General features: G+C 44.9%; 1 protein-coding gene, 3 long non-coding RNA genes and 1 other non-coding gene across 6 annotated transcripts; 4 read left to right on the forward strand and 1 right to left on the reverse strand.

Annotated features, from left to right (window-relative positions):
* Positions 1-12402: 12402 nt before the first annotated feature.
* LOC110257554 (uncharacterized) lies at positions 12403-98928 on the reverse strand. 2 transcript variants are annotated; one of them, XR_014834120.1, is made up of 16 exons: positions 98793-98928; positions 59911-59964; positions 44662-45267; positions 44126-44202; positions 42670-43246; positions 40886-40982; positions 38523-38654; positions 34916-34973; positions 30102-30271; positions 28482-28725; positions 26826-27016; positions 24269-24294; positions 20133-20254; positions 19445-19567; positions 13778-13876; positions 12403-12759 (listed from the first exon to the last, which is right to left on the reverse strand). It is a non-coding gene; the product is annotated as an uncharacterized LOC110257554 (long non-coding RNA). The 2 variants fall into 2 exon arrangements; XR_014834121.1 differs by lacking the exon at positions 28482-28725 and having other exon boundaries at positions 12405-12759; positions 20133-20500; positions 42670-42826.
* A 2905-nt stretch (positions 98929-101833) lies between these two features.
* Positions 101834-239407, forward strand: LOC146395063 (uncharacterized). Its single transcript, XR_014834137.1, has 2 exons — positions 101834-102454; positions 236133-239407. It is a non-coding gene; the product is annotated as an uncharacterized LOC146395063 (long non-coding RNA).
* On the forward strand, positions 157605-160097 carry LOC146395064 (uncharacterized). Its single transcript, XM_085005611.1, has 3 exons — positions 157605-157656; positions 158003-158111; positions 158258-160097. The coding sequence occupies exons 1-3, from the start codon at positions 157605-157607 to the stop codon at positions 159306-159308; spliced, it is 1212 nt and encodes a 403-aa protein (XP_084861737.1). The 3' UTR covers positions 159309-160097.
* MIR148A (microRNA mir-148a) lies at positions 160151-160218 on the forward strand. Its single transcript, NR_038485.1, has one exon. It is a non-coding gene; the product is annotated as a microRNA mir-148a (primary transcript).
* An 8889-nt stretch (positions 239408-248296) lies between the features above and the next one.
* LOC146395065 (uncharacterized) lies at positions 248297-250050 on the forward strand. The gene is made up of 3 exons (XR_014834135.1): positions 248297-248380; positions 249402-249491; positions 249961-250050. It is a non-coding gene; the product is annotated as an uncharacterized LOC146395065 (long non-coding RNA).
* The last annotated feature ends 21584 nt before the right edge of the window (positions 250051-271634 follow it).

The raw sequence follows: 271634 nt of genomic DNA on the forward strand, positions 1-271634 counted from the left end.
GAAGTAGGAATTCCCTCCGGTTGCTTTGTTTGGTTTGGTTTTGGCCGCTCCCGGGGCACATGGAAGTTCCCAGGTCAGGGGTCGAATCTGAGCTGCAGCTGTGGCAACGCCGCATCCTTGACCCGCTGCACAGCAGCAGGAACTCCTACCTCCAGTTTGTGTTGTCTACATAAGGACGTGAGGTTCAGGGTCGTGATACCCTGTGTCCTTGGATATTCCCTTGGGAAATGGTGGCATCAGGATTCAAACGCACGATCTCGCCACTTTCCACGGCAGTCCACCCCTCTCTGTGCTGTTCTGCTGGTTTATTCATTACTCACCCTCCTCCCACGGCAAGGAATGCCCTCCCTCAATCACTGCGTTCTTCCCACGGCTTTTCGAAGTGTAAAATCTGCTCACATCTTATCCTTGCTGCACAGTTTCGGGGGCAATGAAGGACTGGTTTTGTTCCACCATACGCTGCTCCTCCTTCTTGATCTTTCCCACAAAAATAAATAGCCCTGTACTGAGAGCACCCTGTGGTTTGGCTCTTCAGTGATTCCTGCACAGCCTCCTCCTGATCCATGTCAGCCTCAATTACCACCCGCCACAGAGGCGGCACCCATTTGGTGACATTCACTGGGATACAAAGACGTGCAAGACAGGAGCTGACAGTCTTGGTAGGGAAGGCAGATGTGTAGGGGGTGACATACAGGCCACGGGTCTGCTCTTCATGTGAGAAGGATGTTTAAGGTCAGTCCCAGGAGACTCACAAGCTAAGTAGCTTCACTGTGCCCCCAACCTAGTCCCTTTAGTGTGAACTGGAATTCTTACATTCAGGTCGAGCTTCCACAGTTTGCTGTGTGTCCATAATGGGATTACAGGGACAGAAAGGGAAGGAGAAAGAGAGGTCTAGGGGGCGTTGGAGTGAGGCCAGTCGGCGGGGAAGGAGATGTTTACAACATGTTTGCAGTAGAGACGTTTGGAAGCAAATTGCCTTTGCCCACCTTCCTGCTGTCACATCCAGGGTGCTGGACCCCTGAACGATTCTGGGTCTGTCCTGTTTAACCAGCCACACAGCCCTAGTCAGGGTAGCTAACCCCTATAACAAACAACCCCCGGCTCTCAGTGGCTTAACCCAGTAAGAGTCCACTTTCTTATTTCATGGTCCAGAAAGGGGTTTGGGATCAGGGAGTCGGCTCTTGGGGGTCATTGAGGTCATTTCTTATTGTGGCTCTGTTCTCCTCTGGGTCCCCAGTGTCCTCTCCATTCAGCGGGCACATGGAGAAAGAGAGTGAAGATCAAGCACCACGGGATTTTATGGGTCAAGCCTGGAAGTGGCCTCTGTGACTCCCGCTCACATGCTTTTGGCCAGAACGTGGCCACGTGGCCCCATCACCTGCAAAGGAGGCTGGTAGGCTGAATGGTCTTCTCAGGGCCCGGGGGAGAGAGTGGCTATCTCTCTTTGGCACATCTTGTGAGCCACTGTCCCTTGGTCTTATGTTGCATTCTATTCATTCAGAAACATTTATTCAGCACTACTGGGCATCTAGAACATTTTGTCTAAAAATAGTATTTTAACCACTGACACTGAATGAACACCCAGAGGCAAACCTAGAATGGCTTGTCCAAGGTGGAGCAGCGTTTAAGAAACGTTCCAGAGGCAAACCTAGAATGGCTTGTCCAAGGTGGAGCAGCGTTTAAGAAACGTTCCCCGGTGAGAATGGTCAATGCTGGAGAGAGCTTGGAATTCCTGGGGCTAATCCTAGCTTGGCCTAAGCGAGTCATTTTGGGAAGGGCACCCACATCTCTGGACCTTGGGTCTCCCACCTGCGCAATCACACTTGACCTGGTCGGGTTCCTAAGTTCCCTTTTCAATTTGCGTGTCTTTGAAAGTCTTGGCGACCAAATGAGGAGTTATGGTAGATTACTACCCAACTCGTGTTCTCACTTAACTATGAGGCTTTCTGTCCTAAAAGTGCCACCACACAGCTTTAGAAAAGAAAGCAGGAGTTCCTGTTGTGGCTCAGTGGAAATGAAATCTGACTAGTATCCATGAGGATGTGAATTCGATCCCTGGCCTCGCTCAGTGGGTTAAGGATCTGGTGTTGCCGTGAGCTGTGGTGTAGGTCACAGACGTGGCTTGGATCTGGTGTGGCTGTGGTGGAGGCTGGTGGCTACAGCTCTGATTCGACCCCTAGCCTGGGAACCTCCATATGCCAAGGGTGCGGCCCTAGAAAGGGGGAAAAAAAAAGGCGAAAGATAATAGACTCTCCTCTCTTCCTCCCTCCCTCTTTTTTCCTTCCTTCCTCCCTCCTTCCCTCTCTTTCTTTCTCTCTTCCTTCCTTTGCCATAATGTGCAGCAGCTTGATATGGGATCTCAGTTCCTAGACCAGGGATTAAACCCAGGCCCCAGCACTGAAAACGCCAAATCCTAACCCCTAGACCACCAGGGAACTCCCAGTACACTCTACTCTTACTCATCTCCAGCTGGAAGAAGAATCTGAAAGGCCTGTCTCTCAGACAACTGTGCATCTTTGTGATGCATCTTTCTTACCTTTTGGGTTAGTACATGCCCCGCACGATGACATTTTGACAGTCTAACACTCGTGTGACCTTCACTCTCCATCTTCACATGATTTGATGACTGGGAAGCAGCACGTAAGTTGGGTTGTACAGAAAGTCACTGATCATCCTCAGTAGAAAACCAGGCACCCATCACTGAGAATTAATACAAGTGCAGCCTGCAGAGGATGGATTTATGGCTCCTTTGCTCTAAGAAGCTTGTCTTGAGGCCAATGACCCTGATCATTATTTAATAAGGTTGATAGCTTTTTAAATTATCCGAGGTTTAGTGTAGCACGTGAATTCTCTCATTTGCTTAATCATCTCCCTCAAGCATATTTGTATTTTTGATAGCAGCTATAACGTTCTTTACTAATTCACATCGTTAACCCATTCCTGCCTGTTTCTTTGTCCTTGCTGGTTTCCCTCATTCCTAGTTCTGTCTTCCTGCATTCTGGAATCTCTATCTGATCTTAACTCAGCAGCAGCTTCCTGATCATCAAACCACAAGAACAGAAGGCAGGGCTTCCTGGGCATCTAGATCCATTTCTGAGCGCCCGCCAACCCCTGCCTGCCTTCACCCACCTCTTAAAAAGGTAAATTCGGAGTTCCTGTTGTGGCTCAGGGGTGACAACCTGACCAGTATCCACGAGGATGCGGGTTCAATCCCTAGCCTCGCTCAGTGGGTTAAGGATCAGGTGTTGCCACGAGGTGTGGTGTAGGTTGCAGATGAGGGTTGGATCTGGTGTTGCTGTGGCTGTGGCTGCTGGTCTATAGCTCCAGTTCTGTGGTGTAGACCGAAAGCTCCCAGTCGACCCCTAGCCTGGGCACCTTCATAGACCTAAAAAGACCAAAAAAAAAAAAAAAAAAAAAAAGTTTCATAGGGTAAGTTGACTTTATTTTGGAGTGCATTTTCCTGCAGTTGTCTCCTCTTCCCCATTCTATCTTATTTCTGTATGAAAGTGCTCTGTGATCACAGTGTGTCATTTACTACTCTGTGACTTTCGCATGTGACAATTAACCATGAATATTACTCTCCCTGATGTGGACCTTTTTAAATTCAGTGGCAAGTGCACGTTCCCAGTTCAGTGGAACTGCATCTCTTCAAACCTTCAGGATTGCCAAGATGAGTTAGGAAGGAACAGGACCTGAATCTGTTTCCTACAAAAGTGTCAATATTTGCTAAAATAAGAGCTGGGAGTACCCTCAGTGGCATACCATCTGTCCTAGGCTTTGGGAGCCTGCAGGATAATCATTTCACAGCCAAGAGATGGTTTTGTGGCATAACTGACCCTGACATTCAGCAAGGTGGCTTTCAGGGCTGACATTGGCTGATGAGAGACGTTGTTGCTGTGTGAAAACGGGAAGTATAGGAATGTGGTTCACTTTTGGAACTATAAATTACGGCTTGTTTACCAAAATATTTCCCATAGGAATCTTGTAATCAGCAGGGTCACCTCGCTGATTTAAACAAGCAGATCACAAACAGGCTATTGCCTTGTGCAGCTTTTTAGGAAGTGAGCAGCTGGTAAGATGAGACAGTTTCCTTCTCAGAGTCCCATTATTTCAACCAAGCTGTTCCTTGAGCAAATCAGCCCCTTACTTTCCTCTGTGACATACGGAAACTCAGCTCAGTTGCAGTTTTCAGGGGGGAGGCATAAGACACAGCCCAGCTTTTGAAGGATGGTGACTTGGGTTCCGAAGGAAAGTCTTAGCTACCTGGCTTCCTTTGGAGAAAACCCAGATCCCTTGAACAGCAACCTGAAGAGTAATTCCAGAGGTCATCTTGGGTGGGAGTGAAATTCTTCGAACTACATTCAAAGGCGCTCAGGGCCTGGCCCTCCTCCTCCAGAGGACTGCTCGGTGGGACGTCTGCCACTCAGGATTTCAACCCATCTGTGTGCAGCTGTATCTCCCCTGAGAACGCATTCATCTGGGAACGTCCACCCATCTGTAGAGTCTGAGTCCACGATGTCCTTCCGACCCCAGAACCCTCCAGCTAGCGACATCATTTCTTCTAAGCTTATTTCCAGCAGATGCTGCCACCCCACAGAGGGACCGTCACCTAATCTCGCTCTTCTCAGGAAAACAGCAGCCATCCTAGCCTCAAGAGGGCTTAGGCCCCTTCCTCGAGCTGTCCCTGCTGTAGGCTGGAACGAGGCCAGATCTTCCCACCCCGCTGTGCATCATGGCCCAAGTTAACTACATCCGGTTAATCCAGGAGAGTCTTGGCCACCATGGAAACACATTTTTTTTTTAATTTTTTATTATTTTATTTATTTATTTATTTATTTTGTTTGTTTTTGTCTTTTTGTCTTTTGTTGTTGTTGTTGTTGCTATTTCTTGGGCCGCTCCCGCGGCATATGGAGGTTCCCAGGCTAGGGGTCGAATCGGAGCTGCAGCCACTGGCCTACGCCAGAGCCACAGCAACGCGGGATCCGAGCCGCGTCTGCAACCTACACCACAGCTCACGGCAACGCCGGATCGTTAACCCACTGAGCAAGGGCAGGGACCGAACCCGCAACCTCATGGTTCCTAGTCGGATTCGTTAACCACTGCGCCACGACGGGAACTCCGGAAACACATATTTTCACCCTCAAAGATATATGGGTTTTTTGTTTTTGTTCTTTCTTAGGGCCACACCCGCAACATATGGAAGTTCCCAGGCTAGAGGTTGAATTGGCGCTGCAGCTGCTGGCCTAAACCACAGCCACAACCACGGCCACACCAGATCTGAGCCACATCTGCCACCTATACTGCATCTTGTGGCAACCTGGGTCCTTAACACAGAGTGAATGAGACCAAGGATCGAACCTGCATCCTCACAAATACTGATCGGGTTCTTTGTTTTGGTCTTTTTAGGGCTGAACCTGCAGCATATGGAGGTTCCCAGGCTAGGGGTCAAATCGGAGCCGTAGCTGCTGGCCAGTGCCACATCAACACCAAATTCAAGTGTCTACGACCTACACCACAGCTCTCAGCGACTCCAGATCCTTAACCCACTGAGCGAGGGCAGGGATTGAACCTGTGTCCTCATGGATACTAATCAGATTTGTTTCTGCTGAGCCATAAGGGTAACTCTGTCAGCTGGATCTTGACGCTACCAGGTACCCTGCCGTCTTGGAACAGGGAGGGTCGCAGCGCCCCCTTCCATGCCAGTAGGCCCAGAAATTGTGCCCGTCTCCCTAGGAAAAGGGGGTCACGGCCGCACTCCCGTCCCTCTTCTTGGGCCACCTGAGCTCCTCTCCAGGCCTCCCTCTCCAGTGGTTCCCGTGTGGCTCATCCTGTTCTCTTTAAGACACTCACAGAGTTTCAACTAAACTTAGTATCAGCTTCTAATTTTTTCCCCTGATGACTCAGCTTGTTTTTCCTTTTTATTTTCTGCAAGAGAAAAGGGGAAAATGTCCCTAGGATCATTAAACACAGCCTTCCCTTCTCTTGATAACAGCCTGGTGAAGGTGGGGTGGGGGAGTGCCGGGAAACTGCTAAGCAACTGTACACAGGTCACAGTGTCCAGAAGCTTCCATGTCCCCGGCGACCTGGCCCGTAGGTACCGACACCGGAGACTGTGTATGTGTGTTCCCTGGCCCAGCTTCCCAGGGAGGCAGCTGGACCTTCAGAACCAGCCCCTCACCAGCCAACCCAGCAGAACCTCCAGCTCCCTCCCCCCACCCCCCATGGTGAGTTGGGCTGTGTTTCATCCCAGTGCATAATTAACTAAAAGGAGATCAAGCCTCTGCTTTTCACAGCCCTTTTGCCTCCTCATCCTACCCACTTCCATTTTTGTTTTGGAAGAATCCAGTCCTTTTCACTTTGGACTCCAAAAATATATATTTGGTTTATGTTTAAAAATTATTTTTTAAGAATGTGGGTGTGACTGCATTGCTATCAGCCAGTGTCTCCCTGCGTCTTTTCTCGCCTGTGCCCTTCGCCCTAGGCCTGTCCTCCGCCCTGGGCTGGGGTCTGAAAGCATCCTGGAGCCTGGGCCTCTAGGTCTTCCCGCCCCTCACCTCCGCTTGCGTCCCTCCCTCTTCTCTCAGAGCCACTTGTGGACCAGGTCGGTGGGCCCCTGACTTTGGTTCGGACCTTTCTGTCGTGACGGTCACACAGCAGTTTGGTGTGTCCGGGGTAAACCCCTCTGGCATCTGGGGAGCCTGGCTGGCTTCTGATACACTATTCTGAGGATCCCACAGCAGCCGAGGTCCCTGCATCCTTTGCAAGGCTGCCCCCACTTCATCGTCACCCTTCACCTTAACAAGGAAGTCGGTATTTGGTACTGCCCACTTGAAAAGCAAGAGATGCTAAAACCCAAAAACCCCCAACCAAACAGACAAAAACTTCCCTGCTAAGTTCTTTGTCTGAGCCAGCTTCTGTTTTCCCTACCGCGTCTCCAAAGGTGGCCTGTGCTTCTTTCCTGGGCTTCCCACTCGGGACGAGGAGAAAGGTAGTGAGACACCACTAAGGCCAAACTCATGTCCCCTTTCCTAGACACACGGGCTCAGGTGCATCTAGGTTGTGCCCCCAGTGGTCTGTATGTGCTGGGGGGAGAAGAGATCCCACAGCCGGAAGAAGTTGCTTCAGAGATTGAAAGGACCACTTCAAACGTGCTATCAATAATTCAGCAAGTGAGAGTGAGGAAGCAGCCCCTTTGGGTCATGCCAGGCAGCCAGCTGATCCGGAGCTGGGGAGACTGATGGCCAAAGGAAAGAGGAAGCACACCTGAGCCAACCTGCTCACAAGCTGCAACACTCACACCTGGTACAAAGCCCTGACTTAATTCCCGCACCTGTTCTGACTCAGCGCACACTTGAAGTGTTGAACCAAGATTTGACGGGATGCCAGTGGTGGCAGCAGAAGTAGAAAATTTCTCAGTGACACCACCCAGATGATGCCAGGGAAGGGACACAGAGAGCCTAGTCGACTCTGCCTTCCCTGTGGAGGGGAAGCCATCCTCCTGCTCGCCGGGAAGACAGGCTGATGCCTGGCTTGAAAATAAACTGGCACAGGGAGCTCCCATCATGGCTCAGCAGGTTACCCGACTAGTAACCATGAGGATGCGAGTTGGATCCCTGGCCCGGCTCAGTGGGTAAGGATCTGGCGTTGCTGCAAGCTGCGGTATAGGTTCCGGAGGTGGCTCAGATCTGGTATTGCTATGGCTGTGGTGTAGGCCTGCAGCGGCAGCTCCGATTTGACCCCTAGACTGGGAACTTCCATATGCTCCACATGTCGCCCTAAAAAGCAAAAAAAATTAAAAATTAAAAAACTGGCATGGACCTGACATTTAAAAATTTGCCCACTGTAGATTTTTAAAGTGTAGCAATGGGTTTCTGGTTTCATGATGGCTGTTAAAAAAATATGAGCAGCTCGCATGACTATATTCAATTTCCACTGATTTGAATACTGCTTAAAAAAGAAATTGCCAGATGGAAAATACATCATGCCTTGCATTTCTCCCAGTTTTCAAGTTGGAGTAGTGTTGATCCAAACCTTTCAGAGGTCTTTAGTCTCCATCCAGTGGTTTTAAAGTGCCATGTAATTAGCTGACTTATTTGTGGTCTCCTCTTTGTGACTGTGCCTTGGACAGAATCAAAAGAGCTCTGGCTACAGCCCTTTATATAAATCTTTAAGTTCAGTATCTTATGGGCTTCCAGAATTGAAGAACTTTTGTTTGCAGGATATGGAAGTGTTTAAAATGCGCGTGGGAGAAAAATCTTGAAAAGATTGTAGCCTCATTTATAGAAGAGGTAGCCAACTATGACCTTTCTGGAACATGCACGCATCTGTTTAAAGCAAATTTTTATTAGTGGAATGCATGGCTTGCTTTATAAATAGTAAGACCTAGGCCTTGGCAGCAGTTTTGGACCACAGCTTATGTTACAAGTGCTACCATGGCTCATGGTAAGATCAGCATGGGTTCCGGAATAATTAGAAAACCCAACTCAAAATAAACGTTGACTGAGTGGTTCTAAGACTGAGCGCTGTTCCTGGGGGTGGGGTGCCTGTGAATTGTCACGGAGTGGGAGAAGACCTTAGATGTCCTCTTTTCCAGCTTCCCCAGCCTCCAGTCCTGGAATCGTTGACAGTCTAGATGGTTGAACTTGCTCAGGACCTCACAGGCAACCTACCATGTGGGTCCTTGCCCAGATCTAAGCTTATTCCGTTTCCTGTGACCTTTAACCCCTGGGCCTGTGCTCTGAATGTCCCAGAATGAATCCACTTTTTTTTTTTTTTTTTTGGTCTTTTTGCCATTTCTGGGGCCGCTCCCGCGGCATATGGAGGTTCCCAGGCTAGGGGTTGAGTCGGAGCTGTAGCCTCCTGCCTACGCCAGAGCCACAGCAGTGTGGGATCCGAGCCACATCTGCAACCTACACCATAGCTCAGGGCAACGCCAGATCCTTAACCCACTGAGCGAGGCCAAGGATCAAACCCGCAACCTTATGGTTCCTCGTTGGATTCGTTAACCACTGCGCCACGCCGGCAACTCCTGAATCCACTTCTATAAGACAAGTTTTCTAATAGGGGAAGTTAGGTCTTCTCACTTGCCTTTTCCAGGCTAATTCTGTGGATCTGGATCCTTCTGAGGTGGCTCACTTAATCAGCAAGAATGAACGTCCCAGGGAGAAGGGAACAGTGCTTCGGCCAAGCAAAGAGCAGCAGCTGTGCTTCTAAACTAGACTCTCCAAAGAGCCCATGAGCATTTTCCAGACCAGCATCCCATCTCATTCAGCCTTTCCTCCCTTTTAGAGATTCCAGACCTCTTACCATCCTGGAGGTCCACCGCTGGCGGGCATCAATTAGCCAGCGGTCTTAAGAGGGATGCCCAGCAAAGGAAGGAAATATGGCAGGTATGGTCTGGTCGGAGCCCCTTTTCCGGACAGTGTACTTCCAGATGGTTGGGTAAGTTGAGAGAGTCACCTATCTCCCGTTGGCTATAATTTAGCATTTTCTGAACATCTTTTGAAAATTATTATTTGCATGATGTAAAATAGAATAACCACTATGAAAAACAATTTGGCACAGTAAAGTTGACCCGACAATCAATTTTTAGGTATATTCTCTATGGACTTTCTTGTACATACACAGCAGACATGTAAAAAAAAAAAAAAAAAAAAAAAAAAAAAAAAAAAAAGGACTGTCTACAATTGTAACAAAAGCAAACAAATGAATAAGAAACACTGGAAATATCTCAACTGTCCGTTGACAGGAAGAAGAGTAGATACATCACACATTCTTTTTTAATATTGTGGTAAAATACACATAATGTGAACTTTACCATTCTAACTATTTTTAAGCATAAGTTTTGTGGCATTAAGTACATTCACATGGTTGTGAACCGTCGTCACCACCCACCTCCAGAACATTCTCATCCTCCCGAACTGAAATCCTGTATCCATCAAACACTAACTCCCCAAGTCCCTTTTCCCTCAGCCTCTGGGGAACTCTAGTCTACATTTTTTTTTTTTTGTCTTTTGTCTTTTTAGGGCCACACCTGTGGCATGTGGAGGTTCCCAGGCTAGGGGTTGACTCAGAGCTGTAGCCTCCAGCCTACACCACAGCCACAGCAACTCGGGATCTGAGCCATGTCTGCAACCTACACCACAGCTCAGGCAACACTGGATCCTTAACCCACTGAGTGAGGCCAGGGATCGAACCCACGTCCTCATGGATACCAGTTGGGTTTGTTAGCCACTGAGCCACAAAGGGAACTCCCTAGTCTAACTTCTGTTTCTGTGAATTTGACTATTCAGGTACCTCATGTAAGTGGAATTTTACAGTATTAGTCTTCTTGTTACTGGCTTGTTTTACTTAGAATACTGTTTTCAAAGTTAATCCATGCTGTTAGCATGGATTGGAATTTTACTCTTTTTTAAAGCTGAATAGTGTGCCCACACCACATTTTGTTTATTCATCTGTCTACGGACGGATTCTGGATTGCTTCTGCCTTCAGCTCTAGTGAATAATGCTGCTATGAACATGACTGTAAAAATATTTGCTCAAGTCCCTGCTTTCATTTCTTTGGGTTTATATCCAGAAGTAGAATTGCTGGATCATATGGTAATTCCATTTTTTGAGGAACTGTGGTATTGTTTTCCACAGCAACTGTATCTATTCATTTTTTTTTTTTTTTGCCTTTTTTTAGGGCCACACCTGCAGCACATGGAAGTTCCTAGACTAGGGGTTGAATTGGAGCTATGGACGTCGGCCTATACCACAGCCACAGAAATACCAGATCCAAGCTGTGTCTGCAACCTAGACCACAGCTCACAGTAACACCAGATTCCCTAACCCACTGAGCAGGGCCAGGGGTCAAACCTGAGTCCTCGTGGATACTAGTCAGGTTCGTTATCACTGAGGCATAAAGGGAACTCCTGTTCGTTCATTTTTTTAACTGCATATTCTATAGTATAATTATAATAATTTTAGATATTGCCAAATTTTTCCTAAAAGTATATGAATTAATTATTATACCTACCAGCAGTGTATGAAGAGTTTCTAGTGATGTAAATCTTTACCAACACTGAGTATTATCAGATTTCTTAATTTTGGCCAAGTTAGTGGTTTTAAAATGATTTTTTTTCCTTTTTTTGGCTGCGCCCGCAGCATACAAAAATTCGTGGGTATTCTGTAGCTACAAACTACACCACAGCTGTGGCAATGACAGATCCTTAACCTATTATGCCAGGGTGGAGATCAAACCTGCGCCTCAGCAGCAACCCAAGCCGCTGCAGAGACAATGCTGAGTCCTTAACCTATGGCACCACTCCTAAAATGATAACTTTTCTCATGGTCTTAATTTTCACTTCCCTGATTACTATTGCAATTATTCATTTTACATGTTTGCAAGCTTTGTTTTTCCCATGAAAATCTTTAATCCATCTAGAATCAATTTTTGTGTATGGTGCATGACACGGGACTAACTTCTCTCTTTTTTCACATGGCTAACTGAGCATCCTGGCTCCATCCTTCTCCCATTGCCACAACCTCAAATGGCAGGTTTCCCTTTTTGGCTGGTCTGCCTCTGAGCTGTTTGTGCGCTTGGCTCATTTGTCCGCCTGCATTAATGGCATCTGTTTTCTTTACCAGGAGGAGACAATGAGGTAGTGAGAGAGACGGAGGCGGGTTAATCAGGCACTCACTGTCCTGTATTGTCACTGCACCTGGGACAAGGTGGCCTGGCTTGCGGGCTGAATAAAGTCCATGTGCTCATGCTGCTCACAGACACGTGTGTAAATCCTGACGGTGCAAGATGCTTAGTGTGGTCATGGAGGAATAGCTGAGGGGATGAGAAAAACCAATGAAGGAAACACCTAATTCTAGAATGAGGGGGTCCAAGAAGGTAATGGGGGAGGGACCACTTCCAAGAGCAAGCGCATGGGTGTCGTTGCTGAGAGCTGAGGTCTAGAGGTGGACAGACTTACTGCTGAATCCCAGTGCCTCCTGAGTAGCTGTGTGACCCTGATACACTCCTAAGACCTCACTGAGCCTCAGCTTCCTCATCTATTCCACGGGGTCTTGATACTACCTACCTCGGAAGGTTGCTGGAAAGAGGAAAAGAACTATGTGTCAGGAGCACTTAGCCCAGGGCCTGACCCAGTGGAAGTACTCAGTAACGGTAAGCCTATTAATTACTTCATCCAGTAATATTAATGGAGTACCTACGATGTGCCAGACATGCTAACAGGCTAGAAATACAAGCATGAGCAAAGCAAGTGGTCTCTTTCCTCATGTAGCTGGTAGTCAACTGGGATACGGAGATGCTTATAAGATAGTCACGCAAACCCGTCATTACAGACTTTGATGAGTGCTGGAAAGGGAAACTGCAGCAAAGCTAGGACAGCACAGAAGAGGGGAACCTGATTTATGATGATTGTTTTTAATTATCACTACACACGTCCGAGCTGGGACCTGAAGGAGGGAGAGGAGCTCACTGGCAGAGCAGGCAGGGACGGCCATTCCGGGCAGACTGAACTCAGGAGGAAGAGGCATGAGATGTAAGAGTTTTTCTTAAGGTCGGGGGCAAGGGTCTGGGCTCCCTTCACTGCCCAGAGCTTTGAGGGCTTTCTCTTGCCCATCTTTCCCAGGGGACAGGCAAGCGAAGAAGCTGAGTGACTGCTTGGGGCCCCCAAACCCATCCAGCAGCTCGGTGAACCCAGATCTTTGGTCAGTGTGGAAAACTAGTCTCAATCCACGGACCAGTTCCTTGGTAACAGTGGGCTGAAAATAAATGGTGAAAATGGCAAAGATGAGTTGGACAATACTGACGTCCTTTGGATGTTAGTGGTGGTCAAAAAAGTACTTGGGCCTCACTCACCTTAGTTTGGAACTCCAAAGTTCAAAGGTTAAAAAAAGAAGTGCTCAGAGAAAAGAAAGTAAAATGATTAAAGATTTCCCAAGATGTAGGTGAAATATTTTTACAAGCTGAGAGTGAATACTGTTCGCCCTTCAGAGTAGATGTGACCGAGTGAGCAGCTTAGCGCTGGGTCTGGGGGACACAGGTCCTGGGAGAAGAGGCAGCCAGTCTCCGGCGGCGGCACAGCCCCCTCAATTCCTGCAGCCACAACACCCCGACCCCCAGCCCCAGGCTGCTCCAGGCCACGCCCTTGCACTCGATCTGGGACAAACAGGACAGAGAAAGGGATGTGACCTTGGGCTGTTTGTTATAATTTTTTTTTTTTTTGGTCTTTTTTTAGGGCAATGCCCACAGCACGGACATTCCCAGGCTAGGGGTCGAATTGGAGCTGTAGTCGCAGGCCTAGCCACAGCCACAGCAACGCCAGATCTGAGGGGGTCTGCAACCTACACCACAGCTCACAGCAACGCAGGATCCTTAATCCACTGAGCGAGGCCAGGGATTGAACCTGCGTCCTCATGGATACTAGTTACTGCTGAGCCACGACGAGAACACCTGACCTTGGGCTTTTTCTGAGCAGAACTGCAGCCGACACAGGCAGCACAGAGGTCCTCACTTGCTTTAGCAATCTGTCACTTTCTCTGGGGCAGGCCTCGCACTCAAGGTCATGGAAGCGTGATCGAACACAATCCTCGAGGCTTCTACTCTGACAACTAGGGGCAGACCCCACTCCTGACAGGGTGGCAATGACCACAGAGAAGAGAGGAGGCCTCACCTCACATCCCGTACAGGCTCTGTAATTAAAAACCTCCCAGCAAACAGAAGTCCAGGATTGGACGGCTTCACTGGGAAATTCTACCAAATATACAAAGAGGAACTTACCTCTGTCTTTTCCAAACGCTTCCAAAAATTGAAGAGGAAGGAACACTCTCGAACTCATTCTACGAGGCCACTGTCACCCTGATACCAAAACCAAAGACACTACAAGATAAGAAAATTACAAACTAATATCACTGATGAATATAGATGCAAAAATCCTCAACAAAATATTAGCAAATTGAATCTAACAATACATAAAAAGGATCATGTACAAGGATCAAGTGGGATTCATTCCACAGTCACAAGGATGGTTCAATATATGCAAATCAATCAATGTGACACAACAAATTAACAAAAGGAAAAACAAAACCCATATGATCATCTCAACAGACACAGAGAGAGCATTTGACAAAATTCAATATCCATTTATGATAGAAACTCACCAAAGTGGGTATAGAGGGAACACACCTCGACACAATAAAGGCCATTTATGACAAACACACAGCCAACGTAATAATCAAGGGTGAAAGACTGAAAGCCTTCCCAATAAATTCAGAAACAAGACAAAGATGTCCACTCTTTTTTTTTGTTTTTTGGTTTTTTTTTTTTGGTTTTAGGGCTGCCCCTGCAGCATATGGAAGTTCCTGGCCTACACCACAGCCATAGCCACACCAGATCCAAGCCACGTCTGTAACTTACACCACAGCTCACAGCAATGCCAGATCCTTAACCCACCGAGTAAGGCCAGGGATCGAACATGCATCCTCATAGATACTAATCGGGTTCATTACAGCTAAGCCACGATGGGAACTTCCAGAGATGCCCACTCTTATCATTTCTATTTGACATAGTATTGGAAGTCCTAGCCACAGCAATAAGAGAAGAGAAAAAAAAGGTATTCTAATTGGAAGGAAAGAGATAAAACTGTCCCTATTTGCAGATGGCATGATATTCTATACAGAGAACACTAAAGTCTCCACGTAAAAACTATTATAATAAATAAATTCAGCAATGTAGAATGATACAAGATTAATGTACAGAAATCTGTTGTGTCTCTTTACACCAGCAATATCAGAAAGAGGACGTGAAACAAGAAAAACCAATCCTGTTTAAAATCACATTAAAAAAAATGCTTAGGAATAAACTTAACCAAGGGGGTAAAAGACCTATATGCTGAAAATTATAAAACACTGATCAAGAAAATTTAAGATGATTCAAAGAAATGGAAAGATATCCCATGTCCTTGGATTGCAAGAATTGTTAAGATAGACATACTACCCAAAGCAATGTACAGATTTCATGCGATCCCTATCAAATTCCCATGACATTTTTCACAGAACTAGAACAATTAATCCTAAAATTTATATGGAATTACCAAGGCAATCCTGAGGAAGAAGAACACGGCTGGAGGCATAACCCTCCCAGACTTCAGACAATACTACAAGGCTACAGTTATTAGCGTGGTGCTGGCACAAAAACAGACATTTAGATGAATGCAACAGGATTGAGAGCCCCAAATAAACCACATTCATATGGTCATTTAATCTACAACAGAGGAGGCAAGAACATACAATGGGAAAAAGACAGTCCCCTCAGCAAGTGGTGCTGGGAAAAAGAACAACCACACGTAAATCAGTGAAATGAGAACATTCCCTCATACCACATACCAGAATAAACTCCAAATGGTTTCAAGACCTAAATATAAGTCAAGACATGATAAAACTCCTGGAAGAGAATATAGGCAAAACATTCTCTGACATAAATCGTAGCAGTAAAAGGCAAAAGAAATAAAAGCAAAAAAACCCAAACCAAAACAAAAACAAATGGAGACTAATCAAAGTTGAAAGCTTTTGCACAGCAAAGGAAACCATCCCCAAAAGAAAAGACAAGCTATAGAATGGGAGAAAAGGTTTGCAAACGATGTGACCCACAAGGTGTAAATATCCAAACTATATAAACAGCTCATATAACTCAATATCGAAAACAAACAACCCAATTAAAAAATAGGCAGAAGACCTACATAGACATTTTCCCAAAGAAGACATCTGAAGGGCCAACAGATACATGAAAAGATGCTCAAAGTGCTAATCATCAGAGAAATACACATCAAAACCACAATGAGATATCACCTCACACCAGTCAGAAAGGTTATCATCAAAAAGTCTACAAATAGGAGTTCCCATTGTGGCTCAGTGGTTAATGAATACGACTAGGACCCATGAAGTTACGGGTTCGATCCCTGGCCTCGCTCAGTGGGTTGAGGATCTGGTGTTGCCGTGAGCTGTGGTATAGGTTGCAGACGTGGCTCAGATCCCGCGTTGCTATGGCTCTGGCGTAGGCCAGCAGCTACAGCTCTGACTAGACCCCTAGCCTGGGAACCTCCATGTGCTGCGGGGGCGGCCCTAGAAAAGGCTAAAAAGACAAAAAAAAAAAAAAAAAAAAAAAGTCTACAAATAATAAATGCTGGAGAGGAGATGGAGAAAAGGGAACCCTCATATATTATTACTGGAGATGTAAATTGATGCAGACACTATGGAAAACAGTATGGATGTTCCTTAAAAAACTAAAAATAGAGCAACCATAGGATCCAGCAGTCCTATTCCTGGGTATATATTGGAAAAAAATGAAAAAAACTCTCACTTGAAAAGATACATACACCCCAGTGTTCATAGCAGCACTCTTTACAATAACCAAAACATGGAAACAACCCAAGTGTCCTTTTTTTTTTTTTAACGGCCACACTTGCGGCATATGGAAATTTCCAGGCTAGGGTTGAATCGGAGCTGCAGCTGCTGGCCTACACCAAAGCCATAGAAACGCCAGGTCTGAGCCATATCTGCAACCTACGGTAATAGCTTGTGGCAAAGCTGGATCCTTAACCTGCTGAGTGAGGCCAGGGATCGAACCCATATCCTCTTGGACACTATGTCAGATTCTACACCTGCTGAGCCATGATGGGAACTCTGAAAACAATTCAAGTGTCCATCAACAGTCAATTGGTTAAAAAAAAAAGCATAGAATAATACCATATGTATATACAGATACACACACAATAGAATATTACTCACCATAGAAAAGAATGAAATAATGCCATTTGCAGCAGCATGGATGGACCTAGAGTTATCACACTAAGTCAAGACAGAGAAAAATACTATATGATACCACTTATATGTGGAATCTAAAAAATAAATACAAATGAATCTATATATACGAAACAGAATTAGAGGAGTTCCTGTTGTGGCGCAGTGGACTAGGAACCATGAAGTTGCAGGTTCGATCCCTGGCCTTGCTCAGTGGGTTGGGGATTTGGCGTTGCCGTGAGCTGTGGTGTAGGTTGAAGACATGGCTCAGATCCAGAGTTGCTGTGGCTGTGGTGTAGGCTGGCAGCTGTAGCTCTGATTAGACCCCTAGCCTGGGAACCTCCATGTGCCTTAGGTGTGGCCCTGAAAAGACAAAAAAAAAAAAAAAACAAAAAAACAAAAAACAAAAACAAAACCCCCCAAATAGAAATAGACTCACAGACACAGAAACAAACTTGTGGTCACCAAAGGGGAGGGAGGGGGAAGGACAAATGAGGAGTCTGGGGATCACAGACACAAACTACTCTACAGAAAATAAATAAACAACAAGGATTTACTGTACAGCACAAGGAAATATCAGTATCTTGTAATAACCTCTTATGGAATATAAGGTCCTGTACACCTGAAACAACTGCAATATTATTAATCAACTATACTTCAATTAAAAAAAAAGACAGAAGGGAGAGAATCAAGAAGTAGTGGCTCTACTTGTGACACAATTGATAAACATTTAATAACTGAATAAAAACACTTCTAACAAACTTTTCCGGCTATAAAAAATGATTTAGACTCCCTGGCCATCCCCAAGGCTCAGTATGTTTTCCCTGGACCCAGGACTCTGTTGTTTTTTTTTTGTCTTTGCTATTTCTTTGGGCCGCCCCCGAGGCATATGGAGGTTCCCAGGCTAGGGGTCGAATCAGAGCTGTAGCCACTGGCCTACACCACAGCAAGGTGGGATCCGAGCTGTGTCTGCAACCTACACCACAGCTCTCGGCAACGCCGGATCGTTAACCCACTGAGCAAGGGCAGGGACCGAACCCACAACCTCATGGTTCCTGGTCGGATTCGTTAACCACTAAGCCCTGACAGGAATTCCTCCCTTGACCAATTTTAAGCAACTTTTCTTCCATAATAAAGAGCCAACACCCTGAATTTTCACGTAATCTCCGTATAATTCTCACATGAGGTCTCTTAGAGTGCTCAAAGAATCAAGTGTTCTTTGTGTCCAGTTTATTCGATCATGTATTCCTGTGTATTATCAACACAGAAATATTCTCAGTAGTTCGCACTGGCGGCTGCTTTCCCCTCTCCTCTTGTGTGCAAACGTGCTGATCAGAGGGTTGCAGCCCTCAGTCCCAACCCCTTCCTTCCTGGTTGTTGGTGGATGGATCCGCAGAGGCTGTCGGTGTACTCCACCCCCCCCCCCGCCCCCCACCCCACCCCGTGACTCCACTCCCAGACAGAGGCTGCTTAGTGACACTTCTCTTCCTACCCCCCAAAAGGAAGGGCATTCTTTTCCAGCAACGGGGCTCTCAGCTAGCAGTGGACAGTCTGCACTGACTGCCATCACCGTTCCGAGGGGTTAGGCTGCGGGCAGTGGCCGGACACACACTGCGCAGGTGTCTTTTTTTGTCTTGAAATAAAGGACACAACTTTCCAATTTCCTGTACTTTAGTTTTCTCTCTTCTGGGGTCTACTCTCTCCCAAAGCCGCTTTCAGGGCTTAACCTCGGGTTTCTGGAAGCTTGATCTTTGATCCCCAACTCCCGTTTCTTGTCCTCCCGGGCAGCCGAAGGTCTTTCACGCAGCGCTCCCTCTAGAGGCCGGCTGCGGAATGCCAACTGGACGCATGGAGCTTCTCACCACATCTTGACGCCAGGTGAGAAACCCACTGTGAGCAGCCCGCAGAGAAGTGGGCAGGGAACAGGGGGAAACGGTGTTTTAAAGTTGCTGTTTCTTTTAGAAAAACAAACAAACAAACAAAACCACCTCGGCTTTAACTCTAAAATCCATTTCTCTGTACGACTCCAGTTTCTTCAGTACATTTTCACGTGAAGTTGTTGCCCTGTCCAGACACTTTGAGACCCCCAAACACCTTATTTTCAGTCTACATCCCTTGTTTGCTTGACTCGCTCCGTAAGTTTGTCAAACCCAGGCTTTCTAGGCTGGCTTGATTTTATCCTTTACAAAACATCTTACTCAGTTTAAGATGGGGGAAAAAGGAGTTCCCGTCGTGGCGCAGCGGTTAACGAATCCGACTAGGAACCATGAGGTTGCGGGTTTGATCCCTGCCCCTGCTCAGTGGGTTAACGATCCGGCATTGCCCTGAGCTCAACCTACTCGGATCCCGCGTTGCTGTGGCCCTGGCATAGGCTGGTGGCCACAGCTCCGATTAGACCCCTAGCCTGGGAACCTCCATATGCCACGGGAGTGGCCCCCAAAAATAGCAAAAAGACCAAAAAAAAAAAAAGATGGGGGAAAAAAAAACCCCATGAAACCCATCCACCCCATGTGGATGTGTTCTCATAAAATCACCTACTGTCAGCAGAGAGTTTTGTGGTGGTCTTGATACGCTGATGAATGAAAAGAACCCGCGGGTTTTACAAGATTCTCTGCAGAAGGATATAAGACGGACCAGAACCCCCTCCTACCTGGACCCAAGAGCCACCAGACGTGGCCCTCTCTGGAGGGTGGGGACGCTTCCCAGGACTTTCACTCCTCAAGAGGCTCGCAGAACTGCAGGTGGGAGCCCAAGACGGAAGACCACGTGACCTCTAGCCGGAAGAGGAGGAGCGATAAGGAGACCTGGTGTTTTGAGTTGAGGTTGCTAAGACTCATTTTGAGGGTGAAATTCACATTAGTTTAAGTAACCCCTGTATGCGTCCAATTAGACTAAAAAAACCTGATGTTGCCAAAACAGAAACATAGGCCCTAACTCATTTCTCAAGTAGAATGAAATAAAATTGATTGTCAATAAAATATTTATCAGATCTGGGCTAGTGTTTGAATTATAATATCTCCTGCAGGCTTTAAAATGTCCTCTCTCTGCTTATTTCATTATTGATTAGGCAGGCAAAATTTTTACTTAATGCAGTGACTGTAATGTGTTTACCGGGATTAATTTACTCACTCTTGAGGATTAATTTAATTCGTTTATGATAGCAATTTTTCCTGGGACGTTTTTTCCCCCAAAGGGTCACATCCAAATTTATTAGACTGTTATATGGGTCACAATAATCTGGGTGTAACTGAATAATTTATGCCTGTGTTTGCCAAGCCTGGCTGCCCATCAGAATTATCGTGGGGAATATCTTAAAAATACAGATTCCCAGATCTCACCTCAGACTCAGTACAGCAGCATTTCTAGGGGTGTGGCTGGAACCTTTCTCCATATAAAGATGCTCCTCAGTGATGCAGGGGCAGCAGCAGCCAGGATCCTCTGGATGGACTAGGGTTTGGGACTGGTTCGATAGAGTTTGGTCTTGGGTAATTTTAACATTAAAATGTGATTGGCATTAAATGTAGAACTTTCTGGAGTTCCCTGGTGGCTCAGTGCATTAAGGATCTGGCATTGCCATGAGCTGTGGTGTAGGTCGCAGACGTGGCTTGGATCCTGCATTGCTGTGGCTGTGGCATAGGCTGAGAGCCACAGCTCCGATACCCCCCCCCCCCCAGTCTGAGAACTTCCATGTGCTGCATATGTGGCCCTAAAAAGCGAAAAAAAAAAAAAAGATTTCTCAGTTGCTCAGGAAATCTAAGACTTCTGGTTGGCCTGAATCTATCAAAAAATGTTATGGTGAAATATTACTTATACACAACAAAAACAAAAATCTAGAAACTGTGAAAATGTCTCTCGATAGGGAAATGGTTAAATAAATGATAACATTTCATATAGTGGAAAACGATTCAGCTCTTTAAAAAATAATGAAGTAGATTCTACATGCCAAGATGGATCAGTCTGCGATCTGAAGTCAAGTAAAAACAGCAAGCACAACATAGAGTGTGTCCTCATCCGTGACGAAGAAAAGGGGGCAGGCACATATCAATAAGCATGTATATACAAAGGAAAATTCTGGAGGGACATGGAAAGAATTACTAGAAATATCTGTTTCTTGATGAAGGATACATGTCTGGGGACCTGAGATAATTTTTAGAAAATTTCAATTTTCTAAAAAAACCACATGCAATTTTTTCCCTTTTCAATGAAAAAAAAAAAATAACAAAAGAGTACTGAGTAAAGTTACTTTAGGGAGTTCCTGCTGTGCACAGTGGGTTAAGAATCCAGCGTTGTCTCTGAGGCTGTGCAGGTTTGATCTCTGGCCTGGTGCAGTGGGTTAAGGATCTGGCATTGCTGCAGCTGTGGCACAGGTTGCAGCTGCGGCTTGGACTCCATTGCTGGCCCAGGAACTTCCATTTGCCTTGTGCAGCCAAAAAAGAAAAAAAAGAAAAGTTATTTTAAAAGAAAAACATTTTGCTCATGTTAAAGGTTTAAATGCTAGAAGCTGAGAGCTGAAAGATAAGCAATATGAAACATAACTCATTATGGGTCAATCTTGTCATGTAGAGGTTTTTATTTTTGTGTTTTTTGGTTGTTGTTTTGTTTTTGCATGTGAGGTGGGCCCCTCTCTCCCCTCAGCCTAGTCCCAGTTTTAGGATGGAGCTCCAGCTTCTGGAATTTTCTGCAAGTCCCTAAGCCTCTGCGGTGAGTGCTTATTCCAGCTGAGTGGGCCTTACTCTGACATCTTGGGGAGTCATGAAGAGCTTTTTGATAGGAAACATTTTTCCAGATAGAATTCTCAATTCCGTTCTGAATCGCAAATGGAAGCATCACCTGTCAAGCGGGCTGCTTCAGGGCACCTTGAAATCCTTTTCAATTCTAGTGCGAGGATGTCCCCAGCTAGTTGCCATGCCAGTGGGTGAAGTGTCCCCACCAAGCTCTGGAGGTCTTCAATCAGGGCCCCCGTGAAATCCTCGCCGATGTGCATGGGAGTGTGAGGCAGACTGACGGCTGTACCCAAGCGTCACCTGCCTTGTGTCTTCTCCCTTCCATCGCGCCTTCCAGAATGTCTGGCTTCCTTCCCTCGCAGCTTTGAGGCAACGCCTATGATATTTTCCAAAAGTTTTCACATGTCATGAGCAGTCTTCAAGGTCCCTATGGGGGACTCTTTAAGGACTGGAACAAAGGCAGGTTTTCCCTTATTGCCTGGACATTTTTCATTTGTCCATTTTCCCATAATTTTGGATAATGGCCAGAGTCAGGTCATTTTGGCACTTGCAGTGGACACCTGTGGTTCTGGCGTGACCAGCTTCTTTCCCCCTGTCTTCGGGAAAAGGCCGCCAGCTTCTCTTCTGGGGGAACTACCCTACTCCCCCCACCCCGCCACAGTCTTGATAGAACTGTCAATTAAGGGTGGTGGGAGGCGGGATCTGTAACCCAACTGAGCCGATCAGACTCTTCTGGGAATTTGAATCATGAGTGCAATAACATCAGGTCAGGAAATTAAGTCTAAGTCCAGTGAGGCACCATTAATTCCTGCTACTTAAAGTAGCACGTGGAGGAGGCAGACAGTGCAGCCTCTGGAGCGTGGGCTGTGGAGCTCGATGGGGTCAAAAACCCGGCTCTGGCGCTTGCGAAGTTAATGAGCCTCCTTATGCCTCAGTTTCCTCGGGTGGTAAACAGGGGATAATAGAACTTCTCTCACAGCACTGTTAATGTTACATGAATCAGTGCAAATGTCTGAGGCAGAGCGCTTGTTGGGAAACAAGAAGCACTCTGAGCATTTGAAGCAGAAATGGAATTTGATGCATGGAAATAGGAACATAAAAATCAATGCAAGGCTAAAGCGGCAGGCTCCAGGCTGCAGGAATTGCTTCTGGAGTACACTTCCAAACCAGCCTGCTGGGGAGCTACCTCTTGTGCCACCATCAGGAAGGTGGGCCATTGGACCATCACAGGGACCCGGGGCCCAGGGGCTGGGAAGGCACTTGGCTGTTACTGTGCCCAGTTCTCATCACGCAGGAAGTTGGGGATTGGACAAGGGACAGGACTCTATCCAAGTGCATCGAGATCACCAAGCTTCAATTCTTAAACTTGAATCCATGGCTGCTAGTAAAAGTTCTTACATTTGTAAACAAGTATATAACTTGTAACCGAATGATCTCACTCTGAGGACCCTCTCAGCTCCGTAATTCCATCAGTCCCAGGTCATATGCAAAAATCAGTTTCATTAACTTTTTTTTTTTTTTGGCCTTTTGTCTTTTGAGGGCCGCATCCACAGCATATGGAGGTTCCCAGGCCAGGGGTCTAATGGGAGCTGTAGCCACCGGCCTACACCACAGCCACAGCAACACCAGATCCAAGTAGAGTCTGCAGGCTACACCACAGCTCACGGCAACACGGGATCCTTAACCTACTGATCGAGGCCAGGGATCGAACCTGCAACCTCATGGTTCCTAGTCGGATTCAATTCCTCTGTGCCACGACAGGAACTCCAGTTTCATTAACTTGTAACTATACGTCACATCTTCTGTGATTGCAAAGAGGGAGCATGGTTATTCGTGGGCCCTCGGGCAGAACAGAAGCATTTCTTGCTGAATCTTCCCGACTTCCTTGAGATGCAGTTTTAATAGTGTAATTCACTTCTGTAATAATACCCTGGTGACCTGGGGACTTTGGGACTAAAGTGACATATACTGTTGAAGCTTCGACTGAGCCAGAGGAGAAGCATCTGGACTGCAGATCGTGAGTGTGGGGCAGAGGTGGGCTGGGCTCAGCAATATACTGAGTTCAAAGACTGTAAAGTCATCCGTGACTCCAGCTTCCATCTGTACCGGCAGATCTGACCTAACAGCAGAATCCTTCACAGGAGTCTAAGCACTGGGAATGTTTAAGAGTCAGGAGAAATGAATGCGTTCAAGGGTCTGTGCATAGCGGGACCTCCCAGGAGTGGCGCTGGGGCTGGTGGGTGAGGAGAGGGGGGCGGGAAGAACAGGAAGCCTTGCAGAGCTAAGCGGGTATCAGAGCCCCTTCCTCTTGCAAAGTCACCACTGGGATTTAGGCAGGGGGCCAGCTACCCTGAGCAGAAACCACTAAACCAGAATTTCTTTCACTTGAATCGACCAGAGAACTTGTTGTTGTTGTCTTTTTAGGGCCAAACCCACAGCATATGGAGGTTCCCAGGCTAGGGGTCCAATCGGAACTGTAGCCACTGGCCTACACCACAAGCACAGCAACGCCAGATCCGTGCTTTGTCTGCAATCTACACCACAGCTCACTGCAACACTGGATCCTTAACCCACTGAGTGAGGCCAGGAATCGAACCTGTGTCCTTACGGATACTAGTCAGATTCATTTCCACTGAACCATGATGGGAACTCCAGAACATTGTTTTTTTTAAATCAGGAAAGAAATTCTGTGTTCACTAGACATTGTGGTGACCATTTCACAATATATGCAATATGCATACATTACATACATGTAACGAATCCGTATGTTCTCCACCTGAAAGCAATATAATATTGTATGTCAGTTATGCCTCAATAAATCCAAGCTGAATATTGGATTAAATGGTGGTTATTGTAATTACCAAGTATGTAAAAATACAAAGCTATGTAAACTTCTGCACGTAGTGTTTATATAATTCCGTATTCCTGTTTCCACATGTAAGGTTAGCACTGTCGCATCCTGGAATACGTATGGATGACCGCTGAACAACGCGGGTGTGGACTGCACGGGTCCACTATGTGGCTCTTCTCCATAAACACCTACCTCCGTTCTATGCGATGGGAGGCTGGTTGAATCTGTGGAGGGCCGACTGCACAGTTTTAAGTGGATTGTCAACTCCGCAGGGGGTCGGTGCCCCAACCCCTGTGTTGTTCAAGAGTCGACAGTATATACCATGCTGTGCCAGTCCCATCATACACACATAACAGTAAAATTATAAAACAGTACAGTGCTGCAGTTCAGCACACAGGCTCTGGGGCCAGGGCCACTTTAGTTCCCATCCTAGAGCCACCACCTCCTTGGTATGTAACCTTAGGAAGTTACTGTTGCTGCGCCTCAGCTAACTTGCTGGGAAATGCACCTAATAGCACCTATCTGGGTTCTGGTGAGGATTAAATGAACGAATCAATGGAAAGAGCTTAGCTCAGGGCCTGGCAGGCAGTAAGCTCTCCGCAGGTACTAGCTATCCCTTGGCCCGTTATCATAAAAACAGAGTCCACGTCTGAATGAAGCCCAAGAATCTGCAAAATCAGTATGATTCATAAGCCACGGTCGTTTGATTTAACAATCGGTTGTTCTGAAACGAGTCGGTTGGGGTGGGTTTATAAAGGGAGGATGTGGTCTCAAGTCCAGGTCTCCATTTGCTTTGGCCTTGGGGTTCACTGCTAAAGCAGAGGATGCCCTGGCCTTATCTGCTCATGTAGAATTAGACCTCATAGTTAATTAAACTTCTACCCTTAAGCATTCCTGGAGGGCCAATTCTAATGAAATGCCACTTGCTACCTCTGTGGAACTGTCTCGTTCATTCACAAGTAAGGTTAGCACTGCCACATCCTGGAAATGGGCATTGAGTGAGTGTCTCGATGCATTACTGCCACCGGGAGGAACGGAAAAGTCCTCCGTTGTTCACTCTCTGCTACAGTCACAATAAACGAACTTCTGCCAGCCAGCAGAGTGCAAAATAGAACCGAAGAACAGAATGAGAACGTGGTTCTGGCTACTACAAGGCGGCTTTCAGTTTGCACATCAAAACACTTGGCACGCTACTACTGATTCAAATTATGTCGGATCCTTCATTGTTCACGTGACAAGAATGTATTCACAAATATAAATAATATACACTAAATCATATGGCAGGCTATTAATTTCTTAAAAAAAGATTATCATCAAAATGAAAAACAGAAAATTGAAAAAAACAATCCCAACCACTACTGTTTTAGAGAATTGGAGACTCTTGAGATTCCAAGGACTCTCTCTCTTTGGTTACTCAGTGCCTGGTATACAGGGGTTGCTCAATAAATATTTGCATCTGAATGAGGAAAAGAAACTAGTAAGGGGAAATGAAGGCCACTTCCATTCCTGTGGTCTGGACCCACAGGGTGAGCCCAGGGTGCTGGGACTTGGAGGTTGGCAGAGCCACAGCGCTCACTTCCGGCTCTGGCTCCAGGCACGTTCAGGGAACAATTAGGAACAGGGCTGGTTGGGCCCAAGATGTCAGGTCTGGAAACGAGGACCTAATTACCAGCCACAGAGATGGAGGGTGGGGCTGAGAGCCTGCGGTTGGGATTATGGCAGAAACTGGGACTGCCAGCCCTGCACCTGGGGCCCGTGTGCAAGACAGAGTCTGGGTAAACCGGTTCAGGGTGCGGGCAGGGAGCGAGATAACCTCTGCCATGGATCAATCTCCCTAAACAGTGGACCATCCATGCCAGGTGCCTTTATATGAAGATGGGTCATTTTGTTCAACCAGAGAAGAATTCATTTGAACTTGAAGTGCCCGACAAACGGAATCCAGGATGCAACCGTCTCTCAGTAGATCAAGATTGGCTCACATCCACAGCAGAGCAGCCCACAGGGTGGCAGAGTCCCGGGCCCAAACCAAGAGCTCAGGATTCCTTCTGGCTCTTTTGGAGCCTGGTATCTGTGTTTTAAACACGCTCCCCACGTGATTCGGATGCAGGAGGCTGCCTCCTTAAAGGCAGAGGCAGACCTGGCTTAGCGAAATAAGCTGCTGAGATAATTAAACAGCCAGACAATCTTTACTGATTTGCTACCCTCTGCAGGGCTCTGGGGCTGGGTTTCCGCAAGAGGTGACTGTCCAGTGGTATTCCCAGTCCTGCCCTCTCTGTGTGCCCCACCCTCGCCGACTGCTTTTTCCTGTAATTAAGCCTCCCTCTTGTGTCCTAGTTTTACTTGCTGGCTCCCTGCATTGTTCCCTCGTGCCCAAATCCATGCTGTATTTGTCCCTTTGTTCCTCTGAGATCGAACTTCCTGAAGCTGTAGGGGTCACTCAGGTTTGGGGAACTTACCTGCCCCGAGCCCGGCTGCAGCTGTATGGGCTCTGTGCCCAGGTCAGCCACAGCCAACTGGAGAGTGACTCAAAAATAACCGCCCTGGGCAGACTGCAGGTGTGTGTTCCTGGGAGAGACAAACTGGTTCTCTTCTTAGGAATTGAGGAGTTTGGAGTCTAGTGTCATCACAGACCGTGTTTAATTCATACCTAGATTTGAGGGACATAAGAAAAAGGACACAGGGTAGAAAAAAAGAGGGGCCACTTTTCAGCTGTGGCAGTTCCACCTCCCCCGAGATCTGGCTGCATGTGTGTCCTTTTCACATGCCTTGCTGTGGACAGGACCGCAAGTCCTAACACTGTCTCCCTGAGCCGGTGCATCCCAGCCATGTCTACACGGGTCTCTCCCACCTGCCTGGACAACCCCCAACCCCGCTCAGCATTACTTTAATTACTCCCTATTACTTTATTGCTCTTACTTGGATGGGCCTCACCTGTGTGTGGCGTGGGGTGTGGGGGTGTGGGGGGAGTGTGGGGTATGGCCCCAGCATCTCAGAGCACCTCATTTTGGGGACTAGCCTATCCCATGACCAGCCATGTCCTTGATACAGCCTATGTTTAGACTTCAGTATAAAATAAGTTTTTTCAGAGTTTCCATCGTGGTGCAATGGAAACGAATCCAACTAGGAACGATGAGGTTGCAGGTTTGATTCCTGGCCTCACTCAGTGGGTCGGGGATCCGGTGTTGCTGTGGCTGTGGTGTAGGCTGGCGGCTACAGCTCCAATTTGACCCCCACCCTGGGAACCTCCATATGCCGCACATGTGCCCCTAAAAAGATAAAAGACAAAAAAAAAAAAGTTTTAATTTCTGATCCATTCTTACATTTTGGAAAAGAAATATCACTTCCTTGTTTTTTTTTAAAAGACCAGACATTCGGAGTTCCCGTCATGGCGCAGTGGTTAACGAATCCGACTAGGAACCATGAGGTTGTGGGTTCGGTCCCTGCCCTTGCTTAGTGGGTTAGGGATCCAGCGTTGCCATGAGCTGTGGTGTAGGTCGCAGACGCGGCTCGGATCCCGCGTTGCTGTGGCTCTGGTGTAGGCCGGTGGCTATGGCTCCGATTCGACCCCTAGCCTGGGAACCTCCATATGCCACAGGAGCGGCCCAAGAAATAGCAAAAAAAGACAAAAAAAATAAATAAATAAAATAAAAGACTGGACCTTCTCCATTTGCATCTTTTAAACTAAAATTAGAGTTATCTGAGGGAGGAAATGTGATTTTAAAGGAAATTATGTTTTTCTTTTAGAATGCTTTTTACATGAAGCCCTGATTACATAAAAATTCTGGTACAGGTTCCCCCACCCCTGACGGGGAGGGACTAGAAAACAAAAGTTCCCTAATTAGAGTTTCCGATATAAAACCTGCTAACTTTCAGAGTTCCCTTGTTGTGCAATGGGTTAAGGATCCAGCATTGTCACTGCAATGGCTTGGGTTGCTGCCATGATGCAGGTTCGTCCTTGGCCTGGGAACTTCCACACTACATGGGCATGGCCAAAAAAAAAAAAAAAAAAAAAAAAAAAATGCTAACTTTCATGCTTTCTATATCCTGCTATTGCAAAGTGAAAATCCATAAAATTATATTTGTTCTGTTCCTTAGCAATTTGCAGGCAGTACTTATCATGTTTCATGCTTCTAGAAGTCATTGCTGATGTGTAGTGTGTGCCTGTTTTTAATTCTAGAATGTATCTGCTCCTCTTTTTATTTCCTCTTTTTTCCTTTATTAGGATGCTCATCTCTCTAGAAACTGAGCCAGATTGTTCCCAAGACCAGGATTGCATCTCAGTGTCAAAGTTTGCATCTGCAGAGGCTGCTGCCAGCATGGTTGTGGCATTTGCTGAGCTCTCGGAATTCTCTCAAGCTGCAAGGCAATGATATTCAAGAGGCTGTTTTCCTGCTGACTCGGACAATGACCCAGCCCTGGGACTTTTGCTTTTGTTGGTGCTGAAAGATGGCACCAACAATCACGTTGGAGTATGTTCTTTTGTTTGTTTGTTTATTTTAGGGCCACCCCCATGGCATATGGAGTTCCCAGGCCAGGGGTCAAATCAGAGCTACAGCTGCCAGCCTATACCACAGCCGTAGCAATGCAGAATTCGAGCTGCGTCTGCAACCTACACCACGGCTCATGGCAACGCTGGATCCCCCGACCCACTGAGTGAGGCCAGGGATCGAACCTGCATCCTCATGGGTACTCGTTGGATTTGTTTCCACTGCACCACAACAGGAACTCCTGGAGTGTGTTCTTGCGGGTGTCTTGGAGTATGAGGAATATTTATTGGGAATGAAGTAACTGTAAGGCTCCGTGCTGGGTGCTATAAATAGGGAAACAATAAATTTTGTTCTAGGATCTTCCACAATAATAAAAGAGAAAAACCATCTACAAAAATGACTTCTGGAGGACTGCTAAAATTCTAGAGCCAGCAGGAAACGTGGAGATGATCTAATCTGTTGACTTTAAATGTTTGCCAGCAACCCACACCCAGCAATAAATTTGCCATTGAGACCAAACACATGTGGATATATACATGTAATTGCAACATGTTTTCTAAAGAGTACTTCCTTACCACGTGCAACATACTCTAATATTTTCTACTTGTTTTGTTCTATTTTCTTCCATTAATTAAAAAGTGCCGTTTGTAATCTAATAAATTGACTTCATGACCCATGAAAAGCAAACTATTATCCGGCGTTTGAGAACACTGATCTGCAAGCTCCTTCGTTCCAGGCCCTGGGAGGCAGCGTGGTATGGCCCAGGCATTTCACTGAGGTTGGAGTCTAGAACTTGCCTTCATTTTCTTCTCTTAACCTGCTAGGTCACAAGCTTGAGAAGATTAGTTCTTGGAGGTGAGCACCAGCCAAACAGACAAGATGACCTGGTGGACAATGTCACCAGGTCATCTGTTTTCCATTCTCCAGTGAGCACCTGGAACATACCCTACGGACTCAGGGGAGCATCTGCATCCTGTGATCAATGATTTGCTCTAGTTTGCCTGGGATTGAGGGAGTTCTTGGGATATCAGGCTTCAAGTGCTAAAACCAGGACAGTTCCAAGCAGACTGGGATCGTGAGTCACACTAGGAGCTGCTTATGTCCTATCACTCTTGGAAAAGGAATGGGCGCTATTTACATTCTACATGCAAACAGCTATAGACCAGAGAGCGCTATTATCTTGATCTTTGGTATGTATTTTGACACCCTCTGGGGAATGACTTGTCTCTGCAAGGCAATACTAACCCAGTGCCATAGACGTTCCCGTGTGTACCTGGTGCCACCAGCCATCTGCCTAAATCCTCCACCTCCGAGAGTTTCCAAAATCGGCCTAGTGGAGCGCTGGTGGCCTAGAAGTCCTTCAGGTCGCTTACCGGTGTCTTATAGGTTGTAGCTATTTGATGCAATGGTTATTTCTAAGTGAAAAGGATAAGAAATGTTAAGAAATGATTACTCCGGAGTTCCCATCGTGGCGCAGTGGTTAACGAATCCGACTAGGAACCATGAGGTTGCGGGTTCGGTCCCTGCCCTTGCTCAGTGGGTTAACGATCCGGCGTTGCCGTGAGCTGTGGTGAAGGTTGCAGACGCGGCTCGGATCCCGCGTTGCTGTGCCTCTGGCGTGGGCCGGTGGCTACAGCTCGGATTCAACCCCTAGCCTGGGAACCTCCATATACCACGGAAGCGGCCCAAGAGATAGCAACAACAACAACAAAAGACAAAAGACAAAAAAAGACAAAAAAAAAAAAAAAGAAATGATTACTCTGAAGATAATAACAAAGATACCTAATATGGAATTAGAATGTTATATTTCTTATAGTTTTTTAACTTTGCATTTTCCCATTTTGTTCTACTGGTTGTAGCCTTTGTATAGGATAAGGAAGTTTCACTTAGGCCAATGGCCAAAGTCACCCCGTTGAGAAATCATGTCCCTGTTCCTGATACAGAGTTGGCACTTTTACCACTAAATCGCATATTTTATCTTGAGGCCCTTATGGATTTGGGGATACTCACTTAACTGCTAGAGACACTTACCAAAATTGAGGACTACTGATATATTTTCATTATTATTATAAAAATATATTTTATGAACTGTAGAACATTACAAAAATGATATCAGTATTGTATTTTGCAGATGCTTTTTGAAGCTGTACACATCATGGACCTGAACTGAGACCTGGGACAGGGGCAGTCGTTAGGGGAGAAGGAGGGTCTGTGATGACGAAGCCCCTGGTCAATGACAAATCCTAACACATGGGTATTTGGTATAATGACGCTTATGATGGGTTCTTGGTTCTGGCTTTGTCTCCTCTCTGAGTGAGCAAGTGATTGATTGAGTCCATCCTCAAAAACCGTTTCTGGACCTGCTTCTTGGGATCTGCTTTTAGGGCCAGTTTGTCAGCTATGTTAGAAAATTAAAGTGTTATTACATCATAATCACACTCCCCTTTTGACTTACAGACTATTCAGTCATCCATCTGTTCCTAATGCCTTTTACCTGCCTTAAAGAATCAAATTTACCTTCCAAATATGAAGATTTGCCATGTTAACAGGTATAAAAAGACTAGGTCTTGGGTTCTGCAGAAAGTTTCTAAACAGGAATTTTGAAGTGCTTTCAGCAGTGGTGGTGCTGTTGGTATAAAAAGGGTAGGCTCCTCAGGTTTGCACACACGAGGAGGTGTGAGTTTTGATGCATTTGTTGAAACATCTGTTACATTACTTAGAGACTCTCTAGATGCAAATAATATAAATAATCTGAACCATGTATCAGCTTGCTGTTGCTTGCATGCTGAGTCTTCAGCCTGCAGGAATACGTGTGCGGCTCTCTAAATTCGTCTTAATGGAGCATGAACATTTTTCTACAGCTCAAAATAATCATGTAATTTCTTGGGATTCTTCATCTTTTCGTGACTTGAAGCTGTTATGCCACCTTGGTTCTTGGGACCTGTTTCATGGACATGGGACAGATGTGAGTAAATAATTTATTGGTCCGTGTTGCACGTACTTACTGAGCACATACTCTGTGCTTGGCTCTGTGGAAGGAATGATTTGAATGCCCTGCAGTTCTAATGAGTTGGATTTTCTTCTGTGTTTGAGGACTTCCTCGAATCTCAGACCTGGAGTGAAATTCAAGGATTGCAAACACTATTTAAATGAGAAGAAAAGATCCCCACAAGTCCTCTGTAAAGTGAAACCTTGCTTCTCCCGGCAGGCAGGATAATTTTCAGATGACATGGGGTGTATTTTTCTTCCTTGGGCTCCAGTAATCAAAGCGTTAGCTCGTCTTGGACAAGCTTTACCCAGCTCTGAACCTTTCATCTACGATGCTGAGGTTCTCTACAAACAGCAGTTATGTCTCATAACACCTGGTTGGCTCCATCTGATGGGGAAGAAGAGTGAGGTGGTGTGAGATTCCATCGCTTACAGAGGAACCACCAGCAAGGGACCAGGCTTCTTTACTCAGTCCGACTCTGTCTGTTGGTTAACGGAAAAGCAGCAAGTAACTTGTCCTGCTCCCGTTCACAGCTCAGTAAATTAGGTCCTCTGGTTTCTTGGTTTGATCTTCTGACCAGCTAGTTCACAAAGTGGGCTTTTCAACATCCCTTCTAAGGAATAGTAGGGAATTGTGAGGAAGTTCTGCAAATCTACCCTTTAAATATCCCCCCCCTTTTATGTCTTTTTGCCATTTCTTGGGCCACTCCCGCGGCATATAGAGGTTCCCAGGAGCCACAGCAACACGGGATCCGAGCCGCGTCTGTAACCTACACCACAGCTCACGGCAACACCGGATCCTTAACCCACTGAGCGAGGCCAGGGATCGAACCCACAACCTCATGGTTCCTAGTTGGATTCGTTAACCACTGAGCCACCATGGGAACTCCCCCCCTTTTTTTGTATGTAGGATATGGGGAAATTACTCTGGCCTCTTTTGGAATGGGAGTAAAAAGGAGTATGGACCATATTTTCAGAATCACGAATTGGAGTAGTGTGACAAATACGAGAGAATTCACAAGAATGATGGAAGAGGGATTCAACACTGGGGTTGAACTGGAAATTCCCGAGCATGCAGCAACCCTAGGCATGGGGAGTGGAAGTGTCTTTAATAGGGTTATGAGGAACAGATAAGAGTTTGGATCTGCAGAGGTGAATAATGTTACATTCCAGCAAATGCGGTGGTAAGGAGAGGGGTGGGACTAGTAATTTGGTGACCTTCAGGGTTTAGGCAGAAGGGACTTCCTTCGTGGTGCTGAGGGTTAAGGATCCCGCACTGTTGCTGCAATGGCCTCAGTTTGATCCCTGGCCCAGGAATTTCCACATGCTGCAAGAGTGGCCATAAAAACAAACAAACAAAAACTCAGGCAAAAGAGGAGTTTGCGTAGACATAGGAAACAAACTTATGGTTATTAAAGGGGGAAGAGGGTGGGGGAGGGATAAATTAGGAGTTTGGGATTAACAGATGCAAATTACTATTTATAAAATAGATAAATAACAAGGTCTTACTGTACAGCACAGGGAACTATATTCAATATCTTGTAATAAACCATAATGGAAAAGAATATTAAAAAGGATATGTATGTATATATATATGCGTGTGTATTTAACTGAATTATGCTGTAGACCAGAGACTAACACAACAATGTAAATCAACTATACTTCAATTCAAAAAAAAAAGAGAAGGACGGGGAGTTCCCGTCTTGGCGCAGTGGTTAACGAATCCGACTAGGAACCATGAGGTTGTGGGTTCGGTCCCTGCCCTCGCTCAGTGGGTTGACGATCCGGCGTTGCCGTGAGCTGTGGTGTAGGTTGCAGACGTGGCTCGGATTCTGCGTTGCTGTGGCTCTGGCGTAGGCTGGTGGCTACAGCTCCGATTCGACCCCTAGCCTGGGAACCTCCATATGCCGTGGGAGCGGCCCAAAGAAATAGCAAAAAAAAAAAACCAAAAAAAAACAAAGAGAAGGAGTCTGACTACAAATTTATGACGCTCAATGACAGAGTGGAAAGGAGGTTGCAATAATTCAGGTGATGTATGCAATGGTTTAGTTGAGCAAATATGTATATTAAGCTCAATGTAGCTGCAGAAGATGAAAGATCTCTGGGTTTCAGTTATCAACAATGCTCACAAGTAACTTACTATCATTTTTTCTTCACCTGCTGATGTTTGGAAAGCTTTGGTAATCACACACAGACACACAGACACACAGACACACACACACACTTGAAAAGAACGTCTCTCTCGAGTTTTCCTTTCTTGGAATTCTCTGGTTTCTTTCTTTAACTGAGTGAAATACTCTGCAGACAACCATGTTGCCCAGAAGAAAGGCAAGATGCTTTGGGCTGAGGAATTAGAGAACAGGTGTCGAAAGGCAGAGGAAGAAGGGTGATGGGTGAAGCCCGGGAAGGTTGTAGCATTAGCACAGCCATCATTAGCTGCTCCTTGAAGGGGAGCAAGTACAAACTCTCAAAAATATGGCAGCAGATGCTTTTCTTTTTTTTCTTTTTTCTTTTTAGGGACGCCCCCTTGGCATATGCAAGTGCCCAGGCTAGTGATCGAACTGGAGCTACAGCTCTGCTAGTCTACGCCAGAGCCATAGCAACGCTGCATCCGAGCCACGACTGCGACCTACACCGCAGCACATGGCAACGCTGGATCCTTGACCCACTGAGTGAGGCCAGGGATCGAACCCACATCCTCATGGACCCCAGTCAGGTTCGTTAACTGCTGTGTCATGAAGAGAACTCCAGGAGGTGCTTTTCTAATAAGCCCAAGAGCAGAGAACTGCTTTGGGTAGCAATGAGGAGGATGGTGAAATGATAATGCCAGTAGAGACAGCTATTTTTTATTGATTACCTGTTAGGCATTTTCCACACTTTAGTTCCAAAAATATCTTTTACATCAGGGTTGCAAATTTCACAGCAAAACACTCATATATGCAAGAAAATGTGGTTATCTTTATGACTGATAGGATCTTATTATCCCCATTCCACCAAGTCTACAAAAACTCCAACCTTGGTTCAATTCAATAAGGGAATCAATCTTTTTTGTTGTTAATCAATCCCCTTACCTGTTAGATAAAATGGCCAGGGTTCCACATCATCCCAACAGCTCTCCAAACACACCGTCTGTGGGGGAAAGTATGGCTTTTGAAACCTCATGGCATGGAAGAGGGAAAGGGGCTGTGGCCTGGTGCTGACCCTTGGCTGTCCAGGGATGCTCAGATGGTCCAGTCTCATGGCCCATTCTGCCAGTACCGTGCTTTAAGCTTTACCTCACTCAGGATATGGTGGCGTTTCTGCTGAGCAGACCCTGCCTCTTTCGAGGAGCATTATGGATCCCCTTAAGATTCTGGCTGGGACGGCCATTTGGAACAGTTCGAGAGTCTGCCCTCTGACCCACAGTTACAGGTCTTCCTTCTTCCCATCATGGGGACCACAGGGGCCAAGCTCCGTGGCCAGGCCCTCAGCTCCCTCCTGCACCCCCCGCCCCCACCTTGGGGACGTCTGAGAACCTCTGGATGCTGTCTAGACTACAGGGCAGCTAGGGAAGCAGGTGGCAGGCTAACCACACTGCAGCAATCATTTATTTTGACGTGCACACGCATCAGGAAGGCAGCCTGGGGAGACTGTCCACTAGCGGCGAGAGGGGAGGGTGGCAGGCTGCTACCATCTTCCCCTCAGTGCCCATCCACACGGTCCCCTCCCCCTTGGGAACTTGAGCCCAGGGATGTTGGGACACAGAAGCAATTGCCTAGCTTTCCTCCTCTGTCCCCTCTTTACTCCCTCTTGGTACACTAAACCGCAGTTAAAGGAGTTCAGAAATGTTCATCCCTCAACTCTATCTAGCTTTCATGAAGTGTCTAATTTCATGAACATAAAAAATAAGACAGATTGAAAATTCAAAGTTGTTTACTGGTCTCTGCGTTCTAGGAAGTTCCTGCCATGTTTCCCGAGTGTACAGCCATGATGAAATGTCCAGAAAAGGCAAATTTATCGAGACAAAAAGCAGCTTAGTGGTTGCGGAGGGCTGGCTTGGGTGATGGGGCTTGGGGTGGGCAGAGGCTGTTTAGGGTATGGGTTTCTTTTCTTTTTAAAGATTTTTATTGAAGTACAGTTGATTTACAGTATTGCGTTAATTCCTGCTGTACAGTGAAGTGATTCAGTTATACGTACACATATTCTTTTTCATGTTCTTTTCCACGATGGCTCATCAAAGGACATTCAATAGTTCCCTGTGCTCTACAGGAGGACCTTGTTTATCCATTCCACATATTACAGTTTGTATCTGCTAATCCCAAACTCCCAATCCTTCCCTCAATAAAGCTATCCTTCCTCCTACTTAAAAAATAATAAAAGCTGTATAAAAATTTTTAAAAGTAAGTAAAAAAAAAGAAAAAAAAACTGGTTATTCTCAGGAGGGAGTGAGGTGCTGGTTTGTTTTTGCTTTTTTTTTTTTTAAAACACTTGGGTGTGTTTTCTTTGAGAAAATTCACCGAGTTTATAATTTGTGTCACTTCTCTGTGTATGTATTTCATCAAAATGTTTACCAAAAATGTATCCATTTACTATTAGCAGAAAAGCATCCTCATTATACCTGCACGATGAATTTTGTTATTCTCATTTTACAGGTGAAGAAACTGAGGTTGCAGAGTTTTCAGTGCCTTATTCAAAGTCACGTGGCTACAGGTAATGGAGTCAGGCTCTAAGGGGGCCTCCCTGGCCCTGGGGACCAGAATTTTACCTTCTTCCTCTGGGGCTTCTCCCTGCCAGGTCTTGGCCCCTCCCCCTTTGGCCGTGAGTGGAGATTTCTATGGAGAAACTCATTCCTTTTGTACGACAGCTACAGAGCTAGGAGGCCTTCCAGCCCACACTCCCCAAGAGTCTAGGAGGGGTTGGCAGTGCTGACGTTGTGACCAGCTTCTACCATGGGAACTGGGGCCCTGTCTATTGGTAGCAACTTTCACCAGCTCAAAATTCCCCTGAATGCTTCAATAAGGGGAGCAGCATTCGAAATGGATGGTATTCACCTGTCACTTAAGAGCTAAAAATAAAAAAGGGGAGGTGATAGTGAGATGCCATTGGTGGCGTAATACCAGCTGATTGACACATTCTCATTGTTATTTCCAGTGAAAGGAAACATCTAAAGCACAGCTGGCCCTGTCCTCCGACATGGCAGTAAACTCTGGTCACTCATTAGTACAGTTTGAGCCAGAAGCGGAGGAGGCTGCATCGCCTTTGAATACAGAGGAGGATGACACATGGCGAAAAGTGAAATCTAGACGTGCCCTGCACAGGGTAACTGGATCGATAGCACATCCAGGGATGACTCTTCCACATCCTGGAGGGGTAAGTGATGAGGGGCTCAGGCCAAGATTCTACTGGAAAAAGACAGAGCTATGTTGAGGCTGATGCGCTTTTCATTTTAAAATGTGTTTTTCCATCGAAGTTGACTCACTGAACTGAATTAGAATTTTAAGGGGAATTTTGAGATCTTCTGAATAATTATTGAAAGTTCTTGAGGCTTTATTTCCATTAGGATCAGTCTCTTCCTAACACGTTTCTTTGTATGTAGACAAGTGTTTTTAAGTGATAAAATAGGAATCAATGAGTTTGGCTTAGTGGTCAGGATGTAAGAAAGTGTCACCATAGAAACCTGAATCTTGCCGGGAACAGTTTGCCTGGGGCGGGTTTTGAGTTTTTGGCACTCGACAGTCAGAGCTTGTGGATGAGAAGGTGTTTCTGTCTCATGAGGGTCATGCTTACTGAAAAGAGTTACAGCAGGACTGGGCTTTGACAAGGGGGAAAGCATTTCCTGAAGCTCCATGTCGATATATTAAAAGTGAGACTCCAATTTGTTGAGGGAGAAAAACCTCAGCAATTATTATTTTATTTAATTTAAAAATGCATATTTTTTGGGGGGGGGGGAGGCATCCCAGGATGGGAGTAATAGAACCTCTTAATGAACTGAGCTTTGGGAATATCCGAAATGACAAATTGCTTCCATCATGAGATTAAATTCTTTTTCAGTATCTCTTCTAGTACAGGGACTTTCAGAAGAAGGTGTTCCATCTGCCCAAGCTGGGCTTATTTAATTATTAACAATAGGTGGTGCCTTCAGAAACTTTTGCTTCCAGTACGCAGAATTTAAACTTTTATCCTTGGGATAAATCTACTTTCCTTAAGCTGCTTCTGTCAGTTGTAGCACAGTCTGCCACTAAGTAGGATGGATGGTAACGACTCAAGCGGAGGGGAGCATCTTCTTTAGTATAAGAATGTATAAGATTGACTAGAAATGGTACATGAGACTTGAATGCTGATTTTTTAAAGGAGATAGACACTAACTCGTATTTTTTATTTAAAAATTAAGGAGAAAGGAAGTTCTTTACTTTTAGACAAAAGTGTGTTGGGATCTCTGGGGACAAGTTAAGAAAGGGTTTTCTTTAATTGGATCAGAAATTTAGCGGCTGAGAACAGAGGGAGTGCCATTCATTTAGGAAAAACAGAGACATCTGCTGGTGGATTGGCAGATTTACTTTCCCAGATGCTCCAAAGGCCCCTGAAGGGGTGATATTTGCAAGATGGGGACAAATCTGTCACAGTTTATGTTGTCTGTTTTTAAAGAGCTATTGTATAATCACGGAGTAAGAATGTTCAATAAAAGGGAAGAAAACTTACACATACAGTTTACCGCGCTATGTCGCTTTGTTAAAACTCTCTCTTGACCATTCTCAGATTAGAGCGCCAGAAGTCTTTCAGAAAAGGTGTGTTTTTGTTTTTTCTGTTTTCGGACGCCTTTTAATCTGCAGCCTGCAATGAAAGGCCCCGAAGGGAGCAGTGTTAGGAGATGCGACCCTGACTTCTGGTCCGGCCAGCAGACATCCTGATGTGCGCGGCTTTGGGCGTGGGTGGTGTCTGGCTGGCATCTGAAATCTCAGTGTGTTGCGTTCCACAGGGACCAAGCAGTACTCACTTCTAGGACTGTCATGGGGATGAAATGAGGTCTTGGGATGCAAAGATGGTCAGGAAAGGCCCCCAGGGCTCTCCTAGGCACAGCTGCCATCTTTAAGCTGGCCTCCAAGCTCAGAGATAAACTGCTCTCCATCTACCCCCTTTTTTTTTTCTGCTGTTCTAAAGTATAGTTGACTTACAATGTCGGGCCAATTTCTGCTGTAGAACAAAGTTACTCAGTCATACACACATATTCGTTTTTTGTATTATTTTCCATCATGGTCCCAAAAGAATGGATATGGTTCCCTATGCTATATAGCAGGACTTCATTGCTTACCCATTCCAAATGTAACAGTTTGCATCTACTAACCCCAGATTCCCAGTCCCTCCCACTCCCTTCTTCCTCCCCCTTGGCAACCACACGTCTGTTCTCTATGTCTGTGAGTCTGATTCTGTTTTATACATAGGTTCACTTATGTCACTATTTTTTTAAATTTTTAACTTTTTAAAATGGCTGTACCAGCAACATAGGGAAGTTCCCGGGCCGGGGTTTGAATCTGACCTACACCACAGCTGCAGCCGTGCTGGATCCTTTAACCCACTGTGCTGGGCTGGGGATCGACCCCTCACCTCCTCAGCGACCTACTGTCGTCTGATTCTTAACCCACTGCACCACAGCGGGAACTCCTGTGAATATTCTAGATTCCACATGTAAGTGACACTGTATGGTGTTTGTCTTTCTCTTTCTGTCTTACGTCACTGCTACTCTTAACTCCCGGCACAAACACAGTGTAAGCTCAGAGCCAACTAACTGTAAACAGAATCCGTCACCTCCAACTACCTCTGCTCTCACATGGCTCTGGACCCATTCAGAGCAGTCATTCCTGATAAGAAGCTGAGACATCTCTTTGCTGCCAGAGCCTGTCCATGTCACTAAGAGTATAACAAGCTCAGGAATCAGGACCCTGGCTTTTTCCTCTTTAGAATGGGGACAGTGGCCTCCCCTGCCAGGACTGCTGCGACCTGCAACAAGATGAGCTCTCAGGTTCTTAGCCCTGGGCCTCGCCAACAAGAGGACTCAGCATGGTTTTTTTTTTTAATAACACGGTCTCACCCATACATCTCCTTTTCTCCATTTCTACTGCCTCCAGGCCTGGATTAATTCAGCCGGGCATACGGATCTCCAGGCATTCAAGCTGCTGCCCCGTTTGGATCTTCTTACAGGGTGTGGCCATGCTAATGTCCTGTATGCTTAGTTCTAGCTGGGCTGTTTCCTACTCAAGAAAATTGACTCAGAGTTCTCCTGCGGCCCAGCGGATTAAGGATCCAGCATTGTCACTGCAGTGGTTTGGGTTGCTACTGTGGCACCGGTTCAAGCCCTGGCCTGGAAACTTCTGCAGGCCTCAGGTGTGACCAAAAAAGAAAGAAAGAAAATAGTCTGGCTTCTTAAATAATCAGCCAGATGTTCTTGCCTGGATGTAAGTCCTTTATGACCTGACTCCACCTGCTATTCTCCACTTGCTTCTCACTAACCCCTGACACACAGACTCCATCTCAAGCAGGAAGCCCCACTGAGCATCCCCTCTTTTTTTTTTTTTGCTTTTCTGGGGCCGCCCCCACAGCATATGGAGGTTCCCAAGCTAGGGGTCTAATCGGAGCTACAGCTGCCGGCCTACGCCAGAGCCACAGCAACGCCTGATCCTTAACCCACTGAGCAAGGCCAGGGATCGAACCCGCAACCTCATGGTTCCTAGTTGGATTCGTTAGCCACTGAGCCACGATGGGAACTCTGAGCATCCCCTCTTTATTCCTGTCCCTATGCCTTCATTTACGCCATTTCCCTTATCCCTAATGCCTCCCTCTCTCACCTCTCACTCTTTTAAGATGCAGCTCAAATCTCACCTCTACCACAAGCGTTCCTCCAGTGCTGCAGCCTATAATGATTTTTCCAAAGGGCTAACTCCTGTTGCCCTAACAATCCCAAATTCCTATTGCACTAAGAAATCCTATCTAGTAGCCGTAAGTCAGAATGTACTTGTTCTCAAAATTTTACAACGAGTTCTGTGAAACAAGGGCCTGTGTTCATTCACCTCTCTGGGCCTCTTTTTCCTCTTCTGCAAAATGATAGTTCTGTCTCACAGGATTGTTGTCATAATTAACTTCGTATGTAAAACAAAGGCCCAGGACCTAGAAAGGGTTCAGAAAGTGTTAGCTATTAGTACTGTCCTGGGCATATAAAGAAGGGATCCGCGCAGCGTGTTTGATTTTCAGCCTGTTTCACCAAGAAGCCATCAGGTGCTGGACTCGGACCCTTCAAGGCCATCTGACCCAGCGTCGTGTACTGACATCGTGTATACTGACAAGTATTTACTGCAGCCTGCCATGCTCCCGGTACAAACTGTCCTGTCAGGGCTGGTATTAGCTTTATCTTTACTTATGCGGCCGGCTAGCCATTCACACCGAGGATGAACCGTGTAAGTCCAACGTATGCATCAAAGAGGATCTGAGTTCAAGTTCAAGTCGTGGCTCCATCCACGTGGTCCAGCACAAAAAATTTACCACATCTGACCTTTAGTTCCTCTACTCTAAAATGAACTCTAGGACTTCCCGTCATGGCGCAGTGGTTAACGAATCCGACTAGGAACCATGAGGTTGTGGGTTCGATCCCTGGCCTTGCTCAGTGGGTTAACGATCTGGCATTGCCATAAGCTGTGGTGTAGGCTGCAGACGCAGCTCGGATCCCTCGTTGCTGTGGCTCTGGCATAGACCGGCAGCTACAGTTCCAATTACACCCCTGGCCTGGGAACCTCCATATGCTGTGGGAGCGGCTCTGGAAAAGGCAAAAAAAAAAAAAAAAAAAAAAAAAAAAAAAAATTAATTCTAAAGTCTATTTCTCTATTTTACTAGCTGTCAAAAGAACCAGCTACGGTTTAAGCCACATATTAGTCAAGCCAAAAGTGGCCCTCTCTCTGCTCTTGCTCATGTCAGCCCTAGATATGTGATCTCCTTGTCCTGACCTGACACTCTGCTTGTTCTGTGACTGCCAGTTACTCCACCTGCTACTATTTAAGAAAGGGCCTCCCAGGAACTCCCTGACCTCATTCATATCACTATCTTATTATCTTTTTTTTTTTTTTTGGTAGATGAATAGAGGAAATCTGATCATGATCCAGAAATGTTAAGGGAGATGAAGGGATGTGTGTGCCTTTAGCCATTTGTCATCTCCCTCTCCCATCCCATTTTCCTGTCTTTCCTTAATTAAATTACATACACACACACTTTCAGTTCATTTATATGTTCCTTATCAGAAAGCCCTAAGATATATTTTTTAAAAAAACAACCAGGGCCCAGGACCCTCCTGGTTCCTTATCCTTGCTTAATACATGCTTGCCCACAGGTGGAAATTGCCCTAAATGCCGTCGTGGAAATTGTGCTTCTTTCTTCAGTGATTTCCAGGTGTGAGTGGGCTGTGAACTCAACCATCTCCCTCTCTCCCTTGCCTATCAGAGCCTGAATTTCTGGAGAGAGAGGGCTCAGGAACCTGTATATTTGACAAACACCCAGGTGATTCCTCTGCCCACTAAAGTTGGAGGCCCATGGAGGCCCGCCCACCTGTGTCAAGTTCACATCAACTACAGCTGCACCTAAGCTAGATGGGGTGGTGGGGTGGTGGGGTGATGAGGTGGTGGGGGAAAGCCTTTTTGCTATTGGTTCAGAACCACAGCTTCACTGAAAGGGGCAACAGATGCCATTCAGTTCTGGCTTTTTGAGTGGCCTGAATGACCCATGCTGCCTTGTTAGATGCCAACTCCCTGTGACCCAGTCCTGAAGCATGGTGTCCCCAAGCACTCCCTCAGGGCTCTTACTCACTCACCAGCGGCTTTTCCTTCGATTCTTCCTTCTATTCCATGATGTGTGGCTTCCCTGATGAGGTTGCATTTCCTTTGGTTGTGAATTCTGCACACCTGGGCATGGTCTCATTGCTTGGATTGCTCAGGCATAGGCTGCTATATTCTGAGAAGCAGTATATTCTAGAGCAGATTCCAGATTTTGGACTATGACTCAGCATAAAATCCATTTTATGCTGAAGCTCAGGGTCAATACAAACACACACTCATCTAAATATGCCCAGTGAACAAACAAATACATCTATCATATCTTTGAGTTCATCAAAAAGATAACTTTAAGGTGCAAAATCCAGGCAGGTCTAGAACCTCTGTCAAAAACTCCCATGGAAGCTGCAGTTCTGCCCTTCATTATTTGCAAATGACTTCAGGGTCCACAATCTCCCTAAGTTCTCCACAGAACACAGATGACGCCGTTTCTTGCTTGCCTTCAAGGAAGCACTCCACGCTGCTAGTGATGCCAGGTGACACTGGGGTCGGCATCTCTGGGCTAGGTGTGAAATTATTTTGAAAGTATGCCACTCCCCCAGCGCGCCTTCGGAATATCTGGGGGCAGGATGGGGGTTCTCAGCCTTGGGAAAAGAGGTTGCAAAGCTTCTCAAATGATTTTCACCCTCCCCACCTGACCTGGGGGTGGGACATAAAGCCTCTGAAAATCACTGCAGTCGGAGCCACCTTAGTATTTTCAAAGTGGAGACAAAGCTAAGAATCTTTCCACTGTTAACAACAAAGCACTTGCAGTACATCCTGCAGCCAATAATGTATGGTCACATGGTGGCTGAAAAACTGGTTCCACTTGACCGGGCTATACCCTCCCCGTGGGCCTGCCAAAGCTGCCTCCCAGCCACGGGGCTCCCTTCCCATCCTGCCATCCCCTTGCCCATTTGTGCTTCCTCCTTTCTTTTTGAATGATTTTTAAAATTAATTTTTTTTTATTTTTGCTTTTTAGGGCGGTACCCAAGGCATATGGAAGTTCCCAGGCTAGGGGGCGAATCAGAGCTGTAGCTGCTGGCCTAGACCACAGCCACAGCAATGCCAGATCCGAGCCATGTTGCACCACAGCTCACGTAGTGCTGGACCACTGATCCACCGAGCGAGGCCAGGGATCGAACCTGCGTCCTCATGGATACTGGTCAGATTTGTTTCCACGGCGACACAGCAGGAACGCCCTCTTTCTGAATGGTTTCCACCTGCCCAGATTTCTCCCCTTGAACCTCACTGAAGCTTCTGGTCTGTGCTGAATAACTCCCTGCCCATGTGATTGACAGCAGGCATATGCATCTTAACTCCAAATGGATGGACAGAAGGTCTAGGTCTTGCTCTTTTTTTTGGATTTACCCCCCGGCCCTAGAAATAGCAAATGCTAAATGAGAATTTCCCCCCATAAGCCTGACACTGAGGTTGGCACCCTTGCCTTCTGCTTACCTTCTCACTGGTGCCCAAAGGTGATGTGGCAAAATGGTCATCACAGATTTGGGTGCTGGGGCTGGTTCAAGTCTCAGCTGTACATACATGGACACAGAAAATTCTTTAAAAATAGTAACGGTTGGAGTTCCCGTCATGGTGCCCCCGTAAGGAATCCGACTAGGAACCATCGGGTTCGATCCCTGGCCTTGCTCAGTGGGTTAAGGATCTGGCATTGCTGTGAGCTGTGGTGTAGGTCACAAACGTGGCTTGGATCTGGTGTGGCTGTGGCTGTGGCATAGGCAGGCAGCTGTGGCTCTGATTGGACCCTTAGCTTGGGAACCTCCATATGCCGTGGGTACGGCCCTAAAAAAATCAAACCCGCAACCTCATGGTTCATCGTCAGATTCCTTAACCACTGCGCCACGAAGGGAACTCCGGCACATTTCTTCTAAGAATTCACAAAAAGGTTAACTGACCGAGGTCCTTAAAATTCTGTCCCACCCTCTCCTACTTTACCCCAAGGCCAGAAGCATGGGAAGTTAAGGCTGTCCCACCTCTGTCGCAGTGTTTGGTGGCTCCTACAAGGTCAGCATCTGTTGGGGGCAGCGTACCTTGTGCCCCCCCCCAAGACTTCTCTTTGTTTCACACCCTCAAGAATTCTTCCATTTCTTTTTTACCCTCAGATACTCTCAGCTTGGTTCCTTCCCATATTTGTTCTCTAACTCAATCCCTCATATATGCCTCAGATGACACTAACGAGCTTCTTAAAAAACTGGAAATTCTTGATTGAAGCAACAAGCTTCTACCCCAAGGTACCTATCTTCCAGCTGGTTGCTCTTGCCACGAAGAGATAGCTCTTTAAGCGGTGATTCATTTCAGCTCATGTTGCCTGAGTCGGTGTAACTTTGTTAGAATTCTTTGTGAGTCATATCACTTCTCTGCCTTAATTAAATAACTTTTTCTGTTAAAGTGGCTATAAGATGATTTACTTGCTTTATACTTAAGTCATGGGAAATCAATAGAGGGTTGAATTTCCAGGGGTTAGTGGTTGATGCAAATCAACTGTCAACACTTGTTAGGCAACTGATTTTCCTGAGATCTTTTGGTGGTGGTGGCTCTACCGAATCTGCCGCCTTTCCAGAATCTTGGTCAAGAGCAACCTGTAATGGAGGACAGAGAAACGTGGAAGAAGAGGGTGTCAGGGCCTCATCACATTAAGACACTTACTAGGCCCCAGACCCTGCGCTACGCACTTGCTTTGGTTCTTAGCCTCACTCCATGAGAACTGGTCCCTATCTTTCAGATGAGGAAAGTAACTTGCCGTCGAAGTTAATTAGTGCCAGTGCATCCACCTGGACCACTTCTTTTTTTTTTTTTTTTTTTTTTTTTTTTTTTGTCTTTTTGCTATTTCTTGGGCCACTCCCACGGCATATGGAGGTTCCCAGGCTAGGGGTCGAATCGGAGCTGCAGCCACCAGCCTACGCCAGGGCCATAGCAACGCGGGATCCGAGCCGCGTTTGCAACCTACACCACAGCTCACGGCAACGCCGGGTCGTTAACCCACTGAGCAAGGGCAGGGACCAAACCCGCAACCTCATGGTTCCTAGTCGGATTCGTTAACCACTGCGCCACGACGGGAACTCCCTGGACCACTTCTTAACCACAGCCTACATCAGGGATCCAAAGCTTTTGCTATTTCCAAAGTGCTTTTCTGTGAAGGGCTTAGACAGTAAATATTTTAGGCTTTGAGAATGGAAACCAGACAGTATGTAAACAAATGAGTGATTGTATTCCAATAAAATTTTGAGTAGTGACATCTGAATTTCCTATACTTTTTATGCGTCATGAAGCATTATTCTTTTGATTTTTACCCCCCACCATTAAAAAAATGAAAAAAACAAAAACAAAACCCCAAAACATTCTTAGCTCATAGGTGTTGGACCAGATTTGGCCTGTGGGTCATAGTTTACCAACCCCTGTTCCAGAACATTGAAAATAAGGCCAGTTGTGGGAGAATGGAAAATCTCTATAAAAGGCCTGCTCAACTATTCCAGAGCCTTCTGGATTTTTAGCCAGGACCTACAGTGCGGAGATGAGCAGAAATGTGGCCTCCCGTCTGCCCTAATTCTCACATTTGCGATTCCTATTGATCACTTTTCTCCTGAATCCACCCTTTGAGCTCCCAGTGCTCCTGGCTATACCGGGTTATCCAGGGCCTCGCGTGGCGGTCCACGGAGATCACTGCTCTCTGGGGAGTCCTTTCTCCTTCTCCCCCAGCCTCCCATTTCCTCAGAGAACTGACATAGCTAAAGTGCTTTTTTAACATTTGCCTTAATGCATTTGCATTTTAAAGCTTCCGGACCGGGCAATTCAAAGATAAGCCTTTCTGATGCATTTAGCCTGGGAAGCTGGGCGAGGTGCACTGGAGGTGGGGGAGGAAGTTTTTTCAAGAGAGAGATTCGCATTATTCTTAAAGTCATCCCTGGACAGACTCACAGGTGAGGCTGGTCCTGACCTGAGAAACTTGAGCTTCCTAAGGCCCTGGAACAAAGCTTGGATGTGGATAAGTGATGGCTGTTAGGGACCCGCTGTGAGAATCCTAGGGGGCTCTTTGTCACACAGGCTGAAGAGGCCAACTTGGTTCAGCACTGAGAGCGAGAGACTGATGAGCTGAGGACTGGATGCAGGAAGTGGTGACTGGCTTCCTGGGCCCCCTTAGATTTCTCCGAGGAACATCCACTCCAGGCACTTACCTCTGCCACCTTAAGGCCCATGGGAAAGATACTGCATCAGTTCTGAGGTTCTTTCAGTCGCATCCTGAGGTGGTTGTTAAGTACCTCTGGACGCAGCAAAGGAGCAGAATGCCTGTTTTCTGAAAGTGGCATATGCTTCCTGGGCCGTTTTATGTTTCCTGAGCTTTCCTATGTCTTGTGATTATTTTCAATCCGCTACCCAGCTCCTCCCTACTGACACTTAATCTTGTGTTAATTACAAATATGTTTCTGAGATTACCAGATTCATCCCCGCTTAGATGTCTTCTCTTTCAGCCCATGTCAATCTCAAAAACATAAACACAGGCCCTTGTCATTAGCCTTCCTGGGAAGGTGGAAGGATATCTGATTCCTTTTACTCTGCATCCAGCTAAAACTGGCGCTGCCCTGGGCTTTTTGGGTCGTATTCTAGTAATAATGGTGACCAAGGAAGGACAACATTTGGCAAGCTCATGTTTAAGGAACAGAAAGATAGGGAAAAATGCTTGAGCATTATCCTCACAGAGACGGAATTTTCCTAGGAAAAACCTTTCTTTGCAATAGGCTAAGGTTTTTTCCTTTCTTTTTGGGGGCTAGCTGTGTGTGTGTGTGTGTATGTATGTGTGTGTTTGGACCTGGAGAAACAATGAAATGCACGATTGTATTTTAATTTTCTTAGATTTTTTTTTTCTGTCTTAAGGCTAGGTCAGTTTGTAGATAAACTTTTATAATCCCAGAAATTTCCTTTCCTGGGGAGGTTAAAAAAGAAAATGAATAATCTGTGACATTACTTCGCATTACCATATAGCTTCAGAAAGTAAATGTGTTTAGGAAATACGTCTTTTGACTCTTTTTGCCTCTCCAGGATCAAGTTTGGCTTTTAGATATGGCCTATAATATCTTTATATTGACATACTGAGTTTTAAACTCATCAATATTGGAACCTTCCAAAGTGGATGGTGTGTGGGAAGTATCATATTTGGCTTCTGTGTCTGCCTGAGAAGTGTAGATTTAGGACGGATTAATTCAGAAGTTAAGGCTAGAATGAAATTTTGAGTGGCTCTGTGCTTGGAGCTCTATATATAGGCTTTTTTTATCGCTGAACAGTTTGGTGGCTCCATTCACTCCAGGCTGCTTTTTAAAGACCTGTGCTCTTTTACTACACCTACAGATTTGAATTTCTGTTCTTGTTTGAACAGAAGAAGGGAGGAGTGAATATACAGGCAAGATAAAGCACAAGAGCAACCCACTGATAAGACACCACTCTCAGTCTCCCCAAATTCTAAAAGAAGGTCTAAAAGAGAAATGGGTAGTATTTAAATTGGTGTTTCAGTTCAGTTTTCCACTTGCTCACAGGCAGCGACACTGTATGGTGATGTCTTTTACATATCTGGTTTGATGATCAGAGCTATGAAGGTGTGTGGTAATAACAAATACCATTTATTAGCATCCACCGCATACCAAGAGGCTATACACGTGTTTCTCTTTAGTGCTCATAATAATTCTACCCGGTGGCATCTGAGGCTAAGAGAGATTACGCCACTTGCTCCAAACCACACAGCTAGGGAGCCGCAGAGAAGCCTTTGTACTCAGGGCTGGCTGACAGCATCCCGGCGGTGCTGTCTCACCTTCCTTGCCCGGCGCCACCTGATCCCGCCAGCACAGCGCATGCGCCGGGCCCGCCGGGCGCCGGGGGAGCGACGGTCCTCCTTTGTCTGCAGCGACTGGTCTGAGAGCCCGGTCTGAAGCAGCCCGGCTTGGTTTTTTGTTTTTGTTTTTTTCCTCTGCTGTATTGTTTGCGAGCCCTTTACTCCCTGAATGGTTTCTTCAGCGTACAGTTAAGAGAGAACTCATGTTACCGAAATGTATGTGCACAATCTTGTGACATGTGAAATTGCTCTTGACGTTTAGCCAAAAGAGCTGTGGCTAACAGAGAAGCAGAACTGTGGGCAAGGAGTGACATTCAATACATCGGTACAGAAACAGCGGGGAGCATAATGAATTCTGTGAGAGAAAACAACCAAATCAGTGAATCGGAGCAATGTAAAGACTTCCGGGCTCCAGGAACAAGAGTGAGATGGTGACAGCACAAGCCCACGACTCTTGTCTCCGATTTTTATTTTGCAAGGCATTCTTTGAGATACCGTTCCTATTTTCAGTAATGCCTTACTCTATTAAAAAACGATGCCCCCGCCCCACCCCCCCACCATCAAACATGATCGATTTTAAATTGCTTTTAAAGATAACTGGGAAGGAATACTGTTTCAGAGAAGAGTTTACAGAAATCTTTACCATGACACAGTTTCTTGTTCATAAACGCTATTGGGGAAGTTGGGGGGGGGGAGGGGTACTCCATTAAAACTTGTAAGTTACCTACATCTCGGATTAGATTCCCTAACAAGTGCACTGCTGATTTAAGGTGAGCTGTGAGAAAAAAATAGGAGGAAAAGGAATTTTAAATTTGCTTGGGCACTTTATTTTCAAAATACATTGAAATGATAAACCATCCCTTTCTGTCTTGTTACCTAGCTTTGTTTTTGACACTTATTTACATTAGTAGTGTAATATTATTTACAATATTAATACTGTAATAAAAGCTCGCATCCTAAATATGGTAAGTTTAAGCCTTTCCTTCCTCCCTCACCTCCCTGTCTTCCTTCCTTCTTTCCTGCCTTCCTTTTCCCTCCTCTTTCCTTTTCTTAGCCCTCTCGCTCATTCCTCCTTGTAATCACAAGGCACCACTCCCCAGTGGGAATGAGACAAGCACTTTAAAAAATATATATTAATATTTTGATTTGTTTATAGAGATGTCATTTGAAGTGGAGCTTCCATACTTTTCTTCCTTTATAGTAAAAACTAAAATGTTTATCTTGAGGGCAGTCTTGTTGAAGACATATTTTAGTTATAAGGCATTTTTATAGAGACTCTGATAGCAAATGAATTGAGAGAAATGCTATTTGATGCACCGTAGAAATGTAAGGTTATTGTCTTTCTGTCAGTGTAACCTGGAGTGATATATAACCACCTCTCCCTGGCATGGGAGATTAATGAAATGACTCTAATTTTGGCAACCCTGAACACCAAGAGTGGGTAACATAACTCTTAGTGGATCTGTGCAAAGGGCGGAGCTGACTTTAAACAGCGCGTCATTGAATCCTGTCATTTTGGTGATACAGTGTTATTTCAGCCCTATTCAATGCAGGCTGTCCGAAACGCCTCTGCCTCTTTCCTGCCTGTACCAAGATGACTCTGTGACTATAGGTGAACTCAACCACTATCAGATGATATGCCCCTTCAATGCCTGTGTTTGCCAGTTGATAAAGTTACTTGGTGCTTTGATCTATCTTTGAAAGAATAAATGTATACTGCTTTTAAAGATTCGACTTTTTTTTTTTTGGCTTCGGTTTTACCTCCACTTCTTTAAATTATTTATACTACTTAAGGTGCAAGAACTTCTCCTCGTGTAGCTCACGGGACCCTCAAGACGATTTGTCTCCGTGGTAACTAAGAGACTGGGCTTTGGAGGAAGACTGCCTGGGCTCAAATCCTCCCCCAGCGCCACCACACAGGGGTGTCCTAGTGATTAAATGAGGCATTGTGTGCTGTAAAACACAGTGCCTGGCACTGAATACAATTATTTTTATTAGCTTTTTAAAAAAATAAAACCTTCTGAATGTTTTAGTTGAGTGCTTTTCTCTAAACAGCCTATATTAACAGCGACCATCGATCATCAGTGGCCACTAACATCGCAGAAAAAGACAACCAGATACCATGACAATTCTGATGGAAGTACATGACACCTCTAATAAAGTGGTCTTGTCAAAAAATCAAACCTGAATCTAATCAGGGTCGATCTAACCACCACTTCTCAGAAAATAATAGGGCACAGAGGGCAAAACCCAGAATGTGGGAAACTCTAGGACAAATGACTCTATGTCTTCAGTAAGTGAATGGCTAGGGAAATTAAAGTGGGGGGTGGGGAGGGGGGCCTAGAAACTAAAGAAGACCCAAGAGCCATGGCAGTCAATGGCACATGTAGAACTTTTTGCACAATTCCAACAAACCGTAAAAAGCATTTAAGAGACAATTGGGAAATGCTATAAAATTGGGTTGTGATGGTTGCATGGCTATAAGTGTAATAAATTCATTGAGTAATAAAAAAAATAAAACACTGAACACTGAGAAAAATGAACACCGGGTATTTGATGAAATTAAATAATTATTGTTAATGTTTTCATGGTGATAATGGTTTTGGAGCCATGGGTTATTTTTTAAAGTTTGCGATCAGAGATATGTACTTTAATATTGTAGAAATATGCACTTAAGTATTTATGTAAAATTCGTGGATGAAATACGATGTCTGACTATAGAGGAGATAAAAGTAACTCTGAGTTGACACTTACTGAAGCTCCATGATGGGCAGGTAGGAGTATTTAATACTGTTCTCTCTGCTTTTATGTTCGTTGACACTTTCCTTGAGAAAAACTAAAAATAAATCAAAAGAAAGCAAAACAATCTCAACCACCCAAAGCCAAGCTGCCAAAATTTGGTAGGCACTGGCTATAAAGCTACAAACTCCTAGAACCCTTTCGCACCTGATACTTTCCACCCAAATCATGGTGCCTACTTCTAGGTCACTGATTACAAGAGGCTTCCTCACTCGGTGGGTGATTCTGCCCCAACATGGTTTATTATCCTTAACAGAATTTGAGAAAATGGCTGTTTCGGGTTGGTTTCTGTCACCTGCCTCTGAGGTCAAATACTGCTATCAGGAGTTGACAGTTGCTATTTGGCTCAAAGTACTTGAGGTCATGGTCATTCCATTATCTTTCTAAGACTGCAATTTCTGAATCTGCCTTTACTGGATACGAGGTGCTCAGTCGGCTGTCTTTTTATAGATGACATCAATATCAAGTGGTATAGAAAAGCTTTCCCAAACTGCGAGTGCCTTATTATTCAATTCATAAAACAGATCAGGAACATGTTAGGGAATCTGTTAATGGAGTGATTAGGAAATAAATCTGAAACCTACCTTTGTTGGATAAATAGACTTTGAAAAAGGAGTGGTGATAAAGTTCCAATAAGCAAACGCATCTTTCTATTTAATTTGCTCTTCTCCCTCCTGACCTATACTTTTCACTCCATGACAATGTCTCTGGTTAGCAACTAAAAATACATCTCTTTTCTGAGTGAAGACAGCCATAGTTTGAAAGACTGGGTTCCTTTTTGTGTGTGTGTGATTAGCAATAATCTTTTTTTTTTTTTTTTTTTCTTGCTTTCTAAGGGCTGCACCTGCAGCACATGGAAGTTGCCGGGCCAGGGATTGAATTGAAGCTTCAGTTGCTGGCCTCCTCCATCACCACAGCAATGCCAGATCTGAACTGCATCCTTGGCAATGCCAGATCCTTTAACCCACTGCGCAAGGGCAGCGTTGTCATTGCATCGGCTTGGGTCGCTGCTGTGGTGTGGGTTTGATCCCTGGCCTGGGAATTTCCACATGCTGAGGGCATGGCCGGAAAAAAAAGAAAAAAAAGAAAAAAAAATCCAGAGCTAAAAGATTAGACACATTTTTTGAATTTTTAAAAATCAGGAGTTCCCGTCGTGGCACAGTGGTTAATGAATCCGACTAGGAACCATGAGGTTGCGGGTTCGATCCCTGCCCTTGCTCAGTGGGTTAGGGATCCAGCGTTGCCATGAGCTATAGTGTAGGTTGCAGGCATGGCTGGGATCCTGCGTTGCTGTGGCTCTGGGGTAGGCTGGCGGCTACAGCTCCGATTAGACTCCTAGCCTGGGAACCTCCATATGCCGCAGGAAGTGGCCCTAGAAGAGGAAAAAAGAAAAAAAAAAATCAATTCAATTCATTGGGCATAAATAAAATCCTGTCTTTATGTCATCACATTTAATCAAGATGAGCAGTATGAGTCTTTCAGAAATAATTATCAGTGTATCAGGATTTTGGACCAAAACACTTATTGTTTAAATAAAAGAAAAATACTTATTAAGATCATTATATTGGGGGATTCTGCTTAGTTATTAAAAATCCAAGGCCACATTAAAAGTTGAGAAGAATTATATATATTTGATCAGTAAATGATATATCAGAGAGAGAATGGTGTGGGTATAGTTGCTAGAATTTATTTAAAATTCTACATATTTAATGAAGGATATTAAATTTCAATATGAGGTTGGAATTTAAGTAAGAGTTTCTGATCCCTGCCAGCTTCCGAAGTTGCTAGACCTGCAGAACATGTGTCACTTCCTTCCACAAGGCTTTGACTGTATGTGTAGTTCTGGTTCTCGATGGCAAATCAGCTGCGTTTTGGTCGTTTCCTCCACCTCCTTTCAGTGGTCTCAGGGCAGCATGGTCACCCATCTGGATGGACTAGGGCCTCCTTTCTCTAATTCCTCTCCATTCCGCAAGAGCCGGTTTCAATCTTCTTTCTTCTATGAGGTTTCCTACGGCGCTCCCACACATCTCCCACCTCCTCAACTGAATCACACTGCTCCGCAGGCTTAACCTGCTGTGTAAACGCTGTAGAGTTTAGATACCCCCCAAACGCAGTCCTGAGCTCCCCGGATCTCACACGGGTTGCTCCTCTTGGTTACTCAAAGGGCCTCCATGGATGTTTACTGAACAAAAGGTGTTTCCAGTTTCACTGTGGCCTCCGTTTTGCCTTCTGAGCCTCTTTCTCTATTTGCATTTGGAGGCTGCCCTTTGCTTTCCACAAAGCTTCCCTTTCAGTCGCCCCTTTAGCGCCTTACCCCCGCCCTGAGACGTGGATAAAGAAGCTGCAGCCCTGCGTTTGCAGAGGTGAACTGTGTCCCCAGGTCTAACATCAATTTATGCAGAAATCTGATTACCACACAGGTCTCTGTGTTCTCCAGAAACGGGTGTTTTTTTGTTTGTACCAAGCAGCTGTCAAAATAATTTAAATATTAACAGCATTTCTTACAGATTCCCCACTCCTGAGAGATAAGACTGGAGCCATTGTTCGTTCTGCTACTGCAACCCCCTGGCTGACTCTGGAGTTGCGTAAAAAACCTCAGGGAAGCGCTGGGCCTCATCTCTCCATAGGCTCCTGGGGCTTCTGGAGGGGAGGTAACCTGAGATGGGGGCTAAGCACCTCTGAGTTCTCAGGGTTTTCAAGCTCTGCCGACTACCATGGTAAGAGCAGGATGCATAACAGAGAAAGGACACTACATCGCGGTCCCTTGCGTTCCTCTCTCTTCTCTCTCTCTTTGGTCTTTTTGTCGTTTTAGGGCCACACATGCGCCCCTGGAGGTTCCCAGGCTAGGGGTCCAATCGGAACTGTATCAGTTGGCCTACACCAAAGCCACAGCAACACTGGATGGGAGCCGCGTCTGTGATGTACACCACAGCTCACGGCAAAGCTGGATCCTTAACCCAATGATCGGGGATCGAACCTGAGTCCTCATGGATGCTAGCCGGGTTCGCTGGCCACTGAGCCACGACGGGAACTCTGCATTTCTCTTTCTGATTGCAGTACTTGGAATCAGAGTATTTTCACCAAAGTGTGTCACTAAAATACGACAAATGGACAATCTCCACTTGTAAGGTGGGTTGCAGCATCCTGAACAGAATAGCTGAGACCTTTACAAAAGAGAGACTCACCTAGGCCTGGCAGTCACTGAATCAGTTCTGAAATCACCAGCCTGCCTTACCAATGCAGCTGATGTTTCTGGGCTGAGGTTGGGTGCATTTCCTATGAACGCACTCCTATCCAGCTATAAAGAATCAGAGCAAAGACTCTCTGTGTAAATCGCCCATGACTCTGCATCCCAGTTTACAACAATGGTGTAATAAAAACTGCTTAGCCAAAGTTGCTGTGCGGCACTGTTTAGCAGCTTGCTTCCAATACTGCATTTACAAAAATTACATATTTCATATAATCAGGCCTGTCTCTTACTTAATCATCCCACACATCCTATAAATCTTTAAAATGGACAGGTCTATAAATCACCAGCATTTTTCATTTACCACTTATTCTAAGCCAGGCGGTTTCTTATTTAAATTGCTATACGAATAAATCTAATAATCCTCATTCACTTACATCATCTCAAACTTTAAATCTTATTCCGACTGAGGTCATAAGTGAAATCAGTATTGAGGGCAAAACTAGCAGCTGTAACAACTCTAACAGCGTGCCAAATTATATTAAAGGGCCCAAATAACATTAAAAAAATGAGGAAGAATTGAATTACGTTATTAAAGTGTGATCTGCTGAATCAGGCAAAAGCGGGGCCTGAACAGAGCTCCTGCACGGGGTGTAGCTTCTGTGCAGGGCTTGTGCCAAGTGCAGGACTGAGATGCTCGCCCGACCTCTCTCGTTCGAACCCCTTGATTAGGATCTAGATGGGGGTTTCGCAACCTTGGCACTCCTGACATTTGGGTCAGACAGGTCTTTGCGGCGGGGGCCTGTCCTGCGCAGAGCAGGACACGTCACAGCCTCCTTGGTCTCTGCCCACTGGATGCCGGGAGCACATTCTGTCCCCCGGTTTGTGATGGTCAAATTTCCCAGGGTTGCGGGGGCGGGGGGTGCGGATTATTCCTGTTGGTAACTACTGGTTGCCACGATCCAACAGGATCGAACTGGGGCCTCTCCCAGGAAGAACCGAGGGGTGTTCTGAGGGCCCTGGGTCTCACAGGGAGACAGGCTGCACACCACACGCCTCTCCTTAACATGGGTGCAGCCCACTCTAGTGGCTGAACAGTGACTCCAAGGGGGTTCGCGGGCAAATGGAAGGGGGATCAGGGAGAGGGGGCAGGGGAGAAAGAACAACTAGGAGAGTAGGGAGAACGTTTGTTGAACAGGACTCCTTCCTGAACTCAGGCAAAACGTCTCCCGCGTGGGGGGCAGACCCTCCCCGCCCCTTTCCCCATCGAACTAGCAGCCGGCACCTCTCGCTTTTCTGAGAACTCAGGGTCCTCACAGATGTGTCATCCCTAGCAGATATATCAGCACGGCTGTGTGATAAACATTATTTTCGTATGTATCTTAAATGGTTCAGAGGGGTCATGGGTTTTTGTAGCGATCAAAGGAACATGGTGAATGTCAAGGGGACGTTCAAATCTGAATAATTGGCATTATCAGGCATGTAAAAAGGTTGAGAATGAGGAATCTGGTTCCCTCTCCTCTTAGGGTTGGCAGATTGTATCTTATGACAGCTGGCAGAGATGCGAGAGTTCATCTCCAAGCCCTGGAAGGAACTGGCTGCAATTCGTTTTCCCAGAAAGATTCTGCTAGGTCTTTGACAGACTAAGGAGTTATTCCCCATATAAATCATTCTCGCTCTGCCATCTGAAATGCACACGCTTTTCTACAAGGGCATCCATCCTGTATCACCCAAGCCTAAATAAAGCAAATAATGCCATTACTATTTGGAGATGAAACTTGCTGACAGCTCCATGTAACAGAATGCTGGGCAGGGGCGGGGCAGGGGGCATCTGTAATTATGGGTTGGCAGTATCTCCTGCCTAACTAATGGGAATGGTGATATCATTTATACGGGGAACCCAAAAGACAGAACCAGGCAACAGTACCAGAATGAAATCTGTTGCGTCTAGGAACTCTCCTTTTTGGAAGGTTTTTGGTTAGTGTTGAGAATGGCAAAAGCCATTCCACTGACTTAAACCTGTGGTGACATCTGAGTGATTGAGGCGTCAAGCTAATTCACTTCGTGTAGGAAAGAGGTTTATTAACCCAGCTCAGTTTTACCTGTAATTTGGGGAAACTCACTCCATCTTTTTCTTTATTTCTCTGTATAAAATATTATTTTCATTCATGTTCTTTTAAAGATGAATTTAAATCCCTCAGCTACTTCATTTAGTCATTGTATGGAAGATATAGATTACAGCTTCTGGTGCCTTCCCACCTAGTTAAAATGCTCCAGAATGCCTGGTATTTAGGATGGCATTATTACTTCAAACACAAAGAGTATAAATCTCCTCCACAGCCTCTTTCCTTTTTTTTTTTTTTTTTTTTTTTTTCTGCTTTTTAGGGCTGCATCCGCGGCAGATGGAGGTTCCCAGGCTAGGGGCTGAATCCGAGCTACAGCTGCCGGCTTACACCACAGACCCAGCAACGCCAGATCTGAGCCTCGTCTGCGACCTACACCATAGCTCACGGCAACGCTGGATCCTTAACCCACTGATCGAGGCCAGGGATCAAACCCGCAACCTCATGGTTCCTAGTCAGATTCGTTTCCAACGCGCCACGACAGGAGCTCTACATAGCCACTTTTCTACGTGTCATCAAGTAGATGGAGACAGGACGAGAAGCCGGGGCATATGGGCTGCTTTCCTGTGGAGTCTGGCCCCCTCGCCATGGTCCAGTCACTATCTCAATCTCCTTATCTTTCTACAAACAATGCCTGCTAGCAGCGCTCGACATTGCTGTTTTCAGAGTAATTTCTACAACTTAGTGAAACATGCTGATGTGTTTTCTGAGTTCCAGCAGTAACATCTGTGACCCTAAGGCCTGGAATAAAGAGGAAGAGATGGAGAGACAAGATTTCGTGGCTCTAATTAGCAGCATCCACAGGCTTTGCTCATCACCAGGGACGTGAACCCCTCCATCCGAGGTTTCACGTCAGCAGGTCGAGGGGCATGTGTTATTTGAGGAAACGCTTCTTTAAAATAAACTTCTAACCTAACACCACTGCCGTTTTAGGAAAGCTTCAACTACTTTTAAATCAGACATGAAGCCAGCTGTATAAACACCACACGCACTGACTTACCTCTTATCAGGGAAGATGATAGAGCCTATGCCCATCTTGCTGACACATCATTTTGTGTCTCACATAAGAATAGTCTGCATCTTTAAGGATCCTTCTTATTCTAGGAGAGTAAAACATTTATAGGCCTGTTCTTCTCTGTAATCGTTGATGCCTGAGGGGATGATATTCCTATTCCGATGCTGGCACTTCAACCATTATGGTGGGATAACACCCACGAGAAGATGTCACTCTGAATCCCCACGGAATGTGTCATGGGTTAAAATACGGGCTACTAGCTAGACTGCTTGTTGTTGGCGGGAGCGTCTATGTCTTTTTTAAATTACTCATGCCCAGTTCAGGGCCTATACGTTATAATAACAATAACCATCATTAAACACTGCTGCAAACCAGGCGCGGTGCTACACACTTCACCTACATCTCATTTTATTTTATTTTTGCTTTTTAGCACTGCACCTGCGGCATATGGAGTTTCCCGGGCTAGGGATCGAATCGGAGCTACAGCTGCCGGCCTACACCACAGCCACAGCAACTCGGGATCCGAGCTGCGTCTGCCACCTACACCACAGCTCACGGCAATGCCGGATCCTCAACCCACTGACCGAGGCCAGGGATTGAACCTGCAACCTCATGGTTCCTACATCTCATTTTAAATCTCACAGCAGCGCCATGAGGTCCTGAGCTGGTTGCTGGCATATCTGCTCCCAGATCCAATCTCTGCCCGTTTCCTGTTCTGCTCTGCGGTACTTCTCAGGCTCCTTGGCTTCTAGTGTGTTCAGCTGATAAGAGGCAACGGGAAAGGCTGATGGGCGGGGAGGGGGAAAGCCAGGGCATTTCTCCTTTCCTATTCTGATGCAGGTGGTGGCGCTGGGAGTAGCTGGGTCTCCTCCACGGATCCAGCTCCCTCTGGCCTGGCTTCTGAGCTGGTACCCCTACCTGCCCTGACACCAATGTTGCTCCCTGAAGCAGCTAATCTCTGGGTTGCCTCACCCTCCTTTTTGGCTTCTGAGCCCTCCCATCACCCTGGTAATCAATCCTCCATGCTAAAGGCCTTGTCTTTGAAGGGTCTGGAGTGGTTTTCTCTCCTGACTGGAACCGGACAGAGGCAAGTACCGTAATACCCCCATTTTCCGTATGAGGAAACGAAGGCTCAGAGGTATTAAGAAACATACCAAAGTCTGGTCATTCAGCCCATGCCTCTTAACCACAAGACAGTCCTGCCTCAGTATGCAAGTGAAAAGTCATCGGGTGATTAACATAGTAACTCGAACTTGGGTTTGTGATAGGAGCTACGAAAGCACCAATTATACTGCTGGGTCAACTGAGAAGACCTCGAGAGGGCTATGTATTTCTTCCTCTAGCAAGTTGCATGATTTCTGAAGACATGCCTTAACCATCATAAAACTGTCTTGATCATCTCACAGAATGATTTTCATACAAAATACAAGGCAGATAGGAAGTGAGACATAGCAATTTGGATTCTTCCAAGGAACAATGCCCTGCAGGCTGAATCTTAATCGTGTCATAAAGTCTCTATGGTACCTGAACAAGAGATGCTGAATATCTCATCTTGGTTCAACCACAAGTCCGACAAATGTTTTTGAGAGCCTGCCGGGTACCAGGCACTATTCTAGGCGCTTGGGGTTTAGATGTGAACAAAAAAGACAAAACCTGCTGCCCTCAAATACGACCCACTTTCTGTTTTGTTTTAAACACCCATCATGTTAACAACACTGGTCCTTCAAACCTCAGTACCGAGGCGTGGTCTCAAACACCCATCACTCTTAAAAACATATCACGGAGTTCCCGTCGTGGCGCAGTGGTTAACGAATCCGACTAGGAACCATGAGGTTGCGGGTTCGGTCCCTGCCCTTGCTCAGTGGGTTAAGGATCTGGCGTTGCTGTGAGCTGTGGTGTAGGTTGCAGACACGGCTCGGATCCCGCGTTGCTGTGGTTCTGACGTAGGCCGGCGGCTACAGCTCCGATTCGAGCTGGGAACCTCCATATGCCACGGGAGCGGCCCAAGAAATAGCAAAAAGACAACAACAACAACAACAACAACAACAACAACAAAAAAAAAAAAAAAGAAAAAAAGAAAAGAAACATATCACATGGTTTGGCCCAAGAGACTTCTCTACAAAGAGTGTAAAAACCAGATAAAATTGGACGTACCTGTGGGTTGAAAAGGGGAAAGAAGGTGGAATGTTTGTCCTTCCGGGAGGGGGTACAGTGCGAAGGTTAAGAGCATGGACCCCAGAGTCACACTGTCCAGGTTCAAATATCTGAGGTACAACTTACCAGCTGCGTCATCCTTGGCAAGTCACTTAACCTCTCCAGACCCAGTTTCCTCATCTGAAAAATGGAAATGGGAATACAGGTAAGCTCAATGTATGGGGGCCATTGAGACGATGCCACGAGAACACACGTGACTCCTCGGAGTGGTGGGACTCACTAACATGCCTTATTTTCTTTTTTTTTTTTTTTTTGTCTTTTGTCTTTTTCTCTTTTGTTGTTGTTGTTGTTGTTGTTGCTATTTCTTAGGCCACTCCCGTGGCATATGGAGGTTCCCAGGCTAGGGGTCCAGTGGGAGCTGTAGCCACCGGCCTACACCAGGGCCACAGCAACGCAGGATCCGAGCCGCGTCTGCGACCTACACCACAGCTCACGGCAACGCCGGATCGTTAACCCACTGAGCAAGGGCAGGGACCGAACCCGAGACCTCATGGTTCCTAGTCGGATTCGTTAACCACTGCGCCACGACGGGAACTCCACATGCCTTATTTTCACTTCGTGAAATTACGCGGGAGAGCAGACGTCCTGGAGATCCCCCGGGCCAAGGCTTGAAGCTTTAAACGGGTTAGTTCCTCTAATGCGAAGCGCTGCTTGTGTTTCTTAGACTCTGACCATTTGCATGATTTTCGTCTCATTTCTTTTCACTCTCTTATCCTCTGTGCTGAATAATTCCCCTTCTTCTGAGGTACTGGTGTCAATAAATATGCCTTTTAATAAGAGCCTAGGCATTTGGACACCCCCCCCCAATAAGGTTTCACTGTAATTTAACTCAGTCCAAAGGGCTTTTACGAGGTAGCTTCCAAGGGCAACTGGATCGCTTGAAGGAGCTACAGGGACTGACACACGCTGAGCTGAGAGGAAGGGGGTCCGATTTAGTCAGGACTTACATGCAGCCAAGCTCTCTTGAGCCATCTTTATCATCTAGATTTGCCAATTATTTTGTTTACTTTGTTAATAATCTGCCTTGTACCAGTTTTTGGCTCATTCTTTCAATGAGCAAGAGTTCCCATAATCCATTACCACTGAGCAGTAGTGTCTATGAGGATGCGGGTTCGATCCCTGACCTCACTCAGTGGGTTAAGGATCCGACATTGCCATGAGCTGTGGTGTAGGTCACAGATGTGGCCTGGATCCTGAGTGGCTGTTGTGTAGGCTGGCAGCTGCAGTTCGGATTCAACCACTAGCCTGGGAACTTCCATATGCTGCGAGTGCAGCCCTAAAAAAAAAGACCAAAAAACCCCCAAACCAAAACAACAACAACAAAACCAATCAATACCTACTATGTGTTTAGGCATCTCACTGGGTTCTCGAGGGTACGGTGGTGAGCAAACAGGCTTGATTCCAGCCTTTCCCAGCATCCGAGAGACTGGACAGTGTAACCCTTGTGTGAAAGCACATTCTCTTACATAAGAGTAATTCCTGCTTCCCTCGGGGCCCCTGACACTTGTTTCATGGGAAGACCCGCTGGGCTCACAGAGAGCCCTCTCAGCCGTAGGAAGCCTAGTGAGACAGCCTGATAGGAGACAGAACTTTGCATTTGTCACATCAATGGTGTCTTGGGATCCTTGGGAGCAGCGGGAAGGGCTTTTGCACCCCAGCCCCATCTCCCAGCTGTGAAGAGAATGAGGGTGACTTTCCAAAACCACTGTGTTCCCAACGGGGGATGAAGGGCAGGGAGGTCTTTTAGCAGCTGCGGAAGCCAGATTCGTGCTGATGGGTTAGAAAGTGGTATTCCTCTGTGTGCTGGAATCCAGCAGGATACATTCATCTCCTTGGGGGACAAATGAAATTAATCCTCTCTCCAGATGGCAGCAAAGTGACAAGCGTGTGGAGATCAAAAGAGACCGTGAGGTTGTACGGGTGACAGCACCATCAATTGGGCCACGAAACCCAGCAGCCTGTTCCCACCAGAGGCAGACAGCACCACCGCATTTTTGCAAGTCTGATGGGCTTGGGGTTCCAGAGAGAAGCCCATTCCTTCTGATTCTCCTCAGACTTCACCTGTTTACATTTCAGAATTTCTGTTGATACGAAACTCTTTTCATTCATCTGTTAAAGACTGCTTCGATAGTGACGCTGACTTTATAACACAGTGCAGCTGTTGGGTTCCAGGGACGCAGACTGTGCGATGGGGATCGGCTTGGGGGACGCCTACGGGGAGTGCTCGCAACACCACCAGCTGTGTGGAGAAGGGCCGCCAGCAGGATTAGGCCCAGGAGAGGCTGAGCTGCAATGCAGTCCCGGTGCTGGCCTCAGCTGATTCCACAGCGACCTCTGGAGCTGGGATGACTCTTCGGAGTTGTCCCATTTGTGTGAAAGGACTGGGTCTTCACACCCTCAGGTCAACCAGCCGTTGATACCCGCTGCCCCAGAAAGGGTCACGACCTTAGACAAGGGGGCTTTCTTCTGCCAGGCACTGGGAGCTGTCAGTGGGGGACAAAGCCTTGGGAAATCGGGCGAGTCCTGACTGACACTGAGAAGAGGCCTTCAGGATGACTTGCACTTTGGAAACTTCCATGACTCTGTGGATGACTTGGTTGTTCCCTCTTGCAAAGGCATCTTCGGTCATCCTTTATCTCCTAGGAGCATTGGACGGTAGCTTCTGTCTTTCTCAATAATTTGCTTCTCTTCCTTCCTTCTATCTCTTCCCTCGCTTTCACTGGTCTCTCTCCTAATCCCTACGCCACAGCTGAGGGATTGTTCCAGAGTGTCCCAGAAAGGGTCACGGCCTTCCTTAGACAAGGTGGCTTTCTTCTTCAAGGCACTGGGAGCCTACAACTTTCCCCGGGGAATAAAAACTCGGGAAATTGGGTGGCGCAGCATTCTTGACTGACACTGAGAATCTGGATCCGAGTGGCATCTGCGACCTACACCACAGCTCATGGCAACGCTTAACCCACTTGCTTAACCTGCTTGCTTAACCCACTGAGCAAGGCCAGGGATCGAACCCTCGTCCTCATGGATACGAGTCGGGTTCATTACTAATGAGGCATAATGGGAACTCCAATGTTGTAAAGTTAATTTGAGGTGTGTCTTTCTTACTTCCCCAAGTTGGTTGAAAGCTCCCTGAGGGCAGAGATTATGTCTTATTCTTTTAACTTAATTGTAAATATTGGGAATCTGGTAAAATTCATTGACTGAATAATTTGAAATAACGGGTCGTTTAGCCTCACCATGGGCTGCTCAGATTTCACAGGTGCAATTATTTCTCCCTGTTGCACACAGAGCGACCTATTTGAAATGGGAAGTAGATTTACCTAATTCTCTGATCAAACCTCCGCAGTGGATTCTGGTGAAACCCAAGTTTCCTACCATGAGAGGGTCTGTATCACTCGTCTCCTAACCCTCTTGGCCTCCCGCACTCTAGCCGTGAGGCCTTCAGGCTGGACCGCCTAACATGCTCAGTGCAGCCCACATCGCTCTGTGCCTTGCCTGGAATGTTCCACCCATCTTCCTTCTTCTTCCTCCCTCACTTCATTAAGTTCAGATGTTCAGTCTTCTGTCTAAAACAGCATCCTCCTCCCGTCACTCTGCTTCCTCCCCCTGCTCTGCTGTCCTTCTCAGCTCTCTGGATGGTACTGATCCCTTCTTGACATTCTATTGTGTATTTATTTATTTCATCTCCCCCTTTACACTGTAAAGCCTTAGAACAGCTCCTGGCACACAGTGACTCCTGACACGTATCTGCCACATGAATGAGACTGAGGAAAATGAGGCGTCTCAAAATGATGCCCGTGGCCCCATTCACGGCTCTTCCTCTCTTCAGTCAGCAGGGGGCTCTTCTCCTCTCTCTAGCGCGCAGAAGCGTCTATAAGTACCTTCCGAGTTTACCTGAAATGCTACAGCCTCCTGAAACCAGAAATACCCAATTCCTCCTCCTTTTTTCTTCCCCCCCTCCAAGTAGGATTTTTCCAACCTAGGCAAATATTGAACTTTGTATTAGTAAACAGGTTTTTGCTTTTTATAGGTGGTTCTTCAAGGATTTTTTGGTTTTGGTTTTTGAGGGGTATAAGGTTTGCTGCCAGAAATTCCACTTTTTAAATCCACTCACAAAGACACGTTGTTGTCATAAACAAAATGTGTGGAACCAGGGGGATGAGAGCACAGCCGCAATGCGAGTTTGTGTAAGCGCTTAAACCCCGCACGCTGAACTGCTGGCTGAATGAAGCCAATCAATTACAAAGTGTGTGTGTGTCCTTTCGAAAGGGAGACGGCTCCTTTTTGTTTTCTTGGACCACCTTCGCCCCAATAACCTGGCAATATAATATAGCTTGTTGAAAACGGAGGTCAGAAATATATCGGTAAATATAACCTCTTCTTTTGGGAAATAAATCTTCCCCTACTTAAAATATGGTGGTTTTAAAGTTTGTATCAATTTAAAAATTGAAACATCCCCACTGGACGACACTGCTAATGCACTTGAATGGGCTTATTGTCTCTGGCCCATTTCCTTTAGAGTCAGTTCTGGCAGGAGGGCGTCAGCCTTATTGCCAAGACAAGAAGAACTATATATTACGGTGGATGCTCTGCCAACAGCAAGGAAAGCTGGTTTGGCAACACTTCACTGTTGTTGGGAAAGCCCAGGTATCCTAAAGATATTAATATAGCTAATAGACTCTTACTCATGTCTGTTTCTGTACAAATGGTACTTAATTTTGTACACAAGAAAATTCACGTCTCTCGTCAGGCAGTAGTTTCCTGGAAAAACCACAGTAACCTTCTGTAAATGAACCAGAGTAAATGGATTCCTGTAGAGGAAGGAGCAAGGGAGAAGCCAAGGGAATGGAGCGCTTACCTCGATGAAGAAAGCTATCAGGTTATTACTATTATTTTGTATACGGCCACCCTGTGGCATATGGAAGTTCCCGGGCCAGGGATTGAATCTGAGCTGCAGCTGTGACCTGTGCTATAGCTGTGGCAGTGCCGGATCCTTAACCCACTGCGCCATAGCAGGGACGCCCTAGCAGGTTGTTTCTGAGAAAATACTCTCACTGTGGGGTTAAGGATTCGGTGTTGCTGTGAGCTGTGGTGTAGGTTGCAGACGTGGCTCGGATCCCGCGTTGCTGTGGCTGTGGTGTAGGCTGGTGGCTGCAGCTCCGATTGGACCCCTAGCCTGGGAACCTCCATATGCCATGGGTGCAGCCCTAGAAAAGGCAAAAAGACAGAAAAAAAAAAAAGAAAAGAAGAGAAAAAAAGAAAATACTCTCACTGTAATCATCAGCTTTCAAATTGCAAATTAATTTTAGTGTGTGTGAATGTGTGTGTGTGTGCATGACTCTAGGCAGGGGGAAATAACCCTATGACTTGCACGGATGGAGGAAGCACTACAGGTGTGTGTGTTGAGTCTTATGACCTAACTCAGAGGCTATTGTTTAAAGGGATTTCTTGGAATGCAGTGCTTTATAGCTAATTATGTTAAAGTAAAATGACATGCTTTGTCAACTGATAGTGTTTGCCCAGTGGGGGCAGAGATCCTTACCAGGTAGGTAATGTGTATGAGCAACAATGACACCAACAAAATAGACACAATCTCCGCCCCTGGAGAGTTCTGAAACTGCACGTAGAAGGGGTACACCTGGAAGAGGCTTCAGATCATTATAAAGCAGGGGGGACACGAGTGATGGACCGACCCAGACTCATCTACTTCTGCAAAGTGTGATCCTGATCCCATTTTTAAAAACCGACATTGGACTGAAGTTTGGGTATATCTGGTCTACAGAATGAACATCAAAATATACCCAAAAGTATTTGGCAGTGTGGCAGCTCTCCTGGGCACAAAGGCGTCACCTCACAAGTTAGATCTGGAGGTGGTTGGGGTGAAACGTCAGGAGGTGGTTGGGGTGAAATTGTTTTTTAATTAGTAGTAAATGGAAGCTCTTTCATTCCAAAATATTTACTGAGCAACTACCATATGTAAGGCGCAGTGCTAGGGGCCTCGAGTTACTGACGATTGGAAAGAGGTACATAAACTGTGAAATAGAAGGGACAGAGGGATGAGTATCTCAAAGGAGGTACGTGTGAAATACTGATGGAGTCCAGAGGGAGGTGGGTACTCACAGAGGAGAAGCCTGGTGAAAGTGTGAGTGGCAGGTGGATCTGGTAGAACAAATAGGACTTGAACACTCTGAAGACACGCAGGGCCCTAGAGCTGAGGCCAGATCAGCAACAGGTTCAGAAGCTTTGGTTCTGTCTTTCTGCATCAGATGCCCACCCGGAACTCCATATTTATAAATCAAATCTGGGACTGGATGGAAACGTCACTCAGTATCTTTCCCCAGTTATAATCCTCTCCCTGTCTAACCTTCAGTAGTATTTCTTCATATTATTTTACTATAATGGCTCAGAAGCCATTTCTTCAAGTAGGAATGAACGAATAAAAGGTGTCTATTTTCCTAATCCTTTCATATCCTCCCTATATACAAGGGCAGTTGTTACTCAAGCTCAAAGCTGATGGGCCATTTTACGGTGTGGCATAGCCCTGTTCTGAAGAGAACGACAGTCAAGGCGCTCTCTGTTTTTGCACTGTTTGCTGACATGATGGTCCTGTGTTGTCATCTAAGTACTGGGGACTAAATGCTATCGCTGTGTCCTGCTGCCTGAACGGCAAACTGATGGGCAGACACTTGTTGAAGGAAAAGTAGAAAATGGAAGGGAGTGGATGATACTTGGGTTTGGGGGATGAAAATTCCTGTTTGAACCACTAAGCATCCCAGCAGTGGTCTCATCGTCCCTGGGAAACCTCACTCAGACACCCCAGGTTTTGAGTGGATTCAACATTCCCACAGGAACTTCATTTTACATAAAATGGTAAGACGGCAAAATGTTGACACTTACTGAGATCACTAACTAGGAATACGGCTTGCTTCAACAATAGCTAAAAATGGACTTAATGTGTCTTGGATGTGGAAATGCCATGATCAACATAGAGCTTTTGGAGTTCCCTGGTGGCCTAGTGGGTTAAGGATCTGGTGTTGTCACTGATGGGGCTTGGGTCACTGCTGTGGCACAGGTTCAATCCCTGCCCTGGGAACTTTTGCAAAACCAAAACAAAACATAGATCTTTTAAGATGCAGAAGCACTCAAATAGTTCAAAGCCAAGAAGGGTTGGACACATACTGGATATTTTAAGAATGCCATTAGCATCATCTTCAAATGCAAAGGGTGACTTTACGAAGAGCTTGCTGCTACTGTCCATCTACTGAGAGATGCCTTTCAATGACTGGTATTTTTCAAATAAATCAAGCTGTGACCACACTTCAACATACTGTTAACTCAGCTGAACCCAAAGCCATGTGGTTTTGTACCCATTTCACATACTGGGAATCCCTGCAGAATCCTCTTAAACCATTTGATAGAAAATGGAAACACTCCACTTTGCTGAATGCCAGACTTTTTATTTTTGGCTGTGCCCACAGCAGGCAGAAGTTCCCAGGACAGGGGTGGACACTGCGCCACAGCAGTGACAATGCTGGATCCTTAACCACTGGGCAACCAGTAGACTTTAGAGATCACCGAACAACCTGACTACCCCACAATTCTGATTGTTTCTGCATTTATGAGAATATCCACCCACTTTCATTGTCCGTCAGTCATGCTGCCCTGAGTCATTGTTATGCCTGAATTCTTCCAAAATCTGCTTCCTAGATGTGGAGTCACAGACTGACCTGGCTTTATGCCTTGAGGAACCTGTAACTAGTACTTTAGCTCCACTGAGGTCCCTTCTCTGCCTCCTGTTGACCAGCAGGTTGCTTCCTGCCATCCATAGCAGTTTTCCATCTGGATTATTTCTAACCATCAATTCCCCCACACAATGCCTGGGCTAAAAACAGATGCCTCTTTTAGGATGTGTAGGAAAAAAAATGTGGCTACACCTTGCATTTCTTTAGACTCAGCTAATTATGAATTTAGAAACTTGGAAACAATTATAAAACATTCTTCAAAATAAATTAACATCCAGGTTGCATTCTGTTATCTACGAGTGCACTCTGCTACTTCTGATTAAGGGCACAAAATCCATCTGTTTGTTTTAAAAAATGGATCTACTGTTACGCAGAACTCAAATTTAATTACTCTTAAAATTTTGAGGATCCCAGATGAAAGATGCTACTGCAGTGGGAAGTTCTAACATTATTTATTTCTCTAGTCATCAACATTAGTTGGTTTCTCCTTTCTTGAAACCTATTTATCATTTGTATAAATAGAGTATTTGGGGAGCTTCCTGCATTAGATCATCTCCTGTCCTTTTAGTGCCCTTGATGCTCACTGCGCTCTCTCAGTGACGCTTGCTGAGACATCAGTGCAGTGGCCTCTCTTGTTTTAATACCTCTGGAAAGTCTGCACTGTTACTTGCTATCGAGATGAGAGTTGACAATTATTTTTCTTGTTTTTGTCCTATATAGAACACTATCTTCTTTCTTACCGGGGTGATCAGACTTTTCCCCTGGTCAATATTCATTTACATATTTATTGCTGCCTCCTCTGGTGCTAGATACTGTTAGGTTCTGGGGCTGCCAAGCAATTTCTGGGCCCTTAACCTTCCAAAGCCAGCTCAGTTGTGTCTCCTTGGAGAGGATACACCTGGCATGACCTCTCTCCCTCACCCGCCTTGTAGTATGGTGGACAGACTCTAAGGCAGCTCCTGTGATCCTGTCTCCTGGTATTTACGCCCTTCTGAAATTCCTTCCCCTTGAGGGCAGGAAGAATCTGTGGCTTGATTAACCAAATAAATACAGCAAAGGTGATGAGAGGTCACATGCATGACATTACGTTAGACTGTGATATCTGTCTTGCTGGGAGAGTCTCTCCCTTGCTGGCTTTGAGGAAGTAAGTAGCCCCGCTGGGGAGGTGTATGCGGTGAGGAGCTGAGGGTGGCCTCTGGCTGACAGCCAACGAGAAATGGAGGCCCTCAGTCCAACACCCAACAAGGAATCAAATGCTGCCAACAACCACATAACCTTAGACACACTTGAGCCTTTGGATGAGGGTCTATCCTTGGCGAATACCTTGGCTGAAGCCTTACAGAGGATGTAATTAAGCCACCCCGACTCCTGACCTATGGAACCTGTGAGATAATAAATGTGTGTTTTAACCTGCTTAGTTTGTGGCAATATCATTGCACAACACTAGAAAACTAATATATGCAGTGAATTTCCTTCTCCTCTATGGACTCTACATATATGGTACATAGCTCTCTCACTGTATTGAGATTGCATTATAATCTTTTTCTGTATGTCTGGCTTCCCCACATACAATAAGGACAAACATAATAATGATAATAATAAGAATCCCTGAAGCAGAGTAGAACTGGGCATCGTAGGTCTCAGATGCGTAGAAAAGAAAAAGCAGCTCTCTGTTGTTTTCTCATCTCAGTCTCCAGGCCCCATCCGGCTGACGGCTCTGAGCACAGGGGAGGAGTTCCTTAAATTCGCTAATGAAGTATAAGTCTTCATTGTGTCCAGGTGGCTTGGTCTTCAGTCAGTCAAATGCAAGACTCAATTCCCTTATCAGAGCTGTTTCCTTTCAAAGATTTCCTCCCTTCCCTCCCCAGCAGCGGGTCAGGTATAGGGACGCATCCGTGTTCTCATCCCACTGGGGAAAGAGGCTAGGTCACGTGATGGTGCTGTGCTGTGGTCTGCACATCTGCTGGCCTCCTCAGAACCACATGTTATTTCACCTTGTCACCAGGCATCGTGCTGGCACCTGCAAGATGCTCAGCTTGGAGCCGATATAACCCATGGCCAGTCTCAGTTTGATCAGGAGCTGGTAAACAGACTTCTTTCTACGGACCAGGCTTCACGCCACCACCAGCTAGTTCTGCAGATCCTCTGATTCTCTTCCACGTTCTCCATTGATACTGGCCTGGAATGTCTATTCTGCGGTCTCTACTATGGGTCACTTCAGTTAGCAGCCACACCATCACTATGGCAGTTGTGTTGGCCATCAGTGGTCAACTAGCTTCTGAGCCCACTGTATCATGTGAATTCCTTTGATGGCACAGGGAGCAGGGAGAGACTCAGGACTCTTTCTGCCCTGTTTTGGCAAGGGGATACCCTGGGGAATGGCTTTCTCCCACAGTCCCGTAGAAAAAGTGGCCCAAGCCCCGTCTACTTTCAGCTTCCTTCTTACTCCATATTATAATACTATGGCCAGCGTGAGTTCCAGGGAGGAGGCAGTGCTGAGTCTCTGAGAGGTTCAGATACAGTCTTCTCTTTACCTCCTTCTTTCCAAATCTCTATTATCATCACTTCTGGAAGGACTTTAGGCTCCTTAGTTTTTTTTGGTAAGAAAACTTCCTTATGTCCTTATATCATTTCCTTCCACTTTCCTTCTTTACTCTAAATGGGATTTGCCCACATCTTCCCTGGGACACTAAGCCTCACACTTTAGCCTTGATGGTACATAGGCTGCAGGAAAAGATATGACTTAGCAACTAAGAAAGATTCATCAGGAGCTTTTACTAAAAAAGCATGCCATAATAGAAAAGATGAATATATTTTATACACTAAAATTAAGAACTTACAGGAGTTCCCATCATGGCGCAATGGAAACGAATCTGACTAGGAACCATAAGGTTGTGGGTTTGATCCCTGGCCTCACTCAGCGGGTTAAGGATCTGGCATTGCCATGAGCTGTGGTGTAGGTTGCAGATGTGGCTCGGATCTGGCATTGCTGTGGCTGTGGTGTAGGCCGGCAGCTGTAGCTCCTACTAGACCCCTAGCCTGGGAACCTCCATATGCCGTGGGTGCGGCCCTAAAAAAAATTCAGAACTTACATTCAGCAAAAGTTTCTATAAAGAGGTTGAAAATACAGGTCACACATTGGGAGATGATACTTGCAAAAGGTTAGTATCTAGAATACACATTGTGTGCTTAAGAAGAGGACAGAAATAAACAAATTGCCAATAGAAAACTAGGCATAGGACACAAATAGGAATTCTACAGAAGCAGTATAAACAGATATTTAACCTCCTTAATAATCAGGGGGATGGAAATTACAACCACAGTGAGATAACTATTTACATCCACCAAGTTAGCAAAATTTAAAAGTCTCACAGTATTTAGTATGGGCACAATAGGGGACTCTGATTTATGGCTGGGAGCAGAGGTTGATACAGCCAGATCAGAATGGCATTGCACAAGTGCTCATACCCAGTAATTCTACTCTTAGATAGGTCCTGAGAAGGTCTTGCACCTGTGCACCAGAAGCCATGAAGAAGAATGTTCACAGCAAAGATCTGGAAACAATTCAAATGACCACCAAGAGGAAAAGGAGTAAATTCTTAAGTTGTGGGATAGTCCTGCAACGGAAGACCATTTGGCAGTGAAATGGAATGAATGAACCACAGCTACACAGGTCAATATGGATGCATCTCAAAAACATATTATTGAGTGAAAAAAAGGAAAGTCACAGCCTGAAAGAGAAAAGGTAAGCATGCATTCTTTCATTGGAAGGCCTTTCTTGGTGAAGATATTGGTTATCTTTGTACCTAGAGCTCAATAGTCAGATGGTGAGAAGAACAAGGTAGCAAGAATGAATGGGCATTTTCTTTGTGGCATCTTCATTATAACAACTCACTCCCATCACTTTCACCTCTGTGTCCCTTTATTTCCAGGAGGTGAGTGGTGGCTTCTCTGGCTCACATGCTCACCCTCTGGATGAAAAGAGGGACCACTGTGATGGGTCATCCCAGCAAGACCACATGGAAGGGGGGAGAGACGAGTTCCCTGAATGGCAGGCAGCTGTCCATTACGCCTTGGAAACAGATGGTCCTATTTCCCTGCTCTGAGTGAGAAGGAGCAGCATTTGTCTCCTTCACTACTTTTTTTTTTCCCTTTTTTTTAGGGCCACACCCTCAGCATATGGAGGTTCCCAGGCCAGGGGTCAAATTGGAGCTATAGCTGCTGGCCTACAGCACAGCTCACAGCAATGCTGGATCCTTAACGTACTGAGCGAGGCCAAGGGTTGAACCCGCTTCCTCATGGATACGAGTCAGATTCATTTCCCATGAACCATGATGGGAACTCCTGTTCTTCACTACTCTTAGGAGAAGTGCTTAGAACACTAATAGCAGGTTGGCAGCGGCAGGCTCATATGGGAAGAATATATATATATACAAATATATATATATATATATAGTTTTTATTAATATGCCGTTTTTAAAATTTTTTATTACTCAATGAATTTATTACATTTATAGCTGTACAATGATCATCACTATCCAGTTTTATAGTATTTCCATCCCACACCCCCAGCGCATCTCCCCAGCCCCCAACCTCTCTCCTTTGGAAACTGTAAGTTTTTCAGATCTGGGAGTCAGTATCTGTTCTGCAAAGAAGCTCATTGTGTCCTTTTTTCAGATGCCACATGTAAGTGATAGCATGTGATGTTGGTGCCTCATTATCTGACTGACTTCACTTAGCATGGTAATTTCTAGGTCCATCCATGTTGCTAAAAATGCTGTTATTTCTAGAACAGTTTTAGATTCAAGAAAAAAATTGAGCAGATAGTACAGGGAAACCCCCATAGAGCACCCCTCTCCTCCCAGTTTTCCCTGTTATCTTGCATTCGTGTGCGGTATTTGTTACAATTAATAACCAGTGTTGATAAATTAGTATTAACTAAAGTGGATAGTTCCCATAAGGTTCACTCTCTGTGTTGTACAGTTCTATGGGTTTTGACAAAAGCATGTCTTTCATTTACGTTTTTGGTTGCACCCATGGCATGCGGTTCACGGGTCAGGGGTAAAACCCACGAGAAGCATGCTGTCTTGTACCCACTATCGCAGTATCATACAGAAGAGTTTCACACCCTTAACCTCCTTCTGCTCCATCTGTTTATCCCTTCCCTTGTCCTGTTGAAACCCCTGACAATTACTGTTCTTTTTACTCTGTCTCCATAATTTTGCCTTTAAGGTATGTTATATAGCTGGAATCTTAAGGGATGCAGCCTTTAAAAAATTAGTAGTAATAGACTTTATTTCGGAGAGCAGTTGCAGATTCACAGCAAAATTAGAAGTACAGTGTCCCCACATACACCGAGCCCTGCCCACAGATACACTGCCTCCCTACTCTAAACATCCAGAGTGGTACATTTGCTGTGATACATTCATTTGCCACAAGCGATGAATCAAAAATGACACATCATCATCACCCAGAGTCCATAGTTTTTGTTGGGGTTCACTTGTACATTTTATGGGGTTGGACAAACATATGACACGTACCCACCATTTTTGTGTCATACAGAATAGTTTCACTGCCCTGAAGATTCTCTGTGCTCGCTCTGTTTATTGCCCCTCCCTCCAACCTCTGGCAACCACGATCTTTTTACTATCTTGCCTTTTCCAGAATGTCATGTGGTTGGAACCATATTTAACCTTTGCAGATTGGCTTATTTCCCTTAGTAATAGGCATTTAATTTTCTTCCGTGTCCTTTTATGGCTTGATAACTCATTTCTTTTTCGCTCTAAACAGTATTCCACTGTCTGCACATACCAGTTTCCTTAATCACTCACCTACTGAAGGACATACTGGTTGCTTCCCAGTTTTGACAAAATCATGAAAAAAGCTGCTGTAAACATCCGTGTGCAGCTTTCCGTGTAGACTTAAGTTTCAACCTCTTTGGATAAATATTAAAGCGCCCTATTGCTGGTTTTTGTAGTAAGAGTGTTTAGCTTTGTAAGAAACTGTCAAACTGTCTTCCAAAGGGACTGTATCTTTTTGCATTTACACTAGCAATGAATGGGACTTCCTGTTGCTCTACATTGTTGCCAGCTTTTGGTGTCCTCCGTGTTTTGGATTTTCGCTCTTCTAGCAGGTACATAGCGAGAGCTCATTGTTTTAATTTGCAGTTCCCTAATGACGTGTTGTTGAACATCTTTTCAAATGCTTATTCTCCTACCTGCACCTTCTCCTTTGGTGTCTGTTCAGATCTTTTTCCCATTTTAAAACTGGGTTATGCTCTTATTGCTGTGTTTTAAGATTCTTTGTATATTTTGTGTAATAGTCCTTTATCAGATACACCTTTAGCAAATTTTTTTTCTCTCTCTGTGGCTTATCTTATTCTCCTGATGATGTCCATCACATGGCAGTTTTAAATTTTAATCAAGTCTGATTTATCAAAATTTTTTTTTGTCTTTGTTATCTTTTTAGGGCTGCTCCCTCGGCATATAGAGGTTCTCAGGCTAGGGGTCCAATCGGAGCTGTTGCTGCCGGCCTCAGCACACCACAGCCGCAGCAATGCCAGATCCGAGCCATGTCTGCAACGTACACCACAGCTCACAGCAATGCCGGATCCCCAACCCACTGAGCAAGGCCAGGGATCGAACCCGCAACCTCATGGTTCCTAGCCAGGTTGTCTCCACTGCGCCTTGATGGGAACTCCTGGTTTATCACTTTTTTGGTTTATTGGTCATGGCTTTGCTGTTATCTCTAAAAAGTCATCACCAGACTGAAGGTCATCTGGATTTTTCCTGTGTTACCTTCTAGGAGTTTTGTATTTTACATTTAGGTCTATGCCCCATTTTGAGTTAACATTTTGTGACAAGTGTAATGTCTGTGTCCAGACTAAATTACTTGTATGTAGATGTCCAGTTGTTCTGGTGCTATTTGCTCAGGAGATGATCTTTTCTCCATTGTATTGCCTTTCCTCCTTTGTTAAAAATCAGCTATGTTCACTGTGGGTCTATTTCCGGACTCTATTTTCTTCCACTATGGATCAAGTTGTCTATTCTTTCACTAATACCACAGTGGCCTAATTACCAGCAGTGAGTCTTGAACTTGGGTAATGTCAGTCCTTCAATACATGTTCTGCTCTTTCAATATTGTGGTAGCGAGTCTGCATTTTTTGCTTCTCCATATAAAGTTTATAATTAGTTTATTGATCCTCAAAATATAGAACCACTTATAGAAGTAATATTTCTAATTAGAGATAACTACTGTCTTTTCACAGGCGTCTTTCTATGTCAATTTTCACACTTAGGGACACACTAGCGAGCATTTCCTTTGGGAAGTCGTGTGGTTAATGCAGCTGTTTAAAAAAATGTAGATTCTACAGTCGATAGTGGAGATAACACATTTGTACAATTTTAGCACACTGAAGAAATAAACCTTTTTTTTTTTAAATGGCCACACTTGCGGCCTTTAACCCCCTGTGCTGGGCAGGGGATCAAACCTGCTCCTCTGCGCCTACCTGAGCCGCTGCAGTCAGATTCTTAACCCATTTTGCCACAGTGGAAACTCAAGACTAGATTAAGTTTAAATAAACAAAAACTGAATACAAAATAAAGTATGGCCTGAATCTTTAGAATGATTATTTTGTTAGCTGAAGGTCACAAGACTTGCTGAATGCCAAATATGAGAGCGACTGGCAAATAAGATGCTGTCTGAAGCAATGACACAAAAGCAAGTTCAAATGGCTTAATCTATTTTGAAGAAAGAACTCTAAACCCAAAGTACACGATTTAAAGTATTAGAAAAGACATCTCATGGCTCTCAGGGAATGAAAAAGGAATAAAAAGATAATCATTAATGTGGCATTGAGTCAGGCCAGTGGCCCATGGCCCCAGGGCTGTGGGGTATTTTGTGGCAGGTCAGGCCTGGCCCTGGGCTCCCAGGTTACACAGTTATTGAGCTATCATTTATGAATTAATATAAAGTCCACTATTTTTACTCTCATTTTGTGTCGACTCTGGTGTAATGCTTTCTGCAGAAAATATTTACCTTGTATTGAACCAAAAGCTAGAATTTTCAAACATTAAATCCCATCTTCACGCTTCAGAGTTTGGGGATTTTTTTTTTTTTTTTTTTCTTTTTAGGGCCACACCTGCAGCATACATGTGGAAGTTCCCAGGCTAGGGGTCGAATCAGAGCTACAGCTGCCAGCCCACACCACAGCTACAGCAACTTGGGATCCAGGCCTCGTCTGTGACCTACACCACAGGTCACAGCAAAGCCGGATCCTTAACCCACTGAGCGAGGCCAGGGATCGAACCCGTATCCTCAAGGATCCTAGTCAGGATCGTTAACGGCTGAGCTACGAAGGGAACTCCCAGACTTTTGGGATTTAGAGAACAGACCTCTGATCTATATATCTATTCCTTTGATGATTTTTTTTTCTTTTAATGGCCACACCTGTGGCATACAGAAGTTGCCAGGCTAGAGGTTGAATCAGAGCTGCAGCTGCCAGCCTACACCAGGGCCACAGCAACAATACTGGACCTGAGCCACATCTGTGACCTAAGCCGCAACTTGTAGCAACGCCGGATCCTTAACCCACTGAGGGAGGCCAGGGATCAAACCTTCATCCTCCTGGAGACTATGTGGGGTCCTCAACCCGCTGAGCACAATGAGAACTCTCCTTTCATGATTTTTAAATGTTTTAGATGCTCTTGGCTAACATCCGTTAGCCTCCTCTGTCTGTTGTGTAGAAATTGTACCATTCCCTCATTGTTTTGGTTTTGTTTCTCTGATTTGTCTCCAACTCTTTCCCATCTTGCAAGAGATCTAACCACAGAAATTTTATGCAGTTTTCCAGGTAAGGCTGCATCATGACTTTTTACTTGGATGGACCAGTGCTACTGCTACAGATGTGACTCGGGGACATAGTCTATACATATTGCAGCACTGACCGTTGGGGCAGGTATACCAGACTGGATTACTGGGGCATTCTTTTGACAGCTGGGTGACCTTGGGCAAGTCATTTGGCCTCTCTCAGCCTCAGTTTCTTCTCTGATCATGAAACTACTTCCTAGGGTAGTTGCAGGATCAAATGAGACAAAGAATGGGCATAAAGATATATTGTAAATCAACTATACTTCAATAAAATAAATTTTAAAAGATACATCTTTATTTCCTCTAATATAAAAATCAATAAGGCTCATTGTTAAAAAAAAATAAAGCATAAAAGGAATGTGTACTAGACAGCAAAATTTATAGAAATAACCACTGGGGCTGGCTTTATATTCCTCAAGATGTTTCCCCTTCTCTGGCTAATAACATGCAATACAATTGCAAAAGCAAGATCATTCTACATTCTATATTTTCTCTTATTTCACTCACTTTATACGTTGTGACATCTTTCCAGGTCAGTGCCTAGAGAGCTACCACATTCTTTTTCATGCCTCCATAGGATCCTAATTGCCTGGGTGCCCCATACATTATTTAATCCATTTCATAGTGGTAGTCTTCTTAGCTTGTTTCCAATTTTTAATTTCTTGAAACAAAGCTGCAACAAATAACTGTGTTATTGTATTTTTACATACTTGAGTGATTTTTCCGTATTCCTAGGAAAGCAATTGTTGGGTCAAAGGTATGAGCATTTATTTATTTATTTATTTATTTATTTGTCTTTTTACCTTTTCTAGGGCCGCTCCTGCGGCATATGGAGGTTCCCAGGCTAGGGGTCGAATCGGAGCTGCAGCCACCGGCCTACACCAGAGCCACAGCAACGCGGGATCCGAGCCGCGCCTGCAAACTACATCACAGCTCACGGCAATGCCGGATCCTTAACCCACTGAGCAAGGCCAGGGATCAAACCCGTCACCTCATGGTTCCTAGTTGGATTCGTTAACCACTGAGCCATGACGGGAACTCCTAAGCATTTAAATTTTAATGTATACTGCGGATCTGGACAAATATTTTAATGCCATTGGGCTCTCTGGAAATATTCATTATTCAGCTAGGCTCTAGAAAACAAGCAGCAAGTAGAACAGAGCTTTAGGCACATGTCACGTAACCTCTGTGCCTGTTGCTTCATCTGTAAAGTGGAAATAAGAGTAGTTCCTGTCTGGCAGGACTCCTGGGAGGATTAAATGAGATAATATATGTTAAGTGCTGAGAACCTGCCTGGCATATAGAAAAAACTATATAGTGAGAGATGCTGATGTTATGACTATTTTAGGGCAGAACTGTGATGGCGACATGGGCTGTTCATCACTTTTCAAAGCAGGTCTGGACCAGGGCTGGACTCAGCAGGAGACCAGGCACCTTGGGGGAGTCCTCCCATCATGAACGCTCATGGCCTAAACTGCCTTTCTTAGATATAACCTGATTCTTTTCTTCTCCTTCCATGGCCTCATGGATTCACTTTACAGTATATTTGTGAGTTTGGCATGCGGGAAGCCAAAAGAGCTTTTATCATCGGCCTCTTTTAGACCATTTAAAGGAGAGTCCAGCCCCAATCCTCACGAAGGAAGAAAGAAGGGGGGAACTACTATTTACTAAACTCCTGCTACGTGCTAGGCCTTATCACGCTTAAAGCATTTATATATATAAAACTTTTAATCTCACTGTAACCCATGATGTTGGTATCACTACCACAATTTAAAAAATGAGTAATTACGGAGTTCCCTTTGTGGCTCAGCAGAAATGAACCCGACTAGTATCAGGAGGATTTGGGTTTGATTCCTGGCCTTGCTCAGTGGGGTTAAGGATCCAGCGCTGCCGTAAGCTGTGATCCTGAGTTGCTGTGGCTGTGGTGTAGGCCAGCAGCTGCAGTTCCAATTCAACCCCTAGGCTGGGAACTTCCATATGCCTCACCTGCGCCCTAAAAAAAAAAAGGAAAAAAAAAAAAATCAGTAATTGGAGGCGTGGTCATCTTATCTGAGGCCACACAGCTACTAACAGGCAGAACTGGGATTTGGCCCAGGATTGGCCTCCAAGTGCCTGGTTGTTCCATGGTGCCTCGACTCTCAGCCCAGAGATGTACTTCGCCATATCCACAGTGTGTGTCCTGATTCAGAGCCACTTTTTTTTGTCTATAATTTCTAATACACTTTGCTGGGGAATCAAAGTTGCAATAAGCAGGACAGATCACGCGGGGCCATTAACAAGGCCACTCATTCGCTCGACTTCTACAGGATCACAGCAGTGGCAGTGCCACGGGCCTGTGGGCTCTTTCTAGATGCTCGGGTCCAACCCTTTCTGTGCTCAGCACCCCGCAGAAGGGAGCTGGGGTGTGGTTCTCCTTGGTCCTTCGTCGAGGTGGTCACTGTTAGAGTTCTGTACTTCCTCCAGGCTATTTGGAGATAGGACTGTTCAACTTTTATCCTTAGACTAAAGCAGAAAATTCTGAGTTGCTCTACTTTTTTACGTCATCCTGAGCAACGTTTTTTCATTGCAGCAATCAAATGGCTATTGACTTCGGTGTAGGTGCTTTGATGCATTTAAAGGATCATTTCATATCACCTTCTTCAACTCTTGTTTACTTTTTGGGGTGGGGGCTCTTTCTCTTGAATTGGAATTCTGGATGAATTTCCATTTTTTTTTTTCTTTTTAGTGCCACACCTGTGGCATACAGGGGTCAAATTGGAGCTGGAGCTGCAGTTGTCAGCCTACGTCATAGCCACAGCAACTCCAGACCCAAGTCGCCTCTGCGACCTATACCACAGCTCATAGCGATGCCAGATCCTTAACCCACTGAGCCACAATGGGAACTCCCATGAGTTTCAATTTTTAAGCTGCTCTCCAACCCTTGCCTTAGCAGCCCAATATAACTCTCCCCAAATGAGCTACGAATGGTCTTTGTATGGGGCGGGCGGGCGGGTGTGTGTGTGTGTGCGTGTGCAGACGTGTGTGCACAGAGTTTGGGCCAGCTGCCCTGCACCACTTTCTTTTCTAGTTCTCTTCTTAAGTAAGCTTGAAAACAAGCTCTAAACTTCCTGGGGATTATTTTCTAAACTCCTCCTTTTGGAGTGTCCAAAAAAGTACCTGGATGTTTCTCTCCAGTGGAGTGAGGTTCTCGTTTTATTTTTCTTTCCTTCTCTATCCAGAATGGTGACTCTGACCCGTTCCAATGCTATTTCCTGCACGACTTTCTGTCCATTACCTGGAGCTATGTCGAGTGTATTTTCTTTCCTTGTAGTTTCTAAAACTACCTGTACTTGGAAGCTATCATTTAAACCTCCCTTCCACCCAGGGCTGGCTGAGCTTGCCCACTGAGGGAACTGACGGCAGACACAGCTGTAATTTAAAAGCTGCTGTGAAGGACTTTTCCCCGAAGCCTTCTTTTTTGCATCTTCATTCAGTCAATGAAGATTTAGTAAGCACTTTTTATGTGCTTGATATAAACTGAGATATAACAATGAACAAGACAGGCAAGATCCTCAGTGGCGCCGAGTTTGCATTCTAGTGGGAGTTTACTGAAGGTGGGGCGTGTGGGGAAAAGGCTAAGCAAACAAGGGGGTCTAGGTGGTGCCAGGGTGGTAAAGGAACTAAAAAAGGTGGTGCCACGGAGCATGATGGGGAGGGGTTCTTTATATTACCAAAGGACTGTCAGAGGGGGTGACATTTAGGCTGACGCTTAAATGATACAAGAAGCCAGTCATGTGGCAAGGCCAAGGTAAGGTCTGTCCAGGCAAAGGAACAGCAAGTGCAAAGGCCTTAGGGCAGAACAGGTCTGGCCTATTCAGACAACTGGAAGTAAAACAGAGTGGCTGGAGCAGAGTTAGCAAGGCCAAGAAAGACAGGAGATGAGGTCAGAAAGCTGGTGGGGCCAGATCGTGTGGGGCCTTGAGGTAACGGGAGCTAAGTTTGGATTTCATGTCCAGCGCAATGAGAAGTCGTTAGAGAGTGCCATGACCTAAGTTTAGGGTTTTTTTTTAAATTTTTTTTTTTTGGTCTTTTTGCCTTTTCTAGGGCCGCTCCCTCGGCACATGGAGGTTTCCAGGCTGGGTCTAATGGAGCTGTAGCTGCCGGCCTACACCACAGCCACAGCAACACGGGATCTGAGCCGCATCTACAACCTACCCACAGTTCATGGCAACGCTGGATCCTTAACCCACTGAGCAAGGCCGGCGATCGAACCGGTAACCTCATGGTTCCTAGTCAGATTCGTTAACCACTGAGCCACAACGGGAACTCCCTAAGTTTAGTTTTTCAGAGGCTTCTCTGGCTGCTGTAGGAGAACGGACTGCAGAGGGGAAGGAAGTGTGAGCACATTCCAGTCCAGGTATAAGATGATGGTGTCTCACACTAGGAGGTGGAGAGATGTGTATGGGTGAGGCCTGTCCAGGCAGAGGAACAGCACGTGCAAAGGCCTTAGGGCAGAACAGGTCTGGCCTATTCAGAAAACTGAAAGTTGGATATGTTTGGGAGGCAAAGCTGACACTTTGATGGATTCGATGTAGAGGATGAGCCACAAGAAGGATCCCTTTTGGTTTGAGTGCCTGCTGGATGTTACTTATTGAGATGGAGGAGGAGGAACCGGTTGTGGGGAGAAGACTGAGTTTTGTGTAGGTCAGAAAGATCAAGTAGGCTATGAACTCAAGCTAACTTTAGGTCACTTATGCCAGGAGCAAGGCTCCATCATACAGAGCTCACAGCAGTAACATATAATGCTGGACATGGAGGATACTTCCTAAATGCTTAAATGCTAAACTGTCCTCATTAAAATGTAAATATGCTCCAAAGTCATAACTTATTGTGTGTTGTTAGTCATTCTCACTGTAGTATGAATGTGTATGTTTATTTTATAGTAACTATTTAAAAGCTGCTATTTAAAAAGGGATAATGGACTGTTATAGCAATAGACTCCTTTAAGGTATAGGGTGAGCCTTATGGTTATAACCTCAGGAGGGAGAGGAAGAATAGTGCTCAAGAAAAGGCGGGAAACAAAAAAAAAAAAAAAAAAAAAAGGAGTTCCTGTCGTGGCGCAGTGGTTAACGAATCCGACTAGGAACCATGAGGTTGCGGGTTCGGTCCCTGCCCTTGCTCAGTGGGTTAACGGTCCGGCGTTGCCGTGAGCTGTGGTGTAGGTTGCAGACGCGGCTCGGATCCCGCGTTGCTGTGGCTCTGGCGTAGGCTGGTGGCTACAGCTCCAATTCAACCCCTAGCCCGGGAACCTCCATATGCCGCAGGAGCGGCCCAAGAAATAGCAACAACAACAACAACAAAAGACAAAAGAAAAAAAAAAAAGGTGGGAAAAAAAATCACAGAAGTAGAATTTTGCCTAGGCCTGCTATATAATTTCTTCATTTGCAGAAAAGGTATGGTCTTCTTCAAATGTATAATTGCTAATTGCCTTGTTTAAAAAAAAACTACTAATTTTATATATTTCCAGTTTAGTCTCTTTATTCTAGTAAAATGTTCTACTGCATAGATGCATTATGACTTTTAAAAAAAATAATGTACAGTATTTCTACCTACGGAGATCCATAAAATGTTTCGCTTGCCTGGGAACACTGTTATATAATAATATAAATAAAACCTGACTTACTAGTCCCTCCATGAGCTAGTGCTGTACGTTTCCATCCCACCTTCTTGGGAAATAATCTTTGATAAGCACTGAATTCTCCATGGGTGACAGGTGTTGTGTTTAGCACTTAGTTCTGAGTTCCTTGAAGATGGCAACTGGGCTTTGTCTCAAAGACTCTGGGGTTGGCCCAGTGGAGATTTAATGAAGCTTTGGATGAAAAGGCAGATTTTTTTTTTTTTTTTTTTTTTTTTTTGCTTTTTAGAGCTGCACCCACAGCATATGGAAGTTTTCCAAGCTAGGGGTGAATTGGAGCTACCGGTGCTGGCCTACACCACAGCCACGGCAATGTGGGATCTGAGCTGCGTCTGTGCCCTACACCACAGCTCACAGCAATGCTGGATCTCTGACCCACTGTGTGAGGCCAGGGATCGAACCTGCATCCTTGTGGATACTAGTTAGATTCATTTCTGTTGCGCCACAATGGGAACTCCCAAAAAAGGCAAATTTAAAGTAAAGGCAATAATAACTAAGGGAACTGCCCTGTGAGAATAAAAAAACTAAATAAAACAAACCAACAGCTTCCAAGTTAGGCTTTCAGGTAACTCTCCCCCACTGGACCCAACTGTTCCATACTGCGGGTTTGAATCGACTCCTCTGCTTTGGGTGCAATCAACATCTCATTGCTCTGACTTTCTAAGCAGAATTAAATGACTGTCTCCTGTGACCATGGTACAAAGACGTTTCATCTAGGGGATGTTTTGAGCAGCTCTTTCCCTTGCCAAAAGACAGTTTTTAAGTAAAGGTAAAATCATGACATAAATATAAAATGAACAACGTGAGGGATCTTATTTAACTCATTAATTAATGGGCAAACAAGATGCTACTACTGGTTCAAAGGGGAATTTAAAACACCACACACAGGAGTTCCCATCATGTTCAATGGTTAAGGGACCCGACTAGCAAGCATCCACGAGGACGCAGATTCGACCCCTGGCCTCACTCAGTGGGTTAAGGATCCAGCATTGCCGTGAGCTGTGATGTAGGTCGCAGATGTGGCTCGGATCCTGCGTTGCTGTGGCTGTGGCGTAGGCCAGCAGCTGTAGCTCCGATTCCACCCCTAGCCTGGGATCTTCCATATACCGCAGGTGCAGCCTTAAATAGACAAAAACCAAAACAAAATACACACACAGATACAGGCCATCAGGAATGCTGAAATGAATTTACGAATAGATATAAAACTGGTCAACGTCCACTGGGAGATAATCGAATGTGTTCCACTGGACAAAATTCATTTGCATTTCAGTGGACAGAGTGCATTACAACCTATATTAGTTTCCTGGGGCTGCACAGGAAAGCACCACAAATTAGGTGACTTAAAATAACAGAAATTGATTGTCTCACAGTAAATTTGGAGAGTAGAAGTCCAAGATGAAGATATTGGCTAGACCAAGCCCCCTCTGATAGCCGTAGGGGAGAATGCTTCCTGTTTTCCCCAGCTTCTGATGGTTTGCTGACAGTTCTTGGCATTCCTTGGCTTGTAGTTGTAGCATTTCAGTCTCTGCCTCCATCATCACATGCTGTTCTCCCTTTATGTGTCTATATTTCCATGTCTTTTCTCCTTTTATAAGGATACCGGCCCACACGACCTTATCTCAACCAATTATATCTGCAGTGACCCTGTTTCCAAGTAAAGTCACTTCTGAGGCACTGGGCGTTAGGATTTCAATGTATCTTTTGAGGTAACATAATTTAGCCCATAATATTACCCATCTCTACAAGTACGGAGCTGTAAAATAGCTTAAAGGTGATGAAAGACCCACGACAGCAGTAACTGTTTTTTGCCTATTTCCGTCTTTCATAATTTTCCCTAATGCCATTCCTAGGGTTGCCCCCACATGTGGAGATCTTTACTCCATACTGGTCAGCACTGCTAATGCTTGATGAAAGGCAGGAAGCTTTCCTGCTTCTGGGCTAGTTGGGTAAGGAGGCCTTTGCTGCGACTCAGAGCCCCGGTGCTCAATTCCAGGTACTATGGCGAGGTTGCCAAGTAACCAGATACACACTTCTGGGGTGGTGCCCAGAAAGGCTGCTGCAAAGGAAGGCCAATGTCTGCCTAAAGGGGAAGAACAAATATGACTCCACATTAGATCTGTTTCTTTTCCTTTTTGGCTACAACCTTGGCATGCAGAAGTACCTGGGCCAGGGATCGAACTCGAGTCACAGCACTAACTCAAGTCACTACAGTGACAACACAGAGTCCTTAACCACTAGGCCATGAGGGAGCTCCTGTTTCTTGTTTCTTCTACGTTACTCTTTGTATTCTATTGCTTTTGCTTCCAGTTAAAATATTGCGCATAACCTGAAATATACAGGAGAGCCCATTCTCAAGACTCTGACCTTTGAGGGTATAACACTTTTCCATCCCTTAGAGATAAAAAGTTGCAGAGCAGAGAATACCGTTTGCTTGTTGGAGGGTTACAGGGACATCCTGACCCGACCTATGTTGACAGCTACAAGAAGAAAGGATTCCTACGCCAAGAAGTTTGCACCAACCAACCATGCCCTTCCCTCAATCTTGCCTTTAAAAATGCTTTGCTGAAACCCTCTGGAGAGTTTGGGGGGTTTGGGGCACAAGCCACCCATCCCCTTGCATGGTCCTGCAACAAACCTTCCTGTGCTCCAAATTCCGATGTTTTGGTTTGTTAGGCCTCACTGTGCATCAGGCACACGAACCTGCATTTGGTAACGGCCAAATTCTACCCTGTTCTCTGCTGCAGGGGCATCCATGTCTGCTCTGCGCTTCTCACATCCGTTCCTTCCCTGGCCGAGCTCTAAGGTCTCTCCCCGCTGGGTGAGAGTCAGAGGATGAGCTTCTCTTTGTAATTCGTCCTTGCAGCATATATTCACGGCTCCTGTACAGGGAAAATTACGGTGGGCTTTTGCCACCAGAAGACCCTGCATCAACAGCTGTGCTGCACTGGGAGCCTTGAGAACACACTGGTGAGCCTGAGAACGGGTGGATGCTGAATGAACAGGGTTTCCAGCTCAGCCTGGGTGGAGAGCGGAGCCCTCCATTCTGATGAGAATGGTGTCATCACGTCGAGGCCCAAATTGCACCCCTCACATAAAACTGCCTCCTCTTCTCTCTTTCCTGCTTATCCTTCTCTGGGAAGCAACGGCATCCAACCGGTGAGTACAGTTCCACAACTTTTGATGTTTTCTCCAACTTCTGTAGGAAAACTGGGCCTGGCAGTACTTCTCAGCCTGTTCTTGTCCCCAGTGGGTCATTTCATTAACCTCTCTGACTGTCCTGCCAGGCTTTTAGCAATTTATGTACAGTATGACTTACTCAGTTTAGAAATGCTTTGTCTTCTTTAATATATTTAATCTTAGCAGCTTGATGACATTTTTCCTAGCACGTACTCATTTACCTAAATAGATTCCAAAACCCTGCAAGGGCCCCAAATCTTTAGTTTAAAACAGTGAATTTTATTTTATTTTTTATTCTTTTGCCTTTTTGCCTTTTCTAGGGCCGCACCTGTGGCATGTGGAGGTTCCCAGGCTAGGGGTCTAATCGGAGCTGCAGCCGCTAGCCTACACCAGAGCCACAGCAATGTGGGATACGAGCCGCGTCTGTAACCTACACCGCAGTTCATGGCAACGCCGGATCCTTAACCCACTGAGCAAGGCCAGGGATCGAACCTGCAACCTCATGGTTCCTAGTTGGATTCGTTAACCACTGTGCCATGATGGGAACTCTCTAAAACAGTGAATTTTAAATAAGTGATTCTGCCTCCTTCCCCCACAGGTGGCATTTGGCAGAGTCTGGAGACATTTTTTATTGTCACAACTGCGTGGCTGCTATTGGCGTCTGGTGGGTGGAGGCCAGGGAAGGGACATTGCTAAATATTCTACAGTGCAGCAGACTTACCCCCCGACCCCACGCCCCCCACACCTACCAAAGAATCATTAAGTCCAAAATGTAAGCACTGCTAAGGTTGAGAAACCTCGGTTTAAAAGAAAGAAAAAAGACAATTTCATTTTTAAAAATTACAAATAATGCATGATCCTAATGGAAAAAAATTAAAATACAGACAAGCTAGAAAGAAAAATGTAAACCTCTTGAAACCTCACAAAAGTACATTTTCTGCTAAGGTTAAAATTTTTTTTCTTAAAGATATGCTACGAATAATTTGAATCCTTTCTTATTCCCAGTAAAACTTAGGAGCAAAATATTTATTCTTGTTTATTTGTAAAATTCAGTGAATAGAAGCAAGTTGGCCCGAGTTTTTATGGGTTAGTAGGAAGGAAAACCAAAGTTAACAAAAAAGGACTAAAGCTCTTTCTGTAATGCGCTGGACTGATTCCAGATATGTTTCTAGATATGAAATCCCACCAAAAATGCAGAGTCGAGAACCTTGCCATAGGTGGAGGCCTCCTGCTTCCCAGGGAGCCTGTGGAATGTGAGGAGGCATTAGCAGTGGACCATGGAGTTTAGCAGAAGGAGGCTGGCTATGGGCTATTTTTAACATGGAAGCCTTCTAAAAGGGTGAGATGTGAAAATAATAACCTGCAAAAGGAGAGAAGCCTTTCTGGGGAGTAAGAAGCCAGAGACAAGGTGGCACCAACTGGGGAGTGTCTCTGAGTGACCCTGTGCACACGTGGGGAGACAGGAACGTGGGTGGCTGAGTGTACGTGGGGCCTCTGCGTCTGGCAGCTGCTGAAAAGGAGCTGAGTGTGAACTGACGAGTGTGGTTACAGAGAGAGGCAGGCCCCGCGAGCGCCCTGCTGCTCTGGAGCCTCTTGGAGAAAGTGGAGGACTGAGGACCAGACACATTCCCTCACCGAGAACTTCCTGAGCTCCCCGTCTGTGGCAGACTTTGTGCTCGGCTGAGTGTCAGAGGCACAAAGATGAATCGGGTTTTTGTTAAGGGGAGGAAGACAGAATTCTTGGAGTCTGGGGCCACGTCTTCAGGTTCCTAAATAGGAAGCTGCCTGCTCTTGAAATGTAGGCTGGGGTAGAAATCTTAGAGCTGCTTTTGTTCGACTAGGTTGTATTAACATAGCTAATTTTGAGAGCGTCTAGGCAGAGGCTGTCAGGTTTTTATCAAAAGGGCTTTTTGCTTGTAAAGAAAGCACGATGGGACGGGCCAGTGCCTCTTGGTGAGTTAAGTTGCCTCAAGCGGAAAAAGGGCTCAAGCCTCAAGCTGTACACATGGACGTGGCTGCAGACGGCAAGGCAGATGTGAATGCAAGTTAAGTCGGCAAAGAAAGAGCAAGAAGCTGAGGTCTGGATCGAGGGTGGAGTGCAACTAGAGAAATAGCTTGTTTAAATTAAAAAATTTAGGTGACATCAGTGTGGTTTGTAACAAGACACTCTGTACTTGTAATCTGCCCAATGGCTGTGTAATTAAGCAAATTATTATGGAAAATATGAAACATAAATAAAAGCAGAAAGAGTATTATAAAGAACCTAAGGTCCTCATCACCCAGTCTCACCCATCTTTAATAAATGCCCTATTTTATTTCAGTCCTCCCCCCACCTACTCAATTCCCTAGCAATTCTGAAGCAAATTCCAGATAATTATTTCATTTGTGCATATTTCAGTATGTACCTCTAAATAGAACCAGTATATAATTTGAATTTTAGGTGTTTGTATAGGGCAGAGCTCTGCTCTCAGTGACTGACACTGTTGATCTGGAAACACACTCAAGAGGAGGCAAAGCATCCCCTCCTCAGAATGGCTTCACCCGCTCCTTCGCAGGCGAAGGTGCCCTCCATCTGTGCTCCCTTGGGGCCCCGGGCAGACCTAGATCACTGCCCACAAGACATCCTGTAGAAATGATTGCTTCCGTGTCTGTGTCCTTTGCTATGCGACACTGATATTTAATACTCAATAAGTATCCATGTGCTCCCCCATTTCCTGGCCTCTCATGCAGTTAGGGGGGCTATGTGACCACTTTAAGGCCCTTGATCTGTAAGTGGGACTAACAGGCCACTTCTGTACCCAAGCCTTGAAAAACCAGTGTGCCACCTCCATGCTTGTTCTTCCCCCCTCATGGCCCTGGAAGCCAAGTGTGAGACGGTGGTGTTCCAATACAGAGGGAGCCTGAATCCCTGTGCACTGAGGAGGGTCTTATTGGCCTACCCAGGACTTTGTAGGAGGGAGAAATGAAATTCTGCTGTGCTAAGCCACTGCTGTTTCAGGGTGCACTGGTCAACTTCAGCATAAGAGAGTCTAGTCTAATACAAATTAGATGGAGGAGTTCCCGTCGTGGCGCAGTGGTTAACGAATCCGACTAGGAATCATGAGGTTTTGGGTTCGGTCCCTGGCTTTGCTCAGTGGGTTAAGGATCTGGCGTTGCCATGAGCTGTGGTGTAGGTTGCAGACGCGGCTCGGATCCCGCGTTGCTGTGGCTCCAGCTCTGATTCGACCCCTAGCCTGGGAACCTCCACATGCCGCGGGAGCGGCCGGAGAAATGGCAAAAAGACAAAAAACAAAACAAAACAAAACAAAAAAAAACAAATTAGATGGAGACTTCTTCTAGGGCAGGGGTTATGTTCTCCATTACTCTATCCTTGGCACATAGTAGGTTCTCAAGAAATGTTTGAAAGGAAGGAGGGAGGGAGGGAAGGAAGAAAAAAAGAAAGGATGAAAAGAAAGAAGCAAGCAAGCTTCTGCTCTGAAGTCCCAAGGTTAAACATATGATTAAGATTATATATTTAAATACAAGGTTAAATACAGAAATTCAAAATTTCTGGGGATGACAGTAGTAAAAGCAAGCAAGCAGGCAATCAAACAAACCCATAAAGCTCTCATTTAGAAGGTTTATGAAGCCATATCCTAAGAAGTATACCTTATATTACTGCTTTGCTTTGCTGACTGATGCATATACAAAACTAAGACTTACAAGTAAGTGTCTCATCAGCACTACATTCCCGGATTTGGGGATTTTGTTTGCATCCTCTTGTGCCCATTGGCACCACCTCCCTTAGCCCTTCATTTGCCTCTCTGGTACCCTGCTCACTGCAGACTTCCTCTATGCCAGACACTGTTTCCAGGTGCTGGAATGCAGCAGGGAGCAAGAAAAGGCATGAGCCTTGTCCTCAGGTGAATGGCATGACAGCCCTGGAGGACCCCCGGATCATCTAGGGGTAGAAGGAAGGGCTTTCTGGAGAAAGCATCTCCAGCCCATCCTGGTGTAAAAGTCAGTCAGGGTCAGGGCTGCATCTTCAGGGCCGTCCCGTGTCTCCAGGAGCTGGTCATCTCACCCCTTCTTTTCCACCTTGCCCGTGTCTACTTAGGTTTTTCTCCATGGTGCTTTGTGTACTTCCTCCTGCACTTGCAGGGCAGCAGGTGATCACGCCAAGTGTATCTGGTGGAACGTCTGCAGTCTAACTCTGAGCAGTGGTTACAGATCTCTGGGAGACGTGCCTGCAGGGGTGGTGTGTGCACGTGCGGTATCAACAGCCATCAGTGCGCATGGATGGAAAGTGCCGTCTGCGGAGATTCAGGCGATCAAACCTGATGTCCCCCTGCGCCTGGAAAGGGAATCTCTGGGAGACAGGAAGGAAGGAGATTTTCATCATAACCACTCTGTCATCTTCATTTCTCATCTTAGTATATACTTCACCAAAAACTTGGCAATGACAGAGTTTCCTGGTTCATCTAGGAAAGATGACCACCTGGACCCAGAAAGTGTCTGTGTCCACAAAGCACTGCAGGTTAACGTCCTAAAGTTGGTTTCAGCTGTTACGTAGCTAGGTTTGGGGTCAAGGGAAGGTTTTAAATTTTTTTCAAGCGCAATGTCATTTGCAAAATCCTGCAGCTCCCACTAACTTTAGCCTGACTCCGTCGGCATGTGAAGATGGGTCTGACAGTTGGGAGCCTCATCCCAGATGAGGCCTTGAAGAGTTTGATACCAGGCTAGGCTTTATCCAATGATACGGAATGTTTTTCTTCTAAGCAGACCCATTCCCGGTGGCTAAAGCTAGAAGCTTAATCTTAGCAAATGCCAGGAGCTAGGTGGCCTTTAAAAGAAACCATCTTTTGATGATCATTATGCAACTACAGATGTTATAAATTCATTTGAGTCATAAAAAAATTAAATTAGAACAAAATAAAAGAAACCATCTCCTGGTTATCCTTGGCAGAAGTAGGAACACTTTTAAAGGATTCTTTTTTTTTTTTTTTTTTTTTTTTTTTTTGTCTTTTTGTCCTTTTAGGGCCACACCCACGGCACAGGGAGATTCCCAGGCTAGGGGTCCAATCCGAGCCATAGCCGCCGGCTTACACCACAGCCACAGCAACGCCAGATCCGAGCCGCGTCTGTGACCTACACCACAGCTCATGGAAACGCTGGATCCTGAACTCACTGAGCAAGGCCAGGGATCGAACCTGCAACCTCATGGTTCCTAGTCGGATTCTCTTCCATGGCGCCATGACGGGAACTCCTAAAGAACTCATTTTTGCATTTGGCCCGTGTTTGGGAGAAAAGGTCTATTATGTTGAGGGCTATGGGGGAAATTACAGGGAAATTCCTCCCTGGCTCCTCCTTTGTTTCTCTCACTGAAATCCAGCGATGTTATAAAGAACCTCAGCTTCATTCCTCCAGAGAGAGAATTTCCAGAAGAAAGGACGCCTCCTCTTCTTTTAAAATACTTAATCCTGTGAAGCTGTCCTGCTACAGTGCAGAGCACGAGCAGCAGTGAACACTTAGTGGAAAAGGCAAACACTTTTCAAAAATGAGTTTCTCTTAGCTACCCATTTCTACAGAATGAGACTTTGGGATATAATGAAGTTCTTTCTAGAAGATAAAAATGAGTAATTTACTTTACAGTGATCATAAATCTTAATGACAACATCTTTTTGTTTAAAAAGCCTATTACTATGACTCTATTAGAGAGACATAAAATGTCCTGGTAAATAAGGATAGATATGCGAAAAAGAGCAAAAATACGAAAGTGAAATATCAATGTCTATTGACAGAAGGCAGCTGAATAAATTATGATTCATCCATCCAATGTAATATTACACGACTATTAAGAAGTCAAGTTTGATCTATGTATGTTGCCTGGGAAGATGTTTATGATGTTGTTATGAGGAAAAACAAGTTTGCAGTGCTTTGTATGATATGATGCCACCGTTTTTTAAAGGTGCAAATCCCACACATGTGAATATATGTTTGTTTGAACCTAGTGAATGGACGAAAAGATTCATACCAGCCTTTAACTCTTGCTTTTTCTTGTGGTTGTTCTGGGGGCAGAGCTGGAAAGAAGTTATTCATTTTGCTATAAACCACTATTGTGCTGACTGATTTCTTTCAATGCATGTTCTAGCAAAAAACAGTCATGGAACGGCTTAATTTTAAATTAGAATGTAGGTATAATATACAGATTGAAAGAAAAATACACCATGAATCTTCTTGTTGCTTATACACCTTTGCTTACAAGTGGTGTTTATTCTAGTAGCTTGTGGATGTCTAGTTCACGAGTATGAATCTAAAGTGGGTACTCTGGATGATCAGATAAGCCATGCAAATTTAGGAGGCTTTGATCTAAAGGGAAGGAGAAAAAAACTGGGATGGAGTAAGATTTGGGGCAATTAAGGTGAGGCCATACATCCTTAAAGGGGTGAAGCGACACAGTAGCATCGTGGGTTGTCAACACCTGTAAGAGCCCATCATGTTACTCTCATGTTGGGCGAAAACATGCCTGGTTCCAAGTCCCAACCTCACAGAAGCATTGTCTGAAATCACAGCACTTACAACTGCTGTGGGCGACAAGGCGAGGAACAGACTGGGGAGCACTTGAGGAAGGGGACAGATGAGTGGTGACACCCTGATTTCTGCTGTGAAGGGACACGGGGAGAATTTTACAGAGATAAAATCTTTCCTCTGACGTGTGGCATTCAATGCCCCTCTTCTCACCTCTCTATCCTTAGACTTCCTGTCTTAAGGATTTTACAGAAGCAGAAGTGCATTCAAATGACCTCAGGTGAAGAGGATCCATTACAAAAACGTAGAACAATCTCATCAAGCTTAGTTGCATTTCATAGGCCTTGAAAAAGGGTCAGACAACTGCTCTTCCACTTGTTGGCATGTGGGTCATCCTGGCATCTTTTGCATCTGCTTTTTTGTATTTGGCTGTGCCCCTGACATGTGGAAGTCCCTAGGCCAGGGGTTTAACTGGCACCACAGCAAGGACCGGAGCCATAGCAGGGACAATGCTGGATCCGTAACCTGCTGAGCCACATGGGAACTCCACATTTGCTTCCTTTTTCTCCTCTTTCATTATCTCCCTCCCCACACTTGGCTTCCCATGGCCGCTCTAACTCTGACACCACAGGCTATTTCAATTCAAAGGGCACTGCCAGCATCTCCAGGCTGTAGCTTAGGTGACTCTTAGTTCAAGCCCACGAGATGAAGCACCTGACTGGCTGCTGGTCAGCCCATGAGTTAGCTTCCTAGAAAGGGCGCCAGCAGGTAGACAGTTGTCCACTGCCATCTGGAGCGTCTCATGCCTCTTCCCCCACCACTTCCTTCTACTTACTTTCTGTTCAGACCTGATCATCCTCAAACACTTAATTTACTCTCAAACCTCTTTGCCTTTGCTCAAGGTGTTCCCACAGTCTGACATATTCTTCTCCCATTCTTTGCCTTTCTCAAGGCTTCTCGTACTCTGACCTACTTTAAATATTATCTCATAGCATCTCTAACATGTAACATGTCCAGATATCTCAATTCAAAATGAATTATCTCTTCCTTCTGGGGTCACCACGATTAATACTCAGACTCAATACAACCTGTTTGGGTGTCTCTGTGTTTACTTTCTCCACCCTGGCTCCCGCAGATGGGGGGTACATCCTGCTCATCTCTGTACCCTCCAAACTTTTCCTAGTACCAATGGGAGGGGTCAGAGATGTTTCCTGAATTCAGGCACCTTATAGCTTACTGACTCATCAACATCTGGATTTACTTCCTCATTAGCATCATCATAAGATGACAGAAAATATTTAACCACTCTGTTAAATGCAGAGAAGTCACCAGGTTTGGTTGAGAAGGTTTTTTTTTTTTCGTCATCGAGGCATGAAAAGATTTAAGGACAACCATATATTTGCACTTTGGTTTTCCAGAGAAAATGAGAAGTACAAAAAAATATGGTTTTCCATGACTTCTCAATAAATCAGAGTTACTTTAAAAATAGCAGCCTGATGCTCAACTGGGGTTCTTAGGGTTATAGGTTTAAAGTTGCTCGAAGCTTTACTTGGGCACTGTAAACAATAGTAATTAATTACTTCAGTAATTAGTCTAGTTTTCATTTGTTGTTTTGGCTTTTGGTGCTGCCTGAGCGATAAAAGTGAGCTAAGATGAGCTACTGTCCTTGTTATGTCACCCTCAGCAAATGTCACTCATCCTTGACCTTTTTTTTTCCCTCTCAATCCTGCATTCAACTCATCAGAAAATCCCACCTTCCAAATACCTGGGGAATCTGTCCATTTTTGTCCCTTTCACTGTGACCACAGACCCTTTATACCAAGATCATTGCAAAACCCTCCTAACAGGTCTCTGTGACCACCCAGGCTATTCTGGGCACAGCGGCAACACTGAGACCTCTGAAAATACAGGTTGGATCTTGCTACTCCTGCGCCCACAGTTCCATTTCTGTAGAAGAAAGGCCAAGTCCTTTTCTTGACTGACTGGGTCCTGAACGATCCGACTACTTGTTTCCTCGCCCAGAGGCCAGAGGTCTGAAATGAAGGTGTTAGCAGGACCATGCTTGCTCCACAGCTTCGAGGAGAGGACTATTCCTTTGCCTCTTTCAGCTTCTGGTGGCCCAGCTGTTCCTTGGCTGTGGCAGCATCATTTCAATCTCTGTGCTTCTATCTCATGCTGCCGTCTTCCCTGTGTCTACGTCTCCATGTCTCCCCATGGTCTTCTCCCTGAGTGTCTGCATCCACATTTTCTTCTTCTTATCAAGGCATTGTCATTGCATTAGACCACATCTTTTTTTTTTTTTTTTTTTGTCTTTTGTCTTTTGTTGTTGTTGTTGTTGTTGTTGCTATTTCTTGGGCTGCTCCTGCGGCATATGGAGGTTCCCAGGCTAGGGGTTGAATCGGAGCTGTAGCCACCGGCCTACGCCAGAGCCACAGCAACGCAGGATCCAAGCTGCATCTGCAACCTACACCACAGCTCACGGCAACACCGGATCCTTAACCCACTGAGCAAGGGCAGGGACCGAACCCGCAACCTCATGGTTCCTGGTCGGATTCGTTAACCACTGCGCCACGACGGGAACTCCTAGACCCCATCTTAATGATCTCATCTTAACTTGATTACCGTAGCAAAGACCCTATTTCCAAATAGGTCACAAGATCACAACAGACCTTTTTCTCTGTGGTGCAGGTGCATGGAGAGGACACAATTCAGCCCGTGACAAACACCAGGGAGCGTCCGCTCCCCTGGTTATCTGCTTGACCTACTCCCTCAACTTACCCAGGGCTCTGCTTAAACATCATCTTCCTGTAAGATTATCTTTTCAGTGGAGTCTCTTCTGAAGACCCCTTTCAACACTTCAACCTGCCTCACCCCCTGCACCTAACTTCCAGTACTTTTTAAGCTGTCCTTTTCCCCTGCTATCACACATACTATCTTTTAACATACTAGGTAACTTATCTGTTGATCATGGCCATAGTTAACTGTCTGTCCCAACCCCACTACACCCGTGACTTTGAGAAGCGGAGGAGACCATCTTTCTGTTAGTCACGCACATATCCCATCTCCTATCACAGTGCCTGAAACACAGTCACTCAATATATATTTGTAAAATGAATTGATTGCGCTTGTATTTTTTTAAAGAAAAAGATAAATCTGTATTTTTGGAAGTTCAATATTTTCTAGCAGTATTGTATATTTTATATATTTTTTAAATTTTTTGTCTTTTTTTGGCATTTCTTGGGCTGCTCCCACGGCATATGGAGGTTCCCAGGCTAGGGGGTCGAATCAGAGCTGTAGCTGTTGGCCTACACCAGAGCCACAGCAACACCAGATCGGAGCTGCGTCTGCAACCTACACCACAGCTCACGGCAACACCAGATCCTTAACCCACTGAGCAAGGCCAGGGACCGAACCCGCAACCTCATGGTTCCTAGTCGGATTCGTTAACCACTGCGCCACGACGGGAACTCGAGTATTGCGTATTTTTAAAAAAGTACAATTTTGGGCTGATGCCATACTGAAGCCCAGTATGTGATTAGGCCTTTTTTCCATACATTTATTATTTGTTCTGGGTGCTTTAAGACATAGCAACCCACATACTTACATTTCTCAATCCCAGACTTAGGACAAAGCATATAATAGTCTTGGGTTGTGGTTTCAATTAGCATAGCAAACCCAATACATACTTTCTTCCTGGCATCTGGATTAAAGAGGCTGTTTTCACTTTCTAGCCCAGTTTTTATTTCTGCTTTCTCTTTTTCTCACTAAAAACATCTATGGTATTCACGATATATTGGTAGGTTAAAAAAGCAAGTCATCAGACAGAACCCACATTATTATTCCATTTTTGCAGATTAAAAACAATGCAGGTCTAGACCATATATATATTTTCAGATGAAAAGGAAAGAGCCTGGAACCATACACATCAACATGGAAGGGGGATGTATTTTTATATTGTTTGGCTTTCTTAAAAAATGAATAGGTATTACTATGGTAATAAAAAGACTGGGGCAAATAAAAACCGAAAAAGCCTCCTGGAGAGAGTGAGTTTTCCATGGCAGAAGGAACAGAGCTGTTGGATACTGAACACAGAATATTCGTTCATGAGGAAACCTGAGGACGAAACTTTGGGCTTTTTTATTTACTGCCTTGGACAAAAATTATGAACATGAAAACAGATCTCAGCTGTGTTTTTTTTTTTTTTTACATTGTATTACTTTTAATTTTGAAAACAGTTTCATGAAATAGATAGTAACATCCCCCTTTAAGATAAGGAAAATGAGTCAGAGAAGGAATTCACATCTAAGTCCCAATTTAAGCACTTCATCGCAGGTAAAATAAAATAAAGATGATAAGTATACTATCACTTACAGTACTTTATGAGCATCAAATCTGATAGACAATATTATTGGAGTTAATGTAATTTGTAAGCTAAAAAGTAACCGATGCAACACAGGCTAGAATTAGTGTCGTTTCATCCAGGAGTCAGAGTGCTACAACTGGGAAAAAACATCCTGGGTTGATATGAAATTCTGTGAATATCAGAAATACCCGAATTATTCCTGAGGAGTTCCTGTTGTGGCCCAGGGGATCAAGAACTCGACTGCAGCAGCTCAGGTCACCTCGGAGGAGCGGGTTCAATCCCCAGCCTGGCACGGTGGGTTAAAGGGCTCTGGCGTTGCCACAGTTTCGGCACAGGTCATAGCTGTGTCCGCTGTGTCTTTAGGTGTGTCCTGAAGACCGGAAGGAGATATGAATACGTCCCAACCGGATCATCATGTGGTGGAATTGCAGGTGATTTCTGGGTTGAGTATTTTGCTTTCATTTTTATTTTTTTACTGTATTAAAACATGCATCCAGGTAGATGCTGTTGACCAAGGACAGGAACGTCTTGGTGCCCCTCCTCTCCTGGGCCCGGGGAAACCCTCTCCTGCCAGGAGGAGGGAGGGTCTCTGTGCCCCGGCTCCCACACGGGGGACTCACCCCTGGGCGTGCCTCCCGGGAGGGGCAGCCACTTTGCGGCTCCAGGCACAAGCCCCCACTTCAGAGATATGAAAAGTTCTGCAGTCTCAGGGTTGGTGAGGGGGCTTCCTAGCCCAGAAGAGGATTTGGGAAGGGGGCTACATTGAGGACTCCACACTTCTTCCTGTTGGATTCAGAAAATCCCCCTCCCCCGGTGGAGTCATGTCGAAGGGGCCACGTGAGCTGGCCTGACCAAGGAGATACCTGAAATGGCAGGGCCCAAACTCTAGAAGTATCTGTAGTTCAGACTCTTCACTATCATGCAGGTGGTGTCCTTGGCAAACTGGTTACCCGCCAGAGTCCAGAGCCTAACGCCTCTGGCAAAATGAACGCTGGGTTTGATATGGAGGTTACTAAAGCAGAAGCTGTGACAGCCGTTCTCCCAATCACCTGGGGAGCTTCTCGGCCCCACCCACATTCTGACTCAGCAGTTTGCACAGATGAAATTAAAACTCATATTCTTTTTTTTTGGTCTTCTTAGGGCTGCACTCACAGCATATGGAAGTTTCCAGGCTAGGGGTTGAATCGGAGCTGCAGCTGCTGACCTACACCACAGCCACAGCCATGCCAGATCAGAGCCGCCTCTGCAACCCTTCTCAAAGCTCATGGCAATGCCGTATCTTAACCCACTGTGCGAGGCCAGGGATTGAACCTGTGTCCTCATGGACACTAGTCGGGTTGGATACCACTGAGCCATATAGGAACTCCTATATTCTCTCTCTTTTTTTTTTTTTTTTTTTTTGTCTTTTTAGGGCTGTACCTGCAGCAAATGGAGGTTACCAGGCTAGGGGTCGAAGTGGAGCAGTAGCTGCTGGCCCACACCACAGCCACAGCCATGCCAGATCCAAGCCGCATCCTCGACCTAAGCAGAAGCTTGTGTCATGGGCAACACCAGATCCTTAACCCACTAAGCAAGGCCAGGGATCGAACCTGCATCCTCATGGATACTAGTCTGGTTCTTAACCCACTGAACCACAGTGGGAATTCATAAAAGTCATATTCTAAGACAAGTCAAGGAAAATTTAAACATAAAACATTTTCTCTGCTTTTTGGCCTCCTCTCCCCTCTCTACTACTGTGCATTGCGTATCTGCATTAGGTATCAATCAAACCTCCCATCAGCAGAAATACCTACTCAGCCATAAAGAACAACATTCTTCTGGCAACACCAAGAAAACTCCCCAAAAGCTAACATTCCTTCTTGATCTTGCTAGGCGTCTTGATGACCCACCCCTCTGTACTTGCAGATCTGCATTGTGCAAACTATCTATGTCATTTAATGCACAGCTGTCTCCAAACACTATATAACCGTGCTTTGACCTCTAATGTGTGGAACAGTTCTCAGAGCTTTCCTTTTTTTCTTTTTTGTCTTTTTGGGGCCTGTGGCATACAGAAGTTCCCAGGCTAGGGGTCAAATCGGAGCTGTAGCCTGCTGGCCTACACAAGAGCCACAGCAATGCCGGATCCTTAACCCACTGAGCAGGGCCAGGGATCGAACCCGTGTCCTCATGGATACTAGTTGTATTCCTTACCACTGAGCCAGGACAGGAACTCCAGTTCTCAGAGCTTTCTGAGAGGCTCTCCTGGGAAATCCTTAATTCGGCAGGAGCAAAAATTCTCAGTTCTCGCTTAAGATCGACTGATTAATTTTTTTCATTGCCAACACTCTAAGCCTAGGAATTAGAATTTGAATAAATATACCTTTGCTGTTTTTCAAAACCACCTCTCCCACAGGATCCTCTTATTCTGTGCCAACTGCCCTCAGCATCAGACTCCACAGCTTTAAGGAATCAGCCTCTTGAGACGCTCGTACTTCAGATGCCAGTTGCAAGTCTACGTTCCCAGGACACCCGCACTTCTGGATGACTGGACTACAAACTCAAAGGTTCCCATACCACCCCCGCCCCTTTCTCTATACTTCACTGAAATGACTCACAGAACTCAGGAAAACCCTAAACTTACAGTTCGGTCGCTCCTCAGCCTCCTCAGCGTCTGGTTTCAGGGCATCCCCAAGACCCCAGAAGCCATCGATGTGAAGGGCGCTGATACGAAAAGGACCCCCATCCAGTGACTAGAGTCAGCCTTCCGTGTCTGCGAGGTTTCGCATCCGCAGATTCAACCAACTGCTGACCTTCAATTAGCAGTTGGTTGAATCTGCGGATGTGAAACCGCAGTTATGGAGGGTGGACTGTCCTGCTTTATTATGAATGATATGACTCAGGAGCAGAGGAATAGATCTATAGAGTAAGACAGGACGTGGATAGGTGTCCCATCTTCTCAATACATGAATGTGTTCACAATCTAGAAGCTCCCTGAACGTTGTTATTCAAGGGTTCTTATCCAGGCTTCATTAGTTGCCAAAATTGATTAAATCGTTGGTCATTTGTGATTGAACTTAACCGCCAGCCGGTCTCCTCTCCAGGAAGTCCAGAGTGGCACTGCCAGTTCCAGTCCTATAAGCACATGACTGGTCTTACTATTGTGGCCAGCCCCTCCCCCAAAACTCAGGGCCCGCAGAGAGGTGCGCCGCTAGCCTGCACTCAGGTATGGTTCAAAAGGATATCAGATATGCTTCTATCATTCAAAAAATTCCAAGATTTTTAAGATCTTTATGCCAAGAAATGGGGACAAAGACCAAATAAATTTTTTTTTTAATTAGCCACCCCCTTCCATGTGATTTTGATGACCGTGGCCATGTATTGAGAACCATTACTTAAGATATTGATAACACTTGAAAACTCTTAAGTATCAGCACCATTTGGTGAGCAGAGAAATTTATTTTGATGTAGGATTCTCCTTGCCTTATTAGTGTCCTTCCCTTCTCTTTGCTAGAGTTAAGTCCTTCAAGATACAGTTGTAGCCCATCTCTCAGTCCCCATGGAGCTCGCCTTTCTTGGTGTTTCCACAGTGCTGTGCTGATTTGTACAATTCTCTTTGGTCCATTACATGTTTGCAATAATTCTCATGTGTATATGCCTGTCTCATCTCTCCAGCTGTCTATGAACCCTGCCTTAATCTTGAGTCTTTTTTTTTTTTCTTTTTGCTATGCTCATGGTGCCACCAAGGGACCTCCTTTAGTGAGTCTTGATGCAATATTTATTCTCTTTAGAACATGGTGCTAACTTGAAGGAAGCTTTCAGTTAAATGCTTAATGTGACTAAGTGAAGGTATGAAAGCTGGACCTTATATAGGAGGAAAGTGCAAATGGCTTGTATACAATTTGGACATCATAAATTTTTTGTCAGCCACTTAAGTGAATCCAATATTAAGTTGCTACCTTGAATTAGATACTGTGTAATGAATGTCTAAGCAAAACTACTTTGGAGAGTTCCCTTCGTGGCTCAGTGGCTAACGAATCCAACTACGAACCATGAGGTTGCGGGATCGATCCCTGGCCTTGCTCAGTGGGTTAAGGATCCAGCGTGCCGTGAGCTGTGGTGTAGGTTGCAGATGTGGCTTGGATCCCGCATTGCTGTGGCTCTGGTGTAGGCTGGTGGCTACAGCTCCGATTCGATCCCTAGCCTGCGAACCTCCATATGCCACACAAGTGGCCCAAGAAATGGCAAAAAGACCAAAAAAAAAAAAAAAAAAAAAAACTACTTTGGAAAGACCACGATGGATGATCAGGCAACCAACTTGGGGGCACATATCAGCAGGTGTGATGATTGGTGGAATGATCATTAGACCTGAAATCAGAAAATGTAAGGTCGAAGCTTCCGTCTGTCCCTTGCTACCTGGGGCCTTGGGACAAGTTGCTTGCTTGAGAGTTTCATTCACTTGTTATTTCAGCCATCCATCACTGAGAACCTATTGTATGCCACACATCATGCTACGCACTTCATGCGTCATCTCACGTAATCAGCGTGGCATCTCTGTAGATTGTCATCTTCCCAATTGATAATTTCGTAGTTGAAGAAAAATCACATTTCTGCGTCCTCCTTGGCAAGTGCACCTTTCAGCCTTAAGACCTCCTTCCCAGGGTTCCTGACCTCTGAGCCCTGGAGGACAGTTATTCTTACTCTGCAGGGTCTCTGAGGCCTTGGAGGCTATACAAAAAGACTCAAGCTTGAGTAAAATTGTAGTGTTGGAAGGAACATGAGAGATGGTCTGGTTCACCTGCATTCCAATGAGGACTGAAGCCAGGGTCCCAAATCAGAGAATGGCAGGAGACATTTCCAGAGAGTTCTGCCAGGTCCAAGATGTTTGCAAAGGCGGGCAGCTCTGAAGTTTCCATCCAGACACTGAAGACTAAGGTGGAATCAAACATGATCTCTGCCTGGTGTCTTCATCCAAATCCAATACTCGTCAATTGATTCCTAACTGATATTTCCACGTTTCCATCAGGCTAACCCACGTAAACCAACCAAACTTCTGTGTCCTGGGCCAGAGTCGGGTGGGGGTGGCAGGGTGTATCCATGTGTTTGGCAGAACAAACCCTTGAATGTTCCTGAACAGGATGTGAGTTCTGAGGTTCCCAGCAAAAACAAAGGGTTTCTCCTCAACTTTGACCACTGGTAAGGTTAGAAGATCAGAGTTGAAAAAAGGCAGAGTTAAACTACTGCCTGGCTAAACAAAATAAAGACACAGTAAATGTATGGAGCATTTGTTATTATGTTAAAAAAAAAATCCTGTGGGAAGTGTAGTTACATGGGGCTGGTTTGGACAGACTGCACCACCCCCCACCACCAGAACAAAACCAGCCAACAATAACAAGAATCCTACAGCTGGAATGCATTCTGGATTTCTAATCTGAATAGTTACCCATGATTATACTTTTTTTTTTTTTAATTCACAGCATTCCCATACCCATAAGCATACATTTGAAATCAAGACCCCAAATCCTTTAAATAAAACCTATTTCATGAGTCACACTCTTTATCCAGTTCAAGCTTAGCAGCTTGAAGAGATAAAAACGCTAACGTCATTCTGAATTCACAGGTGAAGCCCTCAACTCTGATTGACTCACCAAAGCCCTATTTTATGAACAAGAAGGTGCGCTATTTGGTGTGTGGGCTTGCAGAGGAGAGAGCTCTGACGATGCAAACGTTCTTTCTCTTGGATTTCGGGAGGAATCAGCAACCTATCTGCTGTGTTGTCATTAGCAGATTTGCCCTCCAGCTTGGGCTGGACATAAGCTGACGTTAAAATTTGTCTTGCTTTCCCAGGGTCACCCCCCGTCACAGGCAGAAGAGGGGACATGTGGCACAACTCGAGGAAACGCCGCTACCCATGAGGACCAAACACATCATTTGCTGGACGAGCCTGATGCCTAGCAGGACTCTTCAGTTTTGGAAAAAGCGCATTTCTTGTGTTGAACTGAATTTTGCCTCGGGCTTGTCCTGTTGCTCAGAAGTAAGACGCTCTATCTGCAGCAGGCTCTGCAGAGATCTCCGCTGTACATTTGCTTCAGGGCTTTTCCTCAGTTATCTGTGCCTGGACAAACACAAAACTGCATTTCTTGGCCTCCTGCCCATCTGGACTGGGGAAGCATCCTGCTCCATTGGCAAGACATCAACCAGAGTACAGGAGAGTGAACAAAAAGAATGGCCTGTTATTCATGTCTGGCGAAAAATCCCTCGCAGGACTCCAGGTCTACTGAGAACCACAGAGAACACGCCTTATGGGTAAGGGAGCCTCCCCGTCCTTCTTGTAGCGTTGCCCCCACAGTTCAAATATCACCCACACTTTAGAACCAAGCCAAACCCCTTGCTAAGAGGCGAGAAGAAGGTAGGCAAGCAGGTCCTCATTTGTGGCCAAAGTGATGGGGTTTTCTTTTAAAGTTATTTGAAGCGTGGTTGATTTATAAGGTTGTGTTAATTTCTGCTGTATAGCAAAGTGATTTATGTATAAATACTTTTTCATATTCATTTCTATTATGGTTTATCTCAGGATTTAAATGAGTTCCCTATGCTCTATAGTAGAACCTTGTTGTCTAGCCATTCTACATATAATAGTTTACACCTGCTAATCCCAAACTCTCAATCCATCCCCCTCCCACCCTTCCGCTCCCCCTTGGCAACTAAGTGGTGAAATTAAAATCCTGATGGAGTTCGGTCTGACTTCTAGAGGTTGTCTGCCACTAAATGGGCACATCTGGATGCTCAGTGGAGTGAGGGGTTCCCAGACCTCTGAAGTCTTCAGAGCAGGGCGGGAAAGGTAATGTGGAAGCCGCCAGGTAGGGCCTGCCTTAGGACACTCAAGGTCTATTCACGGCAACAACAGCAGTAGCAGCAATAATGACTTTCAAGCTGTTCCCTATGTGGCCCCTGCCCTCCATTCAGACATTTATGCTTATGTGCCCCCGAGGCTGGTACTGCTGAGGGTGGGCAGAACAAATCTAGTCCCCGGAAGATCTTGCAGATTTCATGTCTTAAAATATCATTAGCCCCATGTTCTGCTAATTACCGTCAAGCAGCCACAGATGCTGCCCACTACCATGTAGTAAAATAGAATCAGTAACCAATATAACAACGAGTGTCACCTGAGCGTCTATCATGTGCCAGGCCCCGAACAAAGGCGGGGGGGGGGAATTCGTCACCTCTTCCCAATAAGCTTGTGAGGTTGGCACTTTCATCACCCCCAATCTTGTAGATGAGGAGACCAATGCTCAGGGAGGTGAGGTGACTTGCCCAAGGTTATGCAGCATTGCATGCTGGGCATCTCTGGCATGTAGGCAGCTCTGCAGGGACGGATCCATGTGTCCACAGTGGCCCCACAGCTCAACGTGCAGACAGAGCCTCTGATGGCCTGCCCAGTAGGGAAGGCTGATTTGCTGCAGCGCTTTAGAGCGGCTGGATAGCTGATCCTTGAAGGCCGGGTGCAGGAATGTGGTGGGTGCTTAACAAATACTGATCAAATGATGAACTTTTTCCATCACGTGAGACCTCACGGGTCCCCCAAACTGCCTCCCTAGAAATGGGGGTTATGGGCCAGCTCTTTGGAGGTGTCACAGGATGCTCTCCGGAGCCCCACTGATAAGATGAGGTTCTCAGAGATGGCTGTGCAGAGCCAGGCTGGCCTAGAAGGACTGAGTTTGCAAACTCCCGCCCAACAGCCAGTTTCACCTGAGCAGGAAGCTGGGTAAAGAACTAGAGCAGAGATTCTGAAAAGGTCCTGAAAAGCCAGGATTATCCCTCCTTTCCCTTTAAGCCAAGAGGAAGAGGACTGTAGGCCCTTCCACTTCCAGAGAAATAGGCAAATCAAATGAATTCTGAATAATTTAAGAATGAGAAATCATTGAGCACAAAAACAGGTAGGAAATTGTGTTTCTTGAACATTCTACATGCTCAGCTTTGTAGGTTGTAGGTGATCTTCGTAAGCAAGAAGCAAGTGGACTTTTCTTTTAAAACTAAGAAATAGGAGTTGCCATCGTGGCGCAGTGGTTAACGAATCCAAGAGGTTGCGGGTTCGGTCCCCGCCCTTGCTCAGTGGGTTAACGATCTGGCGTTGCCGTGAGCTGTGGTGTAGGTTGCAGACGTGGCTCCGATCCCGCATTGCTGCGGCTCTGGTGTAGGCCGGTGGTTACAGCTCCGATTCAACCTCTAGCCTGGGAGCCTCCATATGCCGCTGGAGCAGCCTAAGAAATAGCAAAAAGACAAAAAAAAAAAAAAAAAAAAGAAATACCTTCCCCTTATCAGGTAATGCCCTTTTATAAGTCAGTATTTTAATACAAGTGTTCCTCAGTTTCACAAAAGAATCAAGTTTTAAAATGAATAAAATGTTTTGTAACACTAGCAGAGGAAATCACTTCAGGAAACAAGAAAATGTAAAGAAATACTTGCAGTGACTTTTATGGCAAAAAAATACAGTATGAATGCAAAGTACTTAGCATGTGGTTGAGTGAGACTGTAATTTACATATTAAAGCAACCTGTTAGAACAAAGTGAATGGCCCTAGATTGAGGCAACTCACCAGAAACCAAGACATTTTGCGGGAGGACAGGAATCATCTGGGGAGGGATCGGACACAGTCCGCATCTCAGGGGAAGGACCCCGGACAGTGAAAAGCCCAGTGCGGCTGCTTCCACACTCAGGGCGAAGGGACTGAAGTTTCAGTAACGCAGGTGTGAACGCTTTGTTCGTGTGTGATGTGGTGTGGGTGGTGGGGCACTGTTTTTCATAACTGGGTGGATATGAGTGACTGAGTTTTCGTTTTGTCGCTATTTGCGTGGCACATGGCAACGTGTCCTGTCTTCCCCAGCGCTGGTTTCCCCGGTGCTGACTCATCATGAAGAATTTGCTTTGGTGGATTCTGACCCCATCAATTATTTTTGGAACGACATTGGGCAGGCACTACCCTGGGGAAGAAATGACAACTCTGGCTTTTGTCTCTATCGTTTCTGTCCTGGGTTTTTGCGATCATTCACCCATGTCTGCCATGGGCTACTCCTCCGTACAAGAAAGAGCCAATGCCTCCCCGTGCTTTTTGACCTGGCAGGGACCCCCCCCCACCCATTGCACTTACAGGCTTGCAAGGCCCTTTCTCATGCCCCCGCCTCTCGTTTTCCGTGCTCTGACCTGTCTGCTACCATGCCTGGGCTCCGAGTGCCCTCCACGCCAGCCACCTTGGCCCCTTTGCTGGGCGCTGAGTACACCAGGCCTGTTCCTTCTCCCCCCCACATCCACCTGGCTGGCTTACTCTGCTGATCCTGTTTAATATCATAAACTGCTCTGCTCCTCCCCTCCCCCCCTTCTGATCTCTTACCTTCCTTTACGTTCTGTTTTTACCATGACACGTATTACCCTCCAAGACCTGCTATAACGTATTTGTCACGTTTATTGTTTGTCTTTCCCCTGGAGACACCAGCTCCATGACAGCAGGGATCTTTGCTTCATGCATGACATGTCCCAATCCTTTAGAACAGTGCCTGGCACATAGTAGGTGCTCCATAAGTATTGCTTGAACGAACGAACGAATGGGTGAATAAATGAATGACACACACACACAATTCCCCTTCCCACCACCACGGGCACACAGATCATTTGTTTTCACCAGCTATAATGCTGATTGCATTTCTAAGAACCAGAATCGTTGCTGGTCCCACATTTTATCATCAGTGGTTGCACAATATTCCCTCATCAAGACGCTCACCAAGGGTGGGTGGAGCTGAGGCTGCAAAAAGAAAGGGAATGATAAAAGCCTGGTCCCCACCTCCTGAGTGGTGTTAAATTTAAGAGGAACATGCAACTGGACGCAGATAACCGAGGCGCAAAGAGGCTCAGTATCTAATTGCCTGTGAAGTCGTTGCATCTTAACTCACCAGAGTTGGTTATCCTATAAACCTGCCACAGCCTAGACCCCGCCCCAGCAGAGTGAATGATGATTTCCCAAATTAAGGACACGAAGGAGAGGCCTTGATGCGCCCATCCTCCTCTTCATCACATCACATGACCGGACATGGTGTAGCCTGGTGGCTAAGAGAGTGCGTTCTTGGGACATATGGCCTGGATTCTCATCTTGCCCCATCACTTACAGATTATGGGGCTTGCAGCGTCTGCAGATTTTCTCAGGTGGGAAATCAGCCTTCTGGGTATGAGGTCGTCTCCATCAAGTGCTCCGAGCAGTGGCTACCTGTGGTAACCCCCAACCCGTGTTAATGGTCCTTGCTGTTGTCAGCCAGGAATCCACCCTAACCTCTCTGCCTGAGCTTTGAGGACCCCATGAGTTCACCCTCCCTCGAAACCTAGTTTCCCAGTGGCAGCTCTTCATTATGCAGACCCATCTCTCCCCCCCAGCCCCTCAGCCTAGATGCTCCTTGTTTTACTCATTCCTGCCTTTTCCTCTTGGTTCTTAGTTATACTGACTCCACCCTGGATTTGTCTTTCCCCTTCACTCTCTCAATCCTTCCAAAGTGGACCCAAATCCCCGCTCAGGCTCCATCATCTCCTGCCTGGCTCCTCCCCCTCCCTCCCATCTCTCCCTGCTCTGCAAGCTGGCGGAACTTATCTCTTGGCATACACGCACGTGAGGACTATTGATTGGAAACCAGCCGTGAGCTTTCTTGCCTCTTTCAAGGACCTTCTGAGAAAGAACATTGGTCCTGCAATTGTCAACTGTTGCTGAGCCTTTATCTCCATTTCTGTTTTCCCAGGTGCAGCCTGGCCTTGGAAAATAACCCAAGGGTGGAGGAGAGGGTTTCATTCATTCAGTCAACAAATATTTATGGAGCATAAACTAAATGCTTGGTATAGAACCAGGCATATATCACTCTTTCCCGTAGGAGTTCACATCTTCTAGAGATGACACTGAAATATATAGTAAATGTTTGAGGGGCAGTTGTAGCCTGGCTTATCCGGATGAGCATGGCCTTGGAAACAGCCTCACAGGGGCTTGAACACTGGCTTTGAACCTGTTAACTGGGTCTACGACCTTGGGCAGGTTGCTTAACCTCTTAGAGACTCAGTTTCTTTATCTGTAAAATGGAGTGATAACACACTTCCAGGGTAACTATTTTCTATTTTCCTGTGTTTTCTATTGGTCTCGGCCTTCCCCTCTGCAGTGCAGCCCAGCGATATGTGGGTGGGGTGGAGGTGCTAGTTTCTTAAACGTGGCAGGGGTGGTACCTTCGTTTCCTTACGCTGCAGGGGCCCAGGGTGAAACCACAACCTCTGGGATGGATGCTTAGTTTTCAGAGTCTCTTTCCTCCTCTTTGTCTCTAAGCTGGTGTGTAGGTCTAGTGCTGTGGTTCTTTTTGGTTCTTTTTTAAGAATCTTTTCTGTCTTTCCTTTTAAAAACAATTTTTTTTAAAGTTTTATTGAAGTATAGTTGATTTACAAGGTTGTGACAATTTAGGGAAGTGGTTCTTTTTTTTTTTTTTTTTTTTTTGCTTTTCAGGGCCGCACCCATGGCATATGGAAGTTCCCAGGCTAGGAGTCAAATTGGAGCAGCACCTGCCAGCCACAGCCACAGCCATGCCGGATCCTTAACACACTGAGTAAGGCCAGAGATTAAACCCACATCCTCAAGGATGCTAATCAGGTTCCGAGCCACGACGGGAACTCCAGTGCTGTGGTTCTTAAGCTGCGGTGGTTTTGTCTCCCAGGGGACTTTGGACAGCGTCTGCAGACGCCTTGGATCGTGACTGGAGTGGCAGAGCTGCGGGCATCTAGTGGGTGGAGGCCAGACGTAATGCTACCTATCCCACAATGCACTGGGCAGCTTCTCTCAGTAAAGAATTCTCTGGCCCCCGTGTTCGTGGCGCTGAGGAGAGGAATGTGGTCTAGTGGGAAGCATACGGGATGGCCTGACGTGAGTCCCCTGGCGGCCTTCAGTGGCTCTGTGGTGGGCCAGGCCCCTGCTCTCCAAGCTCTCCACTCGGCAGACCTGTCTGGATGTCAACTTTGACCTCTAATGAACCTCTCTGGTGGGGTGGACTCACCCCTTAGCACCTCAGCTCACCGGCTTTGCTAGGGCTGCCATTTGACCCTGCAGTGCTCCCCTCTACTGGCCAAGTGGTCCCCAGTCCTGGGACTCACGTCCAGGAGGCCCTGTAAAAAGCCTATGAAGCACGCCCCCTCCCCATCCAAAGTCCACTCCACCCCGGGCCGGGAATTCTGTCCAGGGGTCTGTTTGCTTCCCCGATCCTTCAGAAGGGGAAGGCTTTCTGTGACTTCCGCATCCTCTCTCACATATCCAGCCTCTGGGCTGAGTTCTTGTCTTCCCAGATGGCATTTTCTCTCCCTCTTTCCTGGAGTTCTGGAATGCCCACAGGGAATGTGGCTGTGGGAGTGGAATAAAACCCCACACCACCAGTATGTGCCAAATGTTATGCTTGTTAGGTAACACACGTGGCCTGTGTTCTCCTAGGCCTTCGAGCTCAGTCCTAGGCCCTCCCGGGCCCTCCCCGAGTGTCAGCTTTCCCTTCGCTATGGGAACAGAGCAAAGGCAGGGACAGGACAGCGTCACCTCAGCACATGCCTGGGAACACATCCTTCCTCAGTTGCTCCAAAACTCATTCTTCATTTCCCTGACGTAGGGAGGTGCCCTCCGATGAGGTCACCTGGATTGTTCCTAGACTTTGGGCAGCCGTAGGGCAGGTCAACACCTGCTCACTATTTGCCTGGTTTATCTCGTTCTTTTTTTTTTTTTTTTTTTTTTTTTTTTAAATGGGAAAAGCTGCAGCTTTTCACTCTTCTTAATAAAGGGTATTTACAGCAGTCACCTCATGACAGGGGTTGAGCCTTTGACCACGTGTTTTATTTCATAACCACCCTCTGCTTTGCGGATGCCCATCTATCTTTAGGAAACATATCCCAAGCAATCAATTGCATTAATCTTGCTGTGGACTCCTGAAATTGTAGAATAAGGAAAGAGATACATATATATATCTATCTTAAGGAAACATTATTTCATTACATTATAATTTCTGATTTCAGTAATTATGACTTGGCAAATTTATTTTTCATCATATAAGAGGTAAAACACAATTAAATGATATCAAGGGTAAAAGAAAAATAGCACTTTCTTTCCATGAATCATTAAAAAAATGCCTTTAGGACTTTACATTCTTTTAATGGTTTTTGTAATTTAAAACTCCTGCTTAAATCACTTTATCTTTATGAAGGTAATTTTTAAAAAGCACAACAGTGTTCATTTTATTATAAATTATAATTTTATGAACATCAGAATTGCAAATTTGCAAACTTGGGTTCATGCTTATATGTCAACATATTTAAGTGCCAGCAGATGGTCTGTGATCAATAAGGCTCAATTTATATACATTATCCTGAAGTGTCCTTGGCTGAAAATGGTGGTTGGCAAAATCCAAATTATGACTGAATATGAATGATGATAATCAACAAGAAGTATGCCATCAATATGGTTAATGTGGCAAGTTTTATTTTAGCAGGGGAAGTAGCTATTGATTTGAATTAAGTTGGTAAGCCCAACCAGGATTTTAAATAGACTGGTGGGTCCAGTTGGGAGTTTAACGGTGTTAAAATTAATGTTTGTGTTGCTAGGGGTATATAGTTGCTAACAATCTTGCATTATGTCACACAAAGTTTGATCCTAGAGTAAATTTAGGCCCAATAAAATGTATGAAATGTCTTGTTTGCATTTGCACTTGGCAAACAAAACACAGCCGACTTTTCTTCTGATGCCTGGTAATCTCAGCCAAGAATATAGATGAATGTAGTTTATTAAATATCTTGAATGTGGGCTGCTATTTCACCTTAAGTCAATGGTTCCCAGCCCAGCTTGGTATCAGAATCACCTAGAGAACTTAAAAAAAAAACAACAAAACCAAAAATTGATCAGACCAATTGAATCATCTTTCCAGGGGGTGGATCCTGGGCACCAGTGTTAAAAATACATGTCTGGAGTTCCCGTTGTGGCGCAGCAGAACCATGAGGTTTCAGGTTTGATTCCTGGCCTCACTTAGTGGGGTAAGGACCCCACGTTGCCGTGAGCTGCGGTATAGGTCACAGATGTGGTTCGGCTACTGCATTGCTATGACTGTGGTGTAGGCCAGTGGCTGCAGCTCCAATTAAGACTCCTAGCTTGGGAACCTCCATATGCCGAGGGTGCGGCCCTAAAAAGTGTGTATGTATGTGTGTGTATATGTATATATATATGTGTGTGTGTGTATGTATATGTCTGCTAAGTAATTTTTTTTGTCTTTTTTTTTTTTTTTTTTTTTTTGCCTTTTCAAGGGCTGCACCCGGGGCATGTGGAGGTTCCCAGGCTAGGGGTCTAATCGGAGCTGTAGTCGCTGGCCTACACCACAGCCATAGCAACGTGGGATCCTTACCCCACTGAGCGAGGCCAGGGATCACACCGCAATCTCATGTTTCCTGGTTGGATTCATTTCCCCTTCGCCACAACGGGAACTCCCCTGCTAAGTATTTTTAATGTGCATCTGGATATTAGAACTACTGCCCTAAGTGAAATATACCTAAAAGATAGTCTTTTTAAGGAAAGGAAATCTTTAAGTAAGTAGTTCAACTGGTGTGCCATCAAATTAGTTTCTGTTATAGTTTTATTTTAGCTAACATACAAGTGGTGTTTAAATACATAATATTAGTGTAAGATTACAGGAGGGTGTGACTTAGGTTTTCCCTGTGTTTCCAGGGAATTCGAAAAAAGAAGTGAGTCTGATTTGGTCATCAGGAAATCTCCGAGTTACTCAGTCCTTGGAGATGATGAGATTCTATCTGGAGACTCAGTGGACCCTTTCTTCATTTGCTCCTTGGGAGGGTGGAGTTATTCAGGGACTCCCTGAAAGAGTTAAAAGAATTTTTGGTCACGAGTCTGAAAAATCAGGTTCTGAGTCTCAGTCCTGCTGCTTGCTTGTCTCTGGTTGTGGTCCGTTGACGCCCAGCAAGGTCTGGGACAGCTTAGAAATGCAGAGTCTTGGGCCCCATGCAGACCCATTGAATCCAACATCTGCACTGTGACAAGATCCGTGGGGGAATGGAAGGCACATCTAGAGAAAGTCCATGGGTCCCTCTGAACCTTACTCTCCATATCTTCGCCACGAGGGAGGCTCCTATCTCCTCTGCTTTCGTGTAGGGTATTGAGAACCAAATGCATGATGTTAAAGCATTTTCATAAACTATTTTTTTTTTTTTTTTTTTTAGGGCCACATCTGCAGTATCTGGAGGTTCCCAGGCTAGGTGTTGAATTGGAGCTGTAGCTACTAGCCTATGCCACAGCCACAGCAACGCGGGATCCAAGCTGCATCTGCAGCCTACACCACAGCTCATGTCAGTGCCGGATCCTTAACCCACTGATCAAGGCCAGGGATCAAACCTGTGTCCTCAGCACTGAGCCGCAGTGGGAACTCCTCATAAACTCTTTTGTATTGTGGTAAAATATACAACACATAACTCTTTGTAAGTGTGATGCTCCCTGGTGTTAAGTATATTCACATTGTTACCACTATTCATCCTTAGAACTTTTCATCATCCCAAACCGAAACAGTGGCAAAAACTCTGTAGACAGTAACTCCCCATTTACCTTTCCCTGCAGCCCCGGCAACCAACCTTTTTCTGTCTCTATGAAACTGATTACTTGAGGTACCTCATAAAAGTAGAATCACACAGTGTTTGTCCTTTTGTGACGGGCGTATCTCACCCAGCATATGATGTCTTCAATGTTGATCCATGTTGTAGCGTATCTAAGAATGCCATTCCTTTTTAAGATGGAATAATAGTCCATTTTATGTGTATACCACATTTTGCTTATGCATTTATCTGCTGATGATCATTTGAGTTCTTTCTCTCTTTTGGCTAGTATGAAAAATGTTGCTGTGAACATGAGTGTACAAATCGACTCTTTGTTTTCAATTCTTTTGTGTAAATGCCTACAAGTGGAATTGCTGGCTCATATGGCAATTCTATGTTTAATGTGGGGGGGAACCGCCGTGCTGTTTTCCACAGCAGCTGCACTCTTTTGCATTCTCACCAGTAGTCCACAAGGATTTCAATATCTCCATATCTTCACCAACATTTGTTATTTTCTGTTTTGCTTTTTTTAAATAGCTGCCCTAATGAGTGCGAGGTGGTATCTCACTGTGGTTTTGATTTGCATTTCCCTAATGATTTGTAACGTTGAGTATCTTTTCATGTGCTTATTGGCTATAAATATCTTGTATCATATAGCTGTTGCAATTTTGAGATGATTATAGTGAGTTTTGAAAGTACTGACTATTGAAGAAATCCTGTAGCTTTCCTTCAGTTGTTTTAGGAGTGAATTAGCAACTTTGTTCTGGAGCATAAGTGAGCTGTGAATACCATCTGAGAGCTGGGTCATGAGGTCTGGAAATATCATAGAATATGTTCCAGTTGCCTCATCTATAAAATGGAGGAAATAATTCTACCCCATAAAAGTGTTCTGAGGATTAAGTGGGATATGCTACCCGCAAAGTGCTTAGTGCGTGTTCAGGAAGCTTCCTCTGTCACGTGCGCTTACCATACGGAGTGAGTGGGTCATTGCTTATGGTTTGGAGCCGAGCAGGGACCCAAGCTGAATGATGCAGAATGCACAGGGTGCCGAGAGGCCAGAGGAAGGAGAAGAGAGAATATTTTGAGGCCACAAAGCCTGTGATGAGCTGTGCATGGCTCGGTTGCTGTATTTGCTTACAGTGGGGAGTGGCAGGAGGTAAGGCTGAGAGGGTGGGTTGGATCCAGATGGCAAAGGTGTGGAGGTTGAGTCCACCAGCAAATGTGGGCTTCTGAAGGCAGTGGGGGACCACTGAAGGGTCTCTGTTGGGAGTGACACGATCAAAGGTGCCTGTGTTTGTTGTTCTCACAAGCAGGCATGACCCTCAAACCACAGTAGCAGCACCCCATACCTGAGGCTTTGATCTTGACTATAATCACTGTTTACTGTTGGGGGAGTACTTTTGATGTTTACAAAGTGCCATGTAATCAGTTGCATTGGTTAAGAGATAAGATTAATTAGATTTGTGTGTGTGTGTATGTGTGTGTCTTTTGTCCTTTCAGGACCACACCCATGGCCTGTGGAGGTTCCCCAGGCAAGGCGTCTAATTGGAGCTGTAGCCGCAGGCCTACGCCACAGCCACAGCAACACAAGATCGGAGCCGCATCTGCAGCCGATCCCACAGCTCACAGCATTGCCAGATCTTTAACCCACTGAGCAAGGCCAGGGATTGAACCCGCAACCTCATGGTTCCTAGTCGGCTTCATTTCCACTGCTCCACGAGGGGAGCTCCTCATTAGATTTTTGAGGCAAGGGAGGACTGGACTGGGCTTGGAAAGCTCAGGCACTGAAAGAAGCAGTGCTGGAGGCTCCCTCTGCACATCTATGAGGCGTGATGTCCTCTGTAATATTTTCAGTGTGCATAACACCATGCCAAGCGCTTCCCCAAAGGGATAAACCTGCCTTCAGGAGGATTACAATCTTATCCAGGAGGGGTGGAAATGCTGCCTTAATACAGTACTGAGTATTTTCAGATATGCTATATAATACTCAAGGAAAATGCTGGCACTGGCCAAGAGGGATGTGATAGGAGAGAGGCCATCTTCTGTCCCACGACACGTTAGCAGAATTTTCAAAGAATCACTGTTTCCAACAAATTGTCTGACTTTCTTCTGTCTTTAATTAAAGTAAAAATGACTGATTAATTTTTGTTCTTTAAATACAGCATATCAAACCAGATGGGAGAACAATAGACAAAAGTGAAGGATGTATGTTTCCATTGAAAGAACTAATCATTTAAATAAAAGATTTTATCTTAAGGAATGGGTTATTAGTGGCTCTTGGAAAATGAACATTTCATTTGTTTCTAAATATATGTTTGAATTTTATAAATTGTACTCTTAGTAAGAAGGCTGGTTCAACTTCTCATATGCTATGATTCTATAATTAAGGTGCTAGAAATTGTTATGTTAACTGCATAAATGACTTTAACTGAACCGCCAACAGGATAATGAACAAATTTATGCTGGGGAGAACTCTGAAGTTTTCAATTTTTTTAGGACATTCCACAGTTATATGCATGCCACTGGAGTGCTTAATTCAAGGATCCTTTCTGCAAAAGGCAGGAAACTTACACTCTAGTAGATATCACTCAAGTTTCTCTTAGAAACACAGAAACCACCTTAGGTATTTCAAGTAGGAAAGGATTTAACAGAAGGAATTAGATGCTTCTAGAAAGAAGTTGAACGGCCGAAATTGCAAATGAAGTCAGGAGAGGCACCTGCTAGCTTTCAGGTTCACCACTGCAGTCTTATCACAAGAAGTGACTGTTACCACCCAGATTTAGGAAACTACAGGAACCTGTTGCTTGTGGTCACAGCTGGTCATAATCATCGTGTGACACCCAGGCTGATAACTCGAAGGGAAAACTTAGAAGTCGCTGCGAAACTTCACATCTGCTAAACCCTGAACTTCCAAATCTTGCACAAGGTCATACATCTCACTGTCAGAATGTATTTCTCTTTGAGAACCATGAAAGGAATGGAGTCTGAGGCATGTAATTACCAGCCTTCCAGTGCTGGAATATGAGGAAGAGCATTGTAAGGGCTGGGAATGAATGCTGGTTGTCAAAAAGTAATAGACAAAGGAGTGTGGACCTTTATTCCCATTTTATAGAAGAGAAAACTGAGGCATGGCAGTCAGTAACTTGCCTGAGTACGAGATTCAAAACCAGGTCTATTTGATGTCTGAACTAGAGATTTTTATCAGTTATACTGGCAAGTGTCTATCAAATGGCAGATAGCTCCCAAATTTAATCTGCTTCCTTGGCTTTAACCCACATCACCTCACATTCTTGCAGGCTATATAACTCAAAACAGACCGTTACAAAAGGATTATTTGGCAATTTATTTGGTGGTCTTTCTAAATTTGCTAACCTTTTCAACTCCTTCCAGAAAATGTGATCTGGGTAGCTCTTGCAATTAGGACAAAATTTCCTAGATACGAAGCCTTGGTTTGGTGATATTTTAGGGAATGGGGTAAAGAATTATTTGTGCCACAACTCTTAGGTCCAGGCTTGGAGCCAAAGTATACCATAGACAAACTATGAAATCTCTAAAGCATGTCCAATTTTCCTCATTCTCTGGGTTTCTTATCCACCTTGGCTTAAGATGAAGTCATAAGCTAAGGAACAAAGTTGACATTTACTGATTATGACCCCTTCCGAAAACAAAAAGCCACAGTGGAATGAGGGTCTATTCAGCATAACTCCTTTATTCATTCACGAGCACACATTCATTCCTATGGACTTTGCCGGGTTCATGTATTCATTCAACAGACATCCCTGTGCTGTGTCCTGGTTAGTCTCCGTTTGTTGACTCCACCTCCTCCTCCCCACCGGCACACAGATCCCTTCTCCGCCCTGCTTGGCTTTCAGGAGGCCCTGTGTTATCTAGGCCCTGATCCCGCAGGCTTCCATGTGGGTTTGGTCAGTGGGAGGACCCAGGAGGCCACTGAAGGTCGAGAGGAAATGTGGTGGTGTTTACCCCTCCTCCCTTCCTAGGTGGACCTCGCTCCTGACAGTGGACGTGGGTCTCCACCACTACAGCTTTTGCCGGGTGGCCGCTGCTCTATAGTTCCCATTCTCACTGGGTTCCAGTAACGCTATGTCCTCCTCTTGCCCCTTCAGCCCTGGGGGTGATGATGGCTCCCCACTTTGGCTGGTCCCTGGGGCCTCACCATCCCTAGTTTATTTCAGTAATCCCACCCTCACTTCTAGGAGTCTCTTCATTAAGTTGTCTGCGTTTAAACCCTCTAGGGCATCAACCACTGACTCTCCTAAAAGATCATCAGAATCGCTTTGTTGATCAAACAAAGCTGAGTTTATTACTTACTGTATTAACAGAAAGCATCAGCTTGGTGAGATGTCAGTTGTGTCTCAGAGAATAGTCATAAAGTTTTGGGGGCTGTGTTCAAGACGTTTAAGGTAGGCTTTTCAATTCAGGAATCTGATCAGAATTGGGCAAAGTTTATAATAAAATTGTTTAGGGCCAGTGGACACAACAAAGAGGAGATTGTTTTGAAATGAGACTTTGATGAATAGTTATTTGATAGGCAAGCAGATGTGCCCAGTTGTGTGATCCACTGTTGCAAGAATTGACCTATTTGCCCAGACCAACAGCCCATTGTCTTGAGAAACAGCTGATTGAACAGCCTATTGTTCAGATAAATGACTATTGGAGGATCTTATTGGTTTAAGGCCTTATCTTTCTGGGCCAGAATTTCCCCAACAAACAGTAAGGTCATGTTGATCCAGAGGCCAGAGTCTTAGTCCTAATAATGAAGCCATGGGGCTTCAGGCATCTGACAGGCAATGTAGTGCCCACTTGTGGTTATTCCTCAGCCCAACCTGGAGGACAGACCACTTCCTACTGGGGGCACCAGCAGTCCACATCTCCACGACCGATGGAGTTCCGAGTGTGTCCAAGCTTCCGAGGGCAGTTGTTTCAACTTGTATAAATGCCAGCTTTTCTAATTCGTATTGCGGGGTAATCATTTGCTAGCTCATTTGATGAGACAATGGCTGCATGGCAGCAGTAAAGATTCTGGAGATTATACATGCAAACATTGCAACACAAACACTAGGAGAAGGATTATGGTCAGAGTTCGCCGTACACTTCTGTGTCAGGAGCCAGGCGTGCTCACAATCCGCCAAGGGAACAGATCACTCCCTTGTCCAAGAGGCCTCAGAACCAGATATGGGGGTAGGACCCAAATCGCCTTATTTTACTTTTTGTGTGTTGGTCTGTTTGTTAGCTTTCAGGATCTTTTTTTTAGGAATAGAAAAGATCCGAGAGACAAGAGAGTGGGGAAGTCTTCCACTAATACAGCTCCTTTTCCTCCTTGAGAGGCCAGTGTCATCTCTAAAGTGGGTCTACTTGATGGATGACAGGAGACAACCTCGGTGGAAAGAAACGTTTTCCTGGCTTAGGTGGGAAGTAGAAGGGGCTGAGGTTTGGCCTGGAAATAAAAAACTGTTTGATGAAGAAGTTGTTTTCAGAGTTCCCATTGTGGCTTAGCGGGTTAAGAACCTGACTAGTATCCATGAGGATGCAGGTTCCATCCCCGGCTTTGTTCAGTGGGTTAAGGATCCAGCACTGCTGCAAGCTGTGGTGTAGGTCACAGATGTGGCTTGGATCTGGCATGGCTGTGGCTGTGGCGTAGGCTGGCAGCTGCAGCTCTGATTTGACCCCTCACCTTGGAACTTCCATATGCTGTGGGTGCAGCCCTAAAAAAAAAAAAAAAAAGTTGTTTTCATCACAGGCGGCTCCGTGTCGGAGACTCCAAAGTTAGCTGGAAAATGTTCTTTCCTTTTAATTTTCATATTTCTTCCTTTATTCCCAATACTTGAAATCTGCTGTTTCTTTACATTTGAAGGCATTTATACTCACCTCTAATATGGCCCTTCCAATAGTAATGCGATGACATTTTATTATAATTATCTGTTTAACTGCTCTGTCCTCTAACTGGACTGTGTGATCTTAAGGGCAGAAAGTATATCTTTGTCATTGGCATTGAGCTCTTTCTGAGGCATTTAGCACCATGATTGACATTTATTATGGCTTGTACGTCAGTAAGCTATGAACACTGGTCTATTCCAATAACCCAGGTATTACCTGGGGCTCCAGGGCAGGCTCAGGTCTTGGTCTGTACCCACTGTGCAAAAAGAATTTGGTAATTTTCTTGATTTCCCCCCAAATAAAACCATAAGGCACCATCTTTTCTTGAAGATAATTTGCTTTTGTTGGTGGGGAGTGTTCACTGTCCCACACTCTGAATATGTACTGTTGATATGTATACACACAGGCAGAGAGAGAGAGAGAGAGAGTGATTGATTGATTTAAAGGCATTGGCTCACATGATGGCAGAGGCCACTAAGTCCACATTCTGGAGGGTAGACCAGAAGCATAGCGATTTGTGGAGTAGTCCACGTTGCATCTCAAGTCCAAAGAGCCTGCTGGCAGAATGACCTTTTCCTCATGGGAGGTCAGCCTTTGTTCTGTTGGGCCCGTCAATTGCTTTTTTTTGAGGCCTGTTTGCATTATGGAGAGTAATCTGCTTTCCTTGGAGTCCAATTTTTTTTTTTACAGCCACACCTGCACCATATAGAGGTTCCCAGGATAGAGGTTGAATGCGAGCTGCAGCTGCCAGCTTATGCCAAGGCCACAGTCATGCCAGATTCGAGTCACACCTTGGACCTACACCACAGCTCCTAGCAATGCTGGATCTTTAACCCACTGCATGAGGCCAGGGATCAAACCTGCATCCTCACAGATACTAGTTGGGTTCTTAACCTGCTGTTCCACAACAGGAACTCCCAGAGTCTACTGATTCAAATGTAAATGCCACCTAAAAAAATAACTTCACTGAAACAACCTAGATATGCTTAGTAAATATCTGGATACCATGGCCTAGTCAAGTTAACATAAAATTAACCATGACAATCGGGGACAATATGCAACCCACTGTGATAGGCACGTTTACCCTTTTGGGAGCTCAGCTTCCTCTGCTGTAAAATGGAGATGATAATACCCACTTCCAACTCTACAGTAAAAATATAGCTTTACTATAAGATGAAGATATTACTAAATATAAATACGTTATTATATTTATTTTACTAGAAGTTTTACTATAAGGATTAAAGAAGGTAAGGCATGAGAAAATGCTATAATAGACATTTAAAATTTTGTCTGTTCAGGACATGGCTCAGTGGTTAAGGAATCTGACTAGGAACTATGAGGTTGCAGGTTTGATCCCTGGCCTTGCTCAGAGGGTTGAGGATCTGGCATTGCCGTGAGCTGTGGTGTAGGCTGGTGGCTACAGCTCCGATTCAACCCCTAGCCTGGGAACCTCCATATGCTGCGGGTGTGGCCCTAGAAAAGACAGAAAGACCAAAAAAAAAAAAATTGTCTGTTTAGACATATTCCCACAACTCTCTGCTAGGAATGGCATCAACTTCATTTGGGGAATGGCCTGTTTTGCTCTTATGGGATCCTATCTTCTTACTTGTCCTCTCTTCCTGGCCATAAAGATAACCCCAGTCAGTGTCTCATCTCTTGCCCCACCTCCATCGGTCAAGGAGACACACACCCCAATAGGTCAGACTTTCCTGGGGAGTTTTCAAACTGAAGTTGCCGAAAGAAGACTTCTCATTCTTGGTGGACCAAGGAAGGTATCCATGACTTGTCAGCTATGGTTCCAGCTGCGGGAAGAAAGCTTCTCTGTGCCAAAATACTTTTTGTTTTCGTTAGTCAGCTTGAGATAAATCAACATCACAAACTGCAGCATAGTTTGTTAAGTTTCGACATACGTGTACACGCCATGAAACCGTCTCCACAATCAAGATAGGTCACATATCCATCATCCCAAAAGTCTTATCATGCCCCTTGGCAATCCCTCCATCTTGCCCCCTTCATCCCCAAGCAACCATTGATCTGCCTTCTGTCACTTTAAATTACTTATAATTTTCTAGAGTTATTCTGTAATAAATGGAATTATAGAATATGTACTCTTTTTACCAGGCTCCCCCCATCCCCCACTTAGTTATTTTGAGATTTCTTCAGGTCTTTGCTAGAATCAAAGTTCTTTCCTTTTTATTGCTGAGTAGTATTACACTGCATGGGTATAGCTCAATTTGTTTATCCAGACTCCTGCTAATGGATATTTAGGTTGTTTACAGTTTGGGGCTATTACTGGGGAAAAAAAAAACTGCTATGAACAATCATATATACAAGTGTTCGTATGGTCTTTTCTTTTGGATAAATACCTAAGAGAAGAAGGACTGGATCAAAAGCGGGTATTTAACTTTTAAAGAAACAGTCAGACCAAAGCTTTGCCGGACAAATAGTTCCTGCCTCCAGCAAGGAGCAGCTGCTGCACCAATTCAAGATAGAAAGCTGGCTTATGTCTGTTGGTACACAAATGATGTAAAAACTTGTGTGTTTTAAAGGAGGGATAGTAGTTTGTTCCAAGATATTTCTATCCTCTATTAAGTTAGTTCCAATTATTTTAAGGAAAACTGATACGCAAAAATATAAATTTGGAAAGTAGGCACAAGAGTGGTCTTTTAGAAAATGCATACCAGAATGCTTCCTGCAGCATTGGTGGTGGTGGTTAAAAAAAAAAAAGACAAGAACAGAATGTATATCCAGGAGTTCCCTGGTGGCTCAGCAGGCTAAGGATCCAGGGTTATCACTGCTGTGGCTTGGGTCACTGTTTTGGTGGAGGTTTGATCCCGGGCCCCAGGAACTTCTACGTGCCCTAGGTGAGGCAAAAACAACCATCCAAACAAACCAACCCACAAAAAGCCAGAATGTCTATCTAAAGGGGCCTGGTTGAGCAAATCATTAAATATTCACCCTGTGGAATTTTTGGTAACTCTAGCTGTTACCAAATATAATATAATGAGATAGAACCACAAGTACCAAACTGGAGTGATGATTATACTATAGAGTAAAGCAAAAACAAACCAAAAAAAAGCATTACCTGTATAATAGAATTTGTTTTAATTAAAAGAATGAAAACAAGAACTAAAATTCCACCAACCCTCAGTAAGGAAGTATAGGTATTTGTGTATATTTTTATAAGTGGAGTGTGGAAGGCTCCATATTAAACTATAAATATTAATCACCTGGGATGAAATGGGAGCCGTGGGAAGATATTAGCTTTTTGATCACATCTCTGTATTCTCTGGCTTATTACAATAAATAAATGTTACTTATAAAATTAAGAAAAATAGCATAAAATGAAATCTTAAAAATCATATGACAGGCAGATGAAAAAGACTCCCTGATGGGCTTCTTTAGAGAGTGGACTCCTTACCGAACACCTGCTTTCTCATTTTACCATACTCATGTAAAATATAGTTCAATTCACAAAATTTTGGTTGACGCACTATTATTATTCGAGGAGTGCACTTTTGCTCTGTGATATACCTGTACCGTTTATCTGAAGAATTTAACCCGCAGTTGATTTTGGCCTACTAAGGTGTACATGCTAGCTTCTATGAGAAAACTGAGACAAGTTCATGGTAACAGACTGAGCTTTACCCGGAATCCCCGTACAAAAGCTCCAGCTCAGTTATCTGTGAAGCTGCCCAAACATTCTACCTGTCTTTATTGCGATGAAAAGCCAGTACATGTTTGCATATATTTGTAAAGCCTTATTTTTAGGGATATATCCATTCTCTCAGTCTTGTGCCATCTTTCAACCAGCTGGCATCTGAACGTCCCTTTTCTCAATTCTAAATACTAATTTGGTATTTTATAGGTGAACCTATCACTAAGCCTCTGCTCTAGAAAGCTCTATGTACTCAGATCCCAAACCAAAAAAGCATTAGATGCTTTTTTATATCTTTGTCTATTTTATCTACTTACAATAAAAATTATATATTGTTTTCTTTGCATGTTCTACAACGATCACAGATTCTTTTTTGGAATAAGATGCATAAATAAGATGCAAATGTGTAACAATGCTGTTAATGGGGAAAGGGCAGATGTTCAATAAGGTTGTTAGGTAAATAGAATGAGTCTTTTCACCTTTGTGGCTCCCTCGATTCCCCACTGAAATACTGGTTTCCAGCTAATAGGTGACGAAATTTATCAGGCACCTGCCCCATCCATAACACTGCAGGGAGGGGATGTCAACGTGAAACAAAAGTTACTGTGAAGACAATGAGCTAACAAGTATGAATTGTTCTGAGGTCCTTGGAAATGGCTAGATCTGTCCAAGGAACACTTGTAAATGAGCTGCCTTTTGGGCCTCAAAACTCAATCAAAACGAAACATCCCCAGGTATATATTTAACAGTATTCTATTTTGCATCGATGAAAGGTAATTTTTAGTTATGTGAGATTTGTTGAGACACAAAAAAGACTCTGGGATCCCTCTGGATTAAGGCTCTAGGATTGAACTCAAGGCGTTGCAGCCCTTGAAACAACGCAAAGCAGATCATCTCAGGCTTTGCTTTCCTTCAACGTGCGAAGGGACTTCACCTAACCTGTTTCAGATGCAAAGATGTTTCCTGCCCACAATGGCCTTTTTCACCCTCATGGCCTTTCCGCAGCTTCCTGGAGGCCATGCTACTAGATCACTTCTCAGCAGATCCATTTGATTTCTAGGTATTTTGAAGCCATGGGAAACAAATTATTCTTTGGACTGGAACATTTGGAGGAAATTGAAATATATGCAACCTAAAAAAATGCACTTTACACATCTGAAACTGTTTTATGGACACAAGAGGATAATACTGGAATGTACATGATTTGTTTTCCCTGTAAAGTTTGGTATTTTTGAGGCTGAAAGAGCTGATTTTTTTTTTTTTTTGAGAAATGTGAGCTTCTAATCACAAAGTCCAAGAAAAAGTTTAATTTATTTAATTGTTCCATTTCTGCAAAAAAAAAAAAAAAAAAAAATCACCCACAGACTCCTTTCTTTTATGTGAAGGCAAAGAGTTTGAGCAAGGATAGCCTTCCTTTAGTAGAGGGTCTGCTGGGTTGCTGGTCAGTGTGAAACAAGCCACACCGCCCTTGGCTGCATCCATTCCCTAGCTCTCTTATTCACTGTTGTGTATTCTGTTCAGTACCATTTAGGGTGCAAGGGAGGCTAGTGAATCCATTACCAAAACCATCTTTCTTTTAACCAAATACACACACACAGTCAAACTCCACAAGAAAGAGCAAAACAACTCAGGTCTATTCCAACCCATAGGGGGTCTACGAGCCAGAGGTTTGAGAAGGTCTCCTTTTTCTCTTTGATTCACACAAGCTCCTCAGCAGGTCTGATATTTGGCACATATACTAATTTAGTATTGGCATGCATTAGTTGTTTGAATGAGATTCAAGTGTAACTGGGTGCTCTGTATTCCTATTTGCAAAATCTGACCCGCCTTGTCTGGGACCTTACTTCTGGACTCTTGAGGCCACCCCACATTTCTTTATTCACTCACTCAATCAGTCCACAAAGATGGAGCATTTATTCTGGGCCAGACTCTGATCTAGGCTCCACAGATACAGCCCCAAACAAGATAGACTGCTTCATTATGGTCCTAGAACTTTCAGTCTTGTTGGACAACAGAACCCCCAAAAAGGTATTAAGAAAGAAAGAACATAAAGAGTCAGTAAGATAACTGCAGATGGCGGTGAGTGGTAAAAAATGAAGAAGAGTGAGGCTGGCTCAGCCGTTAAGCAGGTCCTCTGGGAGCGTTTGCACTGAGCTGGGGCCTGAAGGATGAGGAAGAGACAGTGGTGGCTGGAGCTGAAGAGACAGACGTCCAGGCACAGGGAACAGTAAGTGGAAAGGCCCTGAGGCGAGAACATGATTGGATTTGCAAAGAACAGAAAGGAGGTGAGTGTGGCTGGATGGTGAGCTGGGGAGCAAGTGGTAACAGAAAACGTTGCATAGGAACGGGGACAGCGGGTCACCCAGGAGTGATGTTGGTGCTGGGGAAACCCCTGTGGGCTCTTAAAATCTGATGTATTGTTTTAACCCCCTGCGGGCTGCTTCTTGGTGAATGTATATAAAGGAGGAAAGAGTGAGAGCTGGGAGGCCGTGCCCTACTGGGTGATGACAGGGCATTGGACCAAGGATGGAGAAGGAAAGCTGATGGATTTGGAATATGTACTGGGTACAATGTGGTGAGTGGGGCACACAGAGGATCTGGGTGATTCCCCAAAGTTTCTCAAAAAGAAAACTCCTTCTCTCTTCTCCTTCTCCCCTCCTTTTTCTTTTTTTGGTCTTTTCAGGACTGCACCTGTGGCATATGGAAGTTACCAGGCTAGGGGGTCAAACTGGAGCTGTAGCCGCTGGCCTAGACCACAGCCACAGCAATGCAAGATCTGAGCCACCTCTGTGACCTACACCACAGCTCACAGCAATGCCAGATCCTTAACCCACTGATCGAGGCCAGGGATCGAACTTGCACCCTTATGAATATAGTCAGATTCATTTCCGCTGACCCATGATGGGAACTCCCTTCTTGTTGCTTCCATCCTTCCCTTATTTAGTGACTGTGTTCCTGCCCCCCTCCACCGACACCATCCTGGTCTTCTCCTGGCCTCCAGGCCAGGTTTTCAGACCTGGCTTTTGTTGCTGATGGAGGCTGGGGCTTGGGGAGAGGGAGGCATTGGATTAGGAGGTCAGGGGAGGAGAGAAGGAAGGGGGCTTCCATCCCCCACCGCTGACCTTCTTCTGGATTTATCCTTTGCGTGGTCTAAATGGACTGCGTCTTTCTCACCTTCAGCTCTTGTTTGTAACTTCCATGTATCATTTCAGGCTCCAGGAAGGTCAAAAGATGTGAACTTGTCCTGTTTCGTATTTCTCCAAAGAATAGCTACATTCAAGTACAAATTTCAGAGAAATGTGAGGGAAGGGTCAGTGGCTGGCACTCATCTCTTGAATCCTAAGCTGGTAGTGGTTCTATTTGGATCGTGACACCAACCAAGACATTTCTGGGGTCATTCCCAAGGTCAGGAAGAATGGTAAAAGTGGTAAATAAATTGCCCAGAGAAATAATGCATGTAGGAAGGAAAAAAAGAAGGAAAGAAGGAGAAGAGAGAAAGGAGGAAGGGAGAGTGAAAGGGAAGGAAAGAAAAAGAGAGTTAAGAGCAGGATTTCCCAGAATAACATCTGAGCAAACATTTCCTGCTTTATTTTCTTAATCTAAGGGTGACCAAACCCCACCAGAACAGACATAAAGCAGAACTAGTCTGAGAGCCAGGACTGATTCATATCTGGGATAGAGAGAGGCAGAGGGAAGGAAAAAAAAAAAAAACACACACACAAGAGAGAACAGAATCAAAATCACCCTAAGTTGGGTTTGACCGTGACTCTGTCACGGCTGGTGTTGAGAGCCCAGGAGGGCAGGGCTGCAGCCCTGTGTTCTCTGGAGGAGGGTCGTGGCCAGCGTTCAGTGTGTGTACGAGGAAAAAAGGAAGGAGCCAGGAGCACCTCTCTGGGCCCCATTACCTCATGTTTAAGGGAAGGGGTTGGACCGAAGGAGCTCAAAGGTCCCTTTCAGCTTCAGCACTGAGTTCCCACATCGCTTGTGTTTTCTCTCTCCTGCTTCCCTCTCGCACATTTCTCTTTAGCCAACACTGTTCTGAAAACCTTCTTCCTTTCCCTTGCCCCTCTTACATGCTTCAGAGTTCCAGCCGTTTCTGATTTCTGATGTTGGCAGCTTATTATGTTTAGACCTTGGGGAGGACAGATAAATGAAGCCGTTGCTTGGTGGGTCAGAGTCAAGTACATTACAAATCTTCAAGTACCAGAGCAAAGATCTGTGAAATTTTGATTTTTCATCCTGGTTCCCCAAATGCAGCAGGCTGTGATGATCACATCAAGCTTCCTTCTCCGTAAAGCCACATAAAGCTGCTTTCAAAGACAATGGCTACCACGTTCTGTGTGGTTTGGAGACTGGCAGCTGGCCAGGGAAACAGCTGCCTCCCCATCATTTACAGAATGCAGAGTAGCTACGTATGTGTTACTACAGAAATGAATCAGTCCTCTATTGCCAGACGAGGCCTCCTCCTTATTTACATCTTGAGAAAGAAAGAAAAGTAGAGTATTTAGCAGGAAAAAAAAATTGTCCTACCAAATCATTTCAGCCACTGAGGATTTTTTTTTTTTTTTCCCCCACAGTCATGAAAGATGATGGTATTTGGGGACAGATCAGAAAAGAATTATCCAAATATTTCTCCCAGGTCCCCCTTAATTTTCAGATTATAAATGAAGTAGAGGGGTGACAGACACAGAGATATCAGTCTGACACTGTTGTCACTAGATGAACCAGTTAGAATGCTTTGGTCTGCAGGGGTTAGGAAATCCGTTTACATTTGGCTTTAACCATTTCTTTCTTTAACATCAGAACCAGAATTTAATCATAAAAATTCTGCGGGTTCAGAGGCCCAACCGTGTCATCAGAGACACAGTTTTTCTGCAGTCTTTCTACTCCGATTTATTCTCTTAAGCCAGCTGTCCTCAAGGTCCCCAAATGGCTGCCATTGTTCCAGGCAGCACATCGTGTGGCCCTATCCATGGCAGAAGAAGGAATGTCTCTTCCTGCCATAAGTTCCATCTGAAGAAAAAGGAAAACTCTCCCAGGGCCCTTGCCATTCATCCCCCATTTTCCCTGGTCCTAAGGGCATTATATGCACACACCTTCTTAGATCCTTTGTTCGGTAAAGGAATGAGGTCACCATGATTGGCTTAGTCCTGTGCTGTCTGGCAGAAATATGTGAGCTACATATCTAATATTAAAATTTCTAGCAGGCATATAATATTAGTATATAATATTTAATTTTAATATATAATATTAAAATGTCTAGCAGTCACATTAGAAAAAGAAGCAGGTGATTTTAGTCCTACTAGTCTATTTTATTGACCCCAATATATCTAAAATAGTATTTCAACACAAAGTTAATACAACAAACGAGTAATGTTATATTTTGTGCTCTTTTTTTTTAATACCAAGTTCTTGAACATTCATGGCACATCTCACTTTGGATTGGCCACATTCGGCAAGCAATGGCCACATGAGGGCAGAGGCTACTGTGTTGCACAGCGAGGGTCTAGACCTAGGAAGGTTGATTTCTTGGGTGCTGAAAAAGGGTCCAGCCTCCTCTGAAATCATAGCCTCCTGGAGAGGGGTGGTGAAGAAAACTGGGGTTCTCCTAGAAAGGAAGAGGGGAGATGGCCATGGGGTGGCAACTCACTGCAGCTCTCCAACCTGCATCTCTTCCCATGGTCTCTGTTTTGGAGAAAGGTACTCCCACGTACCTAGTCACCAAGAGAAATCCAGAATCATTCTGGACTCCTGCCTTTCCCTTGTTCCTTCAACACAACCACTTACCAAGTTCTGACAACTCTGCCTCCTCCATTATCTCTTGAACATGTCTTCTCTCCCCTCTGCGTGGCCCTAACTTGGGGTCCTCTGTCAGAATCCCACCCAGATCTGGTCACATCCCTCTTGTCTGTGGCTCCCCTGATTTTCAGGACACAGCTGAGACCCTGTTGGCACACGTGGCCCCATTTTCACAAGCGCTCTCCACTCCCACCGTGCAGCGCTGGACTTCCTGGAATGCCTTTGCTCTTTTAGGCCTTCACCCTTTTTAACAAAGGATTCCCTCTGGCGTTTCCTTCTTCCTCTCCCTCTCCCACGGTCCTCTTCCTGGGAGCCTTCTTACCCCTCCCCCTCCAGGGAGGATGACGCACTCCAAGGCCATGCTGACCCTCTACTCTAGCACGTGTCAAACTGAATTGTGCCCTGTACCCTTTCCTCATTAGATGGTGAGCCCCTCTAGTACAGAGGCTGTGCTTCCATTTCTACAACCTCACTGCATTGGGCCTGATGCCCACCAGACACAGAGGGAATGCCTAGCAAGCCACCTGGCAAAGTAAAGGCTCCAGGTCTATTGGATGGATGGATGGATGAGTGGATGGATGGGTGGATGAATTCTATTCTTCCTAGTTTTTTCTGTCCATGATTGGAAAGCAGCCCTTCTCAGCTCCCTCCTGCTTTTGGGAACTCCATTCACTTGCAAGGGCTGCCATAAGAAAGTACCACAAACTGAGCAGCTTGAACAACATAAATCCTTACAGGATTGGAGGCTACAAGTTCAAAATCAAGGTGTCAGTATGGGTGGTTCCTCCTGAGGGCTGTGAGGACCATCTATTCCTCACTCCTGGTGATGACTTTTCACATCATCTTCCCTCTGTGGATGTCTGTGTGCCAAACTTTCCTTTCTTATAAGGACACCTGGAAAACTGGATTAGGGCCCACCCTCATGACCTTATCTTAACTTGATCATCTATAAAGATCCTATTTCTAAATCAAGTCGTGTTCACAGGTACAGGGGTTATGACTTCAGCATCTGTTGGCAGGACACAATTTAACCCATCATGAGATTTACAGGTGAATGCAGGTGTATTTATTTTCAATTGCTGTGTAACAAATTGCCACAAATTTAGCAACTTAAAAACCATACATGCTTATTTTCTCCCAGTTTCTATGGTCAGGAGTCCGGGCACAGTTTAGGTGGGGCCCCACTCATTCTCACAAGGCTCTGATAAAAGTTTTGGAAGAATGCATTCTCATTGGGATGCTTGAGGAAAGAATCTGCTGCTAGCTCCTTCAGGTTGTTGGCACAATTCACTTCCTTGTGGCTTCAGGACCAAGGGCCCTGGCTTCCTGCTGGCTATCGGCTGCCTGTGGTTCCCTGCCCGTGGTCCTTTCAGTAGGCAGCTCACAATGGGGAGGTTTGCATCTTCAAGGCTGGCCAGGGAGAGTCTCTCTGAGGCTCCAGATGGATTTACTTACTCTCTTATGCTCTCTTGTTCTTTCTCCAATCATGGGAGGGTCCTATTCCATTGCCCTATTTTATTGGTCATAAGCAAGTCACAGGTGCCTTCCACCCTCAAGAGGAAGGAATTATACAAGGAGGTGACTAGTTGGAGTCACCCTGGGGTATGGCTGTCACAGTACATGTGTATCTTTCTTGGTCTCCCCAACTTAACCATGACAGCTTTGCTCTCTTTCAGCCTCTCTTATTCCAGAAAATCTAAGAAATGAGGGAAGGAAGAGGGGTCATGTTTAAGAGAATCCAGTGGCCCCAAAGGAGAGCATGATTTTAAAAAGTAAGCTCTAATTAAATGAATTTTAATTTAATATTAAGCTGCATCAAGAATTATAATGCATCCAAATTGCATTCATTAAAAAGCATCATTTGGTATGGATATAACTATACAGACACAACAATGACAGCAGCTGATATTGAGGGCTGACCATGTGCCAAGCACCCTTCCAAGACAACTTAGGACGTGGTACTCCTTTCATCCCCACAATTGACCTATTATTTCCATTTTACAGATGATGATACTGAGATATAGAGGGGCCAACAGAATTTCACAAAGTCACATTGCAGTAGCAGCTAGTGGACCTCAGGTTCAAAAGGCTGCTTGATGGCTTATCCCGCATACTTAACCGTTAAGCTTAACTGGCTACCCCTGGAATGGTGTGTCTCAAAGAGGTAATGGGAACCCTGCCGGCATTTGCCTCTGTGATTCTCTTTTCCTCGATCTTATGACTGACCTACTCTTCGTGCATGAGTCACCCATTCAGTCAAACTATAGGGAAAGTTATAAACAGCCTACAAGGCAGAAGGGCCTTGTTTGTATTTAGGTATTTCTCAGCTGGTCTTGGGGCAGAGTCAAGTGGTTCCCTACAACGGGACATTTTTAGTTTTAATTTTATCCAGTCCCAACCTCCTGCCTTGTTTTGCCTCTGTCCACTCAAACTTGGCCATATTTAAGAGTACTGTCAGCCATACCACTCAGTAGTCTAAATGTGAACATAGAAGAATATTTTATTTTTGAAAAATGAAGGCAAGAAGCGAGAATTGGAAGTTGTATAATTTCCACAAGGATGTTTGTGACAGCAGTTTTTGAGAGCACTTTGTACTCATGAAGTGTATGTAGTCAAAATTCTATGCGAAATTCTCTTCTATTCTTTTTCTTTTTTTCTTTTTTGCTTTTCGGGGCCACAGGTTTAGCATATGGGAGTTCCCAGGCTAGGGGTTGAAGTGGAGCTGCAGCTACCAGCCTACATCACAGCCACAGCAACGCAAGATCTGAGCCACCTCTGTGACCTACACCAGAGCTGACGGCAATGCCAGATCCTCAACCCACTGAGCTAGGCCAGGGATTGAACCAACATCCTCATGGAGTCTAGTCAGATTCATTTCCACTGAGCCACAACAGAAACTCCCCTATTCTTTTAATTTTTATTTTCTTTCAGCCATGCCCACAGCATGTAGAAGATTCCAGGCCAAGGATAAAATCCATACCACAGAGCTGACAACCTCAGATCCTTAATCTGCTAAGCCACCTGGGAACTCTAAGTTTTATTCTTTTAAAATCACTTGCATACCATTTCTCGGGGCGGGGCGGGGGGGGGGTTCTGACTGATAAAATTTGAGTAGCGGGTCTGTTAACTTCTTACATATTGTGGTTACAGTGATACAATGCAGTATCTACTTAAGGATGTGCAACTTTTGCAAGGAAAAAATGGTTTTTTCCTCCATATAATGACCGGGAACTTTTTGAATATGAACTTGAGTTTATTTCCTAATTCATTTATTTTTTAATGATGATTTCTATTTTTTCTATTATCATTGGTTTCCAGTGTTCTATCAATTTTCTACTGTACAGCAAAGTGACCTAGTCTCTCTCTCTCTCTCTCTCACACACACACACACACACACACACACACACTCTTTTTCTCACATCATGCTCCATCAGAGGGAACTGTCATTTCAGGTGCTATGAGCTTTACATACTCACTTATACATTTCCTGACAATTACATTTGAGCTACATCTTTAACAAAAAGCAGATGAAATTACTGCGGTGTTTATGCAACATCAAAGAAACTGCTTCTTGATGCCGAAGGACACAGGTGTGATCATCAGACATTTGGCAATGTCTAAAAACGAATTTCATTATTGTCTTCATCTCCCAATCAAAATAGTACTCTTCCTTGCTCCTTCTCTGCCCACGCATTGTTCAGAAGAGATAGGAAGTGGTTTCCAGCTCTCAGCTACCATTTTCTTTGCTGGGTCAAGCTCGTTTGGTCCTAGGCCTGCCCACCTGAGACCCTGCTGTCTTCCCTGCATTTCTGCTCCTATCCTTTTCTCTTTTTCTCTTCACCGTATTTTAAAAAGCTTACCATAAACTTAACTGGACCGTTGTAAATTCAGGGGATGAGACAAGAAAAATGTAGAGGAATTCATCAAAACCCAAGGTTGATTTTTTGTTTTTTTCCTCTTTTGAATGTCGGCTTCAAAAAACTTACTGCTGGAGTTCCCGTCGTGGCTCAGTGGTTAACGAATCCGACTAGTATCCATGAGGTTGCGGGTTCGGTCCCTGCCCTTGCTCAGTGGGTTAATGATCCGGCGTTGCTGTGAGCTGTGGTGTAGGTTGCAGATGTGGCTCGGATCCCGCGTTGCTGTGGCTCTGGCGTAGGCTGGGGGTTACAGCTCTGATTCGACCCCTAGCGTGGGAACCTCCATATGCCGAGGGAGCGGCCCAAGAAATGGCAAAAAGACAAAAAACAAAACAAAACAAAAAAAAAACTTACCGCTAAAGGCCAGAATAAATGTTAATGATTCAAAGGAAGGAAGAAACAGTTGACACACTCATTAATTAGGTTGTGTTTGTAGCTCTGCTGTGAAAAACACTTGTTAGCTTGAGTGAGATCCTTGACCTGCTACAATTTTTTTCTCTCAAAATGCAAATGTCTTTTTGCTGATTAAAACAGTATTTTATTGACGTGTAGTTGATTTGCAGTGTTGTGTTTCTCATGCAAAGCGAAGTAATTCAGTTATAAATATATATTAATATATATAATATATATTATGTATATAAAATAATATATATAATTTATATATAATCGTCTACATCTGTTAATCTCAAACTCCCAATCCGTCCCTTGCCCATACTCCTTGGCAACCACAAGTCTGTTCTCGATGTCTGCAAGTCTGTTTTTTTTTTTTTTTTTTTTTTACTCAAATGAATTCATCACATCTGTAGTTGTATAATGATCATAACAATCTGATTTCATGGGATTTCCATCCCATGTGAGTCTGTTTTTGTTTCCTAGATAAGTTCATTTGTGTTATATTTTAGATTCCACATATAAGTGATATCATATGTCTTTTTCGTTCTGACTTATTTCACAAAGTATGATAATCTCTAGATCCATCCATGTTGCTGCGAATGACATTTCATTCTTTTTTTTTAAGGCTGAGTAGTACTCTATTCTCTCTCACTCTTTCTCTCTATAGTGATATATATATATATGTATATACACACACATACCATATATATACACACACACACCACTTCTTTATCCATTCATCTCTTTGTGGACATTTAGGTTGTTACCATGTCTTGGCTACGGTATATAGTCTTTTTGCTAATTTTTTAAAAGTGATACAGTGCCCTCTTTCTCAATCCTTCCTGAGTTTCAGAATCACCTTGAGAAGTAGTAAACCTAGCCGTAGATTACTAGTCTGAGAATTTCTGATTTAGTAGATCTGTAGTGCCCCCTGAGGTTCTGGATTCAGAAGAACATAAAGGAGCAGGTTATGGGTCCTTGGAATACTACCCCAGAGACAAATCTTGTTAACTGTTTGGAGTGTGTTCTTTTGATACACCCCCGGGACAGACACTGCCAGGTATGTGGTCTGTACCTTTGACTGCATTTAAAGCAACAACGGTGTCCAACTGAACAACCACGTTGCACAGGCTGCCTTATAACTAGTTGTGACAAAACAGTCATGTGACACGGTTTTGGCTGATGAAGTGGAAGCAGAAGTGTATATGGGGGAGGGCCTTCTGGAACTACTGTCATCAGTAAAAAGAACAGAACAGAAAGTTCAGCTTTTTTGTATTTTGCCTTTGCTTCCTCATCCTGCCTGGAGCTTAGACGTGAAACCTGGAAGGACAGCCGTCATCTTGTGACCTTACATGGAGGATGGCGGTCTGGGGAAATAGAAGGTGGTTGGTTCTCTGAGCAGGTGCATGGGCTCTGTACTGCCTCCTCTTTGCACATGAGGAAAGACTCGTCGTGTCAATTCATAGATACCTGCTACATTTGTTGTAATGTCTACATAGGATCCCATTGTTTAGATGTGCTATAACTGAATTTTTTAAACGAATCCTTCATTGATAGATATTCAAGTTCATATTTTTCCTTATATGGCGAAAAAGAACGCGATTTTTGGCGTTTGTTCTGGGAAAGAGGAAGACTTGATCGTTTTCTACCACAAGGATGGTCTGAGGTGTGTTCCTGTCCTGTCCCAGGGTGATTAACTATAGGGCCGTGGATACACACCTGGAGTGTACGGTCTTGCTTTTCTGGCTTGAATAAGGAAATCTCAACCGTCGATTAGATCTAAAAATTATGACCTACCTGCGTTAAGGAGGCTAGGGAGAGGGGCGAGGGTAAAATGATCAAATCTGGGTCATTTTAGGAAACAACCATGTGTGTACCCTTCCAAATTCAGTCCAGAGGAGTTTAGTTCCTTTTCACAATCTGGCATAAAGAAGAGGTCAGAAAGCTCTCACAGGAGTAAATACTGGTACACACACATCAATCCCCAAAACTATTTTCAAAGATAGTTTAGTCTAAACTCATATAGAAAGTAATTACAATTTTAAAACTTGTAAAATTCCCATTTCCCTCGGTAAACACACCATTTGCTGTAAATGCATTTCAAGTTAATGGCAACCTCACAGGATGTTGTTTTAAAACAATAGGTGGGGGGAGTTCCCATCGTGGCTCAGTGGTTAACAAATCCAACTAGGAACCATGAGGTTGCGGGTTTGATCCCTGCCCTTGCTCAGTGGGTTAACGATCCAGCGTTGCCCTGAGCTGTGGTGTAGGTCACAGACGTGGCTCGAATCCCGCGTTGCTGTGGTTCTGGTGTAGGCCGGTGGCTACAGCTCCGATTTGACCCCTAGCCTGGGAACCTCCATATGCTGCGGGAGTGGCCCAAGAAATGGCAAAAAGACAAAAAAATAATAATAATAATAATAAAACAATAGGTGGGTATTGCTTTACATTTGTATAAATAAGGGGATCTTTTTGGTAATTTTTCCCCAAAGGAAGCTGGCTACAAAGGCAAATTGAACTTTTCTTTAGAGAAAAGTTTTGTCAGCAATTAAATAAGTAAAATGAACGTTTCTTTAGTTTCAACATATTTTAAGCCCCACTGGGCACCTCAGTAAACTTATAAGCTTTTCTTTTTTGCTTTGGCCTCTGTGAACTCCAACCGAACTTGTATCCCACTGTTGAATAATCGTATGAGACCGATGACACAAGATTTTGTAGATTAATTAGCCCTTAATTACATGTAAGGAAAAATTTTGAGACTTTCAAATGGGCAAAAATGACCACTGGATAGCCTTTCAAAGAACACGAAAGCCTCTGGGATTATCTGATCCTATAGGAATGTATACCCCTGTTTATCTTGGACTAGGCTTATTTTAACACTCCTTAAAAATTTATAGAAAACTGATAGGAATGCAAATAATTCTGGTCTACAAAAATACAAATAATCTGTCTTCAGAATGTAATTGATTCATGCTCTATGGATAGATCACTTTTTGCAAATTCATTTCAACCACTGAAAAATTGCATTTATAATTCATAATTCTTTGATTTCACCTTTCAACCAGCTGCAGTATCTTACCAGTTCCATCAGTTAATTCTTTTTTGACATGTGTTTTATATTTTTCTGAGCATCATTTTTACTTTTTTTGAAAATCATTCTTTAAAACCAACATCAAATTATACAACCTTTCTTTTCACTTACTTTTCAATTTCATTTGAAAAATAAAGCGTATTTTCTAAATTATAAAAGGAACACATTATACAGAAAAATTGGATAGTATATAAAAGAATATCAAAAGAAGTTAGACTAACCTGTAATCATACTATCCACATATAACTACTCTTAACTTTTATTTCCCTCTATTCTTTCCTTTTTTAAGTTAAAATTTAATTTTTATTAAAGGAACAGATATGTGTGGCTTAAAAAGTCAAATGGTGCCAAAAGGTTTCTAATGAAAACCCAGAAGTTTCCGGCTCCATCTCTTCTCAACCCACCAGTCCTACTTCTTAGAGGAAATTGCTTTCAATATGTCTGGCTGCATCCCCGAGTGTTAATCTTTATGTTTAGAAATAGCATGCTCTGTTTGCTGTTTCTTTAATTTTTGGGTTTTAAATATGAACCACCGACTTGAGTGTCTTGGTAAATGAGGACCGAGCTCTCTCCCCTGTATTCTTACCTTTACCCCTTTCGCCATCTCCCTAACTAAAAAAAATCACAATTTTTAGTTAAATCAAGAAAACCAAGAGTTAGCATTTATATCATTTTTCCTATACAAATCTCATTTTGCTTCTGAGAAAGCAGTGACTGTTGCTGTGTCCCCTTTCTTGGATATGTTTTGTTTTTCCTATTTTGTAAATCCGCCTGATTTTTTGTTTTTACATTCCCCCATCAATGAAAACATGAATCAATAGTCGACCTAGGAAGGAAATGGAACATTGTATTAGAGCCACCCGGAGGCTTATAACATGGGCAACAGTCTTTCAGAAATCTTTGAGGACTGTTCTGCCTATTAGAAGTCAAGGCACAGTTATAGAAGTTTTGGGGACAAAATTTATGACATCAATTTAACATAGTGACAATTTACACAGTCCAACAGGGCAAGTAGTGGGTTATTGTGACCCCTTGCAGGACTGAAGAAGGAATGTTATCTCCTAAGGAGTTACCTTGCTGGCACCGGGAGGAAATTTATGTGTGTGCACGTGTGTGTGCGTGTGCATGTGTGTGTGAGTAGGCATTCCTATGTCTTCTATGGAAATCTAGTTAATGTATAATGCAGAGGAAGGGGTACTGACTCAAATGGGCAGAGAGAGAATTTTATGTTTAAAAATTTTCTTGTCCTGCCTCAAAAAATTTTATTTCAGCAACACTTTCCTGGAGTTCCCGTTGGGGTGCAGTGGAAACGAATCCAACTAGTAACCATGAGGTTACAGGTTCGATACCTGGCCATGCTCAGTGGGTTAAGGATCCGGAGTCGCCTTAAGCTGTGGTGTAGGTCGCAGACCAGGCTCAGATCCCACGTGGCTGTGGCTGTGGCCGGCAGCTGTAGCTGTGATTCGACCCCAACCTGGGAACTTCCATATGTTATGGGTTCGGCCCTAAAAAGCAAACAAACAAGCAAACAAAACAAAAACCAAAAACCAACCAAACAAAAACCCCACGTTCCCCCAGTGCTCTGTTTCTATAGGATGCCTACCAATAATATTTTCTGTATATTCAGTTATATCAATTCAATTTTTTCCCCTTGGGGTCTATATGTCTCCTAGAGCCCATACCTAAAGGAGGGACTCTTGTTTTCTCGATTTTAGAGATGGGGAATGGAGGCAAGGGAAGTCAAGCGACTTATCCAGAGTCACACAACTAATAAGTTGGGTTACAAGCCCAGGCAGTTGGCTCCAGAACTGATGCTCTTAACTACGCCATGTTACCTGCAATGTCATTCTTTTTCCAATACTTGATTTGTGACTCGTATTGTCTTTCTGGGAATGTTTAGGTCTTTTCTTTAGTTCTGGAGTTGTCTGATTTCACAATGATGAGCCTTGGTTGTGAGTATTTCATGTGTCATGCTAGATTTTCAGGGGATCGTTACCATCTGGAGACATGTTTCGTCCAGTTATTATTATTATTATTCAGAAAGTTTCTTTCATTATTATCATGACTATTATTATTGCTATTTGATAATTTTCTTTCTTCCATTTCTCTTATCACTATTTGGCAACTCCTATTATTCAGATATTGGAACTCCCAAATTGATCTTTTTCTTTTATCTCTTCTTTCCTATTTTCTAATTCTTGGACATTTTGTTCTACTTTTTGAAAGATTTTCTTGTCTTCATCTTCTAATGTTCTGAATGAGTTTCAATTTATCGTATTTTTAATTGCCCAGAGGCCTTTCTTATTCTCCAGTGGTTCTCTTTTTATCAAATTCTATTCTTTATCTTCTTGAGGTTATTAATCACTGATTTTTAAAAAATGTTTTTCGGTTCCTTTTTTTTTTTTTTTTTTTTTTGTTTCTGTTTCCTCCTGGTGCCTTTGTTTACTCATTTCCTGTCCAGGTTTCATAGGCTTTCTTCTAGAGTCTGATTGTCCTTTTGTATTTAGAGTGAGATGCTTGAAAGCTCCCTTGAAATTCTACAAACAAGGGCAGAAATTGGTGATCTGTAGGAATCAGTATAGGATAACCAGGTACGGAGATGGTTTTTTGCTGGAGAACCTCAAGTATCATCATCACGAGAGGTTCCCCTGAGGCTCTCTGGGTCTCCAAGTGTAGGATCTTCCAGCCTCCTGTCTTTTTCTTCAATTTCCGGTTGCAGGTGTTCTAATACCCGAGTAGGGGGAGGGGGCAGAGTTCCACAGGGTCTGTGGGCTTTCACTTGATGCCCCCTTGGCTTTCGTTCTGTGCCTACCCCCTACCCCAGCCCCCTTAGAATCCTGGTGCCCTCTAGGTTGGGCCTTTCCATTCAGTCTCTCCCAAAATAAATCTTCCGGCTCTTTCAGGAGGCTGCTTGGGAAATATGGTCACCAGGCTGTGTGGGGTGGAAAAGAGGCCCCTGCCTTCGTAGCCAGACTGTTAAGCCAACGTCTGTGTCCAGCTCCTTGGCTGATCCCTGCTTCCGCTGGCATCTGGCCTCTCCTATGCAGGGTCTCTGGAATGCTGCGGAGTGGTCAAATGCCTCACAGGGTGTTGGCCTTGGTTGTAACTTATTCTTCTCTGTCAGGTCAATTCCATCTCCTCTCTGCTCTTATCTTCCCTGGTGCCTTTCTCTGCACATGGATTAAGAACTTTTTATTTTTACTTAATTAACTTCATGAGGTTTTAGGGGGGTGAATAGATAACCATGTGTATGCTGTCTGTCGGGAATTCTCCTGTGCTTTTTTTTCATTGTCCCCTTTCTCTTAGGGGTTGAATTGCAACTGCTCAAAATTCACATGTCGAAGTCCTAACCCTCCATAATTCAGAATGGGATCTTGTTTGGAAATAAGGCCATGGGTGATGTGATTAGTGAAGATGAGGTCTTATTAGATAGGGTGGGTCCTTAGTCCAATACGACCGGTACCTTTATAAAAAAGGGGAAATTTGGACACAGACATGTACACCACAAGGAAACCACGTGAAGACGGAGTTATGCTGTCAAAAGCCAAGGGGCTACCAGAAATGAGAGAAGCCTGGAACAGATCCTTCCCTAGCTTTTTCAGAAGGAACCCACCTTGCCAAAACCTGATCTCATACTTCCAGCCTCCAGGACTGAGAGGCAAGAAATTTTTGTTTTTGAAGCCACCCAACTGGTGGTACTTTGTTATGGCGGCCACCAGAAAGTCAAACAACGGTGTCTTTAAAAATCTTATTTCATGTACGTGCCTTTTTTTTTTTTTTTTTTTTTTTTTTCTTTTTAGGGCCACACCCTCGGCACATGGAGGTTCCCAGGCTAGGGATCCAATCAGAGCTACAGCCGCTGGCCTATGCCACAGCCACAGCAACGTCAGATCCAAGCTGCATCTGTGACCTACACCACAGCTCACGGCAACACCTGATCCTTATCCCACTGAGTGAGGCCAGGGATCAAACCCGTAACCTCATGGTTCCTAGTCGGATTCATTTCCGTTGCACCACAACGGGACCTCCTAATGTGTATGTATCTTGTAGGTCACCTCAAATCTTTTATGGAAGAAGGTAGGGAATAAATAAATAAAACTAAAATTGAGGCTTTGATTCCATCCTGCAGCAGTGTCTGTGACTGGCTGGAGAGTGTGCAGGGTAGCGTCTCAACTGTTTCATTGCTTAGCACGGCCCCTGGAAGTTAGTTGGTGTTCAATACATTTTCATGGGTGCTGGTGTCATGTTGTTATTGTAAATTAAGTGTATTTGGTAGGTTTCCATTTCTTTCAAAATTTAATTTAGAGAACTGTTATAACTTCTCCAAAGGGACTATTTCATTCAGGAGGTACTTGAGACGCTGCAGCAACAGGCACTGGGCTAGATTCTTGCCTCTGGGAAAGGGAACTTGAGATGAATATAAATCGGGTGTGGTTTTTTTCTTTCAAGACGCTCATAAGCAGCCCTGCCTTCTCGTTGGATTTAAGGGCCTCACCCTGGCAGTGATGATTAAAGGAGGCGACACAAATCAGAAAAGGAGGGCACGTTGCCATTTTCTCTGTGAAAGCATCCTTCTAAAGGAGAAGGTCAGGTTCAATCACAGACCCAGAGGGTTACACCATAAAGCAGCTGTCCATCACCTAACAACTGTGCATATAGGACATAGGTCATTGCCTTTTTTTTTTTTTTTTTTTGGTTTTTAGGGCCGCACCTGCGGCCTATGGAGGTTCCCTGACTAGAGGTCAAATCAGAGCTGCAGCTGCTGACACATCGGTCCTGTCTCACTGCCTCTTTGAAACCAGCTCAGTGGTTAAGACATGTCCATAGGCCGTGATACTGGAAGCATAGGCTCCTCGGGGCAAACGTTAGGGGCAGCCTCGTAAAGCCTTAGCTCAATGGTGACAATCCTGTCCCCACTCAGTGGGTCTCCCTTCTGGGTGGCAGCCGCCACCCCCTCTGAGCTGCGGAAGAGCGGGGCAGAACTGGCGGGGCAGGAACGTGTTGGGTGTTGAAAGCACTCCAGTCCTTTGCTGGGCAGCTGTGGTCATTTGCATAGGCCTGTGCTATTTATGACGCTGCATATTTGCTCGAAAGAACCATCTCATTTTCTGACTGCAGCTGCCCACACTGGGCTGGCTGCCGCTGGGGTTTTCCAGCAGGCCAGCGCGCTGCCACATCACTTAAGAGTGTCTGCCATGCGTGCTCCCAGGTTCCCCTGCTCTCCTCGGTCCTGTTCCACCTCGGCCCATTCATTCATTTATCAGCTGTGCAATGAGCATCGACTCTGGGCCAGACAGTGTTCAAGGCCCCAGAACTACTCAGACAAATGAGGTGCAGTTCCTTCCGGCCGCAGGTTGTAGCCTGCGGGGTGGGGGGTTGGGGGCAGACTGGAGACGGGCAGAGGATTTATTGTGCAGGTTGTCGGCGGGTGGTGGTTAGTCTCCACTGTCTCTTTCCTCCGTTTTCCAACCAGATCCTTTGTGGAAAACTGCCGCCCTGCTGCCTTCTTCTGTCTTTCTATTCATTGTCAAACTTTACAACGTGATGGCACTAAGTCATGAAACCCCCTGCAGTGTGGCCGACTAGGAGTCCCCCCACCAGCTCCCCTCCCCCACCAGGGAGTCCAGTGTCTTTCCCCAGGTTTCATTTACCTTTTGACTGAAGGTACCTGGTCTTTGACCAACTAGAACACCTGTTTGTCTCCATAAATGGTGTCTGCTCTGCCCTGGAAGCCTGGCATTCATTCGGGTTTTCCTTCTCTCTGGGCAAGAATCTGGTCATTTCCAGGCCAACCTGGCATCTCCCCTCTCATGATTGTTCATGTGGCAGGTGTCATGGTTTCTCCTGCGGCATCTTTCGTACTGATGTCTTATAGCATTATCTTTGTTGTATTGTATCGGGGCTTGTTATGTACATCAGACATGGTCCTTGTTCTCAGAGCTGATGACATTCCAACCCCTTCCTGTTCAGTCTGCTAGGACTGGGATTAGATTTTTTTCTCCTTCTTTTTAGTTAATGGGCTAGTGTGCTGGACCTGGCCTGTCAACCCTCAGATCCATTCCTTGCCCTTCCCTGCTCTGCATGGCAGGTGGCTGGTCCCAACAGGCTGAGTTTCCCAGGATTCCATGCCTAGGTTTCTGGCTGAGTTTGATCAATGGAAGGCACCATTGGGAACTGGATGGTGGAAGGAAGGGAGAAGCCATGGTGTTTTTCCTGTCCGGCCCTGAATCCGTAGATTCTTCTCTGATGCCACCTAGGGCAACTCCTTTGTGGTTCCAGCATCCCCATGGATAAGCCCACTGGGGTTCCAGCTTCCACTGGGTGATCTGGTTTCTAGATGCTGGTAACATCACCTCCTCTTTTTAACCCTCCATTCCAGGGATGGTAGTAGCTTCCTGCTGCTGTTGTGTTCTGAGTTGCCTTGCCCCCTCCTAGCAGCTACTCAGTGCTTTGGTCTCCTGAGAAAGCAAGAAACTCAGAGTGGTTCCTTTTTTTTATTTTTGTTTTTGTCTTTTTAGGGCCACACCCATGGCACATGGAGGTTTCCAGGCTAGGGGCTGAACTGGAGCTGTAGCTGCCAGCCTACACCACAGCCACAGCAATGCGGGGTCCAGGCTTCATCTACAACCTACACCACATCTCACAGCAATGAAGGATCCTTAACCTACTGAGCAAGGCCAGGGATCGAACCTGCAACCTCATGGATACTAGTCAAGTTCATTAACCACTGAAGCATGACGGGAACTCCTCAGAGTGGTTTCCGTTTATTGGTTGGACCATGGCTGATATGGTCATTCCTTCCTCTCGCTTGTCCTCCTTCCCTTCTGGAGGAGGTAGAAATCATAAGGAGATTGTTTTTGGATCTTGTGCCACAGATCATCTGCCTAAGGCTGACGACTGCTCTTTGAATCCTCCATCCTTCTTTGTCTGTCCTCATCCATCCGCTAAATGTGAAGGAAAGAGAGGTCTGTGGGCTGGTCTGGAAACCTCTCATTTTTATCTTGCTGAGTGAGCACCTGTGCTTGACATTCTGGATTCCAAATATACAAGAGAAATTTTTGGACACAATCCGTTTGTCAATGACCAATTCGACGGAATAGCAACAATCCCAAGTCTGCTTTTTGGAGAGCTGTCAACTGGTAAAATTGGAGAGATGGTCTACCTCTTCCTGGCTGGGTTCATTTCACCTGGGACTGACATTAAAGGAAGCGTGGTGTTCACTGCACGGATGTGAGTTCTTTGCTTGCCTCTCTCTGTTGGGGATGAGCTGGAGCATGAAAGTCAAAGGAAAGGCAATATTATTTCTTCAAAGGTGACTATCCCTTTTGGAAATGGTACTTAATTTTTTTTTAATGTCACTGAATTGCTAGTGTCATCAGTAGCAAATCTGGCTCATGGAACCCCCTCTCCACCATGCTAGTTGTCAATCCTGTGAAATGCCACCTCCTTGATTGTATTGAATTGGGCTGTGTTACATTACATCACTCCAGGAGAGATGAGAAATGAAACAAAGATTATATATACTATTCTTCTAGTCAGTTCTAATTGCTAGTATTCTGTTTTCTTCTGAGTATTGATTATTCTCCATCTCATGGCAATTTCTGGGTCCGTCTTTGAAAAGATATCAAGCAATTTGAGAGGGAAATGATAACTTGTAAATGTTGATCCCTTTGTAGACATTGGGATGGATTATATTCTGACATGTTTGCCATAAATACGGATATGGAAGCCTGCCCGTTGTGAGAGTCACCCATGTGCCTGCCAAAACAAACCTGAGCACGATTTAAGATGTCTGTCTTCAGAAAGTACAGAAACATACCAATTTTTAAAAGTTGAGTTTGAAAGGTTCTAATCAAACCCTCTGATTTATTCTTCCTATCCCACCAAAAAGGAATCATTTCTTACACAGTTATCCTCGCATTTAGGGCTCGGAAGAGCCATGACATTTACTACACCATGTTGAGGTGAGACCAAGGGGAGAGGGTGTAAGATTGCTTAGGGGTTTTATGAAATTGTACAGCTTGGAAAGTGAGCCAGAAACCCACACTCCAAGGTAAATTCATAACGATCACAGCAGGAATTTTTGTGGTAATTTTACGTAGATAACTTTTCATACCTAATGTTCAGCGCTTCTGCATATGTGCTCCATATGTTTACCCCAGAGCGTTTTTGTGCTTCCAGCTGGAGTATGCTCGGAAGGGACTTATGACATTTTCACATTCACAAGCGCAAAGGACCTATATCTCTTCCTCGGTGTCCCTTTCCTTCTGTGTCATTTTCTGGTTTGCTGCCACTTCACAGGCATAGGTTGGAAGGTGCCCGTAAGGCGATCTTCATGGCTCCCAGTCAAGTGCGGAAAGCCAGTGTAAAGACAGAGGGTAATTGTTGGAAAAGGTCATTGCTGCTTTCATCAGCTGGCACATGAACCAGGGAACAGGTACCATATCCACGAGGAAAAAAAAAAAAAAAAGCCATGGGCAAAATCAGCATGTTGTATCCTTAGTTCTGTATTCTGGACAGACTAGAGACCAATCTTACCTCTAATAAGAAAGAGAGAGTATTTGCTTTGGCTGGGGCAAGCTTTTTTTTTAAAAAAAAAGGATAAAAATAGGTGGAACAGGAAGGCACACATGCCTTAGTGAAGGAAAGTATGCTGGTTGCTGAAATTTAGGCCTTCATTTTTAAAGACTAACTTATCTCAAGGCAAATACTACTCTTAGAGAGGTAATGAGGTCGGAGTCAATGGCAGTGACTGTGCTTGCAGCCCTTGAGGGTGAACCAGTCAAGAATGATGGGCTGTGAGGTTGCAGAGCTTCTCTGAGGCTGTTCTAGACTCATGCTGTCAGTAGATGCTCTATATCCCAGCTGTAGCCCACCCTCCATCGTCCTCCGTAGAGTCCCCTAGGGTGACTAAGATCACAAAGATGTCCACGGGCCCTTCTTTGACCAAACAGGCTTCACTAAAGGTCTTTGGAAGGACTGGTTGCTCAGGTTTTTTTCTTTCTTTCTTTCTTTTTTTTTTTTTTTTTGTATTGCATTATAGATATCAGTGGGAGGAAGTAAACATGAGCCAGGAAATTGGAGCCAAGTAGCAGACATAATTAAAAACATTCATAAAACAAACAAATCCACCATATACAAACACACACACGTATATGTACACACATGTATGTACATATACGTGTGTGTGTGTGTGTGTGTGTATTTAACTATGTAGAAAGACTTAGCCTTCTAGAAAACCGGAATTTGCCACTGAAAATGGTATGTGCGTGAGGATTTGGGGGATGACATTCTATTTAGCTCTTCTTTGAGTTACTTTAACTTCCCACCATTAAAAAAAAAACAAAAACCAAAAAAACTCTGTGTTTTGTAATAGCATCTACCCTTCTCAGTACGAGCACAGCCTTTGCTCATTGTTTTGCAAGAAGAGTGTTTATCATTAATAATTAGCTAAGTTAGAAGATTTCGCTACCTGGGTTTTGGTCCTGGTTCTGCCACCAGGCAGTGGCCATGCAGCCTTGTCCAGATTGCTTAACCTTTCCTGACTTCAGTTTCTTGCTCTATAACATACAGAGATCAAAGTAGATCAGTGATCCTGCTGTAGGCCCCAGTGCATTAGTGAACCATGAAATCAATCTAGTGAGTTGGGATCAGCATTAGAAAAACAAAGAATAAAATATAAACTATTAGGGTGTAGTACTTATTATATGACTAAATATTTTTTTCCAAAACCTTTTCAGTTAAGTCTATGTTTATATAGTTTTGTGTATACCACATTGCAATGAGAAGTTTTTTTTTACTATGAGGGGAAGTCAGAGGTTTGCAAACACTGAGATTATCTTTATGGTTAAAACCTAAGATTCCCTGAAGTCTTAGGGACTTTTGGCTGTACCAGAAGGTCGAGTAATATATGTCAAAGTGCTTGGAGCATGGCTGAGAAAATGAGGGTGGAAGAGCAGGTGTAGCTCTCCCCTGGTCGAGGTGAGCCTTAAGCCTATGGAGAAGGGGACTCTCCAGACAGAGTAAGCTTTGGTGGCCATCACTATTGTTGGCCAAGATCAGGAAGCAAAGCCTCCAGTGCTCCATTGCAGCCAGACTGTTTGTCAGGGTATTGTTGAGTTCCTATTGTGGCTCAGCGGGGTTAAGAACCCACTGATGTAGTGTCCATGAGGATGCAGGTTTGATCCCTGGCCTCGTTCAGTGGGTTAAGAATCCAGCTTTGCCTCAAGCCGCATTGTAGGTTGAAGATGTGCTGGAATCTGGAGGTGCCATGACTGTGGTATAGGCCAGTAGCTGCAGCTCCCATTCGACCCCTCACCTGGGAACTTCCATATGCTGCAAGTGTGGCCACAAAAAGGAGAAAAAAAAAAGATATAGGATATTGGGATATTATTGAGATCCCAGTAACAAAACTCTCAGCCTCTTTGCACATCTCTCTTCCTTCTCTCTCCCCTTCGAGACGGGCCAGCGGGAGGGAGACTGGACCAAGGTTATTTTTAGATGGTCTCAGGCACCAGAGGAAAGCACCACTGCATCTTCCCCTCTGGCTCTCACAGAACGCCCAAGATAGACCACCTCTGAACACGTGAGAGGTCACTGAATGGCCGATAGCCTGCAAAGCACCACTTGAAAATCAAGTGTCTCATCTCTAAAAAAAAAAAAAAAATCTTTCTCACATGACACGTTGACCAGATTCCATTTATTCTGGAAGAGATTTGGTCTTTACAGAAAAGCTCTCAACGAGTGTCCACAAGATCTATCTCGCAATTGAACTAAGCGACAAGAAAATGTTGTCGTTGAGAAAGCCCTCTCTTGTTTTGTGGTGGAGGTGAGCCCAGGAGGAGGGCAGAGGACTGCCCTCCCTCGCCCTAATTGTCCCCTAAACTTTATAAAAACACGTAGTTGGTGTTACCCCATCGTTTTTGGGCTCCTCCAAAGGAAGGGGTGTTTTTTTCTAGTTCATGCAAAGGCACCCCAAGGGCGAGCCGCGATCCTGGGGGTAAAATCATTGATCTCCAAACATGGTGATGGGCGCTCTATGGAGATTTGCGAACGTGTTCGCGAAGCATAAAAGAGAACACATTGGAATGGTGCCTGGTAATTCAAAAGAAAGCTGGAATTCCAGGCGGGAGGAGCAGAACACTGGAACGGCTGGGGTTTTGCAGCGTGTAAAAGGTTGCCCCTGGCTGGAGTGTCGATGTCATTGAATCTTGCAATAAAAAATCCCATCAGTGGGTAGGAATAAGCCTGAGGATCAGTCCCAGCTCCAGGAGGGCAACTCATATTTAATAAGCCAAATTGAATCCAGAGCAGAGGCATCCCTGCTGTATGGGTTGGTCAGTTTGAACAGAGCTGCATTTATCATCATGCCCTCATCAGCTTTGGATTTCACAAGCGATTCCTTGATCCTGAGTAAATCAAACACTTTACTGTGGCATCGGCAATATATGGAAAAGTGAAATGACAAGAAGTTGAATCATTCTGGAAGCTTAAATGAGGTTATAACGTAGTCTTCTCCCTTTCCCTTGTCTTTCATTTTTTTAGAGAAACAAGCTTTCTGACTAGTTCTGAACCTTTTAGAAAGTACCCGATGATTCTGTAGCTAATAGCTTAAAAGGACATTGCTTAAAAAAGGCATATGTTCTATTCATATGAGCGTTGGTGAAGGTGACTTTGCTCCAAAATGATAATCAAATTACTTTAAGAGGTTGTTGGTGGTTGAGGCATTCAAAGAAAGAAAAACTGTTTGATATGACTCCATATTTTGTCTTAAAGAAAAGTGTTGTACGTCCTTGTCTAACAGATTAATTCTTTAAAAAATAAAAAAATCCTGGGAGTTCCCGTCGTGGCTCAGTGGTTAACTTGAATCCAACTAGGAACCATGAGGTTGTGGGTTCGATCCCTGGCCTTGCTCAGTGGGTTAAGGATCCAGCGTTGCCATGAGCTGTGGTGTAGGTTGCAGACGAGGCTCGGATCCCGGGTTGCTGTGGCTCTGGTGTAGGCTGGCAGCTACAGCTCCGATTTGACCCCTAGCCTGGGAACCTCCACATGCCACAGAAGCAGCCCTAGAAATGGCAAAAAGGCAAAAAGCCAAAAAAAAAAAAAAAAAATCCCACAAAGAATGTCAGGCTATTATATATATATATCTGAAAGCAAAAGTTATTTTTATATTATATATATATATATAATACATAATAATATAGTATATATCATATAAATCATATATATATCTGAAAGCAAAAGTTATTTTGAAGGATGGGTCCAGAATGTCCTTGGTGGCTTTAATACCCATTGGGTGATCCTATAACACTTGACCAGGTATTAATCACACCGATCTATGAAAAACTATTAGAAAAGTTGTTTTATGTAAGTTTCTTCTTCATTCTCTTCATTTATATCATCCAGTCTAGGCACATGTATTCATTCATTCAGCAAGTACTTCTAGATTGCCCACAATGTGTGTGCTGGACTCTGGAAACACAGCTGTAAACGCCAAAGTCCCCACCCTCTGGTGGCTTACAGTTTGGGGAGAGTGCGGGGAAACCTTGAGTAATGGATATTACATTAGATGGTCAGGCAGAAGGAGGGTGGGGGGTGGGTAGGGAGCTCTGAGTGCGGGCTGGGCGCACTATTTCATGTAGTTCCGGGCATTCTTCCAGAGGGAAGGCGAAGAAGAGCTCTTTAGAGCAGAGAGAAACAGAGGAAAGGAACGTTATAACGGCCGGGAAAAGGGCCCTTGTCCAGATCTCTTAGCCCCAGTGGGAATCTGAACAGGAAATGCGATGTCCAGTAGACTGAAAATAAGGGGAGATGGTTCTAAGCACTTAGAACTGGCCTCTCCATTTAGAAATCTGTTCTCTAGGTTTCCCTGAGTCCTTGCGGTTTCTCATGCCTCCCAGAAAGCGGGGCTTCTGGCAAAACAGGCTTTCATGTTAGAGCAGGAGGAACTGAACGAGGGGAAGGGAAAAAGCAAGAGAGTAAGCAAACTGGGGTGCCCGGTGGGGGCCACCCTACTTTATAGGATTCAAGGCAACTGCAGACCAGACTCTGCAAGATATCCTAGCTCAGAGAACTGATCCCTGAACCTCTCTTCTCTTGAAAAGAAAACTCCTGGGAACCTGGAGAAAAAGAAAAGCAACTCAGTTGGGACTCAACTCTTATTTCCATGGGACCAAAAAATTGGGAAATTTAAAGAGTGGTTGGGGGTACTTGTATATGTGGTTTTGGGGGGTTGGCGGCAATAAGAGGTTGCTCTTCAAAAGGTGCTGTTTATGGGGGTTTATATTAGGAAGCACACGATAGATTCCACTTAGTAAGGTCAGCATCTGAGGCGTAAACTCTGTACTGATTATGAAGTTTAAAGACTAGAGGCTGAGTTTTTCTGACTATAGTGTTGGAAAATTACATTGTTTGCAGCTCAGTGGGTTAAAAACCCGACTACTATCCATGAGGATGCAGGTTCAATCCCTGGCCTGACTCAGTGGGTTAAGGGTCTGGCGTTGTCACAAACTGTGGCATAAGTCGCAGATGAGGCTTGGATCCCGAGTGGCCATGGCTGTGGTGTAGGCCAGTGGTGGCAGCTCTGATTCAGCCCCTAGCCTGGGAACTTACATGTGCTGCAGGTTCAGCCCTAAAAAGGAAAGAGAAAGAAAGATTACATTGTTTGAGATTTGTAACAGAATTTTCTACTGATTGGTAAATGTAAGATACACCTGATGCCATTTGACCAAAATTGTTTTAATTTAGGGGGAACATTTGCCCTTCAACTTGGCTCTACTTCCAGACCTTGGGAGTGAGCAGTCTGTGTGTGCAACTCGAAAGTTGTGATTCACACGTCTAGTCCAGCTCAACTTCCTCTAGCTTGGAAATAATTATCTCTATTGAATATTTAGTTCAGAGCACTTTTGAAAAGACTCTTGAGGAAAAATCTTTTCCACTAGCAGGTCTGTTTCAGGAGAGTCAGGAAGTAACAAGCAGTCTGAACTGCTTTCAGGAATAAATTGTCTTTTACAATCTCCTGTTCAATTAAACTAAGCAAACATATGGAATAAAGACAGACTTGCCAGGCAGGATTTTGAGTTGGGTTTCAATCTACTTTAAATTCCCTTTCTCCTTGAATTGTGATTCTTGTGTACCTGTAGACTCCTTGCTGGGAGTTTGGGATGGCCGTGAAGTCCGGGCTGCCTGCTACACGCTCTCCTCATGCTGTTTGAATCCCTTGTTACTGCCGTTGCATAATCTGCACAGGTGATGGCTTCCCTTCGGTGTTTAGCTTTGATGCCTGGCCCTCTGTGGAAGCAGCCATGGTCAGCGAGGATTCCCAAGTGGGCAGGTCTCTTTAGCTTTACTGGGGATGCTGCCATCAGCTCATCTTTTTCCTGTGACTGATGACATCATCTCAAAGGTGACATATACCTATTAAAATTTTCTAACTTCTTGGTTGAAGGCAGCTGACAATGACCTCTTACCCTCTAAATACACAAAGAGTCCTCTATGAAACACTGTATCTAGCATCAACTCCTGGATAAAGTTTATCCAACTTTCTTGTTTCTCTTTCTCCCTCCTCATTTTTGATCCAGACTGAGCTTTCCGTCAAGTTTATAAACCTGTTCTGGATGGAGTGTGAGCTTCTGATTTGACATCAGCATCAGATTACATGGATAATATTCCTTGTAGAAACAACCTGCCCCAGGCTTTTATATCTTTATCTATACACACACACACACATATATATTCTACAATATGCTAATATATATGTATATTAGATATACATATAGGTACTATATATATAGTCTCTGTGTACAAATATATTACAATATATGCATACATTCTGGTTTAAATTATGTATAGCATAATTTAAAGTTTCTAATGCCTACTTTAATACCTTTAACAATGAATATACTTGAAGTTTAACATTAGTCAATCTGTGTATCATAGTAAACAATGAATTAAAATAGATTGAAACCATAATTAATTGCCATGTTTATAGGTGAAAAGGGGTCAAATGTTGATGCTTTGATATGGTGCAACCTAGTATAATTTCCGCTTATTCTACAAACACTCGAGTGCCTACAGTGTGCATTTGGCCAACTGCCATGGGAGATTGAAGATGAGAATGAGCAGCTCCCTCTGAGAGCTCTTCTAGTCTCTACCCTACAACCTGAGTACCAGGCAGAAAGTGATTCATCCTTTAGGAGGGGGAGAGCGGCATCCTGGGTTGGAGTGGACCATGCTTTCACTGGTAATTTCCCTACATTCCTACAGTGCCTCAAAGTCCAGAGAATCCCATGACAAAGCCCCATGCTCAAGAACCTTTGGTTCCCAGTGCCTCCTAAGTCAAGTTCAGAGCCATTGGGCTGGCATTCAAAGCACCTATCTGACATTATTCCTTTTCCCTTATGTTTATACCTCTGCTCTCCCATCTGTTTCTGCTGTTCTCTCCTCCTGGAATATTCTTTCCTCTCAGCTGAAAGGCAGTCAAACATAGTGGCTGAAGATGTGGGGGCTAGACTTTGATCATCTGGGTTCAAGTGCCAGTTTGCACTTATTAGCTATGCAAACTCTGGCAAGTTGTTTGGTCCCTGGGTGTCTCAATTTATGCTCCTGTAGAAGAGGAATAATAATGCAACCTTGCCGGACTGTGTGTGCTGAATCATTTGTTAGATGTAAAGAACTAGATCAGGGAGTTCCCGTCGTGGCGCAGTGGTTAACGGATCCGACTAGGAACCATGAGGTTGCGGGTTCGGACCCTGCCCTTGCTCAGTGGGTTAACGATCCGGCGTTGCCGTGAGCTGTGGTGTAGGTTGCAGACGCGGCTCGGATCCCGCGTTGCTGTGGCTCTGGCGTAGGCCGGTGGCTACAGCGCCAATTCGACCCCTAGCCTGGGAACCTCCATATGCCTCAGGAGCGGCCCAAGAAATAGCAACAGCAACAACAACAACAAAAAGACAAAATACAAAAAAAAAAAAAAAAAGAACTAGATCAGGGCATGATGCAGTGTAAGCACTCATTAAATACTAGTTATTATAATTTCTGTAAGTCCAAATCCCAAATCTTATCTTTTTTAAAAAATTCATGTATTAAAAATATTTATCTCTAGTTGATTTACAATATTGTGTTAGCTCCAGGTGTACTAACAGCTTCAGATTCTTTTGCATTATAGGTTATTATAAGATTGAATATAGTTTCCTGTGTTATATAGTAGGACCTTGCTGTTTATTTTATATATAGTGTTGTATATCTATTAATCCCATACTCCTAATTTATCCCTCCCCCTCCCTTTTCCCCTTTGGTAACCATAAATTTGTTTTCGAAATCTGTGAGTATGTTTCTGTTTTGTAAATAAGTTGATTTGTCTCATTTTCTTAGATTCCACATATAAGTGACATCATGTGGTATTTGTCTTTCTCTGTTTAACTTCAGTTAGTATAATAATCTCTAGGTCCATCCATGTTGCTGCAAATGGCATTATTTCATTCTTTTTTCATGCCTGGCCCTTATCTTTTAAGGCTCTAGGCAGGGCCACCTTCTCAGTAGGCCTCCTCCAGTTGTCCCTAGTTGCAAGTTCTCTTTCCGGTCTGTTGTCTCCCACAGCACATCTGCAACTATTGTATGATAGTTTTAATTTTCATCATCTATGTCTTATCGCCTCTACTAATCAGTGAAGTTTTGATGGTGGGAAAACTGTGGTGCTGCAATGCAGTTCTGAGCTACTGCAGACTCCATAGGTGAAGGGCATAGACCTTGGCAAAATGGCCCTCCTGTCTTGTTCAAACACCAGCTGCACCGCAGGAGGTCCCCAGGCCATCTGCACCTCCGACCAACCAGCTACAAATTCAGGGGTTCCCTCAACTCTCTCAGGTTTGATTCTTCATGAGAAGGACATAAAACTCAGGAAAGCTCTATACTTATGATTACCGTTTTATCATAAAGGATTATGAAGGATGTCAGCAAGCCCAGTGAAGAGACACATAAGGCAAAGGTCTTAGGCACAGAGTTTCTGTGTCCTTTCAGTGTGGACTCAGCATAATACCCCATCCTTTTGGGCACCTTGATGTGTTCACCAACCAGGAAGCTCACCCGAGCTTTGGGTATCTCAGGTTTTGTATTGGGGTTTCATTATTCCGGTGTGAATGATTGAATCATTGGCCACATGACCGGATTCAATCTCCAGCCCCTCTTCCTTCCCTGGAGATCTGATTGATAACACCTGGATCAAAGCCCCAACCCTGGAATCACACAATTGATCATTCCATCATGATCAGCCCTCATGAGTCATCTCCTTATCATAAAGGGTCCCCCATGAATAAGAAAGCCACTCTCATCATTTGGAAAATTTTGAGGGTTTTGAAACCCTCTCCCAGGAACCCAGGACAAAGACCAGACAAACTATAGAATGGGAGCCATATCGGATTGTCTTTAAATCCCCTCCCACATCTAGCACAAGGTTCTGCACATAATAGACACACACATTTGTTAAAAGAATGGGCTTCCTAAAGAGTGCTTTAGGAAGATAACTTTATGTAGGATGGATTAGAGAGACCAGCTAAGGTTACTGTAATAGACCTGATGCTATTTCTTGACCCTTTCAATACTCTGTTGATGGTGAGACTAAAGAAGCAGAAACCTTAAAAAAGTTAAATCCTTCTGTTGCTCTCCTACTGCCCCCAACTATAAAGGCCCGCAGTAATTCTCCATATCTTGAATTTATCCAAGAAAGCCCTCCGAGGAGAAGTTGAAAGTAATCTTAAGTGGGAAGAACTTTGGCCTCTCATTTATTTAACTGATTAAAATAAATAGCTTGCAAGAATGTTGCAAAGGGAGACTGCACTCAGAGTTGCCATTAATATGCTCTCTTAGGACTTTGGAGATGATGTATCACAATAATCCCTTCACAATATCTACACCTCATGATACTAGGGATTTGCTTCAGAATAATCCTGGAAAGGGTGAGAGATACAAATGAAACAAGACCGTTCATGAGTTTATAATTCATGCTGGGTGACTGGTGATAGATGATGGATTTTATTACATTTTGATATGATTTGTATATCTATTTTCTAGAGCGTATTTACATTACACTGTTTTTCCTTTTGTAGATTTTTGGGAATTTTTCATGATACAAAGTTAAAAATGTTTTTTGTCTCCAAAAATGAGGGCCTCACACAGAGGTAACAACTTGGGGATCATTCCCTTTTACATAGTGAGTCTTACACACCAGTGCTTCACCCAACTGATGTGTTTAAGGTTCCCAACAGCTAAAGGTGAACGGAAGTGGTGACATTTGGTTGCCAGGTGTCACTGTTGCCCCAAAGGCTGCTCCCATCCATCGTCTCCATGCACTTGGCATCAAGCTCATTTGGCAAACCCTGTGCAAGCCAAGCCCCTCATCGGAAACATTGATATTTGAGGTACCCCTGAGTTCTGATAATTGCTTCCAAATGCTTCACTTAGAGTCAAGGAAATAGAAAGCCAAATCAACAGAGCTGGGTTATTCTTTGGGAAACTATGGGATCAAGATGGAAGTTAAAAAACTACACAAATGCCAGCAGTGTTGCAGGATGTGAGACCCAGCCCCTCTGGACCATGAATAGATGGACAAACCTTAGGCAATGGAGAAAAAAAAATCAGGGGAACAAGAAAAGTGATTCTTCAGCTTTGAAACAAACACTGTAATGAATTGGAGCAGTAACAGATTTACCTGGGCTGGGCTGGATATTTATGAACCTCACAGCTTAGCCCCCTGTTGCAGAAGGTGCCAAAATGGCCAGCTCTGGGGCACACAGAAGATGGGCTGCAGGAGACCTTTGCAGGTACTTTTTCTGTAGGTATAACCCTCCTGTGGTGTGGCTCTCAGAGAATATAAGGTTCTTTTGGAGCATAAACTGAAAATAACTGTTGCACGAGCACAGGCTGTTGTGAAGTCTGTTTAACTAGCAGAATTGCAAAGAGCAAATTAACAATAAAGAGTCTGCTTTTATGACTTTGAAAGGAATCTAAGAGATTAGCATCAGTTACAGGAAGTAAAGCATCCTAGATCAGACTATAGAAACCCCTAAAAAGTATTCTTTTTTTAAAAAAAAATCACTTTAAACAGTTTGTAGATACGAAAAGTATGCATCTCACATGTATGCAAGTTATGATGCATAATTAAATGAACACTTAGGAGCCTACTGTCCCATTTAAGAACTGGAGTGTTACCAGTTACATCCCCCACCCTCCTTCCCTCCACACCCCATCAGTAACCACTATCCTGAATTTTTTGTTTACTATTTTTCTTGCCTTTAGCCATTGATTATGAACCCTTAAAAATATGCAGTTTGGTTTTGCTTATGTTTGGACTTTATAAAATGACATCATGATATTTGTAAATAGCATGATCGGGTTTTTTTTTTTTCATTGTTATCAATGCTGTATTTTTAAGCTTGATCTGTGGCCATGTGAGGAGTTGTTCATTTTCGTTGCTATATAATAATCCTCTCTGTGAGCTGAGCATGGTTTATCCATTCTGCGGTGAGATTTTTCGTGTTTTAATGTCATGAGCGGTGGTGCTATGACCTTCCACATGCCCAGCTCCCAGTGTGTATGTGCAAGAGTTTTTCTGGGTGGAAATGCCGGACCTCAGGTATGTCGATGTTCAAGTTACATGATAAACAATACAAGGGCATGTCACATTGCTTTCCAAAGTAGTCGTACCAATTTCGACTCCCAGAAGCTCTATACAACCATTCCCATTCGTTCACATCATCTCCTATTTTTCACGTTGTCAGGCTTCTAGATTTTTGCCAACCTAGTGGGTATAAAATGATATCTCATTGAAGTCTCAAATTGTATTTCCTCATTGTGAGCTAGGCTTAACACCTTTACTATGCTTTTTAGCATTTGTTTTTATTCTCTGAAATGGCTGTTTCTGCCTTTTACCCTTATAAAGCTTTTTTCTTATAAGGCTATCTTTTTCCTTACTGATCTTTGTAGGTGTTCTTTATTTACTAAGCAGTGTTTCCTATCGCTTCTCAACTTGTTGATGTTTCAAATTTCAGATGTACGGTATTTAGAACTAGAATGACTTTGCAAAATATATAGTAAATCTCCCTCATATTATCAATGAGAAAAATTGAAATACAGTCGAGGGAAGGCAACGTGCTCAATATCATAATTTGTGTTAGCTGTAGGGCTGAGATGAGTACCTGAACCTTTTAACCCCAAATTAAAGTGGTGTCCTATTTTACTATGACAACCTCTTTTATGGGTTTGTCTTGTTTTTATTTAAAAATTGGAAAGGTTCTCAAGTAATCCATGGCTGTGGTAGAAAAAGGGAACACATGAGCAAAATAAAGTAAAAATCAGCTTTCATCCCACCTTCCAGATGTACCTGCAGCTTCTATTCTGTAGTTTCTTTCCAGATAACAACAATAACAAATAATTATTGAAGGGTTACTATGGGCTTGTTAGTGTGGAGTGCTTACTATGGGCCAGGCACTGTTCTAAACCCTTCACATGTATTGATTCTTCTGCTCTCCACAACCTTACTACACAGACTATGACCATTATTTTGAGTGCAGCAGGCAGAAGAATAAGTTTTCCAAAGATGGCCACATCCTAATTCCAGGAACCTGTGACTACGTTGTGTTACACGCCAAATGGTAATTAAGGTAGCAGATGGAATTAAGACTGCTAATGAGCTGCCCCTAAAATAGGGAGATTATCCTGGCTTACCCAGATGGGCTCAATGTAATCACGAGGGTTCTTAAACGTGGAAGGGGGAGGCAGAAAAGTCAGCATGGAAGTGATACAACCGGAGAAAGATTCCACCAGCCATTGCTGGCTTTAAAGAATAAGGAAGGGGACCATGAGCCAAGAAATGCAGGCAGACTCTAGAAGGTGGAAAAGGCAAGGAGACAAATTCCCCCTGAGAGTCTTCAGAAAGGAACATTGTCCTGGTGACAGCTTGATTTTAGCCCTACATGATAGACAGAATAATGGCCCCTAAGACGTCCCCTTCCTAATCTCTGCAACCTATGGATGTGTCACCTTATGTGGCTATAGGAACTTTTCAGATGTGATTAAGTTAAGAATCTTGAGATGGGGAGAGTATCTTGGATTATCCACGTGGGCCCCCTGTAATCACAAAGATCCTTTTAAAAAGGAAGCAGGAGGGTGCGCTTCAGAGAGATGTGATGACAAAAGCAGAGACGGGAGCTTCAAAGCTGTGTTTTGAAGATGGAAGAAGGGGCCACAAGACAAGGGGTGCAGGCAGCCTCTGGAAAAGGCGAGCAAACAGGTTCTCCCCTTGAGCCTCCATTGGGGACATTTGGCCCCAATGAAACCTCTTTTGGATTATCTCTAGAACTGTCAGATAATGCATCCGTGTTGTCTTAAGCCACCAAGTTTGTGGTTATTTTGTTACAGCAGTAATAGGAAACTAGTATACTTAGTTTATAGTTTACCAAGGCTACACAGCTAGTTAGTGGTAGACAGAGACTTGAAGTCAAGCCATCTGGCTCCAAAGCTCATCTCTGCTTTTGTCATCACATCTCTCCTTAACCATGATGAAGTATATATAGATAGAGATTTAAACTGTATGTACATTTCAAGAAATGCAACTTTTAGATTATTTTAGTATACATTCAGAACCACCATGCTCAATAGATGCGTTTCCCTGAAGAAATGCCAATTTTATTTAATACACCTCCTATTATTGGTTTCTAATGTTTCCAGAGTCTAAAATTGGCAATGATAAACATTTTTCCAGTGATATTTATAATTTCTTTAGGAAAAACTCAGAAATGCTAGGTCAAAAGAAGTGCATTAAAAAAGTGGTCAATTTACCCTCATAAGATTGTCCTGGAATATAATTTAAAAGAAAATAAAATACACAACTAGAGCAAGAACATATCTACCTTCTGTTTCTACAACATGTCTGTTGTTAGTCTTATTTTTCTTATCCATGGTATACACTCAATTTTGTTTTTGAAGACTTTATTTTTTTTTCTGTAGAATCCTAGGTGTTAGCTAGAGGGTATTCAGGGGTCCTTTAGTCTAACCCTTTAATTTGTAGGTAAAATCCCTGAGGCCCAGACTGGTAAAGAGATGAGAAAGGCGTCCCTAATGGGGCACGTCTGGCCAGAACCCACTGGCCTGACTCTAAGCCCAGCATCTTTCCACATTACTGCAAATGTCACCAGGATGGCCCCCAAATCAGCCCCATTATTATTTTTTTTCTTCAAATCATGCCAGAAATCTCTTGTCCTCATTAATCCAAAGCAAATTCGAGGGGCTGTGGATTAATAATGATCCGGATACCCAGTATTAACAGATGAACCCTAGCCCTTTCCTGTAGTGAGCCTGTGTTTATTGTCTCACTGTGAAATTTGGTGGGATTGGGGCAGACAATAGCTTCCCCCCCGCCCCAGTGTCTTATGTAGGAGTTCTTAGAGCAGATAATCGGATGTGTTCACTACATTTTTGCCTGAGAATATTTAACTTTCTAACTTGGTCCGCACGTCACCCAGCAGCACTAAGGTCCCCCTGTCGGGGAATTTGATGTACACGACGGTACGCAAACTCCTTCCTTCTCGCTGAAGCAAACAATGCAATAGGAAAGCACACTGCCATTTTCTGACTGACCTCAATCGCTGAGGGTGGACCCCGCACGTTACATCAGCAGGCCGGCTCCATTACACTGCCCTGCGCTGTGCTCGAGCTACTGAAATATTGATTTTTACAGAGCCGGCGCGCACACACTGAAAAATCAATATTCCAGTGCACACAACAGAACAGGCGGCAGAGCCGGGACCAACTCTGAGGCCCAGCAAGCGCTGCCGGCAGGCCTTGGCCGAGGAGGGGGTTGGGGGCTGCAGGAGACAATGCCAGGGGAGAGGCCCCAGCAAACCCGGAAAGGGTCAGATAAGCCAAGTGTGCAGAGGAAAGAGAAAGGAGAGTGGAAAGATCCTTGAGGATAAAACTGTTGGAAGCAGCAATGATTTATCTTTCCATAGGGGGAAATGGGGAGAAGGAGAGAGTAAATTAAGAAGAGAGGATGGGAAGAATTTTACAGGTAAGAATCTTCCCATGAAAATGTATCTTTTGCTTTTCTGTATCATTCGCTCAGACTTAAGATGGAAAAATGGTAAAGATGATACAGATATTTTATTATACCAAGGAAAAAAATAACTAGACCAGTTCTGAGATGTATATTTTTAAAAATGCAGCCCCTTGCCTTTTTCTTGGTGACTCGAAGCGAGCAGATTTTACAGTCATCAGCAGAGTCAGCATTTATAATACGGGCTCTACCTTTGCATTGCTGTTACTTTTCTTTTCCTTGGGGAAGGGGGAGGGAAGGAAGAGGTCCTGGTCATGTGGCCATTCATCGATTCCCTTTCTTTCTAGAAAAGCACCTTCCTTGGCGAGCTTGGGGAACTACGTTAAGAACTGATTCCTTTTGCAGGCCCCGCGACTTCTCAAGGAATTCTGAGCTCCCCAAGTCACACCTCCATCCAGGGGTGGGGAGGAGAACGCGTCCTGGGTTCCACTCTGGCTGCTCAGTACTCAGCAGGCGATCGGTGGCTATGGGCTGGCCTTTCGGTTAGTCCTTGCAGACTTGTTTTAAATCAGAACTGGTACTTTTAGTATTTTGGCTCCTTTTTATTTGCGGGGGGGGGGGGCTGTTGTGGACAGTTAAAAGGGAGTACTTTTAACCCCGGTGAATTCTTGATTTTGCTTTGTCCTAGAATACTCTTACCGGGAATCTCGCTATTTGTTCTCTCAACTCCCTGCCAAAGGAGGAAACTGCCCTCCCCGAGGTTTCCATTTCGTCCTCTGCCCTGCAGGCAGCCTCGCCGCCTCCCTTTCCCCGGCCCAGGAGGCCCTTGGCCCAACCAGGGCTCAGCTCGGGTCTGGTGGAAGGGACTGCAGAGCAAGCGGGCAGCGAGGGGCACTTTTCGAAACGCGGGTTCCCCAGGCCCATCGAGGCTGGCCGGGGACAAGGTCCGAGGGCAACCTCGCCGGAGGCAGAAGGGGCAGGGGGACCCGGGTAGGGTGGGGCGGTCAGGGGGCGGGGCGGGACGCCGAGCCAGGTGGCCACCTGGAGGACCCCGCCCCTCGCGGCCCCTCCCCGGGCCCCGCAGGCGAGCCGCGCCCCCGCCCCCCGCGCCCCCGCCCACTCCCGCCTCCGCCCCGCCCTCCGACCCGCACGGCTGCTCTATTTGCATAAGGAGGTGGCTCCCGGGCCTGCCCGGGGCGCACGTGACCCCGGAGAGGCGGAGGGAACCTGCTGACTTGACACGAGCCGCTTTGCGGCTCCCCTTGGCGCGGAATAGCGAGAGCAGCCGTGACCTCCGACCCCGCCCGCCGGCAGCCAATAAGAGCGCAGGTCGTCTCCAAACCCAAAATTTCCACGTCGGCAAAAGTCAAGATGGAAGGGAGCGGAGCGGAGCGCAAGGGGGGGAGCCGGCCCGGGAATGCCTGGCGGCCGGCGCTGGAGGGGCAGGCTGGGGAGTCTGCAGCGGGCGAAGGAGGGGCCACGCGGGAAGGCGCCCTGGCCCAGGGAGGCCAGAGCGCGACCACTCGCCCGCAGTCCCCGGCGCCTCCGGGCACCCCGCACTTCGCCAGCAGCCTGTGCCCCCCGGCCCGGGGGACGCAGCCCACTGCCCCTCCGCGTCTGGCTCTGGGGAGGTTGTAGGGGAGGGGACGGTGGCGGGCGGTTGGCGGGGGGGAAAGATGGGGAAGACACTTTCCAGACCTGTTGCACGGGTGCAACAGCTGTTCAGGTGCGGTAGGTAGGGGGAGGGGGCTGTCGGGATTGGGGGGGCGGATGGCCGCCGCGACTGCAGGGGCAGGAGGTGCAGGGCCGGGGCTCAGAGCAGAGGGGTAGTGTTGGGGGGTCTGTGTTCCAGGGGGAAGGTTGTGTGTACACGGGATCCGCGGGAAACTCTCTGCCTACTAGGGCAGGGAGAATCCTAAGGAAGTGGGTGGGTGGAGCGGAGAGAAGAGGACTGCATAGACGCGAGTTCTGGGGCTGGGTGCGGGCTGCGGGAAGACCGGGAATAGAGTGGTGGGAATGGCTGGGGGAAGGGGAGCCGCCGTGGAGGCCCCGCACAGCCTTGCTTTTCTGGGCCGTCCCATCTGCGGGGCATTTCCTGGGCTTGTATTCGCTCCCCCTTTAACTCTTCCAGCTCCGAGAATTCGTCTTCGTGCAGCCCCCTCCCCCACCAACTTTTCCAGTTAAGGAGGTAAAAAGTTGCCACAAGTTGGATGGAGTGAGTTAGCTGCTTGCAAAAGTTTAAATAGCAGGACGGAGGAGGAGGTGGGGTTCGACCGGGAATAGGGTCTAATCTGGGATGGGTGGGAAGGAGGGGGAGGGTGTGTAATTGCTGCAGCCTGCTCGCTGTGACATTGCGACCAGAGTGTGTCGAACCGGGCTCTTAGAACACCATTTCTGTTGGGCATTTGCTCCTGCTGACTGCGGCAGTAACTTTCCATAATTAATGACCCGTTCCATTATCGGTAGCATCCTGAGCTAAATTGCTTTTAACGAGTTATTCTTTGTCTTAGCTGCGGGTGGGGGTGGGGGGAGCACACCTGCAGAAGAAACTTCTGGAGGAAGACAGCCACTTTGGTCTTTTGAGGCAAAGTTCTGAGACACTCCGACTCTGAATATGATAGAAGTCAGTGCACTACAGAACTTTGTCTCTGGAGACTGTGGTCGCCGCCACTGCCGCCACCACCAGCACCACCACCGCTGCCGGGAGGGCGTCCTCGGATACTAGACGGGGTAGCCCTGGTGGCCACGTCGCAGTGCCTTTCCCTTGGGGGGAGGGGCGAGGCCAGAGGGGTCCCAGTACTGCTCAGGGAAGGTGGCCAACTCCCTTGAAGCTTGTGAGTTCAATTCAAAATCCTCCCCAATCTCCGTGCATCTTACCCTGGTGGACTCCTGACAGTAGAGTTTTTTGGTTTAAAAAAAAAAAAAAAAGTTCTGGGCTTTTCAAGGTTATTTAAAAGGTACTCAAAAGACCGACTTACTGAGCAGGAGAGGAGAGCCACAGGTTTATTAATGGGCGTGTGGGTGTGCAGTGCCTTACAGGAATTTAACTCTACCTTTGAAGAAGGAAATGTGTTTGTAGAGAAGCCATAGGTAATGGTCCTTTTACTCAAGCGACCTGCTAGAGAAATGAGATCCTGCCAGGGTTGAGTATGGTGACCTGTTCTGTTTCTGATTTAGGTCCAGTTCACTTTTATTTTTTAAAAAAATAGGTTTTATTAATGGAAAGAAGCACTTTTTTCAAGAAAGAATTTTGAAAGGCAGCTGGGTGAGGGGCAGGTGGGGGCTATTTACTCTTTGGGGGCTGTAGAGAGACTTTCCGCAGGAGACACTGCTCCTCTCATCACTACTGGAATGTGGGTTTCGGTTGGGGAGTTCCTGTCAATAGCTTGCTCTGTGCACTGGGCAGTGACAGCACCAGATTCTAGTCCCGCTCCATTGATACTGCCCTCTTTTGATTTTATGAGCTTTCGACTGGAGAGCTTATTGATCCAAAAAACTACAAAAACGCCTTATTAACAAAGGCATTTGTTCAACAGATATGCTTGAAGCACTTGCTGAGTGCCAGGCACAGGGCACAGGGAGGTGAGTAGAAAGGAAGTGGTTCCTGGGCCATGTTGCTGACGGTCTGGTGAGGGAGAGACTCACTTTTGATGTAATTTGTAAGATGCTTGGGGTGGGGGGGGAACGGTCCCTGTTTGTGTCTTTGAGAGGTTCTTGATTTTATAAAAGCCACTGCCTTTGTACTCCAGCTGGCTTATCATGGGGACAGGGTGATAATGGAGACAGGCTCAATGGTGCACGTATGTGAGTATGTGGGGGGAGTATTCAATTACTTGACATCAGAGCTTAATGGTAGGACTTAGTAGTGGCTTTTCACAGGAATGGTGTGTCCCGATCCTAAGACAGCCTGGATTCTCTTTTACGCGGCTGTTATCCAGTCTCCAGCCTTTTCCTATCATCAGTGACTTTTGCTTCAGTTCTTCAACCTTTACCCCAAAGATGGCTGAGTTACATGTGTGCAGTAAAATAAAGTGTTTCAAACTCATGAACTTGTATTCATTTGAGTTGTAAGATATGCTTACTGGTAAAAATGATTCTTCCGTCTGATTTTTGTGTCTGAATATGTCCACGAGATGTTTTGAAAATACTAACCGCTTCAAAACTTAAACCAACCTTGTGAGAGAATGCAGGTGGCTCTTTGAGGGTGTGGGATGGAGTCGTTGACTGGAAGAGCAGTCATCCAAGAAGAGAGATGACATCGGGGTCTCCCCACCAAAGAAGGGTGAGGTTTAGAGTTCCTGATGGGATTATGTCTGCCTTCACTTTATGCTTAAATGATTTGCTTAGAAATTTTTGCTTTCTCTCCTGCCTGTGACTGCTGGCGAGTTAAAGGACTGAGAAGATGGGATAACAGGGGTAGGAGACAGGAAAATAGGCAGTGCTTACTATAAACTTGGCATTTTCTCACAGACCTTGGTCATGCAGCATCCTGTGTCTTGTTGCCTCCTGAGTGTCAAGTGTTAGTCTCAATGCTAAGGATTGGGCAGTGAGCAAAATAAGCCCAAATCCCAGTTCTCTTGGAGGTTATTCTTCTTGCCAGAGGCAGAGGATAAGAATATAAAGTGGGAGGATGGAAAGCATGCCAGGAAAGGAGCAGGGAGCCCTGGGGAGGCAGGGTGCTTTTAGAACGGGGGTGGCCAGGCTGAGAGACACCATCAGCAGCAGCCTACTGGGCATGACCTGGACCCTCCCGTCTTTATTTGCAACATTTCAAGTGAATGAACCAAAATGAGAGATGCAACGGAAATTATATATGACTAAACATCGGTAACCTTCCACTTTTTTTAAAGAGCATTTTTATTTTCAAGTGCAAAGGTTGGGGCATGTGAGGGTGCTAGAAGAATCTTCCCATGAAGAGCTGGAGAAACAAATTGCTGGGCCCCGAAGTCCTCACCTGGATGGGCTATCTGACGCCATCTTCCAACAACAAAATTCTAGGAGTCTAGTTAATCTTGCATTTCCAATAACGTTTATTCCAGAGGACTCCCAAGCGCTCCCAATGTGCTTGGAGATGGGGGCTGGGTGGGTGGACTCACGTGTTTTGGGATCCCCAGGAGCCAAAGGAGTCTACCGTCTAGGCCACATGTGATTTCAGAAATGACTCTTCTGCTCAGCTTCTCGTGTTACTTAAAATTTTTCTTATTCATACGGGTGGTATGTACAGGGAGCTTTCGTGGCAAATTGCTACAGTCAGAGAAACCTGAAACAAAAGCTGTGGGCAGGAAAAGAAAAAGGCAGAACTCACTGTTCACACCGCTACGTGTGATGCGTATGGAATAAAAACGTGTGTTGCTTTGGTCACCTTGGTGGAACCCGATGGAAGGCAGATGGCACCTTCCCCAGGACCCTGGCAATGTTGGCCTCTGGTCTCATGATTCTGACTTGCAAATTCATTAAGTGGGTGCTAGGAGAGCTAGCTAGCAGTGGCTTCACCACAGCAGAGAATCCTCCAGAAAAGACTGCTTTGCTCCTCAGACATGCCTCTCTCTTTTTGCCATTTAATAGGAAAAAAAAAAAAATCTACTGGTTAAATAGTACTTCATTCTTGCCAGGTGCTGTTATAAAGATTGGTGTATGTTAAATCATTGATTCTGAGATCAGTACCGTTAATATCATTGCCATCCTTCAGATAAAGAAACGGGGATAAAGAGATGAAATGATGTGCCCAAGGGCACACAGCTAGTCAGTGGCTGAAGCAAGGCACAGACCCAAGCAGCCTAGATCAGAGTCTATGATCTTAGCAGCTATGCTGTGCTGGGCATCATTCAGTTGCCTAATTGGTTACAGCACAGGACAGAGCCTGGAAGTCTAGGTTCAAAGTCAAAAGCACTGAGTATATTCAGGGTTTATAGCTTAATGCAAATCTTTAGCCTCTCTTTAGCCTGTGCAGTTGGTTTCCAGGGCCCTGTGGGAGCACTGCGTTGAGGAGGATTTTACGATTTTGAGTCTACCGGTCACTTTTGCCACCGGGTAGAATTGAACGCTGAAAAAAAGAGACTAGTGGTTTCTTCAAAGTATCTGGGTTGATACAGTACCCCCCCAAAAGCAATACAAATAGAAAATAAAGAAGTTGTATTGATGCATTCATTTAACAACTTTGAGTTCCTACCAAGAGCCAGGCTCTGGATGTGAGCAGTTTTGGTGTAGAGGGAAATGCATGGGGTGCTGGGAACTACTGCTCACTCAACCTGGAACATCCAGGAAGGCCTCCGGGAGGAGGTGATAACTGAGCTGAAAGGTGAAGAATAAGTAGGTAGCTGAATGAAGGGAGGGAAGGGCATTCTAGTTCAAGGGACCAGCAAAGACAGACTCCCGGAACTGTGCCACAGTAGGATATGCTTAGGAATCTGCAAGTCCTTACGTGTGGCAGGCATGAGTGTCATGCGTCAATAAGAGGAAATGAGGCCAAGGAGATTGATGGGGGTAGATTATGAAGGGACGGGTGTGGTGTGCTTAAAATTTCGAACTTCATCCCCAAAGCCATGAGAAGCGACCTAAGGATCTTAAGTCCGATGAGCTCTGCTTTTTCAGATGTATTCTGGCAGCAAAGGGAAGAGTGTGAGTTGTTTAGAGGTGGATGAGCCAGTGACTAAGTAATGCAGGAGACAGAACTGAGAGCCAGTGGGCTGCATGGGAGGGGTGTGGACGGACTTAGGATGAGAGCAGGAAGTCCAGCTGGCCTGGGGCAACCTTCCAAGGCAGCCTGCTTCTGAGGCCCTCACATACATTTTGTTGGTCATTCTCACCCAGGGAATAAAATTGGCACTAAACTGCACTGTGTATATTTCGAAATATTAAACTCGCTTGGCTATAGTCTCAAGTAAATTCTGGAAGTATAATATTAGAAACATCTCTTTAACCCTTTATGGCATAATGGAAATTTTACCCGACTGAGAAGTCAATGATTTCGAGATGCACGATGACTTCTGGGGCACTAAGAAAGGAAAAGTGCAGCCAATTAAACTGTGACTGTGTTCGTCTACCACGCAGATTTCCAAAGAAATTGAAAAGAGCTCTTTTAGATTAATGAAGATACAGAGAAAAAAGGCAGAACCCCAGCCAGAAGCAAAGAGCACCCTTAAAAAGTGGAGGGACTGAAGAGTGTTTGGTGAGAAGAGTACTTGCAAAGGGTGTGGGCAGAACTGGGGGAGACCGGGAGGGAAGCACAAAGTGCCCTGGGGCTGGCAACGGTGGGAAGTGGGTACCACTCCCAGGCCAGAAGGGATGAAGGCTAGATCCTGGAGAGAGCGAGGCTGTGCAAGAGAGCTGCCCCTGAGATGCTGGGGCCTTTGGTGGAGAAATGCATCCATTGCCAACACACAGCCCAGCAGGGAGGGAGCCAGGGAAGGAAATACCCACAACTAGAAGTCCATCTGGAGAGGTCAGCTTCCTTTGGGTAGGAAAGGGTGGAGATGGATCTGCAGGGTCAAATAGGGAATTGCCGGAACAAAGCTTTTTCGTCACTTGTCACTCCTGGGCACACATAACAAAGAAAATGATCAGATAAATTGCTTAAGATATTCCTGGAGGAGTTCCCTCGGTGTCGCAGTGGGCTAAGAGTCTAATTGCAGTGGCTCGGGTTGCTGTGGAGGTGCAGGTTCAATTCCCAGCCTGGCGTAGGGGGTTAAAGGATTTAGCGTCACCAACGGCTGTGGCTGGGATTCAGTCCCTGGCCCAAGAACTTCCATATGCCGTGGGTGTGGCCATTAAAAAAAAAATTCCTGGAACTTCCTATCCAAAGTCTTCAATGGCTGATTTGTTTCACACAGTCTCATCCTCTGTGCTAATAAGAGCACAAGTCAAGACACAGTGTTTCTTAGAAGGGAGCCCCACGGGCTCTTGTCTCTGCACCCAAGCCTTTGTGCAAGGTTGATGCTCGTCTTTAAATATTTTTTTTAAATTTAAAGAGCACAAAATTTATTGTTCAAACCATTTTCAAATGTACACTTCAGGGGCATTAAATATTCTCACACTGTTGTACAACTATCACCACCATCCATCTCTACAACTTTTCATCACCCCAGGTGGAAATTCTGTACCCAGTAAAAAAATAATTGCCCGTGAAACTGGGGCTTTCCTTAGCTTACCAGAATGGGCCAAGAAAAGACTTTCAGATCAAATTTGGGCAAAGGTAGAAAATGTCGATGAGGTGATGCATGCTGCCTGGCTGATAGCACTTAGAAGATATTATCAGTTGTAAGGTGCATCTTTTTTTTTTTTTTTTTTTTCTGCACCCATGGCACATAGAAGTTCTTGGGCCAGGGATCAAACCCAAGCCATAGCAGTGACAATATCAAATCCTTAACTGCTAGCCTGCCAGGGAACTCTGTAAGATGCATTTTAATTTCAGAGATAAAATGTGGAAAACTATGTTGCTTACAATCAATGAAATATGATGAATCTCTCTAGCGTCTAGCTCACAACTAGTGTTCCATGAATGGGTTTCAAGTGGGCCCAAATAGTGTTCTCTGCCCTCAGCGGGGCCAGCAACTGGGAACCCTTGGCTTCAAGCAGCCTTATCCATTTACCCCAGTAGGCCCTAAAATATTATCATTTACTATATGTAATGTGATATGAAAAAGGCTAGAAAGTGCAGCTCTGGCTTTCCCATCTTTCGTTTGGGCAGATTTCTGATTTTATATTTGGTATAGTATCATCTGTGTGCATCAGAAGGCAGGGGATACTTATGGAAGAGTTATTCAAATACACTTGGATTATTGTAGCAAGAAAACTCCTGTTCCAGAGGGTGGAAGATGCATCCAAGCCACTGAGATTCCTGTCTGCATTTATGCTATGAAAAGGGTAAACAGAAATGGCTTCAGGATACTTATCAGAATAAAACCCCTTCATACCCTTATAACTAGCAAGCCAATGTGTATTGGTTTAGACAGTTTGGGCTCTAAGTAATACAAACCCAAACTCAACTGGCTAAAAGGAAAAATAACTTATCTCACTTGTCAAGTCCACAGGGAGGGACGCTCCAGGAATAGTTAATTCAGCAGCTCAACAGTACATTAAGGATTTTTTTTTCATCTTTCCCTTCTGTCATTCTCAGCTTCTTTGCCTTATTCTCAGACAAGGTCCTCTCATGTCTGTATGAAGGCCACAGCAACTCTGGATATGACAGAAGAATGTTCCTGAGCCCCTTGTTTTCTCAAGGCCCCCAGCCACTTGTTGCTGTATCCCATTGGGCAGAGTTGAGTTGGATGCCCAGCCATTAACCAATGACTGCCAGTGGGAGTGGGACCATGTGACTGGTCTGAACCAATTAGGACTTAATTCTGACTCATGAGGAGCTGAGGTGGATGGACTCCGATCCAAAGAAAAGATGGGGGAAGTTGTGTCTTTTGGGAGGCAAATGGAAGTGGCTGTTGCACCACTTCTAGGGAGCAGTTTTACAAGGCTGTGATTCCATGGTGATTGTACACTCGTTGCAATGTTGTTTTTAAGGGAAAAATTTAGAATCAACCAAAATGTCTATCAATAGAGGACCTAATAAATTACAGTGTAGCCATACAATGAAATAGCCATAGGAAAGAGTAAAATAGAAAAGGAGTTCCCGTTGTGGCTCAGTGGTTAACGAATCTGACTAGGAACCATGCATGAGGTTGCGGGTTTGATCCCTGGCCTTGCTCAGTGGGTTAAGGATCCGGTGTTGCCGTGAGCTGTGGTATAGGTTGCAGATGTGGCTCAGATCCCACGTTGCTGTGGCTCTGGTGTAGGCCAGTGGCTGCAGCTCCGATTAGACCCCTAGCCTGGGAACCTCCGTATGCCGCAGGAGCGGCTCTAGAAAAGGCAAAGAAAAAAAGAAAAAGAAAAAGAAATGCATGCAATCAACATGGAAGGATGAATGAGATGTTGTTTTCAGCAAAGGAGAGTGAGTGAGCGCTGAATCCCAACCAATAGGCCACCAGGGATGAGCAAAGGAAATGTTATAGAACAGTAAAGGGGGTTGATCCGATTTTGATCCTTCGATGTGCACACATGTACATATATACACAGAATAGACACCGTCTGTATGTTCTGGTCTGACGAGGATTAGGATGGGGGAGCTGGAGGTCACGGACGGAAGAACTTTCACTTAGCAGGTTATGCACTTTTGATTTTTTTTTACTTTTGTTTTTGTTTTTTTATGGACACATCTGCGGCATACGGAAGTTCCCAGGCTAGGGGTCGAATAGGAGCTGCAGCTGCCAGTCTACACCACAGCCACAGCAACTCAGGATCTGAGCTGCGTCTGCAACCTGAACCACAGCTCGCAGCAATTCTAGATCCTTAACCTATTAAGCGAGGCCAGGGATCAAACCTGCATCCTCATAGATACTAGTTGGGTTCTTAACCCACTGAGCAGGGATGGGAACTATTACTTTTTTAAAAAAAAAAAACACAATGGAATACTTTCGTGCTTAAAATGAAATTTGCGGGAGTTCCCGTCGCGGCGCAGTGGTTAACGAATCCGACTAGGAACCATGAGGTTGCGGGTTCGGTCCCTGCCCTTGCTCAGTGGGTTAACGATCTGGCGTTGCCGTGAGCTGTGGTGTAGGTTGCAGACACGGCTCGGATCCCGCGTTGCTGTGGCTCTGGCGTAGGCCGGTGGCTACAGCTCCGATTCGACCCCTAGCCTGGGAACCTCCATATGCCACGGGAGCGGCCCAAGAAATAGCAACAACAACAACAACAACAACAACAAAAAAATGAAATTTGCCACATGGGAAGAAGACAAATAGAATCTGACCATGGCAGTAGTATGTTGCTAGAATAAGGTCATAGTCTCCCACATTACAACCACATGTATAAATAAATTAACCCATGTTTTATTACTATTTTTCTATGGCCATATCCATGGCATATGGAAGTTCCCGGGCCAGGGGTTAAATCCAAACCTCAGCTGTGGTGTAGATTACAGCTGTGCAATGCTGGATACTTAACCCACTGTGCCAGGTGGAGATCAAATTCACACCTCTGCCGAGACCTGAACCGCTGCCGTTGGATTCTTTACCGAGTGCCCCTGCTGGAATTCCTCTTTTTTAAAGTCTGATGCCCACAATGGATGTACCTAATCTTTGGCAGCAGTCAATGTAGCCTCTTAAGCGGGACTGTTCAACACAGTAGCAACTAATCACATGTGGCTATTTAACTGTACATTAATTAAAATGGAAGTGAAAAATTCAATGCCTCAGTCACGGTAGCCACACGTCAAGTGCTCAGCAGCCACATGCGGCCCGTGGCTGCCATGTGGGACAGCTTAGGTTATGAACGTGTCAATCGTGGTAGGAAGTCCATCAGACTGCCCTGCTCTAAACCTGGTTCTTGGAGTTCAAGTATAGGCTTAGCCTCTTAGTAGCTCTGGGACTCTGGGAAAGTTCTTTAGCATCCTCGTTCCTTAGCTTTCTAGTCATTGAAACAAGGACTATAATAGTACCCACGTCACAGGACTGTGGAGCAGATTAAAATTCATAGTGCCTGGTAAGTCATGGGTAAGGTTACCCATTCTTAGAGGAATTGTTCTTCGGAACGTTTCTACCCATGTTCTTGAGCACCCGCTAAGTGCCCGGCTGTCCTTACACCATCACTGTATGGAGTTAACTGTGTTTTGACCAGGGAAGTCAAGCCAGCCCCTCTCACTAGAAGAGACAGGGCAGAGAGTCCGAGGCAGGTCACACACCAAGGCTCGTGCTCTGGGGCGTTTAATCTGTAAGTGACTTTTTTAGGGGGTGGGAAAGACTGAGTGAGTGGTTAACCCTCTTGCTAGTGTCCCTGCCTCCTTCCTGCCTTTCCTCTCCCTTTTCTGAACAAGAGCTGACCGATTCAAAAGGACTGTAAGATTGTAGATGTCTTTTGTTTTGTTTTTTAGGGCCGCACCTGCGGCATATGGAGGTTCCCAGGCTAGGGGTCTCATTGGAGCTGTAGCCGCTGGCCTATGCCACAGCCACAGCAATGCCACATCTGACCTGTGTCTGCCACCTACACCACAGCTCACGGCAATGCCGGATCCTTAACCCACTGAGCAAGATCAGGGATCGAACCTGCAACTTCATGGTTCCTAGTCGGATTCAAGTTAACCACTGAGCCACAACGGTAACTCCCTCTCCCTCTTTTTTTTTTTTTTTTTTTTTTTTTTTTTTTGATGGCAGAAGGGTTGGAGACTAGAGAACAATGCAATTTATTAGCAGCTGAGGGCCCATTTTCTGCGGTGTGTGAATACTCTGCTGCTTCTTGTGTGTTTTCTGAAAGTCAAAATAGTCCTTTTAAAAGAAAACCACTTTGTGACCAAATTAAGGAAGGGGAGATCTTTCTAGAGGATGAAACAGGAAGAGACAATTATCTTCAAGAGCTCCTAATCAAAGTTGAAAATCATCATCATATGTCTCTGCTTAGAGGTTCAGTTACACACCCCGTGCTTGGGGGTAGGAGGTCTCCAGCAAAGGACATGGATTGTGCTGACATTTATTCTGGAGGCGCGCAGGAGAAGAGGCTGGAGGGGTCTTTTTCACTTCATGCATTTCGGAGAGGATTAGTGTCTGTCACACCTTCTGGGGCTGGACCTGGTTTTGCCTTCCTTGGTGCACATGGCACCTTTAATTAGAAAACTTCTAGAATTAGAGAATTTCCTGATGATGCTGCATGCTGTCAAAAAGATGTGTTCCATCTCAATGGTGAGGCTACACCCTTGTAGCAGCACAGAAAAAGAACGGGTATCTGCAGATAAGTTCTTGCTTTTTTATTTCATTTTTCAAAGCTGCAATTCCAGTTGGCTACTGTTTCCCTGTGAGTCAACATTTATATTGAAGTCACATTACCAAGAACTGAAGTGCTATGGAAAATACGCCTTCGGTTTTTTTCAGTCTTCCTAAGCTGTGAGTGTGTGCGTGCATGAGTGCATGTGTACGTGTGTGTGCTCTCAGGCGTGTGTGTGTGTGTGTGTTAGGGGAGAGGAAAAGCTAACGCAGTTTTGAAAAGCCATTGAGATTTGGTAGGTTAGGGTGTCGTGATGATGTCTGGGGGTTAGAGAAAAGGAAGAGGATGGTTAAGCAAGACCAGCTCGGGCTGTTAAACCATCTGATGTGAACTGTTGATCAGGATTTATCTATCCTCCGTGAAAACCAGACATTGAATTCAGTTCATCTTTCTAGCTTCCGAATAGTGAATCTGAAATCATTTGAGGCACTTCACTGTATGATGAATTGTGAACCTTGACCTCAAAAAAACTGAATTGGAATATGGAAAAACAGGAAATAGAACATGTTTTCTCTCTTGGATCATTTCTTCTTCCCCAATGCGCATCGTAAGGTTTCTTTTTGCTTCTGAGATGTGGTTTACTAAAGATAAATTGTAGCACAGTTCCTAGAAGATTGGCTACCTTGGCTTTGATCCCAGGTCCTTACAAAGGCAGGAGCATTTGTGCTCGATTTTTTATTACATCACAACACCTATCACTGGCACATAGAGGCCATTTGGTACATATTTCCATGTGTGAATGAGTTTGTAGATTCTGCCCTTGTGTGTGTGTGTGTGTGTGTGTGTGTTTCAGGATCTTTACGCTGAGAGTTAACATAACCTCAATCTATCTTCACTGATGGGGGCTTTTTAGATGTTTGATATGGTGACAGATGAGATATAACCACGTCCTTCCACACATTTGCTCTCTTCGGTTTTCTTTTGTGGAATTAGTTAATGCATACATTTCTCTTCCAGCATTACTTTTTAGATTGATCCTGGATTGGGAAGCTTTTATTTTTTATTTTATTTTTGTCTTTTTAGAGCCACACCCACAGCATATGGAGGTTCCCAGGCTAGGGGTCGAATGGGAGCTACAGCTGGCAGCCTACACCACAGCCACAGCAACGCCAGATCTGAGCTGCATCTTCAACATACACCACAGCTCATGGCAACACCGGATCCTTAAAGGATTGGGAAGTTTTTAGCCTTAAATGATTCTAATCCAAAGAAGCTTTTCTCCTTATTCTTCCTGATGCTGACACACCCACTTCTCTCTTTTAAAACAATATCGTATTTTTTTTTTTGTGACACTCATGGCACGTGGAAGTTCTGGGGCCAGGGATCCAACCTGCGCCACAGCAGCAATGCCGGATCCTTAACCTGTGAGCCACCAGAGAACTCCTAGCAGGACCTCTTCGAAGCCCGGAGATCTTCGCCTATCAAGGGAGATATGTGAAAACTTCATAGGGAGTTCTTGGGCATTGAAATGTCAAGGGAATCGATTCTGTGTCCTCAACTTCCCTACTGATGATTTTCTGAAACTGACTTCCATCAGAATCATCCGGGCTCTGGGAGATTTACCTTCTCCTATATCTCCTTTCCCCAGCATCCTTCTCCCACTCTACAAAATAGGGGCACTTTCTTTCTTTTGCCCTCATCCCAAATCTTACTAATGTGGATTGCCTGCCATATAAAAGCCTCTGAGATTCAAACAAAAGACACTTTCCTTTGACAACGTATCAAATGCCTATTATGTGCCAGGCACAGTTCTAGATGATGAGCTGCAGCAGGGAACAAAACAGGAAAGACTTTTTCCTCCTGGGGCTTCCATTCTACTAGGAAGAGATGGCCGAGGAGCACAAAAGTGTCATCTGGGCTACTTCCTTTAATCAAGCCTCTAAGGCTTTCCAAGGAACCTCATGAAGAAATGGTTTCCAGAAAAACTTTCCTTCTTATGTTTAATAATTATTAATCAAAACAAAATATATTTACATTTTTTTTTGCCTAGCTGTGTACTCATAATCATTGTAGTGAAGTTTCGGTCTAGAAAAAATATTTAATTTCTCATAGTCATGAGAAACTGAAACAAATTTAAATAATTCTTATATGTGTCTTAATTGCTGAGAAGTATGATAGAATAATCAACTAAAGTGTAAAAAATTAAATCATAGAAAAAAATTGTGGGGAAAGTATTATGAATAACAGTTCCCCAAAACCCCCACTATTTTGGAGTTCCAATTGTGGCTCAGTGGGTTAAGAACCCGACTAATATCCATGAGGATCCAGGTTTGCTCCCTGGCCTCACTCAGTGGGTTAAGGATCTGGTGTTGCTGTGAGCTGTGGTGTAGGTCACAGACATGGCCCTGATCTGGTATTATTGTGGCCGGCAGCTACAGCTCCCATTTGACCCCTAGCCCAGGAATTTTCATGTGCCACAGGTGCATCCCTAAAAAGCAAAATACCAAAAAACAAAAAACAAATAAAAGAACACTATAACTATGCAAATTATTAAATAAGAAGTTGTTCACATATTTTTTTAAATGGATCATGTGTTGGTATTAACTTGCTATGAGGAGTTCCTGTTGTGGCTCAGCAGGTTAAGAACCCTACACAGTATCCGTGAGGATGGTGGTTTGATCCCTAGCTTTGCTCAGTGGGTTAAGGATCCAGCATTGCCACAGGCTGTGGAGCAGTTTGCATATGGTTACAGATGTGGCTCAGATCCATCATTGCTGTGTCTGTGGTGTAGGCCTGCAACTGCGATTCAGTCCCTGGCCTGGGGACTTCCATGTGCTGCAGGTACAGCTGTAAACAGAAACATAAATAAATAAATTGCTATGACATTTAAGTTTCATTAAATACATATAAAAGAGTAATGTCACCATTTTAAAAATCTCAATATTTCCACTTACATCCTTTGTAACTATTTAAATTTATGAAAAATATTAAGCAGCTCCTTAAATTTGTGCTTGGGGCACATAGTTTCTCAAGGTTTTTTGTTTGTTTTTGTTTCGCTTTTTAGGGCTGCACCTGCAGCACATGGGAGTTGCCAGGCTAGAGTTGAATGCAAGCTGCAGCTGCCAGTTTACACCACAGCCACAGCAACACTGGCTGAGCTGTGTCTGCGACCTACACCACAGCTGATGGCAGTGCTGGATCCTTAACCCACCTTCTCATGGATACTAGTCAGGTTCATTTTCACTGAGCCACAACGGGAACTCCAAGTTTCTCAAAGTTCTTGAAACACAGGGAGTGGAGGGCTATCTGAATAAACTTGTGAAGACCGAACTGTAGGTCAAGTTTTTTGGAAAGGGAGCTGGGAGATGGAGGAGCGCAATAAACATGTGACCAATATTGCCTGATTATAACTGATCCTCAGCAGAATCATGCTAAAGATTTTTCTAGATGGTAGGAAAAAAGTGTGCAGATCACTTAAAAAATATTGACTTAATAATCACTGGTATTAAGTGATCAACATAAATACCAATACGTACATTTCACAGACATTTGGATTGCCGGCTCTAGAGATGACAGTATTAAGATACTGTTCTTGCTTGATGAACCACCCTGCAGCCATCATCCTGAAACGATTCATATTCAGGCACTAAAATCAGTGGGTGCAGGGTCCCCTTCAAGGGGAGTTTGTACGAACAAAGTTAAACTGGCTAGAACCTTGCTGTAGGAGCAGTATGCTCATTACAGACGGCCCCCTAGGTTGTGCAACATGGCGGCCCTGGTATCCTTCATGCCTGCAATATGTATTTATTGAGCACCTACTATGTGCCAGGGATTGTGCTAAGATTTAGTTATACTCTCTCTGGTATATCTAGCATACTGAGCCAAAGGTGACTTGTCTTTGGCTGGGAAGGATCTGGTGAGCTTCTCTGCAGAAAAGATAGGTAAGGAGAGGCTTCCAGACTGAGTACCAGCACAGAGCTTGCATGCAGTAAATGTAAGCTGTTTTTAATTAGTAAAAAGTCATGCTGTTGCTACTGCTTACTAGTACTATTAGTATTAACTCTAACCCTAGTTAGTGCCACCAATATTGTACCCAGGTCCTGTATATCTTGTGTCCAAAAGCACCTTTGGAAAGAGAACCACCCTGGAGGCTGGCTTTTTTCTTGTGTCGGGCAGTGTTCAGACGGAGGCACTTTATAGGCTTTTGCCTCATTTATTCCTTGAAACAACCTGACATTACATCCCTTTTACAGATGAGGCAACTGAGCCACAGAGAGTTGAATAACTTGCTCAAGGGCAGACAGGTACGAAAGGATGGAGCGGGGCTCCAATCCCAGGCTGCCCAGGTCTGTGATACTGACTCTTCTCTCTTAATCATAATAGAATTAAGAGTTAACATTTATGGAGCACTTAATCTGGACCAAACCTTGTGTTAGCCGCTTTCCATAAATTATCTCATTTAACTTTCACAACAAAGTGACTCTGGTGTAGTAGTTCTACTTTATCAGGAAACAGAGGCATAAAGCAGTAACGTGGCCAGGGCTCGCAAAGCTGGCAAATGGCAAAGCCAGGACGTGGAGCCAGGATTCCAGTCCAGAGTCCCCGGAGACCATTTTGCAGAGTTCACTAGCAGCTGGTCCGCACGGGTGTTTCTGTAGCAGAGGGCCTCACCAGCCGCATTTCATCCCATTGCTCACCCACCAGCAGAAGCTGCCACAAGTCTTAACACACCATTTAAGTAACTTCAAATGCCTCACCCTAGTGACACTTTACTGAATGGATTGAAAGACTGCCAAAGAGTGCTCAGAGTGGGAGGTGCAGAATTCACACAGAATCCGAATCTTACGGATGGATATCACAAACCTCCATACGTCCAAGTTTTGCACTGGTGCATTTCAGAGTGAGAGGTGCCCTTCAAGCTCATGGTCAAAACTAAAGCTGGCTCTTTCATCCACAAGGGTCAGACTTGGACTCTGAAGCACTTGGTACAAAATAGTGGCTTTTGGCTCCTTGTTTTACAAGTGAACCCCCCAGATGGCTGTCTCTGGGGTCAAGCCGCTGTCTGAGGCATGCACGGTGCAGCTCAAGTTGAGGTTCTGGCCAGAGGGAACCAGGTACTGACACTCAAGAGCAAAGAGACCCCCAGGTGCAGCCATACCTCTGGGCTGCAGGGGCTCCAAGCTCAGACAGCATCTCCCCCTCAGCAAAGGATTTGTTTAGTTAATAGACATTTATTAAGGACCTGTTACTCACCAGATGCTGTCAAGCACTGGTTCTGCAAAGGTAAGTAAGGTGCATTTCTTGTTCTACAGAAACTCAGAACCTGATAGGAGAGATGAATGTGTAATCAAATCACTGTGCCATCCTGTGGCAGGTGGGTATTTATAAGGTTGAGGTGGCACCAAGACAGCAATACCCATCTAGTTCCAGAAGAAAGGGGCTAGGAATACTTCCCAAAGATGGTGTGATAGACTGAATGTTTGTGTCCTCTCAAAATTTATATGTTGAAACTTAACCTTCTAGGTGCCAGTCTTAGGAGGCAGAGCCTTTGGGAGGAGATTAGGGGCCAATGCCCTTATACAAAAAAATCCCCAGAGAGATCGCTTGCCTCGTTTGGCCGCGTGAGGGCACAGCACAAGGACAACTGTCTGTGAACCATGAAGATGGCTCTCTCCAGGCACTGAATCTGCAAATACCTTTTTTTATATATATATAATTTTTATTTTTTCCATTATAGCTGATTTGCAGTGTTCTGTCAATTTTCTGCTGCACAGCAAGGTGACCCAGTCACACACACATGTATACATTCTTTTTTCTCACATGATCCTGCTCCATCACAAGTGACCAGACATAGTTCCCAGTGCTATACAGTAGGATCCCACTGCTTATCCATCCCAAAGGCAATAGTTTGCATCTATTAACCCCCAATTCCCAGCCCCTCCCACTCCCGCTCCCTCCCCCTTGGCAACCACAATTCTGTTCTCCATGTCCGTGATTTTCTTTTCTGTGGAAAGGTTCATTTGTGCTGTATATTAGATTCCAGACAGAAGTGAAATCATGTAGTATTTGTCTTTCTCTCTCTGACTTACTTCACTTAGTATGAGAGTCTCTGGTTCCATCCATATTGCTGCAAATGGCATTATTTTGTTCCTTTTTATAGCTGAGCAGTATTCCATTGTGAATATATACCACATCTTCTTAATCCAGTCGTCTGTCGATGGATTGTTTCCATGTCTTGGCTATTGTGAATAGTGCTGCAATGAACATGCGGGTGTATGTGTCTTTTTCAAGGAAAGTTTTGTCCAGGTATATGCCCAAGAGTGAGATTGCTACCCGCGCATATGGAGGTTCCCAGACTAGGGGTCCAATCAGAGCTGCTCCAGAGCCACAGCAACGCAGGACCTGATCTGTGTCTGCGACCTACACCCCAGCTCACGGCAACGCCAGATCCTTAACCCACTGAGTGAGGTCCAGGGATCACACCCACAACCTCACGGTTCCTAGTCGGATTCGCTTCTGCTGTGCCACGACGGGAACTCTGTGAATCAGCAGATATCTTAATCTAGGACTTCCCAGTCTCCAGAATTGTTCATAAGCCACCCAGTATGTGGTCTTCTGTTAACGGCAGTCCAAATAGACCAAGACACATGGATAGTCTAGATTTGGATCTTGAAGGATGAACAGGAACCCGAAGATGAAGAGGAAGGAGAAGGGGACTTGAGAAAAGATAGGATTCAGAAATGCACGGAGTCACTGGGCTACCTGGTGGGTTTGAGACCTCGCATAGCTGTTGTACCAGCTTGTAAGCATAGGAGACAGGGGACAAGGTGAGAGAGACAGACAGGGAGCATACATCATGGGGGCCCAATACATACTGCCAGTGGATCTGGACTTTCTGCTGAAAGCCATGAAGAGCCCCTGAAGGGCTATAGGCAGGAAGAGACACGGAGACGAGCATTTTGAAAAGTAGCTCCTGCTGCAGCGAGAAGTATGATCTGGAATGGGTTTGTGGGGTGTTGAGCAGGGCTAATGGGCAGTAAGTCTGGAGGACGGTAGATCAAATGGGAGTTTATGTTAGTGACTCCTGTGAAACCGTTCAAAGAGATTTAGGCGGTAGGAGAGGCCAAACTTAGTTCCTGTTTCTAAGGATCTATACGTGTAAAAGAGCTTTTTTAAATTTATTTTTTATGAAAGTATAGTTGATTTACAATGTTGTGCCAATTTCTGCTGTACAGCAGAGTGACCCAGACATTCACATGCATATGTATATAAATATGTCAATACATTCATATATATGGATATATTCATATGTGTGTATATACACACATATATATACACACATTTTCTTATACTATTTTCCATCCTGGTCTATCCCAAGATATTGGATATAGTTCCCTGTGCTGTACAGTAGGACCTCATTGCTTATCCATTCTAAATGTAATAAAAGCTGCTGCTTCTTTTTTTGGTCTTTTTAGGGCCATACCCATGGCATATGGAAGATCCCAGGCTAGGGGCTGAATCAGAGCTATAGCTGCCTGCCTACGCCACAGCCACAGCAACATGGGATCTGAGCCGCATCTGCGACCAATACCACAGCTCACGGCAACGCCAGCTCCTTAACCCACTGAGCGAGGCCAGGGATGGAACCCACATCCTCATGGATGCTAGTTGGGTTTGTTAACTGCTGAGCCACGACAGGAACTCCAGAAGCTTCTTTCTTTATGGCAGTCTTTTCTGTGTCTTTCTGCCTTGCCGTGTTTGATTCAGACAAATCCCAGCTACTCTTAAAGCAGTGTGTGCCCTGGTTTTCCTGGCTGAAAGGCTGTTACAGAGCTCGTCATCAGGGACACGCTGTTAACATGTTTTGGAAAGAGAAAGATATGAGAGAAAGTGGACCCAGCAAAGTGATGTTTGTTCATTCTTTCATTCATTCATATCACGGCCTTTGCTTCTCCAAAGTGATAACTCTGTATGGCTGAGTGTTTGTGTTTTAGATTTGATGCATAATTAGTTACTGGAGGTCCCATAACGAATCCGACTAGGAACCATGAGGTTGCCAGTTCGATACCTGGCCTCGCTCAGCGGGTTAAGGATCCGGTGTTGCCGTGAACCATGGTGTAGGTCGCAGACGGGCTCAGATCCCAAGTTGCTGTGGCTCTGACACAGGGTGGTGACTACAGCCTGGGAACCTCCATATGCCGCAGGTGCGGCCCTAGAAAAGACAAAAAGACCAAAAAAAGTAGTTATTAATAAAGGAATGTTATTTAATCTTTAGAGTAAGTACATAATCCTCTAGGTGCTCATTGTTCTCTCTGAATATAGTTCTGTTAATTCATGTTTCTGTAGCACTTACAAACTGCATGTGGTACTTTTACACAGGTAAATTATATGCTTAATAGGAAGTAAAATATCTGCTCCCAGGAGCCTATAGTTAAAAAAACTATGTTATTTGGAATTAATATAGTATAGTAGGTGGTTATAGCTCCGATTGCCTTTCATTTAACAGGGAGAAATCTTCTTCCTGAGGGCCATGATGGAGCGTGTTAGAATCCTAAGTGGGTCATCACCACACATGGTGCTGGAGGCCTGATCCATTGCCTTCCCTCTTAATCCCAGTTGCTGCTGCTGAAGCAATCATGCATCGAGAATAGCAATTTGTTAGCTGAAGGTGTGGAATAAATCACTCCTGGGGCCCCTTCAGTTCAAGTATATATAGTTCAAGCAAACCCAGGATAAAAAAAATCTGTATTTACGCAACAGATAGATTAAGGATAATCATTCACTTTCCAAAGGATTTACCGCTGCAGGCCCTTTAAAAATGAACTAACCCAATATATTTACAATGTGATTTGATTTTTAAAACATCCCTTCTATAGGCAATTTTGGAAGGAGAATCTATCATGTAAATGAAGGTAGCCGGGGACATAGGGCTTACAGGCTAGCTATGGAATGTGGCAGTTTGTTTTTTAGTTCTTTGATGGGTTTGTCTCCGGGTTCTGCCAACTTTTTCTTTTTTTCTGTCAACTTCTAAGTTGAGATATTCTTTAGAATGTGTCAGAGTGTCCAGAGATGGAGGCTAGATTGCAAACTCGTAAAAGATTAATTGAATATATAAAGTTCTAGCATTCCTTACTGCAATGTCTTTGCAAGGGTGTAAATAACTGCCTTCAATAGAGCAGTTTATGGCTTTCTGAGCACATGATATGCATTATCTCATTTGCTCTTCAGAGCCTTGCTATGGGGGAGAAGGCAAGGGGGTGTGTTCATTGCCATTTCATTGACCGGAGTCCAAAATCACAGGGATCCGAAGAGGTGGAGGTGGGAGTGGAACACAAATGTTCTTCTAGCCTGTGGCAGGTCCTGTTACCCCAGGAGCACCCCTCTCACAGTGGTTTGTTTTAGAGTGAGACGGTGGCCCCCGATTTATCATTTTAACTCCCTGGATTTCATAAATTTTCATCATCTCTGCACGAAAACCAATCTTCCTTACCACTTCATTGGTGTGTCTTGACCAGCTCTGAAATGCAGATGCAGTGATTCCTGGCTTTCAATTGTGACTGTAGATATTGATAGTGGAAAATATTTACTCCTGAAGCCCTAAGGGAAAGTAATATGAGTTGTACTGCTCTCCTGCCAAACACGCATTAGCTTCTTCAAAGTAAGGAGGAATATTGAGAGATTCCTTTATTTATTTGCGGTGATGAATGTTTATGTCAAATGAGAATTTGAAAACTACTTGGATAAAATTTAATCCAAATTTTTAAGAGAAATTATATTAATAGTGTTCTCTTTAGTGGAACATGGCAAATACTTTCTTGGGAATGGAAAATTCATTTATTATACTGGAAAGACAACTTGTTTAAGTGAGAAGGGCAGAGAGCAGGAAACCTATCTCCCTGGCTTATGCTTCCACACTCCGTACTATCAACCTAGTAATTCGGCCGCATTGAAGTGTCTCCCATTTCCCAGGAGGGACCCTGCCCTTCCACAACCACTTGCCTTGGCACTTGCTCTTTCCGCTTCTAAGAATGCTATTCCCCATCTTTTGCCCCTTGGAAAATTCTACATACCCTTCAAAATCTAGCTCAAGGTCTAGTTCTTGTTGCAGGAAGGCCTGATAGAGTCAACCCCTGCATTTCCTTGTATCTTTGATGCCCAGCTCATAGTAACCTTTCAATAAATGTTGATTGAACCAGGTACAAGGATATAAAGAGAAAGACACTGATAAGTTGGAAGTCAGAAATTTTCCTGAGAAAATCGAGTTTGGGGGACTATATTATTTCCCTCTGGAGTGTGTAAATTCATCTGGTTTTGGCCCTTTAATGTTTTAAAGGGGTGCTAGCTCAGATTAAGGGCTAAGAGAAAAACATGGAGTTCCCATTGTGGTGCAGTGGAAACAAATTCGACTAGTATTCATGAGGATGTGGGTTTGATCCCTGGCCTTGTTCAGTGGCAGGGAGATACGACATTGCTGTGAGCTGTGGTGTAGGTCGCAGATGCAGCTTGGATCCTGCGTTGCCATGGCTGTGGCGTAGGCTGGCAGCTGCTCCAACTGGACCCCTAGACTGGCACTTCCATATGCCCCTGGTGTGGCCCTAAAAAGCAAAATAAATAAATAAATAAAATTTTAAAAAGCAAAGCAAACATATGACATGCACGTATTGAATTATGATGACTGAGTCTTTTAGGAACTAAAACTAGCAAGACTTGAACCTTTAAAAAATTGCGATTAACACCAGTCAGAATGGCCATCACTAGAAAGTCTACAAATAACAAATGCTACAGAGGGTGTGGAGGAAAGGGAACCCTCCTACACTGTTGGTGGGAATGTAAATTAGTACAACCAGTATAGAAAACAGTATGCAGTTTCCTTAGAAAACTAAAAATAGAGGAGTTCCCATTGTGGCTCAGTGGTTAGTGAACCCAACTGGCATCCATGAGGATGCAGGTTCCATCCCTGGCCTCGCTCAGTGGGTTAAGGGTTTGGTGTTGCCGTGAGCTGGGTGTAGGTTGCAGATGAGGCTAAGATCCCCCATTGCTGTGGCTGTAGTGTAGGCAGGCGGCTACAGCTCCAATTCGACCCCTAGCCTGGGAACCCCATATGTCGTGTGGGTGCGGCCCTAAAAAGACAAAAGACCAAAAAAAAAAAAAAAGAAAGAAAGAAAAGATAACTAAAAATAGAGTTACCATATAATCCAGCAATCCTACGCCTGGTACTATACCCAGAAGAAAACTATAACTCAAAAAAAAAAAAAAAATACATGTACCTCTAGGTTCATAATAGTACTATTTACTATAGCCAAGACATGGAAACAATTTAAATGCCCATCAACACATGAATGGATTAAGATGTGGTACATGTATACAATGGACTACTACTCAGCAATAAAAATGAAATAATGCCACTTGCAGCAACATGGATGCAGCTGGAATATCTTACTAAGGGAAATAATTTAGAAAGAGACAAATACCATATGATATCACATATATGTGGAATCTAAAATGTGGCACAAATGAATCTATATATAAAACAGAAACAGACAGACATGGACAATAGACTTGTGGTTGCCAAGGGGGAAGGGGAGAGAGAGGGATGGACTGGGAGTTTGGTGTTAGATGTGAACTATTAAATTTAGAAAGGAGAAACAACAATGTCACATTGTACAGCGCAGGGAACTGTATCCATTTCCCTAGGATAGACCATGATGGAAAAGAATGTTAATATATGGGGGGCGGGGGTGTATGTATGTATAACTGAATCATTTTGCTGTACCGCAGAAATTGGCATGACATTGTAAATCACCTGTACCGTAATAAAAAGACTTTTTAAATGAAAAGTTATGATAAAATACACCTGATGTAAAATGTAACATCTTAGCTATTTTTAAGTGTACAATTCAGTGGCATTCACATTAGTGGACAAACATCACCACTATCCATCTCCAGAAATCTTTCCATCCTGTAAAACTGAAACTCTGTGCCCATTAAATAGCAACTCTCCATCCCCTTACCTTGGGTCCCTGGCAACCACCGTTTGACTTTCTGTCTATATGAATTTGATTACTCCGCATAACTCAGATAAGTGGAATCATATGGTACTTGTCTCTTTGTGATTGGTTTATTTTGCTTAACATAGTGTCCTCAAAGTTCATCCAGATTGTAGCATGTGCTAGAATTTCCTTCCCTTTAAAGCTGAAAAATATTCCACATATGTGCATTTCATGTTTTGCTTAGCTATTTGTCTGTCCATGGACACTTGGGTTGCTTCTACCCTTTGGCTGTTGTGCATACTGCTTCTGTGAACATGGTGTACAAATATCTCTTTGAGTCCCTGCTTTCAATTCCTTTTAGTATATACCCAGAAGTGGAACCACGGGATCAAATGATAATTTTATTTTTAATTTTTTAAGGAACTACCATACTGTTTGTCATAACATCTGCATTGTTTTACATTCTCACTAGCAGTACACAAGTGTTCCAATTTTTCCACATCTTTGCCAACATTTGCTATTTTGTTTTTTGATAATAGTCATCCTAGTGTGATGTGGGTGTGAGGTGGTATCTCATTGTGGTTTTGATTGATATTTCCCTAGTGATCAGTGATGTTGAGCATTTTTTCATGTGCTTTTTTGCTATTTGTATATTTTCTTTGGAGAAATGTTTACTTAAGTTTTTAACACGTTTTAAGAATTGGATTATTTGTTTTTTGTTGTTGACTTGTGGGAGTTCTTTATATACTCTGGATGTCAATTCCTTGTCACATATCACTCACAAATATTTCTCCCATTCTCTGCATTGCCTTTTCAGACTATTGATTGTATCCTCTGATACAAAAAATTCTAAATTTTGATGTAGTCCAATTTACTTATTTTTGTTGTTGTCATTGCCTGAGCTTTTGGTGTCATATCCAAGAAATCATTGCCGAATTTAATGTCATAAGGCTTTTCCCTATGTTTTCTTCAAGAGTCTTTGATCCATTTTGAACTAAGTTGTGTGTGGGGGGTAAGGTCAGGGTCCAGCTTCATTCTTTTGCCTGCGAATATCCACTTTTCCCAACACTTTTTGTAGAAAAGAATACCCTTTCTCCATTGAACTGTCTTGGTATTCTTGCTGAAAATCATTTGCCATAAATGGCACTGCACCTGCGGCACATGGACGTTCCCAGGTTGAATTGAAGCTACAGCTGTCAGCCTACGCCACAGCCCCAGCAAAGCAGGACCTGAGCCTTGTCTGTGACCTACACCACAGCAACGCCAGATGCTTAACCCACTGAGTGAGGCCAGGGATCGAGCCCTCTTCCTCATGGATGCTAGTTGGATTCATAACCTGCTAAGCTACAATGGGTGTCTTCTTTAATTCCTTTCAGTAATGTTTTGTAGTTTTCAGTATACAAGTCTTTTACCTCCTTAAGTTATTCCTAAGAATTTTATGCTTTATGATGCCATTGTAAAAGGAATTGTTTTCCTAATTTCCTCTCCTAATTGTTCACTGTCAGTGTTTAGAAACAACTGATTTTGGATGTTTTTTGTATCCTGCAATTTTTTAACACTTGTTTATTAGTTCTAACAGGTTTGGTTCCAAGCTTTTTTTTGTTGTTGGAAGGTTTTTTGATTACTGGTTCAATTTCCTTAGTAATTATAGGTCTGTTCAGAGTTTTCTATTTCTTTATAATTCACTCTTAGTAGCTTTTCTGTTTCTAGGAATTAAATCATTCCATCTAGGTTATCTAATTTTTTGGCCTACAAATGTTTAAAGTACTCTCTTAAAATCCTTTTTATTTCTATAAAATCAATTGTAGTATCCCTTGTTTCATTTCCGATTTTAGTAGAGTCTTAGCTATTTTGTTCTTAAGTCACTTTGGCTAAGGGTCCTATTAAGTAACTGAAATATGACTATTCCAAATGGACATGTGCTATCAGGGTAAAAAACACTGCATTTTGAAGACTTATATGAAATAAAAGAATGTAAATTATGTCAGTAATTTACATGACTATGTGAATAATATTTTAGATCTACTGGGTTATAGAATTATATTTTGAAAATTAATTCCATCTATTCCTTTTTACCTTTTTTATGTGGCTACTAGAATATTTAAAATGACATTTGTGGCTTGCATTATAGTTCTAGTGGACAGCACTGCTCTGGTCTGATGGGGCCAACTTTGGACACAACTTGGACTGGACAGGAAGCCGTGTGCTATGGCTGAGATCTGTTGCCTGGGGGAGAGTGGCCACTGGGAAGAGGCAGTCACAATGTCCCCCACAAAGAGAGAAACAAGGGGCAGCTATGTGTCTCTGTGTTCACCCCGCTCTGGCAGAGATAAGGAATGGCTTTTCAGTCAATTGAATGTGGGCTCTGGGATGTGCAATAATGCCAAAGCTCCCAGATCCACTTCGCTTTTCCTGCTTCCAGGCCAATTTTCTAGTTTACATGAGCCCAGTCCTGACTCTGGTCATAGAGAGGACCAGATGGATTCAAGAGTGATGGGGAAGAAGGGTGGGATGAGGGTGTTGGCAGTAGAGGGTTAGCTACAAATAGGAACGAATAGCTAAGGGTCCATCGCAAAATGAAAAGATACATCAGAAATGCCACGTGGAAACTCCTCTGCACGAAGCTTGTCATTTCCCCATTCATGGGATGGCCCATCCCAACAGATACTGCCTTTCTGCTTGCTGTGTTTGGCTGCCTTGAAAAAGCATGTAGAAGAAATGGGTTAAAGGGAAGGGGTGGTTGGTGGAGTCTTTCCTGGAGCCCCACCTGTGAATGGGAAGAAGCTGGGAGGGGTGGTGCCGCCCCGATTTCCTGTACAACCCCTGAGTTCTGATTTCTTACCAGGGATGCCGTTTTAATGCTTTCTAGTTCTTTCCTACTCTCTTAGCCCTATTGCACTCTCCATTTTTACCCATCACATTCTTCACTATGGAATTTCTCCAAATGCTCTCCGGCTTCCTCTCCATGTGAAAACCTAGCGTGAGTTAGTCATCATCACACGGTCTCCACCAGTTTTTTTTCCAAAGTGTCACCCAGCCCGCCTGCCTCAGCATCATCTGAGGAGCTTATTTAAAAGCAGCTCATCAGAGTTCCTGCTGTGGCGAAGCAGGTTAAGGATCGGGCATTCCACAGCTGTGGCAAAAAATAAAATAAGATAAAATAAAATGAAAGCAGCTCAGGATCTCTGGGGTGGGCGTGGGAGGGCCCAGGAAGCTCCGTTTCTAACAGAAGTCTTGCAAGAAAATCCCATCCTTGCCAAGGTCCACGAATTGTGGAGACTCTTCTGGAGAAAGTGGGTGCAGGCAGATGGGAAAAGGGTCGTTTTCCAGTGTGACTCCTTGTGAGGGTTAAGTCCTAAGCAGAGGAAATGGGCATCGCTGAATTTCTGCAAGGAAAGCAGGGCCAGCATCTGGTGGGCTGAGGGGCACTGGTGGTGCCCGCATACTCAATAATGCAGCCGAGAAAGTGTGTTCTCTTGGGGTCTCAGCAGCCGAGGCCAGGAGGTGGCTCCTCTCTCTAGTGGCTCAGGGGCTCCCGTGAGGCCACAACCTGGAGAACCCAGGTGTGTCATTTCTGAGAAAATTTGACATTAGCTGGGGATTTTCAGAAATAACTGAGATGGGGGAGGATACGAGGAGGATCAGCTGGGCAGGTGAGGTTGCCCGGGGTTTCTGGGCTCGGTGAAAACAGTAACCTGCAGTTCACTAGCTAATAAGGCTTGAGAACAGTAACCATCAAAATTACGTGCAAAATAACAGGAAAGCACCAGTCATACTGTGCCTCCCCCACCACTGCTGTGGCTTCAGTCTACACCTTTGGAGCCACATCAGACTGGTAAATGTGAGGAGGGAGAGTCAGAGTCATTTTCCCACCTCTTCCCTCTGCATTCAGGGACTCAACATTTTCCCTTGAAAAAAAGGGCCAGAGCTCCCCAAAGCTGGCAGGGCAGTTCGAGTGGCCCCCAGGTAGGAGTGTCCTGGCCTCTCCTGCTTCCCAGGAGACGCCAGAGAAGCGGCAGGCATCTGAGTCAGGTCCCTGTCCTGGGCCCAAAGCAGGTGTCAACTTTCCGCTTATCTGCTGTGGCTTTGGAGAGTGTAGCGTGTGGGTGTGTTGGGGGCAGAAACCCAGACGACCTGGGGACCACGGGCCCTGCTGTGAAATTCTGCCATTCCCGGAGAGCTGAGATCTGAGTCTGCTCCTCGGGGCGGAGGTGAACAAAGACAGCAGCAGGCTGGCAACTTCCCTTCCATGTGTGCAGAGGCGTCTCCTCTGTGTCGGCAGGAAGATCCAGCCTCTAATCTTCAGGCTTCTCCCCTGTAATTCCTCCACCTAAGAAGCCTTTGAACTTGCCGCCGTGCCACGCAGCAAGCTTCAGACTTCTAGAAAGTGGAGGCTCCTGGAAAACCAAGGCCACAGATGAGGATGCTTCCGTGTGAAGGGAGGGTGGGTGTAGAATAAGAAGCACCGTGAAATCTGGAATTCTGGGTGACCCAGTGTGGGTTGTTCCCTACTGAAGAGCCATTTCTGTCACCTGTCTCAGGATACCTTCCTTTTGGCCTTTGACAGCATGAATGTTAGACAGACCCCTGTCTAGCTCTGTCCATCTTACCTGTGAATAACGCTTTTTATACATGAAAATTCAACTGCTAGAGGACACGGTGGTATCCTCTAGTTAGAAAATTCGAGAGCCGCTTCAGTCTGGGCAGTTGGCGTCACCGTTATCAACAGGCTACACGTGATGGAAGGTAGGGGATTTATTCTGCTACCGGAATGTCTACAACTTATACCTTTCCCACGGAACATGTTTATTTCTTTTTGGCAGGATTTGAGCTTATGGACTCTATTTCCATCTGAAGAAAGAAAAGAATTTCCACTAAAATCTTTGACATTAGACCGGGTAAAACAAAAGGCACCGATTTTTCTTTTAGGTGAGGACACCCATTTCAGTAACTGAAAGAATTGAGAATGTTGAATATTCTGAAAAGATGCTAAGCTGAATTTACGTGAAAGATGAGCCTTGGTTCTTTCATTCTTGCTTTAAAAATAAACTATATAATTAAATGGCTATACATACTTCTCTTGTGGGGAAGAAAACAGCAGTCAAGTTTTTTTTTTTTTTTTTTTGCATCATGCCAACAGGGCAGTAGGTTCCCTAACCCTTTAGCAAAATAGAGAATCAATACCAGTCAGAAAAATGCTAACAAAAGGGAAAATCTCACGGGAGCCACAGGCGATAAAAGATTTAAAATGTGAATAAAACATCACGGGTCAGCATTCAAATAGACAATACATTTCTCTGCCAAGGCAAAGTATCCAGCCAATAACTAGAGGTGTAAAATGGACCTCACCACACTGAGGAGGGGAGAAACAAAAAGCCCTAGAACAACCACTTTGCCTCCCTCACTCCCTTGATGAAAGAAATCTCCTTTCAGAGGGAGGCAGTCGCTCAATAAGCAGCATTTGGGGTCAGACGTTTTTCCTCCAAGGTGAAAATCTTTGGAGCTGTAAACCTTGCCCATGCATAATTTCTATGATTATTCTGTTTGGAATTTGAGAGCAAAGAAACCAGATTTGCTTTCAAAAAGGGACAGATGATCACCGACTGGTTAGTTCTGCAAATAAATAAGATGCATGAAAATAGTGACCGGGGAAGAGACGAAGTCAAAAAAGATCCGTTATAGACAAGCTGCATTCTGACCAAAAGACAATCGAAGCTCTCTCCAGTTGGAAGGGTTTTATGGACTTGGTGGAGAAGAACTCTCAGTAGCTGGTAATTACTCACGATCATCAGTTCTTCCTGCGAACCTCTGATCATGGAAATTTATATATTTCAAAGCGAAATCCTTAAAAAGCAAAACAGAAGATAATGTTTTGGCATCCGGCCATTTTCAAGGGGATGCATTTAGCAAATATAAATCAATTCTGTTATCTTTTGCCAAAACATGGGAAATGGATCTGTACCCTTACCATGTGAAAGAATGCATTCAACCTCCAATCAGAGGCAGCTTATCTGGGGTAGCCCCGGTGACCTGATCGCCTGCCCTGAAAAGTTGCTGGTCTACCTGCACCAATGCTTAATCGTCTCGGCTCCACAATAAGTCTTGCCATGACAAATGAAACTTCTATTGTAAAGGCTAGACTCTTCCCTACAAACTTACACATAGATTTCATAGCACTTTAAATCTAGAATTTAGAATGTTTTAAAAATGGTTTATAGAACCAAATTTATGTCCTTGCATTTAAATGAGCTACAGGGTTTATCACCAGGGCTTAGGAACAACATCTAGTTCCTATTCCTGTTTCTCAGCTGTTCCTGTGGCTTTTCTTTTCTTTTTTTTTCTTAATTTTATTTTCCCACTGTACAGCAAGGGGATCAAGTTATCCTTACATGTATACATTACATTTACATTTTTTCCCCCACCCTTTGTTCTGTTGCAACATGAGTATCTAGACATAGTTCTCAATGCTACTCAGCAGGATCTCCTTGTAAATCTATTCTAAGTTGTGTCTGATAAGCCCAAGCTCCCGATTCCTCCCACTCCCTCCCTCTCCCATCAGGCAGCCACAAGTCTTTTCTCCAAGTCCATGATTTTCTTTTCTAAGGAGATGTTCATTTGTGCTGGATATTAGATTCCAGTTATAAGTGATATCATATGGTATTTGTCTTTGTCTTTCTGGCTCATTTCACTCAGGATGAGATTCTCTAGTTCCATCCATGTTGCTGCAAATGGCATTATGTCATTCTTTTTTATGGCTGAGTAGTATTCCATTGTGTATATATACCACCTCTTCCGAATTCAATCCTCTGTCGATGGACATTTGGATTGTTTCCATGTCCTGGCTATAGTGAATAGTGCTGCAATGAACATGCAGGTGCACGTGTCTCTTTTAAGTAGAGTTTTGTCTGGATATATGCCCAAGAGTGGGATTGCGGGGTCATATGGAAGTTCTATGTATAGATTTCTAAGGTATCTCCAAACTGTTCTCCATAGTGGCTGTACCAGTTTCCATTCCCACCAACAGTGCAGGAGGGTTCCCTTTTCTCCACAGCCCCTCCAGCCCTTGTTATTTGTGGACGTATTAATGATGGCCATTCTGACTGGTGTGAGGTGGTATCTCATGGTAGTTTTGATTTGCATTTCTCTTATAATCAATGATGTTGAGCATTTTTTCATGTGTTTGCTGGCCATCTGTATATCTTCTTTGGAGAAATGTCTATTCAGGTCTTTTGCCCATTTTTCCATTGATTGATTGGCTTTTTTGCTGTTGGGTTGTATAAGTTGCTTATATACTCTAGAGATTAAGCCCTTGTCGGTTGCATCATTTGAAACTATTTTCTCCCATTCTGTAAGTTGTCTTTTTCTTTTCTTTTGGGTTTCCTTTGCTGTGCAAAAGCTTTTCAGTTTGATGAGGTCCCATGGGTTTATTTGTGCTCTAATTTCTATTGCTTTGGGAGACTGCCCTGAGAAAATATTCATGATGTTGATGTCAGAGAGTGTTTTGCCTGTGTTTTCTTCTAGGAGTTTGATGGTGTCCTGTCGTATATTTAAGTCTTTCAGCCATTTGGAGTTTATTTTTGTGCATGGTGTGAGGGTGTGTTCTAGTTTCATTGCTTTGCATGCAGCTGTCCAGGTTTCCCAGCAATGCTTGCTGAATAGACTTTCTTTTTCCCATTTGATGTTCTTGCCTCCCTTGTCAAAGATTAATTGACCATAGGTGTCAGGGTTTATTTCCGGATTCTCTATTCTGTTCCATTGGTCTGTCTGTCTGTTTTGATACGAGTACCACACTGTTTTGATGACTGTGGCTTTGTAGTATTTCTTGAAGTCTGGGAGAGTTATGCCTCCTGCTTGGTTTTTGTTCCTCAGGATTGCTTTGGCGATTCTGGATCTTTTGTTGTTCCATATAAATTTTTGGATTGTTTGTTCTAGTTCTGTGAAAAATGCCTGTGGCTTTTCTTAAACTCTTGAAGTTCATGTAATAATAGCTAAGACTTACTCCACACACACCAATGTGCTAGGCACTCGGCTAAGCCCTTTATTTACATGGGTTTTTGCATTTAATTCTCATAGCATTCCTGTGAGGTCAAAGATGTGATTATAGCCACTTTAGAGAGAAACTGAGGCTCGGTGAACGTGGCCAAGGCCACCCAGCTCTGCCGCTAAGATGAAGCCAAGGCAGTTCAATATGAGCTCAGGCAGTGTGGACAGTGTCAATAATCACACACATTTCACCTGATTCTTCATCGAACAGCCCTTCAAATATCTTCAGTCCTGATGAATTTCGTCCCATTTTCTTCCTTTTAGTTTATTGCCTCACCCATTTATTTCCTGTTTCCAGAGTTGTCTTACCCAATATGTAGTTACCTAGGAAAGCTTGTTTTCCCAGTGTTAAAGGAAAGTAGCATTGCTGTTCAATTTCTCGTTCTTGCTGTTCTAGCCGGCCCGGCTTCCGTCGTATAGTTTTTACTTCAATGTCGAGACAGCCTGCAGAGGAGTGAGTCAGCCAGCGTCTCTTATTTACATATTGATGTGTGCGAGCTACAGCTTATCAGGGTGGCATCAGAAAACACAGTATCTGTATGGCCCTTTTCCTTATTCTTTCTGAAATGGTGACACAAACCACTATCACCTGGCTTGATATTTTCCTGGAGCAACCCGATATTTGCAGCAACATCTAAAATGCAGGGAGTTTTTCTTTTTTTAAAATGATGGCTATTCTTCCTTCCAGTTGAAGTTGTTGTACTGCTGGTCTCCAACTAGAAACATTCTAATTAAGAAACCTAAGAAGAATTTAAGGCTGCCAAAATATATTTGTGAACAAGGAAGTCAAAATATTCCTGTTTCGGAGTTCCCGTTGTGGCTCAGAGGTAACGAACCCAATTAGTATCCACGAGGATAAAGCTTCAATCCCTGGCCTTGTTGCCGTGAGCTGTGATGTAGGTTACAGACGTGGCTCAGATGCTGCATTGCTCTGGCTGTGGTGTAAACTGGCAGCTGTAGCCCAGATTTGACACCTAGCCTGGAAACCTCCATATACGGCAGGTGTGGCCCTAAAAAGCAAAAAAAAAAAAAAAAAACAAAAAAAATTATGTTTCATGTTTGTTATAGCAATATTTATAATAGCTAAAAATTGATAATAATGTAAATGTGCCTAAATAAGGGATTGGTGAAATAAATTATGTCGTCCATATGTTAGAATATCATGCTGCCTTGAAAAATCATATTTAAGAACATATTTGAAAGGTATATGAGAAATGTTTATAATAGATTAAGCGACAAAAGCAAATGATAAAGTTGTATGTTATTCCTTAATCTAGTAATTATTGTGATGTCTATTTTTTCTTTTCCAAAAATAGCTTTTAAAATTCTTGTTCTCATGCTTATAATTTTTATATTATTGTGGATAGACAACACTGTCTCTATGATATCAGTGCCTTGGATTTTGTTGAAATTTTCTTCAGATTTGGTACAGGCCTTAGGGGCAGCCAATTTTTACACTGGCATATTGGCTATATTTTCATGTCACGTGATAGCTCAAAATTAACTTCCATACACAAAACTGGGCTTGGTGTCCTCCTGATCTTTCTCAGATATCTCCCAAACCAAGTGTACCTGGTCTTAATATTTGTGATAGATTCTTGCCTGGCTTTTAGAACATAAAAGAATTTTTGGCCAGCCAGTTCTACTGTGCAACCTAGAGTCAGAGCCTATGGAGTTAATCATTTTCTTTTCTCAAACTGACATCTTATAATTTAAATATTAATCAACAAACAATCATCTGTGCATTGGTTGACCTTGGCTATAGATCACGGTTTCTCATCTTAAACACCATTGACACTTTGAACTGGATAATTTTTTGTCCAGGGGTCTGCTGTCTTGTGTGTTGTAGAAAGTTTAGTACCAACTTTGGTCTCCGTCTTTTAGACACCAGTGGCAAAGCCCCTCCTCCCTAGCTGTGACAATCAAAAATGTCCCCTAGGAGTTCCTGCTGTGGCTCAGCGGAAATGAATCGGACCACTATCCGTGAGGATAGAGGTTCGATTCCTGGCCTCAGTGGGTGAAGGATCTAGCACTGCTGTGAGCTGTGGTATAGGTCGCAGACTCAACTTGGATCTGGCATTGCTGTGGGTGTGGTGTAGGCCAGCAATTGTAGCTCCGATTCGATCCCTAGCCTGCGGACCTCCATGCACCTTGGCTGCAGCCCCAAAACACCAAAAAAATAAATAAAATAAAATAAAATCCCCTAGAGGCAAAATCACCTTCAGTTGGGAATCACTACCATAGAGACATGGCAAATTCTCTTTCAAAAACTAGTGACGAAGTGGGAATTTCACTGAGTCAACACGCACATTTATTGAGTCTTTAATGTGTACAAGGCGCAGCGTTTCACAGGAGTTTTATTTGGTGGTTGAGAAAGGAAGCTACGCTCTGCTTACTCTCATGAGACCTTGTCTGTGGCACACGGGGACACTGTAACGCCAGGCTTCACTCTGTCCAGGGGAGGTGACCCCTCTGTCCTCTCCGAGTCCTTGGGAGAATGTGTGCCTGAGGGTCAAAGCCTGCTGGGACATGCTGTCACTGACAAATGGCAGCTGCCACTATGACTGCTATGCAAACTGACTCCACGCATGTAGACCAGGCCCATAAACCAGCTGGATGAGTCGGCCCCTCCGGCTCATCAGACACAGGTCATACCCACACATCTTGCTGAATTATTTTTACCAAAACGACCCCAGTGTCCATGAGCAAACAAGCAAACAAATGCATTCAAGAAAATCACGTGAGGCAACCAAATGTCTGATGAAAAATTAAAGTTCCCACTCCAGAGTCCCTCCGTGTCTGGCGACAACAGTGGTCTCTGCATTAAATGGCCCACGTGTGCTCTTCCTGTCTTGGGTGGCACATAGATTCTACTGCTGGAGGAATGAATGGTTGTTAGGAGATTTCTTTAGCCGGCTTCATTATCTGTTTTAAACTATCAGGGCTCCATCTGAGCGGGCCAACAGGAAGCCTGCTTTTGATTTAACAGTGCTCAGCACAGGCTCCTTCTATGGCTTTCCAAGAATTAATTACAGAGCTTAGTAAAGGCGCCGGCCACAAAGTCCCACGGATGCCTTTATGAGCAATTACAGCAGCCGCATTGATGCCAGCAGAATAAGAATTTCCTTGGAGGACTGCTTGGAAAAAGAGGACTGGCTTGTGGAAATATAGGCACACAGGGTTTCCGTCTATAGCTTACAGGGGAATTTAAAGTCACAGCGCGAGAAGAGATGGGTTTGTTGACGCGCAGCATCTGGGTTATTGGGCGCTAGTAAACCTAGGCTTGTGTAATTTGGCCAAAAGAGACGGAGTTGGGGGGAGATGGCGTAGAGGGAGAGCGAGAGCATTTGGATAGGTAGCGATCGGAGCACTGCAGAGCGAGGGAAACAGCAGGGAAGAAAGATGCAGAGCCGAGGATCTAATTGCGCCGCGGCGCAGCGCAGAATCCTGCAGACAGCCCTGCTTGCAACTCGGAGGGTAAAGCAAATCCATACAGTGGCAACTTCGACCAGCGAGCGACTCCTGAGAGCACTGTTTACTTTAGGAGAGCAAACTGCATCATTGCTGGATTCTTTGCCAAAAAGTTTCCGTTGTTTGTGTCGGCAGCATGAGGCGGCAGGATGCAGAGGTGAATCCAGTGGGAAGCGATTGAGAGAAGGTGGTCCCTTTGCTGAGCAAGGGATTGTACCAGCCTTCCCAGGACAGGTGCCCGCTGTCTCCGGCAGGGCAGGCTCCCTTCTCTCTTGCACGTGCATGGAGCTGAAATGGCTTTCTAGAGCTACTTAGTGAATGAATGAGGTCGTGAATGACTCTGCACTGGTCACTTCACAATCCAGGGGCTTTCACCATTTGGAGATGAGAGTACTTTGAGGATCTCATCCTCCCATTCATGTTGGCAACATGGTAGGTTCCAAAAGGGCAGGCGTTTTAATATAAATATCCACCAGTGCTCTAGTTGCAGGGGACTTGATTACGGGGGTCCTGCTCACCAAGGACCTGTGTTCCTCCCTTCTCCCTGCTTCCAGGGCTGTAGGATGCTGGGCCAGCTCTGCAGAGGCGAATCTTAGTCCCCTAGTAATTGCAGAGGATGGCCTTTGGGTGTCAACCATGCTTGCTGGTTTTGTGTGTTGCCAGTGTTTTCATGTATACAAGAAATTCCATGCTTGCTCCTTGCCGCACATTTGAGAGTTTTCTGTAGAAGCCTGGGACTTCTGACCAAAATCTGTTACCATAATTGAGAAAACTAAATTTAAATATTAAATTTGTTCCCATGATTTTGGTTGTCTTTTACAGGGTGGGTTTTTGGTTTTGTTTTTGTTTTTTTTAATCACCATCAAACAATCTTTTTCCTCTTTATCATTTACCCTCCAATTTGTTCTTACAGATTTGGGGGAATGAAATTCTCCCTTTGGATGAATGGCTCATTCTCACCAGCCTTTATCAGACAGCAAAAGTCCCTTAGGGGCTTGTCCAGTCTTTCAGTTTGCATGGGAGGTAACTCCCAAATTCCCATCTCCAGCCCAGCCTTTCCTCCTAAGACAGGCTCCTGTCTCTAAGGCGACCACACGCAACTCCTGAATTCACTGCTGCACACTCAGGCCATTTGGTCTCCCCAGCATCAGGAAATGGAAATTCAGCCTTGTAGCTACTTAGGTGAAAATCTATGGCATCATTCTGGACCCCCCCCCCCCCCATATAATCTGCTGGGAAAATCTGTGACTCTTTCTTTAATAGATATCCAGAATCCATCCATTTCTCCCACCTCCTCTGCTACCATAAATGTCTAGGCCACCTATGTCTCCTACCTGGATTATTTCAGTTAGTGAAGATTCTGGACCCAAATCCAGTTTCCCCACACATCCAACAAAAGCTCTGCTACACCAGTTGGGTGTCCTGCAATTCTGACACTATGGACCCAGAGGTAGCATCAGCTTCCACAGGTTAAGGGCTCAGTCCTTCAAAACTGTCTCCCTCTCCCTTTAGAAGCCAGTCTCCAGTCCAGGTTTTCACCTTTGCTTCTGACCAACCTATATATAGCTTGGAGTTTCCAACAATGGCCTCCTTGGGTTTGATTGATTTGCCAGAGCAGCTCACAAAACTCAGAGAAACAATTTACTTACTAGATTACTGGTTTCTCACAAAAGAATCCAACTCAGGAACAGTCAGATATGCTTGGGGCAAGGCATGGGCAAAGGGCACAGCACTTCCATGCCCTCTCTGGGTCCATTGCTCTCCCTGAATCTGCATGCAGGCGCCAATCCAGAAGCAATCCGAACCCTGTCCGTTAGGGCGTTTATGGAAGCTTCATACAGGGGCACGATTGATGAAATCATTGGCCACTGGGGATTGAGTCAACCTCCAGCCAGTCCCTCTCCCTCCCCAGAGGTCTGGGGTGGAGCCAGGAGACTGAAAGTTCCAACCCTCCAATCACCTAGTTGCTTCCTCTGGTGACCAGCCCCCACCCTTAGGTGACCTAGGGACTTGCCAAAAGTCACCTCATTAACATAGCAAAAGACACTGTTATTGTTCTGCTCACTTAAGAAATTTCAAGGGTTTTAGGAACTCTGTGCCAGGGAAGGGTTGAAAAGCAAATATGTGTTTCCTCTTATAAATCACAAGATCACAATTAGATACTTTATTTTTTAATATTTTATTGTACTATAGTTTATTTACAAAGTTGTGTTAACTTCTGATGCTCAGAAAAGTGACTCAGCTATGCATATATATATTCTGTTCCATTACGGTTTATCACAGGATATCGAATAGAGCTCCCTGTGCTCTGCAGGAGCACCTTGTTGTTTATCCATCCTATGGATGCTCGTTTGCATCTTAACTGGTCCAAAGCTCCCGATCCTTCCCTCCCCCCACCTCCTCCTCCTCCTTGGCAACCGCAAGTCTGTTCTCCATGTCTGTGTTTCATAGATATGTTCATTTGTGTCATATTTTAGATTCCACATATAAGTGATATCATATGGTGTTTGTCTTTCTCTTTCCAACTTACTTGGCTTAGTACGATAATCTCTAGGATCATCCAGGTTGCTGCAAATGGCATTATTTCACTCTTTTTTTTATGACTGAGTAGTGTTCCATTGTATATATGTACCATATCTTATTTATCATTCATCAATGGACTTTGTGTGTGTGTGTGTGTGTCTTTTTAGGACCTCACCTGCAGCATATGGAGGTTCCCAGTCTAGGGGTTGGATCAGAGCTGTAGCCACTGACCTTCACCTTGGTCACAGCAACACCTGAACTGAGCTACATCTGCAACCTACATCACAGCTCACAGCAATGCCAGATCCTTAACCCACTGAGAAAGGCTAGGGATCGAACCTGCGACTTCATAGATACTAATCCCATTTGTTTCCACTGAGCCATGATGGGAACGCCATCAATGGACATTTAAATTGTTTCCATGTCTTGGCTATTGTGCTGTTATGAATTTTGGGGTGCATGTATCTTTTCAAATTATGGTTTTGTCTGGGTATATGCCCAGAAGTGGGATTGCTGGATCATTTGGTAGTTCTATTTTTAGTTTTTTGAGGAATTTCCATATAATTTTCCATAGTGGCTGCACCAATTTACATTCCTAGCAATAGTCTATGTTTTCTTTTTTCCCACACCCTCTCCAGCATTTTTTATTTGAAGATTTTTTTTCTTTTTTCTTTTTCTGCTTTTTAGGGCCACACCTGTGCCATATGGAAGTTCCCAGGCTAGGGATCCAATTGGAGCTACAGCTGCCAGCCACAGCAGCACCGGATCCAAGCCACATCTGTGAACTACACCACAACTCACGGCAATGCTGGATCCTTATCCCACTAAGCAAGGCCGGGGATAGAACCCTCATCCTCATGGATACTAGTTGGGCTTGTTACCACTGAGCCACAATAGGAACTTCCAATAGACTTTTTAATTCTGGCCATTCTGTACGGGCGTGAGGTGATACCTCATTGTAGTTTTGATTTGCATTTCTCTAATAATTAGCAATGATGAGCATCTTTTCTTCTGCTTCTTTTTTTTTTTTTTTTTTTTCCTTTTTGTCATTTTGTCTTTTAGGGCTGTACCCGTGGCATATGGAGATTCGCAGGCTAGGGGTCCAATAGGAGCTGTAGCTGCCCGGCCTATGCCAGAGCCACAGCAACACCAGATCCAAGCTGCACCTGCGACCTACACCACAGCTCACAGCAACGCCGGATCCTTAACCCACTGAGCAAGGCCAGGGATCGAACCCGCATCCTCAGGGATGCTAGTCGGGTTCATTAACCGCTGAGCCATGGGAACTGAATGAGCATCTTTTCATGTGCCTGTTGGCCATCTGTACATCCTCTTTGGAGAAATGTCTATTTAGGTCTTCTGCCCATTTTTTGATTGGGTTATTTTTTGTTATTGAAGTGTATGAGCTGTGTTTATACACAATTAGATACTGTAGTGTCTTCTAACCGGTCTCTATCCTTGCCCCTGAAGTCTTTCTTAACACAGTAGCCTGAGGGGTCCTTTTAAAACCTGAGTCTCATGTATCACTCTTCTGCCCACAAGCCCCCAGAGACATCCCATCTCCCTTACAGTAAATCCAGGTCCTTCCAGGGAACTATGAAGCTGTGTATGATCCACGACCCCAGCCCCTTATCTCTCTGAGTTCTTCCCTTCTCTCTCCCTCTTGCTCGCCCCGCTTCAGCAATGCTGACCTGCTTACAGCTCCTGGCTATGGCCTTGCACCCACGGTTCACTCTGCTGGAATGTTCTCCCCCTAGCAATCCACAAGGCTACGTGACTCACCTTTAATCAAGCTCAAATACTCTCCAAGAGGCCTTCATCCTTTTTATTTTTTATTTATTTATTCATGTTTTGTCTTTTTAGGGCCGCCCCCATGACATAGGGAGGTTCCCAGGCTAGGGGTCGAATTGGAGCTGTAGCCACTGACCTACACCACAGCCACAGCAACGCCAGATTTGAGCCGCCTCTTTGACCCATATCACAGCTCCCAGCAACGCCGGATCCCTAACTCACTAAGCAAGGCCAGCGATTGAACCTGCGTCCTAATGAATGCTAGTCATATTTGTTTCCGCTGTGCCACGACAGCAACTCCCCAAGCATCCTTTTTAGAACTGCAACCTGCCCCACTTCCCCTTTGAATTCCTAAGTCTTCTTATACTTTGATATTTTTGTTTTTCTCTAACCCACATCAGCTTCTAAAATAATACACAGTTTCCTTATTCATTGTATAGTCTTTGTTCATTGCCTGTCTCTCCCAATTAGGAGAGAGGTAATGCAGTCTCTATCTTGTTTAGCACTGCGTCCTAACTGCCTGGAAGTTTCCTTGTACAAAGTTTTCCTTGTACAAACGCCTTCCTTCACTGTATATGGAAATGCACCAGGTGCTACAGAGACCCGCAAAGGATTTAAGTGTTGAAAGGTTACTATTATAGAAATCAACATTTTGGATCAACTTCATCTTCTCTTGACCCATCGTGTAGAACAGAAGAGTCAAATCCATCACGTTTTTAGATTCATTAGGCTGAAAACTGCTCGTGTAGGCAGGGACCAACCAGCCCAGTTTGGCACTGTATTCTAACCCTGACGCTGAGCTTCGTACTTGGCAAATGTTCTAAACTGTGTGTTGAATGAACAACGAATGAATTTAGGGCTTGGCCTTCCCATCCACACAAATGTATATGATAGACGGTTATTTAGGCCATTGACACCACTGAAGATTTTAACCTTTTTGTTTGTTTGTTTAAATAAGAGGTAGATTCACTAATGTGAGTTATTTTTTTTAAATGAGGTGGGGTGGGGTAGGGGGCATGATGGTGGAAGGAATAGACTTGGGGGTCCTGGATACAGGTTCTGGCCCCAACCTACTGTGCCGGGGTTTTACTTCTTCAAGGTAGTGCATGACCTTGTAAACATCATTTCCCTTGTCTGAGTATCTGGTTCCTTTTCTTCAAAGTGTGGGAAGTGGCTGGAAAATCCGGGGGGTTATTTCCAGCTCCAAGCGTTCTTTCTTTCTGAGAAAAAAAGCTGTAGTAACTTTTGTTCCCTTCGTTTTCCTCCTTTCCTCCGTCCTTCCCATTCCTTGCCTCCCCAGCTGAAGGAGGAGCCTATAAAAAAAGACGCAGTAGTGCGAGAGCAGCTGGACCAGGTTCGAATCCAGGATCCGCTTCCTGCCAGCTGTGTGCCGTGGGGTAAATTATTGCACTTTGCTGAGCATCGTGTCCTCACCTGAAAAATGGGGTAACTCCTTCCTGCCCTTACAGGATCGTGTCCTATGCGTTGAAGGAGATTGTGTTCACTGCCCTGTACAGGGTCTGGCACAAAGGAGGTGCTCGGTAAATGGCAGCTGTGTGAGAGGGTGCGTGGGAAGGAGAGAGGGCACAGCTGGCGCTTGAGAAGTGGAATAGCTCAGAGGTGGGGGCCTCTGTGTGAATATAGGCTTTTAGGGGTTTACACACTGACCTACAGGGCTGAGTTTCTCCAACTCATTTATTTATTTTATGACACACACAGAAAAGGACAAAAGGGTTCTCTAACGACATTTTTGTAAAAAAAAAAAAAAAAAAAAAGTACTGTTCCCTTTTCCTTTCTTACATAATAATTTCAGAGAAGAACGTGGCCTCTCCATGGCGGGTGGATAGAATTGACAGCAGGTGTTCTTTCCTACTCTAGAGAACAAGATGCGCGTGTGCCTTGGAGAGGAAATGCCTGCCCTTGAGACTCTGACCTTGGCTCAGGGAAATAACGCTATGACTTCCTAGGGAAAGTAAGTTATTTAGAACAAAAAAAAAAAAAAGCCCGAGTGGTTTCCCTGCAACGTCGGACTCACGAGCAAAACTGATGGCCTGAAGGCTACGTCACTCGTGTCCCTCTCTTTCCATTGACCACCATTCGCCTCCTCTCTTGGATTTGAATCCTGATGTGTTTAATTAGATTTAATTTTTGGAGATGAAAGAGAAATGATTAAACTACCCAGACTCCAGAAAAAACAAGAGATCCTTATTTCAGCTATCGTCTGGCCTTGACATCTAGAGTATTGCAAGCAATAATTCAAATGAAAATATTTCACCTAAAAGTATAGTGGCCCTGTCCATGATCTCATTAAAGGAAATCATTAAGCATTTATGCAGCACTTTGTGCCGGAAAAGTGCTTTACAGTTATTTTTATTGCTCACCCAAACCCTCCAAGAAAGGTCTTTCTCTCTATCTTAAACCAAAGCAGAGAGATGAGATGAAATTACTCAGGGTCTGAGAGAGAAAAAAAGGATGGGATCAGAATGAGACCTTTGAGCGCCAAAGTCAGCTGTTTTATTTAATCCACTAAACCACACCAGTGAGAAGTTTATTCCCTATACATAGCATTATCTGATTTGGGGGCTGACTTTTCTTTCCTTTAATACCTAGATCACTGATGGTGTAGTCCTAGTATAAGAACTTCTCCATTTATCCTCACTTCCTTTCATCATGCGCCTCTCTGAAGGGTGCTAATGTTATGTTCCCAAAGAAATTTAATTAAAAAGAAAAAAATTAGTGTCTTTTAAAAGTTAGGCTTTATTATGTTCTGGCATTAAGTAAACACAGCACTCTCAGTGGCTTAACCCTCACACTGACATTTGCACTCCAGGTTGGAGGGCACTCGGCCATCAAGTGACTCAGGGATCCAGGCTCCCTCCATCTTCAGGGTCACTGAAGCAGGAAGTAGGCAAATGGGGGGACTCACTTCTGTTCCTAAGCACACTGGGCCAAAGCCATACACCCTCCATCAGCCCTTCAGATCAAAGACTTTTGGTCAGAGGTAGTCACACTAACTGCAACAGAGGCTGAAATTGTCATGGACCATTTGGAGAGCATTAATGATGTCTTTTTTGACAAATACCATATGATATCACTTATAACTGGAATCTAATATCCAGCACAAATGAACATCTCCTCAGAAAAGAAAATCATGGCTGCCTGATGGGAGGGGGAGGGAGTGGGAGGGATCGGGAGCTTGGGCTTATCAGACACAATTTAGAATAGATTTACAAGGAGATCCTGCTGAATAGCATTGAGAACTATGTCTAGATACTCATGTTGCAACAGAAGAAAGGGTGGGGGAAAAAACTGTAATTGCAATGTATACATGTAAGGATAACCTGACCCCCTTGCTGTACAGTGGGAAAATTAAAAAAAAAAAAATGATGTCTTTTTTGCAGGCTGATTTTTTTTTTTCTTTTTTTTAAGGGCTGTACCCGAGGCATTTGGAGGTTCCCAGGCTGGGGGATGAATCAGAGCTGTGGCCACAGCTATGCCAGATCTGAACCGCATCTGCGACCTACACCACGGCTCATGGAAAATGCCTGATCCTTAATCCACTGAGTGAGGCCAGGGATGGAACCTGTGTCCTCATGGATGCTAGTCAGATTCATTTCTGCTGAGCCATGATAGGAACTCCCAGACTGATTTTTGGTTTGATTTTAATTCTCTCTTTTGAACTTCGAATTCATAATGTTAGTGATAGCATTGATTCAACTTTTGCCCAAATTGGTGACATGATACCCCTTATAATACTTCTTTTATGGCCTTATATTTCCTCACACTTTATCAAAGTCCTTTCCCATGTTTCATGTCATTTGATTGTAGCGGAATTTCTGATAGTCAAGGGGACTGCCAGACTTCCTTCTCATTTTCTCGGGTTCAACCGCTGCAGTACCTGAGAAGCAAGTTCTACAAGCTTAAGGAAGGTATATCCTGTTAACCTCTGAAACTGGTCTATCGCATAGAATTATAGTCAGAAGCAGTATTTCTTTCATGATTGGAACTAAATCATGGCAGACTGTTCCCTCATCTCTTGCTCACTGTTAGCAACGTGGGTGATGGGCTTGGGTGCACCCAGCCTGTGTTTGTGGAAGCTGAGACTGGAGGAAAGCCTGGAGGGGTGGGATGGCATGACTGAGTCTGAGAGCCAGGGGGAAGCTAGACGGTTCCCCAAACTGTGCAAAGCCAGAGGCTGGAAGCTGTTTGCAGCCTTACCTTGTTTTGGTAGTTATGAAAAAAAAGTTCTGAGATGATTCTCAAATTAAAAGAGTCCTAAAATGGAAAAGAGGTGTACAATGGCATATGGAAAGACACAAATAATAGCAAGTGGTTCGTGGGATGAATTCCATTGGTAGCAGGTGAGGGCAAACTTAGATTTCAACTTTTGCTCCTCATATATTTTCTTAAAACATTATTGCCAGTAGAGCAGGTGGAAGCCGTGGACTGGTTTCTGAAGAAGGCCAGTAACAACTGTGTTTATCCACTGACTGGTCAGGGTTCTGACTTTAGTCTCTAGGTCCTCAACTAACGCTGACAACTTTGACCTAATTTTGGGAGGCGATTATACTTGGCTGGGTTGCTGAGCTCTTTCTCAGAACCTCTTCTCCGGACAGTTGCCAGATGCTCTTTCTGTAACTGTGTTGTAAAGTCTGAGGAAAGTTGTCTTGGGTCATTGCCCAGGACCTCATGCCCCAATCGTACACATACATGGTTGCAATCTTCGTATTCCATTAGAGCCGAAACCAGGCGACACCGCCTTCTCCCACAGCTCTCAGGAACTAGAAAGCTTTTCTGGACTCCATCTGTTGCCTGATGGGAGATGAAGAATTTTACCTCTGTTATGGTAACACCCCCTGGGTCCAGCACAGTCCTTCTTGATGCTTTTAAAACCAGTATTCTCTTTTATAACTCAGATTTTAAAGTTCTTGTGCTAGAATGGCTGGTATGACCCCTCTCCCACTGCTCTGTCTTTTGACGTGAATACTCTGGGTAGCTTTCTGTTTCTTGCAATCACACGTTGCTTAACTAAGCCTGTGGGAATTGGAACGTATCTAGAATTGTCACCAAAACATCCTCAAGTTTCACCTCTCCAAAATGGGAGTAGGATGTTGGTGTCCTCAGAACGTTAATATTTCTTCGGGAATCATAATGATTACACTCAAATGCACCCTCTTCTTTTGCTTAGTTTTAAAAAGCAGTGATAGGAGTTCCCGTCATGGTGCAGTGGTTAATGCATCCGACTAGGAACCACGGAGTGGTGGGTTCGATCCCTGGCCTCGCTCAGTGGGTTAGGGATCCAGGGTTGCCGTGAGCTGTGGTGTAGGTTGCAGATATGGCTCGGATCCCGAGTTGCTATGGCTCTGGTGTAGGCCAGCAGCTGTAGCTCCAATTTAACCCCTAGCCTGGGAACCTCCATATGCCGCAGTTGTGGCCCTAGAAAACAGCAGCAACAACAACAACAAAAAGCAGTGACATTTAATCGAGAGGGAATATTTATTTAGCAGGGAGTGTGGAGGGTGATTCAGGAAGAGTAGGGTGGAGAAAAAAATGAGGAAAGAACCAAACTGTCCACATTAGCCTTTTGCCGCTGGGTTGTGAGCTATTCTTAGCCTGTCAGCACAATTAATGAGGGAAAAACAGTCCCCAGAAGAAATGTGGCTGGAGGCGCTGCCCTGCCCTCCATCCCCTCACGCTAAAAGGGACAAGGTCTAGAGAACGTTTCCCCAGTGGAGTTACTGGGAAAGTGGCTCCTTGGCTCAGGGTAAAACTTTCTCTCCATCAACCTCAGGGGCAAGTTAATTTAGGACCGTGAGTGTGCGTGCAAAGAGCTGCAAAAACAGAGGAAGACTCTCTCTCCTCAAATCCTTGACCATATCTGGGAGGAAATATTGACACCCTAGAAATGATGAGAGGACCTTACAAAGCCGTGCGTAACCCTGAGCTGGCCTGTGGGGTTCACAGGTAAGGATCCTGGGAAGGGGACGCTTTCAGTCTGTGGTAGTTGGGAGGATGTCAGGAGAAAGGCAATCCGACAGGTTGTCCGCCCCAGAGGAAATAGAAAAGGAGAAGGAAAGAATATGGATGGAAGATTTCAGGCTGGAATGCCGAGAACAGAGCCGCGGATGGGAGGGCAGACTTTGAAGTGGGCTGCCGCCCTTAACCCTGAAGACCTTCTTGATTGTCTGCCACCTCCAGCTCAATGCCCATTCCACCTGAACCCACTGGCCATACAAGTGTTACCTGTTGGTTTAGCCTGCATAATCCAAGACACTCGCCCACTTTGTTTCCTACATTACAGGTGGGTTCATCTGAGATTTAAGGTAATGCCTAATATTTGCGTGTATGTGTGAGCTCACAGAGATGTGCGAATTATGCTAATAAGAAAGTCACCGTCTCTTATTTTTAAAAAAGGAATCCTTAAATCAATATTTGATCTTTTGTTTGCAGTTTGCATATTCAGTCCTATTTTTCCTGGGTGCTAGTAGCAGTGGGTAGGCACCTTGGAGTACATGTTACATAGCACATTTACAAAGCGCTTTCATGTTCATTATCTCACGTGGATAGTCATGACTGTTCCAATTTTTCATCCTTCCTACGAAGGGCTTTCCACAACGTCACAGAGTTAATGGAAGAGCCTAAACTCAAGCCCAGGTCTCCGGACTCCCAGTCTACAGCCCTCCTTACCCCTGGACCACACCACCTGTTTCAACAGCCCAAGAAGCTAGTCTATTGGTGGAGGGAGGAAAACAGCCTCCTCCCCTGAGAACACAGCCATCTAGGGCGTCTCAGGATCTGCTGGTGGAAGCACAAGCAGATAAGCATCCTTTGGAAAAAAGAGTTTGGCAAAATGTATGAAGGATTTTAACACTGCTCCTGCACATGGACCCAGTAATTTTACTTCTAGGAATCTATCCTAAGGAATTCATATGTAGGAGATGTGGCCAAAGATGTATGAAGAAGCACGTTTAGTGGGATGCTACTTAACAGCATCCGACAGTAGGAGCTTAGTTAAGAATGCTGTGTAGGAGTTCCCGTTGTGGCGCAGTGGTTAAAGAATCCGACTAGGAACCACGAGGTTGCGGGTTCGGTCCCTGCCCTTGCTCAGTGGGTTAATGATCCGGCGTTGCCGTGAGCTGTGGTGTAGGTTGCAGACGCGGCTCGGATCCCACGTTGCTGTGGCTCTGGCGTAGGCCAGTAGCTACAGCTCCGATTAGACCCCTAGCCTGGGAACCTCCATATGCCGCGGGAGCGGCCCAAGAAATAGCAAAAAGACAAAAAAAAAAAAAAGAATGCTGTGATCTTTTCCAATGATGGAATATTATCAAAGTCCTTAAAAATCTCAGTTTGGAAGGTTATTGACAGTATAAATATGGAGGAGACATTTATATGATCAAATGTAAAGAAAACTGGCATCCAGATAGTGTAGGTACCAGAGGAAAAAATGTCCAAATGTTAACAAAACTTAGAGGTGGGGGATGATATTACAACTAATATTTTTTTTAAGTTTGATACCCATTTCTCATGTTCCCTATAGAGGGTATAGTTATTTTATCATTAGGAAAAGATTATATTTCAGTTTTTAAACATGGTAAAAACAGTGGGTTAGAGTAAAGCCTAAAAATAAATTGCGATTAAAGGATTTAAAATCAGGAGTTCCCGTCGTGGCTCAGCGGAAGTGAATCTGACTAGCATCCAAGAGGATGCAGGTTCCTCCCTGGCCTCGCTCCGTGGGTTAAGGATCTGGCGTTGCCATGAGCTGTGGTGTAGGTCGCAGATGCAGCTTGGATCTGGCGTGGCTGTGGATGGGCATAGGCCAGTGGCTATAGCTCCAATATGACCCCTAGCCTGGGAACCTCCACATGCTGTGGGTGCAGCTCTAAAAAGATTAAAAAATAAAAAAAAGATTTAAAAATCGTCGTTTAACCTAGACTGGTCTATACACTGTAGGTCTCATCTTCAGGGTAAAACAAACAGATGCAGGGCTAATTTGTTAGGTTTCCAAGGAGAAGATGATGGATTTATGATATAAGATTTGAAAAAAGCACAAAGCAAATATTTCAAGCTAAAAAAGTTTGGCTCTAAACAGTTGACTCACTTCCATGAGCTGAGCCAGTTTCATTAAAATGTGCAGGAGCTGAGCTCTGGGAAGCCTTGCTACATGAAGTTCTTGAAAGGCCCTCTACCAGGCAGCCTTTTGGAGGCTCCGTTCTCTGTCTCTGGCCAGGGCTTGTCCTGCGTGAGAACATGAGCAACATCCATAGCTAGCAAAACCCCAGAGATGTGTTGGAACTTTCTAGGTGGGAGAGAAAGACTTACATGCCCGGAAGGGAAAAGCAGCCGAAGGGCTCAGGGTTAACATTCCGCTTTTGGAGGAGACTTTAGTCCTTGGAGGGCTTCCAGTCTGAACTTGGAGAATTCATCAACAGGAAAACAAATAGCTGGCATGCTCTGTATTTACTTTGCCTTTCTCAAGGTTGCAACATAAATTTCCCAACTTTGCAAAGCTGTTAAGGCCGAGGAGCCATTTTGTGAGTACAGGGCCTTTCCTCTGGCCTGTGTGAGCCACGTGGAGCCCCGTTTGGGGAAAATGTAGGCACCAGCCCTCAGGGCACCCAAGGCGGGCACCCACCGCTGGACTCTCTGGCGCAGACAGTGGGGGGGCAGAGGGGAGGGGTGGGGGTGGGGCAGCCGAGGGCCTGAGAACCTGAATTCTCCAAATGAGAGCAGAAGGGCTGCTTTGGAAAAAATCCGCTAATGCTGCAAGAGTGAAAGCCCTGAGACGTTCTCCCTGGATGAATTTATGGCAGGCTGACCACGCACAATCTCCAATGGGGCTTTAGTGAAGTGGTGTCTGAACTGTAATATAGCTGGATCAATCCTGGAAGCCACTCCTTCAACACCACAGGCACGATTGTGCTCTTATTCCCAACATTTCTAATTAGCGGAGCAGCTAATGCTGAAAACCACCACATATAATCCGGAAAAAAAAAAAAAAAAAAACCACCTGTCAGCGCAACATTATAAAAATTGAATATGTGTCAGAAGAGGATTTAGATTCTTTAGGTTAATATTATTTTTGCTATTAGGTAAGGAACTGACATTAATTTACTTGCTCTGTGTGATTAGGTTAATTTACTCCAGAATAATCTTGCATTTTAAAAATTAAAAATGGTGGCTCTATCTTCTCATTATCAATCAAAGTAGCAGAAGCCCTACAGAAACTCATCGCCATCTTGTACTCAATTCTATGCTTATAGGCATCAAATAAGCACTAAAAATGACAAATGACCATGCTTGCATAGATCTTCCTGTTTAAGTACCTGTGAATAACTGCCCATTTGTGAATGGTTAAACTGAATCAATTATTTTTCCTGTAAAGCAAGATAACATCTTTCATAAATAGAAATCTGCAAAGAGTTTACATCTTATATGTAATGATGCCACAGTATGTAAAAACCAAAGTAGGCTCACACACAGCAAAAGAAAGCTTAGAAGTCCATTCATTTTTTGACCTTCGCAAAGAGGAGTGCTCTTTCCATGGCTCTATAAATTGTTTAAATCCTTTAATGATTCGAATGTGCTGATAACGTTCCTGCACTTGCTGGAACTATGATTCTGTTAATACTTTGAAAATTACTTTAATTAACCTTATTTCATCTTCCAGTAGTTATAGAACACATTTATGTATTTTAAGTATGCATTCATTTGTTTCATCATTAACCTTGGATTTTACCCTTGGTAATTACGGTAATTTGTAATTTGGGTTGAGTCAGGTACTTGTGCATTAGAACAGTACACATCATGGGTCCCGTCAATGGCTGGAGTCGTCAGGATTCTTTGGTTTACAGGGACAGAGAAGTCGCGTGGAAGGGTAGAAGCAGACAGGCGTGGTTCAACAGGAAATCCCCAGCAATGGATTGTATCTGGCCAAAGACTTGGCTGGAGGAGGGGGGATTCTGAATGGCCGAGCCTGGGTCAGGCCCCCCACCCCCACAACCCACCCCACTTTGTCCTGAGATCAGAGAGGGAGGAATCTCTTCCAGACAAAGAGGTGAAAGAGGAAAATCAGTGGCCAAGCCCCAAACAGTGTCCAGCATACTTGTTAATCAGATTTACATTAATATTTAATATTTTAATACTCAGAACATCTACAGTGTCCCTGCTTCTCCTGACAACTTTCCCTCCCCGGCCTCCTTTCTTTTCTGACACATCCAGACAGCCAAGTGCTGCCAGCATGAGTCCTGGGTGTTTCATCTGTGCCACCAATTGGTCACAACTCTCAAACACCCAGGTTTCAACCCTCACTGGTTTTTCTAGAAACTTCAGTGGTAGGCAATTCAACACACCCTGCCACGGGCACTGTGAGCCACAGTGCTGGCGATACCAAGCTTCTTGCCCTCAGGGAGTTACCGGGGGCCAGGGCCAGAGCTCAGGCGCAGAGCTCATAAGCAGGTGGGCAGCGGCAGGAGTGATTTGTGAGTGTTCACGCTTGGTCTGTGAAGTGCCGAGGCAGGCCAGAAGAGGGCGAGGGACCCCGCCAGAATCACGGATGTTGCAACACCACTCTCTTTTCCTGATTTGGCTGTGCGATTACAATTCTCAGTTCTGCTTTTCTCTTTATTAACGTGTTCTTCATTTTGCACACGTCATTGCCAGAAAATGGTATCATGGGAACCACTGAAGATATCCTTAATATCTTAACTATAGTGTTTCATAGATGTGAACGTGTCGTTGTTAGAAGAATCAGTGCTTTCAGCGAGCACAGTTCTGTCCTTTTTTTTTTTTTTTTTTTGGTCGTTTTGTCTTCATTTCTAGGGCTACACCTCTGGCATGTGGAGGTTCCCAGGCTAAGGGTCTAATGGTGGGAGCTGTAGCTGCCAGCCTACACTGCAGCTCATGGCAACGCTGGATCCTTAACCCACTAAGTGAGGCCAGGGATCGAACCCGCAACCTCATGGTTCCTAGTCAGATTTGTTTTGCTGCACCACGAAGGGAACTCCAATCTTTCTGGGGTTTTGGTGTTTTTTTTTTGTTTTGTTTTTGTTTTTTTAGGGCTGCACTCATGGCATATGGAGGTTCTCAAGCCAGGGGTCCAATCAGAGCTATGCCACAGCCACAGCCACAGCAGATCCAAGCCACATCTGCGACCTCCACCACAGCTCATGTCAACGCTTGATCCCCAACCCACAGAGCGAGGCCAGGGATCGAACTCGTGTCCTCATGGATGCCAGTTGGGTTCACTAACTTCTGAACCATGATGGGAACTCCCCTTCTGTTTGTTCTGATGCTCAATCATTTTCAAGTCTTGGTCTACAGTCAGCCCTGTTCTTAGTGGAAGATGACTGGATTCCCACGAAGACCATGGAGGAAGCAGAGTGGGACAGGGGAGTTTATGACATGTCAGGGGGTGAGCTATTCAAAGACACTTGCCGCCTTGATGGTACATCTCCACCTCACGCTGCTGGCACAGTGGAGAGGGGTGCCCAGCAGAGGCAAGAAAGGTGTCATGTGAAAAGGAAACCTGGGTGGGTAAGTGTTTGGACCAAGCCCTTCCTTGTCCAGGCAACTTTGCTTCTGCATCTAAGGCTGCCTGGTGGGGGGCCGGGGTGAGGGAGGGGCCCCACCGAAATGCAGGACCTCCTCAGGTCAGGGAAAGACCTTAGCGATCCTTTGCTCTTGTGTTACGGATGCTCAGGAAGTTTGTGACAAGTTCATGATCAGAGAATTAGGGCAAGTCCCCCCGGCTCCTGGGTGGGTGGGAGAATGGACGCCTTCGTGGACGCTCTCATCTTTTCTTGTCTGTTACTATGTATGGATCAGTAACTAACACACGACCCCAAACCACAGTGGCTTAACACAGCCCAAGTGACATCTTGGAACCATTTAAAGTCAGTGGCTGGCGGACACTTTCCACGCCCTGACTCAGGGATACAAGGCTCTTTCGCTCTGTGGCTCCCCCATGCCCAAGGGGCTCGAAGTTATTTGTTGGACTGAGACAGGGAGAGAGGGGGAGTCAAGGATTGTGTGATGGGCAGGCCTGGAAGGGGGGTACCTCACTTCTCCTTACATTCCACTGGCTGGAGGGCCCGTACGAGGCCGCCTTCCTGCAAGGGAGGCTGGGATAGGTAGTCCAGCTCTGTGCCCAGGAGTCTTTGCAGGTGAATGGACTAGGGTTTGGATACTGGCTGTGTGACCTTGGGCAAAGAATTAATCTCTTTTAGCTTCAGTTTGCGCAGCGTGGTATGGGGACAACTGGTGGGGGCATTGTGAGGCTTAAATGGTTATAAAATGTCCCAGTACAGTCCCATCTTGATTTTCCAAACCATTAGGACTAGATGGAGTGGGAGGAGGAGGAAACAGGCTGATTTCCTGCATCTTCTTTGGACCAACCCCCGGTGCCCAAACGGCCAGGCAGGGCCCAGCTGAGTCCAGAAGGCAGGCAGGCCCCATTTGCTACTGAGAGCAGTGGCACGGTTTTCTTTCTCTGGCTAAATGTCAACCTAATTCATTCTAAATGACCTCTGACTTTGAAAGGACAATAAAAACAATAACCCACAAGCGCCTATTTTATTTGATTAATAAAAATTCACTTAGCATGTGGTTCCTGCATGAGAATTTTAAGCCTCGTGCTCACTCTGAGACTGTCACATTTATTTTCTTTGGAAAAAAAAAAGAGAATTTCTGGAGAGCAGTCTAAAGAGCAATGATCGAAATAAAAACATCACCTTTCACTTAGGGATTTTGGCTCCCAGGAAGGAAAAGAACTGCCTTTTCACCCTGGACAAGGCCCTGGGGGGTGGGGGGCGGGGGGAGTGTGACTCAAGTCTCTTGGCATGTCCAGGGCGGGCACATTAAGGGCTTAATAAGTATTTGCTGAGTTCAAATTAATAGATGAATGAAGACAGTTACACAGGTAATAACAATGAAAACAGTCCTTTTGCCTGAAACATCATTTTGGGTAGAAATCTCCTATGTTGTGGCTTTGGATTCCCTGACAGTTTTGCTAACAATAAAATGTACACACACACACCCACACACACACACCCACCCCCGCAAGATTCAGGAAGGAAAAGCTAAGAAGCCTGTGTCTCTCTTTTTATGGCACTGTCCTTTAAAATAACCTTCCCAACCCGGTTGGTTAAGATGAGTGGCGATGGCATATTAAAAGCAATAAATAAAACCATGTCCGGGGCTCAGAAGGTTAACGTTTTTTTCAAGAAATTATTTTCCCAAGTCCAAGGGTAAAATGGCGCCAGAAATTACAAAACATGGTCCTGTAGTGCCCCCTGGTGTCTCTCCTATGGAGTTGCCAAAGCCTTTAATTGCCCCGGCTTTTGTTATTAGCATGATACTTGATTTATTTATGAGTTTGGTACTTTGGGGGCCAGGCTTACTTGGAAGGGGAGTGGGGGAATGCAGGAGGCTGGGAAAATCCTTTCTTCCAGTCCTTTTTCAAATGAGTTACCACCACAGTGTCAGAATTATTAATACATTATGGTTGGTATAAGATTTAAAAACTGAAGGCATGTATTATCTTGAAAAACAGCTTTCACCTCCAAAAAATTATTGGCTGTTTAAAAAATTTGTCAGAAGGCAGATTATTAAGCAGTTTCTTTTGCCCATTAAGAGGGTCTTTGTAAATCAGTTGGACAGAGGACAGTTTTTAATTTCAGAGATTAATTATAACCTGTAATAATTGAGTCATTCTTTATGTTTTTCTTGAGACATTCATTTAAATAAAAGACATGCAGAGCTCGTCTATGAAATGAGAATGAAAGTTGTGGACAAAATTTAAATATTGCAGAAGACAGTATTTTGTCATTAAAAAGTGTTGTTGAAATTGATTTCAATAAGAATATTCATAGTCCCAGGAAAGGGAAACCAGTTAAATGACGCCTATTTAACAAGTGAAAGCGGTGCAAAGTAACTGCTAAGAATTTGAGATTATTAGGTATCTATGGATGAATCTGGCTTAACTCTAAATGCTGCAGCCAAAATCATGAAATGTGATGAAAAATGAAGGGCCTTTTCTCCTTCCACCCTCCCCCTCATGATGGTAAAAATCAGGGTAATTCAGTTTCCAGATATTTAATGTGGGGCTCTGGGTGCCAGGTACTGCACTTGACTGAGGCATAGTGGGGTCCCTGCACTTTGGGAGCTCTAGGCCCTGGAGGGAGACATGCTGGCAAGACCCACTATTCCCAAGCTGTGGGACGGATGCTGGGGTACAGAGGGAGCATGCAGACAGAGCCTTGAAGGATGAAGGAATCAGAGGATGCTTCCCTAGAGGACATGACCTTGGGAGACAGAAATTAGCCAAGGAGGGCAGGGAAGAGGGTCAGGAGCACCATAAGAGCAGGCACCTGCACGGGCCGGCACATCACTCTGTCTCGCAAGGGCTAAGGAGGGAAGAGGGCCAAGCCTTGGGAGGGCCCCAGTGCACTGTGCTAGATCAAGACCCGGGTGGATCTGGAGGGGTGAGGACAGGGATGTGAGCAGCCTGATAGCCCCTGCAGGGGAATCAGCGGATGCAGACAACAGACTTTCAGGCAAATGACAGTTTGTTGTCTCCAACCCTCCCTCCTGGTTTTGTTGAACCGTCGCCAGGTCTTACGGAGAGCCTTGCAAAAGGAGGAAGGTCAAGGTTAGAAAAAAGCAGGAACTTTGGAGCTTGTAGGTCCTCATTCAAAGCCTGCCACCCTTGGGCAGGTTTCCTGACCTGTCTCAGCCTCAGTTTTTCTCACTGGTTAACTGGGCATGATAATACATACTTTACAGAATTGGGATGGGTTTGGCAGAAGGACTGGGACATTGCAGGTGTCCTTTGTAAATGGTACTTAACTTTGATGAAGTGAAAATGATTCATATAGTAAATGTTCCAGAACAAGCCAGGCCCCTGTGTGCTCTCACTGCATCCTGAAACTCTCCGTAGTGTGTGGTTATGTAATTACATGATTATGCAGTTAAAGTCTGCTGCTTCTTCTGGACTCTAAGCCCATGGGGGCAGGGGCTGGATCTACTTTTTTTTTTTTTTTTTTTTAACCATGGTTCAGGTGAACCACTGGTGCTAAAAATAGCTGTCAATCATCATGGAGAACCCTGGCAACATCAAATGCAGGCAGGATGTGGAGCAGCAGAAACTCTCACTGCTCGTGTGAATGCAAAATGGTATAGTCGCTTTGGAAAACAGTTTGGAAGCTTTTTACAAGGCTAAACATACTTTTTTTTTTTTTTGCTTTTTAGGGTCAAACCCATGGCATATGGAAGTTCCCAGGCTAGGGGTGGAATTGGAGCTGTAGCCACCGGCTTATGCCACAGCCACAGCAATGTGTCTGTGACCTACACCATAGCTCCTGGCAATGCTGGATCCCTGACCCGCTGAGTGAGACCAGGGGTCCATCTCGAGTCCTCATGGATACTAGTCAGATTCGTTTCTGCTGTGCCACAATGGGAACTCCTAAACACACTCTTATGACAAGATCCAGCAATGAGCTCCCAGGTAATTACCCAAAGAACTTAAGGCTTAGGTCCCCACAAAAACCTAAAAACATGGATGTTTATAGCACCTTTACTGATAATGGCCAAAACTTGGAAGGAGCCAAGATTCCCTTCAGTAAGTGAATGGATAGATAAGCTGTGGTCTATCCAGACAATGGAATATTATTCAGTGCTGAAAAGAAATGAGCTATCAGGCCTTGAAAAGACATGGGTAACTTTATTTTTTTTTTTATTTTCCCACTGTACAGCAAGGGGGTCAGGTTATCCTTACATGTATACATTGCAATTACAGTTTTTCCCCCACCCTTTCTTCTGTTGCAACATGAGTATCTAGACATAGTTCTCAATGCTACTCAGCAGGATCTCCTTGTAAATCTATTCTAAGTTGTGTCTGATAAACCCAAGCTCCCGATCCCTCCCACTCCCTCCCCCTCCCATCAGGCAACCACAAGTCTCTTTTCCAAGTCCTACATGGGTAACTTTAAATGCATGTTTTTAAGTCGAAGAAACTATTCTGAAAGGAACACACACTGTATGGTTCCAACTCTATGACCTTCTGGAAAAGACAAGACGGTGATGAGCGTGAAAGGATCAGTGGTTGTCAGGGGTTGGGGTGGGCAGTGGAGGACAGAGTAGATGGAACACAGAGGGTCTTTAGGCAGTGAAGCTGCTCTGTCTGACTCTGCCATGGTGGATACATGTTGTTATACATTTGTCAAAACTCAGAGATTGTGCAAGACCAAGAGGACACCCTGATGTCAGCTGTTGGCTTCGGGTGGTAATGATGTGTCATTGTAGGTTCTGTGGACCACTCTGGCGCGGGAGGTTGCTAGCGGGGGAGGTGGGTATGTGGGCAATCTCTGTACCTTCCTCTTTATTTTGCCGTGAACCAGAACCTTTACTCTGGACAAGTAAAGTCTTAAAAAATTAGCTGTCAAATGAAGGACAAAGGCCAGGGTCTGGGCATGGCTCTGCCAACAACATCTCATCTTGCTAGGATGATGACAAGACTGAAACATGGTAAGGGAACCTTCCATTTGGGAAACTGTTTCCTATAGCCCCATGCTTCTGGGACTGATAACTTGTTTTGAAAAGAGCAGTTGAATGGGAGGTGTCAGCGTCCTTGTTGTAGCCAAGTGCGAGGACAGAGCAGTGGGTGAGGGGTCTGGCTTCCAAGGTAGGAAGAGCTGGCTTGGAGTTTCAGTCTCATCACCAACGTCTCCCAGCCTCCATCTTCTCCCTTGCAGAACAGAGAGAAGATGCTTCATGGGCAGAATCCTTCTGAGGATTCCAGGAGATAATCCATTTAAAACCCTAGCACACACTCGCACCTGTTATTATTGATTATTGAATTTGCTGAGGGGACAAAAAAAACCTCTCTGGTGCTGGTTCATTGTTGTGACATAGCAGTACCCACATTTATTCTCTGCAGCAGAGACAAACTATCCTGTATTCAGCTTTAAATGTCAAAGAAATCCTAAAAACACCGATACCTCTGGCATCACTAAATTCACATCAAAGCCTGTCGGTGTATAGATGGTGCTAATTAATTAATACTTATCATGTGCCTTTTTCAAGTTTCACACAGCATTCTTTGCATATGTATGTTATATATCTGCATATGTATTTTCACGAGATAAGGAAATTAATGCATATCTCTTTCTATATAAATATAAAAATATACAAACGTGAAAACAATGAGAGACCAGATGTGTTTGACCACACTCCCAGTGCTCTGTACGGGGTGCTTAATAAATAGACTGTCCCTATTATTCTACTTATTTTATTTTTGTCTTTTGTCTTTTTAGGGTCGCACCCACGGCACATGGATGTTCCCAGGCTAGGGGTTGAATTGGAGCTGCAGCAGCTGGCCTACACCACAGTCACAGCAACACCAGATCTGAGCTGCATCTGTGACCTACACCATAGCTCACAGCAACCCACTGAGCAAGGCCAGGGATCAAACCTGCGTCCTCATGGATACTAGTCGGTTTGTTAACCACTGAGCCACAACGGGAACTCCTCTACTACCTATTTTTGATTTCGGGTTTGATTTCAGCCTGCCCATCTGTCCATCCTACGGATAATTCCAAGTGCACATATGCAAGGCACCAGGGTAAGCTGGGGGGGCCCAGAGAAGAACAATGCCCTGACTTCAAAATGAGAAAGTTCTAGAAGGGGAGACGGCAGAAAAAACAGTTGCCACTGAGGCTGTGAAGTGCTGTGGCAGAAACGTGACCAGCAGGATGTAGAAACTCCGAGGAAGAGTTTACACTTTCTTAGTGCTTATTGTGGGGAGACCCTGGGGTGGGGTGCAGGCAAAGGAGGGAAGCTGTCAGAGAGGGCTTCCTGGAACGTTCTGGTCTTTGTCTGGAGGACTAAGTGGAGCTGGCCGGGCAGAGATGATGCACCTGGGGGTATCTCTGCCGTGTAGCTGGGGGTGTGCTGGTTCCACATCCGCCACTGAGTTAGTCACCATGGGGACAGATAAAAAGCCATACCTGCTTTAAACAGGGCATCAGATGCCACCAGGAGTGAAAAGAGACAGCCCTGTTTTGCTCAAGGGAGACCAAACCGCCATGGCTGAAAAATGCTACCATCCCTTTCCCTAAAGCAGGGGCGGGTCCACATGGGGTATATGGGGCAGGCACCCCGGGGGGGGGGGGGGAGGGTCCAGGCGGGGAGACGTGCTGTGTCCATTGCTGAGCATCCCTGGGGGCCTGGCTCTCACACCGTCCAGAATCTAATTAGGTGGCATTTCCATCTACTTGCAATTCACTCTCCAGCCTCAGTGCAGACAAGCTCCCTCCCACCCACCACCCACGCAGACGCAGACGTGAGATGAGATGGGAAGTGATGGGCCTTCCCCTTGCCACCGGCATGAGCACTTGAGTTAATCTGTCTCTGGGCCTCATGACTCAACAAATTATTTTGTGCATTTGCTTTATTGCAGACTAGTGGTTATAATAAAATTAGTTCTACTCCACATTATTGGTTCATAATTAGAATTACATGAACGAAACAGATAGAATCTCACTAAGTCTTCTACGGCTGAACAACTAACTGAATGCAAAAATTTTTCTTCTTTTTTTTCACTCCTCTAGTTTCATTTTTAGGTGGTTTTCAAAGCCCTTTAAAAAAAAGAAGACCTACTTCACCTGGATTGTCCTACAGGTTTTAGGTAGGCTGACTATATAATTTTGCAGCCAAACTGGGACAGTTATGAAACTGAAGCTATTAATAATTGAGCCAGGACAACAGCATCAGCCAGAACTGCCCCAGGCCAACAACCCTAGATGGTTACCCTAGTTTTAGGGGTGAGCTACTCTCTCCAGCAGCAGTCCCGAATTAGTCTTGCAAAGTGATGCTGCTTTTTCTAATGGTCTTTTTTAAAATGTTAATTTGGGGCAATCATCTTTGTCAATTAAATATTTCCCCTTGCTCTATGGATGGCTACTGGGCAATTTCAGAACAAATTTGAGAAATTAGGACAACAAGAAGCAAAGTGTATATCTGCACCTGGACATGAAGATCATTGCGGGGGGACTTGGTTTGAGGGGACTTGGTTTGGGGGGACTTGGTTTGATAGGATCACTGCCAAGTGTAAGGGGAGAATCTGAGCTGGCTTTTTTTTTTTTTTTTTTTAAATTCTAAACTTGACCTGGACCAAGATATGAAAATGTGCTTACCTTCACCTAAGACACAGGAAACTCTTGCACAAAGTAGCCTTATAATCCCTGCTCATTCCCCCCAAATCAGACCACACAAATGAAAAAGACACCCTTTGGCTTGAAAATGAAATGCACTTCAGTAACCATGAGAATGCATTTTTCTGGGAAATAACTCTCACTTAGGAATATCCAGGTGGTGTCCAGCAATCCTGACCTTGACACCAGGTTGATTCAAGTGAAACTGACTGTTTAGTATCCATGCCCTTAAAGCTGCCACAGCCTTTCCGTTATCCACTCTCGGCCAGTCAAGGAATGGCTTTATGTATTAAAGCCTGAGTCTTGCTGCTTTGGTTTCTCTAGTGATCCTAAAAGGTGAACCTGAGACAGGAAAGTAAAGTAACTTTGGGTTTGAAGCAGCAGTGATTTGCCAAGTGTGCGAACTCTGTACGTGTAAGATTGTGTCCTGCCTACTGCCCTCCCTGTCTGTCACCCAGCTTTGTGTGACGCCGATGGCCAAAGTTAGGGATTACTATAATAAAATCCATAGTATGTGGAGAGATTGTGCTAACGTAAGGGACCAGAATAACGTGAGTTGTTATTCTTATTTTCTGGATGGAGTTGAAAATATTTTGGCAGTCACAGAATCAAATGGAGATTTGTATCCAAATCTGTGTATGTCACATCGTGCTGTCACGAGGTTTTCATGCGCTTCGCTGCAGTGGTGTTGATATGGTGGCCTAACTGTCGGCAGCACCTACGCTTAGCCAGGTGTGCAGTAGCCTCAAGTTCAGGCCTATATGGAGTCCTGGTGAGCTCTAGGGAACAGATGACTGTCAAGGAAAGAAAGGAAGAAAAGGGAAAAGGAAAGAGAGGGAAGGAAGGTAAGAAGGAGGAGTTTGTGATGGTTTCAACAGAACAATTTGCAGTTCATCCTAAGTAACCGGAGGCAATGGCCTATAGGACCATCCGAAGAAAAACCTCATTAGAAGGAGGTCATGTTTCGGAGTTCCCGCTGTGGCGCAGCAGAAAGGAATCCGATTAGGAACCACGAGGTTGCGGGTTTGATCCCTGGCCTTGCTCAGTGGGTTAAGGATCTGGTGTGGCTGTGAGCTGTGGTGTAGGTCGCAGACATGGCTCGGATCTGGCATTGCTGTGGCTGTGGTATAGGCCGGCAGCTGTAGCTCTGATTGGACCCCTAGCCTGGGAAGCTTCATATGCTGCAGGTGCAGCCCTAAAAAGACAAAAAGAGAAAAAAAAAATAAAGAAAAAGAAAAAAAAGAAGGAGGTCATATTTGCCCTTGAAATAAGAAGATAGAAAGTGGCAGGTGAGTTTGAATTGCACTACCACCCTTTGATGCCTGGAAGAGATTTGATTTCTCTCCAGCCTGTGATGGTCTTAGGTGCCCCTGTGGACATGGGCAGGGCAGCACTGCAAAGGTACAAAGGGACAGTGGAAGCCTGTGAACTAGACACCCCCTGCAAGAAAACGTTGACTAAACAAATCTTCATCCAGGTACAAATTACCATCTTTTATCAAGACTCATCTCTCTTCTAGCGCCTGACAAACCTGTGTGTGTGTGTGTGTGTGTGTGTGTGTGTGTGTAGCAGTAGGCGTGCGCTGTGGAGTGAGCACATGTGTGTGCATGTGATGGTTTAGGATCTCATCTGGAGTGATGAAGGGAGAAAACACGGCATGGGGAGGGCTGTTCTTTGTTTATTTTGCAGATAAATCTCATCTCTAATCCGGATGCAGAGCAATGTCTTGTGCAAAGGAAAAGAAGCCCGTACACCACGCTGATGACACCCAAATAAATCACAGGCTTTATTCATCTGCTGTGAGGGGCATTACAGATCAGAGCAACGTCGCAGACGCTCATTGGGTGATGCTTCATTACTTGGCGGAAAATCCCCAGAGCCAAAACATTATTTAAATGTGCTATGAAAATAAATGTGATTTATATGGGTGTCGTCTGCTGAGACGTTCTTGCCCGTTACTGCATCAGGATTAGGGCCTCGATTTATCGCCAGTTCAAGCTGCACACATGCTCCACGACAGTGTGCTGTCTCCATCCCCAGAAGTTCCAGAAAGGAGACAGTGTTTGCTGAGTGGTGGGTTTCAGACAGGCAGAGGTGTCATTGACTTTTATGGGCTGAGGCTGAGCGTGTCGGCCTGCGGGTGTGCGCCAGCGTGCATGTGTCTGTGTCGAACTGGTCCTTGTCCATCTGAGGGGCACAGGGAACAGACCGTTTATACTCAGGGGCATCTATTTCCATCGGCAGCAGAATGGTGTTTCTGGTCCAAGAGAGAAAAAAGAAAGAAGCATAGTCTCCGTTTTGGTCCAGGGCTGGGGCCCACATGTTTAGCTCAAAGTGAGTAAGAACTTCTGAAAAGCAGGTTTGGGCTAATGTCAGCAGGTCTTCAGCCCAAATGGGATTTGATTAGCAGGAAGGAGGGTGGCTGGGATGTTTCCATTACCAAAGAAAGAGATACAGGGAAAGGATTGGTCTCAGAGGGGAGAAGTTCCTCGGGAGCCTAGGCAGCACCTTGGTGATCACGGCCTTGCCCACTGAGCTCTCCACGATTCTCAGAAAGCGAGGGGCCCACTGTGACCCCTACAGATTGCTATGGGGTGCCATCTCATTGCTCCAGACAGGAGACTTCAGGTCAGGAGAGGGGGCAGAGCTGAGACGAGGCACCACGGATGGAGCAGGTGACAGGTCCTGTACCAGGTAAAACGTCCTAAGCCGATCCTCACCACAGCCCTGCCTTTATGCCCACTTTAAAGATGAAGAAACTGAGGGCCACAGAGGAAAAATCCCATCGTTGCAACAATCTAGGCCTGTAGCGAATCCAGGTCTTCTCCTTATAGCATCTCTCTTCTTTGGACATTCACTGAACTGGCGTTGCTCCAATCTTGTCCCCAGCTCCCCATCCTTTGTTTTACAAGCTTGAGGGTTGTAAATGACATCCAAAGGAGTAAGGACATACATCAAACCCTTTTTAGATTTTGATGTGGGGACGCATGCACACAAATTTACAGGTCTACTCTAGTAGGCTTTTCTTTTAAATCAGACAGTGGGGAGGTAGGGAGTGAACCAAGTGGGCAAATATGGGCGAAGGGGTCAAAGAGTATAAACCTCCAGTACAGGTCCTGGAGTTCCTGCTGTGGCACAGTGGGTTAATGGTCCGGCTGGTCCCTGTGGAAGTGCTGAAGTGGGTTACAGATTGGACATCACTAGAGCTGTGCTGTAGTCACAGCTCCCTCTCAGATTCTACCCCTGCCCCGGAACTTCCACATGCCGTGGGGGCGGCTGAAAAAGAAAAAAAAAAAAAAAGACACAAGTCCTGGAGATGTCATGTATAGCCCGGTGCTTGCAGCTGACAATGCTGTATTGCACATTTGCTGTGTTTTTTTTCTTTCTTTTTTTTTTTTTTTTTTTTTGTCTTTTGTCTTTTTAGGGTCACACCCGAGGCATTTGGAAGTTCCCAGGCTAGGGGTGGAATCAAAGCTGTAGCTGCTGGCCTACACCACAGCCACAGCAACACCGGATCCTTAACCCACTGAGTGAGTCTAGGGATCAAACTGGCATCCTCATGGGTACTAGTCAGGTTCGTTAACCATGGAGCCATGGCGGGAACTCCTGTACTGCATATTTGAAAGTTGCTAAGAGCAGATCTTAAAACTTCTCACCAAAAAGGCAAGAAATTTTGTAACTGTGGTGACGCCTGGTGACTAGACTGACTGTGATCATTTCACAGTGTGTACAAATGTGGAATCATGTTGCAAACCTGAAACTAATATAATATTATATGTCAACTCTGCCTCAATTAAAAAAAAAAAAAGCAAAGGAGACAGTAACTCTGGCGTTAAAAAATAGGAAGGCTTTTTAAAGAAATTGTTTTACTTTTGAAATCATTTCCCATCTACATTAAAATTGCAAAAATAGTGACAAGAGGAGTTCCTGTTGTGGCTCAGCGGAAATGAATCGGACTAGCATCCGTTAGGATGCAGGTTCGATCCCTGGCCTCGCTCAGTGGATTAAGGATCCAGTGTTGCTGTGAGCTGTGGTGTAGGTGGCAGACATGGCTCGGATCCCACATTGCTGTGGCTGTGGCATAGGCTGGCAGCTACAGATGCGATTCGACCCCTAACCTGGGAACCTCCACATGCCTTGGGTGTGGTCCTAAAGAGACACACCCACAAAAAATAGTAACAAGAATTCCTGTATAGGCTTCATTGAGACTCTTCAAATGTTACCATGATGGCTTTCTCGTGTGTGTGTGTGTGTGTGTGTGTGTGTGTGTAACTCTCTGTGGTAATACTTTGCTGAGTGGTTTGGAAGTTGTCGACATGTAGCCCTTTATTCCTGAATACCTCAGTGTGCATTTCCTAAGTTCACTTACACAACCACAGTTCAGGAAGTAAATCGAGGAAATCAACATGGCTCCAGTATTACTATCTAACTTACAGACCTCTTCCAAAATTCAGTGATTGTTCTACTAATGTCCTTTCTAGAAAAAAATTTTTTTTTTTTATCTTTTTGCCATTTTCTTGGGCCGCTCTCGCAGCACATGGAGGTTCCCAGGCTAGGGGTCCAATCGGAGCTGTAGCCACCGGCCTACGCCAGAGCCACAGCAACGCGGGATCCGAGCTGCGTCTGCAACCTACACCACAGCTCACGGCAACGCCGGATCGTTAACCCACTGAGCAAGGGCAGGGACCGAACCTGCAACCTCATGGTTCCTAGTCGGATTCGTTAACCACTGCGCCACAACGAGAACTCCAGAAAAAATTTTTTTCACGTACTTTGGGTTTGTGGGGACTAGTGTGAGTCTGCTAAAGTTTTAGGCTATTTAACTAAACTCAACATTCCTTTACATATATATATATATACACACACGTATACGTGTACGTGTGTGTGTATATATACAAGTACGTATATGCATACACACACACACGCAATTCTCCCTTAATGGTTACGATGAAACGCCCATGCTGACAAATTCAAACTCTTTATATCCTTGAGCCAAAAAATCAATCCAGATTCTAGGTTCCTCCACGCGTTTCCACTCAGTGTGAGTCTCTGTACACATCTGTTTGGTCCCTCTGGGGGCTGCACCTTTGCCTGGTCACAAGATTTCAGAAAGTCTCAGCAATGACTTCGCCTCTGAACCCAGAGTCTGTAAAACAAAGGTCCACAGGGTTTTTGGTTTGTTTGTTTTTTGGCAAAGCGTGATGAGCAGGAGCAGTTTGGTTTCCATGAAATTCAGTGCCTGGTGAAGTTGGGACGCAGGAGATGTCACTCAGTACACTGCTGAGTGGGTCCTCTGGCTCCAGCGATGAAATTGTGTGTCCTAAGACCCAGGGATAGGCAAGTGACAGCACCAAACGACAACATGGGTCCAGGATTTAGCGCTGCCCACGAGAAGGATTAGTGAGATGCCTTTGTGATGCTGGTGTGGACAGAGGGACTAGCATCTGTTTTATGGGCCATCGGCTGAGCTGTATCAGGCTTCTCCTGCGGGTAGCGGTTATGTCTCCGCCAAGCCGCCGTGAGTGGACCTGTGGCGTAGCCACATCGGTGTAATAATAAGCTAGAGTATAAGGGCGTTTACTTTTCCGTATAAGCTCAAGCAGAGTCAACCTGTTATAAAACCAAGCAAACAAGGGCTTCTGTTTCTCCCGCTGGTACACAGTGCGGGTGTGAGAGTAATGGACTTGCTCCCTCCAAGACACATCCATCCAGAAAGTTTGTAAAAGCTCTTTATGCCTCGTCGGGAAATGATTTTAGTCTTAGGAAGGAAACACATGGCTTTCTTCGTACAGCTTCAAACTCCGTCTTGCCAGCTGCGTTTATTTCCCTCGGCGTGGCACTAATGAAAGCGGACTTTGATGAGCTGTGGGAATGAACCTTCGCTCCGAAGGGGAGGGATTGCAGAAAGACTCGACTTTCTCGAAGGTGCTCATTTGAGAGCATTTCTGCCTTATCTCTAACACACATCCCAGAGAAGCTGGCGTTGGCGTGGGCACGCCCGAGGGGCCCGATGTACCTGCCAGAGTGGCTTCCTGTGGGTTGGGGGTCTGCGGGGAAGTGATCCTGGGAAGGCGAAGCAGCGTGCACGTTCTGCCGGCTTGTGTCTCTCCTGCTCCCTGCTGGGCCTGGTCGACTTGAAAGCAAATTCCTACCTTTTTTGTTTAAATGTTTTTTTTCTCTTTTTCCAAGGTGTTAGCAATCTGTCTTACGTTCTCCCACCCCCGCTGGGATTTACGATCGGTTTGTATTTTACTACATGGTCTTGGCAGGCTCCCCTCGTTGAAATTCAACCCGAAGCAACCTGATGGGGGAACAGACATAAAAATATTAATTTGGTGGATATTAAAAAAAATCACACTGGTTATAAATCAGGGGCTGTCCACTGGTTCCTTTCATCATCTAAATGGTCCTTCTAACCAGACCACAAATCTTACTGGGGGCGGAGGAGGGGGCTTGGAAGGTGGGGGTTCCCTTCCTGAGGTTTTGGAGACAGCTTACATCCAACACTTCCTCAAACCTGGCTTTGTTTTATTAAAGGTAATAAAAAGTGAGTACTTCTGGTACAGGCAGGCTAATTAGCTGGCCTCACAGAACAGACCGGGCTTAAAAGAAAGTTGGCTTGGCCGACAAGAAATCAGGTTGTGGAAATGTCTACATTTTGATTAAAAATAGGGTTTGGAGACTCAGGAGGTACGTTCTGCTTCTCCAAGGCTGTGGTGGTGGAGAATGGATGAAGCCGGGTTGGGGCAGCGAGGATCCGAGGCAGCAAAGATCCGACCACATCATGTAGGTTTCTGCGGCGGAGGCGGAGGCGGAGGCGGAGGATGGCCGGCCTGTGTCTCCTCTGACCCCTCCCACACCTGCCCTTGGATTCTCATTGGGACCATATAGACTTAGCTGGGGGAAGGAGGGCAGTTACATTCCTATGGGGTAGAATTAAGAAATAGTGGCAAGGAATTGCTCTGCCTACAATGAGATTTTCATAGACTCTTCCGTTTCCATCTTATGGCCTATCTTTACACCTAAGACTCTTGATAGTTACTTTAAAATTTTAGGAAAACTCCGGGAAGTGGTTTTTAAAAACTGTATCTGGTTGGAAGGCTAGCACTTCTCTAAGAAGGTGCTAATAAAAACAGAAAGCTGTCCCGATTACAAATATCCAGGTATCCAAATAGATGTGTAGCTGTGATGGGAAATTCATCAGGGTCCAGAGGTCTAAGGTTTTATTTAATGGCATAAAAGCTAATAAAGCAAACAACCTAGAAATTCACCCCAGCCAGGATCACAGCTAAAAGTGTGAGCTGTAATGAAGTTCCAAATACTTCTGGATCTTGGGATTAAAGAGAAACAAAATTCAGAAGCTGGAAAAGGGGGCAGCTAGCTTTTTATGAAAATCAAAGCAAGTTCTTGATTCAAAATACTACTGTGATAAGCAGGATGAAAAATGATTATGAACCAGTTATTTAAGGGAGAAGATTTCTAACCAACAATTGGTTCATTTTACTTCTCTGCCACTCTAGAGGCAGCATTAAAGAAGGGGCCCCCTTTTTGCCTAAAGAGTATAACGATGAGAACTATTTCATCTTAAACAGAGATTTTCTTACTTGGTTACCATGCAGTCTGATACTGACAGTGCCTTGGATTTGAAAAATGATATTCTCCTGTCTAAGAAATGGAAGGCGGGAGAAGGCACAGCCATTCTGAGCTTTGCTCTAAAGTAATTATGAGCTCTTCCCAACCCTCAGACAAGAATTGATTTTTATTTTTAGATCATTAAGCTGTGGGTGTAAGGAAGTCAGGGTATGTGAACTAGTTTTGACCTTGTCCATTGAATTCTTCTTGAATGGCTTCAAGATTGAAAAGGAAAACTTTAAAAAAAAAAAAAATCTTTCTATCTTATGATCTCCCCAAATTTACTTTCCTTCTTTCCCACCTTTACAAAAATCTTCATGTTCATAAGGACAGATGAAGAAATAGGGTAATATGGGCAGAATATTGGAATAGAACATAAACACATCAGAATTAATTACAGCGTCCTAGAGAAATCTAGAAATAGGGAAACCCTCCAAAAAGTAATGGTGTTACGGTAGAGGTTTTGTGCCAACGTCAAATACGCTTCCTCTCAGGCATTCAGAACACTAAGGTGTCCAGTTTTTATGCTCACATTCTGGGCACTGATTCTACTAATTGTTTTCGGAAGTAGTGGTGTTTACATATACATTTACGTGCTGGATTTAAGCGCCTTGTAAGCCTAGAAGGGTCCTCTGGCTATAGATTAAAGGCACCGGGGAGTTCCCGTCGTGGCGCAGTGGTTAACGAATCTGACTAGGAACCATGAGGTTGTGGGTTCCATCCCTGGCCTTGCTCAATGGGTTAAGGATCCAGTGTTGCCATGAGCTGTGGAGTAGGTTGCAGACGCAGCTCGGATCTGGCATTGCTGTGGCTCTGGCGTAGGCCGGTGGCTACAGCTCCGATTCGACCCCTAGCCTGGGAACCTCCATGTGCCGTAGGAGTGGCTCAAGAAAAGGCAAAAAAAAAAAAAAAAAAAGACCAAAAAAAATTAAAGACACCGGGCAAGCAGTGGAAGGACCCTTGTGACTCTGTGACCATGGGGTCACCGTGCCTCCTTCTTTGACCCTTTGAACAACTCAGAGTGTGCCCAGATTGAGCCAGCTTCCAACACCTAGAGTGTGGGGAGTGGACGAACTCTCACCCCAGCCTGGGCCTTACGCGGGCCAGCACCCTCACTGGTCCCTGAGAACACGTTCTGTTCGTGCCTCACTCAGATTCCCTTCCAGAATATTCTCCACCCCTACAGCTATCCTCTCTGGCCAAAGTCTTTTGTGTGCTTCCCAAAACCACCTCCTCCAGCTCTTGCCCATCCTTCTCTCTTAGCCTCTGATGCATCTCTGGCAGGGGTGGTCTGGCTTGGCACTTAATATCCATGTGCTCTTTCAATTGTGTTCGTCTCCCTTAGAGATAACTTTGCGTCTCAGATTCATCATGGACACAATGATAATATAGGCAGAGTTGCTGTGAAGGTGAAACCGGACAGAGTACAGGCCTGGCGCATGGCGTACGCTCAGTACACTCAGTACTCGTTTGTGGCTCCTCCCTTCTTTCTAAGGGTCATGTTGCCTTTCTGCTGTGTCGTCTTCTACCCCTCGCATTGTGAGATAAAGTGTCTTTGTGTGCGTTGCTCAATGGCTCAGCACAAGGCAAGCCACTCTGCTGTATCTTACTTTATTGTAGGCAGATTATAGTTTTCCTTGATCTTTCAAAAAGGAGTGGTCCAAGGCTTGGATGAGGATGGCTGCGTCGGATGTGGGTTAGCCTAGAGAAGTGACAGACACCAAGCTACTCGTGACAAAACACCCCCAATTCTGACTCCCGGGATTCGAGGAACGTTAGCAATCAGCCGACACAAATTTCTCCTATTCCTGAGTATGTGACGGTCCCTAGGATAAACTGTGACACGGATCTGCCCAAACCATCACAGACACAATATTTACTATTTCGAGAAAGGAGCTTATGACAAGGAAGGGGTCCCGAGGAGATGCGGACACCTCCTGCTGACAAATCTTCAGGAGACCTGGAGCCGTGTCATTTTCTGAAGAGCTGTGGCCTGGCCATCCAGACCGTTGAGCTGCTAAGTAGCCCTGATTAGAAGCCCGGCCTGCTCCCTTCAGGTCCTGAAGGGACCTCCCAGCAGAACAGAGGTTCGGAGGAGGCCACCTCCCACAATATCCCCCGAGAGGTGAGCCCTGCCTCCCTGTGATGACACGAGGTAGAACCACCTCAACGAAGCAGGCCTTTTGCCGGCAACAGATCAGGGATTTTAATTCTCATGTCTTGTTCATTGTGTTTGGTTTAGTCTGTGGAACAGACTAAAATACAACGCGTGCGCATACATAAATGCTATAAAATCAGGGCAGACAGCTGGCGAATCATTAATTAACGGTGGTAATAGTCTTCAAATAGCACCCTGGGGAGGCCGCAGGCCGAGGAAGTTCCCTGGACCTGGTTTCAGTTTTGCCCGTGACCCGAACTCATCCTCATCAAAAAGAGGGGAGGTGGGGGGTGGGGGGGCAGGGAGCAAAGCCGCGGAGATGCCATGGTCGCACCTTCTACCCCCTCCCTCCTCAGCAGCCCCCCAGGGGACAAATAGCAAATGAGCCAGACCACCCCTCTGTCTACAGGGCCTTCCCCAACCCAGACAGACGCCAAATGAGCAGCCAGCACGTGAGGATGTGCCCAGCGCGGGATAATTGTGCCATAAATATAATTAAAGTCAGCAGGAAGACCATTATGGAGAAAACCAAACTTAGAAAAAAATTAGCACGAGTGAAGAAAATATCATACATTCTTTTTTATTTCACTCTAATTTTGTTTACATGATTCATACAGTTTCCAAGAGGATCCCTGGAGAACATTAGGCCGGCACCACATGCATAAACATTCGTATATAACATGTAAATTAGAAACAATCTCAGGATTTATATAGAAATTACAGCCACTTCTAGCAAATTAATTCAATGACAGGAAAAGGGTTACTGTCTCTCTTCAAATCAAGAGGGGGAAATATTGGGCAAAGCAGATTTATTTATTCAAGAGGCTTGTTCCTTGCCAGAAGCTGATGTCCCCTTGGCCTGGAGATTTCCATTTTTTTTATTGGCTGTGTATTGGTGATTACATTTGCTTTGAATACAGGAGCAGTCAGTGAGGACCATAGTGGGTGGTTTTAAGTTATAGCTTTGCTAATACAGTCATAAAGTCGATTAGGCTGGAAGAGTTTGCTGGAGGGAAATGATGGAAGAAGGCAAGTGGCTCGAGTTAAAATATTCAAGCATGTCGAATCTCAGAGCGGCACGGTCCTGTGAGTGCAAAGTGACGATTTTATAGATGCAGAAACTGAGGGAAGCGTCTGCCAAGCAGACAAAGGAGATGATTTCCCAAGTTGGACCAGAAACCAGGTCTTCTGTGCTGTAGCTGGAGGCCCTAAACCCTCCCTCACGTCACCCCTCGACTGTATTTGATTAGAAAGGACCAGTGACTGTTGAGTATACTTTCTTCTTTTAAAAAATGTTATTTTTTTGGGGGGGGGTTCTTTTTAGGGCTGCACCTGTGGCCTATGGACGTTCCCAGGCTAGGGGTCTAATGAGAGCTGTCTATACCACAGCCACAGCAACAACTCAGCATCCGAACCACATCTGCAACCTACACCACAGGTCATGGCACTGCAGGATCCTTAACCCACTGAGTAAGGCCAGCGATGGAACCTGCATCTTCACGGATACTAGTCAGATTCATTTCCACTGAGCCACGATGGGAACTCCTCTGAGTACATTTTCTTGTAGGGTATTGTACCCATGTCTTTGGCTAGTGCGTTTGCCATTGGCTAGATGGTTGGTCAAAACGGCCCCAAATTTCACGTCCCCTGTATCTATGTCTTTCTCAGTAGGACTTTATAGTCCTTGAGTCTGGGCTTGGCTTGTGACCTGCTTTGGCCAGCGGAACACAATGTTCCAGTTCTGAGCCCAGAGCCCAAGGAGTTGTGTCTGCCTCCGCCGTTCTTTCCCCAGACTCGCAATGGGAATGTGCCAGGGTCATCTGCTAGAGGGACAAAAGAGACACAGGGGTATAAGCTTGCTAAATGTAGCAAATATTTGGGTCATGCTTATTTGTAAAAAAAAAATTTTTTTGTTTATACGAAATTCTGGTGGAACTTAGTGTCCTATATTTTATAGGTCAGCTCATCTGAGGAGATCCCAGATGGCTGTATCCTGTATTAGTCTCTTCTGTGTATATGAGGGACCAGCCAGGATCAGCACAGCTGTCTGCCCAGCCCGTGGCTGATGGCAGGTGCATTAGTGAGCCCAACCCAAATCAGCAGAACTGATATGTTTATCACCAATAAATATTTATTTTTGCTTTAGATTCATGAGCAAAAATAAATGTTTATTTGTGGGTGACCCTGAAGTTCAGTTGTTGTTTATTATGCAGTGTGATTGTGGCAGAAGCCAACTACGTAGGCACTATCAGTAAAAAAAAGAAAAAAGTTCTAGGAAAAGGAGTCTAATTTGGGCTTCAGATGAGGATGGTTTAATTGTTGTGATGCCCTGTGTACCAGCAGAAACAACAAGAAAAAATGTCTTGACATACATTCTAAGGCTAGAGACTCAATACATAAAGACACATGAATGGAATGTGTGTCTTACGCATATTTCTGCCTTTAGGGGATCTTGCCATTGTTCTCGTGGTTTGTTTTAAATGACTCACTTTGCGGTTGTGTCTTTGTCACAGAAGAACATGCCAGCGTGAGGCAATGTGACTTTTCTGGCTTCCCTGGACCTTTGTATATTCTCTCTGGATTAGTGCTTGTTTGTGCTATTGCTTTTCTGCCTTCATGCGTCTGTCTCCTTTCCTGTCCTTCAGGGAGGCAGGTGATTTAAGAGAAGGTTCGGTGTGGAGCCGCATAATTGTGCCTGATGGTTACATTTTTCAAAGGTCAGCTTCGCTTATCAGAGGCCCCACACGATAAATCTTGTCCCTGTGTAACATTTTGTACTTTTTGAAGTCCTTTCCTATTCGCTGCAATTGGGGCAGGTATGGGGAACTCTCTTTTGCAGATAAGGCAATGGAGGATCAGAGACTTCAAGTGACTTTCCCAAGGTCACACAGGCTACTTAGAGGCAAAATTAAAACCAGAAGCCGGATTCTTGTCCCCTAACCCTGGATTCTTTCTGGTATGCTCCGCTGTTTTCCCTCCTCCTGGGGCATTGGACAATTGATGCCAGAGGCAGGTGTTCAGTGGGCACTTGAATTATGCTTCTGTCTAGAACTGACTCAAGTGGAAACAGGTTGTTCTTAAAGAGGCGTTTAGAAATAAATCCCCAGACCTCCACCCACGCCAGGCTGGATGCAGATGACGGACGACTGTATACCTGCTTTCACCTTGGAATAACCAGTCTCAGCCTCCGGAACAGAGTTCTCCATTGTGGATTAATCGTGCCGTATCTCTGTTTTAAAATCATGTTATGGTCCTTGAAGGGTCTGTTTTAAGACGCAGTGTTGTGTAAGGAGGCATATGGTCCACTTAAAACAGGGTTGCTCACGGGTTGTTGGTTTTAGAAGAACACATGGATGCAGACGAAGGAAAAAAATACCAGGGTGTTACCCCGAGGAAACTTCTTTTTCTCCAAATCTATAAAGTAAAGGCATGAGCCACCCACACCAGGGGCGTACGTGCTTTGATTCCTTGCTTCATCTAGATTCTGAAAGATCGGCGATGTTATTAGTCTTAGGGGGATCAACTATCCTGATCTGCCCTGGACTGAAGTGCTTCTTGGGCTGTGGGACCTTCACTGCGAACAGATGGTCTGTCACCCTCTCTGGTCCTCTGCCCAGCCCTTTGAGATGAGCTGGTGGATACCCCCTCCTCCTCCACAAGAGGCACCAACTCACATCTCCCACCCAAGTGATCCTACACACAAGAATCATTGCACAGAGGAAACACAAAATACCTGTCTGTTGGAAGAATGACTTTCCCTGGCTCTCACAACAGGTGTGAGGAAGCAAGGCTGGCTTGGGAATTAGGAGACTGACTCTGCTACTCCCTGGATGTGTTCATTTTTTCCAAGTCATTCATTTATTGCTCCATGGTTTTCTCATTTGTAATGAGGGGCAGGGATTAAGGTCCCTTCTCTGTTATATATTCTAGGGTTTCGTTGTGTAGGAACCAATGAAGCGATTCCACCCTAGCCCAACTCCTTTCCTCCTGATGCCCCAGGAGCCTTTACCAAGCCCTTTTGGGGGCCTTTCAGCTCAGTCGCAAAGATGAAGCTCATGTCAGGGTCAGACAGGGAGCAGAGTCTCAAAGCCCTTGCTTAGGAGTCAACTCTGTAGATCGATGTTGTCTCATAAAGTTTTCTCTGATGACAGACATGTTCTATATCTTCTCCAGTAGTAGAGCCACTCGCCACGCGTGACTATGGAAATGTAATTAAGATAAAAGGAAACTGAAAATTTAGTTCCCGAGTCTCAATAACCACATTCCAAGTGCTCCACAGCCACGTGTGGCTAATGGCTACCATGTTGGACAGTGTTTCTATAGGACATTTCCATCATTGCAAAGAGCTCTGTAGGATAGCACAGCTTTAGAGGCTCATCTTGAGCAATTTCTCAGTCACCTGAGAGGTAGCCAAGGGTAGGAAAACGAGGAAGAGAGGAAACAGGAAAGGTAATTGCTTCTCTTGTCAGTAAACTTTATCTGTGGGTTTGGGATCAGGGGAGTGATGTAGCCAGCTCAGTGGAGACAGAGCGCCTTTAGTCTTGTATTTGGCAAATGATCTTTTAAAAGTTAATTAAAAGGAGATGGCAGTGTGTCCTTCACTGACACCAAAGCAAAAGGACATGGTAACTTTTTTTCACAAATACCCTTTAGTCAACTATAGAAAGCACCAGGAAATAAAAGAGCCAAATGTAAAACTTGTGGAAAACTCTTTCTTTTTGCAAAGGTCATGATTGAAGATTTTTCCAAGCATCTTCAAAGATGACAAAAACACATGGATAGGAGTTCCTCTTGTGGCTCGGTGGTAAAGAACCTGACTAGAATCCATGAGGTCATGGGTTCAATCCCTGGCCTCACTCAGTGCGTTAAGGATCTGGTGTTGCCATGAGCTGTGGTGTAGGTTGCAGATGTGGCTCGGATCTGGCGTTGCTGTGGCTCTGGTGTAGGCTGGCAGCTATAGCTCCCATTCGACCCCTAGCCTGGGAACGTCCATATGCCTTGAGCATGGCCCTAAAAAGGCAAAAACAAAAACAAATAAACCAACAAAAGAACACAGATACTGTTTATCATTGCGATTAGGTGAAAATCTACCACATGTGCTAAGTTTTGTTCATTCGAAACCTCTGAATGCAGTTCTCTTAGGTGTTTTGAAACAGTATTGGGGAGCTCCTGTTGTAGTGCAGCAGAAATGAATCTGACTAGGAACCATGAGGTTGTGGGTTCGATCCCTGGCCTCGCTCAGTGAGTTAAGGGTCCAGTGTTGTCGTGAGCTGTGGAGGAAGTCGAAGACACGGCTTAGATCCCACATTGCTGTGGCTGTGGCGTAGGCCATCGGCTATAGCTCCAATTCAACCACTAGCCTGGGAACTTCCATTTGCCACAGGTGTGGCCCTAAAAAGCAAAAAAAAAAAACCCAAAAAACAAAAAACAACTCCCCCCCCAAAAAAAAAGTGTTGGGAAAGAGATAACATTTTCTGTATTTGTGTTGGTATGGTAGACTGCCAACAAGTTAATAACAAGAAAAAAAGAGATTAGGTAAAAATCAAACTGTGTGGTTAATTGTTCGAGTCTTGAATGCCTTTACTGTGCTTGGTTAGGATGTAAATAAAGAATGCTTTGTGGAATTAGAACCCTAATGATGATGTTGGCAACGAAGAACTGGAACTTCAGGAGCAGACTCTTACTTCCAACTATGTATGTCACCGCGAGCTGTGTGACGTTCAGCAAGTGACTTACCCTCTCTGGGCTTCAGTTTTCATCTTTAGTTGGAGAGGGATGGTGCCCGACTGGCTCCCTGGTATCTTTCTTGGATCACTTTTGCGAGCATGTTCCTGACTTGTGCCGTAGACACTAGAGCTTCCATCTGTTATCACTGCCATAAACATTGTGTCTCATGAGCAGAGGCCCCAGCAATCTCTATAGGTGAGAAAAGAGACTCCACTGTACTTCCAAGTGTGGGGTTACACGAATGAGAATGACTGGGAGCTGGTTCACGCCCTGGGACAGGTTCTCTCCTTTCTCTGAACCTCCGTTCCCCCATCCGAAGAGTGAGGAAAATAACAAGGATGCAGGCAGGCTGGTTCAGAGAGATAATGAAGCTCAGGCCTCAGGACCCTCGTCTGCACGGGCCCCTTTCAAGACCTTGTGCTTCACTTTAATTTTTCTTTTTTTTTTTTTTAATTTCCTGACCTTTTCCTCAAAGAGGGGCCCCCAGATTCTATGAGCTTCAGATCCTATAAAACCTGGTTGGCAGTATTTTAAAAAGAGATAGCACCTGGGTAGGCTTCTCTCTCTGAAAAAAGATCACCTGGGAGTTCCCGTTGTGGCTCAGTGGTAATGAACCTGACTAGTATCCATGAGGACGCAGGTTCCCTCCCTGGCCTCGCTCAGCAGGTTAAGGATCTGGTGTTGCTGTGAGCTGTGGTGTAGTTTGCAGATGTGGCTCAGATCTGATGTTACTGTGGCTGTGGCATAGGCTGGCAGCTGCAGCTCTGATTTGACCCCTAGCTTGGGAACTTTCATATGCTGCGGGTGCAGCGCTGAAAAGACAAATTTAAAAAGTAAAAAATAGAGAGAGACCACCCATCCACTAGGATCTTGTGAAGCCAGCAGCTCTGCAGCTTTTCCATTTCTTCCAGATGCATCCTCTCTCACATCCCAGCACACCTGCGGGCCATGCTGGTTTGCACCTCTGGATGCCACAGGAGAGGTGGCACCTCCTCAGTCACGAGCACCCCTGGGCACCAGTGCGTCCTCTTAGAGCCCACATGGTTTTGGAATCTGAAAGCCAAAAAGCACTGCCTGGGACCCCTTATACCCACCCCCACCCACCCTCCCACCCCCTCCGGCCCCCACCCTTCCCCTTCCTCCACCTCGCACACAGCTGTTCCTTCCTCTCTTTCCCTTAAGTTCCTCCCGAATAAGGATCCCACAATCTCTTTGTAAAATCTGGTCTCATATGATGTTGAAAATTCTTAGGAACACCCTCCTTCGGGTTAACCCTAATTTCTAGTTTAGTTATGATTATGCCTTTAACTTGCTTTTTCGTTGTTTGATGCAGGTTGCAGAGCACTTCCCTACTCATTTGCTGCTGCCTTAGCCTCCTCCTTTTAGGAAGAAATACCTGAGGTTCAGGTGGTACCAGACCTGCCCAGCACAGTAGACAGTGGGCTCAGGACCCCGAGAGGACGGTTCTCCTCGCTCATTGTCGCCAGAGGGGGTGCTAAGCCTCCCGGGGTGTTACACTATTTGCAGGAGAGTCAAAGCTGAGGAGCAGCTTGCCTGACTCTCGGGGGCCTGTCTCCACTCAGGTCCGCTGTCAGCTGCCACCGGCTCCGTCATTAGAAACTAACTTCTTGGCCACTTCGAATTCTGTTTCTGCCCTTGGTGATGATCCCGGCTTCTCACAGATGCTTAGGGAGGTACTTATGCTGCAGCTCTTCACCGACACGACCCCCCCCCTACTATTAAAGAATGAAGTCATAGCCCACTCTTTCTGCATTCATTCATTAGGAAATGATTTATTGGGTGCCTGCTATAGGCATGGCACTAATCCTACATGAAAAGAAGAAGGGGAAGGAGGAGGAGGAGAAACAACAAATAAAGAAAAAAAGAAAGCATTTAAAGAGGTCTAAATATGGCAAGTGACATCAGCAAGATGGTAGAATAGGAAGCCCCTTGTCATTCCCCCATGGGGCACTGACTTAATCCCAATATATGGACCACATTACCTTTCTGAAAACTCCTGAAGAGGCTTAGATATCCTATATTTTTAGGCAAATAGAGTGTCTAGCTATATAGTCAAATGAGCTACCTATCACTTGTAAACTTAGGGGAAAAAATCCTTTGATTGCTTCCTGAATGTCAGGCACTAAGAGCTTTATGAATATTGGTGTAATTTTCACCCCAATCCCATGAGGCTGTGGATAAAGTACATTAGTACTCTGTGCTGATAAAAGAAAAAGAGACAGAAAATTTACAAAACTGGTCCAGGGTCATACAGGTGGCGAGTGGCCGGGCCAGCAAAGCAGCCTAGCTACACTCCAGACTGTGTTTGAAACTGAAGTTGGCACAATCTGGGCACGTATGTGGATTGTTCAGATGAACAGATGCTCACGTTATGCTGCTCTTAGGGGATCTGCCTTTCAAAAACAAAGATGTGGGCTTCAAAGGAGTAATTGAATTCACCCGGTCTTCACTCTTGATTTAATAAACAGAAGATGGAAGGAAGGAACTGGTTTAAGTTTGGGGTCTCCATCTTTGATCCTAACTCTTGATGAATTTTACCAGAAGAACAGAACAGAATGACCAATCAAAGAGGGCAACAGGCAATGATAGGGAGAGCTCTTTAAGAATAAATATTTCTCACAGACAGTCTTCCAGGTCTAGAATTGCATTATATTTGCATGTGGAAGTAGGAACTTCTTTCCTACCCCAGGCACTTGGATATTAGTAATCCATACATTTTGACACACTCATAAACATTTAAATAGACACAGGTGGAGAGATAGTCATAGCTCCTAGACTTTTCTGTAGTTCAGAAAGAAATGGAAGTTCAGAAAATATTTAAAGCATAAAATTGAGAAAATTAGAAAAATCTGGATGGCTTAAATTGAGGAGGAAAGACTACTTTGCTCATATTAATTAGAAAGATAATAAGTATCTCCCTTCTTCTGTGCTATGAAGGAAGACCCCACAAAGGATGCATGTGCAAAGATTTAGTTTGCTTGTGGACAATATGGCATCAGCTCTGATGCCAGAACCTAGAAATTCTATAGGACTTTTTTTTTCCCCTCAAAAGACCTGATGCTTTTGTAAAAGAGATTGCAAAAAGAAAAGCCAGACGTTTCTAAAAGATCAAATGTTTGTCAGCACCTCTAATGAAGCAATAATAATTAATTTCCCAGTGCAGTAAAACCATATAATTAGAAAGCGTTGGGTGTTCTCCAACATGGGATGAGCAAATGGAAAACATTTCTTCTTTCTTCTTTTTTTTTTTTTTTTTTCCAGGCTCTTCCTTAATGTTTTTGGAGTTGGTGTGAAATACATAGAGGAAGTGAGCCCATCTGTTTCTGATACTTCCAGGCTTGATGTATAAGAATGTTTTGTAGCTGTTATTTGATGTCTAAGTATGCCTCTAAAGTATTTTCCATAAGCCTGAAGGCTGTGCCTTTACTGATAGGAAGTTTGTTTTCACGGCATTTTCGCATCACTTTGACAGTCTAAAACCAGAAAGGAGTAACTGGTCAATTTCTAAGTGCCATCGAGTTTCAGTTCAGGATTGGTGATTTATACACTGGGAGAAAATTCGAGGAGAAACGAAAACGAATGGAGTTACAGACTATGCTTCTTATTTATATAGCTCTTCCTCGGCTCCTCTTCTTAATCGACACTGCCGCCCCCGTTACCCCCCACCCCCGACGCCCCACCTTTATGGTAGTTAAGAGGGACCCCACGGGGGAGGCAGATGATGGAGGATCTTACAATGGGGGGGAGGAAGTTGGAGACTCATCTTTGCGTAAGGGTCAGGAGGAAGGGGAATGAGGTGGCTCTGTGATGATACAGCTGTATCCTGTGCCGTCCTCAGGGCTCGTCTGCCTCCAAAGGCTTTGCAGGCTTCGCGTCGGAATGGGGGTGGGTGAAGGGAGCCCCGGAAGGCGACCTTTGCTCAGGCCATCGCCTATAGACCTGCAAGAATCTCAGCGTGCTAAGCCCTCTTCCCCAGAGCTCTCCAACTGCAGCATCTGCTGCACTAAGAAGATAACAGAGGCACCCCTTTCATTCCGGTAGAAGCCCACGCTCCCGGGGTTCCCTCTGCCACCCCCGAAACTAGGGAAAAGAGAGTCAAAGGCTAAATTCCTTTCTGTCATTCCTGCTTTCCGAACACTGCTGATACTTACTGAGGGAATTCTTTTCTACTTCGTTCTAACGTTGCACATTAAAACAGAAAAACATCCAGGCTTGGGATTCATTTTCTACGCATCTTTTGGGCATCTCCTAAGATAATGCTGGATGGTGCCAACTCGGATAGACAACTGCACGCTAGGACTGTTGGGGGTTTGATTCTGAATGAGGAACGGCTCCAATGGACAGTTAAGCATCCTTCTCTTCCCCTCTCTCTGTGGTCCGAATAAACTGTGGGCTGACTTGGCACTAAGAAGGGATCACTGATTTTTCCTTTAAACTCTAAGCAGCCTTCTCCAGTCTTGGAAAGGAAATAAGGAAGTCATTACCTTCTTTAACTTAGCTTTTATTTTCCTGTTACCTAATTACGATGCTTTTAATCTCTCTCTTTCTCTCCTCCCCCTCCCTCTCTTAAATGATGTGTAATCATCACTAAGAGTACACTTTCAATGAATATTTAAGACTATATAGTGGTGCGATATATTTTCTACACATATGCATATGCTTCAAACGGGATTAAAAAGCTACACACCAAACTGAGAAGGAGGAAGCTGGTCTATGGGAATTTTAGCCTTTTAAAATTTTTAATATTTTTATTTTTCAAAACAAGAAGAGCTCATTTATGGGTCACTCTTAAAATTAAAAAAAAAATCTGAAGTCTAAAACACACACACACCCACATACCCCTTTAAAAAGAGGAAGAAAAGGAAAAAAGAGAAAAAGAAAAAATGAAAAATGACCAAAAAGCTTTGAAAATATGCCATGTCTCTCATAGGAATTTACCCTGCAAAAATAGTCACAGCTGCTGACAAGGATGTAGTGTCATGGGGGCTGCAGCTCTCTATATGAGGCCAGAAAATTCGACACAACTTAAATGGGTCATGATGTGGAATGTGTTGCATAAACCCAGTTGTGATCATTGAAAGTAGACCTGTCAGCTAATCCAAATAATGTACAAAAATCCTAGACCATGAAAAGATTTCCATTATCTATTAAGTGTAATAAAAAACTCAACAGTTTATAGAATAGCATTGCAATGTTTAATTTTTTGAAATGAAAAAATATACACAAAAAAGAACATTTCAAGGATACTTACAGTGGTTTTTCTATGGTCTGGGGTGAACTTTGCTTGCCTCTGTGCTTTTACAATTTTCTACAATACATATGTGTTATGATACACAAGCACACACAATAGTAATTTTCAATCACGGATGACTTTAAAATCGGGACAAGTAGACCCCAGGTGTATTAAGTCAACTGCCAGATTCACACTTTAATTTGGTCCTCAAGATACTATTCATGTGCTTTGAATATCCCTTCAAATATTCTTATGGATAAAAATGACATCTTGCATGTGTTGCAGAAGATAAACTAAAAAGAGAGGGAAAAGACTGTAGTGATGAAACACATTTATTTTTCCAGGAATTTTCCTCTAAAAAATATGTAGCATTACCACCTCTAAAAGCTACCATACTATTTCACAAATTTAAAAAAGAAATATAATTTTGCCTGACATTCTGTTCACCATCAAGAGAATGTGAAAATAACCCCTTAACCAAGAAGTTGATCTATCAGGGATTCTAGAGTCATTTTACAATCAAGTTTAAATAAATAAGATTGCTTAGTTTTGGGGAGCTGAATATTACTTTGAAAGCTCACTGACCTCCTCTATCTATATATGAAGGGAGAAAATTGAGGCAATTTTCAACTGAACCCAAGCTAAATAGGAAAAAAAGATTGTTCATTTTACATTTTGGAAATAGACTATGTATCTCTTTCTCTCTTCAGATACATTTTGTCTTTGCATAGAAAGCTGGTATCCTGGCACTATTTTTTTTTAATTCTATATATTGCATTTTTATAGCAAATGAAATTTATAGCTGCTTCGCTACTTTTTAGAAACAGCCATAGAATATAGGATCCTTACATAGGGTAACTATTAGCAAAGCCACTCATTTTTTCAAGAGTCTGTTTTCATTACTTAATTATGGCACTGTGAGCACAAAACACTTCTTGTTCAAATTTTCACATGCACACCCACACCCACACCCACACCTATCTTCAATGGTGAATTCATGCTGTTAAAGTATTTTTGAAAACATTCATGATGAAAGAAACCTGAAACAAACTAAACAAACACCCCTACCAGGCTCTTAATTTCCTTTCTTGTGGATGGTGTTTACCCACAAAGGCAAAAGCTGTCTTTTAAAATGTATATGAAGCAAGCAGCTTCCAGCTGTGAGCATGTAATTGGTCAATCAGTTCTTATTTAGAGATTTTTAAATGCTGCTGTATATTCATATTCAATTCTTGGATTCTTGCATTCATTAAAAAAAAAAAAAAAAAAGAGTGGCCTTAACTGTGGCTCTTCTTGAAGCAAATCAGTTTCCAAGTTTTTTTCCTCATAAAACCACCCTGGAAAATGAATGAGATTATTCACTTCATGTCCTTCATAAACTTAAGTAAAATAAAATAGCACAAAGTACAGATTTAGACTTTCTCGCAGTTTGTGATTTATTTATATATTTGGAAAAAGGTTCAAATCCATCAGTAGAATGTGTCTTTGAATATTCTAGAGTTGGACATTATTATAAGTTAAAGGGGACCAAGATGTAAAAATGATTTCTCTCCACAACTCTCTGCCACAACAGGGAAAAAATTTGGCTTAGAAATTTACAGGGTATGTGATGTATTTAAAGACTGTGTTGCTACGAGTTTATGATTTAATGATAAACAGGTTTATTTGCTTTGTTACTGGAACTCCTAACATCAAGATGCAGAAGATGTAGATAGCATTAGAGACAGTAAAATCGAATGGTGAGATATGTACTTCTGCTTAGTTTAGAAGCCATGAACATAGCTAATCATGTATTTGGTTAAAGACTTGCTTGATGATATTCTTAATTACACCTCCTTTGTGGCTTGCTGGTATTTGCAGGCGCTATTAATAAAAAATCAGTATTTCTAAAAGTGCAAATAGATTGGAAGCAGATGCTGTTGGTAAAACATAATTAGGCTAAAGGAAAATTTTTGCAATTTGAAAACAGACCAGTGTCTTTGTGTTGGTTTGCTGTGATTATGCATTCCTGCAAGATTTTGAAACAGGAATAATCAACAAATACATCTGAAGAGGAGTAGGAAGTATAGGGAAGAAGAATTTTTGTAAAACTCAGAGAAAATGTTTATATGGACAGAAGTGGAATTGCTGGTATAGGTTGTGGAAGATAAGCTAAACACAAAGAAAACTCAAGTTGGCCTTTGCTAGATTAGAATATGAAAATGCACCTTTTAACAAATCATTTCAAAAGTATACAACACAGTAAATGAACTTGAAGTGTGGATTGTTTTGTTTTAACCTCAAAGGTCCCATTAATTATGCTTAAAAATGGTAATACTGTATTTTTTTAAAATGCAAACAAGTGACAGTGGGGAGTATTTATAAAAAGATCATTATACCTTATTTCTATTTTTGGTAGATTCAAATGGTTATTTTATGAACATGCGTTTCTTTATAATAAAGCAAAGTTTGAAAAAAAAAAATGAGCACCATGGAACTATAAATTCCCATAAAGTTACAGTTCAAGCAGAAAATAAAGGCAGTATAAATCTGAATTTTGAACAGTGAGTTCTTAATATAGAGCCCAGTCTGAATTTTGCAACAAAACAAAAGAACAACCCGAGTCCTTATATGTAGAAAAAGGTAGAAAGGAAATAAAGGAAAATATTCAATTGGATTCTTGATTTTGAGAATATGTGCACATTTTGAGGGTTCCCCCCCATACCTTTAAGTACGTCTCAGGTTCTTTTCAGGAACATATATTATTTCAGAACTAGAAAAGCCTTATTCATAAAAAAAGAAAGAAAATAATTTGATAGTTTGAATTAAATAATTTTCATTTAGATTTGTTAAATTGTTATTTTATTTATCATCTCAAAGCTTATTAAAACAGAACCGGTCATATAGAGCTAACTCCTAAAACTGATAAACCTGAATATATATATATATATATATATATATATTTGTGATTAGATTGTAAAATTAGCCATTTAAAATGACCATTTCAGTATATAAAAGTGCTAATGTTTAATTGGCTTTACTTAACTGGAGTCCAATTTTCATTAACAATTTTAACAAATTGTCGACTGACATAATGTATCTTGGCTTAAAGATGGGTTTGCATCTTTAATGCATAAGCATTAATGTGTATTTTAATATGTTATTTAATTGCTTGTTAGCAGTGGAATACTATTTCTGAATATAATTTCAGGGAGGAGGCATAAAATAATATTTCAGGCCATTTGCTTTTAAGACTGCAAAATTAAGGGTTGAGTTAAATGTAATCAACACATTGATAGAACTCCAGGAAGGCAGTAAATTAGCAAAGTTTTCTACTTTTATTATATGTCAAAAAGTGCTTCAAAGAAAAAAATTCGACTACATTGGATCCATCAGGAAAACTTTTCCTTTTCCCTTGATCTTAGTTTTCCTGGAACCATTATTCTCCGTTGAGAGGCTGCTGAGGATTTAACCAATATAGTACGTGTAAACCTTTATTTCAGTGCTGGAGGATTAGGAATTGGAAAACGGAAAGGTGTCACTTGTCTTCCAGGAGGGCGATCAAGACTGAGTTTGGGGACGGGATGCTGTATATTCGTTATTGCTAAAAATTTTAATCTTAATTTCTGTTAAAATAAAGCTCCACAAGCCCGCCAAAAGAAAGTAGCCCTTTCTTCCATCTTTAGTTTATCAGGTGGCTTAAGAGCCATCTAAATTAAGGAGCAAAAACTCCCACATTTTAGTTTGGAGCAGGCTATGGTAATTACTTTTCTGAAAGTAGAAATGTTATCCAATGTAAACGCACAGATCGTATTTTAAAACTCCGATTCCCGGAATCCGTGTTCGTCCTTTCCTTTTCCAATTATTTGCCACCTGACATCTTATTTCATGAGTCCTGAAAAGGTAACTTTATGTTCAGTTGGACATAAAACAGAAGGGAAATTTTCATTAAAAAAAAGAAACCCCTAACACCAAAACAAATAAATCACAAGAATAATTTTCTTATTTAAAAAATTGTCAACCGAGTATCCCTCGGGCATATTACTGTTGGAAACAATTTTAACACTTGCATCATTCACAAGTAATTCACAAACGCTTAGCCTGCAAGAATTTTCCACCCTTTCTTGGCTTTTTACATACCTCAACTCTGTTTTCCCTACCTCTGTTAGTGGAAAACTAGGGAAACAGGGAATTCATAGTAAAGATAAAAATGAATTCTAGCAAAAGAATAATTTATTGCAAAAGAATTTTCCCCTCACAAAAAGCCAAGGGGGAGCCGTGGACTTTACGCAGATTGGAAGGAAATTAATTTATTTTCGGATGTATTGGTAAAGTCTACTTATTTCATGGTACATCCATACATGACTGTAAAAATAAACGAAAAGACCCATTTAGAAATATGTAGTTCCCTGTAAAGTTTAAACTAAAACGAATCTTTTCATAAATCCGTTTGTTTCCTTAAGCCAGCGGCGGAAAGCTGGGCGAGGCGCTCAGGCTCCACCCCCGACCCGCCCATACCCCCCGGGAAGAGGGGCCGGACACCAGTTCTCGAGTTACTTGGGGAACTCGGGAGGCCCGCCCACTCTTTATGCAAAATAAAACCCGCCTCCGTCTTTATTAACCCAGCCAATGACCATAAGGCACCCCGCCCGGCGGGAGGTGGAACCGCAGGGTAGGAAGCCAGGAGGTAAACCCAGTTCCACGTGTTACGGCTCTCTCCGCCTCTTCCTCATCCCCCGCCCCCCCGCCCCTCCCGCAGTCCGCCCCTCCCACCCAGCTTAGTTCTCCAAGCCCCAGGAAGAGGAGGGGAAGCAGGCGGAGCAGGCGTTCCTCGCTCGCGTTCTTTTATTTGCATTCAGCCATTTTATTGGCTAGGACCTTGTAACGAACGTAGGGAGAAGGGGCGGAGGAGCTTGTCAAAGTGAGCTTCACGGATTGGCTTAGTAGCCGGTGGACGTAAAAGAGGGCAGTCTAAGCTCTCATTGAGCGCCGGGCAGACGCGGCTCTACCCTCTTGCCCCACCTCCCTGCGAACAATCCAATGAGAGAGGAGCCTGTGAGGCACATTTTGTTGAATATTTAAATGAGAAATCTAGACGTCTAGGTTTTAAATATTCATGAGGGGGCGGAGAGGTGTAGTGTGTCTCCCGGAAACGCTTCTGATTCGCTGGTTTTCTCAAGTGTTAGCTTCAGGAAACCTACGAGCATCCCACCGATCAATTAAATGATTGCTGCATTTTTTTCTTCCTCAAAAGCGCCACACCATATACACCTATTTTTTTTTCTCGGTAATTGATTTCATGTGTGGTCCGACCGGCTCAGCTTTGTCACTCTTTCGCTCGCAATATATTTTCTTTTTTGTAACTCAAGTCCTATTTTCATTAGTTTTTAAAATGCAAAGATCTGGGACAGATGGAAACAATTAGAACCTCCGTTCTGCTGATGTGTATAATCTTATTAGTTTAATGGGTCACAGGGCGCAGGACCTATTTCCTATGGATCAAAGTGAAAACAAACACGGTTAATATCCCATTTTGTTTTAGAACCACATCGGATCGGGTTCCCTCTGTTGGCCGTGGTAATGACAATATTAAGATCTTGGGTTGCCTTGAAGTTTAGAGGGAAAATGGAGTCACTGAAATATTCTGACTTAAAAAAGCATTAATATTAACACCAGGTAGCCGTTTACCAGTTTCCAGAGCTCTCGTGAGTTTATCACAATGGCATGGCTATTAAAGGATTTCAGTATTGCTCGTTTTGATCTATTGCCTTAAAGCAAGCGAAAAATCATGCCTAGTTCGCGCTGCTAGTTATACCAGCTTCTCAGATTTCGTCTATTCAAGCTCAACACAAAACTTCCGAGCTCTTGGTGTAAATTTTAACTTATGGCTTCTTACTGATTTTTTTTTTCTTTCTCTGTGTTTGGTGGTCTCAAACATTTTTCAAAATTTGATTTTTAAAAAGTTAAAGAGCCCCACCATTTGCTACCCAAAATTTAGCTTTCCATTTCAAGGTGTTCTAAGGCTAATGCACAGACCCCTAAGCCTCCGTGGACACTCTAACGATTCACGCCTTTAGGAAATGCTTTCTCGATTTTGCGTTTTGTTGAAGTGTGTTTTTCCGAGGCAAAACTATAATTTTCCAAGCACCTACGGAGTTGAGCCGCGGCCTCTTCGAGGCAAAGGCCCCCTTTGGAAATCTCCTGCAGTAACTTCTCACCCCAATAAATTAAATGCAGCCACAGTGTGGTCCATTACCTGGGAGTGTGAGGTGACGGCGCCTGTCAAAGGTGGCCAGCTGAATACAGACCCTTAAATATTCCTACAGATAATAAATATCTGTGCAAAGAACGGATGTAAATAATAGGTTCCTATTCGTTTAGAAAGCCCTGAAATACTGCAATGAATAAACGAATTGCAGACTTGATGAATGTCCCCAAGTTCTTTGCAAAGGTGGGGGCAGGTCTTGAAAATATTTTGCCCAGAGCCTGGAGGCCCGGTGCAGGTCTCCAGGAGCTGAGGACACCAGCGCCTCTGCAAGTTCCTCAAGGGGGCCTCTAGGAATGTAAATACCAAGAGTTTAGGCAGGCCAGGGGCCCTGGAAAGTGCTGGCAGTGGTTATTAGCAAATCATTTTAATTCTGGAGCTGTCGAGAATATTTGTTTTCCCTTGGCTGCGCCAGCCCGGGAGGGATTGCTAAGGGAGAAAACTCTTCTGGTTGTCCTCTCCTTGTGAGTTAGGGAACAATGTCTCTGAGTCCTGGGCTCGGCATTCATAGCTTCTGCGGAGAGTTCACCAACGTGCCCCTCGGCAAAGCCCGCATTGCATCCTGGGGCTGCAGGCGATCCCTCCTTGGCACTCACTGCTGTGTTCAGAAACCAAAGTTGAAAACCGCGGAGCACGTTGCAGAGAAGTGTTACATCTGGGACAGATGGGGTTACTCCACCCATGGCTGTTACAGCCCCTCAGATAAACACTCAAGGACTTCTTTAAATTTGCCCTTGCATTATTTTGGCGCCTGATCCTTAAACATGCCTCACTGCTTCAGTCTTCCTTTTGGTTTGTTTATCTCTCTCATCAGTTCTCTATGCCCATTCTTATTATCGATGGTATAACTTTATTTGGGGAAACTATTAGTCCGCTCTCCCCACCCCTCCAAAGGGGAAAACGATCAAATCTCCAATCTGTTATTTCCTGGAACTTAATCCTTCTTTTACTCATGGATCATAAAATACTTAAACCGTTAAAAATGTATCCATCACTGAACAACTTTAGAGTTATTTTATGTTTTTAAAAATGGAAATATAATCCTGGTGTATGTGTGTGTATCTTATTATAGACCGTGTCAATCTCCCTTCCACGGAAAAAAAGAACATTTGCGTGTGTGGATCTAAGTAATTATTCATTTATGATAATGAATACTACCAGCCCTGATTTTTCATTTCGAATATACGTCTTGATATCTAAATACGCAGGAACAATCACAACATTAAAAAACACCCCAAAACTGATGTAGTGGAGGGACTTGACTTTCGTCCAACAACAGACACCCTGTTTTCTTTCTTTCCTCCCCACTCTCCCCTTGGTCAACAGTCTCCTTCAGTTGTTTATTTTTAGCCGGCTTAGCCCAGGCTGTAAAGTCAGGTAAACCACAGCGGTGTGGTTGGTTCTGGGACAGTGGCGTCCCTCTGGGGCGTGCGGAAGTGCAAGCTGTCATTCTTAGAGAAAAGAAATCGGTGCCCGTCTGGGAAGAATCCGGGAGAACCATGGATTCCTAAGAGCTGTAGCCAGCTAAGGGTCCAGGACGGCAAGGATCATTGTCTGTAGCGTTTTTGACAAAATGCCGTTGGCTTTCTCTTAAAATTTTGTTGACTTATTGCTGCTGCGGGGAACGTTAGGCCCTTGTGATGAGGACTTTCTTGGCCTTCCTGGGCTGGGCAGGTCCGCTCCCTAGCCTCCACCGCGATGGCTTTCATTTCCGGAGGGCCAGCCCTGGATTCAGGTGACATTTCCCTCAACCTGAGTCAACTGCAAGGCGCTTGGTCCACACCTGGGGTTTCCTGCATGGAAAATGCCGGGGAAAATCCTCGACTCGACTTTTACCATCACACCGCTTGGCCCTAAAGGAGGGCCCTCTCCAGACTGGGGGCGGATCCTTCACTGCTCCCCAGGCGCGCCGGGCTCAGCGGTGCCACTAGCGCACTGTCCAGCACCTGGCTACAGTCCCCTAACCAGCCAAAATCAGAGGCTGCAGGGACTCGTCCGGGTTTCAAGGGGCTCTACTACCGGAAGTCATTTGACAAATCTCAGGCAGGCCTTTCCAATCTTTACTGCTCGGCAGAGCTTTGCAAATCTCTAAACACGCTGTAACCTTCTTCAAACAGTGCTCTAGACACACCTGAAGGTTGGGTTTTATTTTAGGGCCCGGCAAAATGGAAGTGGCCACCGCAGGGGCCCCCTCTGGGGTCGTGCCCGCCCCGCTTCCCGCGTCTTCCCCAGTCCTCACCTCCACCAGTAAACTGATTCCCGCGCATCCATCCGCCGCCTTCCTCCCACCCCCTCTAGCCCCAGGAGCCCTCCTGCTCCGGGCCGCTGACGACCTCGTGCTGGGGGATCACCCGGCGCTCAGGCGGCGGGCGGTCGGGAGAGAACCTCCGGGGAACCAAGCAGGACTGGCGGGGGTGTGGCGGGTGATTTATGACCCTGATCAACTTTTTAGGAAGCAGAAATTAACCTGAGGGGGATTAGGCTTGAGCTTTGAAGTTCACGGTTTTGTTTTCCTTCGACTCAGCCCTGCGATCAAATTGTTCTTGGTTCCTTCTAACCGCCTCCTCCGCCTCCTCTTTGGGTCTCACATCCCCCACCCCTATCCCTCAGCAGCCTTCCTGCACGGATTTTCGTAATTTCAAATACAAATATCGCCAGACCGGCGACTGAAGTGCCGATGACCTAGCCATTGAAGACAATATATCGTCACATCCCTGAATTCTTGGAATCTTGTTTTACGTTACATTTGAAACTGGTATTTATATTTGGAGGTCGGGAGTAGCAAATTTGTACTTTTTTTTTTTTTTTTTTTTTGCTCTTTTCAGTTTATTTCACCTTTGCGGACTAGTATTCCTCCACAGAGCAGAAGCGCAACCATAGGCAGGGTGGTCAGCGGCTCTGTGGGTGACCACTAACTTCTCAGCTTGTTCTCCAGGTACTGTGGCTTTGTAGATTCCTCCCTTAGTCGTCCTGAACATTCAAATCCAAACATGAAAGCCCTCCCTCACCGCCTGCACTCGTACCTTGGCCCCCTTTATTTCCATACACTCAGAGTCCCCTCCTCCGCAACTGCAGGTCTCCAAGGGGAATCTGTCTCCTGCGGTTCTTTCCCGCAGGCGCCTGCTGAAAAGGCAATTTCCTTGGGGGTGTGGTTGGGGCGAGAGAAAAACAGAAACCAGGATTGTTTGGGGCCTGAAACCATCCAAGTTTTATTGCATCCGCTACAAAGTCAACTAACTCTTAATGAGCATCCAAGCGTAAAAAGCCGGGGTTTACTCCGTGTTAAGGCGGGGGGTGGTTGTGTGTGTGTAATTCGCTTCTTTCTCTCGCAGCCAAAGGCTGTAACACCTCAAGAAGCTCTTCCCAACGTCAAGAATACAGATGCGAAAGTTGAAGGTGTCAGGTTTCAGCTCCCTGAGTGATCGAAGATCATTTGGCTACGAGGTCCTTCGAAGTTGGCCCTGTCTACAGCTTGTAATGAAAAGGATAATCTGTCTTGTAATAAAATACAGGATCCACACAAACAAACCCGGCATCCAACCGCCTTCCACTGCGCCTCACTGTTCCTTAATAAGCGCCACTGACAAATATTGCCATCCAGTTCCACCCGAAAAAGGGGAAGCAGTAGATCTTCCTTTTAATAACTTCCCAAAGTGTTACAAATAATAAAAGGGACGCATAAATCATCGCGCGGGCGGCTGAACGTGGACCAAGGAAGGATTTACTCCCCTCCATCCTGGACTTCCCACCGCGCTCTCATTGGCGGCTTCCTTGTAGCCCAGCCCCCAAATCCACCCTCTTATTGGTCCTTCGGACGGGGTGACGCACGGAAAGGGCGTGGGGTCGACAGGGGCCGCAGTCCGCCAATGCGCATGCGCATTATGGCGTGAGCGTGTGATTGACAGTAAGGGAGTGCGCGCGCGTGCGCGCGTGTGGGTATGTGCGTGCGTGTGTGTGCGTGTACCTGTGAATGTGTGGTGGTGGGGGTGATATTGGTGGCGATGAGTGCTCGAATTGAAGCTGTTTCTTCAGGTACCTTAGTCCTCTTTGCGGGCATTTTTTGCTGAGTCAGAAAGGCTGAAGTTACAGACCGTTCGCTCAAGGGCTCCGGAGACAAATCTGGAAGCGATTTGGGGTCTCCAGCAGAAGGCTAATTGGGGAGGGAGTAAAGAGAAGTAGAAGGCATGCATGTTTTACTGGGTCAGAAGAAGAGAGTCAAAAACCCTCAGGAAGCGATTTAATTTTATTACTTTGTTGATTTGTGTGTTTCTTGTAAAGCACACGTTATATCATGCTTCGTATCAAATCCAAGGCATCGTATGCACCGCACACGCCACTTCCTCTCGGATTGACACGGCCCGGTTCGGTCCCCCTGCAAGCAGTTACACACGCCTCTTAGCCTCCTGTAGTTATGCAAACCAGCAAATCTGAGCGAACTTTCAAAACCCAGAACAAGGTGGTAATCCTTAACTGGAAGAAAGAAAGAAAAAAAGAAGGGCGGGAGGAGGAGTAAAGAAAAAAGAAAAAAAAAGAGAAAATTTGAAATATGTAGCAACCACTAAAACAACAGTGTTAAAGACAAGATACCGAAGGAAAAATCCATTTGCTATTGAATGTAGCTTGAAATTAATTTCCCAATCCGGTCAAAGTTTTAGGAACAACTCCAGTTTCTTTTGATACTTGTTAACGCCTAGTACAAAATTCTTCAGAGGCGAGGGCTGGCTTCGTGGAGAAGAGAAATGTTTCTGCGTTGCCCTGTTGCATCCAAATTCTCGCTTTCGGGCAAGTTTCTTCTGCGTGTTCTGCTGAGCAGAAGGAGGCTGGAGAGTGTTTTCCTATTATAAAGTGTTAGGTCATTTGTTCGTGTTTGCACGTATTTTAGGGAGATAATAACGTCTTATAGCTCTCCACACATTTTAAATTACATTAGCCCTAGAAGAATTTTGTAGCTGGCAAATCAAAGCTTCGATTTTACGAATTCTGAAATTTAAAACTGGTAATTACCTCTTAGCAGGCCCTGAGTTTTTTTTTTTTTTTTCCTTTTGTTTTTTAGTTTGGGAGGTGTGGCGTGAGAGAGAAGAAATATGCAAATAAAAGTATTACAAAATCTCCATTCAAATACTATTCTGTCTGCGAGCGCTCGGTAAATACATAAAATGAGCAGAGTGTTGGAAATATGTCCTGTTAAAAGCAAAACAATTTTCTTTTAAATGTCCCCCTTGGTACATTTTTTTTCTTCTAAAGCAGCGCTTTCAGCCTGCCTAAGTATTGAAAGCCGTGTTTTTACACCATCATAGTAATTTTATTTAGAAATCCTTTGTTCACCTTTAATTTTAAAACTATAATTTACGACACGAAATTATTAGCATCGATATTCTTTTTGCGTTTCAATATGCTTTTTACTATTTATGGATATTTTAAAGCAGCAAACATTAAGGAAAATTATAAGCCTTGGGTAGATGCTTATTTTGGTTTAATCGAATGTCTTTGTCTTATTAGATAAATATACACTTAAATTTATTTTTAAATAACGAGCGAAATAATTCTTTTCTTTCGCCTTGCTGGAACAAACTGATTTTTCATTCTTCTCCGTCCGATTCTTTCCTGTACAGCTGCCACAATCGACTGACAGGCTCCAAGCAACCAGAGGACTAGTATGCAAATTTAAGATGATTGACACCTAGAGTAGAGACCAATCACGCTGGAGTAGGTTGCTGATTGGTTGACAACGATTTCACGTAAAACTGACGTTTTAAAAACCTAACATCCAATGAAAGCAATTCATGCAAATAAAGGAAGGAATCGAATTACTAGTTGCGGGAGAGATTTGAGCGCGCCCTCACGTGTTCAGTGGTGGATATTGCACAGACGCCTGCACAGTGCATAAATGCAGCAAAAATGTTCAACTCACACAACTCACCTTGACCTTTTCCAAACCTCTATGTCACTACAATATAAATTATCCATTAAAAAAAGAACAAGAGTTATGTCGTGCACATATATGATGGTTTAGCTTAGAAATCTATGTAATGTAACTTTCAACGCACAGCATTTCCTTCTCCATTCTTACCAACACAGCGAACTCTGATTTTAAATTAATCTTTGGAGAAAGGGGCTCTTTCCTTCCTTGATTTCAAAAGGACGAGATTTACAAAGCTTTTCCAGACACAGATGGTCGGTAAATTTAGTTTCTTCAGCGAGATTCCGCATGGAACCGCCAGATGGCATAAGGATCGCCTTACAATCTCAGTTTACCCTCCCCCCCCACCTCGTAAGAAATTTAGAAAAATTGAACACCAAACACTTTTATATTTTATAGCTAAATGAAGTGAGAATGTACTAGCACTCTTAAGGAGCTACATATTACGAAAATAAGCTTTGCTGGTTGCTTTAATGTGAAACTACCTCCTGAGATTTTGCCCAAGAAAGTTTGCAAGTAAAATACGCATCCAGTGAAAGTGTTTGCAAAAACATTTCCTTCAGGCAAAGTGTGCACCGTAAGCACAGCTTCACGCGAGTTAAAAGTATAGGAGCAAAAAGGTTATTAAGAAGGGTAAGAAGTGTTGTGTGCAGGATTTCTTGGGATTAAAATGAGATCGAAGGTGAATCTAAACTCAGCAAGTGGTCTTCCCGGGAGCGGAGCTCGGTTGGACCAGTGGGGCCGAGGTCGGATCGAGCTGCAGTTAGAGCAGCGTGGCTTTTTAAAAAGATTCTTTTTGGGGTACTGATTACAGATAGGGAAGACTTTCCATTCACAAATCGCTGTAGTCGGAGGCGTCGCCTTTGTTTAGCCAACCCGGGGCGGTGGCTTTGGGGATAAGACCCTATAAAGTATAGACCTCGGCACCTCATGCCTTCTTTAGGAGTTTATCTGTTTTTCTGTTTGGGTTTAACAGGAAGAGAGGGGTTCATGTCGCCCATACTTGAAGGCCAGACTTAGAGCTCATGGTATTTGCACAGGGGAGAAGGGAAGAAAGGAGAAAATACCCAAGTAAAGTAACAAGCCCATTTAGAAGTTGGCGCCCTTTTCATGGGAAACATCATGTTTTCTCCACTTATTTATACAAGCGGGACAATTGTAGTTTCCTTTCCATCATTCTACCCTATAATCTTGCATTTTAGAATTACAGTCAACAGTTAAAAATAGGTCTTAAGCTGGCATTTTTATTTTAAAAAATATTTCTGAAAATAGCCATTACGCCATCACCTTACAAAAAGGCGGATTCATTTGGTTTGTTGCTTGTGCTTTGCTGACTTTTGTTTGGCCAGAAAGTAATGGTTAGGGTGCCCACGTGAACTCACGTCTTCCCTGGCATTCTAATTGTGGGTCATTGCCTAGCTAACGCCATCCTTAGTGTCGGCAGGAGGAGAATCTGTACGTTTTCACCCTTTCGCGTTTCTAGGGATCAGCTTCACAAGCTGTAGGTAGGAAAACGCATCACATCCAGCCGCATAAACGTACGAGAATTGAATAAAATTATATTTTACTTTAGAACTACCAGTTCGGATTTGTTGGTTCAAGTTGGACCATAGGTTTATTTTATGTCATTACTTGCACATCGCCCCGTCCCCCAAGCGAAGTACGATCAGAGAGCATCATACAGAGGCTAAAGAAAAATTTTTAAAAATATATTGAGGGCGCGCTTATTTTTCTTAGGTAGTTAAGAGAGAGGTAGGGAAAGGCAGAGGTAGTTGACAGCAATGTCAACTCAGGTCATTTGGAAGAGAACCTTAAGTTTCTAAGGACAGTCTCACTGATCTCTTTTGCTTTCTGTGCTGCAAAGGGAGCAAGTTGTGTTTAAGCAGAGGTGGGGCCTAGGGGCTCTCCCGGAGCTAGCAGCTCCATTCCCTAAATTCTGTGTCTAAGCCGGGCCAAAGTTGCGAATTTGGCGCCCACGTGCGACGGGACCGCAGCTTTCGGGTGCTGGGCTGGCCCGCGTGGAAAAGGCCCGGGGACTGCGTGGCGGGCGCGCGGGGCACCGGTCCCAGGGGAGAGGGATGCCCAGCTCTCCTTGGAGCTCAGTTCCTGGCGAAAAGGTGGTGGGGGGGGGGCGGAGGCAGGAAGCAGTTTGGCCGCCTGTCCCCGCAGCCCAGCCGGCTCGGGAAGTTGAGGCCGGCGGTCCTCCCTGGCCCCTGGCCCCTTCCCCCTGCGCCGCCCCTGCCCGCGCTCCTCTCCCCTTTCAGGGCCTCTTCCGGGCTGAGCCTAGGGAGTCGGTTTCCCCGGTCGAAGTGATTTCGCTCGAGTCGGCCCGGCGCGGTTGTAAATCAATCCCCACCCCCCTGGCCGCCCTCCGGAGCCGGGGCGGGGGCTCCAGGACGCCGGGGGCGCCGGGCCCGGCTCGCGGCCACCCGAGGCCCGCGGCCGCAGCTGGATCGGCCGCCTCGGGCGCGGCGGCGGGGGTTAAAGGCAGTGAATCAATCAATCAGCCCACGCCGCCCTCCCCGAACCCCCGAGCGCTGCCCGCTGGGCCTGCTTAGTGTCTCGCCCACCAGCCTGCCTGGGGTCTGGGAGGCCGGTCTGGGCCGCTGCGGGGTCCGGGGGCGCCGCCCGTTCCCACCAGGGGCCAAGGTGGCCTGAAAGCCGCCCCACACCGTCCCCCCCCCCACCCCCCGGCAACGGAGGCAATTCAGGCCGACGACAACATTGTCGCGACCCTCGTCCCCTCGTTAGCTCATTCCCACCAATCCTCTAGCAGAATAAAGCCCACTCTGCAATCTTTCCCGCGGCTTGAACCCCCAAACTCTGTCATCCCCCAAAGAGCGGCGCGACCGGGGGTAGAGAGGTTAGGCCGTAGAAGACAAGGACCCAAGCCAGTCGCATTATCTCTCTGGGATTCATCTTCTCGTCTGTAAAATCAAAGGGATGTTTTAAGATCTGCATTTTTTCCCCCTATGTAGTTTTGATTGGAGTGGAGAAGCCCGAACCGTTTTGGCTGGATGGGTTTGAGGAAGTTCCCTTTCCCTCCAAGTATATAGTTCCTCCTTCCCCTCTCCCACACCGGAGTTGGCACCGGGGCGTCCCGGAGAGGGGCTCCAGCCGCCAAGGGAGGGACCCTTGAACCTTTGAGAGACTGAGCCCTTAGCCGTGTTCGTTTCGGAGACGCCACCAGGGGGCGATAGAGCCCAAGGATAGAGCCTCAAGGCCCTAGGAGCTCTTTCCAAAAGTTTGTCAAACTTGGAGTTGATTCTTTTTTCTGTTTGTGTGACTTGTAAATGGCGCAGAGCTATTTCTCTTAAGGTTCCATTTGGTCATCAACGCTGGATGCTGTACGAGGTTCATGGGGAATCAAGTACAAAAGCATTAATGAGGAACAGGCTGGCACACCCTCAAGACCCAGCGGCCCCGCAAAATGCAGTGACTGTGCAAAGCGCTAACGCTAACTTTGAACGCAAAACTCGGGTTCTGAGGCCATGCATACTTTAGTGGGCTCGCAGGCTCCGAGCAAGCAATGGAGGCAAAGGCCAAAAGGCATTGAAACAGCGAGGACACACACATCAGGTTCATGTTGGGATAGTGAATGGGGTGGGGGGAGGCTGATGGGGTGGGAGAATACAGAAGAAAGTAGTTGAGAGAGACATTCTCAGGTTGGGAGAGGAGGCGGAGATGGTTTAGGTTAGAGAGTCCCAGTGCAACGACCTTCCTAAGTTCTGGAAAGTTTCTATCTGCGTATGAAAGAGAAGAGCCACCCACACCCCTGCTCTCGCCTCCAAAGGCAGCGTGGATAGTTCTTTCATTTGTTTCCTGCGAAGGTTTTACAATGCGGATTACCCGGGTCTCAGAGGAAACTGGGACGTGTTAGCTGCACACAGCCAAAGGATCTTTAAGACGTGTTAGGCTGAACTATCCTCTTTTCCCATGTGGAAGCCTCTTGGATTGTGTTTTGCTTTCAAAGTCCATAAATGTTTTTATTAAACTATTTCTTTCTTGTGGCCCCTGTGCCTATAACGTACTTGCGGTGTATGTAAACGCTTCCATTTTGGTCCTCCTTTAGGGAAACTTTGTAACTCCGCAGTAAATATTTGCTCTAGGGTAAACGTTGGCAAGCAAGAGCCCAAGTCCAAAATCTGGTTTCACTGCATGTGTTTGTGTGCACGCGTTTATGTTTCAGCAGCGTCTGTGTATGTATCGGAAAGTTTGCGGGAGAGCTTGGTATTTCCATTCCCTTGCTGCACGTGGGGAGGTAATAGTGACAGTAATTAGATGATATTCTAAAACGAACCAATTCTCTCTCAGATTTGTTCTTCCTTGGGTCCTGCCCGTCCCCTTCCCTCCAATCATGTCAAGGAACCTTTCTCACAATGTCCCTCTTTTTTTAGTCTTGAAATTTATTTTTTTATATTATTAAAGTATAGTTGATTTACAATGTTTCACATTCCGTTGTATAACAAAGGGACCCCATCACACACAGTTCCCTGTGCCCTACAGTAGGATCCCATGGCCCATCCATTCCAAGTATAACAGTTTGCATCCAAAAAACCCCCCAAACGCCCATCCTTCCCACTCCCGCCTCTTCCCCCTCCCCCAGGAACCCCAAGTCTGATCTTCTTGGCCATGCTTTGTTTCTGTTTCTTGGGTTTTTTGTTTGTTTGTTTGTTTGTTTTTTCCTTAAAGTTCTGGGCCGGGGATGGAACCCGAGCCGCAGCTTTGTCCTGCGCCACAGCTGGACAACTGCCGGATCCTTAACCTGACCCGAGAATTTCCTGGAGGTATATTTTAGAGCGTTGTCTTTGCTTCCTAAATTCTGCCTTAATAAGAATGTAAAACAAACAAACAAATCGTGATCTTTATGGTTCTTTTCTTGTGTGTTGTTTTCTTTCCTTTAACGTTTTAATTTGGAAGCTGTGCCAAATTCCAGAGAGGGGCAAATGAAGACGGCACAGTAGCATGGCAGAGACGGAGTTAGGGATTCTCATTCCTGGAGGAAAATTTGAATTGAAGCTCTTTCTCTGTAAGGAAAGGGACTTTATAAGACATTGGGTCAGCCGAAGTTGATGAAAGAGAACTCCATGGAAAGTTATTTTGAAATATGAAAACTGTGAACAAGGCCTGCGTTTGAGTCATCTTTGAGGGAAGAATCAGGGGTGATTAACTCATGAACCTGGAGAAGGTGATGCAGTCTGTGGATTCCCAGGTTTTCCCGCTTCGGGGGCCGGGTGGGAGCCGTAGCTGAGGTCCACGCCCAGCCAAGAACCATTCTCTCCTTTCTTCCTCTCCCTTCTTTTTTTCTTTTAAACAATAGAAGCTAAAGGGAGAAGGCTATCACTAGTGGAAGAACAGAGCTCTGAGTGTGTGTGCACCTGAGTGTGTTTTTCCCTTCTGTCCTGGGGCGGAGGGGGAACTGGGATCACAGATTTGCCTTTTCTGAGAGCGCCCCCTTGTGGAAGAACAGAACTCTGCTTCTGGGTGACTGCGCACGGATGGTCTTTGCTGCTGGATTCTTTTTCCTCTTCTGCACCCCCTTGTCTCCACCGCCCCCCGCTCCCCCGCCCCACTGCAAATACAGCAGGTCCTCTGCTCCTCACGTTAACGGTCAGGATTTTATTTATACCGACGACTGCTGCAGAGAGAGCATGCAGCTCTGAGCAGAGAGGCAAGGCCTCCTAGTCCATGTTTGCTGGTCGGGGTGGGCTGGCCCTTAACGCTGGAGTAGCCTCTGGCCAGAAGGGCTTGCCATGAAGGCGGGCCACCTCCCCTTGCCGTGAAAACATGTCCCTGGAAAACATCATGTGGGGCTGAGTCACCCTCTAGAGGACCCGCTTTTCAGCGTTTGGTTTGGCAGTTCCGACAGATATAATCCTTCCTTTCGTATGTTCCCTGCCCTTGTGAAGGGCAGTCATTTTCAGTCTCCTCACGCCGGGGGTGCTTTGAGAGACGGCCACGAACCACCTGAAGTTCGCCTGAGGTTCCTCAGGCTCTGCTTTTGGGGACCTGGCAATATTTGAGGCTGTCACAGACGGGGACAGCAGCCTTTGAATGAATGAAGCGTTACACAGATGTGTGAGCGACCTGATGGGAACAGAGGCTGTCTGTTGCAGATGTTGGGGAGTCAAGAGAAATCTGAGCTATGTGTCCGTCTGAAGAAAGGCAAGACTTCCTTTAGGTACAGGTGGTGAGTGCCATGGTCCTTGACTTGGCCTCAGCTCATCCAAGCCTGGAAGTGCTGTAGTTATCTGACCCCTGAAAGTGTAATACAACTTAGACCAGGGGCAGGAGAAAACATTTTATGGGGCTGTAGATATAGCTTGGACAAGCAGTCTCTGCATATGTGTATCCCCAGTCTTTCTAAAAGGTGGGAGATGGAGAATTGAACCCCTTCTGCAGAATTTTTTTTTCTTTAGGTCATTTTAGTCTAATAGAAATATCATGTGAGCTCTGTAGGTAAATTTTTCATTGCCTAGAGGCCACATTTTAAAAAGTTAAAGGAAACAGGTGAGATTATATTGGAGCTGCAGCTGCACACCTATGCCACAGCCACGGCGACACAGGATCCCAGCCCAGCCAGATCCTTAACCCACTGACTGAGGCCAGGGATCAAACCTGCATCCTCATGGACACGATGTCAGGTTCTTAACCCACTGAGCTGCAGTGGGAACTCCTATGCTATTTTTTATTTAACTAAATATCTCCAAAATATTTTTTCAATGTATAATCAAAATAAAGTTATTGATGAGATATTTTGCATTCTCTCTTTTCCCCCCACATCTTCAATATCTGGTGGGTATTTATATTCATAGCACATCTCAATTCACATTTCAGGAGGTCTGGAGCTACATGTAGCTGGTGGTTACTGTATTGGACAGTGCAGTTCTAGAGAATTCCAGCTCTAGAAAGTCTGGACGCCTGTACAGAGTCAATAGAAGATTTGCTCCCACATTTCTGTTAAGGTCAACAACTTTTAAACATCAGAGAAAAGATGGAAGAAAATAGACTCTAAAGCAGAAATATATATTTTTTGGATTTTGTTGTTGTTGTCTTTTCTAGGGCTGCACCGGCAGCATGTGGAGGTTCCCAGGCTAGGGGTCTAATGGGAGCTGTAGCTGCCGGCCTACACCACAGCCACAGCAACGCGGGATCTGAGCCACATCTGCGACCTACACCACAGCTCATGGCAACGCCGGATCCTTAGCCCACTGAGTGAGGCCAGGGATCAAATCTACGTCCTCATGGTTCCCAGTTGGATTCATTAACCACTGAGCCACGACAGGAACTCCCAGAAATATATTTTTAACAGTGTCATTTTATTTTATTTTTTTCTTTTTTGGCCACACAGCAGCATATGGAGCTCCTGGGCCAGGGATCAGATCTGAGCCACAGCTATGGCAATGCCAGATCCTTAGCCCGCTATCTGGGGCCAGGAATCAAACCTGTATCCCAGGGCACCCAAGAGGCTGCCAGTCACCTTGTGCCAGTGGAAGCTCCAACAATGTCATTTTACAATGCGTTGAAGAGGAGAATCCTAGGTCCCAAGCCACGAATTAAGAAACATCTGGTATTGGAAAGAAGTAGGTGTTGCCTTTTAGGGAGTTTATACTATTTCAAAACATTTCTTTTTAATTATAAAATGAATTCCTGCTTGTTATGAAATACCTAGACCATAAAAAATATAGAAAATAATAAAAATCATCTAGATCTCAGGACCTGTATGACCACTGTTCAAAGTTTGAGGTATTGCTGTCCTTATATGCTGATTGTCCCCATAATTGTGATTATATTTCAAACACACTTGTCTCTCTGGCTTCAGACATTTCTGGGCCAGGGATTGAGTCCCAGCACAGCAGTGACAGCACTGAATCTTTAACTGCTAGGCCACGAGGGAACTCCCAGCTTTTATTCTTTCGATGTTATTTCAGAGCATTTCTATGGTGTTAAAAGCTCTTTGTAAGAGCAATTTTTAGTGCTGGGGTCCGTCATTGGGTGGCCGTAGGTTACTAAAGTTGGTGACTTTTGATAAGGTGAAGGTTGCAGTAGGCTTATTAAATGGGGACCAGGCCAGCTAGAGGACTTTAGGGGAAGGCAGCTCTGCCGCGGGGCCAGCTTCATCCGTCCTGCAGGAGCTTGTCTTCCATGACTGTAGCGGCCCAGGCCAGCTTTGCTTTATTTTCAGAGACTCGATGTGGGTATCTTAGAAAAGGATTGTCCTTCCTCGGGCCCGGTCATGCACCCAGTCAATCTAAGTGTGTGGTGACTCCTTTGACACCATTGGATGAGGACTTGAGGGTGAAAAGTAAAGGTTTCCAAAGAGATTCTGAATGGAAAACAGGACTATTCTGAAGAGACTCACGAACCCTTTTCTTTCTTGCTTGTGGAATCCATCCATGTCCTCAAAGAGAGCCCAGGACCCACTAGGTCTAGGTACCGGGCCACCTTCGGATTAGTTGCAGTTGGGTTTATTTTTGCTTCCCCCTTTGGCCCTCTTTCCCACCATTTGTCATTTTCGCAGGCTTTCATGACATACATCTTGTGGAATGTTGGCTATGCACAGAGCGTGAAGGATTCAAACGCTCCCATTTCAGGCAGATTGGCCAACGAAAGCAGCGGAGGTTGGTGGAGATCGGGGAGATATGTCTGGAAGAGGCAGGGGTAGAGGAAGCCTGGAAAGAACACAGGATGTATGAAAACGACAGCTTTGAGGCTGCTCCACCTCTGCAAGTTTAGCCAAGGGTGATTGCAATTGGCTGATGATCGCCAGGTAATAATAAAGTCCACTGGAAGCTGCACCTTGAGGAGCTGTCATGATGGGTTTTTGCTATCTCCATGCAGAAGCTCGTGGACTCTCTCCAGCCATAATTTGCTTCTCTTGACACAATCCTGGTTCAGGGCAGTGTCGGGACGTGGTAGATGTCTTATCGGGGAATTCAGACCCTTGTCTTGAAGGAAATCTCAGGCCTGTATTTCTGGGGCCAGTCTATTCTCTCCCGAAGCCTGGCTCCCCAAGCTTCCAAAGCCCAGTTGGGCTGGAGCTGGGGGCGGGGGGGTGTCTGACAACTTTCTCTTTGGCCTCGCACCTTCTGTCACAAAAAAGGCTTTTTTCCTGACATGTTGAAGAATCTGAGGGCGCACAAAGGGCTGGGGGGGGGGATTTCATTAAATTGGCAAATATTAATACAAGTTTACTTAAAACTGGTGGCTCTCGTCGCTCTCAATCTGGCTGAGTTTATACTTTTTTTTTTTTTTTTTTTCCTCCCTCTGGAGCTCCTTTGGGCCCAAGCAATTCAGGGCAAGGAGTTTGAAGGGTATTTTGTTTCTGGAGTGGGCAGTCTGTAAAATAGTGGACCTTTTAACATCGCACTGACAGACACTTTCAGGGCTAATATAAGTGATGTATTCATAGACGCTTAAGCAAAATAGCTTTCCAAAGGGGAGAAAAACTTGTCTTTTCACCTAAGCATTGACCGATTTGTGGTTTGGATGCTTACACGAGATATTAAACAGACTCAATGGAAAAGGTTTGTTCGCCTCAAGTTCGCCTTTCCCTCATCTTGTAATTGTTGGCTGCGAGTCAAAATTTTGTCCGTTTCCCCTGCACTCCTTGGGTCGAGGCCAGGGCCATGGGCTTGCTCTCTCCATGGTGTTGACAGAGTGTTTCTCAGCTGTACCAAAGGCCACAGATTTTATGTCAGACTTCAAGATGCACAGCTTGATAAACATGTCTGCTTCTGGCGATTGGCAGCATTCTTTCTGGAAAAGAAAACAAAAATTGTTTTACATAAATAGGGAAAGGGGTATGAATAGCATAGAATAACACCGCTTGGAAGGTGTGCCTGAGTCCCGAGCTTTTTCGCCGTATGTTTTGCTCTTGAGCTCGATTTACTTTTGAATTCTCTGTTCACCCCACTACCTTCGGATGGCTTTCAGCAGCCAGATGTGTCTGGTTCTGGGATGAACAAACAAATCAACAACTGATTTGTTTGGCAAGTTGGAGGGTTGTAAATAACTCCAGGGTGGTGTTTCGCAAAAGTGTCTTGGCTTTACGTCGATATTTTCTTTTTCATGCTGGATGAAAAGGCACGAAAACACTTTTCACTCACTGTGGTTTAAAGAAACAGCGCGGTGCTCCATTTCTCTGAGGTTTCCTAATTGGTTGCTTGTTTGTTCTTTTTTTTTTTTTTTTTTTTTTTTAAACATTCACTTCTTTCCCTTGGCCAGGGGTCAGACCACTAAAGCTGGGTAGGGGATCAGCTCGAGGGTATGACACAGCCCTCAGCTCTGTGTAAAAAGCTCACCTTTTAGGGTGGCAGCCAGTTGGTTACTGACCCCCCAAAAGGAGGACTGGCTCACTTCTTCTGACAACTTCTGATAATCAGAGGGGATTCTAAGCTTTCCTTCTGGACTTCAATGTCTCCTGGGGGGAAAAGGAAGAAGGAAAAATACACCCTGATCGGTGGCACTCTTTTGCTAAAGCCGCTTTGCCATGGAGCAGATGTCTTGGCAGCCTGCAGGTAATGCTGGCTTTCAGGTCGAACCTCTTTTTGGAAGATGGATGGGTGGCCGAGGCAAACCCTGTGTGGACATGCGGTTCAGGGCCAGTCTCTCTGATAGATGCAGCTCACCCAGATGCCGCCTGCTGAAAGATGTGGGCTGTTGGGTCTCTTGGGGACGATGGCTCATAGGTGATTCCTCAGTGGCGCTTAATGTTAACCACCCCTCCCCCAGAACCTCCTGAAAAGCCCCGCACCAGACCCCAATGTCATTGCATGCCTGTGATTAAACGCCAGCTCCCAGAACAGCCCGGGGACAGAGAGGGTCATCAGTCATGGGTCTGAGAGGGGCTTCAAGGCCCAGGGTAACATCTTATTCATTAGCAGTGTCGGTGGAAGAACTGTGAGTCTGTCTGTTGGTTGGAAGCCCTTTATCTGACACCTCTCCAGGGTCCATGCAGAAGCTCCTGGCTGCTGGAATGTTCTTTTTGTTTGATGAGTGTGTGTATGTGTGGGGGGGTGTTAACAACTGATATTAGTATCTTATCATCTAGCAGAGCTGGTTCGAGGTGAAACAGGTCATCAGTCTTCATCAGCTTTAGTTAGAGAGCTGCATCAAAGCTCAAAACAGTTGAGTCCGAGACATGGTAATTCATACCTACATACAGAGAGATAGACACATATGTGTATTTGTATATACATGCATGTCTATGCTGTTGTTTTTTGATGTTTTAGGATGAGCTCGGAATCCAGGGCAGCTTCTGTCACATCTTAAATAGGACTTGTGTTCTGTCTGTGGGAGGAGATTCCTAACCTGGGGCCAGGCTCAGTGGTCCACGGCTGGGCCTTAGCGAGGGCTGGGAATTCCCGCAATCTTAATCAAAGTTTTGCATTGGGAGCTAAGTTACTCAGCCTCTCCAAGCTTTTTCAGTCATCCGTAAGATGACTCATTGGGCTAGTGTGCGATGACTGAATGAGACAATGCATGTAAAGAAATGAATACAATGCCTGGCTCCAAAGTGTTCTCTAAATATTCGGTGTTATTGTTACACTTATTGTGGTTATTATGATGTGCCTATGAAAAGGAGCAAGACCCTACATGGCCTTCCTAGGACAGGAGCCCCCCCACCAGCCCACCAAGCCCTCTGTCTGCCTCTTTTCTGTAAAAAAACTTAGCCAAAGAATAAACGGAATCCGAGCAGTGTGAAAATGCAAAAGCCAAGGAAAACAGTCAAATAAGACCAAATAACAATAGTTTAGTCATTAAATAAAGTCAAGGACCTTTAGTTCCTCCTCAAGGGCTGCAGATAATATTCAGAGCCATACCCTCCGACTGCTTTTGTAGATACTGAAACCCCCTCCAGGTAGGAGACGTTAACTGCCTGATGACTGGACTGTAGTCGTGATAAAAGCTGCTGCAATTCTGAGAACTGGCCTCCAAGAAATGGGAACAACCCACCTCTGGCGTTGAAAATTACTTGTATTTAACACAATCAGATGACACTTGATCAGGCCACTGCAAGAGTCACTTCAGGATGACTGTCAGGGCTGACTGTGCTGTTTCTGCATGTAGCCCCCTCCCTCTGCCTACACACCCCTGAAATTCTTCTTTAAAAGCTTTTTTCCATAGACTGTCAGGGGGGAGTCAGCCTTTGGACATGAGTCCACCCACTCCCCCAATGGCTGGCCTCTGCAATACAGCAAACTCCTTTTCTACCAAACTTGCCTCTCAGGTATTGGCTTTTGAGTGGCGAGGAGCTGGACCTGAGTTTGGTAACACACATGTGAATTTTAATTGGATATAAGTGCCATAGATTTTTATTAGATTTTCAGAGGGAGCTTTGAAACAAACAGGTTAAGCATCCCTATTCTCGCTAGAGCTTCTGAGAATAAATCTTTGACAGAGTCAAACTCGCTTTGTCAGAAGTGCAAGGCGAAGACGTGACTTGTGAGGCTAACCAATCTGGGGAAATTCCTACGGTTCCCCCAAAGCAGGAAGACTGTGCTAAAATTTTATGTCACTGCTGTTTTTCTTCCACGTTCTACTAGTTAAAAAAAATTTTTTTTCTTCATCTCCCCACCTTTTTTCTCTGAATAAAATCCATGGGGCATAGACATCTGTTTTGTATGTAAACAAAGCCTGTTTTCCCATATCTTGGTCTCTTTTGGTGTCTTGCTAATAATGATAATAATAATAGTAATAAGAAGAACACATTTTTATCACTTAGGCTCATTTCATAATTACAAAATACAAATTTCAACTCTAACCAGCAGCTTTTCCTGCGATAGAAGTAAAGCTTGTTATTTCGACTTTACAGATTTGCAAACTGAGCCAGAGGAGGCCATGTTTTCTCTCCATGGAAAAAGTCAGAAATAGCTCCTCTCAATTGAGGTGATGCCAAACCCATGTGCCAGGTAAAACAGCACAAAGGGGCCTTCCTGTAGTCCAGGGGTCCCAGGAATCTGCTGACCCACAAACTCTTAGGGGGCGGACGTGTCTCCCTCCCATTGTCTGCAGACCGTGCAGACGCGGCTGAATGGGCGAAACTGTGCTCCTGATAATTGCCAGGACTGGTCACAGAGCGATGAAGACCAAGAGCTGCGAAGGTTACGGAACACCAAATTATGCGTAGTAAAAATAGACCGTCAAGTCCTTCACCTAAAAATTAACTGCTTGAGGAAAGATATGGTTATAAAGTTAAACGGCACAATTTCATGTGTGGAATTGGCTGTCCCATCTTATATTTAAAATGGACCTTGGGACATAATTACCTCTCCACAAAGCCAATTTCTAAATGGGAACCATTCCTCTGGCTGGCTGTCCTTTCCACTTCTTGGGGCTCCTGTGGAATAGCACTCTTCAGGGACCGGGGAGTCGGCGTCAGAGCACACTTCCTCGGTGAAAGCCCCCCTGGAAATGGCCTCATTCGTCCTTAGCGCTTCTCATCTGGAGGCAGTGAGCCAGCTTTCCGTCCTATGGAACTGGGCGGGAACTGCTGGAGAAGGCTGTTCTGGGGCATGAGAGACGGACCCTGTGTGCAGAGGGGCCCCTGCTGGAGCTCCCGAGGGGGAGACCAGAGGGACCCCTGTCTAGACAACTCCCTTGGCCTCCCCCGTCTCTTCCAGGTGACTCTAGAGCCCAGTGTTCTTCTGAATGAAGGATCCTGTTGTGTGCCAGCAAGATGCTAATTCAGGATCATTTTGCAAATGACATTCCACTTCTTTGTGGGCAATGACATTGTTTCTGGAATTCGTTTCATCAAGGCTTCCTTGTTCCCACAGCTCTTCATTAGCCCCATAGAAAAGTCTGACTTTGATTTTATCAGAAATTTTCTTGTTACCAAGGAAGCGAAAGTCTTGTGTTCTAATCTTTATTTATTGATTTTGTCTGTATAGGGCCACATCTGCGGCACATGTAAGTTCCCAGGCTAGGGGGTCAAATCAGAGTTGAAACTGCTGACCTACATTTGTTCAGCCACAGCAAGGTGAGATCCGACTCACATCTGCGACCTGCACCACAGCTCCCGGCAACACCAGATCCACTGAGCGGTGCCAGGGATCGAACCTGTGTCCTCATGGTTACTAGTCGTGTTTGTTATTGCTGAGCCACGATAGGAACTCCTTGTGTTCTAATCTCAATTGGAAGGGAAGTCTCCTGCAGTAACATGAAGACGGAGAATGCCAAGTATCTGTGTGATGCTGGTCCCTTGAGTTCCAGAGACAGAGGCAGGAACCGCTTTGTTCATGTCACATTTGTCCAGCGCCACTTCCTTTGAGACAATGGTCTGAGTGTTGTGGGGACCATAAGGACGGAGGGGGCTTGGATCTTGCTCTGGAGGATGCAGACGAGGTGGAGGGAATGGGGCACATGCCTATCAAAGACAAGGTGTACTGGGGAGGGGCAGAAGGATTCCCATGCCAGCTCAGAGGCAAGAGAGATTGTTTCTAGCTTTCAGATGGGGCAAGACTTCTTGGAGGAGGCAGCATTGAACTAGGTGAATACTGTGGGCAGATCCAGAAAAGACGAAATAAAGTCAGGAGGAGATTTTGACTTTCTGTTCACTGAAAACATAATTCTAGCTACGTATAATCTTACGGAAATTAGGGTTGAATGATATGATCAGAATGGACCGTTCGTTCAACTTCCAACTTTAGATTCTTTTGCACAAGCCATGGGATCTAAAAGCGAGAAAGTGTAAGAAAAAAAAAAAAATCCAAGAAAAAAGAGCAAGGCATCATGGGCTTTATGGACCATCAAGGGCGTCTCTTCACGCTGGAGTAATTTGTCAGGTCATCGTGCCAGTTAAATATAGTCTCTGGAGTGGAAAAACATGACCGAGCTTTCAAAGTGCTCCATTTCCATATGGCTGTCATGTGGTCGTTACCTGTTTACAGAAGAAATCTCAGCAGAGTAAGGCAATCACCCTTTCCCGGAAAGCAAGAAGGATGCCTTTCCTGGCACCCTTAATAGAACCTCTGTGAGCCTGGCCACCCCCTCTTCTCAGTGGACTGCAAACGGTGGAGGGTAACAACCCCGTCTTTGGGGCAGGAATAATTAATGGCATAAGTGTAAGTTTGTGGCTTGTGAGCAGCCAGGGTGAAATTGCTTGTCCATTTCAGCTTTTGCCTAAACCGCCGGGACACTTACTTCCTGAGTCAATGGTGATCCCGCAACGCTAACAAAAGACCCCCATTGATCACTGCCCTCTAGTAATTGCTGCCAGTGTGAGGCTGTCCCTCACAACTTGCTGACATCTCCTGACAATTTAAATACGGCCCATTCTAAGGGCCCGAAGCCATCATCACACACGCAGGGCGAGGGATGAAAAGGCAAAAGTGAACTTTTCCAGCAAAGTCAAGCTGGAAGGTTGAGTGCGAAAATGCGTCTCCAGTGATGACATTTTAACTGTATTAGGAGTGTTTTCAGCGGAGCCTGCAGGTCCTCCCGCTTGTGCTGACGCTCAGGAGTCAGGCGACTGTCTGTAAATGAGAGCTCGGGGCCGGTGATGGATCCAATAGCACGTGGGAACATCTCCTTCTAGATGAAACAAAGGTGTGTTGGGAACCACCCAGAAGGAAGGGTCTCATTCCACGGGTCTGGGTGGAAGGTGGCAGCCATTCATCTGGACTCACACTCAGCCCACTGTCACGAGGGCTCAGCAAACTGGCCTGGGGCCAAATCCAGCCCAGTGCCTGTTGTCAATAAAGTTTTATTGGAACACAGCCATGCCCATTTGTTTACATCTTGTTTAGGGCTGCTTTTGCTCTTAAGGGGCAGAGTTGAGTAGTTGCCACAGAGACCGTAAGACCTGCAAAGCTGAAAGCATTTCCTACCTAGCCCTTTACAGGAAAAATTTGAGGACTCCTGCTCTCATGCGTGAGGCCCGATGACAGTTTTCATATTAAGTCACTGAACGGAGCTTTCAGAAGGAGGCTCTTTAGTCACAGAGAAGCCATGCGATTATGGGCTTTGAGGACTGGAAAGCTGGGCTTGAGAGAAATGGGGCTACATCTGGTCTTATCGTGAAAACTTTAAAACACTTCTGCGTAATTCTGATTCTATTACCCTAAGATACCAGGGCTTGTAGCTGATAGGGTCAGCCTCCCATGGCTTTAGGGAACATGGGACAACAATCTCATGCCCCTTGGAGCCCCCATGGTCTAAACTGCTGATTTCTTTTTTGGGAGAATTTCCAGGCAGAGATCAAACCCAGGCCATAGCTGTAATCAGAGCCATAGCAGTGACAATGTCAGATCTTTAACTTGATGAGCCACAAGGGAACTCCTAAACAACTGACTCTTTAATAGAGGTGTAGAAATTCAACACAAGTTTTTGTTTGTTTGTTTGTTTGTTTGCTTTTTATGGCTGCACTCGAGGCATATGGAAGTTCTCAGGCTAGGGGTCCAATCAGAGCTACAGCCTACGCCACAGCAACATGGGACCTGAGCCACATCTTTGACCTATACCACAGCTCATGGCAATGCCGGATCCTTAACCCACTGAGTGAGGCCGCATCCTCATGGATACTGGGGGGGGGGGGGTTGTTATTGCTGTGCCACACGGGGAACTCCTCAACACAAGCTTTTGATTGACATTTGGTTTAGATGACTATGAACATTTAAAACACCACAGGTAGAGTTAGTAAAAGTTAAGCATGCTCGTTCTGCTCTTCTGCAGTTAAATCCCAAAATTTCTGGGCTTCTTAGAGAAAGAATTCTTCTTCATAGCTAGAAAGGAATTATCCTTTAAAATGCCAGATTGGAGTTCCCATTGTGGCACAGCAGAAACAAATCCAACTAGGAACCATGAGGTTGTGGGTTCGATCCCTGGCCTTGCTCAGTGGGTTAAGGATCCAGCATTGCCATGAGCTGTGGTGTAAGTAGCAGACGCAGCTTGGATCTGGTGTTGATGTGGCTCTGGCGTAGGTCAGTGGCTACAGCTCTGATTCAACCCCTAGCCTGGGAACCTCTATATGCCGTGGGTGCGGCCCTAAAAAAAGGGGGGGGCAAAAGACAAAAATAAATAAATACATAAAGCTCCAGATCGCTATAATGCTATTTTAGTAGTTGTTTGGATTTTAAACTCTATAAATTGTCCCCCTGGTTCAGCTCTGTCACCAACATGGGCACTGAATTGAGACCCAGCACTGGAGGTTCCCCTTCCTGTTTTCTTCCACTTTCTGCCACCAACCATGTAACGTTCTCACACACGTAGAAAAGACGTCCTTTGCTTTGGAGGAAAAGGATCCAAGCTTGCTGTGTTGAGAAAGATGCGGAGGACGTATCCAGGAGCAGTAGGAGAAAGGTCCATGATGGCTGATTGCTGTCTGTGATAATTCGAGAGGGCAAGTTATGCAGCTCCGGCTCCATAATTCTCATCCTTGCTCTGCAGCTTCAAGGGCTTCAGAGTTGCAGAGTTGTCTCTTGTTTCTCTATTAGCAGCTCTCCGTTGTCAGCAGGGCTGAGACGCCATGCTCCTGTCACTGGGTCTTATCGACACCTCTTAGTCTGTGATTTCACTTCTCCTTCTTCCCCTCCTTTCGAGATTTAGTTTTCTTGGCTCCTCTGACTGTGATGCCTTCTCTGGGGAGACCTGTCTTTTAGGTACTCTGGTCAGTAAGGTGCTTCTTTCTGCTCCCCGTGGCCACAGCATGCTGCTGCGTAGATTGTGACCTGGACGAGGCTGCCTGGACAAAGGGAGTGAGTGGAGCCTTAAATCTACAGCCTTAAATCTAGCCCGCCCCCTTCCCATTTCCCCTCGATGGACGGGCCTTCCCTTCTCTCCCTTTTCTCCATTACTTACAGATTCCTGTTTTACTAAGTGGATTATAATCCATTCATTGTGAAGCTCAACTCCCCCTTGATCTGGCCTGTGGCAACTCTTTCAAGCTGGCTCCTGTGACCTTTTGACATTTCTCTCCCATTTTTGTGAGTATGTTCTTCCTTTCTGGAACAACCGCATATTCCAGAATCACCTTTGTGTTCCCTGCCCGGGCCTGGGAATCAGCCTTTTCTCCAGCGAGGCCCTGTTCCTTTCACCTGGGAATGATACTTAGAGACCAAGACTTTGGTGCTAGATGTGCTCACAGCTAATTGGCGGGCAGTTGATTTTAGAATTTAAAAAAATTAGGGAGTTATTCATGATACCCTGAATTGCTTTTGGTAGTGCCAACTCCAATCCAACCCAAGTTTCTTTCCTTGCATTCCCTATTCCATTTTTTTTTTCTTGGATGGTGACTGGTATTTGTTTATTTATTTATTGAAGAATAGTTGATTTACAGCGTTGTACTAATTTCTGCTGTACAATGTAGTGACCCAGTCATACATATATACACATTCTTTTTCTCATACTGTCTTCCATTTCGGTCTGTCCCAAGATATTGGATATGGTTCCTTGTCCCCTATTCCATTTTCGTATGTCTTTTCTTTACAATTAGAACCCTGACCCTCAACTTCATCAACCCACTACTCATTTGATTAATTCTATAATGTTTAATTTCCATTGGAATCTATTCTCCCTCGGACATCGTGTGGTTACTGAGATGGCTTGGTCTTTTCTGTTTCTTTCTTTCCTTACTAAAATGAACCTCTCATTATATTTCTTCCTCTTTCTTGTCCATTATTTAGACTTAGCTTTTGAATATATATATATTTATATGTGTATTTGAAAATAATTCAATCTGAAGTACTGTGTAATACATATCTCTGCCTCATGGTTGGATTTTTAGGGGAGAGTTTTTGCCAACTAAGTATATTTGCAGTTTTGTTTTCTTCTTACAGGGGCATTGCATACAGTTGGTTGGCTTTGTTTCTATTCCTCGGCATTTTGTGGACAAGTTTTCAGCCCACAAAACCGTCTGGCACCATCTTCCATCACTGCAGTAAAGTGCAGTATCCCTGATGGGTGATGTGGGTGATGATGGAGACGAGGTAGATGGAAAGGGGCCGAGATGTCATATTTCTTTTTGTTTCTATAGGTTTCTTACTTTTTACTTTTTTCTATCCTTCCTGTCCTCCATCGCTACATCTCTAAAAAACTCCTCTATTTTTCTGATTCTTCCCCAGAAACAATGATTCCTCAAGACTGCCACCTCTGTCTTGCTCACTTTCAAATCCCTTCCCAGGGAGCAGGTTCTCTGAGCTATCAAGTCCCTGACTGATGTTTAATATGTTGGTAGTTAGTGGTGGAATTAGTCTTTCTAGAAGTTTCTCTTTTGTCTTCAAGATCTGAAATCTCCTCTTGACCTTACTTCTTGCTTCCGGATCTGTAGGTCAGCGCTGGCTTGATTTGGCCCTGCTGTGTTCCACATTTCTTTTCGATCTAGGACTTTGGTTGAAGGAACAGTCCTTATTTGGGATACTCTCTTCTCATGGCAGACAGCAGGAGCAAAGAGGTTGACTCAAATTATTCAAGCACATTCAAAGCTTCCACTTGGATATGGTTTACGTAATATTTGCTCATCTTCCATCGGCAAAGGCAAGTCACGTGGCCAAGCCTCCCAGTGGGGCCAGGAAGTATATTCTGCCCACAGGCAAGCAGAGCAAAGGTGAGGAATGGATTATACGTTGACAAGGGAGGAGATATTTATTTTCATTTTATTTTATTTTATTTTATTTTGCTTTTTAGCATTGCACCTATGCATATGAAAGTTCCCAGGCTAGGGGTCGAATCCGAGCTGTAATGCTAGCCCATGTCATAGCCACAGCAACTCGGGATCCTAGCCACAGCTGCAACCTACAACACAGCTCATGGTAATGGCAGATCCTTAACTCATTGAGCAAGGCCAGGGTTCGAACCTGCATCCTCATGGATGCTAGCTGGGAGCTAAGCTACATCTGAGCTACAATGAGAACTCCCAGGAAGATGTTTAAATGCTCAAGTGCACAGTAAATCTTAAAGTGGGAAATTTTTTTAAAAGCAGAATTTCCCAAATTAATTGACCATAGAACTCTTTCCTTGAGGTACTTCTCAGATTCCCTGGAGGACACTTGGGGCAATGCTGCTCTGATTCATCTCGAGGTGTTAGAACTGACCTTAGAAAAAACATTCCTTTGAAAGTCTGTGTGAATGGAGATTACGGCATTCTGAAACTCATGTTTCAATGAGTGAGAACCAGACATTGAAACCTTCCCATGTCAGCAAGTCCAGTGCTTCTTTATTAGCTAACACGTCTTCAGCCCTGAAGTGCTGTAAAAAACAGACTTGGAAAATAATCCTTAAGTTCTCATGCTTTCTGATCCTTATGGATCTGCAGTAATCTCTTTAGAAACCACCCCTCCCCCAGCCATCCTTTTTTTCCCCTCCTCAAATAATCCGTTGCTAGGGAATTATCATTTGTATTTCTTCAAATAATAAAATCAAGCATTTCCAGCTGGTTGTTTTATGTCTCCTTCTGTATGAGCCTTGTTTTTCTCAGATTCCAGTGTCCGTCAGAACTGAACAATTTAGCTAACTAGCACCTAGCTTGGTATCAGATATGTGAACAATAAGTTGCTTTTAATGGCGAAAAATTGCTTATTGAGTGTGTGATGTGTACGGGGCTGGCTAGCATCATTCAGTGGGCTTTGGCTTTATGGAAAGCAGAGACACAAAAATCAGGGGCACACATTCTTTCTTTTAGCTTGAGGTAAATGTCTCATAACCTTGAAGTAACGAGATACAGGTCGTTGGGTTAAAAGATAGGCTGGAAACGAGCATGTCCTCATTTGACTCTCCCACTTGGGGTTAATTTGGGCAATTTATTATTCATTAAACTTCTCACCTTCAAACTGAGCGATCCTACATGGGGTCTTGAAAAAATGCTGCTCATGGAGACTGAAAAGATGAGCAAAGTGTTGTAGAGGGATGGAAACGTGCTAGACAGTTTTCTTTTTGTTTTTGTTTTAACTCCACACCCATGGCATATGGAGGTTCCCAGGCGAGGGGTCGAATCAGAGCTATAGCTGCCAGCCTACACCACAGCCACAGCCACACAGGATCTGAGCCGCATCTGCAACCTGCACTGCAGGTCATGGCAACCCTGGATCCTTAACCCACTGAGCAGGGTCCAGGATTGAACCCGTGTCCACATGGATACTAGTTGGGCTTGTTATTGCTGAGTGACCTTAGGAACGCCTACACAGAATCACTTATGTTGTCTTCATTTTCTTTTTATGCAAATCCGTGACCTTTCCAGGCTTTGTTTTCTAATGTTTTTATTGTGATAAAATATGCATAACAAAATTTCTCATTTTGATAACTTCTACATGTATAATTCAGTGGCATTAAGTATGTCAACTGTCACCACTATCCGCTTCCAGAACTCTTTCATCATCCCAAACGGAAGCTCTACCCATTAAACAAAAACTTGGACTTCCCTCCTACCCT

Source organism: Sus scrofa, chromosome 18 (assembly GCF_054392235.1).
Source record: "Sus scrofa isolate SSC_HxYL_T2T_F1_AM1 chromosome 18, Sscrofa_HxYL_maternal_Yorkshire_Landrace_v2.0, whole genome shotgun sequence".
NCBI lineage: Eukaryota > Metazoa > Chordata > Mammalia > Artiodactyla > Suidae > Sus > Sus scrofa.

Coding starts and splice junctions, on each gene's coding strand:
- LOC146395064 (XM_085005611.1), top strand. CDS start 157,605: ATGTATCTTTTGCTTTTCTGTATCATTCGCTCAGACTTAAGATGGAAA. Junction 157,657..158,002: donor AGACTTAAGATGGAAAAATG/GTAAAGATGATA, acceptor AGGAATTCTGAG/CTCCCCAAGTCACACCTCCA. Junction 158,112..158,257: donor GGCTATGGGCTGGCCTTTCG/GTTAGTCCTTGC, acceptor GCTTTGTCCTAG/AATACTCTTACCGGGAATCT.